This window comes from Cervus canadensis, chromosome 25 (genome assembly GCF_019320065.1).
Source record: "Cervus canadensis isolate Bull #8, Minnesota chromosome 25, ASM1932006v1, whole genome shotgun sequence".
Classification (NCBI taxonomy): Eukaryota; Metazoa; Chordata; class Mammalia; order Artiodactyla; family Cervidae; genus Cervus; species Cervus canadensis.
The window spans coordinates 37,320,579-37,608,936 of record NC_057410.1 but is presented as its reverse complement, the minus strand read 5'-3'; the positions used below and the strand labels follow the sequence as shown (position 1 = coordinate 37,608,936).

Here is a 288,358-nt window from a genome sequence, read left to right as displayed (position 1 = left end):
CTAGGTGTCAATTACAGGTAATTTTATTTGCTCTTCTCATTGACCTGCATGCATAGTTTTGGGGAAAATGTTTATACATTCTGATTTAATTAGCTAACATATCCTTTAGGAAACTGGAAGTCATAATCATCATTTCTTATTCCTTGTAACTACTTGATATGACCCCTGGGGAAGGAAATGGCAACCCACTCCAGTATTCTTGCCTGGGAAATCCCATGGACAGAGGAGCTTGGGGTGCTACAGCCCATGAGGTCGCAAAAAGTTGGACATGACTTAGCAACTAAAGAACAACTTTATATGACAGATGTGATGATATTAAGGAAAATAATTCAGAGTCTAAAGATCTAGTTCTTCCTCAAGAAAATATCTGTAACTGTAACATGCCTTATGGCGCCCATCTGTTGTGCACTGGCGCAAAATTAATCCATTACTGATTTCTTGGTCCATTTATTCAGGCCTTTAATTCGAAGTATTCTTTCAGCATTCTCTCTTAAATATATCTTTCCATCACGATCTTATTTAGAGTGGACTAATTTCGCTTGTTCTTGAAGCTCTATGACTCAGTTTACCTATCGTATTACTTGAGAGAGTCTACACACTCCTACAACATGTTTAATCCCTATGTACTGCTTGGAAGCTTAAAAGTGTGAGTTGACATTATAATAAGGGCTATTAAAGACAAAGTGCTTGGTAAAAGGAAGAGACTAATATTTCTATCATTAACCCCACTTTATCTTAAGATGAATGTATTTAGTTGTTGATTAATTCAAAGTGATACTTCAAATTTATATGAATTTCTAATCTTTGGTTACTAATTCTTTTCATTTTATGTTTTACATACAAATATCTCCTTTATCTCACCTTAAGCATCAGCTGAAATAGCGATTCCAAACACTAAGACTACCAATTCTTGAATGCCTTTTCTGAGTTTTTATGTCTAAAAAATTTGAGTATATTTTCAATCTTCCCCAATGGGACTCATAATCACTCCATCTATTCCAGTCTCATTTGTACTCAATTTATTCTTGCGTCTACTTGTGTCTATTTTAATACCTGAGTTTTTTCCCACAATTTTTAAACAAGGATTTTCTTGTCAGCTTTTCCTATCTAGCTGATTTTAACTGCCAGCCTCAATTAGATATATTTTCATGTGCTATAAAAGCTCTTGGAAGCACATTTGTAACTGGAGAAATTTCCTTCTCATCCTTATTTTCCCTGTTCCTACACATTCCTCACACCCATCATATCCCTCTTTAATTTCACCATAATTTTTTTCCAGCTTTCACTATTCCATGCTCATTAAAAAATATATATATTGTATGAATAAAATTAAAATGAATAAAGAGGAATAGAAAGCCTTTAGACCAGTAAGTTTCTGTTCTCTAGTCCCTTCTATGCTCAGAGAATGTATTCAAGAGCAAGAAAAAATATGACTTCAACTCTTGGTGGTTTGGGATGAATTCTAATACCAGACTAATTTACTATAAATAAGCCTTTTAGACTAACAGTAAGAAAGATGAGGGTTCCAAAACTACCAAATTAGAGACAACATTAGAAGTACAATTCTACTTGGTACTTCTGATGTCAGTAAAAAGTGGGGAATGATTATTTGGGGAAAATGAAGAAGCATGTCTAGCTGCTATCATTACATTACTTTACTTAAGCATATGGTGCCCTTAAATATTCTGGGAAAAGAAAGAAGAAGCATGAGGAGTTTTCTAGTAGGCATTGGTACATGGGGACAACTTGTGTCCAACTGACTCAAGTTCAGAATAATCATGGTCCTGCGTAAGATAAAGTGAATTAACATTCTTCCAGCCCCTAATGGGGAGCTAAAGCATTTAATATTCCTATGTTTTCCAACATAATGCACATTTGGCAGAGTTACTTAACTATAAAAATAACAATCATTGTAAACTTTCTGCTTCTGCGTTCAGCAACTGTACTAAGAGTTGTAGACACATTAGTCCAGTTCAGTTTCAATTATTCTGACTTCTCATTAGAGAAAGGATTGATAACTACAGTTTTCTAATAACATGTAAAGCTTCCTGTGATCTAGATTTAATTTAGGCTAATTCCCAGCACAGTGTGAGCTACTGTACAGTCCATGGAATATGACAACCTAATTTTCTCACTTCATTCAATTAGCTACACAGAGGCTAAGCCATGAGCCACTTACCATTTGCCGTATCTTTAAGGTGTAAATCTTAATTCACTGTTATTTATCAGTTTTAAAAATCAAAACCTGCCTGTTTAGAGAGTCAAGTACTCAAATTAGAAGAAGAAAAAATTAATACTTAGCTCAAATATTTTTACTAATAGAGTAAGTGTAATTTTTAATTTTATGCCTATTTTTCATCTATATCAAGTCTTTCTGCAAGTATAATCATTTAAATGTTTGAATATATTCCACTCCATTGCATGTAAGGCAGTATTTTCCAAAGGGTATTCCAAGGAACGTGTGTGCCTGCTAAGTCACTTCCATCATGTCCAACTCTTCGTGTCCCTCCCTATAGACTGTAGCCTGCCGGGCTCCTCTGTCCATGGGATTCTCCAAGCAAGAATCCTGGAGTGGGTTGCTGTGCCCTCCTCCAGGGGATCTTCCCCACCCAGGGATTGAACCCACATTTCCTACATCTCCCGCATTGGCGGGCGGGTTCTTTACCACTAGTGCCACCTGTGAAGCCCGTTCCAAGGAGCACTTTGTCCATGATAGATTAGTGTATGAGGAAGTATTATCTTTTACATATGAACTCTGATGGCCTTCAAATTGATTCAAAATTTATATATTAAATAAGCTAGTAAGTGTTATGTGTAAGAGCTATCCAAGGCAAAAGGAGGGAGATTGAGGCACTATCTAGAAAGGGTAACATATTCCTTAGCTAATGTTCTAGGTGGGATTCATTTTTTTTTTTTATGAACACACTATAATCCAGCACTGCCTAACAGAGGCCAAGATTATGAGAGATATAAAATTTGGGTATGTATCACTGGGAGTGGGATGACAGCAAATGAACTGAAGAATAAGGGAAAGATGCAGAGTGTGGACCATTGTGTCAAGATGCTAAACCCAACACAAGTTCTCAAGGCAAGAACTCCTCTCAAGCATTGGTTGCAGGGGTATAGCAAGGAACAACAACCACAGAATAAAATCTAGAACAATCTGCTAACTTCAGTTTTGTTTATGAGTAATCTTAAGAAATAGAAAAACAGAATTCTCTTTCCTTATAAGTGTTCTTGAAACACTATGGGCTTATTCAACATAGTCTTGGAGGTTCTAGTCATGGCAATCAGGGAAGAAAAAGAAAAAGAATCCAAATTGGAAAGGAAGTAGTACAACAGTCACTGTTTGAAGTTGACATGATACAATACATTGAAAATCCTAAAAATGCTACCAGAAAACTACTAGAGCTCCTCAATGAATTTGGTAAAGTTTCAGGATATAAAATTAATACACAGAAATTGCTTGCATCCTACATACTAACAACAAAAGATCAGAAAGAGAAATTAAGAAAATAATTCCATTTACTATTACACCGAAAAGAATAAAATACTTAGGAATAAACCAACTTAAGGAGATAAAAGACTTGTAGTAAGAAAACTGTAAGATACTGACAAAAGAAATCAAAGATGACACAAACAGATCTAGGGATACATTCTTGGATTGGAAGAATCTATATCATCAAAATGACTATACTACCCAAAGCAATCTACAAATTCAATGCAGTTCCTGTCAAATTACCAATGACACTTTTCACAGAATTAGAACAAAAAAATTTACAATTTGTATGGAAACACAGGGTTTACCAGATGGCTCAGTCGTAAAGAATCTGTCTGCCAATGCAAGAGATGCTGGTTCAATCCCTGGGTCAGGAAGATCACCTGGAGAAGGAAATGGCAACCCACTCCAGTATTCTTGCCTGGTAAATCTCATGGACAAAGAGCCTGGTGGGCTACAGAAAATGGGTTCACAAAAGAGTTGGACACAACTTAGCAACTGAACAACAACATGGAAACACGAAAGACTCCAAATAGCAAAAGCAATCTTGAGAAAGAAAAACAGAGCTAAGAGGAACCAAGCTCCTGACTTCAGACTATACTGCAAAGCTACAGCAGTCAGAAGAGCATGGTACTGGCACAGAAACAGAAATACAGATTAGCGGAACAGATAGAAAGCCAGAGATAAATTCATGCATCTATGGTCACCTAATCTGACACAGGAACTCCCACCAGGTTATCAGCTGATTCGTCAACAAACTCTACAAGCCAGAAGGGAACGGAAAAATATATTTAAAGTAAGGAAACGGAAGAAACTACAACCAAGAATACTCTACCAAACAAGACTCGCATTCAGATTGGATGGAGAAATCAAAAGCTTCCCAGACAAGCAAATGTAAAGACAATTCAGCTTTATAACGAAACCAGCTTTATAACAACTGCTAAAGGAATTTCTTTAGGCAGGAAACAAGGCAAGGAAAAAACCTACAGAAAATTAGCCCAAGACAATTAAGAAAAAGGTAATAGGATTCATTGGGAAAGTCCTTGATACTTTGGGAAAATATTGAGGGGGAAATTATTGGGAAAGCTAGAGGACAGAAGGAGAAGAGGGAGTCAGAGGATGAGGTGGCTGGATGGCATCACCGATGCAGTGGACATAAACTTGAGCAAACTTTGGGAGATGGTGAGACCTGTGACCCCAGTGAGGTCACAAAGAGTCAGACACAACTGGGCAACTGAACAACAACAATAGGATCATGTATCGAGAATTACCTTCAATGATAATGGATTAAATGAGCCAACCAAAAGACATAGAGTGGTTAGGTGGGTGAAACATGTGCATGTTACCACATCACTCTGCTTGACCCCCCGAAACTGTATGCAATTCTTTTATATTGTTACATTAATCATGTTTCCATTATGGCTTGCAATTGCAATTATTTTTTGTCTGACTATTAACTGTGAAAACTGATAAACATCTTTTACTATTGTGATTATGTAACTATTACTCAGTTAACACCATTGTATCATGATTGGTCAACAGAAAAATAATAGACTTCTATATCATCAGAACTACCATTTAATTAAAAAAAAAAGCTGAAATCACTTTTTAAAATCCAGAAGCAAAAAAAAATAAATAAAAATAAAATAAAATAAAATCCAGATACATATCAGAATCTTGGAACTTTTTGAAAAATACAATTACTCAGTTATTACTTTTTTTCTTCAAAGCACCAGATATGTTTCTAACGTGCAGCCATGCATGCTTAAAAAACAACTGGACTATATGAGGATCTTTGACTTTTATCTAGTTTGCTTCACTTTTTCTATTTCATATTCAATGCTCCCATTTCATTTAGCTTATGTTTTCCAATTTCTCCATCTTTTATTTTTTCAGTGCTCTTTCTCAAGCCTTTATCAATTGTAATAGAAAATCCTTGGGGGTGTGTGTGTGTGTGTGTGTGTGTGTGTGTGTGTGTGCGTGTGTGTGTGTGTATATATATATAATATATATATAGTAGTTTATCTTAGAAAATTTATGAGCTTTTATCTAACTAAAAAATTTATGACATTTTGACCCCCCCTAGTATGCTCAATTTATAATTAAAAAAAAATAGATATGCAACAAGCCACAAAGATTTACTGTATAGTACAGGGAACCATAGTCAATATCTTGTAATAATCTATAATGGAAAATAATCTGAAAAATAATATAGGCATATATGTATAACTGAATCACTTTACTCTTCACCTGAAACATTGTAAGTCAACTATACTTCAACAAAATATATGTATTAAGAAACTTTTTAAAAATCCAAAAATGGGCAAAGATCTAAATAGACTATTGTCCAAAAAGACATACAGATGGTCAAAAAGCACATGAAAACATGTTCAACATTGCTAATTACTAAAGAAATGACATATCACCTCACACTAGTCAGAACAGCATCATGAAAAAAAATCCGTCAACAGTAAGTGCTGGAGAAGAGTAGAAAGAAAAGAGAACTTTCCTACACTGTTGGTGGGAATACAAACTGGTATAGCCACTATGGAGAAAAGTATGGAGGTTCCCTTAGACATTAAAAATAGAAGTACCATAAGACCCAGCAACCCCACTACTGTGCATATGCCTAGAGAAAACTATAATTCAAAAAGATACATGGATTCTATTGTTCACTGCAGCACTATTCACAACAGCCATGACATGGAAGCAACCTAAATACCCATTGACAGAAGAATGAATAAAGAAGATGTGTTATATATACACAATGGAATATTACTCAGCCACAAAAAAGAATGAAATAATGCCATTTGCAGCAACATAGATGCACTTAGAGATTGTCATGCTGAGTAAAGGAGGTAAGAGAAGGACAAATATCATGTGATATCAGTTATACATGCAACCTAAAAATGGCACAAATGAACTTATCTACAAAACAGAAACACAATCACAGATGCATTGGGTTGGCCAAAAAGTTCATTCAGGTTTTTCCATAACATTTTACAGAAAAACTCAAATGAACTTTTTTGCTAATTCAATGGAAAATAATCATGACTGCAAGGAGAGCCGACCAGTCCATCCTAAAGATCAGTCCTGGCTGTTCACTGGAAGGACTGATGTTGAAGCCGAAACTCCAATACTTTGGCCACCTGATGTGAAGAGCTGACTCATTGGAAAAGACCCTAATGCTGGGAGGGATTGGGTGCAGGAGGAGAAGGGGATGACAGAGGATGAGATGCCTGGATGGCATCATTGACTCAATGGACATGGGTTTGGGTGGATTCCGGGAGTTGGTGATGGACAGGGAGGACTGGCTTGCTGCGGTTCATGGGGTCACAAAGAGTCGGACATGACTGAGTGACTGAACTGAACTAAACCAGGAGGAGAAGAAGGGGTAAAACTGGATAGCTACACGTAGTTTTCCCAGGGATAAATTGGGAGATTGGAAGTGACACATACATACTACTATATATAAAATAGATGACTAATAAGAACCTACTATATAGCACAGGGAACTCTACTTAACACTCTGTAACGACCTATATGGGAAAAGAACCTAAAAAAGAGTTTATATATGTATAACTGACTCACTCTGCTGTATACCTGAAACACATTGTAAATCAACTACACTCCAATAAAAATTAAATAAGTCAATAAATAAAATAAAAAGTTAGGGGCACCCACTGTCGCTTACTTTCCATCCTATCTCATCTCTCTGGATATACAATTTGGTTTATCATAGGTCTAGAAATGCAGAAGTAGGTTTCTAGAATATGATAGTAGACTATGGCTAATGAAACTTAGATGACTGAATAGTAGCAGAGGTTACAGGTTACAGAAAACATCTAGGAATTGAACAATAAGCAAACAAATAATATAATAGTTTTATATTAGAACTAGCACATATAAAATTTACTACATAGCAGGAAACATTGTTCCAAATTATATATTAACTAATTTAACTCTTAAGACAACTGTGAGGTAGGTACCTTCAATACTCCCATTAAAGACAGAGAAACTGAGGCCCAGATAGGTCAAATATATTTGCCAAAGTTGGAGACAGAATATGTATAAATAGAATTCAAGGCGAACTGCCTGAATCCAGATCCTCTGCTCTTAAATATAATCACCTTAAATTTTTCTGAAATTAAGTTTTAATTACCAGCAATTGATATACCTAATAAAAGTAATTAGTTTTCAAAATCTTAAATGAATTAGTAGGCATCTTTTTCATATAAGTCAGTGCATTATTTCTCCATTTTTGAAAACCTATTCTCAAATCAAAAGGCAATGCCCAAACGCTATATTTGCAGATCTCTTAGAGAGTGAAGAACATTTTTTTTTTTTTTCTGTCAAGATGAAGCTGAAATGCAAAGACAGGGAGAAAGAAGTCTGATTTGCTTTTTGTTTATCTCAGGAGCTCTCTGACAAACTGCTGAGCTGCTGTTTTATGCAGTGAGACTTTGCAGACCGTGTCAAGACAGCTTGAAGACAACTCATTTTTTATTTAGAAATGTGTGCTTAATAGCTTCAGTGTCTGAGGTTTCCTTTGAATCAAATTTTGTAGCATGCTTGCTTTGGTTTCATTTCATTTGGAATTTGGCAGAAGAGGAGTTGTGAATGAAAACTCCTCTTGTTTGTGTACTTTTCTCTGTACACAGAAGAGATAGAATATGAATTAATTATGACTCCAAGGGAAATAGAATATGAATTAATTATGACTCCATGGGAAATCAATACCTTGGTGACTGAAATCTTGATGTGCTTTAATATACTGTATTATGATACTATACATTTTTATTATATTTCACTGCCTTTATTTATAGAGCTATGACATAATTTGTATTGGTGTAGTTTAACACTTGTACAGATGGTGATGTAAATAAGTTTATCATGCTGATAGTATTTTTTTAATGTTAGCACTGAAAATACATATTTTACACACCCAGTATGTTTCACATTCTTTTATTTTTACCACTATAAATTTTTGGTGTTCATTAAATGAATAATCATGAATTACAGACATCATCTATTCAGTTTCTAATTAAACACATACTGATGTCCACAATAATATAAATTCTATATGATAATATTTAGGTATAAATGCCCTGGAGATATTAGTAAATCTATCTCTTGTTTCTTCACAAGATTCTTAAATCTGCTTTTGAAGTGAGTGAATTCTGAACTACAAATCGGTTTTCAAAAACGTAACAATGGGTAAGAAAGAGTCCCTGGGGAAATTTGGTATTATTGATCACAGCTTGTCATGATCATTCAATTATGCGGGTGAAATCTTACTTGTCAGAGGATATTTTCTTATCATAGTTGATGTGATTCTCTCACTGCAGGTTCTCAAGTTTTGAATGCCTGATATGAATGCTTTGATTTCTTTTCAAAGACAGGAGGACTCTTTTGCTCTATGCTATGCAGTTGTAAGTAGAAAATGCAATGATTTTAGGAAATGGGTAATTAAGCTCTTTCATCACTTGACAACGTAGCTACAATAATTGACCACATTATTTATGTTATCACTAAGGAATGTTTATTATTCTATCATCTTTAAAACACAGAAAGTGACAATGTGATAGAATGTTTCACACTTTATTCACCTTTGATCTAAAATGATATTAAATCACATTATCCTCAATTCACATCACATTGTTAATAACATCAATACACATTTGTATATTTTTAATAAAAATAAAGAATGTTCACTAACCAGTCCTGACACAGCTGAATGAGCTGGAGCTTGGAGGGTTATATGGAAGCCTGAAGCATCTGGCTCCTGGGAAAGTTATTAAAAAGAGGAGCTAGTACAAGCTATCAAAAGAGCTTAACTTTCCGTGGCCTCCTCTGTTAGTTCATAATTAAGCATATTGTGATGGGAATAGCTGCTGTGGGTTAGGAGGAAAGACAGGGAGATTCCAGAAATGCAGTGAGCAAGAGCAAGGACAAGATGAATCCTGTTCACGTAACTGCAACTTCTCACAATCTCTAACCCGCAGTGACCTTCAGAACAGAGCTGCAGCTTCTCTTCTGCCTCTCAAATATAAAGTAACCTCACTTTCAGCCAATTCTTATGCAGTAGAACACAAGGAAGGAAATTCTAGGTAATATAGCTTCTAATGTAACCATGTTAACAACAGGACCATCCCACACAGCAAGTTAAGGAGCTTACTATGCAGGCACTGTGTTAAATCATTTATATGTATTATTCATTTCATCTTCCTAACAACCTTATGAAATTAGTGCTATATTTATCTTTATTTTTACCTGAAAAATATTAAGAACACAAAAATGCTGATTAAAAACCCACCACTTATAATTACAAACATAGAAAAGGAAAAAAAATAAAATCCCCTCCTTCTCTCCAATCACATCTTTCACCTGTGCATTTCCATTCTCAAAGTTATTGCTATTAACCTTTTGTTGTGTATCCCTCCTCTTTTCTACAGCTGTGGGAGGATAAAGATATCTGGAACAATTTTGATAGGTTGGTAATCAGAGACCTTTCCCACATTTTCTGGGAACCACATAAGTTCCCCAAATTGTTTTGTAATGTTCAGGGACAGAATGGGAAAGAGAGGGAATATTATTGTTATAAATCCCTAGGTAAACTCAGAGCCTAACATAGTTTAAAGAAATAAAGGAAATGTGACATTTCATTCACACCCGAGTTTAAAAAATAACCTTTATCCTGGTTACCTCTCCCCCTTACATCCGGGGCTTCCCAGGTGACTCAGTGGTAAAGAATGCACCTGAATGCAGGAGACACAGGAGACATGGGTTCGATCCCTGGGTCAGGAAGATTCCCTGGAGGAGGAAATGGCAATCCTCTCCAGTATTCTTGTGTAAAGAATCCCATATACAGAGGAGCCTGAAGAGCTACAGTCCACAAGGTTGCAGAGTCAGACACAACTGAACACATACACACCAGCATCCCCTTACATAGACGGCAAGAATTACTCCAGTCTCTAAATCTGCATTAAGTAGGAGAGTTACTGGATTCTGGGCCTAGTTAACAATTCAAATTTAGCTCCCTTGGAGAAGGAAATAGCAACCCACTCCAGTATTCCTGCCTGGAGAATCCCATGAACAGAGGAGCCTGGTAGGCTACTGATCATGGGGTCACAAGACTGAGTGACTAAGTCCATGGTCCTATTCATCTGCTGTTTCTAAAAGACCAGGAAAGAAAAATCTAACATTTGTTCTATCATCATGATTAGAGTTGACTTTGTTACTGTTTCACAATTCTTCCTTCTCTATCCTTCCCATAATTTCTGTATAAACAAAGTATACTTTTCCAACCCATTTGGACATGGTCACATGCTCTGTTTTAACCAGTGGAATGAGTAGAAGCCAGACCACGTAGTTATGAGCAGAGAGCTGATCTTGACTAGAGCCTGAAGGAAAGCTGCTCAGGCTGACTTTCTAAGCCCAGAATGGAAAATAAATCTCTGTATTGAAAATCATAAGAATTTTCAGTTGATTAATACACAGTACTATCAAGAATAATAACTAGTCTTTCTAACTATTGATGTGGAAGTATAGAGGGTCCTCTCTCTAATGGGTGGGAACCTCAATACCAGGCATATGTTAACATTCACAGAGAAAAATCCAATAATAAAGAGTCTACAGATTTCTCAAATAAAGCATTATTTGAGAAAGTTCAAAGTTCAGTTCTTGCTTGAATAGTAACTGATATGCTATCAAAAGTATATGGTTGATGAATGGATAAAGATGTGGTACCTATACACAAAGGAATATCACTGTCATTAGAAAAAGAACAAATTTGAGTCAGTTCCAGAGAGGTAGATGAACCTAGAGCCTGTTATACAGAGTAGAGTAAGTTAGAAAGAGAAAAACAAAGTATATTAACACATACATATGGAATCTAGAAAAATGATATCAATGCCCATTTGCGACAAAGAAATGGAGACACAGATGGAGAGAAAGGACTTGTGGGCACAGTAGGGGAGAGAGAGAGTGGGACAAATGGAGAAAGTAGCACCAAAATATAGACACTATTATGTGTCAGATGGCTGGCTGGTGAGAAGTGTCTGTATAGCACAGGGAGCCCAGTCTGGTTCTGTGATGACCTGGAGGGTGGGGTGGGAGGAGGGGAAGATGACTTAGGAGGGAGAGGATATATGTGTAATTGGGGCTGATTCACGTTGCTGTATGGTAGAGACCAACACAACACTGTAAAAATTGAAAAACGAAACAGCATACGCTTTATGGCCAAAGTTATACTAAAGGAAAACTTATAGAATACTTTCATTAGTAAATGAAAGGAATGAAAGCATGTAGTAAAATGCTCAGCTCAAAAAGTTAGAAAAAGCATCACTGTATAAAGCCCAAGGAATAAAGATGAAAGCAACTATGAATTAAAAATAGAATAAAGAGTAAATCTAAGAACCAGATTTTTTTTCTGTTAAATCATGAGTCAAATTTTGAATAAGTCTAATAAATGGAAAGCATAAACATAAAATTAAGAATAGAAAGAAATATAAAACTGATGACAAATGAAGAAATATTGAATAAGATCCATTTTGACACATGATAGAGTTGAAGTACAGATCCTTCTCAACTTGCTATGGAGTTACATCCTAATAAACTCAATCAAAAAGGAAAATATCATGTTGAAAATGTGCACTGGGATGACCAACAGGGATGGGATGGGGAGGGAGGTGGGAGGGGTGTTCAGGATGGGGAATACATGTACACTCATGGCAGATTCAAGTCAATGTATGGCAAAACCAATACAATATTGTAAAGTAAAATAAATAAATAAAAATTAAAAAAGAAAATGTATTTAATACACTAATCTACCAAACACCATAGCTTAGCCTAGCTTATCTTAAACACACTCAGAACGCTTATAGTAGCCTACAGTTGGGCAAAATTATTAACATAAAGCCTACTTTATAATAAAGTGTTGAATATTGCATGGAATTTATTGAACTGAAAGGAATAAACAGGGTACTTCCAGGGTACAGAATGTATATTAAGTATATTAGTTGTTTACACTCATGATCATATGGCTGGTCAAGAGCTGCAGCTCACTGCCACTGCTCCGCATCACAAGAGTATTGAGCGAGTATCTACCACATATCACTGGCCCAGGAAAAGATCAAAATTCAAATATGGCTTCTACCGAATCACTTTCCCTTTACAATTTTAAAGTCAAACCATTGTAAAGTTGAAACACAAATCAGAATCTGTCAGTATTAAAAACAAAATTTCAAAAACAAACTAGCAGAGTTCCAAAATTATTTTCTTAAAATGAAATCAACCTATAATATCATAATTAACAATAAACCACTAGAGAAATGCCTATTAAAATTAGAAATAGTATAAGTTTAGCCAGTATCATTAGTATCATATGAGATTATTCTGGAGCCCTTGTCCAGTGAATAATATAAAGAATAAAATGAAAAGTCAATTATTTATTGATAACAGCTATCTTCTCAGTAAATGCAAAAAAAATCTAGAAAAAAGTATAAAATTAATAAATTAGTTAATAAAGAGGTATACACTAAATAAGCAAGCAAAAATACCATTAGTACTATATAACTCATTAAGAATACAAAATTTATTAGGAAAAATATGTATCTAATTCACAATTGCTAACAAAGTGCATAAACTTCATAAAAAATTACAAAAATATGCTACACATATATGAAAAAAAAACTACTAAATTTTACTGAGAATCTTAAAACTGAAATCATTGAAAAACCACACTAAGCACCAAGCTGAAAAGACACTGAATGTCTTCTCTACTATGTAGATTTAATTCTCTTTATATTATACCCCATAATAAAAGATGTGTATAAACAATAGAATATTACTCAGTCATTATAAATAATGAAATATGCCATTTGCAGAAACACGGTGGACTAGAAACTTTCATACTAAGTGAAGTCAGAGAAAGAAATATCATATGACATCACTCATATGCAGAACCTTAAAGAAATACAAATGAACTTATTTACAAAACAAACAGACTCACAGACTTAGCAAACAAATTTATGGTTACTAGTTGGGAAGGGTAGTTGAAGGGAAAGATTGAGGATTTGGGACTGACATGTACACACTGATATAATTAAAATAAAAATACATTTCCATTAAAAAAGATGTAAACTGTTTATCATTTTGTGATAATAAGGCTAAATAATCATATTTAAAAATTGTGGTTTCAATATATACTCTCATATATATCACTTATATGTTAAAGTTTATATTAACTAGTATTCTTGAATAAAAAATAATACCCCAGTGATTGTTATCAGAAGTTGACAGAATGAGTTCCAAAGTTTATCAAGAAGAGTGAATAGGTTAAAAGATCCAAGTAAACTGTTAAATAAAATAAAGATTTGCTATGACCAATGCTAAAATTAATTAAAACCACAAAAGCTGTAATTAGATTATTATATAAGAATTGACAAATGGATAATTTGTCCAGAAATAGACTAACATGATGATATTACACGACAATGAAGGCAGCGTCATAATTCTGTCTGGGGAGGGAGGACAGAGAAAGTGGAAAATTTCTTCAATAAATAGTGCTGGAATAATTGATTACCTCTTTGTGGGGTGGGAATATCATATGCTCACCTAACATCATACAAAACAATTCTAAATTAAATAATTAACTGCAAATAAAATCATAAGAGAAAATACTTGGTAAATGTCAAATCTCAAAATAGAAAAATATCTTTTTGTACTCAATGTCCTCTTAATCTTTTTAATTTTGAAAATCTATAAACATACAAAAAGGAATGATAATAGCACCAATTCCTGTGTTTTCGTTATCCAGCTTCAACAATTACTCACCTTCTGCAACCTTCTATGACAATGATGAACCAAGTTACACATTAAAAAAGCCTACATTTTTGACTATGTAAATTCATGTAAAAAATAAAGACAAAATTAAAATCCAAATGATATATTTTTCAGAAAGTCTTTATAAAGCTAACAAAGCCCTCCTATGATAATTAGATAGGTAAAAGTAATTATTCTACATGAAACCCAATAATAACAAAAGCATAGCATCTTCCTTGCTTAAGAAAAAAACCTACAAATTTAAAACTCAAATTAAGAAAAGGATTTGCCAAATACTGTGCACTTGGAAGCAAATGGGGAGATGCAACCTTCCACACTTTGGAGAAGATTATTCAAGAAGGAAATGGTGCAGCTCTGTAAGGCCTCAGCATCATTTCCTTAGACTGCTAAGAGTTATTGGCATGGGCCAGTAGCAAGACAAATAAACAAGATCCCCATGTAGACCCAGTTCTACATTGCAGAACAGCAAACTGCCATTCTGAAAGTCAGTGCATTTGGAAAGAGAAACCAGAAATAAAAATTGTAAGAAGGAAAAGAAAAAATGGATTATTGTTTGCAGTAGATATGACTATACATTTAGAAAACACAAAAGAATTGGGGAGAAAAGTTACTAGAAACAATTTAAAAAGTGAATCAGGAGACATTACAAAATCAAAATATAAAAGCAAAAGCTTTTCAATACATAAACCAAAGTGAGTTAGAAAAGTTAAAGGTAAATCAATCTTCTTTTCAATGGGAATAAAAAAAGATAAAACATTTCGGAAGAAACTTAACAATTGCCTAGGACTTATACAGAGAAAACCTTAAGGCCCTAGTGAGGCATATTAAAAGCCTTGAATAAATGGAAACACGTAACTTGTTTGTGGAATAACAAAATGTCACAATGTTAAGATGCTAATTCTCTCTAAAATAATCCATTGAATCAATATGACCTGCAATGAAGTAATTTGAAAGTAAAATTTTAACTTTGATCTGTTAAAATAAACATACAGAACTAGCCAAGGAAATTAAGAAAACCGAGGGAGAAGCACGACAGAATATTAAAAGTATAATAGAGTTACATAAATTAGAGTAGCTTGATACCAGTGAAGTTATATAACCCTGGCTCTAAAATAATGCAGAAGGATCACCTAGGATGCATTTTAACTCTCAAACTTCCCTATGAGTCAAACACTAAAAATTCTGATTTTCTAGGTCAAGGCTAGAGCATAAAAATATGCATTTCTTATAACAAGATTGCCAGATGATAACAAGACAAGTGAAGTACAATTATCCTTCCCTTAACTAATCTACCAATTTAACTCATCAGCTCTATTTCCACTATGAAACATATCATCTGATGCCCTCTGCATCCTGAAAACAGAGCCAATGGACCACATTCTGTTGCATTCACACTCTGTTCCCAAGGGTGAGTCCACTGATTCCTTTCCTAGAAGAAAAACTAAATCTCAGAATTGTCTATACCTATTTATACCAAATAATTACCTAATTTAATTAAATACTATGTAAACCCACAAAATATAAGTTCTGAAAGAAGATTGTTTCTATGAAAACTAAGTTAAATGTTTTAGAAAAATACAACAGTAAATTGCTGAAAAAAATATTTTGAACTAGTGTGGATGAGAAAACTCCAACAGACTAAGGTAGCAATCATAAAAAGCTAGGATTCTTACTCAGATTACTCATAAAAGTCTTCCTCTAAGACTTGACTTGTCCCACTTTTTAAAAAGGTATAAGAGCATCATTAAATGCAAAATTGATGATGCAAAAATTAACAGTAGAACCATAAATGCCTGAGATCTAATTCAAGAGACCAGCAAACATGCAGTCATACATTTTAAATTAAAATATTTATGGTATGATGTATTTTTATGATTTTCTGCTCTAACCAGTTTTTATTATTATTATTAGATGATGATGTTGTTTATTCAGTAAGTCATGTCCAACTCTTTTGAGAGCCCATTGACTGTGGCCTGCCAGCCCTCTGTTTATAGGATTTCCGAACACTCGAATGGGTTGCCATTTCCTCCTCCAGGGAAACTTCCCCACCCAGGAATCAAACCGTCCTCTCCTGCATCATATCTTTACCACTGAACGACCAGGGGAGCCACTAGTTTTTTTTTGTTTTTTGTTTTTTTTTATTGTTAAATGAGAAAATACTAACGCCAATCATATTAGCTAAAGAGACATCTTCTCTAATGAACAACTATTTGAGAAACATAGTAGACAATAAGGTCAATTAAACAGTATTCAGAGATGGATTAAATAGGACATTTGGAAAATATGTATTCCAAATAGATGGGAAGAAGATAGATAAATCAATTAAGGAAGTTGGGAATATCAACTATTCATTTGGAAAAATATTACACAGCTGTATCCTTTGTGGAGGGCTTCCCTGGTGGCGCAGCGGTAAAGAATCCGCCTGCCAATGCGAGAGATGCAGGTTTGCTCCCTGGGTCAGGAAGATCTACTGAAGAGGGGAATGGCAACCCATTCCAGTATTCTTGCCTGACAGAGGAGCCTGGTGGGCTGTGGTCCATTGGGTCACAAAGAGTCGGACCCAACTTAGGGACTAAGCAACAACAATCCTTTTTGTATTCTTACCAAAAAGTTTGAAAATAAAAGCAAATACATAACATGTTAAGGTGAAATATTCAAGAAAGCACTAAATATTTAAATTCACAATTATAACGAAGAAGACTTTTGAAGCATGACATTACATTTAATCATAAAGTATTAAAAGCAAGACAACGGGTCCAAGATGGAGTTGCTATGCTAATCCCCACATCACCAAACAGACGATCACCATTTTGGCTCTCCCAGAAAGGCAGTTTTAAACTAGTCAGTCACGAACCACCTGATCAGCATTAGCAGGGTTCTCTGCCTGACAGACGGGTGCCATTTCTGAAGGAAAGCAACTTTGCGTTCACCAACCTCTTCTTGGCCTACGTCGGTTTTTTTGTTTTGTTTTTTCCCTCTTTCCTGCTCCCTTCTCCTTTAAAAAGTCTTTCATTTTGAACAGTTCCCTGGAGCTCCTCCTTTCCATGTTCTAGACCAGATGTTACCCAATTCAAATTAATTTTTGCTCAAATAAACACTTCAAATGTTTAGCACACTTCACTTTATCTTTTTTAACAGTTCCGTTAGTAACAAGAAGCAGCAGAAGCGGAGACCCCGGCGGCCCCAGGAGCAACAAGCAAACCAGACGAGATACCTGCTGAGCTCCGAGCTGCGGCGTCTCCCGCCTCGGGAGCGGCTGGGTCGGTCGGGCGGTCCCTCCCGGAGCCTTCAGGCTTCGTTTGAACGTTTCTTGCTCCAGACCCGGTCTGGAAACCGGTCGGTGCGGAACTGAGGGGCTGACTCAGGAGCTCGGTCGGTGCGGGACTGAGGGGCTGACTCAGGAGCTCGGTCGGGAGTGGGAGCACAGAACCGGTTCCGGGTCTGACCGGGTCCACTTAAGCAGGATTGGGCCCAGCGTGAGGAGTCAGGTGAATAAAATTTTAAGTCAAACAAGCAGGGTATCCTTCCCCAGGGTCATCTTGCTTTACAGTGGCTGCAGCTGAGAACATTTAACTTGGGTAAGCTTAGCGGTTTAGGAGGCACCTTAGTGAAAAGGGGTCTCAGGCCAGCACTCACTGTAAAGCTTAGAGGAAAACTCTTTCGCCTCCTCCTCAGGTTCTCCTGGCCAAGATGAGACCCCTGGGACACCCCGCTGGCTCCAGAACCTGCAGAATCCTGGGGAAACTGGCAGAAGCCGGCACAGGGTAAGAATTCTTATCTAAGTCAGCTCGCCTAGATCTCCGTGGGGCCTGGTGGAGGGAGGGAAACTTCACGTTGTTTCTTTCCAGATTCGATTGGCAGGCAAATACATTTGTAAGATTTGGTCCGAATCGAATGGCGCCTTGTGAATTTGCTCTCGGGTACCCACTGGTTGTTGACCTGTTCCCTCTCAGGGACAGCCATGGCCTTCTTGTCTCCTTTTGTGTCCTGAGAACTCGGCTTTCTGTCTAACTGGGGTATGTGTGTTCTTGGATTCTTGGGTGTGCAGGCAGCTCCATTATCAGGTTGGGAGCCCCCCAAAACGTGGCCAGACAGAAATGGAGGTTGCACTCCATTGGCAGACGGGGTGGTACTGACCGTTGCCATCTCAGGGATCCCGGCATGATGCATATAATTAGAGGGTTCTCAAGCGCCAGTTCGTGGGCCTAGAATCAAACCAAGACCCGGGTACCCAGAGCTCCCCACTCCCTCACCTCACCCCACCCTACCCACATCTTTCTCTTTTTTGATCTCCCTGGGTCTAGCTGTCTCTCGGAATTAAGAGTTCTCCACTCATGTCCTATTTACTAATCTTAAACAACAATGTTTATATACCTATTAATGTTTACAAAATTACATTACCACTGACAGAATTGGTCTCAAACAAACTGAATTTTAGGTTCACCTGCAGGTAACTGAAGGATTATAACAAGAATAAAAATCAGTTGCCCTTTGGAAAAGATGACTTGGTGAGAAGTCAGAAGGATGTCTAACGATCTGGGGTGGCCACTGCATAATTGAGTAGCTTAAGTGAAAATTATGCATCCTTATTAGGTGTGAACTCAATAACCAAGACTTTATTGATTAAAAATTATTCTAAAGAGTGTCTTGAAAAAATATCATTACATTTTTGTTGTTTTTTTAATAATCTCAGGGTTATCTTTATTTTTTTCCATTTATTTTTATTAGTTGGAGGCTAATTACTTTACAATATTGTAGTGGTTTTTGCCATTCATTGATATCTACTTTAATTTTTAAATAGTGAGAAATTAATTGAAATACACTTTAGTTATATTTAACTCAGAAATGTTAATATTTGACAGTTTAGAAATAAATACAGAGAAGAGATTTAGCATAGGTTATTAAAGAAAAACTATATAATATAAACATGAATTGTATCTTTTACTTAGTATTCTGGCTAACAGTAAATTCTACATCTATGCTTACATGGTGGCTTTTAGGAAATTTAAGAAAATGGTAGATAATAGGTTGACCAGTGTTTGCTATTTAAAAAAAAAAATTGCTTGTACTTTTTTTAAACTGCTGAGTTTCCCATATTGAAAATCTCATTGGTGAGAATCTGAGGATGAAGACAGGCATATTTCATTTGTATCCCCCAAAAGGATGGTAATTCTAGAACTTTGTGTTGGGTAGGGACTAGAAATAGTTTCTTAGTGGAAGTTGACAGGACTGTTTAGTGAGTTGGGGCCCAGGCGGTTATATACCAAAATCATGAAAAGAATTTCTAAGATCTCTGTGAAATATGATTTACTGAACAGAAAAGGATGCAAGTCAATTGAAGAGAATCAGAAATTTCAGTGAAACTGGGAGTCTTTCTAATAGCTGTTTTTCTATCTTTTATGAAATTAGCCGTTTTCTATGTTTGCAGTATATTTTTCTTTTCCTAAAGTCTCAAAAAAAAGGGGGGGATGAATGGGACAACTTCACTGAAAGGCTCTTTGGGGATTTTTCTAATGATAATTCATTCTGAGAAGGATCTCTGCACTCCTGTGGCATAACTTTGCACCTGCAGTGCAGTATAGTTTTATGCGCTCAGATAACCAATGGTTTCTCTGTATGATATGAGTGCTTTAGTGTCTTAATATACATGAGAAATACCTGGGATTAAACTTAGTGCTATATTTAGCAAAAGTGAATGCTTCTTCATACTAAAACAAAATATATATTTCCTTCTGCATTTTTGCCAACATAGTCACCATTTATTCAGGAAAAAATGGCTACCTCTCACTACATACAGACACACACACATATATATATAAATGCTATTCCTACCCTACGCACTTTGTGACCCAGGCCAGAATATTGGTGTGGGTAGCTGTTCCCTTCTCCAGAGGATCTTCCCAATCCAGGGATCGAACCCAGGTCTCCCGCACTGCGGGCGGAGTCTTTACCAGCTGAGCCACCAGGGAGACCCAAGAATGCTGCAGTGGGTAGCCTATCCCTTCTGCAGAAGATCTTCTGACCCAGGAATTGAATTTGGGTCTCCTGCATTGCAGGCGGATTCTTTGAGCTTCAACAAGCTCCAACACTTTGGTCACCTGATGTGAAGAGCTGGCTCATTTGAAAAGACCCTGGTGCTGGGAAAGATTGAAGGCAGGAGGAGAAGGGGACGACAGATGATGAGATGGTTGGATGGCATCACCAACTCGATGAACATGAGTTTGAGCAAGCCCTGGGAGCTGGTGATGGACGGGGAAGTCTGGTGTGCTGCAGTCCCTGGGGTCGCAAAGTCGGACATGACTGAGCGACTAAAACGAACTGAACCCTATCCACACACACCCACACTGAGACTCAAATTTTCAGGGCTTATCATGTGCCAGACATGATATTCTGTACCCTGGAGGCCCAGAACTAACAAGGAATATTATACTACTGCACCAGAGAGCCGTAAGTGCGGACAAATCACAAGATTTTAGTGGTGTGAGAGGATTTTCTTGGTACACAGTGACAGTTGTCACTTAGATGTGTCTCCTGCCCAGCCCTCTCATTTCATGGAGGAATGAACTTGCAATCATAAGTAAACAATAAAATACCTTTTAAAAAAAAATCTGCAAAAATTGGAGGCCAAACCTCACAGCTTTAATACACTGAGGGAAACAATTTTACGGGCTTACGGAAGTGTTCCCTTCCCTCCCGCCCAGAGTGTAGAAGGATGTTCAGGCTTCAGGAGTTTCACAGAATTCAGCTCTGCTGGGGCCCCATGGAGGATGGAGGAGGATTTGTTGTAGGCATGTAGTGCAGTATGCAATAACAGTATCTAGGAGAAGTGATAATAATAGACAACATGAAAAGGCTGCTAGAACTCAGGAAAGGAAGCAAGCTGTGGATACCGCGTAGTACACTACAGGACTTATGTCTGAGTAGACAGGAGAATCTGCCTAGAGTGCAGTTGGGGAGGGGAAATGGCAATATATGGCTTGGAATACATACAGTGTGATGCTGTGTTGAAAGTAAACAGTGTGTGTCTATAACACATCATAAATAGAGAAGTACAGATAGAATCCATGTGTAGACAAATATGGTAAGTGTTAAGAGCAGTTAACACTGGGTGGTTGGATATCAGCAACTTGAATATTCTTTATATAATTTTCTGTTTTCCATTTTTCCTGTGATTGGAAAGTATGATTTATAAGATGCAGTACTTTATAATAAGAACAGTTAACAGTGTTAAGATGATTTTCATCTTTACTCTTACTTGGTCAGTAAAAATCATGAAAACAAATTGGTACATTATGAAAATTCTCTAGATAGACATCTAGCTTTAGAAATTACAAAGTTACTGAATTGTTCTATTTGAATTAACACTTTAAATATAAGGTTCATTGTTAGGTTTAGCTTTATCTCAAAGGTATAGAATAATAGTCCATAAAATCTTTTATTATTTTTGTTGGAGCACATATTTACCTACCAATTGAACTTAGTTTTTAAAAAAGGAAAAGCCACTTATTCTTTCAAGGATGAAATTATAAAAGTTTCCTTTTAAATCATATTATTGTGTTAAATTATACAAACAACTACTTCCTAGTTGAATTTTATCTTTTATTTACCATCCAGATGCAATGGAGAAAAAATTAAAAAATAAAATTCTAGGCTATATAAAAATACTGCTAACATAACATTTATTCTCCATTTAAATAGCAGTGCAGGCACACTGCAGAGGAGCTATTTCCATATGGCATGCATAAACACTCTGGTTAGTGATCCCTTAAGAGTTTCTGTGCTGTAATACATTTGAATACTGAGGAAATGTTTCTATAGCATTTTCCACATTTTTGTACTTTTTCTTATAAGTTTTTCATATTTATTTTATATCATATGTCTCTATTACTACTTTTTGTGCATAAAGTACTCTTAACAACTGTCAAATTTGTTGAATATATTTGGCTAATGTGTTCTACTTTCCTTTGAAGATAGAAAACTGATTTCTAAGGAAAATCAAATATATATATATATGTATATATAATATAATGTATGCATGTATACCTTTGTATATAGGTATGTATATACACATGTACATATATATACATATATATACATATATATACATGCAAACATACATACATACCATAGACAAAGGAGTCTGATGGGTTCACAAGAGTCAGACACCTCTTAGCAAGTAAACCACCGCATAGATACATACAGGACATCATGGGATTTGTGCTTGAAAAATAAATTATAGCAGACCAAATACCTGGTAGGAAGAGATGTGACATACAGAAAGGGGTTTTCCTTTCCTTGTCAATTCTCAAGGAAGACTTGACACCGAATTCAGGAAAAACAAAAAAGATTGCTTTAATCCCCTTCTCCCTTCCATTTTTTGGATATATCTCTGTTAATACATTTCCCATTGTGTTTCTCAGAAGCTTAATCCCTGGGAATAGTACTGGAAAAAATATCATGGTCAAGAAATATGGGAGAAAGCTACACAGTAATATTTTTTCTGTAAGAACACTAGAATATTAAAGGCTCTAACAAATCCTATGATAAATAAATCTGTCCAATTTTTCCCAAATATCTACTGCAATGAAGATTTATTTAAAACAATATTAACTAGCACCCATACAACCCATTATCCAATCCATGTCTGTCATTATCACACTTACCTTTTAGACAATAAATTCATAAATGTTCTAAATTTTAATATTATTCTGTTTTCTTCCTTTTCTTTTTTAATTCTTGCATCTTTCCACTATTGTTCCCCCACTTGCTCACAAACTTTTAACTATTTCATTTGTTTACTTAGTCACTAATGTTTATTTAAAACACCTGCACTGTTTGCTCCATTAGGTTCATTTAAGTGTTTCTTATTCCTCTTCCTTCCTCTCTTTGTCACTAATTACCCTTTTCAAAACCCTGAGTATTTGCATGGACCCTTCCTTCTGTTTCAACTATTTTCCTCCAACTTCAACTTGCAAATTTGTATTTATCCTTTTCTGCCACCCCTACACACAAATGCAGAGGGTTAGTTATGTTCACTACCTGCTACCTTAGTTCTGGATGTTTTCATTATCACAGCAGACTTCTATAATTGGCCTTGCATTTATCTCTCACATTACACACTCTGAGAGGTAGAAACCTTGTCTGTCCTTTCCGTTGTTACATTCTCGGAATCTACCATAATGTGCAGAGTATATATACATGTTTGTTAAATTAATGAATGGATAATACTGCTAACACACTTGTATTCTTTAAAGATTCCTGAATATGATTACACAAAGAGTATGTTATTATAAGTATTTCATTGTTTGAGTGCAGTTGCTGTTGTGAAAGCCTACGTTGTTGAGTAAATTGGTATTTTTCATGATTGAATGATGATTTGTTTATGCAGCATTGATTCCATGGAGACAGGTAACAGCACCTTATAGTCTCAGTTTAACAATTCTTTGCAAATACTAATCTGAACCAATCAATTTTTGAAAAGTGACCTTACTTATACCCAGTCAGAACAGCAAAAACATCCTCTTCTTGGTGAAAAATACATATATTTTTGCTTGTTAATAAAGACTATCAGACTCCCCCAAATCCCAAACACAGATACATTTAAAGTATCTACATTTGAATGAAAAATATATGGTGATTAACTATATTATATGCTTGGTTTGTTTAAAACATGGTATGATATGAGGACCAAAAAATTCACTTTGCTGAATGTGGATTACATCTAATTACAGTACAGCACACTGGAAATTTAAACACAGAGAAGGATAATATATGAAAAAAACTTCATGAAATTTGTCACTTCATGCCAAGAAAATGTTAAATATGCATTATGGCCTGATAGGTTGATTCATTTAGCTTATCAATAATTAATCAGTCTGAAAGCTCCAGATAATTGATAAATATCAAAGACTTTTAATAATTGCTTCACAAATCCTAAGTAGCATAGAATCTACAGACTTCATATATCAATGGAAATGAACAAAAGTTAAAAAAGATGGGTGCTTTAAAATGAACTAAATAAACTAAATAAACTAAATCTAAAAGTTCATATTCTGAAATGGTTGCTTTTATAAAGAAATGAGTGTGATAACAGGAAGGTAAAAACAATACCATCTCTAGGAATAGTTAGATCTTCTGCTTTTGAAAATATTAGATATGCATCCAACTCACAATCAGTCTGGGCAGAGGAGGAAGAAATAATTTACACAAATGAAATTGATTATCACTTCAGCCATTTGTATTAATTCTATTCTTCAAATATATAAGCAAAATTAGAATTAACCATGTTGACTTTCCGTTATGTTTCAAAACTCAACTCAAAAAATCAACTCCTTTATGTTTCTCTTTCAATTGTAATAACCATAATTTTGAGAATTATAATAATAATGATTTATATTTTACTTTCTCACAGTCTCTGTCACTAATGTGTGTACTTTAATGTCTGTGATGCCACAGTCGGTTCTATGAGCAGGAATCTTATCTGTTTTCTTTATCACTCTGTGCCCCACAGAGTACAACAGCTCCTGGCATTTAGCAGGCATACAGCAGGTATCGCAAACAATTCTTAGTGGAGTGGAATAATATATTCCACTAAGGATGAATGAATATTCAGTATGTGAGATAGGCAAAGAAGGAGAGCCCTTGGACAAACACAGAGATTCCTGCAAGACTTCTTAGAAGAGAAATTGCCTTCAGTCTTTTATTCTGTATACTCAAAATTTCAGGTGCTTCTAAAACTTCTTCCAATAATGTAGTTCCTAGATCTTACCAGTTTCACAATCCAAATAACTGTTTATTTGACATATCCCTGTTGTAAATCTCTTAAAATTTTTAATTTCTGATTCAAAAATTATAGATCCAAAACTGAATACAATAATGCCAAAAGAGTCTGTCTGGCATAGAGAATAGAATATCAGATGTGTGCTGCTTATGCTTTATTCCTCACATTTCTATTAGTCCAAACTAAGAACAGGTCCCGCCCTGTGTCCTGCATCATTTGAGTGACAAGTTGATTGACAGCTTTAGGTTATATAGCTTTCCTCCTAGCATGCAGGTGCTTACCCATAAGTGCCCAGGCGAAACCCACGGTGGAAAGCAAAAACCACAATGCTAACTTATTATAATTATGGCATAATGTACCCCAGGACACTTTGAGTCATCTTTTACATCTTGGTGCACCGGTGCCAACCTGTGCTGGCAGTTTTATCTTGCTCTGTCATGATGATGCGGCTGCAAACCTAGTAGTGGTCCTTGACCACAAGAGGGAAGATTGCTAGGTGTGTTTTGATCACCATCGTCCACGCAGGGAAGGGAAAGATGACTGCATTCAGGATGGGGTGCAGCCCACTCATGTTTGACTAAAGTCACCTAGCAATCATACTGCTGCTAAACCTCTTTATACAGAGTGACAAATTCATAAATACCAAAATACTGGTGTTTACTTTTATTCCATAAAATTGCATCTTATTTATCTCAGCCTGTATTCTAAACTATTGAGATCATTTTTTCTTTTTTTATTGAGGTATAATTGATCTAAACTATATTAGTTTTAACAGTACAGCATTATGATTTTATATATGTATATATGGTAAAGTGATTACTACAGTAAGTTTACTTAACATCCATCATCACACGTGGTTAAAAATATTTTTTTCTTGTGATGAAAGCTTTTAATATCTACTCTTTTGGTTGTTGCATATGTGTTCAGTTATGTCTGAGTCTTTGCAACACCATGGACTCTAGCCTGCCAGGAATTTTCCAGGCAAAAATACTGGAGGGGGTTGCCATTCTACTCCAGGGAATCTTCCCAACTCAGGGATCAAACCCGCGTCTCTTGTGTCTCTTGCATTGGCAGGCAGATTAGCAGCTTTCAAATTTATAATACAGTATTGCAGATGGTGATTGCAGCCAGGAAATTAAGACACTTACTCCTTGGAAGGAAAGTTATGACCAACCTGGATAGCATATTAAAAAGCAGAGACATTACTTTGCCAACAAAGGTCCGTCTAGTCAAGGCTATGGTTTTCCCAGTGGTCATGTATGGATGTGAGAATTGGACGGTGAAGAAAGCTGAGCGCCGAAAAATTGATGCTTTTGAACGTTGGTGTTGGAGAAGACTCTTACAGAGTCCCTTGGAAATCAAGGAGATCCAACCAATCCATCCTGAAGGAGATCAGTCCTGGGTGTTCACTGGAAGGACTGATGCTGACGCCGAAACTCCAATACTTTGGCCACCTCATGCGAAGAGTTGATTCATTGGAAAAGACCCTGATCCTGGGAGGGCTTGGGGGCAGGAGGAGAAGGGGATGACAGAGGATGAGATGGCTGGATGGCATCACCAACTTGATGGGCATGAGTTTGAGTAAACTCCGGGAGTTGGTGATGGACAGGGAGGCCTGGCATACTGCGATTCATGGGGTTGCGAAGAGTCGGACACGACTGAGCAACTGAACTGAACTGAACATTGCTAACTAGAGTTACCAGCTTTGCATTACATCCCTAGGACTTACAGAAAATTTTTACCTTTTGACCACCTTCACCTATTTCAACCGAGATCATTTTGAACATTCTTTTTATCATCCATCATATTAGTTACCTCACTTAGCTTTTTTGTCAGCAACAAATGTTAGTAACATGGTTTCTCTGTCACCCTCTAAGTTACTGATTAAAACGTGGATGATTAATCAATATTTTTCTACTACTAAACCAGTTCCAAATTGATCTTTGATTTGACTGCTGTATCTATTTTTCTACAGTGATAATGAAAGAGGTTTTGTCATGTTCCTCATGTATCACCAACTTCAATTTTTTAATAAAAGTTTGTCTACTTTTTTCAAGATGGAGGTTTTGTAATTGAAAAAATAGAAAGCAAGAAAGTTGAAGCATACATATTAACATAAATAGTAATAGATTTTAACACTTAAGTTCATTTCTTATAACTAGAAAAAGTAACATTTAACTTTATTTTGATCCAAATAAATACTGATTTTTATATTTAGAAGTTAATGTTTCAAATTTAGTTGCTAATTTTGTCTTTCATATATTTTGCTGTGCAAATAAAAATAAAGATTTTTTATGAAATTTTATTGGCGTGTAACTGATTTACAATGTTGTGTTAATTTCAGGTGTGCAACAAAATGAATCAGTTGTACATATACATATATCCGCTCTTTTTTAGATTCTTTACCCATACAGCCATTACAGAGTATTGAGTAGAGTTCCCTGTGCTATACAGTAGGTCCTTATTATATATCTATTTTATAGACAGTAGTGTGTATATGTTAATCCCAATCTCCCAACTTATCCCTCCCTGCCCCCAACCTGGTAACCATGAATTTGTTTTCTATAGGACATTTTTAAAAATTTGAGACAGAATACAGAGATTACAAGTAACTAATTTGAGCTACTTTTGTTGGTAAATATGAAAATCTGAAATAATAATTTTCTGGAAAATAAGCTTATCAAAACTGACAATAAAAAATAGTCTAAAAAGAACCTCCCAAAACAATTTTAAAATTATCAAAGAGATACTCTGCTCTCCAAAAATATTGTTAGTCCCAGTTGACTTCACAAGGAGAATTATATGTAATTTAACCTACCCAGGAGAAAAAGGAGTAAAACTTTTTAGTGTTTTTTCTCGGTCATATAAGAAAACAATTTTGATTTTGCATACAAAGAACAACCATTATGAATAATTAATGGAATAAAATGTCAGCAAACATGATTAAATCCCTAGGAATAATTTTAACAAGAAGGTTATGTTTCAATAGTAAATGTTCCAAATGTCTTTGGTTTACTAGAAGAAACGTTTGTTCCTCATTTATATTCCACATCTATGGAGAGTTGGCTCTTTCTATTTTCATGTTTTCTTCATTTTGGGATGAAGGCTGAAAAAGCACCTCTATCAAGGACATGGTGACCTCGTGGCAAAGGGAAAGGCTGATAGTCCTTAAACTTTCTGTCAATAAGTAACATATGTCACAACTGCTCATGTGCTCAGAGCAAGGAATGGGGCCAAACTGATGATAGTTGAATGAGGAATTATAATCTTTCACAAGGATTAGAGGTGAAAAATTAGTACAAAACAACAACAAAATCTACTTCTGAATTAATTGTATCCTGATAACAAACCTGATTTAAAAAGAAATGGTTGTATCTCACTTATGAATGTCGATGCAAATGATCAGTAAGATGAATGAAAGTTTATTACTTTACAAACTGGGATTCATTCCATGTATTCAATAATAATTTAACAGTAGAAAAACTTAATAACTGTCTTGTTAACACATCTAAGAAAAAGTGTGATCAATTTCATAGACACTGAAAAAACATTCAACAAAAATTTAACACTCATTTTTATTCTAAAAATCCTCATTAAAATTAGAACTGATTGGTACTTTCTTGTAACAGCATGCCAGCATTATATTGAATGGGACCACACTGGAGGCATTTAAACAAAATGATACTGCAAACAGTTTCTCTGACAACATTGTAATAATATTCTACTAAATGTATTAGGCAATGAATTGAGATAATAAAAGAAAATTAAAGATATTAAAAATTAAAAATAGAAAAGATTAAACTATAACTACTTTCAGCTGAAATTGTGTATGTGGAAACAGAAAAGAATCTATAAAATTTCTACAAAACCAAAAAAAGTTAGTTTAGTACCTTGGTATTCAGAAAGTAATTTCCTCCATTTTATATAAAGAATAACTATTAGGGAACAAAGCTGTAAAGTAAATATTGCAATTATCATAGCAGCAAAATGACAAAATACCTAGGAATAAACAAGAAATATACAAGACCTATATGAGAAAAACTGAAAGGCCATAAAAGTAGGTTTAAACAAATGGTAAGATTTTCCATATTTATAATTAGGAAAACAATTTTATAATGACATCAAATCTCTATGTATATAAATGTAATGTTATCCATATAAAATTACTAATACATTTTAATGAAACTGTATAACTGAAAGTTTTAAAAGAAAAAAGCTAAAAAGCAAGAGTAGCATGTCTGAAAAAAGGAGAGCAACAAGGTGGGGACAGCTCTATTGGTTATTAAAATATAGAGCCTCAAAGTTTAAACAGAAGGTCTAGAAATATACCCAGATATATTAATGGACTTAAGATATTAATGAATGTTATTGGGCAATTGTGTAGTCATCTTGAAAAAGATAAAGTTGGATCTTTACTTCATATTATACTTCAGAATAAACTCTAAATCAAAGATTTGAGAATAAAAATAAAATCATGATCTATCTAGAGAACCTCAGATGGTAAAGAATCTGCCTGCAATGCAGGAGACATGGGTTTGATCCCTGGGTCAGGATGATCTCCTGGAGAAGGGAATGACTTCCCACTCCGTCTTGCCTTGAGAATTCCATGGACAGAGGAGCCTGGCAGGCTACAGTCCATGCGGTTGAAAAGAGTTGGACACGACTGAGTGACTAACACTTTCACTGTTAATCTAGAGAACAGAGGGACAAAAAAAGACTAAAACTTGAAAAAATCCTCTTGAATGATTGGGCTATGGAGACTTTTCAGTTTAGGGCTTGGAGGTTGCAGTAGTTAGTAGTACCAGGGAAAGAGAAGCTGGATAGCTAAGGAGATAGATAGATTTAATTCAAGGAATTGGTTTGGATTATTATGGAATGTAGGGGTGGGGGTGGGGCTGGCTAGAGCCAAGACCAACATCTGGAGTACAGACCATCGGGAAGGACAGGCTGAAAATATGCATGGAGGCACTGACGCTGCAATCAACAGGTGAAATTTCTTCTTCCTCTCAGAGACATCATTTCTGCTCTGAAGTTTTTTCCACTGGTGTTTTCAGGCCTATCCAGGTTACTGAGGTTACATTCCTTTACTGCATCAATAAAATGCCTTCACAGCAACACCTTGTTTAGCATTTGATTGAATAAACCAGGGGACTGTAGCCTCTCCAAGCTGACACAAAAACCCGTCCATCCCATGGGAAAAAATGTGTTCTCAAGGGAGGGCTGTGTTCTCAGTGTCCAAGAGACATCATATTAAAGTTATTTTAAAAAATTAAGAAATGCTCTTTTCCTACCTTTCAATATGTTGTAAGTTTTTTCTCAAGAAATGTGTAGGATAAAAGCAAAAGAAGCGACAAGCATAGTGAAAGTGAAAGTCGCTCAGACGTGTCCGTCTCTTTGCAACCCCATGGAGTATACTGTCCATGGAATTCTCCAGGCCAGAATACTGGAGTGGGTAGCCTTTCCCTCCTCCAGGGGATCTTCCCAACACCAAGGACTGAACCCAGGTCTCCGACGTTGCAGGCGGATTCTTTACCAGCTGAGCCACCAGGGAAGCCTGAGAGAAGCATAAATGCTTTCCAGTTCAACACAACAGACTAAGCACATGCAGTGTCTCCCTTTTCTCCCAAGTGGGCCAAAATTGCAAATTAAGGAATGAAAGTAGTAACTTCAAGAACCTGTTAGGAAATTAGAAAAAACACTAGGTATTTCAAGCACAAGGGAATTAATACAGAAGAAAAAAATGGGAGTTTACAGAAAAATTGGAAAAACTTGAAGAAAAATATAAGGAATAAACAGTTACTAGTTCTTTAGATCACAAATCAGCAAACTGCAATCAGGTCAGAAAACCACCACGCAAGTTCAAAAAGCCCCATTTGCTCTCGACCCCCAAGCCAATGATGGCAGTGGAACATGGAGTCTAGCGGGATGCTGCAGAAACACACATCTGCTCAAGCTTAATGCAACTGCCAGAGGAACAATGGTTTTTGCTTCTCTTTTTCTTTCCAAATCTTTTGTGAGTGCCTCTTATTAGAAGAACATAAATTGCATCATAACTGTTAAACCAGCGTATTCTGGAAATGTAATTTCCAGATTTTCAGTCCCTTGTGATAGAGAAGAAAGCATAGAAAAGAGTGGAAATTAATGACACAGCCAACAAAGAGATTCAGAGAAAACTCAGCATCAAGAAATTGCAACATACTTCATGAAGACATAAACCAGATGGAAGGGTTCTGATAAAGAAACAAAGTGGAAAAAGGCAGCGGTCTAGAATACACAATGATCAAGCAGCAGTGAATGAGGTAGCCCATTCTTGCAGTGTAATTATGAACAGGCATAGCCTCAGGGTGAACAGGTATAGAAGATAAAGAAAATGTGAATGTACAGATAAAGATTAACTAAAGATCTTTTTATTAACCACTGTGCCAATTGCTCCCATCTCTGCAGTCTTATGCACAATCAGAAACAGTTTAAATTGACCAAAATTAATTTCTTTTCTCTAAATACTTGTGGGAAGATAAATAAGGGAAACTCACATAAGCATTAACACCCAATGCGTATCCCTCATCTTGTTATTTGTGAGGCAACTGACCTTTTGTACATTGAAAACAACAAGGCTATATTTTGCAGTTCCTCCTATTGAGAAGTAGAATCTCTTTTCCAATCCCTGGAATCTTGGCTGCTCCTTGTGACTTATTTTGAACAACAGAATGTGGCAAAAACCACCTTATGTGAGTTCTGGAAACTCATGTCCTTGTCCACTTGAAATCCCAGCATGGAAGACCACATAAAGAAGCCTGCCTCCCTATCTGGCCCTGCCTTCCAAGCCTCAGAATTGAGATCATCAATCTCAGCCAAACTTCCAACCGAATGAACCCACATGAAGTGAAGTGAAGTCGCTCAGTCGTTTCTGACTCTTTGCAACCCCATGGACTGTAGCCTACCAGAATCCTCCATCCATGGGATTCTCCAGGCAAGAATACTGGAGTGGGTTGCCATTTCCTTCTCCAGGGGGTCTTCCCAACCCAGGGATTGAACCCAGGTCTCATCCCTGCACTGCAGGCAGATGCTTTCCCCTCTGAGCCACCAGGGAAATCCTGGTGGATTTCCCTCGTGAGTGAACCCAAATGAAACAAACAGAAGAGGATGAGAAGTACTTTGTGGTGATGGTGGTCAGCCACAGAGTTTGGGGGTGTTTTGTCTACAAAAAAGGCTAACTTTAATGTTACTCAAGCCTTGGCTCCCTGCACACTCAATACAATTAAAATTTGTGCTGTCCACAAACTCACCATTCCTTCCCTTTGGTTTCAACTTGTTCAACTACTGCATACTCAAGGAGGTCTTTTCTAAGTACCTTATATTAAAGTATAACCACAATCAGCACCGCCCTCTTACACTCCATCTCTACTTCTAGGAGACAGAGATTTCTGTTTGTGTCATCATTCACTACAATTTACTGAGTAGTCTGCCAAGTCTCCTGCATTACAGGTAGATTTTTTACCCACTGGGGCTTTCCTGGTGGCTCAGATTGTAAAGAAGCTGCCTGAGACATGGGTTCAATCTGGGTTGGGAAGATCCACTGGAGAAAGGAGTAGCTACCTATTGCAGTATTCTTGCCTGGAGAATCCCATGGACAGAGGAGCCTGGCAGAATATAGTCCATGGGGTTGCAAAGAGCTGCAGAAGACTGCAAGTGAAATACTTTTACTTTCACTTTTTTCTTTGCTTACTGAGCCATTCATCCATACCCTGAATTAATAGGGTATGAGCAGTAAAATATCAATTCTAAGAACACTCACCTTTGAGTGAAAGAGTGATCATTACTTTGGGCCTATAAAAATGGAAATGTAATTTTCTAGCATCCCCTAAGGGATCAGTAGGGAATAAGATTTGCTTTATGACCATAATGTGAATGCTATTTACTGGTTTTCCTATTTTAAATTTTATAGATAAATTATACAAGACAATTATAAAATAAAACATAAATGTTATTAATCTCAACAACAAAAAAATGAAAGCTTCCATAATGGATATTAGAAAAATAAGTGGGGAAGAAATAGGGCTATAATAACTCTATTGTACATAATGGGAAGAGAAAAATAAAAGGTTTGTCTAAAGTCAGTGGAACAAGAATTAGGTGCTTAATCTAGTATTAAATCATAAAGATGACTTGTGGGAAAAGGGAAAATAATGACTATCAAAGCCTGGGAAGATAGCAAAAGCCAGTTTGAGGTAGAAGAGGCAAATAACTGAGTATAGATTAAATTTTCTTATTTTCCAGAGAGAAGTTGCTAGTAGGGTAGCATAAACACACTGTTTAGATTTTCAAATGTAGCCACCAGAATAACCCAAACAGAAATGGTTAAAAGAATTTACCTCTGAGATATGAGTCTGGAAGAACGGAAGAGTACCTGTTGTTTTTCTTATAAAGTTAATGGTAAAATTTTTTAACCATATGCACAATTTTTCTATTTTTAGAAATAGTAATAGTAAAATGAATGGATAAAATTTACTTAAATATAAAACAAAAATGAAGTGTTCATCTTAAGGAACGTGAAAATGATTGAACTTTTCTAGACATTCTTTTTTAGACCAGAAACAAGTCTTCATAGTCAAAGTAAAATGAAAGAGAAACTCGTGAGGTACTAAAACTATGTAATGTACAAGGAACATTGGGAAATTAAGGGCAACAGTGTCACTCAATGTCTTGTTCACTCATGGTGTTCACAGATGTCAGAAGACTAAAGCAATGCAAGGAATCCTGTATAAGTTTGCAGTGCTCTGGCCTACCTGTTTCACCAGGACCTCTCTGTAAGTCTGATTGTGTAATTCTTTAGGTTATTTCAGTTTGATTTCCTACAAACAGGAGTTCAGTCTCCGTGAACACTATGTATTTGTAGGTCAGGCAGCAATACAAGAAGGAAATGACAACCCACTACTGTATTCTTGCCTGAAGAATCCCAGGGATAGAGGAGCCTGGTGGGCTGCCATCTATGGGGTCGCACAGAGTCGAACATGACTGAAATGATTTAGCAGCGATATGATCAATTTTTCTTCTAACTTAGAAGTACAAAATGTTTTCTGAAATTTTATGGGAAAAGTAAATTGGGTCTTATGATATTCAAATGTCTTATGAACTTAAGAGTTCATCATATTTTCTCCTCCTAATGTATTCTTTATTGACTCTGTGTTCAAAACTACCTCCTGAAACTCAGCAGAGCTGTCAACTTATTGAGTGGTTCAATAGACATAAAAAATCTTTTAAAAAATCACAGTACTTTTTAAAAAAATAAATAGGAAGAGGGAAAAGCAAGAAAAATATATAATCTCTATAGTCAAAACAGTTGATTTAATATTAAGAAAATCACAAAATTGATGCACCACTAAATGCAATGTAGTATGCTAAATTGAATTCTGGAATAGGAAAAGGACATGAGTGGAAAAATTGGTGAAATCCTAATAATGTCAGAAATTTAGTAGATAGTAATATACCAGTATCAACCTTAGTTTTAACAAATGCACCATGTTTATATGAAATGTTAACATCGGGAGAAACTGAGTAATAAGAAACTGTCTACTATCATTGTCAGTACCTGGGATGGGAGAGTAAGGCAGGAAAGAAGTACTACTCTGACTTTGTAAAGAAAATATTTGACACAAGAGCAAAATGATTAACCTGTTCCCTCCGATAGAAGCAAGAAATATAGAATGTCTTGACTCAGCCAGACAGTTACATCTGTCCCACCTAGTGTCCATTCAGGTTGCTATAACAGATACCATAGACTGGATGGCTTATAAAAAAACAAATTTGTTTTTCATGCCTCTGAAGGCTAGAGTCCAAGATCAAGACCCTTTTGTGTCTGGTGAGAAGCCGCCTCCTAGTTCACAGATGGCTGTCTTCTTGCAATGTCTTCCCACGGTAAAAGAGATGAGGGAGCTCTCTAGGGTCTCTTTTTCAAGGGCACTAATCCCACTCATGAGGGCTTCACCCTCACATTCTAATCACCAACTAAAGGCCCTACCTTCAGGGCTTCCCTCGTGGCTCAGTGGTAAAGAATCCACCTGCCAATGCAGGAGATATGGGTTAGATCCCCTGTCCTGGAAGATCCCACATGCTCTTGGTTGAAGAGCAGTTGAGCCCATGCGCTACAACTGTTTAACCTGTGCTCTGAAGCCCAGGAGCCGTAACTAATGAGCCCATGTGCCGCAACTACTGAAGCCTGTGCTACTCAAACAAGAGACGTCAGTGTAGCGAGGAGCCCATGCACCACAGGTAGAGAATAGCCCCCTCTTGCTGCCATGCAGCAACAAAGGCCCAGCACAGCCAAAAATAAATAAATAAAATTAATTAATTAATTAAAAATTTAAAAAGGTCCTACCTCCAAATACTATCACATTGGGAATTAATTTTCAACACATGAATTTGACAGGTACACAAACATTTCATCTATGAGTGTGTTAGTAATTCAGTCATGTCTGACTCTTTGTGACCCCATGGACCATAGTCCACCAGCTTCCTCGATCCACAGAACTCTCTAGGCAAGAATACTGGAGTGGGTTGCCATTTCTTTCTCCAGGGGTTCTTCCTGGAGAAGGAATCAAACCCGGGTCTCCTGCATTGCAGGTGGATGATTTACTGTCTCAGCTACTAGGAAAGCCTGCACCCACTTATTATATACAATAAAACTTGTGAAAAGAAAATCTCTTATGTAGAAATATTCATTTATTTTCCCATAGATGATAAAGTTCATAAAGCTCTATGTCATGCTCATAGTTACATCCCTGGTATTGGAAACATAGTAAGAATTCAGTTAATTTTTGATAAATGAAGAATAAATAATTTCTCATTTAATATTGCCTTTGTGTTCATGGCATAGTAAAGTTTGAACATATCACAATTACTCAGAATGGATTGGTTCAATGGAGTTAGACTGGTTCTTATTCATACAGTCATATCATGGTGACCAAGTTAGTCATTATACATTATAATTATAGGTAAATTTGTATTAGATAGGGTAGATTGTTAGGGTTGTTAATGATAACAATAAGACTACATTCAGAAAAATATTTTGCTGTAGTCATACAGTTGCTGCTTCCTCCATGAAAAATCAGTATCAGAAAGAGTAAAAATTCTTATTATAGTAAAGAAGTACTAATAAATTTTAAATATGAAAGGCTTTAGCTTTGTACCATACTAATAATTCATTACTTGTGACTGAATATTAACATATCTCTGCAAAGTAATTGAACATGTTACTACCAAAGATAATATATCTATGATTTGATAACTTTTGTTAAGAAAGCTGACTCTGGATTCTGGAAGATTGTTTCCCTGTGAGGGTTACACATTCATATACTTAAAGCTACAGCATTTAAAAAATAACAGATTATATCTAACTCTGTAACCATTAGAACAGTTTAATTATTCAGAAGATTTTTAATAGTGGAATTTACTTCAGTGAGATGGAGATTATTAAATGTTTTAATGGAGTCATTCATTTGAAAGAAAGACTTTCATCTAACAATTTTCTGGTTACCAAAATGTTAATAAAATGTTCATATTTTTTTCATGTAATTAATAATGTAACTATCACAAAGCTCAATGCCTGATGCATTTTCTTTTGCATGGCTTATTTTCTGATGGGACTAAAAATATATAACTATGGAAGAAAAGTTCAAGAATTCAAATTCATTCAATATACTGCTCACTGGAGAGTGAGGATCACGCTAGGGTTCATATTTTCCTGACTTTGAGTAAGTCATCTGTCACAATATTTATGTTCACTTTTTATTTATTGCTATCTTTCTACACGATACTGCAAACTAGTTTAAAGTGTTGCTACCCCCTGGCATTTCCAAAGTCTGAAACCAAATTTAAATAGCACATAAAAGTTTTTGATAAGCATTTTAAGAATATTTCTTTTCATTTCTTTCTTCTAAGTAGAATGGTATCTTTTTTCTAAAGTAAATTCTACATTTGGTAAGTTACCTCTAGGCAACACCGTAAGTGTTGATTTTTACCAGATAACTAATTTTGACGGTCTTCATATTTATCCACTAAAATAATACTTAAATAAGATTCTTCCTAGTTTTTTCTAAATGTACGAACAGAATGAAGCTCTGCTTTAATCACTGGATGGCATAATTATCTTTATTCACTTAGTAGTTCAAAAGTTAAAAAATGCATCAGAGTATCTGATTTTCTTTAGGAATCTTTAAGTATATTATGTAGAACCTAAAGACATGCATAGATTTTATTGGAGAAAATATGTGAATATAGATTGCCTAGAGAGTTTAAATTACTTCAGCACTGATAAAAGGCAATAAGCATATTTCAAATGCAGGATCCTTATTTAATCCTGAAAATCAAAACTCTTTCAAATAAGATAAAGGTAAAGTATGAATATGAACGTTAAGAATTTTCAAAGTGTCTCAGGAAAAAAGTAGTGAAGAAAATTTTAGAAGTACGGGCATGTATTAGTTTCCTAGAGCTGCTGTCACAAATTACCACAAATTGGGTGGCTTCAAAAAACAAGTTTACTTTCTCACAGTTCTGAGAATAGAAGGCCAGAATCAACGTGTCATAAAGCCATCTCCCTCTGCTCACCTTTTCCCAGTTTCTGGTGATGGCCAACAGTCCCCCAACTGCATCTCTCTAACTTCTGCCTCATGCGTGCCTGCTCAGTTGCATCTGACTCTTTGAAACCCCCGGACTGTTGCCTGCCAGGCTTCTCTGCCCGTGGAATTTTCCAGGCAAGATTACTGGAGTGGATTGCCATTTCCTCCTCCATAGGATTTTCCCGAGCCAGGGATTGAACCTGCATTTTTTGCACCTCCTGCATTGGCAGGTGGATTCTTTACCACAGCACCGCCTGGAATCTCTGCCTCAGACATAGTCTTCTCCCTGAGTGTATTTGTGCCAGTTTCTCTCTGTCTCTCCTCTTATAAAAACATCAGTGACTGGATTTAGGCCCACCCTAATCCCGTGTGGTTTTGTTTTCACTTCTATGGTAATTATATCTGCAAAGACCAAATGAGATTTCCAAATGAGATCCCATTCACTGACAGTTAGGACTTCAATATGTCTTTCTGGAGGATACAATTTAACCCCTGAATGAAAGGGCCTGAAAGAAAATTACATTGAAGAGGTTTTTCCTAAGAAAAATGTGGCATAACAAATAGAAATAAATTTAAGTATGAGAACCAATCTGTTTGGTGTGCACTTTGGTTGTTTAACTCAATGTGGGCATCAAGAAGTCGTGAAGTAGCTCAGTTGTGTCCGACTCTTTGTGACCCTGTGGATTGTAGCCCACCAGGCTCCTCCATCCATGGGATTCCCCCAGGCAAGAATACTGGAGTGGGTTGCCGTTTCCTTCTCCAGGGGATCTTCCAGACCCAGGGATCGAACCCAGGTCTCCCACATTGCAGGCAGATGCTTTAACCTCTGAGCTACCAGGGAAGGCATCAAGAAAGGAACTGCAAATATATGTCAGACCAAGGATCTCCAATGGACACCTTTCCAGGTGTAACAGTCACAAATGTTATAACGGTGCTTCCTGGAGTTGTACCATGCATAGCCTATGCCTCAATTTCAGATCATTTACAGGAGCAACTATTGGAATAAATCAAGCTGATTATAAGGCAATAATGGGGAGTGTGAGGAACTGAAAACCACTGGAATTCCCTCCGTAAAGACTCAGTGTTACTCAACTCCATCCTACTAGTGCCATTCAAGAATGCAGTCCCAGTGCAACTGGGAAATCCACTTTTCTAAGCAATTTGAAATTTAGTTTCAATATAAAATATCCTATATTTAAATAATGCTAAATTTTAAAATATTGAAACTATGTTAGAGCTTAAAAAAAATCCATCTACAGGACTATTCTGGGAGGAAAGTCACCAATTTGCAATTTCTCTGATTTGAGCCCACCTGATTCAAGAACATCTCCCTTACGTTATATATGGTTTCTTAAATATTAAGTATTCTGATGCTGGAAGGAAAAAATTGTGAAGACTTTAATTCAAATGATCTCATAAACCATATACCTTCAACCTAAGCCTAAGTATACACTAGTGATTTGCTTTTCATTTCACTCCAAAAATGGAAAGAATCACTAGAGGATTCTTCTAGTGCTTACTACAAAACTGCCAACATCTGTTCCTATTTTCCTATTTCCTCTGCCTTATCTCCTATTACAACGGATAAATGATTCATGCTCCTCTCTAAGGCCGATGCACACTTTCAATTGTCATCAATCTTTTCATATTCCTTTTTACTACTAAAAGCCATTGCCTTTGCAATGCAATGATGTTTTTCTCTCTCTCTCTGTCTCTAGTGATCCTCACACAGCACAATTCTTTAGTATTTTTCACATTCAACAGTCTCCACTCCCACTCATCATTTTCTCACTTGAACTCTGTCCATGAGGATTTTATCCCCCAAATTCCCTGAAAATATCAAAAGCCAAGATTAGAAATGACCTCTACTTTCCAAAGCTTTATCAATTCTCAGGCTTTGTTTTACTCAGTCTATCAATACATGTAACATAGCTCACATTCCCTTTTAAACACATTTTCACTTGATTTCTGAAATAAATATTTAGCCATATCCTTGACTTGCCTGGAGCCTGTACATCCTATGGGTAAAAAAACAAACACAGCCCATAAATGAGATGTAGGTAGGTAAAGAACTCTCTAATGGATGGAGGGCCCCAATGGAAGCTTATTAGGCAAGAGATTAAAAAGAGTGGAACTTCAAAAAGATAAAAATTACCTGAGTGAAGAAGTCTGGCAGAATAGGTAATAAAAGCAAGAAATGGAATGCAGAGGGAAGAGTGATTCCAGGTCCAATATGAAATGCTACTTTAGCTGACCTAACCAGTCCCTCCTAAAACACTCTCTCTCCCCTACAACCCCAGCAAGGACGAAGGGAGAGCTCATATTCAATTCAGTTCATTCACTCAATTGTGTTCGACTCTTTGCGACACCATAGACTGCGGCATGCCAGGCCTTCCTGTCCATCACTAACTGCCAGACTTTACTCAAACTCATGGCCATTGAGTCAGTGATGCCGTTCAACCATCTCATCCTCTGTCATCCCCTTCTCATCCCACGTTCAATCTCTCGCAGCATCACGGTCTTTTCAAATGAGTTAGTTCTTCACGTTGGGTAGCCAAAGTATTGGAGTTTCAAAATCAGCATCATTCTTTCCAATGAATGTTCAAAAATGATCCTTTAGGATGGACTGGTTGGATCTCCTTGCTGTCCAAAGGACTTGCAACAGTCTTCTCCAACACCGCAGTTCAAAAGCAACAATTCTTCAGCCCTCAACTTTCTTTACAATCCAACTCTTACATCCATACATGACCACTGGAAAAACCATAACTATGACTAGACGGAGCTTTGTTGGCAAAGTAATGTCTCTGCATTTTAATAAGCTGCCTGGGTTAGTCATAACTTTTTTTCCAAGGAGCAAGTGTCTTTTAATTTCATGGTTGCAGTCACCACCTGCAGCGATTTTGGAGCCCAAAAAATAAAGTCTCTCACTGTTTCCATTGTTCCCCATCTCATGGCAATGAAGTGATGGGACCAGATGTCATGATCTTAGTTTTCTGAATGTTGAGTTTTAAGCCAACTTTTTCACTCTCCTCTTTCACTTTCATCAAGAGGTTCTTTAGTTCTTCTTCACTTTCTGCCATAAGGGTGTTGTCAACTGCATGTCTGAGGTTATTGATATTTCTCCCAGCAATCTTGATTCCAGCTTCTGCTTCATCCAGTCCAGCATTTCTCATGATGTACTCTGCATTTAAGTCAAATAAGCAGGGTGACAATATATAGCCTTGACGTACTTCTTTTCCATTTGGAACCAGTCTGTTGTTTCATGTCCTAACTGTTGTTTCAAGTTCTAACTGTGGCTTCTTGACCTGCAACAAGATTTCTCAGGAGGCAGGTCAGGTGGTCTGGAATTCCCATCTCTTTCAGAATTTTCCACAGTTTATTGTGACCACACAGTCAAAGGCTTTGGCATAGTCAATAAAGCAGAAGTAGATGTTTTTCTCGGAGAAGGCAATGGCACCCCACTCCAGTACTCTTGCCTGGAAAATCCCATGGACGGAGGAGCCTGGTAGGCTATAGTCCATGGGGTCGCGAAGAGTCAGACATGACTGAGCAACTTCACTTTCACTTTTCACTTTTATGCATTGGAGAAGGAAATGGCAACCCACTCCAGTGTTCTTGCCTGGAGAATCCCAGGGATGGGGTCACACAGAGTCGGACACGACTGGTGACTTAGCAGCAGCAGCAGCAGCAGCACATGTTTTTCTGGAACTCTCTTGGCTTTTTCAATGATCCAACGGATGTTAGCGATTTGATCTCCGGTGTTCCTCTGTCTTTTCTAAATCCACCTTGAACGTCTGGAAATTCACAGTTCACGTGCTGTTGAAGACTTGTCTCTAGGATTTAGAGCATGACTTTGATAACATGTGAGATGAGTGCATTGTGCGGTAGTTTGAGCAATCTTTGGCATTGCCTTTTGTGGGGATTGGAATGAAAACTGACCTTTTCCAGTCCTGTGGCCACTGCTGAGTTCTCCAAATTTGCTGGCACATTGAGTGCAGCACTTTCACAGCATCATCTTTTAGGATTTGAAATAGCTCAACTGGAATTCCATCACCTCCACTAGCTTTGTTTGTAGTGATTCTTCCTAAGGCCCACTTGACATCGCATTCCAGGGTGTCTGGCTCTAGCTGAGTGATCACACTGTAGTGGTTATCTGGATAATGAAGATCATTTTGTACAGTTCTTCTGTGTATTCTTGCCACCTCATCTTAATATCTTCTGCTTCTGTTAGGTCCGCACAATTTCTGTCCTTTATTGAGCCCATCTTTGCATGAAATGTTCCCTTGGCATCTTTAATTTTCTTGAGATCTCTAGTCTTTCCCATTCTATTGTTTTCCTCTATTTCTTTGCATTAATCACTGAGGAAGGCTTTCTTATCTCTCCTTGCTATTCTTTGGAACTCTGCATTCAAATCGACATGTCTTTCCTTTTCTCCTTTGCCTTTAGCTTCTCTTATTTTCACAGCTATTTGTAGGGCCTCCTCAGACAACCATTTTGCCTTTTTGCATTTCTTTTTCTTGGGGATGGTCTTGATCCCTGTCTCTGGTACAGTGTCATGAACCTCTGTCCATAGTTCTTCAGGCAGTCTGTCTATCAGATCTAATCCCTTGAATTTATGTCACTTCCACTATTTAATCTTTTTTTTTTTTTTTTATCATTACCACAGGTCTTTTATTTATTTATTTTTTCAGTGGGTTTTGTCATACATTGATATGAATCAGCCATAGATTTACACGTATTCCCCATCCCGATCCCCCCTCCCACCTCCCTCTCCACCCGATTCCTCTGGGTCTTCCCAGTGCACCAGGCCCGAGCACTTGTCTCATGCATCCCACCTGGGCTGGTGATCTGTTTCATCATAGATAGTATACATGCTGTTCTTTTGAAATATCCCACCCTCACATTCTCCCACAGAGTTCAAAAGTCTGTTCTGTATTTCTGTGTCTCTTTTTCTGTTTTGCATATAGGGTTTGATTTAGTTCAGACCTGAATAGTCTAGAGGTTTTCCCTACTTTCATCAACTTAAGTCTGAATTTGGCAATAAAGAGTTCATGATCTGAGCCACAGTCTGCTCCTGGTCTTGTTTTTGCTGACTGTATAGAGCTTCTCCATCTTTGGCTGAAAAGAATATAATCAATCTGATTTCAGTGTTGACCATCTGGTGATGTCCATGTGTAGAGTCTTCTCTTGTGTTGTTGGAAAAGGGTGTTTGCTATGACCAGTGCGTTCTCTTGGCAAAACTCTATTATCCTGCTTCATTCCGTACTCCAAGGCCAAATTTGCCCATTACTCCAGGGGTCTCTTGACTTCCTACTTTTGCATTCCAGTTCCCTATGCTGAAAAGGACATCTTTTGGGAATGTTAGTTCTAGAAGGCCTTGTAAGTCTTCATAGAACTGTTCAACTTCAGCATCTTCAGCATTACTGGTTGGGGCATAGACTTGGATTACTGTGATATTGAATGGTTTGCCTTGGAAACGAACAGAGATCATTCTGTCATTTTTGAGATTGCATCCAAGTACTGCATTTCAGACTCTTTTGTTTAGTATGATGGCTACTCCATTTCTTCTAAGGGATTCTTGCCCACAATAGATATAATGGTCATCTGAGTTAAATTCACCCACTCCAGTCCATTTTAGTTTGCTGATTCCCAAAATGTTGATGTTCACTCTTGCCATCTCCTGTTTGATCACTTCCAATTTGCCTTGATACAGGGACCTAACATTCCAGGTTCCTAACCAATATTGCTCTTTACAGCATTGGACTTTACTTCCATCACCAGTCACATCTGCAACTGGGTGTTGGTTTTGCTTTGATTCCATCTCTCCATTCTTTCTGGAGTTATTTCTCCACTGATCTCTAGTAGCATATTGGGCATCTACCAACCTGGGGAGTTCATAGTTCAGTGTTATGTCTTTTTGCCTTTTTATACCTTTCATGGGGTTCTCGATTTGGGATGTTTAAACACAGCTTTCCAGCATCACCCCTGCCCCTTCCTTTCTCGCCCTCAATCTAAGAAAGTCAATAAAAGAGTCAAGTCAAGAGAAGGTTCTCCTTCTCTTGATGTCAGCAGGAAGTTCAAAGCTCACAAACTTGGAGCCCTGCCAGGAACCCTCTCTGTGGCCCCACCCCTTAACCACAGTGAAAACCCAAGCCTTCATTTATTCCTTTGGTCAGCCATCTCAGACTGGTTTGGGCGTCTGCCCTGTTATCCCAGGAAAGTCTCATTATATGAGTAATAAACCTTTCCACACTGTCTTTGTGCATGTGTGGTGTCCTCAGTCTCCATATCAAAACCAATTTTGGTTTTACAGGAACTCAGCCCATGCCCTCCACAGGCAACAACAAAACAGCAGTATTATGATAGAAAATAATAAAAAGCCTTGTAAGACATAATATCCAGAAAGAACATTGAAAGGAGAAAAAATGGAAAGAAATTTTGAAATGTTTGGCAGAAAGCAATATAAGGGTCAATCTCCTATCATTCTCAAGGGTATCTTAAGTTGTACCTCACTTATTAGTATTAATCCGTACCTCAGTCATGTCTGACTCTTTGTGACCCTATGAACTGCAGCACGCCAGGCTTCGTTATCCCTTACAGTCTCCCAGAGTTTGCTCAAACTCATGTCCGTTGAACTGATGATCCCATCCAAACATCTCACCCTCTATCACCCCCTTCTCATGCCCTCAGTCTTTCCCAGCATCAGGGTCTTTTCCAATGAGTCAGCTCTTCACATCAAGTGGCCAAAGTATTGGAGCTTCAGCTTTAACATCAGTCCTCCCAGTAATATTCAGGATTTATTTCCTTTAATATTAAGTTATAAATAAACCCTTGGAAATATTTCCAGTCAGCCATTACAAAGGCAGAAGACACCCGTCAGAATTCACGGAATGTTTTCAGAGGCCTTCAAAGTTCATGATATATGTATTTTAAAATATGTAAATAAATGAACACTTTGCAAAGACATTTTATTGCCTCAAGAAGCGTTTTCCTCTCATCTCCAACATCTAATTATGTTTCAGGTGCTATTCAACATAAAACTCCGATTTCTGCAAATGTTCACAGACGTTTCATATATAATCACAATTTATTTGTGCTAGCTGACAATTGTTGCTGAAATCTTGCTCTCTCTATGGAGGGTAGAGAAACCATTGAAAAAGAGCAAATCTGATTAAAGGCTGCTTGCCTAAGGAAAGGAAGAAATCCATCGACAAATCCTTAGGGATCATTGATTTTTAGGTGAAAAACAAAAAAGAAAATAAGGCAAAAGAAAATTAAAGCCTAAAAACAGGTATTGAACATTGTTTGCAAGTAGAAAATACTTGTTTATATTCAGAAGATCCACCTCTTGGGGCTAAAATGTCACTGATTTTGGATGAATTCTTAGACCAAAAATCCAGTATTCTGCTTGCCATGATCTACATTCTGAATTGTATTAACTATTTTAAAGGTTTGACATGGTTTTCAAATTTAATTATTTAAATGTTAAAATAGAATTCTGAGTAAACAGGATAAAATTCACCCTTTAACCTTTGCAAATGAGTTCAAATTTGTTAAAATATCAATTCTAGGGCAAAAGAGCTTTAATAATAGTCCATTGCTTAAAAGCACCTTTAAGGCTGTGGCAGGATATTGCACTGTGTCTTGCAGACAGAAAATAAGGAATGTAATTCCCCCAAATGTTCATTCTGCACACTGGAGAATTCTGAGAACTTGTGGGCTTGTTTGAGGTGGCATTTCACTCCTAAATCACTAAAAGTGTTTACAATGCTTTACTTTGGTCATGACTTGGGCACTCATGTACCTTATATTTAATTAGGGTAATTTATACTAATATTGTTTCTCTCTCACACATGATGTCTTTATGATAAGAAATCGCTCTGCTTTGCCAGATGTTCTCAGAGAATAGCTAAGAACAAGTGTTTTACCAATGATGGACAAGTGCCTAGCTTAGTGTTTTGAAAGCAAATGGTACTAACACATAACAAGTTGCTAACAAGTGAAAAATAAGATGCTGAATTGGTTAAATACTTCACTCCATTAACACCCTTGAATGACTGGTGCACTTTATGGTATTTTGATAAGTGCAGCTGTTGGAACAGCCTCTATAAAGCTTCCCTCTGGAATTTTTTTTTTTTTTTTTTTTTTTGCTTGAAGAAGAATACATAAAGGTTTCTGAGGATTAGGCAAAAAGCTATTTCAGCTTCCTCTTTTCCCTGCCTACTAAATCACTCTCCATAATTGTGTCAGCAGAACCAAATTATAGTTGTGGGATTGAGAGAAGGGAATATAGGATTTGACAAAGGACTGAGACTAAGACGTTTCTGTTTCTGGATAACCTTTGATGGAAGCAAAAGTGTACTCACCGTCTCCATCAGCCAGACACAGCAAGGAAGGAAGAATGAAAAACAAGAAACTATTACAAGAAAGATCTGTTGTTTCAGAGTTTAATTCTCCTTGACCACACAGGAGTCTTTGTGGGGTTGTTTGTTTTTCACTTCAACCACAGAAGCAAGATTAATATACTTTTCTAGGATTCAGAAAGGCAAGAATAGCAGACTAAAGAGGATGACAGTACAGTCTGTGGGATGAGGTCATACCCAAGAAGTCAGTGTGTGGCCATTACTGGCTATAAAACTTGACTGGTGATAAGATTTGTTAGCAGTCTCACCAGAAACATTTTCTTCCTGCCACTTCCCAAATGAATAAAAAAAAGTGGAAGGAGACTGAGGAAAATGGACTCCAGTCCTAGTACCAGACTGAAAAAGAAATTCATTTCCTGCTATTAGGCAAAGGATTTAGTCCAAGGGTAAACATATGACCAAACCAGTGTATCAAGGAGCTATTCTCTTCAACCCAGATCCAGGAATTCTGGATCCAAATCTCTCTCTTGTATGTTAGACATTAAAAAGAAAAAAAAAAAGACATTCATAGTTCTAGTATCTATTGGCAACCATTTCAAGATGGTGAGGGAACTGTAACTGAGGAAATTGACCATACCCAAGGCTGGACTGAGAGAAATAAAATGATTTTTCATGATACCTGAAACCTACTCTACCTCTTGTCTTTATAGTTATATGACTCAATAAATCTTCATTATTGGTTTAGTATGTTTAAGGGAGGTTTTCTGCTGTTGCCACAGAAGTATAGTGAGAACAAGGCAGCATAATGACTATAGTCAAATCTGTCAAAAATATTTTAATTTATTCAATATTTATTTAAAATATGAGCCACACTCTGTTAAGTCCAGAAGATGCAAGCCATGATAAATAAGACAAGCATGGTCATTACCCTCGCAGAATTTAGAACCCAGAGAAGTATTTGGAGAATAGGCAAGATAACATGGAATGTGTCATGAGGAAGGAAGCATAGAGTACTATGGGAATAGTCAGAAGCCACAACATAGTGCACATTTGTATTTCTGAAGACCCTTGCTTTATCCTCTTTTCCTAAGCTCCTGTGAGCTTCTCAGGTGGTTCAGTGGTAAAGAATCCACCTACCAGTTCAGGAGATGAAAGAGGCACAGTTTCCATCCCTGGGTCAGGAAGATCCCCTGGAGGTAGACATAGCAACCCACTTCAGTATTCTAGAGCGGGAAATCCTATGGACAGAGGAGCCTGGCAGGCTATGGTCCAAGGGGTTGCAAAAATGTCGCATACGACCTAAGTGACTAACCAACACCAACAAAGCTCCTGTCTTTCCTTTTGGAGAATTACTTTTCCATGGAGTATTTTATAGAATGGTAAATTCACATGCCTGACATTCTATAGAAATAATACGTTCAAGTTCTTTCTTTTCACAGCCCACTTAATTCAGGGCATGGATGTATTAGCTCAAGGCAGTAATTGGTTGCTTTTTTCCCAGAGTTCACTCCTTGAGTATTAAAAATATAGAATAAACTATTGGAATTCGTCATTGATCCCTACTGAAGTAGCCAAAGCAAATGGTTCCTATGATAAGATAGTTGCTGAGCTTCCTGCTTCTATAGTTTCCAACACTTTCCCCCTGCTTGTCAGTTCTAAGAGCCTTAATAGTCATCCTAGAAATGCTGTTGTGCTGCTAGTAGCTGAACTTGGTCACTGTTGTTTGTAACCAAGCAACCCTAATCTGTACTTCAGGTGTCAAGGAAGACTCCTGTTGGAAGTGTCAACTAGGTTGATGTCTTTTTGTCGTGTGTCTGTAAATGCAGTTTATTAAAGGAGTAGTTTGCCCAAGGTTAGTTTGGGAGGAAGATAGGTAGCAAAATATGAAATTGCAACTCTGAGAGCTTAAGCAAAAAGAAGGGATTCAAAGAGAAACAAGGCTGCACACAGAGCAAAGTTGTGCAATATATACAGTAGGGAAAGACAGTAGGAAGAATAAAATTGTTATGGCGTGGTCTTGAGATAAGAAACTGAGAAAATGCAAAGGAATGTAGAGAGCACCAGAGTTCAATCAAAGAGCAGCAGCATATTCCAGAACAGGCAACTGAATACGCAAAATAAAAGGGACGGGTACACTCTGTCATGGGCTCTAGCCATCCATGGTAAGAAGAGTTTTCTAATCCATTTGTAAAGGATTTGCAATTAATTAAGAGCACTCTTGTTAGTCAACTGACACAAGTAGTATACGTACACGGACACATCTTAGCTATGGTTAATTTGTAATAAATGGACATTGATTAATATTTAAATAAATCTGCAAATAGTTATTTCATAGGTTCTTTGGCTGTCTTCTCAAGAAAGGTATTCTCATGTTTCAGAGATAACACTGTGGTATTGGGGCTTAATATATCTTAAATTTGGATCCAAAAGGCCAGCTGATCATGGTTTGGTTCAGTATCAGTTCAGTTCAGTCACTCAGTCATGTCTGACTTTTTGTGACCCATGGACTAATGCCAGGCTTCCCTATCCATCACTAACTCCCGAGCATGCTCAAACTCATGTCCATTGAGTCAGTGATGCCATCCAACCATCTCATCCTCTGCCGTCCCCTTCAATCTTTCCTAGCATCAGGGTCTTTTCCAATGAGTCAGTTCTTCACATCAGGTGGCCAAAGTATTGGAGCTTCAGCTTCAGCATCAGTCCTTCCAATGAATATTCAGGACTGATTTCCTTTAGGATTGACTGGGTTGATTCCTTGCAGTCCAAGGGACTCTCAAGAGTCCTCTCCAATACCACATCAAAAGCATCAATTATTTGGCACTCAGCTTTCTTATGGTCCAACTCTCACAAATAATTATGTTTGATTGATTCCTCCAGGTCATCTGTCACAGTGACATTTGCAATGCAACTAGCATAAATGATCTAACAATAGCTCCACTCCTTGTCTCTCCAGTATATTCTATAAAGCCAAGGCAAAGCTACCTGGCATTTATATTATAATAAATAGAACCATAATTGTTCATCTGAGGAATTAAAATTTCCCTGGCACTGAATTGTAGGAGCAATTTGTATTAAGAACTCTTATGTAAGAGCAATGGAGTATGTCTTCAAACATAATTTTGTTATTTAAAAACCTAGAAACAGAACCTTTTTCTTGGGAATATTTTCCTGTCATATTTAAGTGAGGGGCTTTTTGGTGGTGTTTTGAAATGTAAACTCCTTTTGTATGTTCTAGTTTCTCTCATTCCAATCCCCAACCATTTACTGAGAATGTAATTTGTGTAAAGGCATTATGCCAGGTGTTAAATGACAGTAGTTCTTTAATGTGAATCATCTACTTGGTGAAAGCTAACTGCTTTTCAAAATAATCTTGGAAGCCGTTAGAAATACAGGCTTCCAGGTTCCTGTGCAGTCACTGTGATTCAGAGGGTCTAAGATAGGTGGGGAATATCTGTATTTTTTTAAATTTCCAAAGTTATTTTATTGAAAAGTCAGTTTTAAGAATAGTGCTAGAAGGAAATCAACAGTGTGGATGATATGGCTCTCACTTTTAAACCACTCACAATCTAGCTGTGAAAATAAACCAAATACTTTCATAATTGGATTATGAGAAAATTGTGGGAAATGCTAGAAGAGAACTACAACTGAATACCCAAGCTTGCAATCATTCACATTATGTGTTTTATTAACTTTCTGAAACAATGTTCTATGACAAAGGTTCTTGATCTGGGGGTCCGTGAAATTCTAAGAGGTTCATGAATAGAAGGAACTTGATAGATTAAGGTGGAAGAAATAATTATATCTTTATTTTCATTAGCTTCTAAGTGACATTTATAATTTTTTGCATTGCTAATATATTAGTAAATCACTAGTTTTAACATTTTTTTAACATTTACACTAGTAAATATCTGAAACCATAATAGAGATCTTAAGCTATTGTTTAATCTTAACACTACTTCAAAGTTATAGTAACTATTATTATATAATGTGCCATTGAAACCCTCAAATATTACTGTTCCTAATAGTTTGGTGTTCTACCAACTACAGGCCAATACAGATGTTCTGTGTTGCAGTTATTCCAATTTGATGAAAAATGGTAAGAACTTCTAACCTCTGCTCTCTGATCAAACACCGGTGATAGGAAGGATGTTACCAATTATTTAATCCATCTTCTTCATTTTATAATTGAGAAATAAAATGTAGTGAATTCTGTAGTTCACTAATATTCTCCTCACAAAGAGTCGGACACGACTGAGCAACTGAACTGAACTGAATGAGAAGTAAAAGTTCAGTTTTTACAACTGACCTCAAATCAAAGGTAGAATATGGTTAAAGGAAAATGATCCTTCCTGTCACTGATTCTTCTGGAGAGGGCTAGTATCCACTTCAGTGAAGAGGAGTGGTAGAGTTTTCTGGGAAAATTCTACTTTACTCCTTAAATAAGAAAGCTTCCCTGGTCGCGCCTTATCTACCCTGGGTTCACTGAACCATGCCAGCCACAGGACAGCTTCTCTGGCCGAAGGTTTTTTATGTTTACGAAGTATCAGCCAGGGCTGTGTTCTCATTTGGGGATTAGGGAAGGATCTGCTTCCCCCCTTTCATGGTTGCTGACAATCTTAAGATCCTTGTGGTTGTAAAACTAAGATCTTCAGTTCTTACTGACCTTTGCCAGGGGCCATCCTCCATTCTCAGAAGCTCTTTGCCATGTGGATTTCCCCAACGTGGACTGGGTAGTGGAGGCATCTTAAGATCTGGTCACCACACGTGAATTTTTAAAAACTCATTAGGGTTGGAAAGAAGTAAATAAATTTGAGTTATATTAGATTATTTTGAATAAGAAATTGCATTGTTTATATCAATTACAATTGAGCCACTCATGAACCTTCATTATATTCATTGACTATAAAAACAAATATCTGAACCTTCTCTTTTGGAGGGATAATTTACTCTATTTGATGAAGGGCTGGGGTTATAGAATAATTATCTTCACTACCATGCAATGATTATAAATTAAGTGTTTGCTCTAAGTAGAGAAATAGACTGGGGACGGAAATGCCCCCCTAAGGACAGTGAGTTTGAAGACGTTCTTTAATTACCAAGAAAGGATGCCCAAGAACGATATCCTTTTCCAGTAACACTAACAGCAGGTATTAGTCACAATCTTGGCACAGGAGCAGATGCTAGAGTCCTGGAACTTCACTTGCAAGTGGTTAAAACCAAGCACATCATTTTGATGTGTCAGAGTTATTTGACATTTCAGAAAGAGATTACCAATTAGTTTAAGTAATCTAGCCAAAACCTTAGGAAATTTTTCCAAATTATTTCCATCTTGCAGCCTTGCCATGTGTCTCCAAATTCTACTTCTCTTATATACATCCCAAGTGTGTTATTATTCAGAGAGATAAAAAGCCTGTTCAGATCATTCACTGAAATCCCACAAGCTCTAGCAGTATCCCAGGCAGTTAATAGGACTAAATTAGGAATCTTTCATTTATCTTCCATGCTGAAAGTTCAAATTTTTGTGTGTTGATCTAACAATAAACTGCAAAGTGTTCCTCAACGTTATACAGATCAAGTATTATTTTTAACTGATTTCTCGTATCACTGTTAGCATATAGGAATAAAATGGTTATTTCATTGGTATTGGCACTGATAGATGATACCAATTTGAATTTTAAATGCCTTCTTGATCACCAAGGTGTTATATCAGACATGCAAACTGAATCTGCCCACAGTGAGTACCCCTACAGGTAAGTTCAAGCTGCAAACAGAATGTTGCCCACAGATGTGCTGGATTCTGCAGAGCAGCTGCAGAATAGCCTTGTGCTCACTTCTCTTAATCGAGTTTTATTTTCTCCAGCTTGCTGCTCCTTCAGGCAAGACACATGGGGAAGGAAAGCAAGCAATGCTTTTAGTCTACAAGTATAAATTAGACTTCAGAGAAATAAGAGATAACAAAGAGGCAAATGACAAAATTACCATAACAATGCTTTGCAGTAATAATTATAATACTAATAGGGACAAATAATATTATAACTATATAATACATGCATGTGCATGCTCAGTTGTGTCCAACTCTTTGCAACCCCATGGAGTGTAGCCCACCAGGCTCCTCTGTCCATGGGATTTTTCAGACAAGAATACTGGAGCGGGTTGCAATTTCCTCCTCCAGGGAATCTTCCTGGTCCAGGGATCGAACCCACATCTCCTGTGTCTCCTTCATTGGCAGGTAGATTGTTTACCGCTTGAGATTATAATAATGCTAGCTAATAATAGCTAATATTTGGGTGGTACATATGGATAAGTCAAGGTGTTGATGTATTTAACCACCCTCAGCCTATTCCTTGTCCCCATTTTAGAAAAGAAACTGAACTTGGGACCTATTCATATGTTTTAATACAAGATATCTCACTTTTAAGTGCCAGAAGCAAGACTCACATTCAGTTGTATCTTCCTTGAAGTTTTTGAAATCCTTAAAGATATACAGTATGGCACTCCAAAGATGTGAAAAATAAAACACACAACAATCTGAATAAACTGAAGGTTAAAATAAAAGAAAATTTTACAGCACACAGAGTTTCTTCTTTATTTTTTGCAGCAAGGAACACTTCCCAGTAAATCAATGGCACCCCACTCCAGTACTCTTACCTGGAAAATCCCGTGGACAGAGGAGCCTGGTAGGCTGCAGTCCATGGGGTCTCGAAGAGTCAGACATGACTGAGTGACTTCACTTTCCCTTTTCACTTCCATGCATTGGAGAAGGAAATGGCAACCCACTCCAGTGTTCTTGCCTGGAGAATCCCAGGGACGGGGGAGCCTGATGGGCTGCCGTCTATGGGGTCGCACAGAGTCGGACACGACTGAAGTGACTCAGGAGCAGCAGCACTGAAGTTTAAGGCTGCAGTGCTCAGCTTATGACTTTTTTCCCTTTTCTTCTTAACTTGAATTCTGGACACATAATTATGCCATTATAAATACAGCCTGTGGGAAATGAAGAGGTTGAGCCATTTGTGTACCACACCAACTGACATAGCAGATGACAGCCAACTGCATGGCATTCAGTCAGTAACACGAACAGAAACGACACTGAGGCTTCCATACGTGGAGAATGGCATGCTTATTCTCACCATGCCCTTCTTACTTGAAGGCACTCAGCTTATTCTAGATATTTTCTGTATTGTGTTCTGCCCAGAGTGTTGCAGAGGGTATGAGGAACAGGATAAACAGTTTAGAGAAACAGTATGGTGTTTGGCAAGTGGAGACAACTTGCCTGTGAAATGATTGCCTCTCTTTCGACTTGCTTTTTCTCATTTTCTTCCATTCCCTACATATGGAGAACATGTCTAACTAACCAATAATAGTTTCCAATTGAGAGTGAAGTCCATCCCTGGGACATTATCTCCAGCTCCCTCCTCAAAGTCTTTCTTCTTTCCCTTTCTCTTCTTCACTCCCAGATAGTCTAGTTAATGGTTCACAGCACAGCTGAGAAATGTATTTCTTAGTACCCATCATTGTTTCCATACAATCAGTGAAGACAGAACACAACTTTGCGGGGAAAGGAATTATGCCACATATGAAGTCACCGTGTCTCAGCTCCAAACCTCCCTTCTCTTACTCTTCTTGATGGGACTCTGCAAACCACTTTTCTTGTTCACAGACTGCTGCCTGTTAAGCTTTGACAGTAAGAGGAGCTCGACGTCTCCTAGGCTGGAGGAGGAGAAGGATCTTTTTCTTCTTCTCTTTCCTGTTCCTGTTGGTTTCTGGTGGGTTTCCTGACTGCCACAGTAACTTTAAGTGTCATATCAGCAAGGCTGCCTCATCCTGGACATGGCTGTTTCTTCCCTTATAATGATAGAGGAAGACTGGGAATCCAGACACACAAAAAAATGAAGCATGCTATTTCCATGCGTTCCCTGTATAGTTCTTCCAGGATTCATCTCTGCATTAGTTTGCTGGGATCATCAAGACAGCAACACGTTTTCACCCCGAGAGAGGCAGTTCCTTTCCACAGCAGCAGGTGAATCCAGTTTTCATCTCCCCAGCGATTGCAGAACCCACTCTATCTCACTGGCACCCCTTCCTCAGAAGTCTGGCTTGCAGCCCTGTGGGACCTCTCCTGTGGGATCAGAGATGGCCACACCTCTCTTCAGAGAATGTGGCATGCTGGATCCTGGCTTGTCAAGGGCCAAGAGAAAGATGGCTGAATGACAAAGTATCAGACTCTGTCTAAAGAACTTCAAACTTTTGTGAGGTGTGCTAACGGAATAAATGGGAGATAGAGAAGATGACTTTAAAGCTGAAGAATTAGTTTTTCAAATGCTCTTAGAGCAACAAGTTTTACTCTGTTTTTAGAGCTTGTTAATATCACTGCCCTGACTCATTTTAACTGCTCTGCTTGCCCTAAGAGCTTTCCTATCTTTGAAGGCCAATATTGTAAGCGTGTAGAGGGTAGGAGCCTTCTGTTTTGTATGCTCAGTACATTGATAATGCTCAATATCTCTGAAATGACAGCAACAAAGGAGTTGCTTGGCTTCTGCTATAGTTCCCAATTTGTGAACAGCAGGTTGCTGGCAAGGTTCCACCTACAAATGTATGGAGATATGGTTGTCCCAAAGGAATGGAGTGGTAACTTAATAACAACCTTAATCCAAAGTGTCAGTAGAGGAGAAAATGTAAGTAGCAACAAGAAATAGCAAATTGTGGGCTTCTCAAGGGCAAAGGGAAAAAAGAACCAAAGAAAATTTTAAAAATCTGAAGAGACTCAGGAAAGTTATATTAAGATTGCTCCAGTAAAGCTTTCTTAAAACAGCAATCTCTGGGGCCTGCCTATTGGCCTCATTAATATCATCTGTTCAGAATAGATGCTGTGAAACCCTGTGAAGCTTCCAAAGAGTGAAGAGAAACTGAACAGGTGAATAATACACTAAAAGCACAGTAGTGCTAGGCTTGTAAGGCTGTTTATTCTGCAGCAATTTCATCCAGAGCAAGCTGATCGCTTTTCTAATGCCTTAAACCACAGGTATCCACAACCCCAAGGTAAGAAGTATTAAGCATTAACCAACTTTCACACTTGAAACATTGCAGAGGTGGAGCGGAAAGACTTCTCAGGATGCTTTTTCTCCCAATTTTTCTCTTTTTTCTTTTTCTGCCTTCATATCTCAGAAACTGATGGGAATAACATTCAAGTTCAATATCTTCTCTTGTGGATTTCATCATCCTTCCTGTACAAAGATGAACACTTTTAATATGATTCGTGGCCTAAGTTTCAGTCAAACTCATGTGTTTTGAAATTGTTTATACTCAAATTGTTTATACTTTCTTAAAAATAGAAACATATAAGGTGGAAATTGAAGATAAAGACAAAACGGGCTGTGGTCCTCTTACTCCTTACAAATAATAAATCTTAAGGAGTATTGGTATTAGTTCTGTAGATTTTTCCAGAGGAAAATGTGCTGAACTCAAGAATCATAGAGTCAAAATCTTGGTATGAGAAGGGAACCAAAAGGTCATCTAGATCAAGAAGCAGCAAACGTTTCCTGTGAAAGGCTAGATGCTGAATAGTTTAGGCTTCGTGGGCCATAGAGTCTCTAAAATAATGTTCAGGTCTGCCACTGCAGCATCAAAGCCGTGCCTACAGCACACAAACACACATTACTATATTCTGACCAATTCTTACCCACAAATACTGGAGGCCGTGGGCTGGATTTTGCCCATGGGTCAAAGGTTGTGATCCTTGATCTAGACTATTGAGCCATGAGATGGAAAAATAAAATAGAAACTCCTGTAAGTAGGAAAAAAGAAAAAAAAGAAGTCTTAAATATCCTACCTCTATTGATTATTCATCCTTTTACTTTTTTAAGATATAATATTCCAACAGTTAAGGACATTTAATCTTAAGTGTACAGCTTGACATATTTACTTAAAATATACATACATATATATGAGTGCGTATACATATATATGTATATATATATATATATATGTATATGTAGGATGACACAGATCATGATATAGAACATTTCAACATCCTCAGAAGTTTCTCTTACCTCCCCTCTGAATTAATTACTCACAGAAGTGACCCCATTCTTACTTAATCAGTGTAAATTAATGCTGCCTATTCTTGAATGCCATATAAAGGGAATCAGTTTATAATTTGTTGAATGATGTTTCTGTTGCTCAGTACTGTGAGGATTTATTATTTTACAAAATTCTTGTTCTAAAATGTGAAATTTCAAGCATGTTTATTACAGCATTATTTATATCAGTAAACATTCAAGGATAGAGCAAAGGTTATATAAGTGTGGTAGATCTTTTTGTGCCCATTGTATTTATTTATAACTTAAATTATATTGGAACTGACTTGAGCCTCCATCTAACATATTGGCAGAAAGGTTCTTATCACAGTCTTGGAACACCTCCTCTTCCCATCATCTCATATGCCTTCCCCATCATCCAGGAGACATGAGGGCTTATGCAGTACGAAAGAGGGCTAGGCCAGCCATCCTCTCCCTGGCTGGAGAGAGATCCACTGTCTATCAGTCTGCGGGTGCCATCACTGCAGTTGGTCCTCCCAACCTAACCGGTGTGTGTGCAGAAGGTTTTATCCCAGCCCTGCTGACCCATGCCACTGTGAAGTCTCTCCCCAGGTCTGTCCAGGTCTTTCTGGCTAAGCTCCTTCCCCCTGATCATTTCAAGAAAGCTGATGTACCAGCAACTCCAGTCTCTCCAGTTTGGCCACAAGTGACCCTCATTTAAGGTCCCAAGGTTTATAATGTTAAGTTTTTAAGGCATTCAGTATTTGATTCCTCAGAATACTAACCTAGAGGAGAGTTAGGACTCTGAGAGGCAGTTGAGTATAGTGGAGAAGAACATGAACTCTGGATCCAAACAGCTGAGATTCAATTTGCAGCCCTTTTATTTACTACCTGTGTGAACCTTGGTAAAATACTTAACTAATCTGTGCCTGTGTTTTCCTGTGCCAAATAGTAATGATAACATTATTTACCTTACAGTCTGATGTGCATGCATGTGCTTGGCCATTTAGTCATTCTGACTCTTTGCAACCCCATGGACTGTAGCCCGCCAGGCTCCTCTGTCCCCAGGATTCACTAGGGTTGATGTAGGATTAAATTAATTAATGCACATAAAGTACTTGGAATGATAGAATAATGTCTAACACACCGTAAGCTACATTAGAGCAATAAAAATTAACTCTGAAATGCAAAGTCTTCCTGCTTACCTCTTTTGTGAAATGATCTAGATATTATTATTCTAGGTCCCATAGTAATAAAACTTAATTGCCCAGGTAGGTTTAATCAAAGGTTCCAAACTGGGCTGACACAGAAATAAAAAGACTAAATGCAAAACTGAGTATGTTATATGATCTTTAACTTAAAAGTTGTATACATATACATAGAAAATATACCAGAAGGAAATATGTCTAGATGTTAGTAGTCATCTTGAAACTGTGAGATTACAGATAACTTTAATTCTCTTCTTTATATATTTTTATAATTTCCAATACAAAAAAAAAATGTTGATGTTATTGATAGAACTGTCTTCATATGTAGCTTATTTAAAAATAATATATAAAACATTATATTATGAATGCTAAAACTTCATATAGTAGAGCCTTAATCATGAGGCAACTTGCATATCCAAACCCTGGTTTGCTGGTGTCTGAAAGAAAAACAATATCCCTACTTCAGTTGTTTCTAGAAATTAAAGGAGAAGTCATATGAGGAACCCTTTTATAATGTAATGCTCTATACAAATATAAGAAATTTCATTGATTGTACCATTAGATTTTAAAAGGCAGATAAGTTAGTATTTTCAGAAACTCAAAGTGCTCATTTATATTCAGGCCATTAGGGAAAAAGTGAATAAAACTTCCAGCTAAGAAAGTGATTTAAAAGCTTATATTAAACCATTGTTGCTTCACTTTCTTTGTGAATGATCACAGGAGACTGTTGGCTGGCTTGTACCTGCTCATATGAGAGAAAATCCACATGAATACACCAAGAGTGCTAAGAAGATTCTAGTGCTACAAAAACTGGTTGAAAATCAGATATAAGCCAGGCATTATGATAGTTATTAGGGTTATAAAAATGAATAAAACAGATCATTATCTTAAAAAACTTCACAGTGTAGAAACTTTGGAGACAATCCCATGCATTTTTATTCTACTTTAATCTAACATAGCATCCATTTTTAATCTTTGTAGAAAGCATCTTGATTATTGTAGTTCCAATATTTGTTTAAATAGCTGAGAAGTGTGAGCTGTCCTCCGTCCCCTGCCATCGTAGACAAAGGGAGAGATACAGCAAGAGAGCAACAGTCATATTCTGCTGACACAACCCAGCAGCTGCAACAAAAGAGACTGTTCCCAGTCTCACCGATATCCAGCCCTGTCTTTTATAAACTGGGTGGTTAGTGGTGATAAGACCGAAGAGCAACCTCTCTTTTCGTACTCAAGCCACTAAGAGACAGTGGCATTGTTTCTATTCTCTGTGGGACAATTAAAAACTAGCAAGTAGCAGACACAAATTCCAAAACATTGCTCATTCCTATGTTCTCCCTTTGTTATAACATTTACAAATTATATATATCTTCAGATGGAACAATCAGAACCTACAGTACCTCACTCTAGGAACCCAGTGACCATTTTTCCATACTGATGAAAGAAGAGATGTCACAAGACAAAAATCCAAAATGTTTCTTAGTCCACAAGCAGGGTGTTCCAAGGGCCCCTTGGGATCCAGAGGAGGTCAAATTCCTGTCGTAAGTTATAGCTCCACGTAGCTCTCTTCACGACAGCCACAAAATATGATTCATTTATGTGGTTATTTGGTTTATGTCTTTCACATCTCCTCAGCATTAAGCTTCATAAGAAAAGGGGCCTGTGTTTGTTGGGTTTTTCAGCTTGCCATTTAATCTCCAGTGTCTAGCATAAAGCTTGGCATGTAATTATTTGGAGCCCAGCGATATCTGGTAAATAAATAAGGACCAAAAATTATTGAGAACTTTCCATATACCAGACAGTGCTGAATAGTCCATATACAGCTGTCCTTTGAGATAGGCACCCCAATATTCTCCTTACACGGGTGGTGAAGGGGTGTTGAGACAGAAGCTTAGAAAGGTGGGATCATTTAGCCAAGGTCACATAACTGGAAATGTGCACAGCCAGGGAAGTCCACAAGTTAGCTTGGCTTACTCTGGACTCACATTTTATCCATTCTGTTCTTTGTTCGTGTTTCCCTTTTAATCTTAATGAATGAATACCCCGTTTCCTACTGTAATAGCACATTAGAGAAGGAAATAATGGTCAAATTATATAAGTAGCTTTCACATTAAGAAGTGATTTCAAGCCGTAGGTTGCTCCTGAGCTAACTATTCTACCTGAACTTTTAATGGACTAAAGTGAATTTTTCAGCCATAAGGGGAGTCCATAATATACGAAATTTCCTAAAATAATCTGACCACAAATTAGTCAATATAATAACTTTCTAGGCTTTTGTTCCACTTTGGGAACAAATTAAAGCAGCAATATGTAAAATCACTTGAAATTAGAATTCACAAAGATTAAGTATTTTCAGATGATAACTAAATTATGTAAACATTTTAAAGCAATTATCCTATAGCTGATTCACTCTGATGGGCAATCTGGTCCTTTATAACCACAAATTTTAATCTGGTGTAAAATATCTTATTCTTATTACCTGTCCCACTACCATTAACATGGTTTCCCTTCTCCATCATTGTTATAATCAGTATAAACTGGCTCCAGGTTTCCAGTCTGGCACATAAGGGGATTAGAAGTTGCCACTCACTCCTATCAAGAAGAACTGAACAAACTGAAAATATTAACAACTCTTCTTAGATCTGGCAGAAAAGTGATGTCTCAAGGCAAACCACTGCCCCCAAAATCGGAAAGAGAAACAGACAGATACAGAGAATCATAACATGCCAGAATGAAACTCTACAGTAGTGCAAACCTCCTTAGAAATCAGTGCTGGGCTTTCTATTCTGTTCCATTGATCTATATTTCTGTCTTTGTGCCAGTACCATACTGTCTTGATGACTGTGGCTTTGTAGTATAGTCTGAAGTCAGGCAGGTTGATTCCTCCAGTTCCATTCTTCTTTCTCAAGATTACTTTGGCTATTCGAGGTTTTTTGTATTTCCATACAAATTGTGAAATTACTTGTTCTAGTTCTGTGAAAAATACCGTTGGTAGCTTGATAGGGATTGCATTGAATCTAGGAATCGGGTGGAGAGGGAGGTGGGAGGGGGGATCGGGATGTGGAATACGTGTAAATCTATTGCTGATTCATGTCAATGTATGACAAAACCCACTGAAAAAATAAACAAATAAATTTAAAAAAAAATAAAAATAAAAAAATAAAATAAAATGCAAAAAAAAAAAGAAAAGAAATCAGTGCTGGGATGGGAGAAAAGTGAAAGTGAAGTCGCTCAGTCGTGTCCGACTCTTTGTGACCCCATGGACTGTAGCCTACCAGGCTCCTCCCTCCATGGGATTCTCCAGGCAAGAGTACTGGAGTGGGTTGCCATTTCCTTCTCCAGGAGATCTTCCCAACTCAGGGCTCAAACCCAGGTCTCCCACATTCCAAGGCAGACGCTTTAACCTCTGAGCCACCAGGGAAGCTGCAAATGATGAACTGCTGGAGGCTTGGTGTGGGCAACTCAGAGAGTTAAAGCCTCCAGCGGGAGTTTTACCTCCAGGAGTCCAGCAAGTCCTCACAGTGAATATTAGAGAAAATGTTACTGGCTGGGATGAGGAAAAGTAGCCAAATACACCAGAGTATTCTGTTTTGTTTTTATTATTATTATTGGAGTGTAATTGCTTCACAATCTTGTGCTACTTTCTGTTGTACAAAGAAGTGAATCAGAGGGATGTGTGTATATATATATCCCTCTTGGACCTCCTTCCCACATACCTCCCCCACACCCACCCCTCCAGGTCATCACATAGCACCAAGCTGTGTTTCTTGTGCTTCATAGCAGGCTCCCATTAGCTATATATTTTATAGACGGTAATGTATATATGTCAATCCTAATCTTCCTATTCCTCCCACCCTCTCCTTCTCCACTGTGTCCACATGTCTGTTCTCTATGTCTGCATCTCTATTCCTGCCCTGGAAATAGGTTCACAAAGCCTTTACTACAGCCTAACATACTGGGGTTTTATCAGAGCCTAACCAATCCGGAGAGAGGGAAATAGTCAACGCAAACTCCCTTTAGAAAGTCCATCTCATCCAAGTGGGGGAAAAAACTGAAACTCCTAGTCCAAGGGCACAGGCTCACAAAAAGATTGAGACCTAATCATGGGACCACCACAGAAGGCTTACCCTTCCCCCATACCTTACTCTATGTTAGAAAGGCTTTTTTCCTCCTGCAGTTCCTCTTATGCTGTCTGTCATATCCTTTTTTCAACAAAATTTACAAGGCACACTAAGAGGCAGAAAATGTAATTTGAAAAGGCTGAACAAGCTTGAAAACCAGAGTCAGCTATAACGGAATTATCAGACCAGGAATTTTTAAAACTATGATGAGTGTGCTAAAGGCTTTAATGGAAAAAGTAGACAACATTCAAGAAACAGATGGATAATGTAAGCAGAAATATGGAAATTGTAAGAAAGAATCAAAAAGAAATGCTGGAGATCAGAAACACTGTAACAGAATAAAACTCTTGATGGACTCTTTAGTAGACTTGAAATGGTTGAAAAAAGAATCTCTCCATGACAGAAAAAGATAAATGTTGCATGATCTCATTTATATGTGAAGTCTTTCTTTTAAAAAAATGAGCTCGTGGATATAGAAAACAAATTTTTGGATGCCTGAGGAGAGGTAAAGGAGATCATTTTGTAATTACCATTTACAAAATGAATGTATTGTGAGGATTACAGCATGATGACTATAGTTAATAATACTGCATTGATTATTTGAAAGTAGCTTGGATCTTGAAAGGAGAGTAGATCTTGAAAGTTCATCACCAGAAAAAAACATTTGTAAATCTGTATGGTGATAGATGTTTACTGCACCTAACTGGATGTTAACTGTATGATCATTTTGTAATGCGAATCATTATGGTGTACACCCAAAATTATGGGCTTCCTAGGTGGCTCAGTGGGAAAGAATCCTCCTGTCAATGCAGGTAACCCAGGAGACACAGGTTCAATCCCTGGGTCAGGAAGATCCCCTGGAGGAATAAATGGCACTTTAGTATTCTTGCCTGAAAAATTCCATGGACAGAGGAGCCTGGCAGCTACAGTCCAGGGGGTCACAGAGTCAGACATGACTGAGCAACAGAGCACACATGCACACACCTAAAATTAATATCGAAGGCTGGTCAGTTATGCCTCTGTAAAAGAACAAAGGAATCTGAATTTAAGGGTATGACAATAGAAACTTCCAAAACTGAAACGGAAATGGAAAAAAGAGTGAAACAAAAAACAGAATTTAATATCCTAGACATGTAGGGCAACTAAAATTGTGTAACATATATATATTAGAATACCAAAAAGGGAGGAAAGGAAAGAAAGAAAGAAAGGAGGGAGGGAGGAAAAAAGGAAGGGAAGCAATCTTTGAAGCAATAACTAAGAATTTCCCCCCAGTTAATGTCAGATGCCAAACCATTGATCCAGGAAGCTCAGAAAACATCAATCAGGGTAAATGCAAAAAAAAAAAAAAACAATAAAGAAAAAAATTCTATTCCTACTCATGTCATATTCAAACTTTAGAAAATTAAAAATAAAGAAAAATCTTGAAAGAGCTCAGAGGAGAAAAACACCTTACCTATAGAGGAGCAAAGATGAGAATTACAGCTGACTTATCCTCTGGAACCATTCAAGGAAGAAGAGAATGGGTGGAATGTTTAAAGTGTTGAGAAAAAAAAAAAAATCACCAACCTAGAATTCTGTATCCCCCCAAAATGAAGGAGAAATAAAGACTTTCTCAGACAAAGAAAAATTGAGGGAATTTGTTACCAGTAGACCTGCCTTTTGGGCTCCCCTGGTGATTCAGATGGTAAAGAATCTGCCTGCAATGCAGGAGATCTGCATTCAATCCCTGGGTCAGGAAGAGTCCCCGGAGAAGGGAATGGCTACCCACTCCAGTATTCTTGCCTGGAGAATTCCATAGACAGAAGAGCCTGACAGACTACAGTCCATGGGATCACCAAGAGTTAGACACGATGGAATGACCTTCACTCACACAGACACACACATAGTCCTGCCTTTTAAATGTTAAGAGAAATTCTTCAGAGAGAAGGAAAGTAATTTAGGTCAGAAACTTAGATCTACATAAAGAAAGGAAGAGCAGAGGAGAAAGATTAAATGAAAGTAAAACGTTCATTTTACTCATTCTCAATTTAAAATCAGGTTTTTCTTAATAATAGCAACAAATATATTGTTGGGTATGCTGATGTATATATGTGTGTGTTTATGTAAGCTTACCCATAAGTAAAATGAATGACAGCAATGAAAAATGGGACAGAAAGAAGGAATTAGTATTATTTTGTTTTTATAAGATACTTGTACTACTCATAAAGTAGTATAGTCTTATTTGAAAGTATATTTAGATTCATTGCAAATGTATATTGGAAACTCTAGGGCAACCACTAAAAATCTCATTGTATATATTTAAATAATATCAATGTGCTAAGAAAGGAAAGAACTTAACAAAACTTGGAAGCAACCAACATGTCCTTTAGTTGGTGAGCAGATAAATAAACTGTGGTACAACCAGACAGTGGAATATTATACAACACGAAAAGGAAATGAGCTCTATCCATCCATGAAATGACATGGAGGAGCTTGAAATGCATATTACTAAATAAAAGAAACCAATCTGAAAAGACTACATACATACTGTCTGATTCCAACTATATGACACTCTGAACGTCAGAAAACTGTAGGGACAATAAAAGGATCAAAGTTTTGAAGGGAGGAAGGGATGAACAGGCAGAGCACAGAAGCTTTTTTAGAGCAGTGAAACGATTCCATCTGACATTGCAGTAGTGGATACATCATTATACATTTGTCAAAACTCAGGATGCACAGTGCCAAGACTGAATCCTAGTGTAAACTTTGGGTGATAGCAACGTTTCACTATAGGTCTATCTGTTACAACAAATGAACCATGCTAGAGTGGGATATGTGTGGGTGGGTAGGAGTGGGCAGGGAATATATGGGAACTCTGTACCTTCTGTTAAGTTTGTACTGAATCTAAAACTACCCTAAAAATAAAATTTATTAATTAAAAAATTATTATAAACCACAACTCATCCTTCAAGAGCTGGGATCTCCCTAGCTTTTAACAGGATGCAAACTAATAAACTAATTTGTAACACTGAATTAATGCTGTTAACAGTAACACTGTTCTCTATTGTATTGAACAGTTGGAATATAGGCAGGAGAAAGACAGTCATGAAATTCCCTGTTGCAAAACAATTTTTCAATGTTAGCTACAGAGGTAGTTGAGAAAGAGAGCTATCAATGAAGCTGACGTAAAGGAACTAGAAGTAAAAGAAGAGTCACAAAGAAAAAAAGTAATACAAGGATTCTATAGAAACATGAAAAAAAGATGTCATGAAAGATGAGACTGAAGTGGCATCGCAGTAATTCTGGAAACAGCAACATAAATAACTCCATGCATCCTACTCACTGTTTGATGATGGTGAATTATTCCTGTGCCATTGGAGTTCTCTAATCCTTTTATCATATGTGTAAAACAAGAATCATGATAGATATTCTACTTTCCTGGATTTATGAGCTTTACAATAGAAAAAAGACTAATTCCTTTGACATAGTATTTATCGAGCAGTGCTTAAGTTGTTTATGCTGATATCTGTCTAACTGAACCTGCGTTTCTCGGGAGCAGGGATTATGTGTCCTCTTCGTCTCTCTAATCATGGCATACGGCATGGTGTCTGCTGGGTAGTGAGCTTAACACGTCCTCACTGATACAAGAAGACGGGGGGAAGTGTGGGAGAGAGTGAGGGCAGCAAGAAACAAGGAAAGGAGCCAGGGAGAGAGGCAACAAGGGACAGAGCAAGAGGGGAGGAAGGGAAGTAGGAGCCAAGGAAGGATGGGATGGAAAGGAAGGCTGGCCTTAATGATCCAAGAAAGAAAGAGAAACAGAATGTATCAGTACCTAAGTGAAGTCGCTCAGTCGTGTCCAACTCTTTGTGACCCCACGGACTGTAGCCTACAGGTTCCTCCATCCATGGGATTTTCCAGGCAAGAATACTGGAGTGGGTTGCCATTTCCTTCTCCAATCAGTACCTAAAGCCCTAGTCAAAGTCCTAAGGGGAGTGTGATATGAAAGGCGCAAAGGTATGTAATTCATCTCACAGATGAAAGAAGTAAGGATAAAGCAAGAACTTCAAGTGAATGCAAATAGTGAGTTATATTTACATAACTTTATAATCATGGGTGCCTGATTGGCATTAATAGTTTTTTAGTCCATTTGTCCCTTCAGGGCTTGGGGACAGTAAACTATAATTTATTTTTCCCTTTATCCTATAAAAAAGGTAAAAACATTTATCTATTTCCCTATTCCACAGAAAACATGAGGCTGCAACTTTGACACATAGCAAAGCCTTTCTGTGAGCTCATATTTTTAAATATTGTTGTCAAGAAATATATCCTGATTGAATGTCTTTTTAGCTTTCGATAGCAGTTTGTCCATGCTTACTAGCTTGCCTCAGTCATGTCTGACTTCACGACCGCATGGACTGTAGCCCACCAGGCTCCTCTGTCCATGGATTTCTCAGGCAAGAATACTGGAGTGGGTTGTCATACCCTTCTCCAGGGGATCTTCCTGACCCAGGGATCGAACTTGCGGCTCCTGCATTGAAGACAGATTCTTTACCGGTAAGCCAACGGGAACACTGGCCAACAGCAGTTTCACAGAAGGTAAAGCAATACCTGGAGAAATAATCTCTCTCTGTGTGTCTCTGTCTCTGTGTCTCTTACACAGACACACACACACACCGTTTCAATTTGTTCATCAAAATAACTGAATTTCGCCAATAAATAATCACCCTCCCTCAAATTTAAATCTAGTATCTTCTGACAGTTTACTTACCCATATCAGCAGCTACTCTATTTTCTAACACAAATAGATATACCACCGATTTTACACAAGGCTGTGTGTTCCTTTCTAAAATAAATACATATTTGTTTTTTCTCATCCTTTTCAGCAAACACTAGTTTTGTTAGTTTTCCTGTGACTCTGCGCTTTCTTCCTTTGTGCACTGTTTCTTTTTGTGGTTTATTTCTTACATCCTCGTCTATTCCCCAGTGGAAGGAAGATTACCATCCCTGACTCAAGCACTCTTGACCCGCTGGGCCCAGCAGCCGCAGCTGATTTAAGTAGGGCCTCGGGCAGCAGTATCACCTGTCCTAGGAGGCACACATACCAAAGCTGCAGCCTGGCCCTTGAGAGGAATACCAAATCTGAACTGGGACAAGCCGCGCTGCTGTCTTCCCTATCCTAATGCAATTCATTGCTGCTAGCATGGATTCAGCAAGGGCATCCAGAGAAAAATATGCCCCAGAGTGTCCTCCACTCCGTCTGTCTTTATGCTTTTATTTATTTTCAGATACTATAGAAGCCCTCCAGCTACATTATAGCTCCTCTGGATCCCTATAACCTGAAATAAACTATTTTTTCTTTATCCAAGATGTCTTCGATGAAAAGGTTATGCTTTTGTTTGTTTTCATTTCTGAAGACTCCTGCTGCTAGTATCAGTAAGTTAGAAATAAATGCTCCCAAACTGTCTTACTGTGATTTCTTCCTCCATTCGTTTTCTGTTAGTGTGATACTGCTGACCTCTAGTGTACAGAACACCAATATTTTCTTTAACTTGACTTTTGTTTAGTATTTTTAAAACTCAGGTTTGGCTCTTCTATTAGTGGAAAGTGTGTGTGTGTGTGTGAGGTGCTTCAGTCATGTCGGACTCTTCGCGACCCCGTGGACTGTAGCCCTCCAGGGTCCTCAGTCTGTAGGATTCTCCAGGCAAGAATACTGGAGTGGATCCCCTCCTCCAGGGGATCTTCCTGACCCGGGGATTGAACCTGGGTCTTCTGAATTGCAAGTGGATTCTCTACCGTCTGAGCTGTGAAGGAAGTCTATTAGTGGAAACATAAAAATTCTAAGTTCACTAGTAAGTAAATAATTGCCTTTTAATATAAGTACTGAACCTGAGACTTAAGGCTTGGGGAATTTTTAAAATAGGAATTATTAGAAAATATGTGAACATTTTCAATTGTCATCATAGACATTCCCTTTGAAGCATTTCAAACTGAACATAACTTAAAACAAAATTTCTTCAGTCTCTAGCCTTCCAATTTATTCACACCTAAAATCTTGGAGTTAACCTTACATCCTTTCTTTCTCCCACCTTACAAGTCCATGATAAATCCAGTGGGTTCTGCTGTTGAACACATCACAGTCCTGCACTTTTCTCCCTCTCCACCACCTCCCCATCCCAAGCCACATGCTCCCTCACTGGTGTTATGGCGATAACCTTCTAACTGGTCTCTCTGAACCTATAGCTTTCATCCTACATGGAGTCTGTTAGCTTGAGCAGCCACCGTGCTCCTTTAGAAATGGAAGGCAGGTTGTGGCATTCTGCTGCCCAAAACCTTCAGATGGCTTCCTGGGCTCTCAGAGAAAAGACTAAAGTCTGGAGGTAACCACAAACCCCCTTCTGACCTGTCTCCACAGCCCACCTCTCTAACCCCATCATTCACAGCACTCCCTCTCTCTCTTTCCAGTCCATCTATTGGTTTCTTGGCTATTTAATAAACAAAGGCATTAACCAAGAAGACCTGAAAATTCTCTTCAGCTTGACTAAAATTTCGACAGGGTTCTTCCTGACTCTAAGCCACTGATATCCCTTTTCTTAAAGTATTTTGCACTTTGCAAGGCATCTAAATGAAACCATGAACTCTCCAGGACCATTCTGTAACAACCAAGAAGGAAGTTAGTGTTTACAAAATTGAATATAAAGGTGGAGAACATACATCCTAGAATCAGAAAGACTTAGGTACAAAATTGAGTGCTGCACTTTTTGGCTATTTGCTGGGGTCCAGCCTCAGCAGGATCCAGGGGTACCCTCAGGATGAACGGCGTTGGCGAGAAAGAGAGAGAGAGAGACCAGACTGGGGGTGTGTAATAGAGGCTGGCAAATCTTTATTTTTTTTACCGTAGCTTTTATATTCTAAGTTAGTACATTTTTAAGGGGAAGATAGTTTAATATTACATCTGCTTGTCCTTCATGAAACCAGGGTGTTTCCTGCAACTTCTTTGTGAGAGTCTTATACATTATCTTCTGGCCTCGGGGCCTATTGACATTTTGTGACCTAGGTGAATGCAAAGCTGTTTTCCTGTAATCTATTCTTTAATGAACACAAAGGTCAGTCCTTTTGCAGAAGTTATCAGTTAAATTTATCTAAAAGGTTTAAAACACAAAGACTCTGCAGGTCCGGTGAGGCAGCCCCTGTTTAGCATTCCTGGTTAAAATGAACAATTCTGAACTCTTATTTTTCTAAATCTTTAACTATAACCACTTTTAGAATAATATTTTTAAGTTCTCTAATAGGGCTTCCTCACCCCCTGAAGGGCTCTGTGCCTATTAGGGCCTTTATGTGATCAGGTTCTTTATGCTGTGTATGATTAAGGTGTTGTGAGCAGTCATGTGCATTAGTAGGCATTTGCCAAGCAGGCTAGAATGCCAGCAAAGGGGTCTAAATTGAAACACTCCTTTCATCCTGGATAATCTTATAGGATACCGCCGTCCGGGGGACATACTGATTAAAGTTCTAAGTTGATTCTGTTTGGAGAGAGATCGGGGAAGGCCTTCTACCCGTGTCACAGAAATTAGGGAGTAGTCTAATATAGCAAGCATCAGAAAGACAGAGATCATCTTTAAGGTGAGCGCCGGGGCAGCTTTTCGAAATCCCTGAAGTCCTGATCTGCCTTGCTTGTCAGGTCTCCTCCTCACGACCTTGTCATGGGCGGGATCTCGTGTGCTGGCTCCCGGCAGCTATTGACTTGAACAAGTTACTAAGAAATTCGGAATCACAGCATTCTCATTTTATGAGGTGGAAAGGTAAAATTAGTACATATTTGAAAGAATATTACGAGAGTTAAATTCAATAATGCATGTAATTCACTTAGCATATACCTACTATGGAGTAAGCAATCTATAAAATTTTGCTATTACTGTTGGTGTCATTGTTTTCTTATTTTTGGTCACAATCAGCACATGAAACTTCAGTAAAATATAGCTATGCTAGAGGAAAAGTTATTAATTATAATATTATGGATTTTATTATAATTTAATATTCAACTTTAGAAAAATACTGACTTATTTATTACATGTTCTAATCTGTTTTTCTCCTTAAATAATTATTTTATTTCATTTTCTGATAGAGTGTAATCTTGTTTAAGACAGAGATTGAGTCTCCTTCCTTTGATTCAGCAAGTCCTTATTTATTGCCTGCTATGTGTGAGCCATCATTTGAGGCTCAGAGAAAGCAATGATAAACAGTCCTAACCTTCATGATGTTTTTATTCTTAAGGATAAAAACTGGAAATAACAAACAAACATACGATATACATATTATGTAGTTAATGGGATATCGCAAACCTCTTGAATAAGAACTGGTTCAGAACTGAATTAAATTTGATTATTTAGAATTATTTTATTATAACAAAGAGAACATGCAGAGGGGTGCTGAAGTGAGTTCTTTCCATCTTAGGAAAGTCTGTTCAGTTCAGTGGCTCAGTTGTGTCTGACTGTTTGCGACCCCATGAATCGCAGCACGCCAGGCCTCCCTGTCCATCACCAACTCCTGGAGTTTACTCAAACCCATGTCCATCGAGTTGGTGATGCCATCCAGCCATCTCATCCTCTGTCGTCCCCTTCTCCTCCTGCCCCCAGTCTTTCCCAGCATCAGGGACTTTTCCAATGAGTCAGCTCTTCGCATGAGGTGGCCAAAGTACTAGAGTTTCAGCTTCCGCATCAGTCCTTCCAATGAACGCCCAGGACTGATCTCCTTTGGGATGGACTGGTTGGAGCTCCTTGCAGTCCAAGGGACTCTCAAGTGCATTTCTTCCTAATTCTGTATTCGATGACTTCGAACTGGTAGCTTGAAATCAACCATGGTGAGGGCTTTTACACTACAGAAATAAACAAACTGCAGCTGTGTTTGCTGAGGATCAGCTGTCAAACATTTATCAACACACCACTGGACAAAGGTTGACCAAGTGTGGGGTCTGAATTTTATGCACTTCTGGAAATAAATAACCCTTAGTATACCATGTTAATATATTAACATATATTACTATAATAGCATGTTAATATATTGTTTCAGAGAGTCAAATTTACAAATTATACAGCACAATGCTAGTCTGAAGATGATTCAAAAGTATATATACTTGCATCAATAGAACTATTTTTTCCCAATGATAAGTAACCATTCTTGATTATTCAGGCCCATACAAGAAGCATAATGTGGATAAACCATAAAATCAACCAACTAACAAATGTTCTCTCTATAATTTTAAATAACTTTTTTAATAAAACAATTTGATTTTGAATAAGAATTCATGTAGTATGATGAAAGCAATTTCATATCCTTTAAATATAACCCACTACAGAGGGAAAAAAGAAGTTTTTGTATGTCAGGAGGAGGCAAATGAAATCATTTCCCTGTGGAAACTCTCAAGAAAATCACTTAATTCACTCTGGTGGCCCTACTGGTAAGGAACCTGCCTGCAAATGCAGGAGACTCAAGGGACATGGATTTGATGCCTGGGTCAGGAAGATCCCTTGGAGGAGGTTATGTCAACCCACTCCAGTATTCTTGCCTGGACAATCCCATGGACGAGGAGCCTGGCAGGCTACAGTCCACAGGGTCACACAAAGTCTGAAGCAACTCAGCACAGGGCAGTACATGCAGTTACAGTGCCCTAGGCTAGAAGTTTTCTAGCACTGCATGCCTGGAGGGTATAAATTATTAAATCATAATTTTGAAAAGGAAAATAAAAAAGAATCTTTTAAAAAATTCTCCTACAACTTATGACTTATTTAATTTTTAATGGTATAATGTATCAAATTTATTTCCTTCTTATTGTGTTTTATATATATGTATATATATATATATATATACACACATATACCTATTAAAATTGGACATTGATTTGTTTCTGAATCAAATATAAAAAAGGGAAACATTTGTTCATCCTTTAGTCACCAGGAGACTTCAGGAAAGGAGCTAGTGAGCCTGAGAATTATCAATCTGGTCTCAAAAACAACTTCAAACTGTATTTCTGCCTATTCTCCAGCAGAAATATACAGATTTTATTATATTCAGTCATTGTTCAATATCAGGAAAAGTAGACATCAGGTTAAGTCCTGAGAGTATGGTCACATTGTTTCTATTATATTGATCAACAAGTAGTGATAACCTGACAGATAACTTCCAATAATAATAAATGAGTATCATATGTCTGCCTGCATAATAAGTTGCTTCAGTTGTGTTCAGCTCTTCATGATTCTATGGACTGTAGCCCACCAGGCCCCTTTGTCTGTGGGTTTCTCCAGGCAAGAATACTGGAGTGGACTGCCATGCCCTCCCCCAGGGGATCTTCCTGACCCAGGGATCGAACCAACGTCTTGAGTCTCCTGCTTTGGCTGTTGGGCTCTTCACCACTAGCACCACCTGGGAAGCCCTGAAAATCTCCTCTATCCCAGACACAACTCTTGGCATTTCATGTATTATCTCTAATGCCCAAAACAACCCTATCAGAAAGGTATTATTACTACAAGTGAGGGAATTTATGCACAAAAGAGACTAAAGATTTTCTCCCAGGTCAAACAACTAGCAAAGGGCAAAGCCAGGAGCCTGAAAATGTCCCTTGGTTCCAAAGCCCATGTGAATTTATTGAACTCATTGGCAATTACCTACTCTCCTTGATAATCACCCTTAATTTGTTCTACAGCAGTCTTTCCCTGGGGGAAAGAGCATAAATATCAAGTTGGCAATAGGGGCAATTATCTCCACAAACACTGCCATCCAAAGCCAACCCAAAGCAGATTGAATTGAAATGAAAATTCTCCCAGCCTTACTGTGGATGATTGGTTTTGATTAGCTTTCAAATGGTACAAATTGTCCTTCTGAGTTTTTCCAGGAGGAAATTAGAAGTTGTGGTTTTTATTTTTTCAGGCACTTTAGACTCCAGATTGTGACAAAATAACTGTAAGTAAAAAAAATTGATTTCCAGGTCAAATGGCAGCCTCTGGTAAAAGGGTCCAGAAATTATTTTTGAAAGAAAGGCTGTCTATAGAAAACTGTTTTTCAAGATAGCATAGATATGTCCTAAGATTAGAATGAAAAACAAGCTATTTGGATTCCCTCAGGTAAATCTAAGAGAATTTAGATTAAAATGTATAATAGTCATAGTAGAAGGTAAGAAGTTATCTACATCAAAGGAATAGAGTTTTAAATAAGAAGAGAAGTAAAACACAGTTTAAATAAGAAGAGAAGTAAAACACAGCCTCTTAGGTGATAAATGCAAGAGTACTGACGCCTAGTTTTTACACGTGCCCTTGTTTATTTGGAAAGTATACCTAGCATGTTCTTGCGACTTCAGGAGTTGAACATGCTTGCCTGTTCCTCTTCCTGCCTTCCTTCCACTACTCAAATATTGGCAAGCGTAGCAGTAAATAGAAGCTTAACAAACTTTTCATTCAGTGGTGCATTCTAAATATTCTAAGATTCGTGTATTCATTCAACAAGTAGTTTTTGCAGAGTTAAAATTTTGCCTGTGACATTATGTTTGAGCCATTTGAACTTTATTTTCTGTGTAAGATTAGGGATCCATTGCCTTTTTTTTTTTTTTCTTTCGAGATACTCAATTTCCCAAAACATTTATTTAATAACCTCTTCTTCTTCAACTGATCTACAGGACCATTTTTGCCATATATCAGATTGACATAGATATGTAGGTTGGTTTTTTAGGTTCTCTATTATCTTTAATTTTGCCTCAAATATCATAATAATGTCAACACTATGCTGTTTCAGGTATAACATATAGTTTTACAATATTAGAAAGCTCTAGAGAAAATCTAAATATATGACAGGCAAAGCCCCACACTTTATTTTTCTCAGTTGGTAGTATCTTGGTTATTCTTAAGGCTTTGGAATTTCATATTAATTTCAGAATAAGCTTGTCAAGTTTCATGAAGAAACTTGTTAGAATTTTGGTTCACATAATATCGTGACTAGATCAAATTTGTAGACAATTGACATTTTTTAATATATTGTGTTTGTTTACCCATGATCATGGTCTAGAATGTTATTTATTTTCTTAGGTGTTATTAATAACTTTCATTAGAGTTTTATAGATTTATGCACAAAATATTTGCCCATTCATGAGTCAGTTATTTAAACTAATCTCTTCCTTTTTTTCTATACACACACACACACACACACCCCCTATTGGTTATTTTTCTCTAGAAAATCCTAATCAAAATTTTGGTGACTCTATGGGAACGTAAGGATGTGTATTCTGGATTGTTCCTGGGTTTTCTGCCCTTGGGTCTCTAACCTGATTAGTTTTGAAGACACTGATTATTCTGTTTCTAGCAATAAAGCATTGCTAGCTCATGGTGTGATGTGGCAATAGAAATATGCAAAAATATCACCACTGTATACTCATTATCAAATACATAGGTAGGGCAAGGATCCATGTGACTATGTATATGATACTTTCATACATTTTTGTCAAGCTAACAAATATGAGATTGGTTGATTTCTCCTAATGTCACTGAACAAAAGGAAAAAAATGAGCTCAGGAATTTGGATATTTAAAGACAAACAAAAAGGAACACAGAGTAGTTATATTAAGGGTTAAATCACAGCCCACTGCAGTTGCTGACACAGCATGCCCTGAGAGGAATGAGGATGGGGAAAACAGGATAAGACATGCTGAGCTTTGGAACAAACAGGCCACTGGATAGTTAAACATCTCAGGAAGAACTTCAATAACCCCAGATTTGTGCATCTTCCCATACATAAGAAAGCTCTAAAATCATTGTGAGATACCTGTTCTTTGTGATTAGCAGTAATCTTTTACTAAGATATTGATATATATATGCTTGATTACATTTTTCCTAGCCAAAAAATTCATATATATATATGTATTGGCTTCTCCTCTGCTTCTTCAGAGCTGGTTACTCAGAGGTACTGAGAAGCTATCTCCCCAGCAATAATCCACAAAGAAGACCCTGAATAAAACTTAAACTCGCAACTGTCATGTGCATTTTTCTTTACACTTACAAATGCAAATGTGTTATGCATTTATGTAAATTTTTAATTTACATAAATGTAAATTCCTAGCTTATACAACACATAAATGACCTGAAAAGTTTTTTTTTTTTTTCATTTATTTTTATTAGTTGGAGGTTAATTACTTTACAATATTGTAGTGGTTTTTGCCATACATTGACATGAATCAGCCATGGATTTACATGTGCTCCCCATCCCAATCCCCCCTCCCGCCTCCCTCCCCATCCCATCCCTCTATGTCTGCCCTGAAGGAATATTCCCTATTTCTCATAGGCGGTGTTGAGAGTGCTGGAAAACAGAGCCAAAATCTCATCCTAAAGTGGCTGAATTGTTATAATGAGTGAATTAATACAGTGCAAATTGAGTTCCCAGGCTCATAGGTTATTTACTGTTACAATGATGGTATTGATTGGGAAGGAACATAATCCTGAAAATTGAAATAGGAATATGTAGGAAGACTCTGACGAAGCTGGGAACATGGAGCCCCTAAATTTTGATATCTTCTTTGCCAGTAGAAGTAGTCTCTCTATCCCACAGTAGAAGCAACCTTTCCACCCCTATGTGAAATTAACCTTGAGACAGCTGCCATGCCAGATATGCTGATTCCCTCAGGATCCACCCCCACGACACCTCTTTGCTTCTCCATCTATAACTAGACTCAAGTCCCAGCAGGCTCCTAAAGTACAGTGTGTGGCCCATAAGGATGTGTGCTACACATCAAAGTAACTACCTAAGTTTTCTAATTTATACAGGCAAAAACTCAGAGAATTCATGTGGGAATGAATATTAAAGATATGGAATAATCATGGAAAGAACAAAAAGATCAAGCCTAATTTGTTGAATCTCTCCCACTAAGCAGAAATTCTGCACTTGGTTGTAGCTCAGGGAGTTAGAAAGGGTTCCAATAGTTTGGTTTGTTGGTTGGTTTAAATATGGACTAAAAAGTAGTCCAGAATGAGTAAGCTAGAAATGCCAGACCTGCCTTGATTTACTGTAGAGGAAGGGAGATTTAGGGACTCCCTAAACTCAAAGGTTTAGGGAGATTGGAGTCTTTGAATGGATTTGTCACCTAAGAATTATTCATCCCCCATGGAAGGGTCCCAGAGCCACCTTTATGTCCTCCCAAATTCATATGTTTTGCAAGGTCTAACACCCCACCACCTCAGAATGGGACCTACTTGGATATAAGGTCTATACAGTTGAAATGAGGTCATTAAGATAGGCCCTAATCCAACATGACTGTATCCTTATAAAAGAAGAAATATGAATGCAGAAACACATATAAAGGGATTTTGATATGAAGAGACACCAAGAGAAAGATAGTGATCTGTAAGCCAAGAAGAGAGTCCTGGAATAGATCCTTCAGAAGGAACCAACCCACTGACACCTTGTTTTCAGATTTCTGGCCTCCAGATTTGTGAGACAATAAATTTCTGTTGTTTGAGTGACTCAGTTTGTGAGTACTTTATTATAGTGGCCCCAGCAAACTAATATACTACATTTCCAATAAATGCTATTTTAATTATTTTTATTACTACTGCATTTTGAAATGAATAGAATCATTGAACACCAGTAAAATTCATCAAAGCTCTTTTATGTGCCAAAAAAGCAACTGCCCAACCAGGAGCATTATGGAATTTAAGCTTAAAAGCACTAATTGTACACTTAAGAGTCTATAAGCATTTCTTCCTACATCGATTAATAGACAGCTTTTCAACTCAACTCTTTTCTTACCTCCCTCTCAAGTTTATCTTACCAGGATATTTTGCTGGCCCAGTTTTTATTTATATCTATGTGTAAAAAAAAAAAATTACTACATCCTCAAGTTTTTGAAAGTGTGGAAACAGAGCCCCATTAAAAGCAAGAAACTAGGGTTTATTGCTCCACAAGATGGAATCACAGCATCAGTTCAGTTCAGTCGCTCAGTCGTGTCCGACTCTTCGCAACCCCATGAACCACAGCACGCCAGGCCTCCCTGTCCATCACAAACTCCAGGAGTTCACCCAAACCCATGTCCATTGAGTTGGTGATGCCATCCAACCATCTCATCCTCTGTCATCCCCTTCTCCTCCTGCCCTCAATCTTTCCCAGCATCAAGGTCTTTTCAAGTGAGTCAGCTCTTCACATCAGGTGGCCAAAGTATTGGAGTTTCCGCTTCAACATCAGTCCTTCCAATGAACACCCAGGACTGATTTCCCTTAGGATGGACTGGTTGGATCTCCTTGCAGTCCAAGGGACTCTCAAGAGTCTACTCCAACACCACAGTTCAAAAGCATCAGTTCTTCTGCGCTCAGCTTTCTTTATAGTCCAACTCTCACATCCATACATGACCACTGGAAAAACCATAGCCTTGACTAGATGGACCTTTGTTGACAAAGTAATGTCTCTGCTTTTTAATATGCTGTCTAGGTTGGTCATAACTTTCCTTCCAAGGAGTAAGTGTCTTTCAATTTCATGGCTGCAGTCACCATCTGCAGTGATTTTAGAAAAATGTTTTTAAAAATAAAATATTTCTAAGAGTCCTGATTGCCTCTCTTCTCCAATAAATGTTGAGCAAGAGGCTCCCAGTAACCACAAGACACAAGCAAATACAAATACAGGGGGTTCCAAAGTCTTAGTGAAGTTCTGAACTTTCATAAACGTGGGAGTACAAATGTTACAAATTTACAAACATATCATTTGAAAGGTTAATTATTTATATTGCTCTCATACTTGTTTTTTGTTTGAAGAATGAATTTTTAATTTCAAGTTTTTGTTTCAGTAACTCTGCAGATGAAATTTTTTAAGTAAGAAAATTTTGTTATTCAAGATTCACAATTCTAAACGAGCACAAAAGAAATGGAAATAAGTTTTCAAATGATGTCTCTCTCTTACATTCATAAGCATTTATACTTCTTGAGTTTCTGAAACCTTAAAAGCTCACTCAGACTTTTGGGATACTCTGTCATTAATTCACTTTTTTTCTTTTATGAGTCCTTTTCTCCAGTATGATCAAATAACTTTTGTTTTCATGGTAGGAAAATATTTGTTTTTCAGTTCTGAATGTAGCACATTCCAGCAGGTAGATTTTGTAGCTGCCAATTAAAAGACACTGTTCAGCAATGACCCAGAATGATAAGCCAGACTTTGTCTCTTTCTACAACAGATCGAAATGTATATCTATCAGAATTCCTCTCATACTCATCACCACACTGTAACCCTGGGACTTCACTGAATTTGTTTACATTTTATCTGTAACTATCACAGAGGGCCCAGTTAAAATTTAGGTAAAGAAAGAAAATGTGAGGTTTCTTCCTTAAAGAATATTGCAAAACAGAGACCAAAAGCACAATTTTACTCCTCAATCTGTGCAATCTAACTTAGTTTACAATTAAAGAATGATCTTAATTGTCAAACTTTTAAATTTTATTAAATGTTTGTGGCAATGCATTGAATGAATTCCAGACCTATACAAATACACAGGCAGCTGTTTGTAATTTGCATTTTTATCAGTTTTGAAAGAGCACAATGTACTTCCTGCATCTTATTTTCAGAATTTGCATTTTATCATCTTTGGCTATCCAGTATATAGTATGGAGTACTTGAGTATCTCATTCGAATTTTCATTTTTGATTATAAATCAGATGATTTCTGGCACTTTTCTCTTTTCTCATTTTTCTCTTCTCTCAACCTCCAGGTTTACTTGCTCCCGTTTCTTCTTGGCTCTAATAATAAAACACAAAACATATTTCAGTTATTCTGTTTTTCAGCATTCTTCAGGGTACAAACATTTTGCATTTCTTTTGTTAATTACGTCCCATAAATCTTAAAACAAAAACTAAGCTTGTTTTAATTCATAAAATTGCAGAACGCCATTCAAATTAATTCCACTTCTTTCCAAAGCTTGCTGTGATTTGAATTTAGATGAAGGGGAGGATAGAAAGGAATAGAAATAATACTATACAGAAGGCTGCACCATGGGGCACCCAGAATGAAGAGAATGAATGTTCCCTTCTGTGCAGACAGGCACCTCCAGTCAACCAGCTATATCCCTATCGTAAGGGACATGTGACCTCAAGGGAAGGTTGACAATGACATCTCTAATTGCCTTCAGCTCCTTTCCTAGATTCTCACAGACACATTTTCCTCTCCTCTTGCATTATCCTCATAGCGTCCAAAAACATTTTCCCAAAGGGCTCCTCTCACCCATTTACACTTCTTTGGCCTTGGCGCTCAGATACTCCTCAGAGGAACAGACTAGGCAGCTTCTGTTTTCTGCCTCCTCTCTCCACAGTCCATCTGTCCACTGGGGAATGCTGCAACCTCCCCACTGTGCCCTAGCAGGAAGTGCGGGGGAGAAGACACAAACTAACCTTTCTCTCCCTATTCCGGGGAAAACAGCAACTGGAAAGGGGAAGTGTTCAGGGGTTACACATTTCCCAGCCAAACCTTAGGCAACTAAGAAAACTAACTTCATTTTGTTAGAAGCCTACTTAATTTCTCGACTCTAAATTCCCATTCTGCCTGATGTCGAAAATTTATCTAGTCCTTTGCCTATAAACTTAGTCCAATTCAGTGGTTCCTTAGTTACTTCACATGTATCTTTCAATCACATTCAAATTTGAAATTCTTTCCCAGGGTTGGGTTTTGTTTTTTTTTTCCCCTCCCTTACCTTCCTGCTGTTTATCCTAATTTCTAGAGTTGGGACTGGGCTTCCCAGGTTGTGCTAATGGTAAAGAACCTGCCCAGTCAGTGCAGGAAACATAAGAGATTTGGGTTCAATCCCTGGGTTGGGAAGACCCCCCCAAGAGGAGGGCATGGCAACCCACTCTAGTATTCTTGCCTAGAGAATCCCCATGGACAGAAGAGCCTGGCGGGCTACAGTCCATGGGCTTGCAAAGAGTCAGACACGACTGAGGTGACTTAGCACACGTGTGTGACAGTTAGGAAAAGAATGTCATCTCAACAATCTTGGGTTTCAACAAGGTCTGGGTCCTATGCTGGGGAGCAGTGCCCAGATAACATAGTCTAAGGTTTCTCAAACTTTAATGTGTATCCTAATCACCTGGGGAATCTTGTTAAAAGGCAGATACTGATTCAGTAAGTCTGAGATGGAGATTCCGTGTTTCTAACAAGCTCCCAAGTCATTGCTGGTGGCCCTCAGGCCATACTTCAAGCAACAAGGGTTTGATCAGTGAGTGATGGCCTGGTTTCTAATCACCTCCCTGGAAATCTGCTGTGGTTCCAGCTGAGTCCTCCCCTGGAAGAGAACCCAACCACAAAAGCATCTTTCTGATGCTCTCCCTTCAGTCCCAGCCACGAGACTCTCTGTACATCCACGGATCCTCTCTCCCAGAAACTCACTCTTGCTTGAAACTCACAGGAATATGTGATGCCCTCCCAAGCAACCTTGGAGCTTGGCAGCCTCAAGAGACTCTGTCTCCAGCCCTCTAGCATTAGACGGGTTTACCCTCCCCACAACCACATCACCAGAGGGCATTGAGAAATTCTCTCCGAAGTTTTTCCCCCTAGGTTGCATCTGAGAAGTGCACTGCAGGTCCTCTTTATACGCCAATTCTTAAAAATTCAAGGGAAATTCTGTCTTTGACTTTTCTACCCTTGGGCCCCGGCAGAGCTGGAGGTGGTGGAAGATGAGGAGATGACTAGTGCTGAGTAAATTGGCTCCACAAAGTTTCTGTTCTCTTGCCGTCTGTTTCGCATACCTTCCTCCACACTCTCCAAAATTGAAAGAATAAAGCAGTTTTGTTAGCTTGCATTCCCCTGTCACATACAGGGATGGTACGTGTTTCATATTCTGAAGTGACCCCTCTTTGCTCCCAAACCTTTGGTGATTCATGTTTAACTATGTAAGAGAAGGCTGTTGGGATACAGGAGCTGTCACTGGGACAGGGGTGGAAACATCCCACCCACAAGTAAGTCATGGGAGAAAAAGACGTGGCTTAACAATTGGTAGTTTTATTTAGGATTTTCACTGACTTTTCACCTCTTTCCTCACAAAATTAAGTGCAGCCCACGTGAACTTAAGATGAAATATAAACAAACAGCACTGCAGTAGCATTCTGTTGTAGTAACATATGATGAAGAGATGGGAAAAAAAGAAAAGTGATTGACTCCAGTGTAAATATACATGAAAGTGTTAGTTGCTCAGTCACGTCCAACTCTTTGTGACCCCATGGACTGCAGCATGCCAGTGTCCTCCATCCATGGAATTTTCCAGGCAAGAATACTGGAGTGGGTTGCCATTGCCTTTGCCAGGGGGTCTTCCCAACCCAGGGATTGAACCCAGGTCTCCTGTACTGCAGGCAGATTTATTTTTACTGTCTGAGCCACTAGGGGAGACCTGTAAATATATATACAAGTCTACATACTGCATCACAGTTGTAGTGGAGTTTATAGGGAAATACTGCTTTAGAAGATCCTGGCTCCTTATTTTGGGAAGTGTACAGTTTCTAGTCTGGATGTGTTCTGATTTCTCTGGGAATCTCTTGTATAAGATTTTATGAATTTCAGATGATTCTGAAAGTTCTAGGCTACTGATTTAGGTAGGAACTCTCTACCTAGGAGTTTTTCTGCAAAGTTTCAGGTTTCTAAGAAGTGACCGAAACCAGTTTGTCCTGTGTGATCTTCCAAACCTACTGAGCCAGCCTCAGAATAAGCTAGGGTAAGACACCAAGCTTTTTAGTAAAAGAACCACATCTGGAACCCGAGGTTGGAGCCGCTATAAACTTTTACCCTCGGGAGGTCCCCAGAATCCCTACACCCTCCCAGGGCAAATAGCACAAAAGAGACCACAGTCACTTTGAACCTCTCAGGCTGGAAACTACAACTTAGGTGCCCCGTCAGCCTGCACTAGCCATTATGTATTCACTATCCAGGATATAACAGGGCTTTAATATTTTGTGTCAGAATATGGTCTTATATATTGCTTTGTAGTTCAACAAAGAATGCATCTTAACAGATTATATAGTTGCTGAAACTACTATGCTTCTGGCTAAGGAGAGAAATATATCAAAAGATTTCTGATAAAAATAAGCAAAGAAAAACCCAATTTAAAAAAAGCTAAAATTAAAACAACACAATTGTAAAGCAATTATCCTCCAATTAAATAAATAAATAAAAGGCTAAAAAAATTGCTAGTAGATGAGATCTCTGCTAAACTCCAAGAATTATAATCATATATATCATGAAAATTTTCTAAAATATGTTCCTTGAGCTTAACACTTGTCATTCATTTTAGAGTTATATGATACATTAAAACCACTAGTATATGTTTACCTGTATATATCTTTTCATTTTTTGAATACGTTTTTGAAAAAGGAATTCTTTTTCGCCAGGTTGAACCATTATATGACGTTGATATATATTTATCTGAGAGAAAAAGGAAACAGGAATTAAATATTTTATAATGTTAAAATCATATTCCAGGCATATTTCAAAGTTATTATCTCAGAGGTGAAGCTAGTCTCTATGTAATTCATTTTACCATTTCAAGGGTAAGGCATCAGGGATACAAGTGAGCTTATTAAGACCATTTAAGTTATCAATGACCATGGTTACACATCTCTTAATTGGCTGTTCAGTTCCTCAAATAAGAATTGCTCCCACGAGGCTACGCTAGAGAAAAGTATAATATATGTACGTGATCAAAATATTTCATTGTCTGGCCTTGCTGTGATTTTACATATAATTCTGCTAATATTTGCAGAGCTAAAGAAAGGAAGGAGAGAAGGAAAGGAAGAAAGGAAGGTCCAAGGCCCCCTAAATACAACTCTAGACAATGGCATCTAACTGTCCAGTAGTCACTGTATTCTTCACAAATGTCCACTCACAGTAAAATAATAATAAAATGATAATAGAAGTAAAGGGCTTTATTCTTGCCTGGGAAATCCCATGGACAGAGGAACTTGGCAGGCTACAGTCCATGGGGTCGCAAAAAGAGGTGGACATGATTTAGCGACTAAACAACAACAACAGCAGTAAATATAAATAATCATGTATATAAATCCATACATGATTCTATTCTAAAACAAACAGAAGAAAAGTAATTTAAAAACTAGCTTCTATGTAAATTGTAAAAGGAGGACCAAAGAGAGACACAGAGTTTTTTACTTATGCTTCAAAAAGTATACAACAATCAGAACTCCACTGACTAGAGGCAAAAATAGGCAAATACAAACAAAATCACAGGGAATTGAGTGGCCTTTTGTTAGATTGAGAAAACCAAAACCCAGCTTTAAAAGAACCAAATTCATCTGAGACAAGGATAAAAAAAGAAACCTAGTTCCCTCTTCCCTCAAGGCCTTGTACTTCCTGACACTTACACTAGGACCTGGCCTATTACATGATGAAATGATTTAAAAGCAATCTGGACATGGGTGGGAGAGATGAGAGGTTGTCAAAAATACTGCAGTTAACCCCCAAACTAACCTTTTCAGAAAGGAATCATGAAGGCCTAAAGAAAAACCAAGGCACTAGCCAGAAAGTGATAATAGAACAATGCAGTTGGTGGAACAAGAAATGTCAACCATTCCAAAACAATCCTCAAGAGTGAAATAAAGCCATCAGGGGAACAAAGGGCAGTGCTCTGAGACAAAACTCTAAGAGGGTCAGTGGCAAGCCACCTGCACCTAACACGTTCTCTCCAATATCCTTTAAATCATGCGTACTCCTGCACACGGACAGAAATCCTCTCACCTGTTTTCTAAGATGTTATGGTGGTGAGGGCCTGGAAAGAGAAGCGGGTGGGGAGCAGCTAAGATTAGCTGGACCACCTGGACATTCCACAGGGACGCAAATCACAGACGTGAGTAAAAAGCCTATGTAAGTGTAGAACCTCACCTGAACAGAGGTTGAATTTGGGTTCCTTGTTAACATCAGCTTTAATGTAGGACCCGTGCGAAGGCCTGCCGTGGGGAGGTGCGTTCAGTGAGACAGTTCTGACAGCATCTCTCTGAACGTGGATACAGGACGCATTCTCAGAATTTTTGTTTTTATTATTCCGATGGTAACTCATTTTACTTTTGGGATTTGAAGTCTGCACTGCTGTAATACAGGAAAGGGGAAAGGGAACAAGGGATAAAGCCAGCTGGTTTCACACCTGTAATTAATGCATTGTACTTTAAATGTTTAATAGCATGATGGAAAATAATGTAAGCTAAAAGAACTTTATAGGAATTGACATCTCAAATAACATGGTGCATGATAGTGACTTGTCGCCTAGAAAATATTATTTAATCTATTTTCAAATTATAATTCAGGAATACCAAATACATAGACACTTTACCTCTCCGCATCCCTGGGCCAGGAAAGTTCTTTGGTTCATCATACATCCATTTTCTTTTTTTCACACCTTTAAAATGAGGCTTCTTCACTGGATGGACATCATTCACTTAAAGAAGATACAAATTTTTACAGTTTTTAAGATGCTTTCATGTGAAAAATTACTGTAGGTGATAATTACATATCTGTGCATTCACATGTCAAGCAAGGGGGAAAAAAATGTACCATCCTAATACTTTACTTTCTAGAACAAAGGGTGATTTATTTTTAAATACCAAAAAAATTCTATCTTGATTTTTCTCATCAAATTGATTGATGAGAAAACTTTCAATAAGTAACATTCCTTTGGAGGAAAAATGCTTTTCCTCCAAAGGAATACATGGATCCTTTGAAAAGAACATAAAATTACAATCCAAATATAATTATATATCTCACTATAATGTTATTTTTAGGAGTTTTAGAATTGTCATTGTGAACATAAATCTTTCTTTACTTTTTAAGCCAAAACTACTACTTCTTAAGAAGTTGGATTAGTGTAAAATACTTTTAGTGACTATTACCTTATTGTTCTAATTTGGGGTCATGGATAGTTTGGTGAAACAAGACTCAATAAGCAAAATTTGTAAGTGCTAATATTACTAAATTATTCACTTCTTGCTTGCTTGTTTTTACATGGAAAATTTTATATGTAGGCTCAATTTTCCAAGAATTTCTAAGGTACATTTCTCCAGAGTAAAAATGAACATCAAAATCACTATGTAGATTACATTAGCTCTCTATAGTGAGCTGATATATCTCTCTTTGCCCTAGCTCTCATCTTCAGCTTAAGCAGGAAGCCTTCAGTGAACCCGTGATTCACTACCTCCTCTCCAAACATCATGCTCCATCCTTATTCTCATGCTCCCCTTCCTAGAATTTGGAAACTATATTTTTCACAAGTATCACTGAACTAAGCTCCTCTGAGGTAAACCATCATGGTTCCCGTTGCCCAGCTGGGGTTGAAGAATATTACAGGGGTTCAATAAATGAAATAAGGAAAAGGAAGGAAGGAAGGAAGGAGGGAGGGAAAGAAGATTCATGAGTCTTGATTGTATCAAGAGAAGAGGCTTAGAGTACTAAATGGCAAGAAGTGAAATCAAGAAAAATAATCTGAAAGATAATACAAAAAAAAATCTGTCAATGAATCCTACCACAGGTTAAATTTAAAATGTCATACTAATGAATCTTCTAAGAACATAGTATTATACTATCCATTTTAATATCTAAATTAAACTAATGGGAAAGTATTTTAATTTACTATGACCTACATCACAATTCATTGTCAGAGTTAGTAGAAGACTATTGTGTCTTTAATTCTTAATCCTGAATAATTTTCAAACCACCCTTTTTTCTTTCTTTTAAAAAATTCTATTTCAAATAAGCAAAACAAATCCATAAGACAAATATATCTAAGGCCAAAAAGTGATAGAGCTAATGTCTCACTTGAAGAAAGGTCCTCTCTGCACTTCATACTGATATTCTCAGTAGCATTTAATACATGCGTTGTAGGTACTAGTCGGGTAGTTAGGGAACGCTTTGGATGAGGGCTGTCCTTGTTATCTTTTAAAGCAAATTAAGAAAATAAAATGTCAGTATTAGTAAAAAAAGAAAAAAAAAGAAGTATTTCTGTTGGTATTTCACTTTGCAAGCATTATATGATGGGCATACCTCTTTTAAAAATATATATGCATATTAATTTCTAGAACCCACCATTGAAATTCCCTAGTTAGCACATTGAGTCCTCCAAATCTGTCAGTATCAAAAAATAAAAAATTTGAAATACAGCCATTATCTTCAATAGGTAAATATATATTTGTGGCAATATTTTTAATACTTCCATACAAATTTTTTAATAAAAATGGTTATTAATTTTATATCAAATGTGCCAATTAAAAAAAATTACTGATTTCATTTATTTATTTGGCTGGCCTGGTCTTAGTAGCAGCACATGGGATCTAGTTCCCTGACCAGGGATTAAACCCAAGCCTCCTGCATTGGGAGCATGGAGTCTTAGCCACTGGACCATCTGGGAAGTTCTAAGTGTGCCAATTTAAACCAAGGATGAAGAAATATCTGTAAAACACTTCACTTGTTCTAAGCTTGGGAGCAGAACAATCCAACAGAGTTTTCTACAATAATGGAAACATTCTAAATCTGTGCCATCTGAAATGATAGCCACTGGTCACATGTGAATACTGAGCACAAACAATATGGCCAGTGCAACTGAAAAACTGAATTTTTAAATTTTATTTAACTTTGATTAAATTAATGTAAACAACCATATGTGAATGATGGCTACCGTTATTTGTATAGTTAGAGGTGTGTTTTTTGATAGACTGAAAAAAAGAGAGGAAAAGAGATATACATATCATTTTCCATAGGAAGAGTTCGATCACAAGTGTCTTTCCCTGTCTTTGAGAATATTTATTTAATGGTGGAGAAGACAGTAGGTAAAATTGGTTAACACTTATATGGAAAATACACGAAGTCCTCTAATTACAGGACAGCTATCCTGTCTGTGGCTTAGACAGCTTCCCAGCCGAGGTCCCAGCTGGGGGATTCTTAGCAAGGTAGAGGCAGCATAAAACTATAGCGAATGTAGTTTATTAACATATCTCTGGATTATTCTCAGACTACAGTTAGTAATAATCCTAAAGAGGGAAGTCAGCATGAGATTAGTACTCTTCTCAGTATATATATCGTCACAAAAGCTTTCTAAGAAAATTCAATCATACCGAATATTAGAAGCTGGGGAAAAAAAAAAAAACTAAAGAGGACTGGATATTACCATTGATGAGAATCAACAACTTTAGAGCTAGCAAGACTCTCAGCAATTGGGTAGTCCAACAGGCCAGTTTTTCCCATAAGGAAACTGAAGCTAAGAAAGATAAAGCTCCACAGGCAAATAATTAGTCATAGAGCCAGGACTGGATACTGAGGGATCCTGGCTCCCATCCAGTCTATTTTGGTGTATGTTTTCATTTATTACCTTGCCTCTTGTATTGGTTTCTACAACTATATAACACAATCAAATTTTAGGTTTTGAACTTATCTATACAAATCACAAATGGATCAAAATAGAGACTGGCTCACTACCTTTAGCATTTGAACATTTTGATATGGTGCTTTCTTTCTCTTCAGTTAAAGCTTCATTTTCATCTACTCCAAGAAATATGATTCTCTGTGGAATGTAGCAGTCACCTCCTAGGACAATAACTTACTGTCAGTGGCAACAATGGCAGAAAATTGTACAAAGCTATCCTTCAATACAGCATACTCCTCCTCTAAAACACTATTTAAATACTTCTCAGTGATACTATTGCCATCTCTATACATATCATATATGCTTTGATTAATATACATGTATATGAATATTCAATATGTACACTTACAGGTAATTATAAGAAAATTCAGTCAACACAATTTTCCATCTAACAATCTTTACCACACCTTAGAGATACTCAATAAATATAATTGCTTTCCATATAATATCCTCAGGTATATGAAAGCAGTTTTTATAATCCCTAAAGATCTATTTTCCAGGATAAATATCCACAGTTGCTTTAAAATTTACTTAAATACTTAATTTCAGATCTTCACCATACAAGTTTCTGTTTCTTAACTAGAATACTTGTTTTCAAGTAACCTTGTTTAAAAATGATTCTCAAGTATGGACTGCCCTGTACAGATATCACTGGAACTAGTACAATAATAGATGACATTTATACAGCATCTTTCTATATGTCAGATAGTCTGCTGAATATTTTAATTATTTTTCTATAGTACTCCTAATAAAGCAATGTAAGTTTACCTTAGCTATCTGGTAGCTGACACAAGTTACTTAATCATTTTGAAACTTTGTGGCCAACAAAAGCATTTATTTTTCCCTCACAGTCTGTATCATATCAAGTCTTTCCCCACTTGAAGAAAGCTTACCAGTTATGTCTTGAATTTAACTGCAAGAGGTTATGTTTATCACAGTTTGCATTTACCTTGTTACATTTGACTCACTGTTCCAGCATATTAGCTTCCAGTCACCTGTACATTTTATAAACAATGTCTCTATACATGTAATTGTTCAATTGTTTAAACATAAAGCCATTTATTCCACAAATCTTTACAAAGTGTACTGCATGTGCCAGGAATTCTACTGCAGAGAGCAATTGATTCTACACAATTCCTGGCCTCAAGGAGCTTATCCAAAGTCAGTGATAAAATGTCAGAGACATTGATGAAACAAGTTGCTTATGAGAGAAAAAACTCAGAATTATTTATTATTATTTATTATATGGTGATATACTCAGTAATAAATCAGTAATAAATTAACCAACCTCCATTTTCAAAAGCAGCAATGTCAGTCCTTGGTTTCCTATCCAATGATGCTTTTATTTCACCTTGACTTTCAAATAGGCTGAATTTTGTTGGAACTGTCAGACCATCCCCTAGAAATTAAAAAAAAAAAAAAAAAAAATCACTCCAGAAACCATTAGGTGCTTACCTAAGTTTCTGATAGAATCTATGATGATAGTAAAGAATCTAAAAGTTAATGGCAGTATTGTTTGTCCAATGATTTGATGACAATAAATTTATAATTATATACATTTTAAGCCAATTTATAATTATCAGGAAAGCAGAAGGCAAGTTTAGTTTTTTATGTGGGTAATGTAACAAGTGGCAGTTTAAAAATGTAAGCAATCTAATGCTATAGTATATGTATAATTTAGTTGATGTGCTTGACATATAATGAATTTTATAATATTTCTTTTGTTTTTATCTACTCACCATGAATAAACTGAGTAAAATGTATTAGGATCTACTACTGATTGAAAAATGCTAATTATACTGATAATTAAAGTCTCTCCATTTTCTTTATACATTTCCAGATAATTTTCTCCTAAAATAAAATATTAAAAGGAGAATAAAAGAGCTATGATAATCTGATACAACTTGTGATTCTGAACTGGATTCTAAATCAGGGAGACTTCATTTTAGTATAAAGAACATTGATGGCACAATTGGTGAATTTTTTTTAAGTTTGTAAATAATATTATATCACTAGTAATTTTCTGATATTGGTATTTATACTACATTGGTGTGAGAGTTACGTAAGCCTGCAACTTACTCTCAAACAATTTGAAAAAAAAATAACAACAATGTGTATATTGAGAGAGAGAAGAAAGGGAATGAAAAATCAAATGTGTAAAGTGCTAACATTTGGGGACATCTGGGTAAAGAGGGTTCATGATTTAACTGGAATTATTTAAAAATAAAAAGCTTTTTAAAACCATAATATAAAGTGAAATGCATATTATTGTCTTTATATCTGACATTTTTAATACTCATTGCTAACATGTTTGTCCTTGTTTTGTTTTTCTTGTCTGTGTCATTTGCTTCTCCAGGGGATCTTCCCTACCCAGGGATCAAACTCATGTCTCCTGCGTACCCTGCATTGGCCGGCAGCTTCTTTACCACTGGCGCCGCCGGGGAAGCCCTTGTCTGTGTAATTCGGACTATCTGTCCTTCACTGGAGGCTCCCACCTATCAGCTTGGGTTTTTCGACTGTTCTACCATTTGACAGTATGTTGCTGCCACCTACTGCCATATATGTTTAAATGGTTTGCCACACATACTTGCAAGACACACATTCTACTCTTGATCTTATATTCATCTTGATCCTGGGAACCTTTTCCAACTATCTTTTTGGTATCTAAGAGGAGGAAAGAATTCTGATTTTGCTTACTGCTATAAAGCTTTTTTTATTTTTTAAGCTCATCCCAGAGGCAAGAAAACTACTTAAACCCATGGCATCCATGGATTTTTCTCTGAGTTCCTTGTCTTATATTCAGAAAATAATGTTCTTTTTATCTTGCCTTCAAGAGCAAAACATTCACCAACAGAAAAGTCAGATTCACCAGAACATAAGATCCATAAAAGGCACAGTCTTATAATTATTCACCTGTGTTGCCCTTGAAATTGGCTGGTACACAGGAAGCACTCATTCAATGAACAAATGTACCCTTGTTCTGCCACTAACGTTATTCCGTGACCTCCCTTTTGTCCTTCCAGGGCTAAGTTGTCCATTCTAAAGAAAAATTTACACTTGTTTTATAGGGAGATTTGCTTTCATAGACAAATGAAGTGGTAAAACCGAATTATTTACAGAATTACTGCATGGGCTATGTAGTGTCACCAGGTGTTTATGGAGTCTATTCATTCTGTGGTTCCTCTGGGAAAATATAATTACATTAATAGCAGCTTTTCATATTAAATTTAGGTCATTCAATAAAATCACTTCCTTCTTACTCTCAATTCTGATGTATTATTTATCATTTGACTCCAGTGCACACTTAACTAAATAATTTACAGCCTATCACATCAAGTATCTCTCATTCACCACCTTGAAAAGCTTCCTTTTCATTCCTTACCTTCTTGCAATTCACTGCCACTTTCCAAAGACTTTTCTATCTCTTTTTCCACTATAGAGGCTATGCTTTTAGATGATGAAATATCTGAAGGAGTGTGAACTCGGTAGTATTCACCTAATCTCCCACAAGAAAATCAATGGTTAGTGTACTTCTCACATCAAATATTAGAAAATGCACAAATGTTTCATTTCTTACCAGATTTATAACACATCTCCTTTATTGCTCTTTTTTCTTCAATTTCTTCAGGAGTCTTTGTCCATAAACTAGAAGCATCTATAGGATATATTTTTTTTAAATTAAATTGTCCCAAAGCCAAATAATCTGAAAATTTATAAACCAGAATGAAAAATCCCACACATTGTCCTCATAAATGGATTACTGTTTTAAAAACATTTAAAGTCAATAATTTGTGTACTAACAAATGTTTCTTATTGCTATATTTTATGTTTTAGAAAGAATCAGTCAAGAGAAAAATGTCTGTACATTATGTGTTTTGAGATGAGAGACTGGCCATATAGATTCACATTTGAGATTATGTTTGTCTGGAGAAAGAGGATGTTGGTGTGGGAGACATAGAGCTAAACAGCAGAAAATGACACATCTCCTTTTTCCTATTCTTTCTCAAAGTTAGTTTTAAAATTAAAGGATGGTGAGTGGGTTGTAATATATCCTCCTGAGGTTTCAGGTGTTTCTGACTCTGGATCAGGGGTGGAATTCCCTATTAAGTATCTTTCTCTAGTAAGATAGCTACAGGAAAAAAAAAAAAAAGTAATATTTCAGTCTTTTCAATGTGCCCACATTCTGAGTCTCCATAGAAGGACAAATTCCAGGGCAGAGACAGACTTAGAGCTTATTTTTCTGGATGTTTATCTTGTTTGTACATACTTATTGGTACTGCAGTGCTGTGGTGATATGGGAGGAATAAGATGGACTACAGTGTAAGAGACCTGGGTTCTAATCTTCTTTATTCTGGCAAGGATTACTGGGATAATGCAGATGATAATGCTTTACACATTACAAACTACTCTATTGATCTCTATAACTTCAAGGATTAAATGTGAGACAGACAGACTGACACTTATGTATGTCAGTGTTGTTATATATAAACAGATGATGTTGTTATATATAAATTTTTATAATTATATAAATCATATTACCAATGTTAAATTATACACAAATAAAACATGTTATTAGTATACCTACAAGCAACCGTGCATATTTAAACATGAGATCTGTCTCCTAGCCATCATACAACAAAAAACTTTCAATCCAAACAATCATAAATATATGTGTAGACATAGAACAAATTAGAACATGATGAATTTAATATATTTAATAAAATTAAAGCTATTTTCTCACCAGAATCTGCCTTATATATTAGTTATAAACTTCTAAAAGTTAAACGAGTATGTAGAAAATATCATGAGGTTTTTGAATGTGCACTATAAATGTGAGAAAAGGTTTACTCACCATTTTGTTCACCTTCTTCCTCCTCCTCTTCCTCAAAGTTAGTTTTTAAAACTAAGGGATGGTGAATAGGTCGTGATATATTCTCCTGAGGTTTTAGAGGTTCCTGACTCTGGGTTGGGGGTGGAATTCCTTCCTGAGTGTCTTTCTGTAGTGTGATATCTATAGAGAAAAATACAACATTTTAGTCTTCAAGATATACATTTTGGCACATGTTCAATGATTAACTATTGTCCTCTTGATTAACTGCATATTTTGTTAAAAGACATCTCATTTCTAGAAAGGTTATTAAACTAACTTATAAAAATCAGCATTTTGCTGTCGAAAATGTGCTAATTCACAGACTAGATAGTAATTATAACCACAATGGTATATATCATATTTTGGTATAAACACAAAGTGATCACAAGCATTACTGTATTCTTCCATTACATCTATGGGATAAGAATAACTTAATCACATTATGACAATTTAACAAAGGTAAACTCATATAAGACATAGCTTATAATGTCAGAGTATACATGTTTAAAAGAGGAAAAAATCCAGAGGTTCTAGTTTTCTGTGGTTGGGGGTTGATGACTTGGAAGTGAGAATAATACCTTCAGATTTCTCTGTTGGCTACACGTTGGTCAGGTTGAACAAAGCTCTAGGTTATATTTCAGTGTTCTGTAACCTTCAAAACTAACCAGCAAATGATAGAAAAAGCTAGTGAACACATATATCTTTGATCATTACTTATTCGAGTCCCTTTATTTTTCAAGCCAATGGTTATCAAATCTGGCTAAATATCTGAATCAACTAAAGAAATTATTCAAATCATCTTTTCTGTCTCTGTTTTCCAAACTTCTGATTCTGAAGGTCAAGATTAAAGCCTAGAAATCTGATGCTATTTTTCAAATGTCTCAGATAATTGCAAAATCAGTCAAGTCTGGAAACCACACCCCAAATCAAGGATCATCTATCTGGGGTCCAGGGTCATGGGAAGCCTTTTAGCGGGTTTGCCATCACAATAATTTGAAAGCCTGCCAGGCTCCTCTGTCCACAGAATATTCCAGGCAAGGATACTGGAGTGGGTAGCCTTTCCCTTCTCCAGGGGATCTTCTTGACCCAGGGATCGAACCCAGGTCTCCCACACTGCAGGCAGATTCTTTACCATCTGAGCCACCAGGGAAGCCCTGAAAACAATCAATTGTATTCCAAATTCTTAATTTCCACATCTATTTCACCTAATTAGTTTGCCTGAGAACAGGCCTCAGTGCATAATAGCCTTTTCTCTACTTTACAAAATGAAAGTGGACAGGAAAGCCTGGCATGCTGCAGTGTTTGGGGTCACAAAGAGTTGGACATGACTTAGCAACTGAACAACCACCCTTTACTCATGCCAAAATTTTCTATAGCACACTGCCCAAAAGAGAAATCCTCTGTTAGTGATTAATCAAATCACCAGGAACCCATAAGGCTTTTTCCATTACCTTGATTTATACACATTTCTAGAAAATCATGTTGTAATAGGCAGAATAATGGCCTCCCAAAGATGTTCAAGTTTTAATCGTTGAAACCTGTGTATACACTAGATTATACAAGAAGGAGGAATTAAGACAGCTAATCAGCTGACCTCAAGATTAGCAAATTATCCTTGATTATTCAAGTGGTCCTTTGGAAGTAGAAGAGAGTTGCAGAGGAAGAGAGCCAGGAAAGAGGTGTGACAGTGGAAGCTAGGTCAGAGTAATGCAGTGTCAGAAGGACTTGACTACCCATTACTGATTCTGAACATGGAGGAAGGGGGACATGAACCAAGAAATAATGAAGACCTCTAGAAACGGGAAAAGGTAAGTAAACAGGTTCTCCCTCAGAATCTCCAGAAGGAATGCAGCCCTGGAGACACCTTAATTTTAATTCAGAGAGATTTCATCGAATTCCTAAATTATAAGCTAATAAAATTGAGTTGTTGAAGCCACTTGGTTAGGGGTAATGTGTTACGGCAGTAACAGGAAACAAAAACACATGGCATTAACAAAAGTGCTATTGGGGTTTAGACTGGAATGGTCTGAATTCACATTCATGATAGAGTATGCTGGTAGTTAAGAATTTTTATTGACAATTTTTGCTTCCTCCATTTCTAGACTCATGTTAAAGAATATGTCATTCTTGAAGAAAAGTTTGGTGGCATCAATGAAAAGAGAGCACAGTAAGAAATTCTGAAGGAAAAAGATGGCTTTAAACAGAACTTTTCTGCTATTCTAAATACCTATTCCCAAGACTTGTCATTAGCTGCAAAGAAAAGCTTCACTGAACATTCAAATGTTAGTAAATGTTAGTCCCATTTTTTAAAAGCTTTCTTGAGATTCACATACTATAAAATTCACACATTTAAATGGTTTTTTAGTATATTCATAGAGGTGTGCAATATCACCATGATCAATTTTAGGATATCTGACCACCTCAAAAAAGAAACCCATACCTATTAGCAGTTACTGTTCATGTCTGCCCGATGTTCCCAGCCATGCAAGCACTAGTATACTTTCTTTTTTTTTTTTTTTTTAATACTTTCTATGTCTATGGATTTGCCTATTCTAGATATATAAATGAAATCATACAGTATGTGATCCTTTGTACATGACTTCTTCAACTTACCATAGTGTTGTGCTTTTAAAATATTTATTTATTTGGCTGCACTGGCTCTTTGTTACAGCACGAGGGATCTTTAGTTGCAGCATATGGGATCTAGTTCCCCGACCAAGGATTAAACCTGGGTCCCCTGGATTGAGGGTGCTGAGTCTCAGCCACTGGACCACCAAGGAAGTCCCATCACAGTGTTTTTTAATAGTCAAGTAATATTTCACTGTGTGCATATACCACAATTTTTCCATTCATCAAATGATGGACACTTGGTTTATTTCCACTTTTTTAGTTGTTTTAAATAATGTTAGTATGAATATTTATTGTTGTACAAGTTTCGTGAGGACATATATTTTCACATTTCTTGTATATATACTTAGAAGTGAGTAAGTAGGACATGTGGTGATTCTGGGGGCTTCCTAGGTGGCTCTAGCAGCAAAGAACCCACCTGCCAATTCAGGTGACGTAAGAGACATGGGTTCGATCCCTGGGTCGGGAAGATCCCCTGGAGGAGGGCACAGAAACCCACTCCAGTATTCTTGCCTGGAGAATCTCATGGATAGGGGAGCCTGGTGGGCTACAATCCTTAGGGTCAGGAAGAGCTGCAAATGACTGAAGCAACTTGCATATGCACACATAGTGATTCTATGTTTACTCTTTAGAGGAACTGCCAAACTGTTTTCCAAAATTTCATCATTTACATTCCTATCTGAAATGTATCAAGATTCCAATTTCTCCACATTCTTGTCAACTCTTCTTATTATCTACTTGATTAAACCATCTGAGTACATATGAGTGATACCTCATGGTTTGATGATGCTTTTGAACTGTGGTGTTGGAGAAGACTCTTGAGAGCCCCTTGGAATGCAAGAAGATTCAACCAGTCCATCCTAAAGGGAGATCAGTCCTAGGTGTTCATTGGAAGGACTGATGTTGACGTTGAAACTCCAATACTTTGGCCACCTCATGCGAAGAGCTGACTCATTGGAAAAGACCCTGATGCTGCAAGGGATTGGGGGCAGGAGGAGGGGACGACAGAGGATGAGATGGCTGGATGGCATCACCGACTCTATGGACATGGATTTGTGTAAACTCCAGGAGTTGGTGATAGACAGGGAGGCCTGGCGTGCTGCAATTCATGGGGTAGCAAAGAGTTGGACACACAAGACTGAGCGACTGAACTGAACTGAACTGCTTAGTTACAATGAGCATCTTTTCATGAGCTTATTCAGTTCAGTTGCACAGTTGTGCCCAACTCCTTGTGACCCCATGGACTGTACCATGCCAGGCTTCCCTGTCCAGCACCAACTCCAAGATTACTCAAACTCCTGTCCATCGAGTTGGTGATGCCATCCAACCATCTCATCGTCTGTTGTCCCTTCTCCTCCTGCCTTCAATCTTTCCCAGCATCAGGGTCTTTTCCAGTGAATCAGTTCTTCACATCAGATGGCCAAAGTATTGGAGTTTCAGCATCAGCATTGGTCCTTCCAGTGAACATTCAGGATTGATTTCTTTTAGAATTGTCTGGTTTGATCTCCTTGCTGTCCAAGGGACTCTCAAGAGTCTTCTCCAACACCACATTCAAAAGCATCAATTCTTCAGTGCTCAGCTTTCTTTATGGTCCAACTCTCTCATTCATATATAACTACTGGAAAACCATAGCTTTGACTAGACTGATCTTTGTCAATAAAATAATGTCTCTGCTTTTTAGTATGCTGTCTAGGTTAGTCATAGCTTTTTTTCCAAGGAGCAAGTGTCTTACTTTCAAGGCTGCAGTCACCATCTGCAGTGATTTTGGAGCCAAAGAAAATAAAGTCTGTCACTGTTTCCACTTTTTTCCCATCTATTTGCCATGAAGTGATGGGACTAGATGTCATGATCTTGAAGCTTTTTCAATGTTGAGTTTTAAGCCAGCTTTTTCACTCTCCTCTTTCACTTTCATCAAGAGGCTCTTTAGTTCTTCTTCCCTTTCTTCCATAAGGGTGATGTCATTGGCATATCTTAAGTTATTGATATTTCTCCTGGAAATCTTGATCCCAGCTTGTGCTTCATCCAGCCTGGCATTTCGCATGATGTACTCTGCATGTAAGTTAAATAAGCAAGGTGAAAATATACAGCTTTGATGTACTCCTTTCCCAATTTGGAACCAGTCTGTTGTCCCATGTCCAGTTCTAACTGTTGCTTCTTGACCTGAATACAGATTTCTCAGGAGGCAGGTAAGGTAGTCTGGCATTCCCATCTCTTGAAGAATTTTCCACAGTTTGTTGTGATCCACACAGTCAAAGGCTTTAGTTTAGTCAATGAAGCAGAAGTAGGTGTTTTTCTGGAATTCTCTTGCTTTTTCTATGATCCAGTGGATATTGGCAATTTGATCTCTGGTTCCTCTGCCTTTTCTAAATCCAGCTTGAACATCTGGAAGTTCTCGGTTCAAGTACTGTTGAACCCTAGCTTGGAAATGTTGAATATTACTTTGCTAGCATGTGAGATGAGTACAATTGTGCAGGAGTATGAACATTCTTTGGTATTGCCTTTCTTGGGGTTGGAATGAAAACTGACCTTTTCCAGTCCTGTGGCCACTGCTGAGTTTTCCAAATTTGCTGGCATATTGAGTATAGCACTTTCATAGCATCATCTTTTAGGATTTTAAATAGCTCAATTGGAATTCCATCACCTCCACTAGCTTTGTTTGTAGTGATGTTTCCTAAGGCTCACTTGACTTCACATTCCAGGCTGTCTGGCTATAGGTGAGCAATCACACCATCGTGGTTATCTGGGTTTAAGATCTTTTTCGTATAGTTCTTCCATGTATTTTTACCACCTCTTCTTAGTATCTTCTGCTTCTGTTAGGTCCATACCATTTGTGTCCTTTATTGTGCTCATCTTTGCATGAAATGTTCCCTTAGTGTCTCTAATTTTCTTGAAGAGATCTCTAGTCTTTCCAAGTCTATTGTTTTTCTTTATTTCTTTGCATTGATCACTGAGGAAGGCTTTCTTAACTCTCCTTGCTATTCTTTGGAACTCTGCATTCAGATGTATATATCTTTTAGCCATTTTTGTATCTTTGAAAAATGTATATTCAGATTCTTTCCCCATTTTGTAATGGAATTGTCTTTGTATTACTGAGCTGCAAGAGTTCTTCATATATTCTGGATATATGATTTGCATATATTTTCTCTCATTTTGAGGGTTATACTTTTACTTTCTTGATGATATTCTTTGAAACACAAAAAGTTCTAATTTGATGAAATCCAATTAATTTTTTTACTGCTTGTTTTTTTTTCTTTTGGTGCCATAACTAAGAATTGTTTGAGTAGTCTATAGTTTCTTGTAAGAATTTTATAATTTTAGCTCATATTTAGGTCTTTGTGGTCTATTTTGATTTAATGTTCACAAGATCAAGGTCTGTACTTACCAAAGGCTAAAAATAACCTCAATAAATGACAAATACTAAATTATTTTCAGTAACAGTGGGATATATGAGTAAAGATTCTGTGTGTGATGGCTGTGTAGTGTGGTTAGGTATATGTGTGCTCAGTTGCAATCAACTCTTTGTGGCCCCATGGACCATCGCCCATCAGACTCCTCTGTTCATGGATTTTTCCAGCAAAAATAATGGAGCAGGTTGCCATTTCCTATTCCAGGGGATCTTTCCAACCCAGGGATTGAACCTGTGTCTCTTCATTGGTAGGTGGGACTAGCGCCGCTTCAGAAGCCCATGGTTATATCTGAGAGTGTTGTTAAACATAAGAGATCTATGTCAATGCATTTAGGGATAAAGTGTCATGATATTTGCAACTAACATTCAAATGGCTCAAAAACAAGGACAGAAATATATGTTTGTACATTTTGTGTGTATATGTAAGTACAATAGAGGGAAAAGAGAAAATAAATTGATAAATTGGTGAATCCTGGTGACGAGTACATGGTTGGGTGTTCATTGAACAGTTTTTCCTCTTATAACTATTAACAGTTGTCTTACTCTGTGTCTTATCCACACACACACACACAAAACTAGTCTGTGTTTTACTGATTCATATATTCAAGTCAAGGTGTTTGTTAAATTATTTCAAAAACATTAGACAATGGTTTTTTAAGACATAATGAAAAGGTCATGTACACATATTCATTTAGGCAAGACCTTGTAAAGTGAGCTGACCCAGGATTCATTTAATGTGGTCAAATAGTCAGTTGTCCAAGGCATCTCCAAGACAGTGACTCAGAATAAATAAAAATCAAATTATCCTTTCAGGTATGCATTTTAGAATAACATGGCAAATTCCCAAGGATATGAGCATTTGCTTCAATGTTTGAGCTCCTCTGTTTTGAATAAATTGTCCCTTAGCAAAATTTAAGGAGCTTCTCAAGAGGAAAACTTCAATTGGGTACACTAACCTCTACTGTGTACCATGGGAGAAAGAACAGGAATCCATCAAGCTCACAAAGAAAATGCAAAATGTACTCAGAAATGCCTAGCAAATTCTTACAATTAGAGCAAACATTAACTGAGCTATGTTTTTCTTAGCACTATCATTTGGTTTTAACAGCTATTTGCTTCTAAACTTAGAGATGATAACCAGAGGGATTAGGCCGCCTTTGAAAATGTCTGGTTTAACAACATTTAAATGAAATCTTTTTTCAAAAGAGTCCAAGACCTTTTTTTAATTTGTTAGCAGATTAAAGTTTAAATTGCAAGAAGACTAACTGGCAGTTTTACACGTCCAGACAAAAAAATGTCAGACTCCTGATAATTGAACTTGGTCCTTAAAGATAACAGACAATGGCAAATTAACTAATGGAAAATTGCTTTTGGCAAACACCTCATTCTGGAAGAACACAGCTGGTAACTTAGATAGATTGCTTAGATAGCATCACCTACTTAATATGGACCACATGATGGGTCTCAATTCCTTGATCAGAAGCCTTAGTAATTTTCACAGTTTACCCATTTAAATACCTAGGTTTTATCTTATTTTAACGGGATACAAACTTACACATGAATTACCCAATGCCATGTATGAAACAATAGTTATATTTTGCTGCCCAAAAAAACCCTGTCACAATCCTACCCTGAATCTGTCAATCACATGTACCCACTGAAACATAAAGGTAAATTTTAATAAAGTTATAACTTTGTAATTTAATTTTTGTCTAAGGTGAGATGATTTATTTTCCTGGTTTTGGTTAATATGAACCTTGGTAGGTAGATGTTTCTGGAAATATTTTAGGAAATATTAGGTCTACAAAAGATCACATTATAACTTCTGAGGTATTGAAATATTCTTAGAATGAATAGATGATGCAGTAGTTCAATACATAATGCAAATGAGCTTAGGAGTTTTCTGTGGTGGTGGTTCAGTCACTAAGTCGTGTGTGACTCTTGCAACCCCATGGACTGTGGCCTGCCAGGCTTCTGTCCTTGAGATTCTCCAGGCAAGAAGACTGCCATTTCCTTCTCCAGCGTAGCAGTTTCCTACAGCCTGGGAATTGAATCCTCTTTCCTAAAGCACAGAAATGTGCCTGGGCAGAGAAAAAATAGTTACCTTCTTAACATGAATAAATACTTTTCAGGACTTCCTGGAATAGAAGTGGCCACTATGTGAAAGGTAATACTATGTTTCTATGTTTGGTGGTTGGAATTTATCAGCTAACAAAGATTCCTATTCTTACTGAATTTTCATTCTATAGAGAGAAGTCAGACAAACAATAGATGTAGTGAAGAAATATATCTGAGAAAATGATAGGGAAGTGGCAAAGAGAAAGCAGAGCTTATCTCCTCTCATGATGATTTCTAGAGTGGCTAGGGGAAGGATTTGGTCCTTCCAAAATCAGTGCATGGGTCTGGTTTGACCCTGTCAAGAGAGGGGAAAGCTTATTCCAAGAGTCAGGAGCAGTTTTGACATGTGTTGAAATTGAGACTTCCAGTAAAGCCAGAATCTATTTTTGACCCCCAGATTCTATGCCTAATATATGAGAATAATGAAATGTGTCCCTAGAGAACTTAGCCGAGGACATGCCTTACAGTGGGGAGCCCACTATTTGTTCCACAGACATCCTACCTTTCCTTTGCCCTCAGAGATGCAGTCTTTCCTCTAGTACTGAAATAATTAGTTTGAAAGATAGCAATTTTACCCATAGACCATTAGGAAGTAGGCTAGTACACTATATAGAGAGGATTTAATACAATGTTCTTAATGAAATAAAATCACACTAGATGTTAAACAATGGGGCCAAGTTAACCACTTAGTAGGTGTAATAACTTTCATCCCAGTAGGTTACCTTCAGTAGTCATCTATACATCTATCAGTTCAGTTCAGTCACTCAGTCATGTCCAATTCTTTGCGACCCCATAGACTGCAGCACACCAGGCTTCCCTGTCCATCACCAACTCCTGGAGCTTGCTCAAGCTCATGTCCATCGAGTTGTTGATAACATCCAACCATCTCATCTCTGTCATCCCCTTCTCCTCCTACCTTCTATCCATACCGCCTATCCATCTATCCAAACATTCAGTTTTACTGAGCATCTGGGCTCTAGACAGTGTGCTAAGCATTGGTAGGGAAACTAGCCATGAGCCCCATCCTTATTATGTTTACAGGCTAGTGAAGAAAAACATTGATCCAGGTATTACATGTATGAAGAATGCTCTGAGAACAGCATTTTCCAGAAGACTATAACAAAGAGACATGGTTTTTAATCATTCATTTGCCAAGGATTATCTGAAGCCAAATTTTCAAATACAAAGGACTGATAAGCTCATTTCTAGAATAATTCCATTATAAGAAATAACGGTGGCCAGAGCAGGAGAGGGAAGCGGCTACAGCATCAGAGAAACCTGACTCTCCCAGCTTTTCAAAGTTCCTGCCACTTACTGTCCTAGGACATGGTGTCTTCCATACCCCTTTCCCATAACTTAGTTTAAGGTTCACCACGCAGTAGAGTCTCAGTAGCATTTAGTTGGTTTCAAGGGTGCCACTTATTTAGCAACAATGGGATTGCATCTTCCCACAAATGAAGTCTTAGGAAGAACCACACATCTAGCTGCTCTTCTAGAAGCAGAAGCATGAAAACTAGAGCATGCCCTTGCTCTCCCATGTAGCAGAGGTTTCTGCACATTTACGGGGAGCAGCGGTGAGGCCAGAACCTCCCAGCTTTGCTCCAGTCATATGATGAATTGCTGAGACAGCTCCCCTCTATCCAGTGAGGGCAGGAGTCATCTCACTTTTCACATGAATAAAGTCCACTTTAGAAACACAGTCAGAGAAAATTTAACTAACTCTGGTCATTCCATTTGGTTAGCTCCTTGATGGCTCATTCTCATAATTCTTGATATAAACCATCCTAAATCATCCACTGGCTATTAAACTGTATTACTCACCTTGCTATACTTTATTTAACGTGTCATTCTATGTTGCTATTCCAACATCAGATTATAATACGGTATAACCATGTTATTCAAAAAATATACTCACTGCTACTTGGTGGCAAAAATAATCCATTGATATTTCGAGGTTTGCTGTGATAAAAGATACAACTGATCTTCACACAACCGAGAGGTTGAGTTTCCCAGAAGCATGAAATACTGCAGTTTTGCTAGATAAAGGATGGGAGGCAAATGTAATGATGAGATGCCACAATCACAACAAATACAGTGTGCTACCACACAACATGACAAAAACTATTGTAACTGCTGGTTTAGGGTTGTGTGTGGCCCTAGGCTTCATTTCCAAGCTCTGTTATTTAAAAGATGCAATGGGTACTCCTCCAACACATTTGCCCATTTTTTTAGGAATTTAAGTTGAGCAAAGTGTAAAATGCCTAAAATTAAGTCATTGGAGGAAAGAATAATTTCTTTTCTATTGTGTTGTAAGAGTACAGAGTTCAATCTTATCGGAGGGAGATGCTTTTAACAAACATGATAATGTTGAATAATTCTACCTGCATTTCCATGTGTCTAAATCTGCAAAGTGGATCTAAACATTTTCCCTCTCTCCATAATGCACACACTGTGTCACTGCCAAGAGCCTCTTCGCAGTGTCGGAATCGGCACTGGGAACCCTAGAAGGAAAAAGTAAACAGTGTAGAAAACTCAATGTATGAATGTCAGTGTTTAACAACAGATTACTAATCAACTAAATAAAATATGAGGTCAAATTAAAATTAAAAAATACTACAAATCCAAGACCATCAAGCCTAAATTTTAGCAAAGTAGTCTAATTTTAGTGAGACTGATAAAATAATCTAATAATTAAATAGTACATTCCATAAGTCACTGATAAAATTCTCCATCGTGTTAAGAGTTAATCCATATGGCTAAGGATAAATATGTAAAAGGTCAGTGATACCCTTGATCACAATCTAATGACAGAGGGATCTAATTTTCCTTATGAAAGCCAAAATTATTTTTAAGTCATCATCCATATTCTAATTGTGGAGATGATCTCTATTAATCATAACTTTTATTAGATAACTTTTCTCACTCAGATTAGGAACATACTGTTAAGTGTGCTTATAGAGGGAAAGTGAACGGAGTTTAAACTTTATTTTATTGTGAAATTTAAAATATTTAGCACATTGTGCTAAGCTATACACACATATATATTTATAAATTTACATCATTATATCTCAACAAAAGCAGATGTGGATTATTTGAATGGGCTGCTATTTTTTTCTTATATCTTTTACACATAAATCAACAGCTGGGAAAATTGCGGGTCATTGTCTTTTTTGGCAGAGGGTAGGTGACATAGAATAAAAGTAAACATATCCTATTAAGCTCATCCCTTTTTTGACAGGTTTCAGGGTTGTTCCTTATTTTTTTTCCCACCTTCTTACTGTCTTCACTCTCTCTCCCTTTTAAGGTGGCTCTGTAGATCTCATAGACCTGGAGAGCAGGCAGAAACCAGATAAACCAGTATTTGAATGCCTGACTCTATTTTGCCCATAATCACAAAATCAATCCATTACTCATTCTCTGTGCCTCAGTTTCCTCACCTGTAAAAAGGGAATAAAATGCCCTTCTCACAGATTGTTGTAAAAATTATGGTAGATACGGTAATGTGATTGCTATTATTATTTTTACTTTTTTCATTTAATCATTTATTGATAACTTAGAATTTGAGGATATAGCAGTGAAACAGACAAAACTCTCTGCCCACATGGAACATAAATTCTCTTATTTATCATCATCCCAGGGTTTAATCTTAAGGTAACAGGTAACAGAAGTGGATCTAATTCTTACAGTCTAAGAGGCTGACTCTACTCCGTTGTCCTAGCAGAGATGAAATGCTTCAAACCAGACATAGCATGTCTTTCACTGGAATCATTCTGACATGAACATGAAGCTCCAAACATTGAATTTCTACATCTATTTGGCTTCATTGAGATCCACTAATCCAAATCACTTAGACATTTTTCCCCATTTTAACTTTGTAACCTTGAATTCTTGTTTGGCCAATTTGTATTATTTTTTGCCTTTTTCCATGATATTAATTATTTACTATTACTTTGACAAAGGAAAATTCAGTAATTTCATTAATAAATTCCGAAATAGGGAATCAATTAGATTTATTAAACTGAGTTTGATAGTGAACCTGAATTTAACTATTTGAATTTATATGACTGGAATCACATTAACCAAAATATCATATGCTTCAATATTGGTAATTCGAAGTTTCAAGGAGCCATAATATAGGCAAAATTACCACATGAGGATTAAAAAGCCATAGGCTTGTAACTGGCATATAGAAGGATAGTTTCAGATAATTTTAAATATTACCAGATTTCCTCAGAGAAACTCAACATATCAAAAATACATGATAAGGTTTTACTTCATATTTTAGGTATGTACAATATTTTGTGGGAAAATAGTAAATTTTGACTCAGCCATGCAAATAAACTGTTGCCATATTTTCCCTCATTCTACTAAAAAGCATAAGCATGTGGAATATGTACCATAAGTTGTACAATATTTACCTTTATGCATGTGGAATTAAAAAAGAAATAGCAGTCATTCCCAACTTCTGCCATTTTCAACTCTCTTGCTGCTAATCCAATGTTTTTTAATATAAGAATTGCAGGAATGCAAATATAAGAACTATCAGTGTGTAAGGGGAAAAAGAATTTCTTTTCCACAGTCTTTCAGGCTATCAGTAGTATTCCTTTAAAACTGACCTCCTGTTGACAGTATATTACACAATAGATAATTCTTAAAGAAATTTAAATTAGAAGATACCTTCTCTAGCTTTGCAGAAATGTTGAAAGTGGTTGCTAGTAAGCACACAAACTCAAACTTCCAGAATTTTCCTCATTGTTACCTAATTCATTATTTGCTCATCATAAATGACCTCACATCTAACTGTAGGCTAGTTTACCTCAGTGAATACTGTACAGTATTTCTGTTACTCAATTTAGTTATTGGTTGGAAAAAGCTAATACAAATAAAACAGTGTATTTTATCCTTCAATGTTCTGATTAAATATGGAATATAAACTAGCTCATACTTTCATAATTAAGAAGTATTAAATATTTTACAAGTTAATTATTTTTTAGACTTATTTCTATGTATGATTTGAAAACAAAACTAAAAATTTTATATAAGTAAATATGCTATATTTATTTCAAGATAAAAACAAAATTATGTACTCACCTCTATCCACTGATTTGGGAAAAAAACCATTCAGATTGGGATATTTAATAGCACCTGAAAATAAGCTGGACTACTTATTCATCTTGTAGCTATAGTCCATTCATTCTTCATCCATCATTACAAGGGAAAGAGCTTCTTCCTATACCAGTAAGTTTCCAGATGCTTGCAAATTTTGAGAATTTGTTGAAAGCAAAGTGAAGTACTCCGATTCCCAGAATGAGACATTTCAATCAGCAGTTATTGAGGTCTTTCTTCATCTTAGTATCTTTACTAAAAACTAGAACCTAGAAGAAATTAATAAAAATATTCATAGTAGGTAATTTAGGAGATGCCATAGAGATGAGAAATTACAATAGATCAGCATGTATTTTTACATGCCTTTGTACTTTTAATTGGAAATTTACAAGATCAAGACATATATTCACTTTGGTTAAGTGAAACAGACTAAGTTGGTATGAACATGAGTGCACTGCTTTAGAATAAAAATCTAGAAAGTATGCTAAAATTTAGAAAAGAATTATAATTATAAATAAGGGAAAATAATAAAGTCAAAAATGAAAAACAAAAAGAGCCATGCAGCATTGAAAGTAAATGAAGTAGAAAATAAAGACTTGACTTAAATCCTTGAAAATATTAGCAATGATATATAGGAAAATCTAATATCTCAACTTTTGTTTTGCCCTACCTTCTAATTCTAGAATAACAGTGCACCCATCTCAAGCACATAGCTTACTGGGAGAAACACCCCTAAGAAACAGCTTTAAGTGGTCTTCGCCTCCAGATAAACTTCCTCTCCACATATGAACTTACAGCTAGCTGCATTGTACTATTATCAAATACTGTTACCAAACACCATTATTGCATGATTACATTAACATCATGATTAAAGCCATTGTGAGAATCCATGTTTTACATAGGAGAAAGGCTGAAAAAATGCTTTACCTCTTGAAGTTAGTTGAAGTTAGTTTTGAACAACTATGTTCCATTAGAAACAGCAAAAACACAAACCCACAAGGGGATTTTTTTTTTGGGGGGGGGGGGTCGTTGTAAATAGATCTGTGAATTTTGGTAGTCTTTAGCATGCCTGGAACCCTAATTTCATCTTTTTTCCAACTCTCTTTTCCTTTCCTTTCTTTCTTTCTACTCTCTCTCCCCCACCTTTTCCTTATTCTCTTCACTTCTTTCCTGTTGTGAAATTCCTTCTAGTTTTTCAGAGAAAGCTATGACCATACCAAGGATGACTTTTCTCTGTAATGAGTAAAGCAGAGTTATGAGAAATTTGCCTGCACAACTCAGGGTGGGCCTGCAAATTTTGTTTTTTGAGTGTGTTGGCCAAAGTATACTCAGCACTGAATATTTCATTTTGGGTTCATGTCAGAACACTAACACATTAGAGAAAAAAGTCTTTCTTCCAGATTGTGGCATCCTGTAACACCACTTTTAAGTACTGGGGCTGGTAGTCCGTCCTTGCTGGTTCTTCAGACTTAGGAGAATCAAAGGGGCAGGCTGCTCCTTGTCAAAGTGGGAGTCCAGACTCTAAGTGTGAACTGGTCCAGTGGTTTCCCCTAGTGTTGGACTACCTCTTTCTGCCGGAGGCTTTACTCCAGGCACTGATGAAACCAAGGCATTAGAAACAGAGTGCTTCTTAAAACATGGATCAGCTTTGCTTCTTAAAACATGGGTCAGCTTTGCTTCTTAAAACATGGGTCAGCTTTGCTTCTTAAAACATGGGTCAGCTTTGCTTCTTAAAACATGGGTCAGCTTTGCTTCTTAAAACTTGGGTCAGCTTTGCTTCTTGACATGGGTCAGCTTTGCTTCTTAAAATTTGGGTCACTTTGCTTCTTAAAACTTAGGTCAGCTTTGCTTCTTAACATGGGTCAGCTTTGCTTCTTAAAACATGGGTCAGCTTTGCTTCTTAAAACATGGGTCAGCTTTGCTTCTTAAAACATGGGTCAGCTTTGCTTCTTAAAACTTGGGTTAGCTTTGCTGCTAGTTTCAAACAGCAAGTGGACTATTTTGGAAGATGATCTTCAGAAAAGATAGAAGGTTGGACCTAAAAGATTCTGTGGCAGTTTGGGAAATGACAGTTGCAAATTTTAAGTTATTTCATTGTTGCCTCCTTGAGTCCCATGAAACAAGCTCTGTTTAGGACTCCTGTGGAGGAACAAAAAGTCACTGGTTTTTGACTATGCAATGTTAAGGCCTTTCTGGTCTCAGGATCTCACATTAGATGTTTTCAGCCACCGGACCACCCGCCCCCCCGACCCCACACCCCGAAGCCCTTTTTAAATTTATTTATTTTTCCTATGAGAAAGTCAAAGATAGTAAAAGAAAAAGTAAATACTTTTTTAAGGCAGATCTCTTCTTCCCTCCCTCCCCTCTGAATCCAGCAATCAAAGAACAGTGACTTTTTGGGAGGGATATTTTATTCTTTGGGAATTCCCTTATACATAGATACCCCCAAGTGAAATATAGTAGTTTAATTTTCTGAGGGCTAAATCAGGAAAATGCTGGGCACTTTGATACCTGCAGATAAGACAATTATAAAAATGAGACTCGGGCATTGTCAAAGCACCTAAAAGATGGCAGTAATTAAAAGTCCCTACTCCCAACTACTTGCTTCAGTGAGAAAGGCTACTATTACTAAAAATTTATTTATTTTTTCAGCCATTGATTGTTATTACTTACCCTCCGAAATTCTTTGGAGGAGTAAGTCAGTGCTGTTTTTAGCTCTGCAGTTGATTGCTGACAAGTACTCAAGCCATTCGGACTCTGTTGGAGCTCATACTTAACCAAGTGAGATTCCTATGAAAAAATTGAGACTGAAATCTGGTTATTGGTATTCCTGTGGTTTGGAACTGGTCTAATGCTAAACTTTGCACTCACTCTGGGAAAAAAAAAAAAAAAAACCACCAGAAACAATTTCGACCATATTGAGTAAACTCTGGGAGTCGGTGATGGACAGGGAGGCCTGGAGTGTCACAGGGTCGGACACGACTGAGCGACTGAACTGAACTGAACTGATGCCTTACAATGAGGCGTAAATCAAACGGTAATTTTCTTTCTTTTTTTTTGGCCCCAGGTGTTTTAATTGTAGCGTTTTTTCTAACATTTTTCCTGGGAAATTACTTTTCATTTCGTTTTGAGATGTCTCCGGATATTTCTAAGCTTCCACAGTGCTTTCCCCAGGAACATGTTAAAGGGAACACGCAAGTCGGTTTCATCAAAATGATGTTAAATAGCCACCTGCAATGATTCATTACTTATCACTTGATAACATTTAATTTTCATAAATATCATCGGCTACTAATACACACACACCAGAAACGGATAAAACCAGAAACGGATCTTTGTATTTTCACGGTCATTAGAACCCTGAGGGGCGCTCTCGAGAGCGCACACGAAGGTACCTCGGCTTGGGCACACGAAGGTACCTCGGCTTCCGCACTACAACTCCCAGAAGGCTCCGCGGCCAGGAGGCCGTTTCCGGGCGTACGTCCCCGTCCTACGCTCGGAACCGGGGAAATGGGGAGCGCTGCTGTCTGGCCAGCTCGCGGCGCGTTCGCGACTTGACTACGCGGCTGACCGCTCTGGACGCTCCCCTGGTCAGGACCCGGCGCTGTTCGGAAGGGCCCTCTCCACTAGCACTGCTTGAGGACCCACCATGAGGCGCTTGGGGTCGGTGCAGCGGAAAATGCCGTGTGTGTTTGTGACGGAGGTGAAAGAGGAGCCTTCCACCAAAAGGGAGCATCAGGTACCGAGGAGCGCGGGTTCGGCCCGCCGGGCCCGCGGGGCGGCCGCGGGTGGGCTCCTCTTCGCGGCGCGGGCTACATTTGAACCCGCGAGCGTTTCCAGGCGCGATAGAGCCGCCCTCCAGCCCGGGGATCTCTCTGCAGGTTCCGCTCGGGCGGCCCTAGGGTACAGGTCTTCCTTCAGATAAAAGTGTCATAGACTATAAAGACTGTAAAACAGTGGCATAGTCTTTCTCAGAAGTGAAATCACTAAGTTGGTTGGAACTTTTTTCCCCTTCATTCTTGATGCTCTTTGGCTTCCTGACAGTAAGCAAATCATAAATTTAAAACGCAGTTTACTACTGATAAAGCTGAACGGTGCCCGTTTTTCTCCTTAGTACTTAACATACTTAACATTATATTATGCATTTTATGACTGTTGTCTCCTTCCTTAAAATCAATGTTCCACCGAAGGCAGGTGCCTTTTGACCTCTATCCTAGTGCTGAGGACAGTGCTAACCCTTTGGAGGTTTTTAGCAAGTGATTATCAAGTAAATGAACACACGTAGCACCTGAGCTAGGCATACAGCTCTGCATAGGATATGATTCCTGGTGTCAAGCTCATTATGGTGGGTAAAGAAACGTGAATACAGTTGACCTGTGAACAATGCCAGGATTCGGGGTCCGACCCCTTAAAATCCGAGTATAACTTGTGGTTGGCCCTCATATTCAAGCTTCCTCCGTAACAAGTCTTCTGCATCCAGGATTCAACCAACTGTGTGTAGTACTGCAGTATTTACTATTGAAAAAAAATTTGCGTGTAAGTGGTCCCATGCAGTTCAAACCCGTGTTGGTCAAGTCAACTGTACTTAACAAATCTCGGTGGACAAATATGTGTTGCTGTGATAGCATAGAAGAGGAGGAGATGATTTATAAGGACTTTACAGGAAAAATATTTTGAAGGATAAACTGGTGATCATACCTTGGAACTAGGGAAGTTAAAAACTTCCAGGTGAGAGCATGTAGAAGGCATAGAGGCTGTTTATCTTAAACCAGTTTTCTCTTTCTCTTTTAAGCCATTTAAAGTTTTGGCAACTGAAACTGTAAGTCACAAGGCATTAGATGCAGATATATACAATGCAATTCCAACAGAAAAAGTGGATGGAACATGTTGTTATGTTACTAACTACAAAGGTAAACTAAAACTGTACTACAAATATTATTTATTTTTCTTAATCACTTAAACTGTATATATCTGAAGTGCTCTTCATAAACCCTTGGAAACCTAAGTATAATGGGAAAATAATAAAGTCACAATTGATACATTATACTTACTATATACCATTGTATCTTTCTCTTGGGGGAAGAAAGGAAGATAAGTTAATATTTACTTAATAGTGGTTGAGGGCCAGACAGTATGATAAATGCTTTATGTGTTATCTTTACCTATCTGCACAATAAGCCTCTCCCATTTCACTGAAACAGAAACCAAAGCTCAGAGAACATAAATAATTTGTTCAAGACCATTTAATTAATGAAGGCTCAACTGGTAATAGGACCTAGGTTTATGTGACCCTAAAGCTTGTTCTTATTCTGCTGATCCCAGTGCTAATTCAATTGTTTTATTACTATTGTCAGTGTCTCTAATTTGTTTCATTTTAATGTACTTTAAAAGAGGTAGAAATTAAAATCAAAATTGTCAACTATGTTATGGGAAAAAAATGCATTGAAAAGAGAGAAATAATCTTTGTAATTATTTTTCTGGATATTGAAATTACTTCTCAATTCCAGCAAGAGAAATAAAAGTTAAATGCATATTGGATACAGCCTTCATAATAGGAAATCTCTTCTGAAGTGCATCTTTTTTCATTTTGTTGTGATGAAATACACATAACATAGAATTTACCATGTTAGCCATTTTTAAGTGTACAGTTCAGTGTGGTATGTACAGTTCTCATTGTTGTGTTGCTGTCAACACCATGCATCTCCAAAACTCTTCATCTTGCAGAACTGAACCTTTATACCTTTTAAATAACTCAGCCTCCCACCCTGTTTCACACACTACTTTGTTTCTAGGATTTTGACTAGGTAACTCATGTAAGTGGAGTCTTAGAGTATTTGTCATCTTGTGACTGGCTTATTTCACTTAGCATATTGTCCTTAAGATTCATTTGTGTTGTAGTGCATGTCAGAATTGCCTTCCTTTATAAAAGGATGAATACCACACGTTTGTGTATGCCACATAGTTGTGTGTGTATACTGTTCTTCCATCAGTGTGCACTTGGGATGCTCCCACCTACTGGCTGTTGTGAACAACCATGCTATGAATATGGTACACAGATCTCTCTTAGAATCCCTCCTTTCAGTCTTCAGGGTATATATCCAAAAGTAGAATTGCTGTATCATATAGTAGTTATTTTTTTTTGAGGAACTGTCATACTGTCTTCTGTAGCAAGTGCACTATTTATGTTCCTACCAGGAGTATAGAAGAGTTCCAGCTTTTCCATATCCTCACCAACACTTGTTATTTTCTATTTTTTTGATAGTAGCCATCTTAATGGGTGTGCAATGCATTTTTTTATGTTTATTTTTAAAGAGAACGAAAGGTTCAGTCAACAGAAATGACAGTGTAGTTTTAATCTGGTTCTTCATATTATTTATTGGTATAGCTAATAAGTAATGTAGAATGCCTTACCCAAACTGTAATCAATAATTTTTCAAATAACTGATTTATATATGAAGAAACTGAAAGTTTTTTTTAGGGTTTTATATTTATATTATGGGCTTCCCAGGTAGCACTAGTGGTAAAGATCTCTCCTTCCAATGTAGGAGACATAAGAGAAGTGGGTTCCATCCCTGGGTCAGGAAGATTTCCCTGGAGGAGGGCCAGGCAGTCCACTCCAGTATTCTTGCCTGTAGAATCCCATGGACAGAGGAGCCTGGTGGGCTACAGTCCATAGGGTTACAAAGAGTGAGACATGACTAAAACGACTTAGCACACAGGCACATATTTATATTAAGAAACTTAAGTATGCATCACATTGTGTAATTACTATCGATATAGTGTCAGTTAAACAAAATTGGATTGCTAAAGAAAACTTAGAGAACCCAGAGTGGCAGTGCTTATAAATCCACAGTTACTTACATACAGGATAGGCGATACAGTAAGGGGACTCAAAGGGTGCACATCACAACCAGAGACTCTCTCAGTGAAGGGTCTGATGAGACCTGGTGAAAGCGTCTGTGGTCCTCCCCTGACGCCTCTCCTACCTTCCTGACAAATCTAGGAAAGACAAACTTTTTAAAATTAGGGACCACTACTGATGTAGGCAGGGAACACCTCAGAAAGAGGGAATCTGAAATGGAGTCCCAGCTGGGGATTTTTATTTTTTGCTGATCATGAAGGCATCTTCCTGCTAAGTAACCAGCTTCAGCAGCATCCCCCCAGGAGGCTCAGTGAGACCAAGTGCAGCTCCTTAGTCTCACTGTTGTCGAGAAAAACGCTGGTACCTGCCCTGAAATGTCTCAGACCCCTGACTGCAAAGCATCACTGTTCATCAGCGTTCTAGGCCTTGACCCCAGGGGTCAGACCCATGTAAAACAACTTAGCTTCACTCCACATTTTTGGGGTTAACCCTCATAGCATAACTTAACATAGTTACGGTTTAGAGAAGGTGTGAATGCAGTTTCTGGTTATGTTTCCGTTTAGCAAAGAGATAGCTTCAGTTTCTCGGGATTGCTAGTTTCTAATATGTCTGTGGGATGATGTCATTATGAAAGGGTCAGATTTGTTTGTTTGTTATCCTGCATATTTCTCTTTGCCTTTTGAGTTGTTTCTCTTAGAGGAAATGACCCTACGTTTATTGAAAAAGGTTATACTGAAATGTCTTTCAAGCTGAATTTTATTGTTGCCTCTTAAACTTTTTTTTTTCCTTATTATTTTTTAGGTCAGCCATACCTTTGGGCTCGGCTAGATAGGAAACCTAACAAATTAGCTGAGAAAAGATTTAAAAATTTTCTACATTCAAAACAAAACTCAAAAGGTTAGTGGGTTCTTTTTTTTAATTAAAGCTTTTCATGATTTAAGTTGAAATTTTTGTCTTATTTCTTGCTGTGGTGTTCTATACATTATATCCATCTTTACAGTTTAAGCACTTTGGGAAAAGAAAAAACTTACAACTGAATATCTTTTTATGTAAAATAATATTCTTGAAAAATATTTCAAAATATTTTCCTAACATTTCTGTGACTCTTCATTGTAGTTTGTCAATTTTATTAAAACATACAAGTTACTATGAGTGACACATTTGGTTTTGTTTGCCCAAAGACAAGTAGGTAATTTTATAAATCAGGCACAAATCTCAAAGGGTTATTCATAGTTTTAATTATTAAATTCCTCTAAGTAGATATATACATGTATCATTATACATCCACTCATATATATAATCTTTATATATTTGTATTCATAGTGCATTAAAAATTCACCATAAATCTATACACACTGTAACATTGGGTGCTTTAATGAGACTGTTAACCTACTTTTACAGATGGTGGGATCAAAATTGAAAATTTGAAGTGTTAGTACCTTAACCTGAGAAGTGTGGTGGTGGTAATGAATGGAGACTAATTAATATGGTATCTGATTTGAGGGGTTCATGAGTTGTTCCTACTTTGAATTTGTTCAGTGTTTTATGTTGTTTAAAGTATCACCACACATAAGATTATTTAATTCTTTTAGAATTTTTTTGGAATGTTGAGGAGGACTTCAAACCTGTTCCAGAGTGCTGGATACCAGCGAAGGAAATAGAACAATTAAATGGGAATCCAATGCCTGATGAAAATGGACACATTCCTGGTATTACTAGATCTCTTCTAAAATACAATTTTGTGTTTACTAGTAAAAAGAACAAAAGATACATGCAATTGAAAATGGTAGAATATAATTTTAATATGGTGGTTCATGGTATTTATACAAAAGATGTTTCATATCAAGAATGTCCTTTCAGTTTTAGAATATCTTCTTAGATGGACAGTTTATTACCTATAGTCTGTAAAAATTAATAAAGCATTGAGTTTGGGAATAGCCTTGAAGTATTGTTAGGATAGATGTATGACCGATTACATTATATTAAGAAGCCTTTACTTTTTAGACTGAAGTTAACAATATGCATATATTTTAAGTACCTATAATGTGCATAGATTTTAGTAACATAAAAATGAAGATCAGAACCCTTATCCTTGATGATCTTGTAGACAGCAGGAAAAAAAGTCTACCAATAATAGTATGATTTAAGAACTAGAAGGAAATAATACACAAGGTACAGTTGGAGAAAAGGGGAAGAATTCCTAGCTCAACCTGTGGTGGCTAGTAGAGTCACCTAAGGAGAGTGGACATTTATCCTGAAGCTCAAGAACCAGGAGGTTAGTTGGCAAGGGATGAGAGGCTAGCTTAGGCAAACTCCCACAAAGGGGAGAGGTCATGGCATCCTTTGGAAATTTTAAATAACACCTTAGTGTGGCTGGAATGTTTATAACTGGGGTTATAAAAGTAGACGCTGGAGATGTGTAATGGGGTCACATCTTAAGGCTTTGTATTCTAGTTGAAGAGCTTTGTGAAGCTTATCCTAAAGATGACTATTAAGCAGTGGTACAGCAGAACTAAATTTAAATTCTTGAACTGTGATAAAAGGGTAGGGAGTTGGAGATAGTAGACTAGCAAAGAGGTTATTACAGTAGTCTGGGTGAATAATGAGTACCAAAGATGTGATGGTCATAATAGTGTTTATGTTATAGTTTTTTTTTTTTTTGGTAAGGAATTCTCCACAACAAAGAAGCCTAATCTGGCAACAGGAGTTAGGAAGGGAATAGCATTTGATAAATGTAGAATCAATAAATTGTTCAATAAATACTGGAACAATACAATAAATTGTGGAACAATTGCATCTGTCTGTTATCCCTGAAACTGGAGAGGAGGTAGAGGGAAAATTGAAAAAAGTTTTAGTGCTGTGTCTTAGAATGGTGCTCAGTTCTTACTGAAAATATGAATTTTCTTTAAAAAGAATTCTGGGTACTCTGTAGTAAATAATCAAACAGGTTAATACCTCAGCAGAATCGAGACCTTATGATTAGAAAAAGAGGATGATTTACAAAGTAGTAAAACTGTTAACATCTCCACTGATGTTGAATGATACCTGCGTGTGATAGAACATCCAGAGAATTTGCTACAAAAATTAAAATTACCTTAGTCTTAATCCAGAGAAAAACAATGCAAAAAAAAAAAAGCACCTGTCTCTTTAAATGCCAGGCTGGGTGCCAGTGGAGAAAAGCAACAAGCAGTACTGTTGGCATTCGTCTGTAGTCGATTATGAGTTTGAGATCGCCCTGGTCCTGAGGCATCATCCCGATGATCCTGGCCTTTTGGAAATTAGTGCAGTGCCGCTCGCAGACCTTCTAGAACAAACACTGGAGCTTATAGGAACCAATATTAATGGAAATCCTTATGGTGAGTAAAAGCCTTTTCTTGTTTAGTTATAGCAATCATTTATAAAGAAAACTTCCTAGGTTCAACTGAAAGAAATACACACTACAGACGTGACTAATAAACTTGGAGTTGTTTCTAGATTCCCTCGTTTAGTAGTACTTGTCTGTTATTTCACTTAGCATAATATCCTTTAGGTTAATACATGTTGTTACAGTTGACAGGATTTCATTCTTTTTTTATACCTAATGTTCCATTTTCTGTATGTGTACCCTATATCTTTATCCATTCATAGTGAGGTAATTAGTTTAATTATAACAGCTAAGAGTAAAATAAATGAAAGAATTAGCAATACCATATCAAGCTTCAGAATATATACCATGAAGATTTGAGTACAAGTCCTGAGGGCATTATGTAGCATTGTTGACAGGCGGATGAAGACAGACCCAAGGTCATTAAAGCTGTAATAACAAAATCCAATATAGAGATCAGAAGGAGATTGATTGGCAGGTGAAAAGAAGCTAAGGCAGTAACTATGCAAGTTACCAGATACAGTGTGGCCGTTTGGCAAACATTGAATGATTGTGGCCAGTGGTGTAGAGCAGTGGTTGGTGGACTTTTCTATAAAAGGCTACATAGTAAATATTTAGTTTTTGGGGGCCATATCTCTGAAAGACCATAGACAGTACTTAAATGAATGGGTTGGCTGTGTTCCATTGAAACAATTTACAAAAATAGGCATTTCGCTGGACTTGGTCTGAAGGTTAAAGTTTGCCAACTCCTGGTATAGAGCACTTGACGGTAGAATTTAGACTTAGTGGGATAAAGCACCAACTTTTGAGTGAAGGCAGTTGTAATATATTTCTCAAGTAATCAGACCTTTTGGTAAATTTATTCCTGAGTGTTTTAAGAGGCTTTTTTTTTACTTGGAGAGAGAAATTTTCTAATTCTTTTGGAAACTTCCGTAAGGCTAATGGCAAATTTTTATCACTTTAGGGTTAGGAAGCAAAAAGCATCCATTACATCTTCTTATACCACATGGAGCATTTCAAATAAGAAATCTACCTACCTTGAAGCACAGTGATCTGTTGTCCTGGTTTAATGGTTGCAGAGAGGGTAAAATTGAAGGAATAGTATGGCACTGCAATGATGGCTGTTTAATCAAGGTAATGGCAGAAAAGAATTTGTAGGATTACGTCATTTTATGTTCCTGAAACAAAGTAGAAGTGGCACTGCAGTACTCTGCAAATTGTAGTAATTCTGATAGGCAGTAATTTCTTCATCTCACGTGCCACCATCTTCATATGATAACATTGTTTCCCAATATGCATGCTGTGGGGCTTTGGTTCTTCTAGATGTGCTTCAGAATTAAAGTGATGGAAACATCTGGAAGACCCTACACATGTTGAACATGTGTTCTCGGAATCATCTGTATTATGACTTCACATGAAAGCATTTCTCAAACTCGCTTGATTATAGAATTTGTTAAGTGCCAAGGTGACAGTTAATATATACAGAATGAATTATTTTACACTTTTTGCTCTTTCTGTGTCCTGGACTTGTCTATTTAATTTCACATAGGTTCACACTGTAATGTTCAAAACTGGAACTAATCCAGTTTGGACCAACCCAGACTCCAAACAATTAAGCCAAAAAGTTAGAAATCATTTTTAACACCTTTCCATCACTTCATACATCTAATTATCAGTTCTGAAAGATTCTCATCTATTGTATCTGTGTACTTCTCACCAATCAGTTGGCTGTTAATTTTAATTTAAACCAAGATTCATGCTTGAATTATTTTATCACCATCCTAAGCATTATCTTTCAGTCTTATCCCTGTACTGTCCTTTCTTCACAAATGAATGAGAATACTATTCCCCTGTGTAGTGACATTTAAGATTTTTCATGATCTGGCACCTGCTAAAATTTCTAGAACTCTCCACTTCCATCTCTCAAACATACACACATTGTGTATGTTCTTAACTAACTGCAACCAGAGCAAAACGCACTATTCTATCACGTTATTCCCTTTGGTTAGAATGACTTCTACCCACATTTTTCAACTGGCTGCCTTCTGTATTTAGCAACAGACTCTATTATTCATTACCATTTTTATGGAGCCCCTGATTATGTTCCTGGAACGTTTCCAGGTGCTGACAGTACAGAGTTAACAAAACAGTGTCTCTGCCTTCATGAAGCTTACATTCTAATGGGAAAGATAGACAATAAGCAAGTAAATATGTACTATGTCAGGAGGAAAACAGCTATTAAAAAAAAGGGTTAGATGAAATGGAGCCTTAAATAACTCCCAGTGGCTGAGAAATAGTAGGCACTCAAAAGATTTGTGAGTAAAGATAACATAGGCTAAAGCTAACTTTTTTTTTTCTTTTCAGGTCCATCGCCACCATCTTGGTTTATGTTGGCCGATCCCAGATACTTATATGAATTCAAAACCAGTTCTTATCAACATGAATCTGAACAAATATGAGTATGCCTTTGATGCTAAGTGTTTATTTAATCATTTTTCAAAAATAGACAATCAGAAATTTGGTAGGCTCAAAGATATAATACTTAATGTATAAACTGGAAGTGCAATTAAAAACCAGCTTCATTGTTGTTGCGTTTCAGTGTTGAATACTCTGCCATGTTTATAAGGTAAAAATATCTCAGTTTTAGTTTATTGTTCAGTGTCTTAATATAGCAATATGTCTTTTAGCATTTGAAGCAATCAATTTTCCAGCTGCAAATATTTATTCAAAATTTTATTTAGAAACAGCAAATGAATTTTAACCTCTGGAAATAAAAATATAATAATAAGCTCTCCACCTTGTACAAAGGTTGGATTCAGTCCATTGTACGTGGGTAGTTTAAAAGACAAACCAACAATTTTGGACCATTACTTTAAAAATTAAATAGTTTAAACTGAATTTAAAATTGCTAGACATTTAACAAAACATATGGCTCAACTTAATAACATATATAGACATAATTTGAGAATCTTAACACATATATAAATATGTAAGTATATATAAAACCCCAGTTTTAAATGTTTAAAAAACTTAGTACAACATTGTAAATGTATAAAAATTTACCATAGCTTATTGCCTATTTGACAGATATAACATATCCGAACAGTCTTCAAAAATATACTTTCCTAATATGTTGAAATTTTCATATAATTTTATTTACTAAAAATTCCAGTTTAAGTAAAGCTATGAGGTATTGGGAAGGAAATCATGTAGGTCAGACTTGCTTGATTTCCAGATGGAATTTTAACTTACAAAGTTAGTAAATAGTTAAATAAAACTATATAGTTAGAGATGGCCTTTTAGTATATGGGGAAATTAACAGGATTTTCCTCCTCATCTTCAAACTGTTCAGAAGCAGCAACAGGACTAGTTAATTCAACTCCAAATTGTTCAGAAAGTTTCTTTAACTTCTCTTCTAAGAGAATATTTTTTTTCACTTCTTCTTTGTAGTTATACTTCAGATCTTCAATTTCTTCAAAAAATGATGGATCAAAATTTTCCAGTTCTTTTTTCAGCTTTTTTATTTCCTCCTAATAAGAACATATTATCTTTTAAAGGTATACAGAGGAAAAAAATACATTCTTTAGGTATGAACTAAAGAGAATGAATTACAAACATGAAAGCCAAAGAAACCTGAATAGTCAAATATAAGGCAGAAGTCAAATTATTCTCTTAAGTTATGTCCTAGTCTGGCACTATAATTTATCAACTATTAAATCAGAGGGGATTTAATCTTTCCCCAAAAGAATATTAAGATGTTCTCAGTGTGAGGCAGTGAAAAAACTTAGTTATTCACAACACTGAAGTTATTTTGGTTACAATTCTTTGGTTTAGGCTTCATTTCTATTTTCTTTACAAGTATCTAATTTTTAATGAATAGTAGTCACCTGTTATAAATGTATTTATGATCAGGGAAACTGTATGGCTTCTGCCTGGCTAAAAGTTAAGCATGTGGTAAAGAAACAATTCAAGCTTTAATGGCCAGGTAGAATAGCCAGTGAGCACTAGTTAATTTTCATATTTATGCTCTTTCGTTCTGTTTAGAGTCTTAAACAGATAAAGCATAAAAGATATCAAGTATCTTTAAGTGAACCATTTCTGAAAAGAATTTAAAAAAGAAAAAGACACTATTCCCAAAACTTAGGAAAATATTAAAATAATAAGCTATATCTGTGACAATTAAAAATAATTAACTCTTTAAAGAATCCCATTTGTTCTGTCTCAATTTTTTGGTGGTTCTATATAATATTTTGAATAAAGTCAGATGAATATAAAAACCTTAATATCAAGGTTTAAATGTAAGTATAAAACGTGATTCCAGGAATATTTAGGATACAAACTTAAAATTCAGAGATGGCGATCATAAAAATAGTTTTCAACAGCTGTTTTCACAAAACATTTATAATACTATGATTAGATACAATTAAATGCTTACCTTCAAATGCTGCTTTTCCAGATCTGAGGTTCTGAGCTGTGTCTCTAGATCTTTGACCTTTTCCTTTAGTTGATCAGGATCTGCCCCCACATAGTAAAAATTAGACTAAGCTTTTTCCCACTCTGAGTTCAAGATAATGGACTTATTTTAGAAGAGAAAGATGAAACTTCTGGAACTAGAGCCTGGAAAATGTGGCCTTTATAGCTGGATCAGTTCAGGCTGTGAATTCTGTATGTTAACCTCTATATCAAGTATTACAATTCCATAGCAAACAAAGAGACATACGCTAGTTGTCAAAAGTATAGAGTCAGGTTAATTTTTTACATGGAAGAAATCATTTGCAGAGGAAAATTCAAGAACCAAGAAAATTTTTTAGGTCTAAACGTACAACGTTAGAATAAGTATATGATTAGGGAAGGGGCTCCGGCTACCAGCAGCTCTGGCTGTTCCCTGTGTGTCAGGATGTATTTACTGTGTAATTACTGTGTGAAGAATGCCCTGGGCAGGATGGATACACAAAGATGAATACATCTTGACGTTTTGGTAGGAAAACATAGAAAGCATAAGGGCATTAGTTTAATTTATTGATTTCCTCCAGAGTTAAACATATCTCTAATTTTATAAAGAGAGTCGATGTGCAATAGGAGTTTTTCTTTAATTAACCATCTTGGCTAGAAACATTTTCTTTAAACTGCATATAATGTGTCTTATTATATAGCCATCAAAAGGTAAAATTTTTTAAAATGCTAAATTTTGAGAAAATAACGTCAGCAAACACATTTTCATTAATGGAACAGGAAGCATATTCTATTAAGGTGACCTTGGAATGCTCCTCTAAGTTGGAGACAAGTATTTTCCTCATACTTTTCAAACCTTTCCTCACCTTTGCATAAAGTGCTAATGATTTTTTTTTACAGAGTTGATTCTTGATCATTGAAACGCTATATGAGTTGTCTTAATCAGTGGGATGCTATATATTACACACTTTGGTAATGAAACAGTGCAGTAAACTTGATGTATAAGTGTGTGCTCAGTCGTGTCTGACTTTCTGTCACCCGTGGACTGTAGCTCGCCAGGCTCCTCCGTCCATGGAATTTTGCAGGCAAGACGACTGGAATGGGTTGCCACTGCCTATTCCCAGGGACCTTTACAACTCAGGGGTCGAACCCGCATCTCTTGTGTCTCCTGCATTGGCAGGGGGATTCTTGACCGCTGTGCCACCTGGGAAGCCCAGTTACAATGTACAGCACTTTCCAAAAGCTAGCTTACTAACCACTTACAGTTAAATAGTGCTTTAAAATTTCCAAACAATTTGATTTTTGAGCCTTAACAATCTTACTGATATCCTCATTTTTAAATAGGAGATAAAGAATATGAGGGTCAAAAATCCCCTCTCGGGAGGCTGACGTTTAGAGAGAGAAAACTTGCTGACTGTCAGCAGCGTTGACAGCTCTTGGGTACTGTGCCTGGTGTAGTACCAGACTGGCCGCTGTGAGAGATGCTGTCAGAAGAGGTTTGTGCACGGACTCCAGATCACCAAAGGAGATGCAGTGCAGTGGTCATCGGCAGAGACTGGCAGTGAACGCTGGAGTTTCCCAGCTTCAGGCTCCATCCTGCCTTGGCTGCCTCCTAGCTGCTGCAGCCCTGGGGACAGGTTACTTAACCCCTTTGAACAGAGGTAACATGGAGACAGAAGTACTCAAAATTCAGGGTCACAAGAATTATAAAATGCGTATAAAGCATTTAGCATAGTGTTTGGTACAACTGATAGTTGTACCATGGTAGTTGGACATGATCGTCTTGTTGCTGTTTTGTATAAAAGCTACTTGATAGGATACTGAAAAGCTATGTGAAATAGTAAAAAACTGCTCAGATATAAGTTACTATAAATCCTTTGGAACAGAATTTGGCATTTCCATCAAGCTGTCTAGTACAATATGCATACAAACAACAGATTCTTATTATTTGCAGTAGTTAAGTTCTATAACATGAAAAATGAATTAGTGAATTTTGAACCACTGTCCTTAGGGAAAATACACACATATATCTCACATAGATTTTATATCTGAAATCCTGGAAACAACTCATCCTAGAAACAACTTGTTCTACTTTGTTTTACAAGAGAGAAACAAGGTTCAGAAGTGTCAAGAGACTGCTGAGCCTGCCCCAGGAGCAGGTATCAGAATTGAGATTTAAATCCAGTCTGGCTGGTCCCAGAACCAGAGGTTCTTGCCCTGTGCGCTCTCCCCAGCACCGTCTCCACCCCCTGGTCATCCCTGTATGACAGCTGACACAAACGCAGAGCGTCACCTTGTTGAATCTCATCTGGAAAACTGTGGATCTTAGAACTGAAATTTCTCACTGCTCTGTTTATGTCTGCAGAAGTACCATACAGGACTGATGTTGGATTACAAGTAAATTGTAGTAAGTGAATATGCAAATACAGAATCTGCAAATAATGAGGATCGACTGTTCACTATATGTGTACCCACGTATATACATGACGTACGTGTGTGTGTGTGTGTGTGTGTTAGTTGCTCAGTCATGTCCGACTCTTTGCAACCCCATGAAGCCCGCCAGGCTCTTCTGCCATGAGATTCTCCAGGCAAGAATACTGGAGTAGGTTGCCTTTCCCTTCTCCAGGGGATCTTCCCAACCCAGGGATGGAACCCAGGTCTTCTGCATTGTGGGCAGATGCTTTACCTCTGAGCTACCAAGTGCTTATTAATACGTTACCTATGCACACTGGAATCGCAAAATGATTAGTAAGCACTCTGAATGCAAATAGAAACTAGGTTAGACTTTACTTTGTAAAAGGAAAAAAGAAAGGATATAGGCAATGTTTGCTTATACACACATAGTTTTTAAATTAATAACAAGATGAACATAACATTTAGAAGAAAATGTTAAATGGGCTTCAAAGGGCCTATACTGAGAAACGGGAAGCAACAGACCTAGTATTTATTACTTAGCATTGTGTGATGATAAATCTGTAACATCCGGAAGGGACTCAAGGAGAAAGGTTTGAATACTTGCTACTCAGTGTTACAAATAAAGAGCTCAATGGGAATACTGCTGTGTGGAGGAAAGAGACAGCTCTAAAAACTTACATCAAGGATTTGATTTTTTAGGAAGACAGTTAAATCTGTAAACAAGGCAAATCCTAATTAAAAAACTTGGGTTAGCTAACATGCTATGAGTATGTTAAAAAATACATTACCAGATATGGTACTTTCAGGTCCATTTTGGCCTTTGTTAATTTCTATCTGATGGATTAATTCTTCTTTTTCTTTTTCCAGCTGACTATTAGCTAATCTAGAACACAATGATAATGTGTTAAAACATAAACCAGATACTGCACCCCAAAATAGGTCTGAGCATTTCTTTAACTGTGTGATACACAGTGCTTAGAACTTGCTAATATTTATAAAGGTAAACATTTGTTCATCTGCTTCAACTACTGCAGTGCTACCATTCTCAAACAGAAATCACAGATTAAAAATCCATGTTTTTCTTAAAACTGTGTATCATTTTCAAGAGTAGTTTTGGAGGGAGGAGCCTCACAAGAGCATGCTGCACAGCCTTGAAAGTAAAGGATTTTTTTCTCATTCCATTAATACTTGGCTTTGCAAGCTAAGGTTTAATATATTCTATGCTATTAAGAAACTAAATTACAGACGACACCTACATAAGGATCTGGTTTATCTTTTATACCATCTATTATATAAAAGAGTGACTAGCATTAGAAGGGTGAAATAAAGCTGATAAACCAATTAGGCAGCAAGGGTGAAAACTCTTAACTCTAGATACAGCAAACCTGGTTGTATTAAAAAATGATTTTTTAAAAAGTAGTCAACAAATAATATACCTAAGAACTCGAAGCTCCCGTTGAAGGCCTTGCTCGGTCTCATCACCTTCAGGAACATGTTTGAGAATCTCAATCTGTGCCCAATGAAAAGTTAGAAGACAAAGTTTGACATGGAAATATGGGGTTTTATAAAGATCCATACTTTCAGTAAAGCATAATTTTCAAATTTGTGCTTTCAAAAGTATGTATGATTACACATCCGTGGTGAATCTATCCACTATTCATTCAACAATTATTTACTGAAGAACTACTGCATGCCAGGCACTGTTCCAGGCACACTGGATACAGCTGTGGAAAAAACAGGCCAAATCCCTTCCTGCATGTTCCTGTGGTTCTCTGGATGTTGGTGGGAAGACAATGAACATGTCATGTGATGTCATCGGTTTACATTTCAAGATGGAGGAGCCTATTAAAAATAACAGTAAGAGGGCAGTGAATGGAATGCAGTGTGGGGATTGGGAGGGTCTGAGGAGCCTGCATTTAAGGAGAGACGTGCAAGTGGGGAGTGAGGTATGGGAATATTTGGGCAAACAGTATTCTAAACAAGAGAAACAAGCAGGACCCTGAATAAACCAAATGAGTTTGGTTTGTTCCAAGGATTGAAGGAAGTTAATTTGGCTAGGACACTGAGTGCCAGAGAAAGTAAAGATGAGGCTAGAGAGGAAACAAGATGCCAGGTCATCATGTAGGTCCTTGCAGGCTATGAAGAGAGCTTCAGGATTTTATTCTAGGGTATGGGAACCATTGGAAGATTCTAAGGATGGACTGCTATGATGTGCTTTATACTTTAAAAGGACTACTTGGTAAATACGTGGAAAACATGTCAGGGATGGGGCTTCCCTGATATCTATCTCAGTTGGTAAAGAATCCGCCTGCAATGTAGGAGACCCTGGTTCGATTCCTGGGCTGGGAAGATCTGCTGGAGAAGGGATAGGCTTCCCACTCCAGTATCCTGGCCTGGAGAATTCAATGAACTGTGTAGTCTGTGGGGTTGCAAAGTGCCGGACATGACTGAGCGACTTTCACTTAGGGCTTCCCAAGTGGCGCTAGTGGTAAAGAATCTGCCTACAATGCAGGAGACAAGAGACGCAGGTTCCATCCCTGGGCTGGGAAGATCCCCTGGACTAGGAAAATGGCAACCCGCTCCAGTATTCTTGCCTGGGAAATGCCATGGACAGAGGAGCCTGGAGTGCTACAGTCCATGGGGCCATAAAGAGTTGGCCACAAGTGAGCAACTAAAAACACACACACATACAGAGAAGGTGAAACAAGGACATTACTTGCCTGTTGCTCAAGGTCTGCTGTATATTTCTTAACTTTCTGTTCCCTCTCTGTTGCTTGTCTTACAAGCTGTTTAAGATCAGTAAGGCTTTTAGTTTTTTTGGCAATATCAGTTTCTAATTCTTTCAACTTGGTTTCATACATTCTAAAAGTATAAAGGGAAAAAATGGTGTAGACATGGAAAACAATTTCTCTTACTGATTTAAAAGCCACTGCAAATTACTGCATTAAAAATAAAAGAATATCTTATTATACTGGTTCTTCTGGTCAAATCTTCTCCTACGTATTTATTTAGCATTACATGACAGCAAGGGAGAAGTACCCCTTAATTAACAGGCCAATTAAATTGAGGATTTAGGTGTTTCCCAAAGTTATAAACAAGGATATAGCCTGATGAATCTGACCACTGTAAAAGATTAAAATTAATACCTTTTTCAGTCACAAAACTAAGAAATAGAAACTAAATTCATAAGAATATAAAACTTTATATTGCTGGATATTCTTAGGAATATATTTAAAGATAACTAAAGCATCTCTCTCTCTCTGTCTCTCTCTCTCTCACACACACACACACACACTTGAGTTAATTCAGTTAGAACAAAACCAGTAAAACACTCCTGGGAGAGGGAATAGAATATGTGAAAGTAGGGAAAAGAAAAATGGTATCTCTGAATAGATTTGGAACCTTTCAGGAAATGATCAATAGTTAAAAAAAAAAAAAAAGACCCCAAAAGAAATTTCTAAAACATTGAGCCAAAACAGTTTCCACAAGCATATTCCATCTTAAAAGAGACAATGTTCATAACATTCAAATTTCTCCAGAGAAAAGAAAAAGAAGAAACACGTTAGCAACAAAATCAGGTTAAAGGCAGGACAAGGAAGAAAAATGATTATTTCAATGTTACATCACAGTAATGTAATTATCATCAGAGTATTTGATAAACCTTAGGAACTTAGACGGCAACACTGTTACCCTAAACAGAAACTGTGGGAGTGGGGCGACCTGCAGAGAGACCCTGAAGGGCACTGCTGGCTTCACTCACCTCCCGGGCCTAGTGCCGGGAGGCCGCCTCTGACCACCCCAGAGAGCAGCTCCCGCACCACCCTGCACTGTCTCAGCGTGGTGTGATAAAGCCAGACATAGAATAGACGTCATTCGTTTACTGAGTGAATAACAGAGCAACTATAAGGATTTCAGTATGAGCATAATGTGTCATGGATACCAATCACTTTGCTGACCTGGGTGTCTAAACCCAGCTGCAGATTTGAGCCATTTTTAATGTGGATTTAGGGATATATGAGGCTACAGACCAGAAGTAGCGTTCTGTCAAGTTACGTTTTTTTGAAAAGTGTTTACTGAAGGCTTATTCTATGCTGTTACCCATGCAGTTTTCAGATTAAAAACACAGAAATGATCTAAAAGGTCTCTCATTACCCTGCTCAAATATTTATAAATCCTTTTCACATTCATAATTTTTTTGTGTGCAACTTCACAGATCCCTTTTTAGAAAAGAAAGGACAGGGGATTTATCATTTCCACAGATTTTTAAAAAAACTTGAAATCACAGAAGAACTGTAATTTACTTAAGGTCATAGTGAGAAATGTGTGTGTCAGTCGCTCAGTCGTGTCCAACTCTGCGATCCCAGGGACTGGAGCTGTCAGGCTCCTCTGTCCAAGGGATTCTCCAAGCAAGAATACTGGAGTGGGTTGCCATTTCCTTCTCCAGAGGATCTTCCCGACTCACGGATTGAACCCACATTTCCTTCATTACAGGTGGATTCTTGACTGTCTGAGCCACCAGGGAAGCCCCCTCAATTTTCAAATATTATAAAAAGTCAGTTGTTATTGGGGAGGAAACTGAGGCACACTGACCCACCCCCACCCCGGCCTCTATTTGCCAGTCCAAGGTACTTCTAGGCGTGGAAGGGCTCCCCTGGTAGCTAAAGGGTAAGGAATCTACCTGCCAACACAGGAGACACAGGTTTGAACTCTGGGTCAGGAAAATCCCCTGGAAGAGGAAGCGGCTACCCACTCCAGTATTCTCAGCTGGGAAATTCTTGCCTGGTGGGCTACAGTCTATGGAGTCGCAAAAGTCAGACACAACTCAGTGACTAGACAACAACAAGCCCCAGAAGCTACCTGGCTTTCTGAAGAAACCTAGTTAAAGTAGGCCTTTTAGAAATACATCTAACATAAAGGAGAGTCTAGCATGTAGCAGGTACTGAGAAAATACCTGCTGGATAAATACATCTCAAAGCAACTCAGAATGTTTTCAGTCCCTACATGATAGTAGCAGGAAATAAAGGACCAACCAAGAAACCAATCAATAGGCCTGCTGGTTGCGAGCCTCTGCTGGCGTTCAAGCAGACAAAAGGAGAGACTCCTTCTCCCCTTTATACTATCACATGTACTGTTCCACTCAGCCCTGACATTAGCCCTCTGACAGAATCAAGGAAACAGCCGTAGGGAGGCAGGAGAGTAGATTCTGAGTACTGTCATTATGATGTTAGAAAGGGCCCCTTCTTCAGGACTGGCTGGGCCCCCTAATCTACCTGTAAAACCTTCCTCCTCAGAGTTGTCTGACAGGGCAAGTGCAGTGAGGCAGGCCCTCTCTGAGACCTGCTGTAGCCTCACAGTGCTAAGATTCCCATCCCAGCTGCAGTGACGGTGACCGCAAACCCACACCCAGTCCATTCTAAATGGCAGGCAGACATCCAAGGGGGTACTCAGATGCACAGGCAGAAGGAACTCTAGGAATACGGTAAGATAAAGATGAGTCTGCCTTCTGAAATGGGGTCAGCAGATGTAAAGGACACAACTTCATTCAGGATGATGTTACAGGCAAGGATGTGGGCAGGATCTCATTGGTCTCCACTTCTGCATATACTCCTTGAAGCAGTTGCTTAAGGTTGAAATGAGAATGACACCAAAGCCTTGTAGAGACTCATCCGTCACAATGAACCACCCCTGGTGTAGTGACAATGGACATACAAATATTTGCTGGTGAATTCCTACTCCCCTCATTCCCAGAATTAAGAAGTAATGAAGCTAAAAACTGATCCCGGCTGTGTGGCTTCATGTGCACATGTGTACTCGGTCATGTCCGACTCTTCTGCCACCCGCTGGATTACAGCCTGCCAGTGAATTATAGCCTGAACCTCTTTCATAGCCACAAAGTTTATTTGACAGGCAGGAATCACACATATTTGTAGAAAAGGCTCAAGGGGTGGGAGAAAATCAAGTGCCAGAAAGTAGAGGCTGAAAGACACTAAAACTGTCTGCTGAGTTCATCTGTTGAAGGTATTTCAAGACCAAGCTGCCCAGAACACAGCTCCAAAACTGCAGCACAGCCTACTCTGGTATGCCACAGCTTGTGACGAGACGGCTCCATTGTGCCTGGCTTGTACTTGGGGTAGAAAACGAACGCAGCACAGAGAAAAGCAGGACAAGTTGGGCACCATCAGTCTGGGCTCATGGGTGACAGTAGCTTCAGGAAACTTGCTGGGCTCCAACACCCTCAGCCCAGCCCCAGCTCTGCTCTGATCCGTGCCCTGACACCCCAGTTAGTTAAATCTCTTAAGGAAGGAAGAGTAAGGATCATGTTAAAACAAACCACCCAACAGTTCTTCACAAAAGAACTAAGTGAATTAGAATAGTGTCATATTCTTTAAAAACAATAATGGCAGAATTAGAACTGATAAAACTGCAAATGTTAAGCTGCTTGTTCCTACCTTGTAACAACAATTGATTTCCAGCTCTTGCTGTCAGCACCTTCAAGCTGGGGGCCTCTGCTCTCTGCCAGCTGTAATCTCTTACCACTCTCTTCTAGTTGAACTGTCATCTTCTCATTTAATATCTCCAAATTATTCTTAGCTATCCGTAATTTCTCTGCAGCTTCAGTTTCCTGTCATTAAAAGCTAATTAGTATATTATGCCAAAAGGTAATACTGTTCTCATGAATGTAATATATTCAAAATTATCACTACAAACTAGAAAGAAAAATAACCTGAAGTTCTAAATGCTGATTAAAAGTCCAATAAATATCCAGTATTTTTTAAACTCTAGAACAGCAATATGGTGGTCATAATTACAACAGAGCATGTAATGAGGTTGTAAAAATACATTTAGAATATTTTACTCCATTGTTACTTTGTCATATTTGTTATAATAGTTACAGAAAAGGGAATAGTTTATGTCTTTAGATTTTTTTTAAAAGATGTTTGACTCCTTAATACCTGAGACATAACTATAAACTATGTGTAAGCACCACAGATTATTTCCACGATTAAACATCTACATTCAAAGCACAGTATCACTCTGGCCTCAAAATGTGTTCAGATTCCATTGTAACTAGTTTACAAATATTAATTTTCAGTTAATGCACTGGATCATCCATATAAATAAGGACACATTTGTCTGGGGCAAGGAATATATTCTGTCTCTTAAATAGAAAGGAATCTTACTGTTTAACAAAATAGTTTCATATACTGTCTTGTACATCAAGTGTAATTCATAAATACACATGCATAAATAGTAACGCATGTAAACCCTGTAGCAGCTCTGTGAAACTGATACACCTAATAGTCCCAGTTTCATAGATGAGGAAACTTAGAGGAGGAGAAGGAATAGTAGATTGCCCTCATTCCCAGAATTAAGAAGTAATGAAGCTAAAAATTGATCCCGGCTGTGTGGCATCTATATATGTGTGCGTGTGTGCTCAGTCATGTCCGACTCTTCTGCCAACCCCTGGATTATAGCCCGCCAGGCTCCTCTGGCCATGGGATTGCCCAGGCAAGAATACTGGGGTGGGCTGCCACTTCCTCCTGCAGGAGATCTTCCCAACCCAGGGACTGAACCCTGTCTCCTGCCCTGGCAGGTGAGGTCTTTACCCCTGTACCACCTGGGAAGCCCAGCTTCTACATTATACTGCCTGTTAATTTATTTTTTATTTTCAGTGTTCCTCATTACAAAACAACGGTGGGCATAAGACACAATTCCTAAATCTCTTAATACCTATTCTGAATAGACACTCATCAACTCTTTCATTCAGTTTTCCACAAATGTATTAACTAACATAAAAATAAGTATAGTCAATAATGAAAGTCATACTTTTTTAAGTTCTTTACGAAGTCTTTCATTTTCAGCAACAATTTTATCTGTGCCTTTGGTTTTGGATTCATAGTGCATGCTCAACTGACGTCCAAGATGAACTTTGAGTTTTTCTAATTCAACCTGGTAATTTAAAAAACTCTACATTATCAAAACGAGGAAATAAATGATGATCCCATAAACTTATAAAACTTAGTTCAATGTAGTTTTAGAGATCATATTTCACACAATTAGAATTAAATTCTTCCCTTTAATACTGGTCATCTAGAGCAGAGGTTTCCAATCTTGGCTTAGAATGAGTTGATGACTTAAAAAAAACAATACCAATGGTGGGACCAATCCCATAACTGATCAATCTCAAAAACGGCGGTTTAGGCAACTGTATTTTTGAAAATAGACACAGTTAATTATTTTATGTTGCCAGAGTGAGAACCAATGGTCTGGAAATAGTAAGATGACCACATGATGCTACTGTAACACTTCAATTATTGTCTCCAATATTATTTTCCACATGTGTAAAGTATCTGTTCATCCATTAAAGCCACTTTATATACTATATTTAAAACTGTCCTTAAAAATTAATAAAAATTGTATCAGTATAACATTCTGTACAAATGGCATTAAGAATATTACCTTCAAATTTTCATTTTCCATCTCAATACTAGCCATTTTTTCACTGGTCAATATTCCTGATGCTTTTTTCAGCTGTTCATTTTCCCTTTGGACTTTTTCAACTACTTTTTTCATTAAACCAATGGTTTTTTCTAGTTCTGGGATTGTCTTTCCACTTCTACCAGACTGGGAAAAAATGTTAAATTTTTATTTAATCAAATGTTTTAGAAAGTACAATATAAAGTACCCAGAATACAAGAGGTTTATTATTAAACTCATTGTTGATTCCTAACATTCGAAGCCAAAGTTTGTATTATTTCAACTCATTATAATAACCTTATGAAAGAGGAATTACAGTCTTCACTTTACATACAAGAAAATCAACACTCAGAGAATTTGATATTCCTAAACTCATGTAGCTAATAAGGAACAGCTTAAACCCAACATTACTATATTAGAATTATAACTAAGAAGCTGCCATGAATATCATAAAAAGTAGTTACAAAGTGTTAGAATCAGACCAAGAAGCAGTTAGTAGTTACCTCGATGAATAGAAGGAAGAAGATTCCTGGAAATTAAATGTTTTCAAGGTGTGGAGGGAGATGCAAAGGAAAAAGAGATGGTATAGAGTCCAAGTGGAATAAAAAGCATGTAAGATGTGACAGATGATGAAATTTACTAACTTGAAACAAAGAGAAAGCTTAGTGATGTTTTACACTGTACATGCAGCAGAATAAAACTGAAACCAGAGGCACTAGTAAAGGCATATCAGTACTGCTATATCCAACCTTTTATTCTTACTTCCAGCTTATCCCTTCTGAAGCCAAAACAAACACATGGCATACTCTCACATACTCACCCCTCTAACGTGGCCAAGTTTCCGCTCTACTTCTGCTTTTTCTTTCTTCAGAAATTCACACATTTCCTTCAAGTCTCTTACCTGATTCTGAATATTAAAGAAACATGTAACAATTTAACACAGTTGTAGTCATTGATAAGGAAAGGCAAACACTTCATCTGAACTACCAGTCTCTTCAACTGTATAGCTTAAGTAAACAAATGGATCTTCCTACCAATAAGAGAATTTTGAAATGTGACATATGTTGAAGTAAAGTGTACTAATACAAGAGATTTTATATATGGATTTAAATATATATTTCCTACATTATTGCCATCAGTTCAGTTCAGTCCAGTCGCTCAGTTGTATCCGACTCTTTGTGACCTCATGGACTGCAGCACACCAGGCCTCCCTGTCCATCATTATTGCCTTAGTATACAATAATAAGTTTGAGTTCAGAACTCCTGATTTTAACTGTCCCATAAATTACATATGTAGAACCATATCCACGTGGTACAAAGATATAAACAATTGCTCTTCTGACACGTTCTAACAGTGTAAAAACCAGAATAAGAAGGACATAGGTTAATTATACTATTACCAGTGGAATTAACACGTTGCTAATATTCTAAGTTAAAAAAAACAGAAATGAAACAGCCAGTTGAGAAAAATACTCCAATAAATAGGATAAGATTTCAAAAACCAAAAATAAATTTATTATAAATATCAAAATAAAGTAAAATTTCTAACAGAGACAATTATCCTAAACATTTTTTAAAGACTTTATATTTTAAGAGCTACCCTAATATTTTATTACTTTTTTATCCGAATATTTTGAAATGTGGTAACTGTTAATTAAACACACCAACTATCATCTTGCCACACACACAGCATTTGAACTTGCCAGTTCTGTTGTCTGGAATCCTTTTTCTAGTATCTGTATGACCCACTTCCTTACCTGTCCCCTAGTTCTCTGCTAAAATATCATTTATTAGTAAGGCCTCCCCTTACTACTCTTATTTTAAAGAGCAATCCCATATACAGTTGACTGCTAAACAATGTGGAGGTATAGCATAGTTGGTCCTCTATATCTGCAGTTTCTCTGCATTTGTGGATTCAACCAACCATGGATCAGGTAAAACAGCAGTATTTACTATTGAAAAATATCCCCATATAAATGGGCCCTCGTAGTTCAAGGGTCAACTATACCCCTATCCAACACACACACACACACACAAACCGTGCTTTTTCTTCTTAGCATTTAACATCAGCTGACATACAATATACTGACTTGCTTACCTATTAGGAGCCTTCCTGCTGGAATATAAGCTCTACAAGTGCAAGAATTTTTCTTTCCCAGCACATAGAAGAGCACCTGATACAAAGAAGGCCCTCAACAAATAACTGTCACATGAGTGAATGTAGACAGTGTAAACACTACCATATTTTATGCATATGAGTTTCTGGCTTCTTCATGAGCTAACATGGTAAACATAACAAGTAGGGAGAAAGTTTTCAGGCATTAGATTTTCTAACTGTAATAAAGAATATTAAATTTACCTTTAATCTTGGCAAATCTTTATTTGCTTGTTCAAGCTGAAATTTGAGTTCAATATTTTCAGATGACAACTTCAAGTTTTCCCTCTGGAGCTCCTGTTCTCTTTGATAATGATCATCTGAATCTACTCCTGAAGTCTTCAGGAAAATGAAGTTAGGAGTATTTTTAAGGTGTGGCAAATAAAAGCTGTATAAGACATGCTGGGTAAGAGAACACTATGCTAAAAGGGAACACTGTTCCTCAAAAGAATGAGAAAATTGGAGAGCTCTAGAGAAAACAACCATAAACAAACGAACTCACAAAAGGTAATCAGTCTGTTGAAATTAGTACAGAAAACAAAGCCAGTATGATTCAATGACGTCCACACATATAATTTGTGGTTCTTTCAGTCCAAAATAAAACATTGTTATCTGTTATAGATTGCATTTTGCCCCAAATCCCATCAAACCCCCAAATTCGTATGTTTAAGTTCTAATTCCCAGTACCTCAAATGACCTTATTTGGAGATAGGGCCTTTTCAGAGATAATTAAGATGAAACAGGGTCACTAAGGTGGGCCTTAATCCAATGTCTGATGTACTTACACAAAAACGAAATTTGACACATAGATATATACAGAAGAGAGTAACTATAGAGACAGGGGGAAGCTAGCCATCTATGAGCCAGAAGAAAGGCCTGAAGGGATCCTTTCCCCAAAGCCTAAAAAAAGAAGAAATCAACTCTGCCGATACCTTGATTTTGGACTTCTGGTTTTCAGAACTGTGAGAATAAATTTCTGTTGCTTAAGGCATCAACTCCTTGGTGTTCTGTTATGGTTGCCATAGCAGATGAATACACAAGCCTACAAAAGGTGCCTAAATTCCTTCCTCCTTTAGAAAGTTATTCCTCATTCCTGGAGCTAAAATAATTACTCCCTCCTCTGAAATCCAGTAACACTTTATTTGCATTTGTTTTGGCATGAATCCACCTTGGGGGGCTATTATCAATGTTCATACTTATTTCTCATTCTAAACTGTACATTATTTGAAAGAGAAATATGTGCTTGGTTATTTTTTACTACAAGGTAGTAAAGATACCCACTTATAAGACCGTTAAAGAGCATTATATGAGATAATTTTGTGAAAGCAACTCAGAACAGTTTTAGTTTTTTCTCTCCCATTCTATTCTCTTGGCTTGATTAACTATCAAGTCAATAATTCCAGAGACATTATTATGATCATCATATTATTATAGACTGATATATTATACATTATTATTAAGGTATAATATTCTATAAATACATTTATTATACCTGGCTCTGTAACATCATTTGAATTAGCAGTAGGTTAAATACATTCTGACACATTCACTCTTTGGTTAAAAAAAAAGTTAAAAAGGAGTAAGTTTTCTTAGGTAAAACAGAGTTAAAGTAAAGAAATTTGAAAATAGGATGTAGAAAAGTAAAGAGATTCTTGAGCTGACCTATGATTCTGAGCTGAGAGCATATAACACAACCCTGGCAGAAACACTGCATGTATCCACCTGATTTCTGTCTGAGAGAACGTGTGTGCATAGGAATTTAACAGTGGAAAGTGAAAGAAGACAGACATGCTTCATGGTGTCAGTAAACTACACAATATGTCCCTCCTTTGTCAGATGATCCAAGTCTACATTCTGGTTTCACTACTGTTAAGGTTAACACTAAGCAAAACCAACCGCCTGTCAGGTCCTCTGTTTCTGCATCTCGCAAGTGAAGGCACTAGGTAGGATGATTTTTAAGGTCTCTTCAGACATGGCAAGCTGTAGTTTCCTATCCCTGAGCTCTTCTGTCTCCCTTACTTCATCTCTTCAGTCTACAATAGCAATTTTTACAATAGCAAAAAATAACAATAATTAATCAATGATAATCAGTACCCCTGATTGATAGATATATACTAAATTTCACTCACAGGAGAGACTAATTCTATCTGATCTTACATGAAGATATTTTTTCAACAGTTCTCCTCACTAAAATACAGATGCAGTTATTCAAGTAAGTGAATGTGGATCATTTTTTCTTCCTGTTCTCAGAAAACAAAAGGGCTAAGATTGTTCAAATTTTTGGAAAACAAATCTAATAAAACTCATCTATAAAAGTAAAATAAAAAAATTCTTGTATAATCAATTTCAGGGAGACTTAACAAATTGTTCTGTAGAAGGAGAATCTTATTAAAAGGTATACAGGGGAAGTCTCAAATTCTCAATTACTTATTATCAAATGAAAAAAAAGAAGCATTATGTGCCTGAAAAAGGAAATAAGAATTAAGTCATTTTTGCCCATTTTCTCTTAATTTAAATGCCTAATTTAATGATGACTTAAGTGACTAGAATATCCAAGGTGGAAAGGAATGAACAAATGAATGAATGCTATTTGATTTCAACTCAGAATGAACTTCTTAGTCTGGACTGCCATGTAAATTGACCAAAAGTAGAGCATATGTAGAAAGTTCATTAACTGTAGAATTAGACCTCCATATAAATCCTAGTTCTGCATCTTCTTGATCACTAGAGATGTTTCTCCAAGCTTCCCATGTAAAACAGAAATAATTCTCTGCAGAGTATTGTGAGAACTATACCTAGGCAATACATATAACTCACTTTTCTCATTATATAAAAAAGTATCTTATAATACAAGGCAAAAAGATCATCAAAGGAACTTGCTGTGTATATTAGAATGTTACACAGCATCATAACAGATTTTTATCAATATTATTCCTTGTAGTGAAATCTGACTTGCAGTGAGATTTTACAACATGCTGAATTAGGAATTTCTAAAGCAAAACGAACACTTCTAAAAGGGCCTTATTTTTGTTATTCTGTTATCTAATCTAATACTTTTTAAGTGAATACCAGTAGTAAAACAGAATACTAAAATGAATTAGAGAAATGCACGACCACTAAGTTTTAGTAGGAACGAGTCAAACATTAGGGTTTAAGAAGTTTATTAACAGTTAATGTTTTTTACAAATCTGACACAGTTTGTTTCCATCTGTACCAGACGCATATGCTGCTTGCTATGAGAAAACTCGGCCAACAGAGAAATAAGGACTGCCCGTGCTCACACCCGGGCCGCTTCCCTCCCCGGCTGGACCGGCGCGCTGCCTCAGAACGTGCCTCTGCGCCCTCCTCCGCACGCCGACTCCATGCAGCACCCTGCGGCCTGGCCGCGGTCCTCCCCAGAAGGTTCTCCTGGATCCACGTGCTTGCTGGGACTCTCTTCTTCAGTTACGTGTCCCTTTTCTGTCTCATCTTGCGTAGCTTTCTCTTCCCTGTTTTTATCTTCCTGCTCATCATTTTCACAACAGTCTTCATTAATTTTCTGAACTTTAGGATCTGGATCATTTTCAAAATTGGGGTTAAAATCGGTCACGGTACCTTCAGTTGACCTAAATGGACTTGATGTATTGTCTGTTCTTGATTCAGATTTATTTAACTCAGTAGGATCTACAATATCTTCTGCTTTGGGTTTTTCTTCACTACTGTAACACTGTAGATTGTGTCTAGGTAACTGACGATGTAAGTTGGCACTAACGTCTATCTCTTTCCTATTTTTAACTCTGAGCACTGTCATGCGGCTGTTTTGGTTCCTGGGTAAAGTATTCTTTTTGTGAAAAATATTATGCCTGCATTTACTAACACTGGCGGCAAGAGGAGAACGCGCAGTGGTGTCACATAACAGATTCTGCTTGAAGCAGACAGAAGAAAAGAAACAGGAAAAGAAAAGGAAAAAATAATAAAAATACACACACGAATGTTTTAAAATAAGATACAACAAATAATTCTACCTTAATGAGACTTTATAAAGACACACTAGAAATGTATCACACACATAAATGGATACAATGTTATAACGTATCTTCCTAATTTATTTAACTATGTGTTCTTGTCACAGCAGAACTCATAACTACATTTAAAATCTACAGAAATCATTTGTAATGAAGTTTTATGCAAAGCATAAGAACCACAAATTTATATTATGTAAAAAGAATTAAAGAAGTTAACATATATCTCTACCAAGTAAAAATAAAAGCTGGATTTATTATATTAATATTAATGAGAAGGATCTACTATTTCTAGCCAGATAAAGGCAGAAGTTATTTCACTTTTAAGCTTTAGAATTAAAACAATGAAAAGATATGCACTTACTGAAGGCCGAGAATATGCATCCTTTGAAAACTGCTTTTCTAAAGCATGAAGTTTTTCTTGGAGGTATTTATTTTGCAAACGTAAGTCTTCTATAACAGAATCTCGAGGAAGAGCTTGATGAGTCCTATGAACAATAATCACAGACTCTTTATTATTCAAACTGCCAACTCTATACTGTTTTATTACATTAAAATATAGAAAAATATATTTTTAACACTGTATTTTAAATTCTACAAAACTTCAAAACTGTATAAAAATTAAATTGGGATATGACTATCCTATAAAATGATCCTCTACAGATGATTTCATGGCTGGCCTCCTTTAGAGTTAAAAAGTGTATTTTGATTTAAAGAAATGCATTAACATTTGTAAAGAACATACATCTATTTTGGGATTGTGTAAGATAACTGAAAAAATACCTACTATTTTTAAAACATTACATAATAATTTCATAACATTCATGTGCTTCTCAAAAAGTTCAAGGATTTTAATAGGCTCTTAGTGGTGCCAGATAATAATTATTTTTTCAGTTTATACTCATCTGCATGATGTACAAGGCCCTCCACTATCTGGCACAATCACATCTGTTCAACACAGTTGTCCAGGGATTTTCCCTTACTAAGGCAAATACATCCACTCTTACCCACACAGGATCACTTCTGCCTCTATGTCTCTGCTAGGGTTCTGTTTGCTTGGGATGTCCTTTCTCCCTTTAATAGCTAGATGTGATTCATAAAATTCAGAAATTCACATTTGAACTGAGAGAGAAGAAAAGTTGAAGTTATCTTTTATAAAGTCTAATCAATTATTTCAGCTTACATAGAGTCCTACTATTCGTACTAGAAAAAAAGCTATTAAATATCTAAAAATATTAGAAGGTTTCAAAAGTAAAATATTTTGATCCTTCTGAAAACTGCAAAGAAGAATAAAAGGATGTGGTTTTATTCTGAATATATGCTTAGACTAAGAAAAACAAGGAAGCTAGGTCCAGACAGTAGCTATAAACAGGTGTCAAAATGAAGAAAACAATTTCAATCACTTTGTTCTTTACCATCAAGGAAAATTCTGAAGACTTTAAGATACAATCATTTAGAAGGAAAGGGAATGGAATGTATAGGTAGCTCATGAGGACTTTGAGAAATAAATATTTTACAGACTGGGACAAAGTTCCGGAATTTGAAATATCAGCACAGAGGTGAATTTACCTCTTCCTTTCCTCTAGTATTTCCTAGCCTCAATACAACACAGCTTGAAACATGAAGATGAGCATCAGCAAAGCTTCAAGTTCCAGCTGCAGCAGGAGCAAGGGCACTTAAGAACACTCAATATTCTTAGGCACTGCAAAAATTCTTATTTTTCTCTCCAACTTAACTCTCCTGTCTCAACCCTCAGGCAATTCCAAGGCAGTGGTGACAAAGGCTGCAAAGGAAATTCATAGGAGCCAGATTTTTTAGGGAGAGGAATCTTCTCCAATTGGTAGAGCTGTGATTAGTAAAGGGGGAAGGTAAAGTAGGGACCCCACCTCCACATGTCCCCTTTTCTGCTCTCCTTAGATGCAGACGAGAGCACAACAGCTGAAGCGCACAGTACAACCGGGCAACTAAAGCCTCAGATGTGCCTTAAAGTACCCAAATGGGGGGCTTCCCTGGTGGCTCAGCATTAAAGAATCTGCCTGCAATGCAAGAGACACAAGTTCGATCCCTGGGTCAGGAAGATGGCCTGGAGGAGGAAACGGCAACCCATTCCAGTATTCTTGCTTGGGAAAACACATGGAAAGAGGATCCTGGTGGGCTACAGTTTACGGGGTTGCAAAGAACTGGTTGCAAAGAACTGGACACGACTTAGTGATGCAACAGTAACAACCAAAAAGGGGAGCCTGAAGGAAACCGATTCTATCCGTGAGATCACAGAAGGAAAAGAGCTCTAGAAAGGAATCTTATAAAGCAGTTAATGAAGTAGTGAGCTCACCCCTGGGCATGCATGTATGGATCTGGTCCTAATCAGAACATCAAAGAATCTGAGAACTGACCTAACAGAAGACAGTCAACATCCCAGACTGTCAGCAGGGAGGAGCTCAGGCATTAGAAAGCAACGAGCCCGGTGAAAGCTTTGAAAACGGTACTGGAACCAGAGGCCACAGAAAGCAGGCTAGAAAACGGGGCTGAGCCTATCCAGACCCACTAAAACAAAAACACTGCATTTCCCACACAATTCAGTCAGATCCGGAGTCTCAGAATATAATGTTCAGAGCTCAATAATACAATCCCTATCCTGTGATATAAAAGAACCAGGAAAACCTCTACTCACATGGGGAAAGAATCACCAGAACTCAAGCTTAAGATAACACACATTTATTATCAGTTCAGTTCATTTCAGTCACTCAGTCGTGTCTGACTCTCAGATCCCATGGACTGCAGAACGCCAGGCTTCCCTGTCCATCACCAACTCCTGAAGCTTCCTCAAACTCACGTCCATCAAGTCAGTGACGTCATCCAACCATCTCATCCTCTGTCACCCCCTTCTCCTCCTGCCTTCAATCTTTCCCAGCATCAGGGTTTTTTCTAATGAGTCAGTTCTTCGCATCAGGTGGCCAAAGTATTGGAGTTTCAGCTTCAACATCAGTCCTTCCAGTGAATATTCAGGACTGATTACCTTTAGGATGGCTGGTTGGATCTCTTTGCAGTCCAAGGGACTCTCAAGAGTCTTCTCCAACACCACAGTTCAAAAGCATCAATTCTTCGGTGCTCAGCTTTCTTATTAGTCCAACTTTTACATCCATACATGACTGCTGGAAAAACAACAGCTTTGACTAGACGGACCTTTGTTTGCAAAGTAATGTCTCTTCTTTTTAATATGCTATCTCGGTTGGTCATAGCTTTTCTACCAAGGAGCAAGCGTTTTTTAATTTCATGGCTACAGTGACCACATGCAGTGATTCTGGAGCCCAAAAAACTAAAGCCTCTCCCTGTTTCCATTGTTTCCCCACCTATTTGCCATGAAGTGATGGGACCAGATGCCATGATCTTAGTTTTCTGAATGTTGAGTTTTAAGCCAACTTTTTCACTCTCCTCTTTCACTTTCATCAAAAGGCTCTTTAGTTCTTTTTCTCTTTCTGCCATAAGGGTGGTGCCATCTGCATATCTGAGGTTATTGATATTTCTCCCGGCAATCTTGGTTCCAGATTGTGCTTCATCCAGCCTGGCATTTCACATGATATACTCTGCATATAAGTGAAATAAGCAGGGTGACAATATCAACCTTGACGTACTCTTTTCCCTATTTGGAACCAGTCTGTTGTTCCATGTCCAGATCTAACTGTGACTTCTTGACCTACAAACAGATTTCTCAGGAATCAGGTAAGGAGGTCTGGTATTCCTATCATTTTAAGAATTTTCCACTGTTTGTTGTGATCCACACAGTCAAAGGCTTTGGAGTAGGTAATAAATCAGAAGTAGATGTTTTTCTGCAACTCTCTGGCTTTATCAATGATCCAACAGATGTTGGCAATTTGATCTCTGGTTCCTCTGCCTTTTCTAAATCCAGCTTGAACATCTGGAATTTCATGGTTTACGTACTATTGAAGGTTCACTTGAGGAATTTTGAGCATTACTTTGCTAGCATGTAAGATGAGTGCAATTATGGGGGAGTTTGAACATTCTTTAGCATTGCCTTTCTTTGGGATTGGAATGAAAACTGACCTTTTCCAGTCCTGTGGCCACTGCTAAGTTTTCCAAATTTGTTGGCATACTGAGTGCAGCACTTGAATAGCTTCATATTTTAGGATCTGAAATACCTCAACTGGAATTCCATCACCTCCACTAGCTTTGTTCGTAGTGATTCTTCCTAAGGTCCACTTGAATTCACATTCTAGGAATGTATGGCTCTAGATGAGTGATCACACCATCATGGTTATCTGGGTCATGAAGATCTTTTTTGTGTAGTGCTTCTGTATATTCTTGCCACCTCATCTTAATATCTTCTGCTTCCATTAGTTTCATATCATTTCTGTCCTTTATTGTGTCCATCTTTACATGATATGTTCCCTTGGTATCTCTAATTTTCTTGAAAAGATCTATAGTCTTTCCCATTCTGTTGTTTTCCTCTATTTCTTTGCATCGATCGCTGAGGAAGGCTTTCTTATCTCTCCATGCTATTGTTTGGAACTCTGCATTCAAATGGGTATATATTTCCTTTTCTCCTTTGCCTTTCACTTCTCTTCTCAGCTATTTGTAAGGCCTTCTCAGACAATCATTTTACCTTTTTGTGTTTTTCTTGGAGATGGTCTTGATCACTGCCTCCTATACAATGTCATGAACCTCCATCCATAGTTCTTCAGGCACTCTGTCTATCAGATCTAATCCCTTGCATCTATTTGTCACTTCCACTGTATAATCGTAAGGGATTTGATTTAGGTCATACCTGAGTGGTTTTCCCTACTTTCTTCAATTTAAGTCTGAATTTGGCAATAAGGAGTTCATGATCTGAGCCACAGTCTGCTCCCGGTCTTGTTTTTGCTAACTGTATAGAGTTTCTCCATATTTGGCTGCAAATTATATAATCAATCTGATTTTGGTACTGATCATCTGGTGTTCTCCATGTGTAAAGTCTTCTCTAGTGCTGTTGGAAGAGGGTGTTTGCTAATGACCAGTGTGTTCTCTTGGCAAACCTCTGTTAGTCTTTGTCCTGATTCATTTTGTACTCCAAGGCCAAACTTGCCTGTCACTCCAGGTATCTCTTGACTTCCTAATTTTGCATTCCAGTCCCCTATGATGAAAAGGACATCTTTTTTGGGTGTTAGTTCTAGAAGGTCTTGTAGGTCTTCATAGAAACGGCCAACTTCAACTTCTTCAGCATTACTGGTTAGGGCACACACTTGGATTACTGTGATATTGAATGGTTTGCCTTGGAAACGAACAGAGATCATTCTGTCATTTTTGAGACTGCATCTAAGTACTGCATTTTGACCTCTTTTGTTGACTATGATGGCTACTTCATTTCTTCTAGGGTATTCTTGCTCATAGTAGTAGATATGTTGGTCATCTGAGTTAAATTTGTCCATTCCAGTCCATTTTAGTTCCCTGATTCCTAAAATGTCGATGTTCCCCCTTTGTGTCTCCTATCTGACCACTTCTAATTTACCCTGATTCATGGACCCAACATTCCAGGTTCCTATGCAGTATTGTTTCTTACAGCATCAGACTTCCATCACCAGTCGCATCCACAACTGGGCGTTGCTTTTGCTTTGACGCTGTCCCTTCATTCTTTCTGGAGTTATTTCTCCACTCTTCTCCAGTAGCATGTGGGCACCTACCGACCTGGGCAGTTCATCTTTCAGTGTCCTATTGTTTTGCCTTCTCACACTGTTCATGGGGTTCTCAAGGCAAGAATACTGAAATGGTTTGCCCTTCCCTTCTCCAGTGGAGCACGTTTTGCCAGAGCTCTTCACCATGACCCGTTTGTCTTGGGTGGCGCTACACGGTATGACTCATAGTTTCACTGAGTTAGACGAGTTTGTGGTCCAGGTAATCGGTGTGATTAGTTTTCTGGGACTGTGGTGTTCATTCTGTCTGCCCTCTGAGGGACAAGGATAAGGGGCTTCTGGAAGCCTCCTGATGCGAGAGACTGACTGAGGGGGAAACTGGGTCCTGTTCTGATGTGCAGGGCCATGCTTAGTAATTTCTGACCAAGAGTTACTGCAGTCTCTTCAAGCAGACTAGTAAATTCCTAAAGGAATTGTCTTGAACTTCCTGTGTTACCCAGTACCTTTTATGGTATATGTATGGTTTATTATATGCTTCTGCATGTCAGTGTATTAGCTTACCTCATATATGATATGTCATTTTCTAAGTCAAGATTTCTCTTTTTCAATTCTTCTAACTCTTTTTCTGACTCCAATGCTCGCGCTGCCATAACCTGATCAACAGTCAGGCCAGTTGTTTTCAGTTTCCTTTGCAGGGTAAGTTTCTCTTTATCAGCTCTGTGGGATTTAATACAGAATCATGAAAACGTACCATTCACTGTTTGGTTTGTTCAATTTATTAAATTGCAGCCTCCTTATTATAAGACATATATGCAAAAACCAGATTATTCGCTATTTGCTATGAGCTAACTTAAAGAAATTCCACTTAGAAATTGTTAAAATATATTTAGCACATATTTTAAAGAAAATAAAAACTGAAATATAGATAATAAATGATAATGCTAGAGAATTTCTCATTTTAGCAAGTACACAAAAACTATGTAACTTTCAGGTAAATGAAAAAGTGTACATAATTAAATTGTTTTACATTAAACTCACTTGGCAAAAAGATCCTTCAAAGTAGTCAATTGCTTTGTTAGAATATAGACTTCCCCCTCTTTCTCTTTTAACTTGTTTCGAATTCCCTCTATTTTGGTTTGCCATTTTTTACCTTCTTCCCACCTAATTACTTCTTCTCTGGCACTCTGTAAGTAATAACAAATTATTTACAACAAGTTTAATTATATGGATTTTGGCCAATTTGAGTTCTTCTTTAGATTATTTCTATTAGTTATTTTTTACTACAAAATAGTTTACTAGTTAACTTGTAAGAAAATTTCAAGCTATTTTTCATACTACAGAATCAATTTATGAGTGGTTTGGTTATTGATTATTACTGTAAACACTGAATATATCTAAGTCCCTCCGTTTACTCTGAAATAATAATAATCCAGTCCACTGAAGGATTAAATAGAACACATCTGGGTCAAGAAGGAAGGATAAACATGCCCAGATTTCTTTCCTAAAGGTCTGTACAAACCAATCTATATAAACAATTACACTGAGAAAAGTGATAAATATAGCTGAATACATATAAAAGGATTTTGGATACTGTAATGTCAGAAAGAAGAGTAATTTCTGACTAAGAGTTACTGGTGTCTCTTCAAGTAGACTAGTAAATTCCTAAAAGACAGACATTTGTCTTGAATGTCCCTATGTTACCCAGTACCACGTATGGTATATGTATCAGATCCACAGATCAACAAATTATCTAGTCTTTAACTACATATTTAACTATCACTACCTTAAACATATCAGTACATCTCTTCACATACCTTTTCTTTCATAGGTTTCATTTCTGCTTCATCCACCTTTCTTTCCAGTTGACTTTCTAGCTTTTTAATTTTCTTTTGGAGTTCTTCAATTAAACTTTGTTTGTTATCCATCAGAGGTTTGCCCTAAAAAACAAGATGTAGTTTTACATGATAAATATTCCAACTGTAGAAACTTTGAGACTACAACTAACCATATGTTCTAAATGACACTGTTGATATTTAAGCATAACATGGTAACTACTTCTATATTTTAAAAAGATATCTACTTTAAAACTACAACTATAATAGAGGTCACTGAAGGAATTAGCAGCTACAGTAATCAAAGTGATCTGAAAGCTAGTTTTAGCAAATATTATAGATAAAATGAAAAAGTGGAAATAAACTACTACCTGTATATTGTAAATCAAAACATTATCACAATTAAATGTAAGATTACCTGTAATCCACTGGTTAATCTTTTAATTTGCCTCTTCAGTTCATTATTCTCTTGATCAACTCCATCTTTCTCTCTAAGCATTTTACTATAGGCTTTTTGTTTATTTTGCAGTTCATTGGTTAAGTCATTTAAATTATCAGTTAGTGAGTTTTCTCTGTTTTTACTTGTTTTAAGAGCTTCTTTAAGTTTTAAAATATTTTCACTTAAATCTTCAATTTGTGACTAATACAAGACAAAGAAAGGTGTAAATCATAAATCTTCAGCAAATATCAGTGATAAAAGCAATAATAATAAAGTACACCACTAATACTTACTAATAAGAAAGTTTCAATCTAAATTTTTAAGTACACACATGCAAAAAAACCCACCACAAACTACATAAATTCTTCTATCTTCATTTCAAACGAACTAAGTCTACTTTCAGGGAAAAAACAAAACATGAAAAACCAGTCTAAAGCAATTCATCTTCAGCAAACTCCTAGAGCCAAAACTTCATCAACTAAGCAAATGTTTCATTTTGGCTGAATTAATTTATTAGAAAAATAAGTAAATATCACTGTATAAAGCACTTTTTAAAAACACTGTGAAGCCTCAGAACAGCATAAAACAAAAGTCTTTTAGTAGTTTGTAATCTATTTTGTAAAGACAAGACATAAAAGGGCAGCTCACAGTACTAGACGGTATACATAAGCCACTAGAAAGGAGTTCCAAGCTGTCCTAGGTAGCAACATTGATGGGAATATTGGTCCTTAATATATGTTTTGTTGAATACATTATTACAGGCCCAAAGGGATTACCTATAGCCCTAATAGGAAATTAGTAGTATTATTACAGTTACACAAAATACAAACTCCCTTGGAAAAGTCAAAAATGGTTTCAAGAAAAATTACTGGAAGTATTTGAGGAATTCAGAGCAGAAATTTCAGACAAAGAGAATTTTTGTACATTTCAGCAGACAAAGAGAAAGGCACTGATCATCACAGGACTATACCTATTTACATATTTATGACTTACTGGATTTTTACTGTCAACTATGTTAATAATCTCAATAGGTCCAACAGGAGATTTTAAAAATCTGAGTAAAATCCAGTCCTTACATGGTTTAATGGTGATAAAGGGTATATATAAATTAAGCAAAAGTAAATAAAAATTACAAACAAAACATATAAAAACTAGATTTTTCATTTTATTCAAACTATATGAAACTTTATGTAAAGAAATTTAAAAATCACAATTAAATGTACACATTTTAGAAAACAAAATTTCATACAGTAATAAACCTAATAACTGGGTAAGAAAATAATACACTGTCAAAAATTAAGAAATAATTTTAAAAAGAAAAGGCTTTAATGTTAGGCAGCCGTATAGATTAAATGTGGACTACATGATTTCCATAATCTATTTCAGGGGCTAAAAAAGGAAAGCCAACTAAGTCATATTATGAACTCAGCAAAAACTAATCTCACTCATCAATACAGAATTAAAAAGGCCTAAGAAAAATGTTTCTTAAATTTAATTCTGTTAAGAGGACTATCTTATAAAGGACTACCCTTTACTAACCTTCAAGACAATATTCAGTGAATATGATAAAGATGTTTAGTGTTCAAAACTGTGAGTATTTGTACATCTATCCCACCAATTATTTATTAGAATAAATTCCTCATTATCAGAATTATTATATATCTAGGTGAATTTTCTTCCAACAGGAATTGGTGGGAATTCTGTTACATGAATGCACATGTTGACGTTCACCTTTAGCTCTTTAGTTTGTCGATCCACAATCTGTTGGACATTGAGATTTGCCTCTTTCTGAGAAGTCACAGAGATAATACGTTCTTCAGCTGCTGCGGTCATGTCTGCCCGAAGTTCCAACAGTGCCCGACTAAGTGCCTAAAAGTTCCAAAACACATAATTTTTAAAAAATGACACTTTATATGAGAAACATGTAATATAAAATATACATAAGATTCACTACTTTACACTATCCTCTTATAATATCATGAGTTTAATCAGTGTTCACAAACAACCCAACTGTTTCAAATGGATTTCCATTAGTAAGTGAACTCAATTCTTCCCAAATTGAGTGTGAGAATTCAAAATCTTGATAATGATAATTGTGGAAATCTAGCATTAAATCAAACAACCTGCATTATACATGTTTTATACCTGCATTATACAACCTGCATGTTTTATTCTCAAAATTCTATGCTGAAATATTTATTTAAATTACTCACTCAATATATGCTTCCATGTGAAATTAATTGAATTTAAGAAGACAAAGTTACAAGATTGCTGCTGCTGCTAAGATTAGAAAAGACTTAAAATTTGCCAATAAATTTCATGAGCTAGCACAGAAAAACAGTAGCACCTTCTAAAACAGTTAATTATATACAAAATCTGAGATATATGGAAAACAAACCAATCTGTTAATCCACTGACCAACTCCTTTTCACAGCACTAACTCTGAGGTCTCCTTCTTTAATCTTTCCTCCTCTTATCCTATCTCCCTCTTAACCCCCAGAATTGTTTAAAATTTTTCAATTATTTAAATTGTTCAAAATGGCCTCAGTTTAAAAAAGAAAAGAAAAAAAAAAAGGCCTCAGTAACAGAGCATCCTAACAGAAAAGGAGAGAAAATATTTTCAAGAAGACTTCTCTTTATTTCCTATAGCTAGCCCGCAAATCAGACTGATAACACAGAGAGAGAAGTTGGACGATGTGTAGATGTGTTAGTCGCTCAGTCGTGTCCGACTCTGTGACCCTATGGGCTGCAGCCACCAGGCTCCTCTGCCCATGGAATTCTCCAAGGAGTGAGTAGCCATTTCTTTCTTCAGGGATCTTCCCAATCCAGGGATCGAACCCAGGTCTCCCGCATTGAAGACAGATTCTTTACTGTCTGAGCCACCAGGAAAGCCCAAGTTGGACTATATTTGAACTTAAAAACACCACCAATTTATAGGGCTTTCTAAAAGAATTATCTTGAAAGACCCAACCTTGCTTAACAGCTTAAGATAATGCATGCTATCATCTTTTACAAATCTTCGCTAAAAGCATTCTACTACAAGTTTTTCTGAAATCTTGGTAACTTTCTATTGTTACTTACTTTTTGTTGTTTCTCTTTCAAGGCTAACTGGCTCTTTAACCTTTCTACTAGATTTCTCATTGTAGTTGTTGGAGCTCTTGAATTTGCTTCTTTTTGAGTCTGAAGTTCAGATTTTAAACTTTGTGACTCCTTTTGTGATTGCACCAGAAGACACCTCAAATTCTCTACTTCTGTTTTTATTTTTTTCACTTCATCTGCATGATTTTCTTGGAGCCTAATATACAGCAAACACATGTATTTAGTAGAGTGGTTGCTGCAATTAACAGTTTGATTGATACAAATTTTAAAGAACAAATGTTTGGTCCTCAGTATCCTTAAAAATCTAAGTCTCAATCCAAATCCTGAAAGATGAACAATTCGTTACTCCATTTAACTACTATTTAACTTAACATAAAATAGACTTTCTTTCAGTTTCTGCCTACTGTTTTTGCAACAACTGCATCGGTAATTTGTGGCTCTAGATGAAATAATATAGAGAATGAACAAAATAACACTTTAAATATTATGGTTCCTGCAAGATGCAACTGCTTCCTTTATATAAGGGTTTCTCAACCATGGCACTATTGACATTTTTGCTGGATAATTCTTCTTTGGGGGTGGGGGTTACTGTCTATGCATTTTAAAACATTTAGCAGTATTCCTTTCTTCTACCCACGAGATGCAAGTAGTACCTTCTAGTCATTCATCAAATATGTCTACATCAAATGTCCCTGAGGGGAGAGGAGAGCAAAATCACTTCTGCTTGAGAACCACTGCCCTATAGTGACATTTACAAAGACAAAAGATAAACTTTCACAGAAACCGTCCATGTGTACTCTTAATTTGTATATGGTTTTAAAGTCACTAGCATTGTATCTAAAACTCTGTAGCTGTATACTATTTGGAAGTAGACACTATAGTAGTAACCAAAGACTTTTTATAACTGAAGTGATTATGCACGCATGCATGTACAAAAACATAGTTAATTCAATTAATCCTACTGTTCATTCAACATTAGTCTTATAAATGGAATTACATCATTACATCCAGTTCACTGTATTTATATAGATATTACATTAATAAGGCCATCAATATGGAGATTCAAATTATTAAACTTTGTTCAATGAGAAAAAGGTATGTTAAACTATCAACAGGTACAGTATTAAACAATCTGAGACTTCTTTCTTACAGCAAAAACTTAAGTCAATTTAAATAATCATCAAACTATAAAAATATAAGGTTTCACTAAAGAAATCACACAGAACTATAATTGTCTAAGAAGTATTAAAATATGCATGCATACCGTTGTGCACACAGAGAATAAAAGTATTAGCTTTAGGCTAAAATGACAAAGGTACAAGACAACAACTTCAAGTGTTTCAGGTGGCAAAATATTAAATATACAAGGTAATATCAAAAGTTGATTATTTGCAACATCCAAGAATCAGATTCAGAAATGAAAGAACTGTTATGCTCTAAAATATGACAGAAACTTTATATATCAAAAACAGCACCTCATGTATAAAGTTTAACAGAAAGAGGAAATACAGATTGAAAATATACCACATGCTACTTTAATTCTCTTTTCTATTAGAGAATAGTTTATTTAAAGTGGCAGCTTCTTAATAAAGCAAAAATAGTGTTAACTTTGTCAGAAGCATATTGGATAAATGAATAAAAAATCAAAGGTTCTAATAAGGACCTCAGAGATGGAATAGAATTGTAAGTCAAGTAGTTTACTTTCTCATTTTTTTTTTCAGATAAGAAACTGAGCACCAGAGATAGTTCTACAGTGATTACAAAACACCTAAATATAAACCTATCTTATTTTATTTTATTTGTTTATTTATTGATTTATGGCTGCGCTGGGCCCTTGTTGCTGCATACAGGCTTTCGGCGAGTAGGCGGGGTACTCTCTGGCTGCAGTGTGGGCATTTCACTGAGGTGTGGTGGAACATGGGCTCAAGAGCATGCAGGGTTCAGCAGTTGCAGCCCCTGGGCTCAACAGCTGAGGCTGGCCGGCTCCAGGGCGCAGGCTCGGCAGTTGTGGTGCATGCGCATTGTTGCCATGCTGCATGTGCAATATTCCCGAACCAGGGACTGAATCCTGGTCCCCTGCATTGGCAGCTGGATTCTTAACCACTGCATCACCAGGGAACTCCTATACCTATTTTAGTTTTAAAATACATATTCTGATAAATGACTGGACAATGTTTAGAATTTCTAATATAGAGAATGCTGTGAGCCCTCTACTGTTTATGTAGTTAATGAAAAAGATTAATATTTCATTCAACAAATATTTGAGCCTTAAATGTATGCCACAAACTGTTACAGGTATATAAATAAAAGTTTTGTATTTATGTTACTTTACAATTTTCAAACTACTTCCATATATAGCATCATTTGGCCTTCATATAACCACCTTGAAAGAGCCAGAGTAAGTATTGTCATTTTCCTTTACAGATAATAAAAAGGAAATTTTCAAAGGTTAAAGATGAGATTCTACACAAGAATCTTTTCAGTCAGACTGACTAGATTCAAATCATGGCTTTCCCATCTTCTCCTAGGCATGTTACTGAGGCTTTCTGTAGCTTAGCTTCCTATCTGCAAAATGGAATGACTTTCCCATATCATCAGTAGCACTGAGGATAAAATGAGATAGTATAGTCAATATTTTTAAACCAGTGCATGATATAACAAATGCTTACACTTATATTTATTATATCATTATTCCCATTTTCCTATATTTACAATATATTTCTAAGACTTACCGTAATTTCACATTCTCAAACTCTTTGATTTTTAATTCAGTGATTTCTTTTTGTCTCTCTAAATCTTGAGATACTTGTTTTAGTTTGATCACAAGTGAGGAGAGAGAGTCATCTTGCTCTGCTACTGTCTGTTCCATCTCAGCCAAACGAATAAAATGCTTGTTGGTAGGAACTGGAGTGGGAGACTGTTTTATCAAATCCTATGAAATATCATTATATTAGCCATGAGCAGGTACAATGCAATGTCATACTTATCTCATAATTTTAACTTGGTTCCTTAAATGATCAAAACAATATCAAATCTAAAATGTAATGAAGGCAATGAAGGCTTAGAGAAGACAGGAAATAGAGATCTTATTCTTTGTATTCCCAGCATCTGGCAAAGTACCTACATGTAGGGAAGGATCAATAAATAAATGTTGATTGAATTAATGAGTTAAAGTTTGAGGAAGCTAAGGTTTGCATGTTAGGAGAAGAAAGACAGGTCATTTTGCACATACAGAATACAATGATCAAGAGGCAAGAATAAACTGAATTCAGAACATAGAAAGCAGTTAGATACAGGTAAACTAATAATGTGCAGATTTGAAAAGAAAGACAGAGGTCAGAGGAAGAAATACAAACATGATTTTCTAGGCAGCAGTAAGCTATAACAAATGTAGGTCTAGGGAAAAAAACAATCAGAGCTGTGTTCTCAGATTATTCTGGCAAAAAGAATGAAAAAGTAGGATGGCTACCAATCCCCTCTCCCCCAAAACAGAACTAAATTTTCAACTGTATGGTCTGAAAAATCAATAAAGAATAGAACAAAGTTTCTAGACTCTTACCCAACCTGTAATCTTACCCAAGCTGTTTCTTTGAATTTACTGAGTGAACTATCAGCCTGAAGTTCTAATTTACGATGAAGAATATGAAGTTCTTCTTCATGTTTCTTAACAATTTCTCTTTGCTCCTGTTTTATAACAAATTAAAACCATAGCTTACATTGTGATTCATAAATTTACATTGTAAAAGTCTTAAATATTTTATCTTTAATATACTAAAATCCTTATGAGAGGGAAGGAACAACATGTGCATACATTTCCCTAGCACATGTTCAACTTGACAAGCCTAGCCTTAGAGTATAATTTATTCTTAATATTAGAATAATATGTATTCATTATCTTTTAACTTGTTTTAGCAAATTTTTAAATTTTAGATTTTACCCCTTAAAGTTCCAGCAAATTTGATTTCCACTGATAGCAGTGTGATGGATTTCTTTCTAACTTACTGCCTCAATCTTTACCTATTAACTTGAAATCACAGTTTCACCATGAACGCCATTACTGGTTTACTCAGTCAATAACACAAACTGCCAGTTTTACTGACAGATCTGTAATCCAATCACGTGAAAGTAACAATACCTGAATAGAATCATTTGAAAATAAGAAATGAAACACCACTTCAGGGCAGAATAGTATTTGGCATTTGTCTAAAAAACACCATAAGAAATAAGACAGCATAACATAGTAAAATACCTCTCTGGCTTTTTCTAGCAGATGCTGATACTTCTTCAACACTTCTTCCTTTTGATTTAACCTTGCTTGCATGTTTGCAATGGTCTGATGAGCAAGTTTCAATGTGTGATGAGATTTGGGTTCCACCTCTTTTCTACAGAACTCAGCTATAAGCTTTTCTTGTTCTGCAGTGGCAGGCAATCGAAGCCTCAGTTCATTGATTACTTTGTCTCTTGATAGAATATTCTCCTCTGCTAACCGTAAAGCAGATTCTTTTTCTCTTAGTTTCTGTAATGATAAATCATTAAAAAAAATGTAATTTTTTTTTAAATGCTTCATCTGGCGGTGGTTTAGTCACTAAGTTGTGTCCAATTCTTCCTACCCCATGGACTGCAGCCTGCCAGGCTCCTCTGTCCATGAGATTCTCTGGGCAAGAATACTGGAGTGGGTCGCCATTTCCTTCTCCAGGGGATCTTCCCGATGCAGGAATCGAACCCAGGTCTCCTGCATTGCAGGCAGATTTTTTACCAACTGAGCTAGAAGGGAAGCCCACTATAGTCAAATGCTACTTTCAGTTCAGTTGAGTCGCTTAGTTGTGTCCGACTCTTTGAGACCCCATGGACTGCAGCACATCAGGCCTCCCTGTCCATCACCAACACTCGGAGTTTACTCAAACTCATGTCAGTTGAGTCGGTGATGCCATCCAACCATCTCATCCTCTGTCGTCCCCTTCTCCTCCTGCCCTCAATCTTTCCTAGCATCATGGTCTTTTCAAATGAGTCAGCTCTTCGCATCAGGTAGCCAAAGTATTGGAGTTTCAGCTTCAACATCAGTCCTTCCAATGAACATTCAGGACTGATATCCTTTAGGGTGGACTGGTTGGATCTCCTTGCAGTCCAAGGGATTCTCAAGAGTCTTAATAAGGTTAAACTGCATTTCTATGTGACAGCAGTTATCTACATGCCTATTTTATTTATAAGATTATTATATAGGTTAGCAACTTCATTGTTATGATGAAGATGAAATTTAGTTACAATACTTTATTTAGACCTTATAGTTTTAGAAATAGGAATGTGTGGTGGTGATAGATCTATAAAGAAAATGTAATAAATCATTTATTTTGATTCATTGACTCATTAGAGCACCAGAAGAGTAACCCATAGAAGTCAACAAAGTACAAAAGTTGGAATTTTGGTGGTCTGAGCCAATGGATTTCCATTATAAAATGTGCAGCTTCTCAAAACAAAACAGAAAATAGTATTTATTTCTCAAATAATTAAAGAATCAAAGAATTAAGCAAATACTCAAAAATCAAATAACTCAGTGGCAATTCACATAAATGAGAAATTTACAATATAGAAGACAATTTAAGTTTCTTTGGTTTATTTAAAAATGCACAATTTAAACAATTGTTTTAAATGTATTTACAGTAATAAGATTTTCATTTTAGTTGACATCTAAATATATTCAGTTTATACTATTTTCTGCATAATTTAATAAAGAAGAGAGATCTGACCATCTATTAACCAAATTTAAGACCTAGATTAAACTAAGAAACAATTTCTAGTTTACCTTCAAGCCTTTTAACCATCCACAAAGAGGAACTGAACTGAAAATTGATCCAGAGTTTAGAACATACGCTTCAAAATAAAATATAAAAATAAAGATGAAAACAATTCTTGATCATTGAGGGTAAGGAAACACATTGCTCATAAAGCTGCAGTCAAATGTTCTTTCATGCTAGCAACTGATGAGTGTGCCCAAAAGGGACAAGTAATGACTAAAAGAAGAGTGATTTCAAATTAGCCATATCTACTGTTCTTTATCGGCAAAAGACAAGACTAAAGAAAAGTAGAGAGTGGAATAAGCAACAGATTCATCATTTTATGCTTCATCCTCATTTAAAAATGTTACTTAGAAAACTCCAGAAGTATATCCAATAATACACTTATCAAAATGTAAGAAGAAGAGGGCAACAGAGGATGAGATGGTTGGATGGCATCACCAATGAAATGGACATGAACTTGAGCAAACTCTAGGACATGGTGAGGGGCCAGGAAGCCTGGCATGCTACAGTCCACGGGGTCACAAAGAGTCAGACTTACCGAATGAACAACAAAAAAATATGCAAATTCTTCTAATTACCTCTTCCAGTGATCTGCAAGTTGCTTGGGTTTCTATGATTATTCTGATATTTTCCTTAATTTTTCTTAGAGCAATCTCGAGTTGATTCGGAATGGGCAAACTAGGGTCTGGCATTGATCCTGTAGCCTCTTCAAACTATTGAGAAATAGAATTTTTTTTAAAAAAGCAGTTGCAACATTGGAAATAACAATATCAATTTTTACAACTATATGACAAGACATGGTTAAACTCCACTTATAGCTGACACATAAAAAGATATCATCAATTAAAATTCCAACTCAGCCATAAAAAGGAACAAAACTGGGTCATTTGTAATGATGTGGATGACCCTACGTCTGTCATACAGAGTGAAGTAAGTCAAAAAGAGAAAAACAAATATCGTATTATAACACATATACATGGAATCTAGAAAAATGGTACCGATGAACCTATTTGCAGGTCAGGAATAAAGACACAGATGTAGAGAATGAACTGGTGGACACAGTGGGGGAAGGAGAGGGTGGGACGAATTGAAAGGGTATATACACTACCACATGTAAAATAGAGAGATACTGGTAAACCAGTGTATGACATGGGGAGCTCAACTCAGTACTCTTAACAAGCTAGAGGGCAGGATGCAGTGACTGGGAGGGAGGCTTATGAGGGATGGGACATATGTATACATATAGCTGATTCACAATATTGTATACCAGAAACTAATGCAACACTGTAAAGCAATTATCCTCCAACTAAAAAAAAAAAAGAAAAAAACAAATAAAATAAAATTCCATCCAACCTTAGAAAATACTTCTATTGGTTAACACTATAGGTCCTGCTATAGAGTAGCAAACAGGATTAATCATTTATACCTTTTGTGCTTCACTTAGTATTTCATTTTGCTGACGGTCAAAAACATCTAGTTGACGTTCCAGTTCAACTTCTCTCTGATCCCAAGCCATTTGTCTTTCTTCATGAAACTAAAAAAAGATAGTTGGGTCATATACACACAGAGACACTCACCAGGCCTATTAGAAGAATTTTTACATACATTTTTCTCCTTTAATCCTCACAATAACCATTTGAGGTCACTGCTATTATTTTCATATTAAGGAAAAAGGAAGAAAATTCAGAGATTAAGTAATTTGCCTAAGATCACAAAGACAGGCAGGCGTGGAGTCAGGATTTCAACCCATCCATGTACCCATCCATTCAATCATCCAAAACATGTTTAATGACATATTCTATGTGGCAAGTACTATTCAAGACAATGAGAACACAGCAGTAAACAAAACCAAGTCCCTTTTACCACAGGATTTATATACTACTGAGGGGGAGATAGTAAACAAATAAGTATGTCATATGTCAGAGGGCGATGAGTGCTATGGAGTAAAATGAAACTAGGTAATCCCTATTTAAGGAATCTTGATGATAAAATTTACTGTTGTATGTTGGGTAACTAGTGAAGGCCTCACTGATGAAGGTAAGACATGAGAGGTAAGATCAGAAGGCAGTGAAAGCATAAATAATACTGGTATCTTAGGTAAGAACAATTTAAGCAGAAGGAACAACAAAATTTCTAAGGCAAGTCAGCATCTGCTTAGTGAATTTCATCTGCCTCCAAAGCTTCGGTGCTTTATTCTATACCAAGCTGCCTTCTCTTATTCCATCAGTGACTGCCAGTAGAAACTTGTAAAGGTGAATTCAAATAACCAATAGTGAAATAAAAATTAACTTACCAAATAAACTTGTTTATGAATTCTTCCTTTTAAGACTACTAATGAAACTAAATAAATGAATAATGTATTTTTCATATAGCTTAAAAAATAAGAGGATATTTTATAAGAATAATAATAGAAGCTATACTTGATTACGAAAATAACATAGTCATCAATGCAATGTCGTTATATTAAAAACCTTAGCAACAAAACACCAAAATAAATATAAAATGAAACCTTATTCTGCTGCACAATTTCTTCCTCCAGACTACTGATTGTATGCTCATATTCGGAAATTATATTATTCAAATATTTTATTTCTTCTTTATCCTTGACTAATTCTCGATTGAGTTTAAGCTCTTGAAGACGGAGTTCTTCTATTTTTGTGTGCCAACTGATTACCTAAATATTTATAAATTACATATATAAATGTTAATATTATGTTAATAAATAATGTATTTCTCTACCAATCTTAATGATTTTAATACAAATTAATGCACATTCTAAAATAAGATATAAAATTATCCTTGGTGGTGCCAAAAAGAAAAGTTTATTTAGACTTTTTTAATAAGTAGACTCGTACCATAAAACATTTTTCAGAAGATGCTGAAATGGATATCACTAACATTCACATTTATTTATTCATTTACTTTCATGTATTTGTTGGGTCCTTAGTGTTTGTGTGTAATTGCAACATTGGTTTAACTTTCATAAACAAAAATCCCAATGTTTCTAGCCTAGAGAATAAAATTTAATTTCAAAATAATTATTTTTCATTAGTTCCTTCCAAATAAGAGTAAAAACAAAATTACATTAAAAAATAAATGGGCCAACTGCTTGTTTAATCACTATAATGTTTAAGGATAATTACAATTAATATTTAATTAATATATACTTCCCTAGAGTGTTTAAAATTCTTTGATATTACAATCTAAGCATTTCTACTGAAACTATGGCTTAGAGGAATCACATTTTATTTATAAACAGATATTCTAATAGCCCAAACTCCTAATAAAATCTAAATTAATAAATTATATCTGGAATTTTGCTCATATATTAAGCATTTTCCACATAGGCACATATTAACTCAAAATTATTATGTAACTCTTTCAAAAATACTGAACTTAAAATCAGTGTTTTACCTTTTGGGCTCCCCTGGCATCCTTTAAAGTGCTTATTAAATCTTCCAGTCCCTTTAACTTTAATTCCATCTCTAGTGTTTTGTTCTTCAGACTTCTATGCTCTTGTTGAGAATTTTTCATTTCTTCCATTATCTTAAGTTTGTCATTTTGTAACTGAATCATTGTCTTAGAGAACTTTTCCTGTTGTGCCAAAGGTAAAGCTCCACTAAATTGTCGTCGTAGAGACTGAATTGTTTGGCGCAGATGTTTTGCTCTGTTTCTCCCCTCCAAACGGGCATAAAAGAGAGCTTGTTCTTTTTCATCAAGTTTCTGCTCTAAGCGCAAATTCTGGGCCTCCACCTTCTGCAGTTTAGCTGTAAGTGACTCCAGCTTACCGAGAGCAGCAGCCTCACCAGCTTGGAGAGAGACTACGTGTTGGTGCAGCTTGGCAATGAGCGCCTTTTCGTCAGACTGTGCCTAATATAAAAATAAATATTTGTAGTAAGTTTCAAGTTTTCCCAGTAAAACTTACCATGGATTTAAAAATCAGAATTTACTAATTGAAAACAATATGCTACATGAGATCTGACAAAAATCTAACATTGCTTTAACATAAATTGCAAAAGAATGAAGAAGAAAAAGAACTAGAATGCAACTTATTTAAAATCTAAATCTGGCGCCTAACTACATACCAGCTGGAATATTACAAAGCTTTTTTTATACTTCCATATGTAAATAACAATACTGATAATAATACTAATGTAGACAACGGGCAATTTTTTTAATCCTAAAAAAACTATAATGTTAGAATATGTGAAAAACTATACATAGATACAAGAAACAATACTGTTATGAAAGATATTTCTCCCCATTGTCTGAACTGTGATCAGTAGTTGGCACAATGCATCTATAAGCATTTAAATGCTTTTCTGTGTTATCAATGGCATTTCAAATTAAAGTTTTTCTAATCAAGTTACAATTAAAGAAAACAGGAGCCTCGATTTGATATATCCTGATTAAAAATACAAAATGATCCAATATCTAATGTAAATTTTGGAAAGGAAAGGACTCTGTGTCCAAGAGTTAATACTGCACATACCTGATAGTCTAACAGCTGTGTTCTGATGGACTCTACTTCCTTCTCCCTGGACTGCTGTTGTGCATTCAAAATTTCAACTTGCCTTTTGGCAATATCAGAAATCTCTTTTAGTCTAGAAAGTAATAAGATACTTCAGATATGATTAGGTATATACTCTAAGTAAATAAATACTAGAATTTCCAATTTCTAGACCCTTGTAGAAAAGCTGTTAGCCGGCAGCATCTCTTCTTTTTATGAAATAGTAAAGTTTCCTGAAGTATTTCATGAAACATAATTCCATGAGAGGTTAATAAGTTTTAACCTCTGCATTCCCAACATTCCTCTCCCTTGAAAATTCATATACACAGTATCACATCAAATGCTCTGAGAAGTTCTAAAGTAAAAAAGGATCTCAATCTGTACATATACATTTTCCAAACATAAATGACCAACAAACTCCTGTCACAATTTTTTTCATGAGACACTTGTTACCATGGTTTGGTATAGCTGGAATAAGGTATTAGGTAGGCTTACTTGACAAATTGTACAGTTATGGTTACAGAAATTTAAAATTTCAAGGTCAATTAATGAATGCTTTAATTGACTAATTTATAAGTTAGCAGAAATGTGAAAAAGATTATACATTTATTCCAATTACCAAAAAAGGAGGGGAGCTTAATGATAATTATTAAATGTCCTATATGACTACTGTGATAAGATTAAATAGGTAAAGTAAAATGCATTTTACTTTGGACTGGAGAAATTTTAGTTCAGTGTAACTGCTAAGTTTGGTTTCCTCATATTGATTAGAAACTCTCACTGCCAGTTATATAAGTCTTAATCAATTAAAATACAACAAAATGATTAATTATAACTTAGTTTACTAAAAAAGGTGAGGTCCATGACATAAGAAGAATAAAGGAGTCCTTCATAGTGAAAGGGCTGAAAATGAGTGATATTACCAAAACAAGGTTCCAAAACAGTGGCTATAACTTTATGGGTAAGCCATAACTCTTTTTACTAATTATTTGAGATTGAGGAATCAACTCCAGGATCCTCATACCACTCTAAAGCGGTTAACACATGATTACAAACAAATGAATACAAGCACTACTGGTGTATAGTACTTCCTCCTACATATATTTTGAATTCTAAGAGAATAAACTGTTTTTTTATGTAAAATGAAAACAACAAATGTTATCTGGATTATTAAGTGGATTAGGATGATTCAATATATATTTAATACAAAGCACAGCGCATAGTGGGTAGCTTCCCAGGTGCTCGTCCACCTGCCAGTGTAGGCGATGCAGGTTAGAGCCCTGGGTTGGGAAGATTCCCTAGAGAAGGAAATGGCAACCCACTCGGTATTCTTGAAGGGAGAATTCCATGGACAGAGGAGCCTGGTGGGCTACAGCTCATGGGGTCACAAAGAGTCAGACACGACAACGAATGAGCCCACACACAGTAGACAGTAGATACCCAAGATGTGCAAACTGAATCAAATCTGAATTGTTCTTTATATTTTTACAGCAACCCTATTGTAAGTAGATATACTATTACTCTCTTAGTAAGTTTAAATAAATGCCACAACCTTTCCTTCCAAAAAGATACTAGTATGTGAAAAAAAATAGATCTCACAGGGTCCTGATGCCAAGTTCTGTGTTTTCTGTAATACTGGACTCTGATAAATGAAAATCTTGAGAAGTTATTTCCTCTCCAACATTACTATGTATGCCAGTTAAATATCAACCTTGTTAACATTACTTAACAGAGTTCTTACAAAAAGAAACCGCATCAACTGCCACTAAGGATATTGTCCTTTACCACTGCAACGAGGTTTCATAAACACAAAGTACAGTGGATACAGCTAACCAAAAGACTAACATGGACACAGCTAATCAAAAGACCAAAACTTGCACATGCACTTACTTTGATACTTCAACCTTTAGTTCCATTTCACTCTTCTCTAATTCTAGAATGTGTTGCCTGTCAGCATCACTTACTGTCTTGCTCACACTATCAGCTAATTCATCTCTTAACATCTGTTCCACTTTCTGTGCCTCCAAATTGATTCTGGTAAGCTGGGAAAATAACAAAAGATGTTCAGAAATACTAGTTTTTGGTGAAGTCTTTCCTTTTAATATACCCTTAAGCATCCTACAGTCTTTCTTTATTTTAGTCCAGATACTAATTTGGGTGTCAAGTATTAAGAATAGATTGAAGATGATGAGAGAAAAAGCCAGGAACAAATTAGGAAAACTCTAGTTGTATGTCAACTCACCAAGTCATTTATATTGGTCAACTCATAATCTAATAAGATATGAATCTATGATACTATTAATTTACTTTAAATGTTTGTTATATTTTACTTCAATTATATCATCTATAAATAAATCTAGTTAATATTAGTAAAATTTTAATATATTACTTAATGACTCAGTTAAAACAAACAAATAACATGAATGACCTGAGAAATTTACTAAGTCTCAAGGAAGAGTGCTTCTTCATTGTAAATTGTTGAATATTTGCAAACTATATTATTGCCAGACAATTTAATAATTTTGACCATATCAAAAAAGTCTAAAAACTTTCTATTAGAATGAAGTCCCTGAGAGGAGAGATAACTGTCTTTCTTATTTTGTGCTATAACTCCAGCACCCACACAGCATCTGGAATGTTATAGGCACTCAGAAATAATAATTGTTAAATGAATGGATGACAATGGAAGGAAATTCCATTATTAAGCAAATAACATCATTTTGCACATTAAATCTAAATTTTGTAATGCTGGTATGAAATAACAACTTAATCACAGGAATACATGGTTTCTTTTTAAACATTTCAGATATTAAACTACATTATTTATCCATTACATGAAACATAAGCACCATATTAATATGCTGCTTCAGAGTTACAAACAAACTTCTTCCAATAATACAATGGCTACCATGAATAATTCTTTACTCTCTAACTGTATGATAAAAATTATAATATCAAACCTCAGCAAATTTGGTTTCCAATTCAAAATTGCGTTCTTCCATTTGCTGTAGTGAAGTCTTCACATGTTCGTACATTTTTTGAGAATGTTCAGCCCGCTGCCTTTCATTTAATTCCTTCATCTCCAGCATAGTGATTTTTTTTGAAATAGAAACAATCTCACTGTTGGTTACAGACTTCTTTGCCTTATCCATGTTAGATTCATTTCCTATATGCAACGATATGTTGGTAAATCTCATGCTCTTCTTATCAAAATGTTATCCCCAATATTTTAGACACCATATAAGGAGGGAGTACGGTTCTGTGGAAAACACATGAGCCTTCTGAATTATGACAGACCTGGACACTAGGCGTAGCTGTTACAGCTTGTCTGTATGCTGCCTACCCCATTTAATCTCTCTGGAACTTCCATGTTTCATCAATCAAATGATCATAAAAATTATTCTTCATAGGGGAAAGGTGTATCGTGCTTTACTTTACTGAGCTTTGCAGATAACTGCATTTTTTTCTTTTTGTTTTTAAATTGAAGGTATGTGGCAACAGGCCTGAGCTGAGGGAGTCCACTGGTGCCATTTTTCCAATACCGTTTGCACACTTTGTGCTTTTGAGTCACAATGGGAATTCTCACAATATTTCACCCTTTTCCATGACTAGTATATTTGTTATGTGATCCATGATGAATGATCTTTGATGCTACTACTATGACAAACTGAAGGTTCAGATGATGGCTATCAGTTTTTAGCACTAAAGTATTTTAGGATTAAGGTATGCCCATTATTTGTTTATATATAATACGATTGCACACCTAATAGACTATAGTATAGTGTAAACATAATTTTTATAGGCACTGGAAACCAAAAAGTTTCTGTGACTCATTTATTGCACTATTTGTTTTGTTGTGCTGGTCTAGACCTGAACTTGTAGTATATCCAACATATGCCTGTACAGAAGTAACAATGTAAAAGATGTAGTATAGGAGGTATCACAAATAGGAAGTCAAAAAAGGGCAAATAAATACATTTTGTTAACTGAGAAACACACTATCAGAAGAAATACAGTGAAGTAACACTACTCTTTGAATGCAAGTTCAATGACTTTACTTTTAAAGTCTTAAAGAGTAAAAAAGTAAAACCTGAAGCCATGTGATTTATGGATTTCACCAAATATCTTCTTTAACCCTGAATATTATTTGGCTTTTGTATATATCTAATGGGCTTCCCAGGTGGCGCTAGTGGCAAAGACACTGTCTGCCAATGCAGAAGATCAAAGAGATGCGGGTTTGATCCCTGGGTTGGGAAGATCCCCTGGGTAGAGGAAATGACAACCCACTCAAGTATTCTTGCCTGGAGAATCCCATTATTTTATTATTATCTTTAAATATTTATTTATTTGTTCGGCTGTAGCAGGTCTCAGTTGCCACACACAGGTCTTCAATCTTTGTTGCAGAATGTGTGGTCTTTTAGTTGCGGCATGAGAACTCTTAGTTGTAGCATATGGGATCTAGTTCCCTGAACAGGGATCGAACCGGGACCCCCTGATGTAGCAGTGCAGAATCTTGGTCACTGGACCACCATCAAATTATTTATTTTAGTTAATTTTATTAGTTATTATGCCCTCATCTCATATATGCAGTTGTATAGCTTATTTTTGGACACAAAAGTTTGTGCTTAAATGAATAGAAAACAAAAAAACCACCCCAATTTACAATGGAAAGGTATCATGTAGGAAAGTCTTTAGTCATTTTTTAAGAAAAGAAAATGAATATTTCTGTTATGCATAACAGATGTGCTCCAGGAAAAAGAGAAAATTTGGTAGAGAGTTTTATTTTTTAGAGTATCAATTAATCATTATGTTCAGGGAAGTCAATTATTTTTAGGAACTGTGCAGTGATTCATTTTGTCTTTTACAATAATGCCCTTCTCCTATCTTTCTAGCTTCAAAAGCTTGCGTTCTATAACTGACTTTGCTCAAAAGTACATAAAATTTTTTGAAACCAGGCAAATTGTTTTGGTGTCTACATCAGTTTTAAGAAGTACTTCATTTTTTCCTGTATGTATCTTTAAAATAGTATATGATTTTAGAATAGTTGCTGCAGGCAGCGATCAAATAACTAGTAGTAACATTACTGAAAAGCTAAATGTGTTAGGAAAACATTATGGAACCATTTAGGCAAGTAAGCATCATGAAGGACAGAAAAAAAGTTGCAGTAAATATAAACATACAAAGAACATAAAACCCCTTTCCATTCTCTTTTGTGCTAAACTCTGATAGTGAAAAGAGACACTCCTGTATTTGGAGTGTCCTAGGGAGAGGAAGTGGTCAAACAGGAGATGGCAAGAGTAGACATTCTAGGAATCAGAGAACTAAAATGGACTGGAATGGGTGAATTTAACTCAGATGACCATTATATCTACTACTGTGGGCAAGAATCCCTTAGAAGAAATGGAGTAGCCATCATAGTTAACAAAAGAGTCTGAAATGCAGTACTTGGATGCAATCTCAAAAACGACAGAATGATCTCTGTTCGTTTCCAAGGCAAACCATTCAATATCACAGTAATCCAAGTCTATGCCCCAACCAGTAATGCTGAAGAAGCTGAAGATGAATGGTTCTATGAAGACCTACAAGACCTTTTAGAAATAACACCCCAAAAAGATGTCCTTTTCATTATAGGGGACTGGAATACAAAAGTAGGAAGTCAAGAAACACCTGGAGTAACAGGCAAATTTGGCCTTGGAGTACAGAATGAAGCAGGACAAAGGTTAATAGAGTTTTGCCAAGAGAACGCACTGGTCATAGCAAACACCCTCTTCCAACAACACAAGAGAAGGCTCTACACATGGACATCACCAGACGGTTGACACCGAAATCAGACTGATTATATTCTTTTCAGCCAAAGATGGAGAAGCTCTATACAGTTAGCAAAAACAAGACCAGGAGCTGACTGTGGCTCAGATCATGAACTCCTTATTGCCAAATTCAGACTTAAACTGAAGAAAGTAGGGAAAACCACTAGACCATGCAGGTATGACCTAAATCAAATCCCTTATGACTATACAGTGGAAGTGAGAAACAGATTTAAGGGACTAGATCTGATAGAGAGCCTGATGAACTATGGACGGAGGTTCATGACATTGTACAGGAGACAGGGATCAAGACCATCCCCATGGAAAAGAAATGCAAAAAGGCAAAATGGTTGTCTGAGGTGGCCTTACAAATAGCTGTGAGAAGAAGAGAAGCGAAAAGCAAAGGAGAAAAGGAAAGATATTCCCATCTGAATGCAGAGCTCCAAAGAACAGCCAGGAGAGATAAGAAAGCCTTCCTCGGCGATCAATGCGAAGAAATAGAGGAAAACAACAGAATGGGAAAGAGTAGAGATCTCTTCAAGAAAATTGGAGATATCAAGGGAACATTTCAGGCAAAGATGGGTTTAATAAAGGACAGAAATGGTATGGACCTAACAGAAGCAGAAGATATTAAGAAGAGGTGGCAAGATTACACAGAAGAACTGTACAAAAAAGATCTTCACGACCCAGATAATCACAGTGGTGTGATCACTGACCTAGAGCCAGACATCCTGGAATGTGAAGTCAAGTGGGCCTTAGGAAACATCACTACGAACAAAGCTAGTGGATGTGATAGAATTCCAGTTGAGCTATTTCAAATCCTGAAAGATGATGCTGTGAAAGTGCTGCACTCAATATGCCAGCAAATTTGGAGAACTCAGCAGTGGCCACAGGACTGGAAAACGTCAGTTTTCATTCCAATCCCAAAGAAAGGTAATGCCAAGGAATGTTCAAACTACCGCACAATTGCACTCATCTCTCACGCTAGTAAAGTATTGCTCTAAATGCTCCAAGCCAGGCTTCAGCGATACATGAACAGTGAACTTCCAGATGTTTTAAGCTGGCTTTAGAAAAGGCAGAGGAACCAGAGATCAAATTGCCAATATCCTCTGGATCATTGAAAAAGCAAGAGAGTTCCAGAAAAACATCTATTTCTGCTTTATTGACTACGCCAAAGCCTTCGACTGTGTGGATCACAATAAACTGTGGAAAATTCTGAAAGAGATGGCAATACCAGACCACCTGACCTGCCTCTTGAGAAACCTGTATGCAGGTCAGGAAGCAACAGTTAGAACTGGACATGGAACAACAGACTGGTTCCAAATAGGAAAAGGAGTACGTCAAGGCTGTATATTGTCACCCTGCTTATTTAACTTATATGCAGAGTACATCATGAGAAACACTGGGCTGGAAGAAGCACAAGCTGGAATCAAGATTGCCAGGAGAAATATCAATAACCTGAGATATGCAGATGACACCACCCTTATGGCAGAGAGTGAAGAGGAACTAAAAAGCCTCTTGATGAAAGTGAAAGAGGAGAGTGAAAAAGTTGGCTTAAAGCTTAACATTCAGAAAACTAAGATCATGGCATCTAGTCCCATCACCTCATGGGAAATAGATGGGGAGACAGTGGAAACCGTGGCTGACTTTATTTTTTTGGGCTCCAAAATCACTGCAGATGGTGATTGCAGCCATGAAATTAAAAGATGCTTACTCCTTGGAAGGAAAGTTATGACCAACCTAGACAGCATATTAAAAAGCAGAGACATTACTTTGCCAACAAAGGTCCGTCTGGTCAAGGCTATAGTTTTTCCAGTGGTCATATATGGATGTGAGAGTTGGACTGTGAAGAAAGCTGAGTGCCGAAAAATTGATGCTTTTGAACTGTGGTGTTGGAGAAGACTCTTGAGAGTCCCCTGGACTGCCAGGAGATCCAACCAGTCCATCCTGAAGGAGATAAGTCCTGGGTGTTCATTGGAAGGACTGATGCTGAAGCTGAAAGTCCCAATACTTTGGCCACCTGATGTGAAGAGCTGACTCATTTGCAAAGACCCTGATGCTGGGAGGGATTGGGAGCAGGAGGAGGAGGGGACGACAGAGGATGAGATGGCTGGATGGCATCACCGACTTGATGGGCATGAGTTTGAGTCAACTCTGGGAGTTGGTGATGGACAGGGAGGCCTGGTGTTCTGCAATTGATGGAGTCGCAAAGAGTCGGACACGACTGAGCGACTGAACTGAACTGACCTGAACTGAGGGAGAGTAACAGCCAACACCATTCAATTCCTGCAGGGAAAAAAGCTAATAAAGTGACACTTATAAACAAAGAGATAAGGAAGGGCAACAGGAAATAAAAGCTTTTAAAACTTCAATGATATAAAGCCATGTATCAGAGAGATTAAAGTATTTGAAATTAAGGAATTTCTACAAGGAATTCAGCACTTATTAAAGAGACATAGGATAGGATGAGCTTACTGAAACTGTATATAATATTCTTTTCTCTATCTTATTTAAAATGGCATCTTCTTTCATTTAAGGGTTACATGAAAGTCAAATCACTTTTAATCTCTTAATGAATTAAAAATCACATTTCTAAAAGTAGTTTATTTTAGACTTCCCAATATCAAGCCTCTCTCTAAACTATGTGTCAGTTAACAATTTAACAGTAACAGAAACCTTGAAAAATATTAGAGCTCCAAGGTATAGAAAACAAACAAATTAAAAGAAACACCTTACCCAAAGGAGCAAATTTATTTGTAAAGTATAAAGCATAATGCTAGTAAGATAAAATAACTTAAATCTTATGAACTAGGAAACTAGGAAAACCATTTGAAAAACTAATAAGGAAAATCTTAGCAAGCCACATATAATTTAATACCCTTTGAAACAATATCTCTGTTAGATACACATGAAAATGTTGACTACAGCAATAAATAAGCAATAGCAAACTTAGAAAAGCTGGTGATTTAATCCCTCAAACACAGTAATTTATGGCATGAATATAAGTATGATGAATAAAAAATATTTTGTATCTACTAAATATAGCATACAATGTTTATTATAATTTTAAGTATATAAAATATATAAACATGTATAAGGTAACACATAAAAGATATATTAGTGGAACTATGAGCAATATGTTCAAGGTCATCTTTTAATTTAAAAATATCAAAAGATATATTGCTAATATAACTTTACACAGAGTGAAAGAGCTCATTATACTGTCATTAAAATACAGATATTTCAAAATTATCATCTGCATTAATTCTTAAACGGTTCAATATACCTAATGCTAACTCATACATTTTAGCACATATGATTTCATTAGAAACAAACCCAATTTAATAACTAAAAACCAAATCTTGGTAGAGGTTAGTACAGCATAGTATCCATCAACTGCCTGTTAAATTACACAGTGAGGCAGAGAGTTCATTTTTTATCAAACAACTTTCTATTTATCTATCTGGTATAGAAAGAGAACTTTAAATGAAAAAAATATTCACTATTAGATCTTAACTATTTTATATTATCAGAGTCATAATGCTTACCTAATTTAGTTTCTTGCTCCCAGGCTTGTTCAATGGTGTGAAGCTTTTCTTTGGTAATCTCCAGTTCTTTACTGATAGACTCCATTTGCTCTTTTAGGGATACATTTTCACACTAAATAAAACAGCGACATTACTGAGAAAGTACCCTGTAATTCAGACTAATACCACAGAAGTGACATTGTCATAACTTTACATAATAATCTGCTAAAGCTCACCATCTATTTTTTTAACAAAAGTAGAAGTTTCCCTAGATGTAACACAAATATAGACATACACATGTATATATGTTGTATAAACACATATATAAAATATTATTTTAAAATAATCATCAAAATCTTGTATATCCAGTATATAAAATTGTATACTTGTATATCTTGTACATCCTAACCTTCTGAGTAGTAGCTTATGCCATGTTCACTTTTGGCCAACAGGGATACTCAATAGTTTCACAACCTTCCCTTAAGGAAGGTAAGGGCATCGTCAGATTCCTGTTTAGAATGACCATTCTGGTGGCAGCAAGTAGGATGTAACATTGAAATGAGGGTATGGACACGGAACAACAGACTGGTTCCAAATAGGAAAAGGAGTACGTCAAGGCTGTATATTGTCACCCTGCTTATTTAACTTATATGCAGAGTACATCATGAGAAATGCTGGACTGGATGAAGCGTAAGCTGGAATCAAGATTGCCAGGAGAAATATCAATAACCTCAGAAATGCAGATGACACCACACTCATGGCAGAAAGCAAAGAAGAACTAAAGAGCCTCTTGATGAAAGTGAAAGAGGAGAGTGAAAAAGTTGGCTTAAAACTCAACATTCAGAAAACTAAGATCATGGCATCTGGTCCCATCACTTCATGGCAAATAGATGGGGAAGCAGTGGAAACTGTGAGACTTCATTTTTTGGGGCTCCAAAATCACTGCAGATGGTGACTGCAGTCATGAAATTAAAAGACGCTTGCTCCTTGGAAGAAAAGTTACGACAACCTAGACAGCATATTAAAAAGCAGAGACATTACTTTGCCAACAAAAGTCTGTCCAGTCAAAGCCTTGGTTTTTCCATTAGTCATGTATGGATGTGAGAGTTGGACTATAAAGAAAGCTGAGCACTGAAGAATTGATGCTTTTGAACTGTGGTGTTGGAGAAGACTCTTGAGAGTCCCTTGGACTGCAAGGAGATCCAACCAGTCCATCCTAAAGGAAATCAGTCCTGAATATTCATTGGAAGGACTGATACTGAAGCTGAAACTCCAATACTTTGGCCACCTCATGCGAAGAACTGACTCATTGGAAAAGACCTTGATGCTGGGAAAGATTGAAGGTGGGAAGAGAAGGGGATGACAGAGAATGAGATGGTTGGATGGCATCACCGACTTGATGGATATGAGTTTGAGTAAGCTCCGGGAATTTGTGATACAGGGAAGCCGACATACTGCAGTCCATGGGGTTGCAAAGAGTTGGACATGACTGAACAACTGAACAACAAAAACAGGTAATTGTGTAGGAGCCACTGAAAGCTATTCAGAATATTTTCTTGAATATGTCCCCCTAAGCAAGTGAGAGCTTTCCAACCAAAAGATTTAGATCTCATTCTACTTCAATCAGAGTATCATAAAAGAAAATGAACCAAAAGACATAGTTTCTTAGTTTTGATGAAGAAGAGAAACAAAAACAGGAGTTTAATGTAAAACGTATGAAGATCAAGCAGCTAGAAGAGAATTATAAAGGGTCTTGGGTCCTATTCATGAAAGTGAAAGTGTTAGTCGCTCGGTCCTGTCCAACTCTATGAGACCCCATGGACTGTACCCCACCAGGCTCCTCTATCCATGGAATTCTCCAAGAATCCTGGGAGTGGGTAGCCATTCCCTTCTCTAGGAGATCTTCTCCACTCAGGGATCAAACCCAGAACTTTTGCAATGTAGGCAGCTTCTTTACTATCTGAGCCACCAGGGTTCTTTCATAGACTCCTTGAATTAAACCAAGACCCTCCATGCCACTCCTCTCTCTGGGTATTAAGAAAGGCTCCGGATTTGCAGAGGTCACCCATGGTCCAGAAAGAGCGACTTATGTCTCATCTACTCTCTGCTATATCCATCCCCAAAAACTATGGGCCATGAGGGAATCCGAGATCAGGGTAAGAGAAAGTGGTGGATGCTTAATAATGCTTTCTCTTTTGATTACATTATCCTATATGTTTCACGTTCTTTTTTCTTTTTTAAGTGCCTGGCTTAAGAGGTCTGATTCAGCTAAATTATGCAAATGGGCTAAGAATGATGACCTGGAAGAAGCTGTCCAGAAATTATTCTCTACCTACAGATATCACCCCCCCCACACACACACAAAAAGGCTAATATCACAAGGTTTATGGATCACATCAACTTACCTCTAGGTGTTCCAAGTTATTTGTTCTTTGAACAAGCATATTATCTTTTTGCAAGATATCTCTGTACTTAGCAGTCAGTTCATTGTATTGTCTATTGGCCAATTCTAGTTCTGACAGAGAGACACTATTATCCACAACTTTTTGTAGTGCTGCAATCTTGAAAACGGCCATTTCCTATGTAAATAAAGATACACTGAATTGAAGTGTTGTATTTTTTTTTCTGGTAAAGCACCAGCCACTTTTGAGATAATACAGCTGAAAGCAAAACAGATTTCAGAATCATTAAAAAAAAATTAGATGTATCCTGTATGAAAACATATTGCAATAATTATTAATTACTTTCATACAAGAAATAATATTTGGACATTGAAAATCTTAACATAAATAAAATGAATTCTTTTATAACTCCTGTCATAGTTAAATGAAATTCAATTAATTTGAGAAGAGTGTATATACAGCAGCAAGAAAGCATATCACTTAGAATATATCTTTGGATGGCTTTTTAAAATGTTATATGAGATTTTAAAAAATTTGTCTTTTGAAAACTGAAAGGCAAAATTTGCATCCCTGCAGGTAACATGCAGTTTAGCTATTTCTGCTGTTTTTATTTTATTTTTTCGGCTGTGCCGGGTCTTTGCTGCGGTGCAGGGCTCTTCTCTGGTTGTGCCAAGCAGCCGCTACTCTCTAGTTGTGGAGCTCCTCACTGTGTGGTGCTTCTCACTGTGGGCGGCTTCTCTTGCTGCAGAGCGCGGGCGCCAAGACGTGCGGGCTTCAGTAGTCGCGGTTCCCCGGCTCCAGGTCACAGGCTCAACAGCTGCGGCACACAGGTTCAACTGCTCCACAGTATGCCGGATCTTCCCAGACCAGGGATTGAAAACATGTCTCCTGCACTGCCAGGCAGATTCTTTATCACTGAGCTACCAGGGAAGTCCCTATTTCTGATTATTTATAATTAAAAATACTTGCTATAAAATTAAAGAAGATCTTTTGTTTTGAAAAAGTTTGAATATTCAAAGATATTTTGAAAAATATTATTCAGGGAGAAAAAAGTTCTTTGAATCATAGCTATCTATGATAAATAATATCAAAGTCTAAATTACTTGGTTCATCTTCAACTCTTTAACTACAGAGCTATAAAAGTCATTACTTAAAGACATCGTATTAACACCAAAAAGAAATGTCTGAACAGAAAACCAAATTTATGACATGACAAAGATAAAGAATTTATGAGTTCCCCGATGGTCCAGTGTTAGGACTTAGCACTTTCACTGTGGGGGCCAGGGTTCAATCCCTGGTCGGGGAACTAAAAGCCTGCAAGTCAAGTGGCAGAGCCAAAAATCAAAAATAAAAAAAAGTAAAAAAACACAAAGAATGATTTACAGTTATAATTCATTCTGAAGTAGAATAATGAGGGGAAAATATTTGTAATAGTACTTCAGATCTCATTTTGAAAACTTCCTTATATAAATAAATATCCCCTATTCTACCTTACCCTTGGGATTCTGTTTCACTTTTGCTGTGGGGTGAGGGAGATCATGTTTCCCATCTTTAAAAAAACAGATGTATAGAACAGACTTTTGGACTCTGTGGGAGAAGGCGAGGGGGGATGATCTGAGAGAACAGCATTGAAACATGTATATTATCAATTGTGAAATAGATCGCCAGTCCAGGTTTGATGCATGAGACAAGTGCTCAGGGCTGGTGCACTGGGATGACCCAGAGGGATGGGATGGGGAGGGAGGTGGTAGGGGGATTCAGGATGGGGAACACATGTAAATCCATGGCTGATTCATGTCAAGGTATGGCAAAAACCACTACACTATTGTAAAGTAACTAGCCTCCAACTAATATAAATAAATGAAAAAAAAAAATAACCCTCTCCCTTTTCTTTTTAGCTTTCAAAGTGTTGCAAAAACAAACAAAAATTCAGGCTGAAGAGGAAGAAAATTCCAGTTCTTTCTTCCTTCTATCTCAAATACTAACCATATTTGTAATACTCCCAAGGAAAACATTCTACAAAATATAACACAAAAATAAGAATATTTCATATTGTAGATAGGTTTATTAGCATGACAATTTCACTCATTATTACATTTAAAAGGAAATGGCAAGGAACTCAAGTAACATTTTAATTTTTCTTTGAATTCTTTGGTTTACATTGTTGTTGTCATTTACTCACTAAGTCATGCCCAAGTCTTTTGCTACTCCATGAACTGGAGCCCACCAGGCTCCTCTGTCCATGAGATCTCTCATAAGAACACTGGGGTGGGATGTCATTTCTTTCTCCAGGGGCTCTTCCTGGCCCAGGGATTGGACCTATGTTTCTTGCACTGCAGGCGGATTCTTTACCACCGAGTCACCAGGGAAGATTTACATGCTCCTATATAAATTCAGACATGTCAAAGGAATATATGCATACTTAAATAAGCTATAAGATCAGATGTAAAGCAAGATGTAGAAGAATACATATGACATGCAATTTTTTGTGTCTTTGCTAACACTTGCAAAAGAAAACAGAAGGATTTTCAGTTACCTAAAGGGGGTGAAGGGCTTCCCAGGTGGCTCAGTAGTAAAGAACCCACCTGTCAATGCAGGAAACGCAGGTTCAATCCCTGGGTTGGGAAGATTCCCCAGAGTAGAAAGTGGCAACTTATTCCAGTATTCTTGCCTGGGCAATCCCACTCAAGATTTCAGAGGAGCCTGGCAGGCTACAGTCCATGGGGTCACAGAAGAGTTGGAGACGACTTAGCAACGAAACAACAACAACAACAAAGAGGCGAATGGGTGGAATATGATAAAGCAAAAGGTACAAGGACTGAAGTAAGATTTCTCTGATGACATCTTTTGTGTAAATGCTTTATGTATTCAAATTTAATTTTTAAAAAGTTATCCCTGAAATTGAAAACAAATGTAAAATAAATAGCCTAACCACAGCAAATGTATATCATAACCACACAAAGAATTACTTCACATCACTATAGAATATATTATTTTGATGACACATCCTTAGAGATATTATAAAGACAGTAAGAACTGTAAAGAAACTTTAAACTACACCTGACAGTAGGAACCATGTTTCAAGATAACTAAAGAACTTTGGCTTATGAGGAAAAGCTGTTTATTTTATAAAAGAATGTCTGCTAATAGATGCTGCTGCTGCTAAGTTGCTTCAGTTGTGTCTGACTCTGTGCGACTCCATAGACGGCAACCCACTAGGCTCCTCTGTCCCTGGGATTCTCCAGGCAAGAACACTGGAGTGGGTTGCCGTTTCCTTCTCCAATGCATGGAAGTGAAAAGTGAAAGTGAAGTCATTCAGTTATGCCCGACTCTTAGCGACCCCATGGACTGCAGCCTACCAGGCTCCTCCGTCCATGGGATTCTCCAGGCAAGAGTACTGGAGTGGGATGCCATTGCCTTCTCTGGCTAATAAATGAAATGTACACAATAAACTAGAAAAATAATGACTTTTGCAACTCTTAATGAAATAATTGGGTCAGGCAACAACAATTACCAGTGGATGTTAAAATCATTAGAGAACTGATAAAGAACTGGTTATTTGCATGGTATCAAAATATTACCAAAGAGTTAATTAACTAAATCACTTAAAAAGAGATATATGGCTGTCTCCCCCTTAACACAGTTATCAATCATGAAACATGGGACTACCAGACATTCCATCTCTTGAATGATACAATATAAAGTATTATTTATAAAGAACAAAGTGTTCTTGCCAAAATGTTTCCTTGAATACAACCACAGCTTCAAAGTTAACTTTTAGTAAATATAATGGTTAGAGGAACAAATAAAATTATGACAGAATATAATTAAACATTCAATATTTTCCAGAGAGGGGAAAAGGAAAAGGGGGAGATTCTATATTAAAAAGATTTAAGATATGAAACATCCAAGGACAATGCAGAGTCCTTGACTGGATCCAGGAACAACTAAGGAAATGTGAATGTGGTCTGGACATTCAACAATATATAAAGTATTGTTGTCAATTTTGTTAAGTATGATAAAGTTACTGTGGTTATGTAAACAGAAGAAGACTTCTTTTTAGAGATGCATACTAAAATCCTAAGGGGAGAAATGTCTGCAATTAAAATACTCTTACAAAAAGCAAATGGAGCGATTATGGTCAAATGTTAATAACTGTTTACTATTAATCCAGGTGACAGTTAGTCATCATACTATCCTTCTCATCTGAAAATTTTCAGAGTTGAGAAAAATCAGACATACCTTAAAACGTTGCAAACGTCCAATTTTTTCACCAACTTCAGCTTCCATTGACATCAATTCATTCTTCTGTTTCCCATTTTCTTTTCTAAGCTGTCTCTCCATTTCTACCAAAGTAGTATATTGCCGGATGAGTGACTTTTCATTCACCTGTAAGACTGTGATCTTTCTACTATTTTCTGCAAGTGTTTTCTTCATTTCATCTGAATCCATCTGAAGAGCACTGAGCAAATTCTGCACAAAGTCACATTTATATTACTTGTTGAATCTAGCTATCTTAGTTTGAATAATACTGCATATTGATTTTAAAAGTGCTTTACTTACATTATATTCTTTTACTTTTATAGCATCTTGCTGGATTTGATCCTCAAGTCTTTTTTTTTCCTCTTTCATTGTTTCAGATTCTGTTTTCCAGTTCTCCTTTTCACTTAAAAAGAATTTTTAAAAAAAGCAACACAGTAAATCTATAGGAAGAGATAACTTTAGATAATGGAAATTTAGTTACCATAAAACAAGAGAAATTATAACTAATCAACATATGGTAACATAAGTTAAAATGCCATTTGAAAGGGTTAACCCTGGAAGTTATTATTATTATTTAATAAATTGAAGGTAAAGAAATTATTTTATCAAATTATTTAAACTACAAATTACTACTCTATAACTATTACATTATAATGATAATGGATCTTGTAAATATTTTATTAAAAACAGACGATAATTGAGAAAATAATCAATATTCCAAACTTACTCTGGAAATCAAGTCTCGGTATTCTGACCCTATTCTTAAATTTGAGTGTTAAATAATCGTGAAATACTTAGAATCCATACAAAGTAATACATCATTAGACTTAAAGAAGGTGTATAATATATTGTTGCCTACCCAGACCTCCAATCTGGTTGGCATAAACCACTTACGGTGTCAGCACTGAATGGTTCAAACCTGGACATATGAATTGGAGAGCTCATTTACTATTCTGGCTAATGAGATCTAAGTCTGTCGGAGGCCTCTAGAAAAAATTTTATAAATAAAAACAAAGAATTATGTGAAAAGAAAACACCCCTCTTCTTCAATGGACATGGTTCCATCTTCCTTGAACTCCTACCTCCTAATTTGACATACACTAGAAGATTCCCAAACATGACCTACCCTATACTTAGCTTTGGCTTTCCTGTTGGATTAAATCATAATCACTCTTAGTGTTTAAACCATCTTTGATCAGATATTCTAATTATTTCTAAAGATATTAGTCCATTAGTACAGATGAGATGGCAGAGATAAGAAAGGCTAGTTCTCTATGAAAACACATGAATAATGATGATGGTGATGAAAAAGAACTACTAACTGCTGACACAAACTGTTCATATGTGCCATGATATTCACAAAACACTCAGATCTGGGCATTTCCACATAATTAATTATTTTACATAATTAAGTCATTACATTAATAGTAACTATGAAAAAGTATTACTATCACAGAATTTTATGGACAAGGAACTAAAACACAAAGCAGAGGTGAAGAGTAGAAGAAAAAAGAGAAGAAAATATCTAAATATTTTTTGTTACTTAACTTTAATAAGAATATGCTACATTTATATTTATAAAGTTTTGCTAACACCTATACCTTAGGTATTCTTTATATAATAAGCTTTGTTGATGACGAATTACTGCAAATTTTCTGTTATAGTCTTCAAGAGAATCTTCTAAATTCTTTAACTTATTTTCTTTATATTCTAGTTCCTAAAAATTGGTTTAGAAATGAGAATGAAAAAAGCATCAGGATATATTTTAAATATGAAACTATAAATTCATATTATGACAAGATTATAGAAAAATATATGAGATAACAGACAACAAATCCATAAGGAGCCCAGATCATTTCTATGATTATTTTGAACATCTTATGGCATATGGAATGAGATAATATGTGTAAAAGAGAAGTGCTATGAAACAGATAAGATTATTTTCATCATATATTTATAATAGTTACAGGAACCATACAAGTGATCAGATACAGTGGTTACAAACTTGCCTCTAGCCACTCAGCCCCACATACCCTTTAGTGAACATATGCATCCATCCCTCCACTCAAATTGTCCTCTCCAATTATTTACTTTTGAAGATGAAGAAACTTGAGCCTCAGAAATATCAAGTAACTTATTTAACATTAAAAAACTCATTAGTACTCTGCTTGGTAACCATTTTCTGAGATGTATGCCAAGCTTGGTGCCAGGTGCCTTACATATTTGCAGATCTAACACTTGCAGTCAGGTCTGGCTGACTCCAAAGACCTTGCTACTTCCAGCACTCTGCGCTGCCTTATGATTGGGAGTTCAAGTATTGTTTTTCCACTTTGAACAGTGGCAGATTTTTAACTGGTGTTTGCTAATCTATCACAATGCTTTCTATGTGTTTTGGGTGTGTGTGTGTTTTTACACAAAGATGAAAAAATAATGAATCATCACAAGTAACACGACAAGGTTATACTGTCACTATTATTGACAGTGTTCCTGAAGCAAAAAAGAATAAATTCAGGAAGAGTGTTAAAATCAGAAATTTAAGAATAATGATACAACATGAATTATAAAGTAATGATCTAATAAACAGTTCAATTCTAATACTCAAAGATTAAGTGATGTAATTTACAAATACAAGCATTTGATAAGCATAACTCAAGTATATTCACAAGTGGATTACTTAGGAAAGGGGAACAGCAGTGCTTATAACCAAAAACTTATTTTCATTGATTCTGAACACATTTTTGTAATTATATTTGCAAAGTAGGTGATTTTATGGCTGTTCAGACTCCAAATGAAAAAATGAAAAGCAACTCTCATCAGGCCATTCATAACGACCAAAACAGAGACAGCAAAGCTGACAAACAAATATAGAGCAAGCAGTATCCTCTCTGATTTGCTAATGGATTAACTAACATCTTACAGGGCAAAGGGAAGAAAGAAATAAAAGATAATTTTAAGACAGCTTTTCTTAAAAGTTTTTCTTGTAGTCAACACACAAAAAAGGAACAATTCTAATCATTACACAAAAGACTGTGTCAGACTTTATTCATCTGAATTGCTTTTCCAACCAGTAATAGATAGAAGAGCTCACCTTACTTATACATTACTACCTTATAGTAGCTGCATGTTATTCTATCTGTCAATCATGTATTTCATATGCATGGCACACATGCTTTTCATTCAGATGAACAGAATAAACTGCTTTTATTCATAACATTCCATCTAACATCAAAATCCAGTAAAAATACATCTCACTGTTAAAAGTCTAAGAACTCAAAGAAACAGCTGATGATTAAATTGTTATTATGCTATTCACATATAAAGTTTTCAGTACCTGTAAGATATGTATTAAATATTCATTCTGAGAATTAATAATATTGGCACTAGATGGTGCTATCCCATCAGGTAAGTCTATTCCTTTAAACACAACATTTGATCCTTCTGTTTGTCGTAAAAGACTGCTTTCTTTTTCAAGATGATCTATCTGGAAACAAACAGTTCAGAAATGAGAATCTCATCTGTTACAAAAAAAGAAAGACAAATTAAAAAGCAGTAACTTACATTTCCTAAAGAGTAACTTTAACAAGTAGATATATGAATGCTCTGCCAGGTACTAATTAAATTATAATGTAATTTCTGCTTAGAGATGCCTAAGAATACATTTAAAATCTTTGTATCCTTTTATATTTTCCTAGTGGTTCAAACGGTAAAGAATCTGCCTGCAATGCTGGAGACAGGGGTTCGACCCCTGGGTCAGGGAAGATCCTCTGGAGAACGAAATGGAAACCTATTCCAATATTCTTGCCTGGAAAATCCCATGGACAGAGGAGCCTGGCAGGCTACAGTCCATGAGATCACAAAGAGTCAGACACGACTGAGCAACTAACACACAAACATTTTTACATTATAAGGTACTCATTTTTCCACTAAATTTATTTTAAAAATCCAAACAGAAGCTTTTCTAATATAGAAAGAATTAATTCAAGGGGCATTTTCTCATAAAACAGTCATTTAAAAAAAAGTTTCACATTAAACCTTTGTTCATAAGCTTAGCATTTTCTTTTATTTAAAAAAATTCTCACCTTTAAATGTGCTTTTGTCAACTGCTGAGAATAATTTATAGCCTCTTTCCGAGATTCTCTGAGCTCCTGTCTTAATTCTTCATTCCTTCCAGTAAGTTGATCAACTTGGGCTTTTAAATGTAGATTGGCATCAAATATTCCTTCTGCATTCTTTGATTCTATAGCCTAATATATTTAAATTATATTGAAATGTAAAGAAAAACATTAAAATCATAGTATAATAATCCATCTTTAAATAACACTCATATTTAAGCATGATACTACTCCCATGTGTAATAATGTATACCAACTCTATCTCTTACAAATTTATAAGAAACCAGTTAACCTACATCAGTATTACCAAACATACTGATCACCTCATTCTAACAATTAACAAATATTGAGTTAACCCAAGTAGACTGGTAGACCAGAAAAACAACTAAACAGGAACAAGATGACTAAAGTTCAAATATAAACCAATCTCTTACTAGCTGGGCAAGTGACTTAAAATTCCTTAAATCTTAGCTTCTTTATCTCTAAAAAAGGGGAAATAATGTTAGCTCTGTTCACTTCACAAAGCTTTTACACAGTCAAAATGAGATAATTTATATGTAAGTACTTTGAAACCATGAAGCATCTTAAAGTAAAACTGAAGCAATGGAATGAAATAGCTACTACATTCAATTAGATAAAATTTCACTGCTTCCTTTCCATACAGTTGAAGCATACAAGATAATAAAAGCAAAGTATGATAAAATAGTCTTATCCAAGAGTTCTGGATAAACAAAAATAGTATGAATATTGAAGTCACCAACCCACTTCTAATACTATGTCTCAGATCAAACTCTATTCTACAAGGGGAACTCTATTTAGTAATCAAATATTGACAAAATAAACAGCCCAGTAAAATTCTAACTTTTTCTATTTTAACTGACAGCCTCTGGCGTTCCTAATACTACTGCTTCCATAGAATTCATCTGCTTCTCTTCTGAGTTGTTATTTTTCCTTTTTTCTGATTGATATGCCCCATCCAATGACATAGCAGTACCTCCTCTAAGAGATCATCAGAATGGCACTTTAGATCAGATAATTGTTATGCACTTAAGTCCACTTTCTATTGCTATAGGATACTTTTCAGCGTCCCTAATCACTGTCTAATTCAATCTCATTTTCCAAAAGACCTTATAGACAACAAGACAACTAACTAGACTACTCTGTCATCTGTCAGAGTACCTCCTTCTGCCTATTTCTTCCTGCTATCCCTTTTGAATTAGTATAAGTTATTACTTCATGTGGCCTGTTCTGCTCTTCTTAGGTTAAAGGCTTACTCTTAGAAATCTACTGCTTTGAGTTAAATCCCAGATCACACTCTTGATGAGATTACATATGATTTTACTCATCTTGCTGCCTCTGTCTCAGCGTGAGCCTTAAAATAAAAAGTGGAGATGACAGAAGAAAGTATCAGTGAACTTGAAGATAAATCAATAGCAATTATCCAACTCAGAGAAAAAAAGATAAAATATTAGGGAAAAAATGAACAGAGCCTCAGGGATTTGTCTAACATGTATCACTGGAGTCCTAGAGACAATGGGGGCAGAAAAAATAATGAAGAAATTAATGGCAGAAAATTTCTCAACTGTGGTGAATAACAAGTGAACAAGCTCAGGAAACAAACAAGGCACACACACACACACACACACACACACACACACACACACACACACACACACACACACACACCCCTTTGGCACATTACAGTCACACTGGTGAAAACAAAATAAAAAGAGAAAGTTTTTAAGTAGTCTGAGAACTATACATTTCATGCAGTGGAATGACTCAAATGACAGTAATGTTTCATTGGAAGCTGTGGAGACCAATGAGAGTAGAACAACATTTTTAAAGTGATGAAACAACAAAATAAAACTATTAAATATAAAAATAACTTACATTAACTAGTCTTTCAAGACTGGGAATAATTAGAGATGTTTCCCCTCCTTTAACACCAGGATCTTTCTGCATTTCCTTAATAGCTTGCAATATTTCTTTCATACCTTCTTCAAGTTGCTTATTTTCTTCAACTAATTCTTTTACTAAAAATGACATATTTATTGAATGAATGAGATTTACAATTTATAATTTACACTAGGTATAAATTTACAATTATACTATGCTATAGACATGACAAGTATTTCACATATAGCAAAAATAACCCATTTATAAACTGTGAATACAAATAAATGTAAAAAAAATTCAAGTATAAATCCAATGTGTAAATAGTTAAATAACACTGGACACCTATTTAAATAATACACATATATAGCTCATGGCTGAAAGAAATAAATCATAAGCATACTTTGCTTTCACTTTATATTAAAACCTTTACATTTATTTTCTAACTTCACTTTCATTAGAAGACAAAAGAGAAAAAATAGACTTATTTATCATTACAATAAATTCAGATTAATAACATTCTCTGAAAAAGAAATACAGCAAGGCAAACCAAATAAATGAGAGACTGACATTGATGCATTATAGACATAGTTAAGGCTAAAACAGACTAGAGAACAGAATGTATTAAAGTCCTTTCAGACCCATAATTTTCAGTACAGGTTAAGTAAGTAAAGAAAAATAAGAGATAACAGTGACTTACACTTATTTTGAAATTTCACTATTACTGTTCTACTTCTTTCTAAATCTCTTTCCTTTTCAATTAGTTCTCTTGAAAGAAATTCATTCTAAACAAAATAAAGAGAAAATTGTTTTTTTAAAAAAATATTAGAATAGTTTATAGTTTTGAAGTTTAAAGAAAAGTTTGACCAACTGAGGTTTAAAATACCTAAAACAAGCTACAGAAACATAGCCGCAGTCATAAAAATAAAATAAAACTTAAAAGGTGAAACAGGCAATGATCACGCCTCCCATTCTCCCTCCCTGCAACACCACGGCAAAAGGCAAGCAGATAATGAAGGTTTTTCTCTTTAGCACCACAATCATCTCTTTTAATGATCTGCCTTTACACTACCTGATCTGCCTGGCTTCTAAGACGTTCAAGCTCTATTTCTGCATTTCTATTCTGTGCTTCTTTGATCAATAAATCCTGTGCTATGACTTCATTCTAAAGAAACATGTAATAAATTAGGCAAGTTAATGAGTTCATCTCAAACGTACTGCATTTTTAGATTTTTAAAAGAAAGAATGTGAATAAATTAGTGTTAATGTGCAAACAGAAAAATTATTACAATTGCTACTTATAGAATTTTGTTAAAAAGTCATAAAAATGAATTAAAAGAAAATCCTAGGAACGTTATTTGGAGGATAGCTCACCTGAGATCTAAGAAATACTAGTTCTGTCCGTAGCTGTTCTATAAGATTTTCAAGTGGATCTATCTGAGGTAATTTTGATTGTGCAGTAACTGGCACAGGGTCTGGAACATCAACTTCAAGTTTACCTTTCCAGATTTCTGTCTGTAAGGGTACTTCACCTTTTCCTATATCTTCTTTCAAACTGGTATCAGCAAAGTTGACTGGGGTATGAACCTGTTCATCTTCTAATGTTGCTACTTGTGATTTTTCCATGCCAGCTCTATTATCATGAATTTGTTGACAAAATATTGCTGATTTTTGCCTAAGTGATAACTTCTGCGTTAAATCTGAAGCTATTGATAAGGCTCGTAAAGATGAATCACTTTTTTGTGTGAAATTAGTCTTTTCAAGTGCCTGATGGCTTCTTGTCACTTTCTTCACAGACTCATCAGAAAAAGAACATAAATATTCGTTTATTTCTTCATGACTATCTTTACTAAAGGTACTGATTAATGATTCTAGATTTCTTAAAGACTGTAGACAGGGTGCTTTAAAAATCTCCCTTATTGTAATAGTTTCTGGAGGTGAAATATTATCTTTCACTTGTACAGATGAAGAATGTGTAGTTAAAGAGACAAAAGGATTCACTTCACTTTCTACATTCTGGTGAATTTCAGATAACATTCTCGATAACGATCCCATGGTCATATTCTCTTCTGGCTCATTCTGATGTGACTGTGGAATATTGAATGATGGTCTCCTATGCGGCAGCTCTACTTTATCTGAACTCCTAATCTGTATTCAGAGTAAACAACATTTCATGAATCAATCTTGGGATCTATCTGAGATTTTTTAACAAGTATAAAAAGAAGCAATGTCCAAAAGGAGATAATAAGGGAAGAAATGAAAGCCTGATAATAATATTCATTCTCTTTGCCATAGTAATACTTTACTATTTACCTTTGACTGTTCTTCACTCATATTTTTGAGGCTCATGAAATCAAATTTTCTTTCTCTCATTCTATTCTCTTGAGAAAAGTGTTCAGTTAGGTTCAGGTCCTCAGCAATTAATCCTACAAATAAAAAAATTCACAAATGAGCAACATAAAAATAACTCTTTAATTATCCCAATATTTTAATGCTTTTTTTTTTTTTTTTTTGGCTATGTCTCACAGCACGTGGGATCTTAGTTTCCAGACCAGGGATCAAACCTGCACCTCTTGCAGTGGAAGCACGGACTCTTAACCACTGGTAAGCCCCCAGTACTTTAATTCTTAAAAACTAAATCAAGTTTTAATTCAAACAAAAGGTAAAACAATTATTTCCAAAATCCTTGATCCATATGTAGCCTCCTTTACAACTGCCTGATTTAGGCCACTTTTAATAAGATATTAATAAGAAACAATACAAATTCTATCTTCTCTATCATTCTTTTTTCACATATTAATAAGTGCTAAAATAGTTAAAATATATACACATAAAGAATCATGAATGATTACTAAATTGCTTAATATATTAATAAATTACAAAGTTTTGCCCTTCTAGAAATTTTTGATGTACTATAGAGAGCATAATGCTAAAAAGAAAAAAATCTTTATTATTCACAGATACTTGTGAGCTTGGGCCAAGTTAGAAAAAAAAATCTGTCTCTATGGTCTTCTTACAAAAAAGCAATAGCTATTAAAGAACTAAACCAACTGTTCTCTTTATATCATGTAAGATAAATCAAAACAAAAAAAGATGTTAATTTTTATTCAATAAAACATTATTTTCACTTAGCAAAGAAAAATGTACAAAGAAAGCTTCGAATGCATAGCTTTTAAGGAGAGAAAATATTAACAGTAATATATATTAATGAAATACTAAGTTTTATCATTACTAATCACAACATATTGTGATTGACTAGAAATTAGTAAGATTATACTATAAAGTTTTCTAAAGTCCATGATTCTTAAGTTTGTTTTTTGTTCACTTATCTTACTATTCTTTTTAACTGTTTCAGATTTAGGACTGAACTCAGTGACACTCATACACTCTCATCAAGCCATTATTTTCATTTATTAAACTTGTAGCAAAACCACAGGAATACAGCAATACTATTTCCAACTTACAGAAAATTCTATATCCACACAATTCATTTTCTAATGATTCTTTAAAGGTTTGGAGTAACAGAGTATACCTGAAGTGACAGTTCTTTTTCCTTTTTCTTGAGCCATTTGACGAATTTTTTTCTTCAGATCAAGTCGTTCTTCCTCTAGACTTTCAATCTACAAGGCATAAACTATTAGTATTTCTCTTTGCTTCAACAAGGAAAATAACCAGTTGACTACTGCACTTGCCTCTTTCAAAAGAATCTGGTTTTCAGCTCTGTACTGCTGCTGCTTTAAGCTTTTGCTCTTTCTAAATTCAGTTAAATCAATCATTGTCATTGGTTCAAGGCCTAAAATAAAAAGCAATATGATTAAAACCTTATTCATATTCAAATGAGCTACAAAAAACTTCATATAACAACTGGTCATCATCAAGCAACTGGTTATAATCTATTTAGCCACCATCACTGAAGAACGGGGTACTTTCTGTGCAAGAATTCTTCAGGTATTTGAACTGTATAAGCTAAAATTTTATCACAATTTAATGGAAATCCTGATAAAAACATATTATGATCTGTCTTCTCCATGTTGGACTGTCATAGTGGTACTATAATATATTAAGAACAGAAGCTTTGGAATAAAACAGTTGGGTTCAATTCCCACTTTTAATTATTAATTAGTTGTAGGGATAATATTGTATGTATGTATGTATGAGAAGGAAATGGCAACCCACTCCAGTGTTCTTGCCTGGAGAATCCCAGGGACAGGGGAGCCTGGTGGGCTGCTGTCTGTGGGGTCACGCAGAGTCGGACACGACTGAAGAGACTTAGCAGCAGCAACATGTATGTATGCATTTCTTTTTGACTTGTTGTCAGGGGTATAATAAAATTAACCCAAATAAAGTACTTATAGCAGTGCTTAGCACAGAGTAGTCATTATTGATATCAATATTAATTATATTACAAGACTAGACTGACGTTCTCTTTCCTAACTTCCTATTACTAAGAGGCTACCATGCTCTGAAAACCAGATATCAAGATTGTCTCAATAATTATGAAGCAAGATTTGGGGCCTTTAAAATACAGAAAGTCTAATGTTTATGACTACTATCTATGTAGTTCAGTCATCTTTACGAACATCCAGATTGAAGTTGGCCATAATCTGATAGGTAAAATTGATTAGACTAAGTCTAACTTGAGGTCCTGGCATGACTCTGGGTCCTAGTTAGAAACTCTTCTACAAATAAATGGTATGTATAAAATATTTACTTTTTTTTCCTTTGGAGAATAGTTTTTACAGGTGATCACTTTAACCCTAGAAGAGCATTAATTGGTATCTACCAAGTATAATGAAATCATTATTTACATCTTTATTTTCATTTTAAAGTAGCAATTTACACTGGACTGTCATAACATTCAAACTAATGAACTATTCACTAGTGAACTATTTACTGATATCAATATACAAACTTTCACGCTATATTTACTAATTACTTCTTATAATCAATAGTAACCTTATAATCCTCAACCTAGGTAAAACTTAATCTAAACTATAAAATTCAAATATTTATCAAATAAAGTCTTAAAAAGGATTGAACAGTATTGCTAAATGTTCCCAACATTCATCTGAAGTTAGAGCATTTTGCAAACTAACAAATTACTTTTGTTGAAAATAAAGGTAACTTGTAATATGTGGTATTAAGCTAGTAGACTTTCATTTTTAAACAAGCAATTATTATTGAGGCGATCTTGGACTGAATATAGCAATGCTCCAGATCTGGCCAACTATCATCCCAATTCCATCAAATCCATAATCCCACTTCAATTGGAACAGTTCCACTTGTACTAATTTTAAATATTTTTATAGGAGGAGTTATTTGGAAAAAAAGTATATCCAATTATTAACAATAAAAATAAACAACAAAAAAAGGACTTGACCATTAGGGTTGAGCAAACTCCGTATCTTAAAAGATGACTTACCCATTCGCTCCCTAAGTGCCTCATTTTCATCAAGAAAATCATTGATCTTCAACTCAAGCTTATTGATTTCCTTTGTCAATACTTCAATCTCCCGATCTCTTATTTTAATTTGGTTTTTACAATTCTTTATTTCAATAACAGCATCTTCTAAACCATAAACTCCCTGAAAAATACCCAATGTCATTTAAATATAACATTGTTTATTTGAATAAATTCTCAAGTTCATAAATTTATTTTCTTATTTATTTCTTATTAAGTCGAGGGGAAGTGCACATAAAACTAAGACTTATATCTTTAAACTGTGTTTTTTTATGGTACTTTTAAAAACAAATCCAGTAGTAATAATAACAGGAAATGGAACAATTGACATTTCCCAGTACAGCATCCTAATGGCAAAGCAACTCAGAATATTACATATTAAACACTTAACAACATATGGAAAAAGAACAGTAAGGGAGAATCAGCAATACCATTAGAATAAGGAAGTTATCAGTGGTGTGATATAGCAGTAACCAGATTTAAAAATATAAAAAGTACAAGGTAAAGCTGTGTTGGCACAGTAGGCAGCACCCCCCCCTTACAACTTTTATTCAATCAGTGGTGTCACATGGTGGTACAATGGCATAGATTATAAAGAACCCAATCCTGCTGCCTCAGCAAAGCTGATTATCTGGGCAAAAGGCTTTATCCAAATGGTTTGAAAACAATTTTCCTGACAAAATATTAATGCTACACAGAAGTTTGAACACTTCAGTGTAAGTCAGTTAGGATAACCTTTATCATGAGATACTTCTGGAATGTTTTTAAATGCACACAGTAAATGGCACAGAACAGTCTAACTTGAAGTGGCTCGTCATTGACAAGATAAAAATACATACGGATTCATAATCTTTTAATCGCTTCAAAGTCTCAACCAGTTCTTTATCCTTTTCCCTAGCATCAGCTTCAGCCAATTCAGCTGTTCTCTCAGCCTCTTTAGTCCTCTCTTCTAAAATTTGAACCTTAGACTGAATTTTCATGTAATGAGTCCGTTGCGAAAGTGTTGAAGCTCCTACAGGGTAAAAATTAAAATCATCAATGAACTGAAGTGATTCCTTACTCCTATAAATGACTGGTTCCAATATGGGAAACAGGAAGAGTGGTATGTCACTTTAAAAAGTCCATTTAATATTATAAATTTATATTTATAAAATAAGTTTTAACTCTATTTTATTAATAAAACTAAAAAGGATTCTAAGAAAATCTTAGCAGAAAGGGTATGAATTATAAAAGATTGGAAAGCTCTACTTTACAAGGAATGATCATTGTGGCAAAGGCTGATAATCCGTTTCTATCAGCCATCCTCCATTGTGTCCACTGTAATAGAACTATGTATGGCCTTTCAGTTGGACACATGGCCACTTCAAATAAAGACTAAATTTCCACTTATATTTCAGTAGCCAAGGGTGGCTATGTGACTAATGGATATAAACAGAAAGACTATGTGCACATTTTCAGGAAATGTTTTTTAAAGGAGAGGAATGAAATTTTCTTTTCTCCTTCCTTCTGCCTACCAGCTGGAATATGTGCATTAGGGCTCCAGCCAGACTCAAACAGTCTTCCTTTAACTGCATATAACTTATAACTTCTTCCATTAGATGGAAACCACATGTTGAGACAGGCAGAGCAACAAGATATAGGGACCTGGTATCTGGTATTTGTTCATCTAGCACACCAATCCTATACAAGTTGCCTCAACTTCGATTATGTTATGGAAAAGTGCATTTCCATCCTTTTTAAACTACTGTCACATTTGATTTTTTTTTTCTATCACTTGCAGTTAAACTTAACTGTAACTAGTTGCTAAAAATTCCTACTTGTACATCTTACCAAATTGTTGCTAAGACCAAAATAAGCATTCCCATCATTTTAAATTTTACTGCCAATAATCACTCTTATCATAGTAAACATCTACTGAATTATACAGTCTATACTTATATAAGGCACTGGACTAGTGTGGGAGATCACACATGTTTATAAGAAGTGAGCCCTGCTTTCTAGAGAATGTGAAAGAGGCTGCTGTCCCCAAAATCTATTCTATTTTCTGCATTGTTGTTCAGTTGCTAAGTAGCGTCTGACTCTTTGCGACCCCATGGACTGAAGCACGCCGTGCTCCTCTGTCCTTTACTACCTTTCAGAGTTTGCTCAAATTCATGTCCATTGAGTTGGTGATGCTATCTAATCATCTCATCCTCCGCCACCCCTTGCTCCTTTTGCCTTCAATCTTTCCCAGCATCAAGGTCTTTCCCAATGACTTGGCTCTTCGCATCAGGTGACCAATAACTGGAGCTTCAGCTTCAGCCGTCAGTCCTTCCAATGAATACTCAGGGTTGATTTCCTTTAGGACTGACTGGTTTGATCTCCTTGAGTCTGTAAGGACTTCTGCTGCATGACCCTTCCATAGTAAATTACTGCCTATCCTTTAGTACATGCTCTTTGCTTCTTGCCTCCTCTTGCTCTATCTTGCTGTTTGGGACAAGATGTGAAGGTAAAGTTATATTTTACATGAGGCAAATGAAGGCAATACCCTAGACCACCTAATTCTAGATCAGTACACAAGTGAGAAATAAACCTCCATCGTGATTTTGCCATTTTTCAGATGCTCCTGAGAACTAAAACTAATCCAAATCAATGAAGGGGGAACACTATTAACTGACATATACATGTTAAAGTCAAGACAAAAAGAATATGTTATAAAAAGAAAAAGAATATGTAGTACACACACCTTCTGTGGGCTTTCGGGGTCATATGACTTCAGACCAACATAGTGTCATTAAATAAGACCCCTTCCTTATTTGATATCAGAGATCAACTGTCAGTTTTCCTCCTCTTGACCGGAATATGCAAACCCCACAATACCTATCATCCTTTTAAAGGAATTTAAGCTACTGGCAAATTATAACTCTCAAACATATATAACACAGACACACAGAGAAATAAGTATATCCAGTGGACCTTGATGGTGCTCAATAATCACAGTACACTTCCCGAGTCTGTTCATTCTTCCAGATGACCAATTCACACCTTCTCTTTACTTTAATCTGAAACTTCTAATACATCTGCCTCTATCCTTGCTTTCATCCAAGAACTCTGCTTCCTTGTTTTTTGAGAAAATAGAAGTTTTTACTGTCAGGACACCTACCCAACCACATTCAACTCTACGTATACACTCCAGCTTTCTTCCTGCTACTATGGGTAACTCTCTGTGCTCCTAAGCCTGCTACTCCAGTGAACACTAGATCCCATCCCATTGCCTCCTCAAGGCTATTAGTCCAGAAGTCCTTCTGTCACTCCCCTAAGTCATCAATTCATGAATTGCTTCTTCTTTAATTGATCTTTCCTATTAACTTAGAAACATGATTATTTCATCCACTTAAAAAACACTTTTTACCCTTCTTCCCCCAAGATACCACTCTATTTTTCTCCTTTCCTTTGCAGAAACAGCCTTCAGAAGTCTTTGTATTTGCCCTATTTCATCTCTGTATTTTCTCTTGAACTAAAAACCACCACTAAGAAATCCAGTGGTCAGTTTTCAGTGCTCCTCTTGGCATAGCAGCAGCAATGCACACAGCCCCGAACACAGCCGCTTATGCTCTTCCTTAACGACATTCCTCAGGTGAGTTTCGGGGCTCCACACACTTCTGGTTTTCCTCCCATCTCCCTGGTCTTTCCTTTTCAGTCTCTTTGGTTGTTCCTTTTCATCTCCCCAAGCTCTAAGGTAGAAGCATCCCAGAGCTTGGTCTTAAGATTTTTCTTCTTAGCCAACATTGTCCACCTTCTCCTTTGATCATCTCAGCCAGCCTCATGACTTCCACTACCATTTTTATGCATATAGTTCCCAAATTGGTATGTTTAGCCTAGACTGTCCTCCTGAACCTGAGAGTTTTATATACAAGTACCTACTTAATGGGCTTCCCTGGTGGCTCAGTCAGTAAAGAATCTGCCTGCAGGAGGCCTGGGTTCCATCTCTGGGTCAGGAAGATCCCCTGGAGGAAGAAATGGCAACCCACTCTAGTATTCTCGCCTGGAAAATCCCAAAGACAGAGGAGACTGAGGGCAACAGTCCATGGAGTCACTAAAGTCAGACATGACTTAGCGGCTAAAGCAGCACCACCATCACCGCCTACTTAACACTGTCACTCTGATGTCTGATAAGCATCTCTCACTTACCAGGTCTTGTTTAACTAAGTATCCAATCATCTCTAAACCTTCTCTTTCCACAGTTCTCCCCAGCATTCAGACCAAAAACCCTGATAACTTTCTTACCTTTGACATGTCAGCAAATTTCATTTCTATCACCTTCAAAATACATCCAGAACTGACTACATATACCTTCACTGCTACCTCCATGCTTTCAGCTACCGTCACCTTTCCCTAAGTTGCTACAATAGTTTTATTGTAAGCAGGTTTCCCTGCTTCTGTCCTTACCACTCCTCAAGTCTATGGAGGACACAGTCCAAGTCAAACTACATCACTCCTTTCTTCAGAAACTCCTTGACATCCATTCTCACTTAAAAAAAAAGCCAAAGTCCTCGCAATGAATCGTAAGGCCCCACAGGATAGAGCCTTACCTCTCTGACTGCACACCGATGACTGCCCACCTGCTCACTCCACTCCAGTCAGAATGACGTCTTTGCTGTCCCCCAAACATGCGCCACACACTCCTGCTTCAGTGCCCTGAGCTCATTTGCCCCCTTCTCAGGAACATGTGCATGGCTCCCTCCCTCAGTTCCTTTAAGCCTTTGTTTAAATATCTCCTCAGTGAAGCTTTTGCTTCACTATCTAAATTACAACCACACCTTCACCACCACCACCACCACTGTTATTTCACTTACACAAAAACACAGGCATAGACTCACTCATTATTTCCCATCTTATTTTTTTTATCTTGGCAACCATAATAAATGGACTTACTATGTCATGAAATTATGAACAGTTTGCATTAATGTGCTCTGGTATAACTATACCATGTAGTGTTATGGAAATACAGGATCAATGATGTTGTAAGGGCTTACATTCAAAAGATTTGATCAGTTAGGTAAGTTTGCATGACCCAGGGTAGGTAGAAAATGACATTATCAAGTTGGGTAAGATTAATTCAAATGTTGACAAGTCAATTACTTTTGAAAAAATCTCTGCAACATTGTTACACTTATCAAAAGTTTATTTTCTTTCATTCTCTGTTGATTACAAAGAGGAGGATAAATACCATCACCATTTTTCATTTCTTTTATACAGCCAATCTGGTAATAGAGATTAATGTAATTTTCATCAGAGAAAATCTATAGGAAATACTGCCACCATTTACAAGTTTAAACACTAGTATCACATGTAAAGTAGTTAATAATATCAGGTAAAACTTTTTTTAAATATGATAAAATTCAAATAGAGAAAAATCAACAATATATTGCTATAACATAATTCCATTTTAATAAAAATAAAACATTTTAAAAATTTAATGGTATCTAAAATAACTACATACTTATAAAACATTGAATTACCTTTATTTCTTTGGAGCTCATTTTTCAGATCTTCAATTATAAATGTATTTTTTTCCATTTCTTTTGTATATTGTTCAACTTGCTCAGTGAGCATTTTAATTTGACTATCTCGCTCTTGTATACCCTATAAAATATTTTGAATATCACATATTTTCACTTTATGAATATTAATATACAATTTAGAAGTATGAGGGTTTCCCTTGTGGCTCAGCTGGTAAAGAATCCGCCTGCAATGCGGGAGACCTGGGTTCTATTTCTGGGTTGGGAAGATCCCCTGGAGAAGGGAAAGGCTACCCACTCCAGTATTCTGGCCTGGAGAATTCCATGGATGGTATAGTCCATGGGGTTGCAAAGAGTCAGACATGACTGAGCGACTTTCACTAGAAGTAAGAAAAAGGTAGGGCTTGTTTTATTCAACAGAATCATAAAATATATTTTTTAAAAATCAAACTCTGTCTTTTACTATTTTGTATACCTCAACTACACTAATCACTGTAGGTATATTGCTGTCTCTCCAATACTTAAAGACAATACAAGAGCTAGCACTCTGGCAAACAGAAATTCCAGAACTCTCTGATGTTTGTGACTTATGACTCCTTTTGTGTTATTTTTCCTCATCATCCAACTATCTTTTTATCATTTTATATGTTTCCGTTTTGCCTTGTGCTTTTTTTTCCTCACCACTCTTCACTTTCACCCTTATAGTGTACTTCATACGAAAATCTTGTCCTTTGCACCTGTCCTTAGTCTCCAAATACTTCCCAAATTTCCTTCTTTCTTTTAGACTATGACTAGAGAAAACAGTTTATGCAAGTGTAACGTCTTTCCTTTTTTACTTTCCTTCTTTTATTTGTGGTCATGCCACATGGCTTGCCAGATCTTAGTTCCCAGACCAGGGATCGAACTCATGTCCCCTTAAGTGGATGCATGGAGTCCTAACCACTGGACTACCAGGCATACATGAATACATTGGTATTAAATATAAAAATTTTATACAGTACAAATTATAGCCATATTTTAGTTTATTTTACATTGTACAGCATATTTCAGCACTAAAACACAGTATAATATAGTAAGAGTACTATGATATTTAAATGTCTAAAAGTTTTTAATAGTTCCTTGTAAATAATTCCCAAACAATAAATGTATTATCTGCATCAACAGAGAAAAATACACAAAGTAATTCTATTCCTAACTCTAAATCTAATTATAATTTTTGCTTAGGAATGGATGGTATAAGAAACTTCTAAAGACTTTATTATCTACCCAAAGGTGCCAGTGACTAGATTAGGCACAGGAGATAAATGAAAGACAGTTCAGAGTTTCACTGCCAACTTTAATAAAATTCATTGACAAATCAAATTTTGAGAAAGTTTTACCTGTTGTAGAGCCATAACATTACTTTTATCAGCATCAAGCTGGGCATTTTTCAGTTTGTCCCGCAGACTATGTAACATTTGCTGATACTCAATAATTTCATCATCTTTAGAAGACAAAATTAACTAGAAATAAACAAAATAGGGTCTGTTACATAAGAGGAAAATTAATAAACCATTCCTCATTTATGATCCATACTTCAATATATACCATTAACAGATCAAGAAAATACAGGCAAAAAAATTTTGGAAGTGAGAAAACAGCAACAATTGGAATGACTATTGTCCCTTTTGTGCATACAGCCTGAGGTTCGAATAAGAAATGACTCAAAGATATACACTGTGGTTTTTTCTTTTTAAGGAATTAAATCTTTTCAATTAAACAACTTTAAGTTTCCAAAACCCATTCCTAAAACAAGAAGTTATAACTAGCTCCCTGCAATAACAAAGTGTGTACAACTAATCTTTAAAAAGAAAACATTAAAATGACACGAAGAAGCATAAAATATCTTGAATGAAAGAGGCATATCTACAAAGAAAAATTACAGTCATACAGTCATTAAAAAGAACAAAGCAATACTATATGTACTGATGTAAACTAATCCTTAAAAGACACTAAGTAAAAACAAAGTGAAGAATACATTTACTAACATCTCTCCTCCAAAATTAAATGATTAAAAACAACTCTAGAGATCTCTACATGGCAGTTCCTAAAACTTTTCTAGCTAGGACATTTCATACACCTTTGGAAATAACTAACAAAAATCGCACTAACCAGTACAAAGCCTTTAAAGAAAATTAAGACTAAAAATTGAAATCTAAAATTAAAAGCTATTATAGCAATTGAAAGAAAGCACCTTCCACTCTTCTACTTTTGCATTGACAGCTGCCATGATTGGATCATCTTCTTCATTTTTTGCTTTCAGAAGATCTGTAAGCTCCTGTACCTAAAGGCAACAATTATTTCAAGGATGTTGTAAAATAGTGTAACACAAACATATTTGTTATAACTGAATATCTATACATGCATTATACACAGTGATAAGCATACACATGCACACATACACATATATATTTAAAGGCATATTCATTATTGAAGCAGTTCTATAGCTAGGGTGACATTAAATGGTCTGTGCATCTTTATAGTTGTAAAATTACTTTTTGTTATAAGGTAATTATATTTTTAAGTATTACTCTATTTTTTAACAAGTTTAATCCTGTGTAAGTAGTGAACAATAAACTGGTTTCTATGACATGCAGAGTGCATTTACTCTAAGGTGTAAAACTGAACTTCATGGTTCACAGGACCTCTAAGAGTCTTTAGTAGAAAATTCCCCAAATTAATAGCTTTGCAGGACTGCTATCTATATATTCATTCAGATATCACCTATACATCCTACATGGCAAGAACTATAAGGTATGTGTAAGGAAACCAGAAAACCATATATAGAGAGACAAATATATCAGCATGGCAACATATTACAGTGTAAGATGGTATATTAGAGCATAAGACAAAAATCTCATATCCTAGAAAGTAAAAAATACTTTCCAAGTTCAAATAAACAGTAATGAGGCAATATGAAGTCTGTCCAAATAAGTTAATCTAACAAGAATCCTTACTTGAAGCCGGTAATGATCATTTTCTTTTTTTAACTGGTCCATCATACTATCTGTCTGATGCACAACAGCTTTCATCCTATTATATTCATCAGTCATCTTCTCCATTTCCTGGACAGACTCCTCTAAATTTTTTCTCATTTCTTGATTCTGAAGTTCAATTTTCTCATTAGCTTCTGTTAAAGTCTAGGAAAGGTAAAGGCATTACAGTTAAAAACAATTTAATAAAACAAATTAAAATTAAAATTAAATGGAATCATAAGTGTTTGCTGGAGAAAATGGAACTTTATACATATTTAGTATCAACTAAATCAAATTACCAACTAAATCAAATTAAATATCAAGAAAACTATAAGAATCTCAGTTCTTAAGAAATGCACAAGATAGACATATAACAAGAATGAATTTGCAAGATTTGGAACTCCAAAGATGCAATTTATTTCATGTTTTACAAATACACATTTGTAGATTTACACTAAATATGTTTAAATGTAGGTCTAAACACTAGATTTACATTATAAATGAAAGTTTTATAAAAAATTATCGCTTTGAACTGATTTCCATCCATTTTACCTGAATTTCATCCAGATATTGGACAAGTTCATAGTTTTTTTTAGACAATTGTGATCGGTAGTCACTGTCTTCTCCTCTTCTCGATAAAAGTGTTTCTTTTTGTGAATCTATTTGTTTTTGATAGTCAATAATATCCTGACGAAGCTGTTCATTCTGAATGTAGATTAAACACAATATTCTATTTAAAAAACTATCCAAAGAAACAAAATTTCACCCTCTAAGTAATGACCTCAAAACACACCTTTAAAATCCCAAGGTTTCACAACCCTTAAAGCCTCACCTTTTTCTTTAGACGTTTGTTCTCCAGAAAAGAACAAGAAGGAGGTAATTAGAAATGAGAAAGATAACATATAATTAAGTATAATAATAAGAAATTAAAGGAAAAAAAAATTTAGGAGAATAAGATATTATTTTGGATAATCAAAGAAAGCAAGAGTATTAATTACCAACCAAACCAAAAAAATTTTGATTATATTAAAAAATAAAAATTCATGATAAACAATGTACATTATTTGGCTCAAAAGAACCAAATAATTAACAGAATTTGTAAGATTTCATTAAGAAACAAAAGTTTTAAAAGAATGCCAGATAAAATAAGAGAAAGTAAGGCAGAAATTCACTCACATATTCAGTTAGCAAACAAGCAAAGAACAGCTAAAAAAGAAAGATTTACCCAAAGAGATCTAACAAATGAATGTAGTACTTAACGGTCTCACCTTTCTATTTATTTTCTACTTCTCTAAGACAAAGTCATATCATAAAAATCACAGTTCAAAAACATCAACTACTTAGACAATTCCAGTTTTGGTTACAGAATTAATTTATGGAAACTTTTTTAATAAGTATCTTTGTTGAAGCACCACAACTACTGAATTTTTTTTTTACCAACCTCTCTCCTTAATTTGCTGTTTTCATTTTCTGCCTCCTCATTTCGAAGAGCCAACTAAAATAGCAAAAAACAGATAAAAAAGAAAATTCAGCATTAATTCAATGTAATTTCAGGTTTTCAATTTCTCATCAATAAAACAGAATGTTTAATTACTGAGGACTTCACGTTGACCCAAGACATGAAGAGTAAGCCAAAATTTTAAAAACTAAGGATAGGAAGGATTAAGCAAGTTGAGCTTAACAAACAGAAAACTCTAACCAAAGGATACAGAAAACAAAACCATTACTCTTCTTCCCCAGCCTAAAACCTATTAATGAGCAGTCTTCTGTCCCAGATCTTTACTGTATTGCAGTTCTATCATCAGAGCTGAAAGACTCCACTCTCAGGGAGCATTAACTTACTTAGAAATATAAAGCAGTACAACACAATGCTTAAAAAGAAGCATGAATGCTTGGATTGTGGGTGGGGAAACTAAAAAGACATCACTGGGCCAACAGAGGAAACCTGATTATGGACTATCTATTAGAAAACAGCATTGAGTTGATACTACATTTCCTGAGTATGCTAATTATATAAGTAGTTGTAGTGAAAAATACCTCTCCTTTCAGTGGAAATATACTGAAATATTTAAGAATAAAATATAATATTTGTAATATTTAAATAAGAAGTATCACAATATCTCACATTAACTCTAATGGCTCACCAAAAAAGAAAGGAGAGGAGAGGGAAGCAAGAGGAGGAGGGGAGGGGAGGGCAGTAAGTCTGTGTGCCAAGATACGGACAGATAAAGCATATCTAGCACAATGTTAACCGGTGAACCTATGGAAGGAGTATATGAGTGCTTATTGCTTTTCTTCAAATCTTCATGAAGATAAAGTTTTCAAAATAAAAAGTTTAAAGAAAGTTCATAATAAAATGCAATATGCTATACGAATTTCGGGGCTTCCCTGGGGGCTCAGCAGTAAAAACCCTGCCCGCAGTACAGGAACCACAGGAGACCGGCGTTCAATCCCTGGGTCGGGAAGATCCCCTGGAGGAGGGCACGGCAACCCACTCCAGTATTCTTGCCTGCAGAATCCCACGGACAGAGGAGCCTGAAGGGCTACAGTCCCTAGGGTTGCGAAGAGTTGGACACGACTGAAGTGACTTAGCAAGCATGCTTACAAATATTAGAAGTTTACCATCATCATTATTATCATCTGGGAATTAAGAAACAGTCCTATCCTATTTTGAACTGGGAAATTTAACAAGAAAAGGCATTTCAAGAACTTAAAGGCAAAACTGTTTGCACTAATGCTCATTTTCCTTGGTTTTTGAAACATCATACTCCTGATATCTTTTCTTGGGCTGTTCCTTGAAACACTCTATTTCATTAGACATTTCTATGCCTCAGAGATCAGCCTTCCAATCACTTCTATTGCTTCAATATCCATGACCCACAAACTCTTATCATCTATCCAGTGTCTCTCATGATTTCCTATCCACAAATATCCTTTTGGAATATGCATGTTCCACAAGAAAAGCCACTGCAACGAGAAGCCCACGTAATGCTACTAAAGAGTAGACCATACTCACTGCAACTAGAGAAGGCCCGCACGGCACTGAAGATGCAGTGTAGCCAAAAATAAATTTGAAAAACTGTTTTATAAAAATTCAAACTCAAAAAAAAAACTGACTGACTTAGGTATACCTTCCCATAGTATCCCAGAGTATTCTTATATCCAAATGTATCCCGAGTATCCTATTATCTTATATTATCTTTGTAATTGACAGTGAATATGGCTAAGAAGCAGAACAGTATGCCCACTGTATCCTTAGTATTTTGCATGCTATAAGTACTCAGTAAAACTGAATGACTGGCGAAGGGGAAAAACAAATTGCCAAAGCAACTCATATCCATATTCTATTTCAAGTAACCTACTGGCTGGAAAGGTACATTAACTGTATTCAAGTTGTCCCTGAATATTCATTGGAAAAACTGATGCTGAAGCTCCAGTACTTTGGCCACCTGATGCAAAGAGCTGACTCACTGGAAAAGACCCTGATGCTGGGAAAGATTGAGAGCAGAGAAGGAGGTGACAGAGGCTGAGATAATTGGATGTCATCATCGACTCAATGGACACGAGCTTGAGCAAATTCTGGGAGATAGTGAAGGACAGGGAAGCCTGACATGCTGCATTCCATGCTGTTGCAAAGAGTCAGACATGACTTAGTGACTGAACAGGTTGTCTGTGTGTGTGCCTAAGAATAAAGATAGTAGTCTAGGATATGAATGGACAAGATAGTTCTGATTACCTAAAAGTGAGCGGTATCAGTGATGAGAAGTTGATGAATATACAGGCTAGACAAAGAACAACAGCCTAGAAAAAGACACACAAAGACATCTCCCTAAGCAATTCTATTACTGTACAGATAGGTAGGATCCTTCATGATAAGAAATCTGTAAGTCTGTTATGTTTCACTGAGTCAACTAAACAGATAATTTGCTGAGAGCTTATCCTTCACTTTTGTTGTTATTTAGTCACTAAGTCATGTACAACTCTACAGTAACCCCACAGACTGCAGCGCACCATGCTCCTCTGTCCAAGGGATTTTCTAGGCAAGAATACTGGAATAGGTTGCCATTTCCTTCTCGAGTTCAGTTCAGTTGTTCAGCCGTGTCCAACTCTTTGCCACCACATGAACTGCAGCACACCAGGCCTCCCTGACCATCACCGACTCCCAGAGTTTACCCACACTCATGTCCATTGACTCGGTGATGCCACCCAACCATCTCATTTTCTGTCGTCCCCTTCTCCTGCCCTCAATCTTTCCCAGCATCAGGGTCTTTTCAAATGAGTCAGCTCCTCACATCAGGTGGCCAAAGTATTGGAGTTTCAGCTTCAACATCAGCCCTTCCAATGAACACCCAGGACTGATTTCCCTTAGGATGGACTGGTTGGATCTCCTTGCAGTCCAAGGGACTCTCAAGAGTCTTCTCCAACACCACAGGTCAAAAGCATCAATTCTTTGGCATTCAGCTTTCTTTATAGTCCAGCTCTCACACCCATACATGATTACTGGAAAAACCATAGCCTTGACTAGAGTTGGACCTTTGTTGGCAAAGTAATGGCTCTGCTTTTTAATATGCTGTCTAGGTTGGTCATAACTTTCCTTCCAAGGAGTAAGAGTCTTTTAATTTCATGGCTGCAATCACCATCTGCAGTGATTTTGGAGCCCCCCAAAAATAAAGTCAGCCACTGTTTCCACTGTTTCCCCATCTATTTGCCATGAAGTGATGGGACCAGATGCCATGATCTTAGTTTTCTAAATGTTGAGCTTTAAGCCAACTTTTTCACTCTCCTCTTTCACTTTCATCAAGAGGCTCTTTAGTTCCTCTTCACTTTCTGCCATAAGGGTGGTGTCGTCTGCATATCTGAGGTTATTGATATTTCTCCCGGCAATCTTGATTCCAGCTTGTGCTTCTTCCAGCCCAGCATTTCTCATTATGTACTCTGCACAGAAGTTACATAAGCAGGGTGACAATACACAGCCTTGACGTACTCCTTTCCCTATTTGGAACCAGTCTGTTGTTCCATGCCCAGTTCTAACTGTTGCTTCCTGACCTGCATATAGGTTTCTCAAGAGGCATGTCAGGTTATCTGGTATTCCCATCTCTTCCAGAATTTTCCTGTTTGTTGTGATCCACACAGTCAAAGGCTTTGGCATATTCAATAAAGCAGAAATAGATGTTTTTCTGGAACTCTTTTGCTTTTTCAATGATCCAGGAATGTTGGCAATTTGATCTCTGGTTCCTTTGCCTTTTCTAAATCCAACTTGAATACCTGGAAGTTCATGTATTGCTAAAGCCCGGCTTGGAGAATTTTGAGCATTACTTTGCTCGTGTGTGAGATGAGTAAAATTGTGCAGTAGTTTGAGCATTCTTTGGCATTGCCTTTCTTTGGGACTGGAATGAAAACTGACCTTTTCCAGTCCTGTGGGCACTGCTGAGTTTCCCAAATTTGCTGGCATGCTGAGGATCCTCACCTGCATTGGCAGGTGGATTCTTTACCATTCATCACCTTTCAGCATCAATCTACACTTTTTCACTGCAAAAACTATATAGATATTAATAGCTCAGTTTTACATTACTTCCAAACTATCTAATAAAATAGATACATCAAGAATGGGAATTCAGGACTTCACTGGAGATCCAGAGGTTAAGACTCCATGCTTCCAAAGCAGGGGTCAGGTGTTTGATCCTTGGTAGGGGAACCAAAATCCCACATGTGCTGTGGCACAGCCGAAAATAAATACATAAATAATAGGAACGCTTTTCCTTATATATCAGTCTATGATGAATTCTTTTTAAATATCAACATTACCTCATAATCAATGTCATCTACTTATATTTATAACCATCTGTTTCCAAGAGAATGACGGACAAAATAAGATTATCTGGACATAATACGACATTGACCTTATAAAGGACACAAAAGCTTCTGGGCATCAGGAATGGGACAACTAATACATGTAGACACCAAATTTTTCACTAAGTCAGTGACAGTGGAGGCAAAAAAAGAAAACATACTATTTTCTAAAAGGAAATATAAATTTACCTGTAAAAATATAATTTTTTCTCAAACTATAGTGAACATTAAATTATTTTATAAGTAACAAGTATAAGAGGTAGTAATAAACTGTGCTTGTACAAAAGATGACACATTATGATTTAATATATGAACTGATTTACAAAATGGTGACATTAACACTCTTTAAGAACCTCTATATTACATAAAGTGAGGTATGCCAGAAAATAAAAAATTTGATTATTATTGAATATATCATTAAACATTAATTTCCAAGTCTAGTACTAATATAAATATAAATTTTTCCCCAAATTATGACAAATAAGAAAATCAGTTGTTTTTTGCATGTTTAATTTTTTCATGTCAATATTCCAGACCTAATCATCAACTTTATGTAAAGAATTCTTAACATCTGCAGAAAAAGATACCTCCATATATAAAGAATTAATGTCTAGGTCATATTCATTCACTAGACCTTCTGATCCATTGTATTTTAAAGACGGGATGACAACATCAGCTATGATATAAAACCTTAGAAATACATAAAGATCAATTTCCACAAATACATAAAAATTGGTATCATTACAAAAAATGATAAAAACTATAAACAGGTAGTGTTTTTTGGTAACTTGAACAGTTAACTGTCAATAGAAAAATGTGCCTCACTTGTTCATTAACTTTCTTCTCTTTCTCCAACTCTTTTTCCATGTCCTCCAATTCTCTATCTTTTTGTTCCAATTGCTTTTCAAGCTGGCGAATTTCATCACGTAAAAACCGAGTGTCACGCCCACCTGCAGAGTGCTGTGCCATCTGAAAGTAATAAACCAAAAGTAAAAATTAATTCTATTACATTTGGAGAGTCAAATGAATCAACAGCAAACAAACAGTTATTTCGACTTTTAAATTTTATTATAATCAGCACCAGGTGTTTAAAATCAAGTTGCTTAAGAACCATTTTTATTAAGTGTATTTAGGCTTTAGTTCACAGGCAACCCTTTAAGCTCTTCCTAAGCCACCCAGAGCTATAAAGAACTGACTGTCAATCACTCAGATTCTGTTATAGCTGAGCCACAGGCATCAGGGTAAACTACAAAGGCATATAATGGTCTATGCAATGAACTATTTAGGCTTTCCCTGAGTACCAGAGCTCTGAAACAACGCCAAAATCCACCTGAGCCTCCACCCTAGTCACTGACCCACGGAGATTTTAAGCAGCCCTTCCCCTCATATCACTGACTCATATTTACACCAGTGCTATCTAAAAGGACTTTTTAGGTTAATGGAAATGTTCTCTGCACTGCCCAATACAATAGCCACTATATACATGTGTCTACTGGGAACTTGAGATGCAACTAGTGCAGGTAATGAACTGAATTCTTAAGTTGTAATTAATTTACACAGTAATTAATTTAAAGGCTAACAGCCACACATAGCTAGTGCTATTATATTAGACATCCAGACTTAGATACCTTTAAAATCTTGCAGCAGACTAAATACATTTTGCTTCATATTCCAGTTACTTTGGGTCATGGTCAAAAACACCAAAAATCCTCTGGTCCTCTAATCTGTCTCTAAGTCATCTCCCTGCCATTCAGTTCTGTTATTCTTCTATGTTAACCAAATTTTTCACTCTTTACCTCCCTCAAAAAGCTCTACATTATGCTCTCAAAGAAAATCTTCTTCCAAGATAAACTAGTATTTTACTTCCCTAGCCTTTCCACTGACTTATCCTTTCTATCTTCTTGCTTTAGCTATAGCTTGGCTCTTTTAGTACACTACTTCATTTGGAACTTTTTCAGATTGGAAATGCTTATTCTTTCACATCTCATATAATTAGAGGTTAAGAAAAGGTGTTGATTTACCCCAAACTATAATTTCTAGGCTATCATTCCTCCGTCATCCTGTAAAAACTCCTCCTGCTGCTTTGAATCTCACATGATAGCCAGCTTTCTTAACATTACCTATTCATGAAAGTAGCAAACTACCAACTTCCCAGTCATTCCTTCACAAAATTCGCTGAGAAATTTTGGCACATGGCTCACAGTCTTCCATCAAAAGTCCCTAAGCAATTTCTACACATATGTAACTTTCATTCTGGACTTTCTTTTTTTAAACTCTCTTCGTGTCTGCATTATAGCCTCATACTCCCATCCCCACACCAGGACTTTGTCTAAGCAGAAACATTCTCCAATTATTCACAAAAACATCTGCCCTTTTACCTCACAAGACCCTTTCATCCCTTGACTCCTCTTCTCCTTAATCTCTCCCTAACATCCCAATCTTGATTTCCTTGCCTATTTAGCTTTTTATAATCACTGCTTCAACCAATATCGCCAACTGCCCTATTCTTCTGTCCTGTAGCAGTTGCCCTGTTAAACACCAGCACAGACCTGATCTGACTCCGTTAACTCACTTGTGCTTGCGCTTAGTTGCTCAGTCGTGTCTGACTCTTCGTGACCCTTTGGACTATAGCCAACCAGGCTCCTCAGTTCGTGGGATTTTCCCGGCAAGAATACCAGAGTGGGCTGCAGCCCACTTTTTCTTGCCGGGAAAATCCCACAAACTGAGGATCAAACCCGCGTCTCCCACATCTCCTGCATTGCAGGCAGATTCCTTACCCACGGAGCCATTGGGGAAGCTCTCATAATTCAGTTAACAAGTACTTATTGAGAATGGTATTTCCCTAGAAGCTGGATATACAATAAGGAATAAAAAATAAAACCATCTGAATCCATAGAGCTAATATGTGAAAGAACCAAGATCCGAACATTCCAGATCCTGAAATCTCCAGTTCATTCTCCATATACTTTAGGTTTTATCTGACTTCCTTAAAATTTGACTACACATCTCCCACTCTTATTTTTAGCAGATGACCTCTTCATCCTCTCAAATTCCAGGCACTAAACCTACCAACATGAAAAGCTTCTGTAAACATCCATTCTTCCTTCCTTCCAAGTACAAAGGATAAAGGTCCTTCCTCTTTATAAAGACTAATCCATTTGTATCACATTCTTTCCAATAATCTCCATAATTTCAATGTATTCTGTTCCTTCACTGAAAATTTATGTTCACATTTTGGCTCTTGGCTTTCTCAGAAAGCTCCTCTTCTCCTATACCTTTCTGTCACTGTTCTTCAAATTCCAACATGCCTCACTGCACCTCAGTAATAGTAATCTCTCTGTATATTAATCTAGACTGTAAGCTCCATGAGGTTACTCAACATTTTTATTTTGTTCACAATTAGATGTGCAATCCTTAATAGAATTTAAGGTACATAAATAGGCATATAAAATATATACTGAACAAGTAATTATAAACACAGTATCATTCCACTGATTTTCCAGCCAAATATAATGAAAAAATTTGAAAATAATAATTGAAAATGATAATATTTATGACAATTACACCCTAAGGAATACAAAAGAACATACCTCTAGTTCATTTTCCAGTTTCATTACTTTAGTTTTTAATTGATTTTCTATTAAAAAAGACAAATGTTTGAACTGGTTAGATTTATCTCAAAACAAACTTTATATAAATTTCAATAAAATAATAAAACTAATTTTTAAACTCTATCATATTTATAATAAGCTAACACAAGAGAAAATAACTATTTTGTACATTTTCCATGAAACAGGAGTTCTAGAAAAACCTTTTGAAATAAACTATGCAAATATTATAGACTCTATATTAAAGTTGATTCTCTATTGCTTAGTGAATAAATGGAATCCACTCTTTAACACCACAGTAATCCTTTCTCCAGGGCACTTACCAAATTTTGCTTGTTCTTCTCCAGCTTTTTCAACTTCTTCCAAAGCTAGCTCTACTTCTTGAGCTTTCATCTAAACATTAAAAAAAGTTATTTCAGTATGCCTTTACATCAGAACATAAGCACTAAAAATAATTTAGTTCTATTTACTATCCTACTACTTAGGGCCTGCAATGCCTGGCACAAGGAGACATTCTGCAAATATTTGCTGAATGAATAGGTGAATTTCTTAAGGTTATAATTTCTAGATTCCTAAAAGTTTGAAACATCTTTGATTCCTCTTCTTCCCTCAAGTCTTATTTCAAGCATTGCAACTTTCCCTTTGTAATGTTTTCAACTATCTCTCTTTTCTATTTTAATTTTCATTATTCTAGTCCATAATTTTATGTCTAACTTCTTACATAATGTTATGTCTAAACCACTTCAATTCTCTTCAATTTGTCATTTAACATAACTAATTTAACCTTCTGAAGGCAACTGTATAGCTCAAAAACCTTTAATGGCTTCTAACTGTTGAGCGTTAAGATATGCCATTAAGGCCCTGGACAGCCTATTCCAAACTATATCCAACATCTGTTTCTTCTACAACCTGCTATAAACTTTCTGCACTTGTCTCCTCAAATGTAAAGAATATGCATATTTTCTATCCCCAGTTTTTATTTACAGTAACATTCAGTTCTAGAGGGCTTCCCTTGTGGCTTAGCTGGCAAAGAATCCACCTGCAATGTGGGAGACCTGGGTTCAATCCCTGGGCTGGGAAGATTCCCTGGAGAAGGACTTTCACTTTCACTTTTCACTTTCAGCTCTAGAGGACTTCCTAGATGGCACTAACAATAAACAACCTGCCTGCCAATGCAGGAGGCATAAAAGAGGTGGGTCGGGAAGATCTGCTGGAGGAGGTCAGGGAAACCCACTCCAGTACTCTTGCCTGGAGAATCCCATGCACAGAGAAGCCTGGCAGGCTACAGTCCATGGTGTCACAAAGAGTTGGACATGACTCAAGTGACTTAGCACGTATGCACACCAGCGCTAGAATCTCGTTAACACTTTACCACTGCCTCCACTTACTCAATAGTCTTTGACCTTTATAAGGTAAGAGAGTGAGTGAACGTCCTTCAGTCCTGTCTGACTCTTTGCTCCAGGGCAGAATACTGGAGTGGGTAGTCCTTTCCTTTTCCAGGGGATCTTCCCAAGCCAGGGATCGAATCCAGGTCTTCTGCATTACAGGCAGCTTCTTTACCAGCTGAGCCACCAGGAAAGCCCTTATAAGGTACTCTCACATCTAAATCTCTTTCTCTTCTAATAAATCCCTACAGTGGTTGGCTACTCTAACAAATTATAACATAATTAACATAAGACAGGCTTCCCTGATAGCTCAGTTGATAAAGAATCTGCCTGCAATGCAGGAGACCCTGGTTTGATTCCTGGGTCGGGAAGATCTGCTGGAAAAGGGATAGGCTACCCACTCCAGTATTCTTGGGCTTCCCTTGTGGCTCAGCTGGTAAAGAACTGCCTACCATGTGGGAGATGGGGGTTCAATCCCTGGGTTGGGAAGATCCCTTGGAGGAGGGAAAGGCTACCCATTCCAGTATTCTGGCCTGGAGAATTCCATGGACTATATAGTCCATGGGGTCACAAAGAGTCAAACTGGACTGAGCGACTTTCACTCACTAACATAAGACATCCCTATGCTTTTTAAAACACAACCATTCTGTTTCCCCTACACATTATTTTAGGAACTTTAGCTGCCATTTAGATTTTACAAAGTACTTTAGATTAACTTATCTAAGAAGAGATTCTTAAGCTTTCTCTAATAGTCAAAGCTATTAGTACTGCATACAAACCTTCATTAGTGACTGAGTAATTCTAAAAAGGTGTATCACATTTTCTTGACTTTCACTTTTTAGCTCATTTACTTCCACCTAAGTAAAGAGAAAAGCAACAATTTCATATTTTATAATCCTTAAGCAAAATATAAGAATTCTTTCAGTTGTACCATTCAGTGATTTCAGGGACAATTTAAATTAATCATAGTTGTATGTATGTATCTATGCTTTCTTTATCAATCAAGTACCTTGGATAAGGAAATCAATAAATTATCTGCCAATTCTTCTTGACGAGGCAGCTCATCTGGGTCAACCTTTCTTATTTCTTTCCAGTTTATATTAGGTGGCATCTTGAATTCTTTCACTGTGCTTTACCTTCAGTAACAAAACAAGTGGGTATTAGCATTTACAAGGTTAAGTAGCATTACTGTTTTTACAGTAATTTAAAGTTGTTACAGATCACATTGTTACAACTCTCTAGGGTGTTTGCAAAGAGCTATTGCTCCTTAATTGTGTAACAGATATGTCGATTAAATAGTCTGTATGAAAAGTACAGCAGTTGCAACAAATCATATTTTATCGGTCAAATAATTTATGTAAGGCTTCCACGCTTAAACTAAGTCTAAGTCAGAACTAAGACTCAGTCCTGCTCCTCCACGCTCCCTTGCCACCAAAGCGCTGGAACACCTAATGGTGCCAAGCGCGGGGGTGCTTAGAAGGCTAAAATTGAGCCCTGATTCTGAGAAACAAGAGCTAGGATTTAAAAAAAAAAGAAAGAAAAGAAAGTGAGGAAATAAATATACGATTGAAACGAGTGTAGTTGGGCCTGGGAAATGAGGGCTGAAGCGAAGGGAAAGCAAACCGATTGCGGACAGGAGGCTAAGGAACGGGGAAACTGAGCTGTCGTCTATCTGGGCCCCGAAGGTTAAAGAACCTGCGTGGGAACAGACTCTCGGTTTGCGCTCACCAGGATCCACCTACCTACACCAAACCTGGCAACCAGCGGCGGCCTGCCTCTCAGCTACCTTGCCCACTCGGCCCGGCCCAGCCGCCAAACCTGACCGCTCTCCAGCGCCGTTCCAGTCGGACACTGGATCCCGCCAACTGGTCCCGAGCGAGTAATAGCGACGGCGGCTGCTAGGCGACACCATTCCCCACCCTCGCCGAGGCCGCAACAAGAGCCCGGATGCTTAGCGATGCCTACATTTCACGACCGTGGGTGATGCTTTACGTTCAGATTCCCCCGCGAGTTCCCGGCACTGTGTGTTAAGGACGAAGTGAAGGCGTGAGATGAGGACTTCAAATCCCAAAATGCAGTTCTGCTTGGAGGCCGGGACATTTAGGACGTTGATGTCTCTGAGAAGTGGAGGTAGGCCGTTCCCGGCGTGCAGTGCGGGAGGCTGCGGCGGTACCGAGGTGCGGGGGAACCGCCCGGAGGCGGGAGGCGCAGCGGCCGAGGCGTGTCTGCGCTGGTGACCTGAAAGAGGCCCAACATGACTGTACCTTCGGTGGCGTCGCTCGCCGGACCGCTCTTCCCGAGGTTTCTCTAAGTCAACCCCGCGTGGAACTGCTCCCAGGTGACGTCAGGTATTGGTTAGTGGCTGGGGAGGAGTTGATGTGGGCGGTCCCGGGGGAGAGACGCTCCTGCCTTTGGGGCTGAGGGGCCCAGCCAGAGTCTGAAGAGGTGGGAAGACGCCGCCCTCTCCTTGGGCGTTCGCTGGCGACGCCCTGGGTGGTGCCTTCTGTAAGAAGGCAGAAGTTTTAGCTTCTTCGATTTCACCGTCTGTCTCTGCACAGTGGAGTTGGGGGCCGCGAGCTTGGTTGGGGGCGAGTGAAGATTTGGGAAGAGGACACCGCATGCTCCGCTTCGGCCGCCTTACCTGTAGCCCCATTATCTTCGCGGGTTGACGGACTTGAAGGTTGAGCGAAGGTTCCAGAGAGGTTAGAACTTGCCCAGGCCACTGCTAGGGGGTAGAAGGAGAAGTCACCTCTGTACTCACCAGCCCTGTTGGTGTTACTTGCTTGGTGACCAAGGGTGGCTTTCCCTGACAGCCGCCTTCTTAAACGCTTGCAGCTTTGCTTTTTGCAAGTTTTGCCCATCGGGCTGCTCTCAACCATTCTGGAATGTGAATACACCGCTAGGAAAACTTTCTCAAGCTGTAGACTCGACATCTAAAATACATTTTCAACTGTTTGGACCAGTGCCTCCATCTTTTTTAAATTTTAAGCACTTTCTTTCATGTGCTAACTCTGATTGTTACCGAAGTTTACTTTTGAAAATAATTTCTTTCCAAGCCGTTCAGTAAAAAATAAAAAACATAATTTTGTGATCCATTTAGAGACATTCATCGGATTTGTAGTAATGATCATTTTGTGTAGTCCTTTACTGAAAGATGGTGTGTCAAACACTGTTGGTTAACCCGTTTTTGACTATGCCCTATATCCCCATAAATTATTTATCTTAAAAATGAAAGTTTGTACCCGTTGACAGATCTGTTCTTTGTTTCCGTCAGTTTGCTTTTTTTAGATCCCACATATAAAGGAGATCACAGTTGTTTTTCTTTATCTCTCTGATATTTCACTTAGCGTAATGTCATCATGTTCCATCCATGTTGTCATGATGTCATAAATGGTAAGATTTCTTTTTGTGTGTGTCTGAGTAATATTGCATTGTGTGTCCATACTATTAATACATTTTCTTTATCCTTTTCATCCATGCATTTATACTTAGGTTGTTTCCATGGGTTGGCTATTGTGAGTAAGGCTGAATGACTATCTCTTCAAAAGTGATTTAGTTTTCTTCGAATATATACCCAGAAGTGGAACTGCTAGATAGTATGGTAGTTCTGTTTTTAAGTTTTTGATGAGCCTGTATCATTGTTTTCTATGATGGTTTCATCAGTTTGCATTCCCACCAGCCATACACAAGTGTTCCCTTTTCTCTACATTTTTGCCACCAATACTTATCTCTTGTCTTTTTGATGATAGTCATTCTTACCAGGTGTGAAGTAATTGATACTCTGATTGTAGTTTTGATTTGCACTTCCCTGACCTTGCATGATTATGAGCACCTTTTCATGTACCTGTTGGCCATTATATGTCTTTGGAAGAAGTTCCTGTGCCATTTTTGAATCAGGTTTTGTTTTTTTTTTTTTTTTTAGGTTTTGTTTTTTTGTGATTGAGTTGTATGAGTTTTTATTTTGAATGTTAACCTGTTTTCATATCTGTTTTTGCAAATAGATTCTCCCATTCCATGTATTTCATTTGTTATGTGAAAATGTTTTAGTTTGACATAGGACCGTTTATTTATTTTTATTTTGTTTTTGTTGTGCTTTAGTTCCAAATCCAAAAAATCACTGCCAGGACCAATGTCGGGGAGCTTATCCCCTATTTCTACTGGAAGAATTATGGTTGTCAGTTGCACGTTCAATTCTTTAATCCATTTTGAGTTGATTTTTGTGAGTGAAGTGAAACAGGGGTTAGTTTCATTCTTTTGCTTGTGGTTCTGTTTTCTCAAAACCATTTATTAAAGAGACTATTCTTTCCCCATTGTATATTCTTGATTCTTTTATTTCTGGCCTCCTGAATCTGTTCTATTAATCTGTGTGTTTGTTTTTATGCTAGTTACAAACTGTTCTGGTTACCATAGCTTATTCCTTATTTCATTTAATCTTCATAATAATTCAGTGAAGTAGCTGCTTATATTGTTCTCATTTTCCAACTAAGTTAAGAAATCAAGGCTTTGAGAGTTTAAGAACTCTGCTCAGACTTGAATAGTATGATTGCACACGAATCTTTCTGGTTAAAGGATATGTTTATAACTGATACATGCCTTTCTCTTGCATGCTGGAGACCAATACTTGTAAAGTGCTTGTTCCTCTGTCTTGCTGTCTATATTAAAATATGTATTCTGATTACTTTGTTTACTCAAGAATTTGAATTAAATATTCTTCATGTTCAGTGTTTTCAATTCATAATTTAGCAGGGGGAGGCAGAGAGGAAAGCTGGTGTTTTTGGAGCACATATGTCATTTACTGTGCTTAAAACTACATACTTACTTTTGTAGTAGTTATCTGTTATTATTACTGCAGCACCTTATTTTTGTTCTTGTTTTTTCATTCATTATGACTATTATTTTCTATTTATTTATTATTTTTGTTCTGTCTGTTTTAGTCTTTTCTACCTTTACCTCTCCTCGCTTTCTTATTCACATTTAAGGTACCTGGCCTAATAGTAAGTTTTATTCTCATTTTTCAAAACTGAATGAGTACAGGTTCAGAGAACCTAAGTAATTTTGTAATAATTAATGACACTAAAGTTATAACCCAGATCTCAATAGCAGTACTGATTAAATGCAAAATCTTGCTTAAATTTGATAACTTTGTTATTGTTGTTCAGTCTCTTAAGTCATGTATTGACTCTGTGACCCCAAGAACTATAGCATGCCTGGCTTCCCTGTCCCTCACTATCTCCCAGCGTTTGCTCAAACTCATGTCCATTAAGTTGATGATGCCAACCAACCATCTCATCCTCTGTCACCTCCTTCTCCCGCCCTCAATCTTTCCCAGCATCAGGGTCTTTTCCAGCGAGTCAGCTATTCACATCAGGTGGCTAAAGTATTGGAGCTTCAACTTTAGCATCGATCTTCCCATGAATAATCAGGGTTGGTTTCCTTTAGGATTGACTGATTTGATCTCCTTGCTATCCAAGCGACTCTCAAAGAGTCTTCTTCAGCACCACAGTTAGAAAGCATCAAATCTTCGATCCTCAACCTTCTTTATGATCCAACTCTCACATCTGTACATGACTACTGGAAAGATCATAGCTTTGACTCTTAGGACCTTTCTAGGCAAAGTAATGTCTCTACTTTTTTATATACTTTACTCATTCTAACAGTATCTTAGGGCTTTTTCACTCTGCTAGACACTGGGGATGCAGTAGGAAATGAGTTAACTAAGATCTAGGCTCTAATGCACTGTAGTATGTTTGTACCTAACTGTGGACAAAGAAATTTAACTTAGATTCTAGTTCAGTCACTCCCTATGTATAATTTTGAGGAAAATCCCTAAAACCCACTATTATTCTTCATGCAGTTTTCTAAATCACTCAATTTTCACCAAGAGAAGGGATTTATCTGACAATTTTATAAGTGGCTTTACTATAGGAGCACTTGCCTAAATCTGCCTTCTTTCATCTTTTTGGTTTTATGAGCAGTTTTATCTTCCCAGAATCACTTCATAAGAAAGACTTGCCTTTTATAATTGCTACTTCTGTTCTCTGTACCAACCAACCTACATTCTAGATGTAATTCCCATCTCTTTTATGCTGCCTTATCAAGAAAATGAATAGTAACTTACTTTTCCAGTTTCTAACATAAAGCATGGTGTTGAAAAATTTAGTCTCTACTATGTACAGAAAGTGTTTTGCCTTGCACTCATGAAGAGGAACCAGTGTGCAGCAAGCAAACACTTGTCTTCTCTCAACATGAGGAGACTGGAAAGATTAGTAGGAGTCAGTGTGAATACAGACCATGCAAGCCAAAGTTTTATTTTTGAAGAAGATATAATCATGAAATTATTGAGCTGAGAAGATGTTCCTCTCCAGGCTAATACTCCCAGATTTCATATAATATAAATATTTCATAAAATAGTCCTATAGATTTTTTTTTCCCCATGATTTTATTGTTGGGGTATTAGGAAGAATGAGCACTCAGTACAATTTTGAAGGAATTACATTGTTTTCTATGTTCATAGTGTGCTTATGAATGGTCAGTTGCATTTGGACTCTTTGCATATAGTGACCCCTCATTTGGTAAGCCAATCAGTCTTTCCATGCACTCACACTGTGCTCTGTGTGAATATGCTTTTGTGCCTAGGAAAAGAACTGGAAGTTCCCTTTGGTCTGTTTGTGCTGCCAACAGAATACCGTAGATTCGGTAATTTATAAGCAATAGGAATTTCTCACAATTCTGAAGACCGAGAAGTCCAAAATCGAGGCATAGCAGATTCAGTATCTAGTGAGGATGTGGTTCATAGCAGGCATCTTTTCACAGTGTCCTCACGTGGCAGAAGGGGTATGGGATCTCTCAGACCCATTAATAGGGTTATTGCCCTTATAATAATATGAAGCTTCACCCTTATAACCTGATCACCTCTCCAAGGCCCCCTCCTCCAAATAACATCGGGCATTAGGATTTAACATGTATTTGTGAGTGGGGGAGATGCACAAACATCCAGTCTATAGCACTCCTACAACTAACATTCAGTGGCGATGTGTCACAGTGTTGCAGTAAAGTGAATCTTGTTGCCCTCTCTCTGTGTCTTTATGGAACTCCTCTGTTTGCCCTAACCTCTGCCCTTGCAGGTGGCTCTTTTGGACAAAACCCAAGATAACTCCAGAACTGAGCTCGGGACATACATGAGAAGTAGCTCTCCTCCCTTTCTCTCATAATATGCTTCCTTAGTGAATCTTCAAAAATTCTATTGCCTTGACCCTTTATAACCTCTCCCACATTGTTTCTGGGTTTACCTTGCTTGATAGTAAAAAAAAAAAAAAAAAAAAATGCAGTAAGCAAGAACTTGAAAAGTGCTTGTGCATTCGGACATACCATCTGGCTCTCTTGACAGTACCATTTAAAGAAGTTCAGGTTAACCTGTTGAAGAATATGGCCACAAGAGGTAGAAAGGACTAAATGCTCTTAGCTACATTTAATGCTTGATTTGCCTAATTTAAAGCTGCATTTATAATTTTAGTATTTTCATTTTTATTCAGGGACTTAAGATACCTGACTTAACAAGCAAAACTTTCTCAAAATTTAAACAACTTCTATAAAGCTAATAAACTATACTTAAAACTATGGCAACTCCCTTGGCCTTATAAAAATCTCAATATTTTTATAATTCTATAAATTCTTATACTTTCAACTAAAAGTCTTAAATCCATAAATTGCATGGTCAATAATTTAATATTATGCATGTTATGTATTTTGCATAATATTGTATTTTAACTTACAGTTTTGAAGCTAGTTTATCAGAATTTCTCGTATATATATATTAAATACTCTTCAACATTATAAATTCTCTAAAAATCAAATACACATTATTCCCATATATAATTTCAAAGTATTAAAACCATCGATTTAATTTACTTATTTTTTCTCTATTAGTTTTAAACTTTCTTTATGTGAAAACATATAGCCAAGCAGCAGTTTGTCACCCCAAGTGTTACCTGGTCAGCAACCTGAGAGGTTTCTGACGCCATACACAAGACTTGATTTTCACTACCTGATGGTGAATGTCTTGAGTTGTTTTGTTTTTCTGAATTAAAGATTGCTGCTGCTGCTAAGTCACTTCAGTCGTGTCCAATTCTGTCCGACCGACCCCATAGACGGCAGCCCACCAGGCTCCGCCACCCCTGGGATTCTCCAGGCAAGAACACTGGAGTGGGTTGCCGTTTCCTTCTCCAATGCATGAAAGTGAAAAGTAAAAGTGAAGTCGCTCAGTTGTGTCTGACTCTTAGCGACCCCATGGACTGCAGCCTACCAGGCTCCTCTGTCCATGGGATTTTCCAGGCAAGAGTACTGGAGTGGGGTGCCATTGCCTTCTTCAGAATTAAAGACACACATGATGTAAAATCATTCTTCATGCTATGTTTAAGTGCGTCAAGTGTTCTGTCAATTATATCTTCTTGAGACTGTCATTCAGTAGCCTGCTGGCTTGTTCTGTTGTTGCCTAGGTATTACTACTTGAATGGCTGTAGTTTGGGTATTTCCTTTGTCACTCTCTTGTGTTTGATTCCCTGTCTCCTGATTTCCCTGTCTTTGTGTTTGTTACTCCCTCATGTTATTAGAGTAAGTCTTCTATTAGTTTCCTGAGAGGAGAATTGTTGGAGGTACGTTTTTGAGACCTTGAATGCTTTACAGCATTTTTAATCTGATTTCCTACTTGGTAAATTAGACTTTATTAAAATAAAATTTTAATTTGGAAATGATTATCCATCAGAACTTTGAAGCATTATTTCCTTTTTGTTTTCTGGATTTTTTTCTCTGGCTGCTACTGTTGTTGGTGAAAAAAAAAAAAGTGATTTAATTGGATTCTAACCGTTGGTATGGAACCTGCCTTATTTCTTTCTGAAAGTTTTAGTACCCTCTCTTTTTGTAGAGGATTCTGGGTTCAAATGGTAGAAGACAGCTTGAGGGTCTAAAAGTATACTTTTAGCTTAACCCTCACTTTCGCTACACTGTGTCCTTTCCGTTGTCTCCAGTGGCAGACACTCTGTTTCACCTGCTCCAGAGAGGAATTCTCCAGTCTTCTGCCTTGACCTAGGAGGGAAAGTTACTTGACTCTATGCAGCGAGAGAGGGGTCTAAACTTGAACGAATCTATCTGTTCCTCACCCTATTTCTTGAGTTCCTTTGCACCAATTTTTGAGATTGATGCTGTAAGGGGTGTAGAAAAATTTCCAGCTTTTCCCCCTTCAGTTAAGAATTCACTTTCCAGAGCTTTGTTGAGTCATTTAGGAATCCTTTTGCCTTTTCAGCTTCCAAAACATGCTGAGATCTCCTTTCCAGTTGTCTTTATCCTTGTGAATTTATAACCTTCCTTTTTTAAGAAGTAACAACTGTTATTTTAGTGTGATTGAGAAAGAATTGTGCAGATTTCTCCAGTCTTTAAATAAGCAGTATCAACTTTATCATGATAATAAGTGTGTACATGTCCATACCATTTAGATATGCTAAATTGCTTCTGGATTGAAGATAAACCCTTAGATAATTTTTCTATACATCTTCAAAAGGTACAGCTAAAAAAAAAAAAAAAAAAAAAAACGAAAAAGGGGGAAAAAAAAGGTACAGCTAACTACCTTTATGATTTGCTGATTTCAATTTAGCATGTCTTTAAAAAGTGTCAGTCAGTTCAATCCCTCAGTTGTCTCCGACTCTTTGCGACCCCATGGACTGCAGCACTCCAGGCCTCCCTGTGCATCACCAACTCCTGGAGTTTACTCAAACTCATGTCCATTGAGTCGGTGATGCCATCCAACCATCTCATCCTCAGTTGTCCCCTTCTCCTCCCTCCTTCAATCTTTCCCAGCATCAGGGTCTTGTCTTTTTTTTTTTTTTTTTTTTCCCCATTTATTTTTATTAGTTGGAGGCTAATTACTTTACAATATTGTAGTGGTTTTTGCCATACATTGACATGAATCAGCCGTAGATTTACATGTGTTCCCCATCCCGATCCCCCCTCCCACCTCCCTCTCCACCCGATCCCTCTGGTCTTCTCAGTGCACCAGGCCTGAGCACTTGTCTCATGCATCTCAGCCCACAACCTGGGCTGGTGATCTGTTTCACCCTAGATAATATACATGTTTCAATGCTGTTCTCTCGAAACATCCCACCCTCGCCTTCTCCCACAGAGTCCAAAAGTCTGTATTGTACATCTGTCTCTCTTTTTCTGTTTTGCATATAGGGTTATCATTACCATCTTTCTAAATTCCATATATATGTGTTAGTATACTGTATTGGTCTTTATCTTTCTGGCTTACTTCACTCTGTATAATGGGCTCCAGTTTCATCCATCTCAATAGAACTGATTCAAATGAATTCTTTTTAATGGCTGAGTAATATTCCATGGTGTATATGTACCACAGCTTCCTTATCCATTCGTCTGCTGATGGGCATCTAGGTTGCTTCCATGTCCTGGCAATTATAAACAGTGCTGCGATGAACATCGGGGTGCACACGTCTCTTTCAGATCTGGTTTCCTCAGTGTGTATGCCCAGCAGTGGGATTGCTGGGTCATATGGCAGTTCTATTTACAGTTTTTTAAGAAATCTCCACACTGTTCTCCATAGTGGCTGTACTAGTTTGCATTCCCACCAACAGTGTAAGAGGGTTCCCTTTTCTCCACACCCTCTCCAGCATTTATTGCTTGTAGACTTGGATAGCAGCCATCCTGACTGGCGTGTAATGGTACCTCATTGTGGTTTTGATTTGCATTTCTCTGATAATGAGTGATGTTGAGCATCTTTTCATTTGTTTGTTAGCCATCTATATATCTTCTTTGGAGAAATGTCTGTTTAGTTCTCTGGCCCATTTTTTGATTGGGTCATTTACTTTTCTGGAATTGAGCAACAGGAGTTGCTTGTATATTTTTGAGATTAATCCTTTGTCTGTTTCTTCATTTGCTATTATTTTCTCCCAATCTGATGGCTGTCTTTTCACCTTGCTTATAGTTTCCTTTGTTGTGCAAGAGCTTTTAAGTTTAGTTAGGTCCCATTTGTTTAGTTTTGCTTTTATTTCCAATATTCTGGGAGGTGGGTCATAGAGGATCCTGCTGTGATTTATGTCGGAGAGTGTTTTGCCTATGTTCTCCTCTAGGAGTTTTATAGTTTCTGGTCTGACATTTAGATCTTTAATCCATTTTGAGTTTATTTTTGTGTATGGTGTTAGAAAGTGTTCTAGTTTCATTCTTTTGCAAGTGGTTGACCAGTTTTCCCAGCACCACTTGTTAAAGAGGTTGTCTTTTCTCCATTGTATATTCTTGCCTCCTTTGTCGAAGATGAGGTGTCCATAGGTTCGTGGATTTATCTCTGGGCTTTCTATTCTGTTCCATTGATCTATATTTCTGTCTTTGTGCCAGTACCACACTGTCTTGATGACTGTGGCTTTGTAGTATAGTCTGAAGTCAGGCAGGTTGATTCCTCCAGTTCCATTCTTCTTTCTCAAGATTACTTTGGCTATTCGAGGTTTCCATACAAATTGTGAAATTATTTATTCTAGTTCTGTGAAAAATACCGTTGGTAGCTTGATAGGGATTGCATTAGACTCTATAGATTGCTTTGGGTAGTATAGCCATTTTGACAATATTGATTCTTCCAATCCATGAACACGGTATATTTCTCCATCTATTTGTGTCCTCTTTGATTTCTTTCATCAGTGTTTTATAGTTTTCTATATATAGGTCTTTGGTTTCTTTAGGCAGATATACTCCTAAGTATTTTATTCTTTTTCTTACAATGGTGAATGGTATTGTTTCCTTAATTTCTCTTTCTGTTTTCTCATTGTTAGTGTATAGGAATGCAAGGGATTTCTGTGTGTTAATTTTATATCCTGCAACTTTACTATATTCGTAGTAAATATTAGCTCTAGTAATTTTCTGGTAGAGTCTTTAGGGTTTTCTGTGTAGAGGATCATGTCATCTGCAAACAGTGAGAATTTCACCTCTTCTTTTCCTATCTGAATTCCTTTTACTTATTTTTCTGCTCTGATTGCTGTGGCCAAAACTTCCAAAACTATGCTGAATAGTAGTGGTGAGAGTGGGCACCCTTGTCTTGTTCCTGATTTTAGGGGAAATGCTTTCAATTTTTCACCATCGAGGGTAGTGCTTGCTGTGGGATTGTCATATATAGCTTTTATTAAGCTGAGTTATGTTCCTTCTATTCCTGCTTTCTGGAGAGTTTTAATCACAAATGGATGTTGAATTTTTTCAAAGGCTTTTTCTGCATCGATTGAGATAATCATATGGTTTTTATCTTTCAATTTGTTAATGTTGTGTATTACATTGATTGATTTGCGGATATTAAAGAATCCTTGCATTCCTGGGATAAAGCCCACTTGGTCATGATGTATGATTTTTTTAATATATTGTTGGATTCTGTTTGCTAGAATTTTGTTAAGAATTTTTGCATCTATGTTCATCAGTGATATTGGCCTGTAGTTTTCTTTTTTTGTGGCATCTTTGTCTGGTTTTGGAATTAGGGTGATGGTGGCCTCATAGAATGAGTTTGGAAGTTTACCTTCTTCTGCAGTTTTCTGGAAGAGTTTGAGTAAAATCAGTGTTAGCTCTTCTCTAAATTTTTGGTAAAATTCAGCTGTGAAGCCATCTGGTCCTGGGCTTTTGTTTCCTGGAAGATTTCTGATTACAGTTTTGATTTCCTTGCTTGTGATGGATCTGTTAAGATCGTCTACTTCTTTCTGGTTCAGTTTTGGAAAGTTATACTTTTCTAAGAATTTGTCCAAGTTGTCCATTTTATTGGCATAGAGCTGCTGGTAGTAGTCTCTTATGATCCTTTGTACTTCAGTGTTGCCTGTTGTGATCTCTCCATTCTCATTTCTAATTTTGTTAATTTGCTTTTTCTCCCTTTGTTTCTTAATGAGTCTTGCTAACGGTTTGTCAATTTTGTTTATTTTTTCAAAAAACCAGCTTTAGCTTTGTTGATTTTTGCTATGGTCTCTTTTGTTTCTTTTGCATTTATTTCTGCCCTAATTTTTAGGATTTCTTTCCTTCTACTAACCCTGGGGTTCTTCATTTCTTCTTTCTCTAGTTGCTTTAGGTGTAGAGTTAGGTCATTTACTTGACTTTTTTCTTGTTTCTTGAGGTAAGCCTGTAATGCTATGAACCTTCCCCTTAGCACTGCTTTTACAGTGTCCCATAGGTTTTGGGTTGTTGTGTTTTCATTTTCATTCGTTTCTATGCATATTTTGATTTCTTTTTTGATTTCTTCTATGATTTGTTGGTTATTCAGAAGCTTGTTATTTAGCCTCCATATGTTTGAATTTTTAATAATTTTTTTTCTGTAATTGAGATCTAATCTTACTGCACTGTGGTCAGAAAAGATGACTGGAATGATTTCAGTTTTTTTGAATGTACCAATGCTAGATTTGTGGCCCAGGATGTGATCTATTCTGGAGAAGATTCCGTGTGCACTAGAGAAAAAGGTGAAGTTGATTGTTTTGGGGTGAAATGTCCTATAGATATCAATTAGGTCTAGCTGGTCCATTGTGTCATTTAAAGTTTGTGTTTTCTTGTTAATTTTCTGTTCAGTTGATCTATCCATAGTTGTGAGTGGGGTATTAAAGTCTCCCACTATTATTGTGTTACTATTAATTTCCTCTTTCATACTCGTTAGCGTTTGCCTTACGTGTTGCGGTGCTCCTATGTTGGGTGCATATATATTTATAACTGTTATATCTTCCTCTTGGATTGATCCTTTGATCATTATGTAGTGTCCTTCTTTGTCTCTTTTCACAGCCTTTATTTTAAAGTCTATTTTATCTGATGTGAGTATTGTGACTCCTGCTTTCTTTTGGTCTCCATTTGTGTGAAATATTTTTTCCAGCCCTTCACTTTTAGTCTGTATGTATCCCTTGTTTTGAGGTGGGTCTCTTGTAGACAGTATATATAGGGGTCTTGTTTTTGTATCCATTCAGCGATCTTTGTCTTTTGTTGGGGCATTCAACCCATTTACATTTAAGGTAATTATTGATAGGTATGGTCCCGTTGCCATTTACTTTATTGTTTTGGGTTCATGTTTATACAACCTTTCTGTGTTTCCTGTCTAGAGAAGATCCTTTAGCATTTATTGAAGAGCTGATTTGGTGGTGCTGAATTCTCTCAGCTTTTGCTTGTCTGTAAAGCTTTTGAATTCTCTTTTATGTCTGAATGAGATCCTTGCTGGGTACAGTAATCTAGGTTGTAGGTTATTCTGTTTCATTACTTTGAGTATGTCCTGCCATTCCCTTCTGGCCTGAAGGGTTTCTATTGAAAGATCAGCTGTTATCCTTATGGGAATCCCTTTGTGTGTTATTTGTTGTTTCTCCCTTGCTGCTTTTAATATTTGTTCTTTGTGTTTGACCTTTGTTAATTGATTAATATGTGTCTTGGGGTGTTTCGCCTTGGGTTTATCCTGTTTGGGACTCTCTGGGTTTCTTGGACCTGTGTAGCTATTTCCTTCCCCATTTTAGGGAAGTTTTCAGCTGTTATCTCCTTAAGTATTTTCTCATGGCCTTTCTTTTTGTCTTCTTCTTCTGGGACTCCTATGATTCGAATGTTGAGGCGTTTCACATTGTCCCAGAGGTCCCTGAGGTTGTCCGCATTTCTTTTGATTCTTTTTTCCTCTCTGCTTTGTTTATTTCCACCATTTTATCTTCTACCTTACTTATTCTATCTTCTGTCTCCGTTATTCTACTGTTGGTTCCCTCCAGAGTGTTTTTGATATCATTTATTGCATTCATTTTTAATTGACTTTTTAATTTCTTCTAGGTCCTTATTAAACATTTCTTGCATCTTCTCAATCTTTGTCTCCAGGCTATTTATCTGTAACTCCATTTTGTTTTCAAGATTTTGGGTCATTTTTATTATCATTATTCTAAATTTTTTTTCAGGTGATTCCCTATCTCCTCCTCTTTTGTTTGACATGTGGGCATTTTTCATTTTCCTTTACCTGTTGGGTATTTCTCTGCCTTTTCATCTTGTTTAGATTGCTGTGTCTGGAGTGGGCTTTCTGTATTCTGGAGGTCTGTAGTTCCTTTTTATTGTGGAGGTTTCACCCAGTGGGTGGGGTTGGACGATTGGCTTGTGAAGGTTTCCTGGTTAGGGAAGCTTGCGTCAGTGTTCTGGTGCGTGGAACTGGATTTCTTCTCTCTGGAGTGCAATGGAGTGTCCAGTAATGAGTTTTGAGATGGGTCTATGCGTTAGGTGTGACTTTGGGCAGCCTGTATGTTGACGCTCAGGGCTCTGTTCCTGCGTTGCTGGAGAATTTGCGTGGTATGTCTTGCTCTGGAACTTATTGGCTCTTGGGTGGTGGTTGGTTTCAGTGTAGGTATGGAGGCTTTTGGATGGTCTCTTATTACTTAATGTTCCCTGTAGTCAGGAGTTCTCTGGTGTTCTCAGCTTTTGGGCTTAAGTCTCCTGCCCCTGGATTTCAGTCTTACTCATCCAGTAGTCTCAAGACTTCTCCAACTATACAGCACTGATAATAAAACTTCTAGGTTAATGGTGAAAAGATTCTCCACTGTGAGGGACACCCAGAGAGGTTCACAGAGTTACATGAAGAAGAGGAGAGGGAGGAGGGAGATAGAGATGAGCAGGAGGAGAAAAAGGGGGACTCAAGAGGAGAGAGACAGATCTATGCAGTACTCTGTTCCCTAAGTGTTCTCCGCAGCCCAGACACCCACAGAGATTCACAGAATTGGATTGGGAAGAGAAGGGGGAGGGAGGAAATAGAGGTGATCTGGGGGAGAAAATGGAGAGTCAAAAGGGGGAGAGAGTAATCATCACACTCCTGAGTAAAAATGGGTACTGAATATTGGATTCTTAAATGTCCAAAATTGATATCAAATACTGAAAAACAAAGATTAAAAATCTAGAGTAGAGGTTAGACTCTTAAAAATACAATATTAAAAACAAAAACAAAAACACAAAAAATTTTAGAAATATATATGAAGTTTGGTTTAAAAATAGGGCCTCTTCTTTTTTTTTTTTTTTTGCAAGGTTATAGTGAAATGAAAATGAAAATTAAGGAGTAATAGAGGAGTAATAGAGGACTTTAAAAGAAAATAAGAGGGGAAAAAAAGGAAAAAAAAGAAAAATTTTTTTTCCTAATTAAAAAAATCGTAAAAATATATGAAAATGAAAGTTAAGGAGTAGTGGGGGAGTAATAGGGAATTTTAAAAGAAAATAAAAGAGAAAAAATAGAAAAGAAAAGAAAAAAAATTTTTTTAATTAAAAAAAAAGTAAACTATATCTAGGAATTTCTCTGGAGCTGTTGCGGTCAGTGTGGGTTCGGTTCAGTTTCAGATAGCTCCTCGTTCCAGCTTATACTTCTCGATATCTATAGGCCCCTTCTGGTGTAGTCGGTGTTACCTACAGGGATTTTAATCTGTTGCACAGGTCCCTTCTGAAGCGGTTCCCTTTGTTTATTTGGCTTCTGTTTGCCGGTCTCTTCAGTATCTAATTTCCGCCCTGACACAGGCGGGCGGAGGTGGTCTCTTGTTCAGGTAGCTAGTTCCGTCGTGCTGCGGGGAGGGAGGGGCGCTGCAGGCAGATATCGCTGTGTGTGGGGAGCACTCACAGTGTTCCGGCCACACTGGGTTTGCCCCCGCTCGTGGGTGTGTGCTCTCCCCGTCTACACTGCTCAGGCTCCCGGCTGCTCTATATGGAGCGGGCCCTGCGTTGCGTGCGGTTCCAGTTTTCCAGTACTCCACAAAAGCGCAGATTCGGTTGGGCCTGCGTTTTGTGCCTTCCCCCGGCCAGAGCAGCTCAGGCAGCCAGGAGCTTGACGGGCACACTCTCCCTGGGTGTGGTGTGCCTTCTCCCCTCCGCGGTCCCAGCCTCAGTTTCCGCGCGTGCCAGTCAGATGCGTGTGCCTTGTGTCTATTCTTGGGAGCTGGCCCTAGCTGCGACCCTCCCAGAGGATGTCAACCATCCAGAAACTCAGGAAGTCTTTGGTTAGAAACTGGAGGCCTGTTTGCAGTTGGTAGGGGTACTGTCTTTGGGGCTGAGTTTGCCCCTTTCCCCTCGCCCCTGCCTCCTGCCTCCGGGGATGGGCCAGTCCGCAGCTGGCTAGCTCTTCTCTGAAATTGCTCAGTCTCTTTGTTCTGAAAACGGCCGGCAGTGTGTTCTGGCCGGTTAATTCTCTCTCTCTGTCTCTTGCTATCCTACAGTTTAAGTTGCTCTCACGTTAGCTCCCTCCGATTGCCCTCAGGGCATTCAGGCCCGGTTCTTACCCTAAGCAATGCCACCTGCTCCTCTCTGTTCCGCCCCCACTTGCTGGTGGCAGATGCGGGCGTCTGGGGTACTTTTTTGCTGGGAGCTGCTTTTAGGCATGTAATCTGTGAGTTTTATTTATTTTTCCTCCCAGTTAGGTTGCCCTCCGAGATTCGAAAACTTGCCCCCAGACCTGCCAGTGAGAGGGATTCCTGGTGTTTGGAAACTTCCTCTATTACGACTCCCTCCCTGGACGGGTCTCTGTCCCTAGCTCTTTTGTCTCTCTTTTTTATTTTGTCCTACCTCCTTTCAAAGACGATGGGCTGCTTTTCTGGGCGCCTGATGTCTTCTGCTAGTGGTCAGAAGTTGTTTTGTGAAGTTTTCTCAGCGTTCAAATGTTCTTTGGATGAATTTGTAGGGGAGAAAGTGGTCTCCTCGTCCTATTCCTTCACCATCTTAGCACCTCCCCCAGGGTCTTTTGAAAGACCCTGTCAGTTCTTCAAATCAGGTGGCCAAAGTATTGGAGTTTCAGCTTCAACATCAGTCCTTCCAGTGAATATTCAGGACTGATTTCCTTTAGGATGGACTGGTTGGATCTCCTTGCAGTCCATGGGACTTTCAAGAGTCTTTTCCAGCACCACAGTTCAAAAGCACCAATTCTTTGATGCTCAACTTTCTTTATAGTTCAACTCTCACATCCATTCGTGACTACTGGAAAAACCATAGCTTTGACTAGACAGACCTTTTTTGGCAAAGTGATGTCTCTACTTTTTAATAAGCTATCTGGGTTGGTCATAACTTTCCTTCCAAGGAGTAAGTGTCTTTTAATTTCATGGCTGCAGTCACCATCTGCAGTGATTTTGAAGCCCCCCAAAAAAGTCTGTCACTGTTTCCATTGTTTCCCCATTTATTTGCCATGAAGTGATGGGACCAGATGCCATGATCTTAGTTTTCTGAATGTTGAGTTTTAAGCCGACTTTTTCACTCTCCTCTTTCGCTTTAATCAAGAGGCTCTTTAGTTCTTTTTCAGTTTCTGTCATAAGAGTGGTGTCATCTGCATATCTGAGGTTGTTGATATTTCTCCGGGCAATCTTGATTCCAGCTTGTGCTTCATCCAGCACAGTGTTTCTCATGATGTACTCTGCATGTAAGTTAAATAAGCAGGGTGACAATATACAACCTTGACGTACTCCTTTCCCTATTTGGAATCAGTCTGTTGTTCCATGTCTAATTCTAACTGTTGCTTCTTTACCTGCATACAGATTTCTCAATAAGCAGGTCAGGTGGTCTGGTATTCCCATCTCTTGAAGAATTTTTCACAGTTAGTTGTGATTCACACAGTCAAGAGTCTTTGTCATGGTCAGTAAAGCAGAAGTAGGTGTTTTTATGGAACTCTCTTGCTTTTTCGATAATCCAACAGATATTGGCAGTTTAATCTCTGGTTCCTCTGACTTTTCTAAATCCAACTTGAACATCTGGAAGTTCACACTTCATGTACTTTTGAAGCCTGGCTTGGAGAATTTTGAGCATTACTTTGCTAGTGTGTGAGATGAGTGCAATTGTGCGGTAGTTGGAGCATTCTTTAGAATTGCCTCTCTTTGGGATTGGAATGAAAACTGACCTTTTCCAGTCCTGTGGCCACTGCTGAGTTTTCCAGATTTGCTGGCATATTGAGTGCAGCACTTAAAAGGTTTAATGTAGTCTAAAGTGGTGGCTCAGACGATAAAGCATCTGCTTACAATGCGGAAGACCCGGATTCAATCCTTGGGTCGGGAAGATCCTCTGGAGAAGGAAATGGCAACCCACTCCAGTACTCTTGCCTGGAAAATCCCGTGGATGGAGGAGCACGATAGTCTACAGTCCGTGGGGTCCCAAAGAGTTGGATACGACTGAGGGACTTCACTTCAAAGTTTTCTTAACTAAAATAATTTAATACCTTCTCATAGGCTCTTGTGTATGCATTTTTATACAAATTTTACATCTGATTTGAAGCCTCTTGTTGTTCTTCTCTGATCTGACCAGAACTCCTAGAGATTTAACTCAAGTTCCAGATCTTCTGGCTCTGTGAGTGATACATTAATTTCCTGTTCCTACTGTAACACATGCCACAAATGTGGTAGCTTAAAATAACAGACTTATTATTTTACAGTTCTGGAAGTCAGATCCTCAACAGGGCTGTAGTCCTTTGAGGAACTCTAATGAATACTGTGTTTCTTTGCCTGTTCCAGCTTCTGCTGTGCTACTTGTGTCCCCCAGCTAACCATCATATCACTCTGACTTCTACTTTTTTTTTGACTCTCCTGTGTCCCTCATTCACTTGTGAGTTTTCTTTTCATTGAATTGGCCCACCTAGATGGTCCAGGATAATTTCCTCATCTCAAAATCCTAAATTTAGTCCCACCTGTGAAGTCTCTTGCTATGTAAGTTAACATATTCACAGGTTAAGATGATTTACATATTTGGGGAGGACCTTATTCTTCCTTCCACAAGTGTTAAACTAAAACTATGCTAATGACACTACTCAAGCTAGAAAAGTAATTCATCAGCTCACTTTCTTACAGTGCCTTCCATCCTTATTTTTTAAATAGGGTTGTTTCTTCAGTAGCCTCCAGTTCATATAGTTCTTTCTACTCTAGAAACATTCTCTCACTGGATTCTTTTTAAAGCAGTGACTTAAATTATGCATTGTCATGTATGAATGAAGGCCAGTCTGTAGATTAAAGGTTTTTGTTACATTGGGAAAAAGGAAAACCATAGTTTATATCTGGATCATAAACTGCTTCTATACCCCAGGGGCCAAGCAGATAACATAAATCCATGGAATAAGTCAACCTCAGTGAAAGATAATGGAACTGTAGTTAAACTGGCTAGTATACATTGAGCTTAAAGGCATTCAAGACAGACATTTTAAAAAGACTTGATCAATCTGAGCAAGGCTTCAGGCTACAAGTTTGGACTCTTGATTTAAGTAATAGTTGATCTTTAGGTTCATAAGATACTAAAACTTGAGATTTATCTACATTTTAGAAAACCCATGATCAGTGTCTTTTAAAGTATGCATTTGTTTTCCCACAAGGATTCATTTAGATCCTGCTGGGACATATCATACCAGATTTTCTTTAGTTATCTTTGTTTCCCAGGTAACCTGACCTGTGACAGCTGAAGAAGTTAGTTAACTAGTTAACTAAAGAGATAGGCTTAAAGATTGATTGATGTGATAAACAACTGTAGCAGAGGTATGAAAACACACATGAAAGAGAGTGAGTGAGTGAGTGAAGTTGCTCAGTCCTGTCCGACTCTGCAGTTCCATGGACTGTAGCCTACCAGGCTCCTCCGTCCATGGGATTTTCCAGGCAAGAGGACTGGAGTGGGTTGCCATTTCCCTCTACCTTTGGAATATGGAGAGGTGGTCTACTAATGCTTCTTAGGTGGATGGCTTTTGAACTGCGTTTTAAAGAATTAATTCTCTGTGAGAATTCACATTTTGTCTTTATTTTACTTATTATCCTTCTATTAAAACTGTGCTTATTTTTTAAAAAAATGTTCTTTATTTCATTTTGGGCTTCCCTCGTGCCTCAGAGGGTAAAGCGTCTGCCTGCGATGCAGGAGACCTGGGTTTGATCCCTGGGTTAGGAAGATCCCCTGGAGGAGAAAATGGCAACCCACTCCAGTACTCTTGCCTGGAAAATTCCACAAATGGAGGAGTCTGGTAGGCTACAGTCCATTGGATCACAAAGAGTCAAACACGACTAAGCAACTTCACTATTTCATTGTATCTTCATGTTCTTTTCCCCAGATACTGTCCACGAGTGCTTATGGAAAAGATGGCTGATATTAACCTCAAAGAAGTAACCTTAATAGTTGGTGTGGTTGCTGTTTGCTATTGGAATAGCCTGTTTTGTGGTTTTGTTTTTGACGATGTTTCAGCAATACTGGATAATAAAGACCTGCATCCATCTACACCTTTAAAAACTTTATTTCAGAATGATTTCTGGGGGACCCCTATGTCTGAAGTAAGTATGAATTATATGTATCTCAGATTTTAAAATGTTTTGGTAGTTCTTATATTTTGTCTACATTGTCATCATGACAATTATAGAGTTCTTCCTCAGAAATTTTATATAAGACATGAATGTTTATAATAAATGAGATAGGAAGCGGAAAACATGATTATCATTTTTAAAGTAGTACCTGATTCTTTCCTTGATTGTGTACCTTGGCTTAAATGTTTTAAAACTAATATGTGTGTGTATAAACCAAATGTATTAGGAGAACAATAAGGGCAATACATATCTATTTCTTGCTAACTGACTTCATTTCTTTTTTCTTTCTTATGAGTCAAGCCAAGGAGATAACTATTTCTAGTATATTTAACCATTTAAAAGGGCTTCCCTGGTGGCTCAGTTGGTAAAGAATCCACCTGCCATGTGGGAGACCTGGGTTCGATCCCTCGGTTGGGAGGATCCTCTGGAGGAGGGCATGGCAACCCACTCCAATATTCTTGCCTGGAGACTCACCATGGACAGAAGAGCACGACGGGCTGCAGTCCATGGAGTTGCAAAGAGTCGGACACGACTGAGCAACTAAGCATTAACCATTTAAAAATTATATAGCTTCAATATAGATTGAGTAAAAATGTGAAGTACACATATTAACTTTTTCTGCAGAAAAAAATGATTTATTAAAAATTTTTATTTGTGCCATATCTCATATCTAATAATTATTTTGATTTTATACTGAGAACCCAAAAGTGTAGGTTGTTTTTATGAAGGTATTTTTCCTTTGCTAGTAACTTTATTTTGAAGGTCAATGTTAAACTATTAGGGACCAAACACCTGCAGCTTGGGATCATATAGACTGGATTCTAATTTTAATTGTATGATATAAAAGCTGTGAAGTAGGTGGGAACACAGCTTTTAGGTGATGAGGTATTTTCCTGATCTATAAAAGAATAAACTTTGAGGATTCATTAATGAATCTGTCTGTAATACGTAGCACATAGTTGTTGAAACACAGCATGTAACACTCTTTTTGTCATTTGTCATTCATGGCCCCTTTCCAAATTCTCCAAACTTGGAAACTTCTCAAGAAGGGGTATGGAATCTTTCATTCTTTCAGTCACAAACAAGTATTATTTTTTCTTACTAGAGAAGCAGGTTATTTATTTTCCTGCAGCCTTTCTGTTCTCACCCAGTTCTAGCCTTTAGAAGAAATGTCTTTTGATAACAAGGGGAAAATATGGTCCTGTCATGATATTATTGTCTTGATAATTACTACATTATTTTCTAGATAATTCATTCCCCTGTGCCCATACCCTCTGTCCCCAAATTATGCTAGTATCTACTGTGGTTTTAGTCATGACATTATATTTTGACCTTAAAAGGTGCTTTCTGGTATAAGTGATTTCAGTTTAATACATTGCCTTAAAAACATTTCTATATGTTTGAGGTGAAATCTGAAGGATGTACAGGAATTAGGCAAGAAAGAGAAAAAACATTCAAGGTAGGTAGCTCTCATGTTGTATGTAGTCAGTACAGACGGATATATTAAAATGTTCTTAGTTTCAAAATAGGTAATGTTTGGTTCTTGTGCTTCCCAGTGTTCCCTATTGGGGATGAGCAGGTTTAAGTCTATAGCTATAAAACAGGGTTATAGCGAAATACGGTAGAGGTAGGAGAGCAAGGAATGTGAGTGCGGATGCCTTTATATAAAATTACCAAAAAATGACTAGGGTAATATTTTCTATCTTTTTAACTTGTGTTTTATTCTTAATCTGCTTTGATTTTGTCTTAGAGTAAAAATATTTCTTGTTAAATGTAACTTTTATTTTATGAAGAAATTCAGTCCCTAACATAAAATTTGATCTACCACAAGTAGAGACTACAATAGCAAAGATGTTTATTCTTTAAGAAAGTTTTTCTCTTATATACTCCCTGTGTAGTACTTAGGAATTTTTGGTTTAATATATTCAGGTTTATACATTATGGAGGTATATTTTCATAAGACAACTAGGCAGTACCTTTTTGAGTCATTGTTATTTAAATTGCACTGGGTAATCATTCTATTCTTACATTTCCTTTTGAAAATCTAGCCAGCAGTTACATGAATGCTTTTTGGTAATAGTTTGGGAAACAGGCTTTGGAGGGAAATCCTGTACTACAATTGATTAATGCCACTATTATCCTATTTTCTTAATCTGTGTATTGAAGAGGAATTAGTAATCAAATGTTTTTCTTCTTTTCTTTGATTACTATATGTCAGCGTGTGTGTATACTGATACACATATATATATGGCATCACCAACTCAATGGACATGAGTTTGAGCAAGCTCCAGGAGTAAGAGATGGGCAGGGAAGCCTGGCATGCTGCAGTCCATGGAGTTGCAGAATCAGACATGACTGAGCAATTGAACTGAACTCAACTATATATCAAAGAGGAGATTGCCTTGTTTTTGGACAAATAGGGAAACACACACACACACACACACACACACACAAACACATAAAGCTATCTTTTACATTTGTGTTATTCTTGAGACTTCATTATTTTATTGTTATTTCTCAGCCAAATGTAGATTCTTTAGTAGTAAAAGCAGTGATTAGTTTATGTGTCCAGAAGAACCAAGATACTTTAATAATCAGTGATTGTTTTTTTTCCTTATAGGAGAGAAGCCACAAGTCTTACCGTCCCTTAACAGTATTGACATTTCGCTTAAATTATCTGTTCAGTGAACTAACACCAATGTCATATCATCTCCTAAATATGATTTTTCATGCTGTGGTTAGTGTGATATTTCTGAAAGTCTGCAGACTTTTTCTGAATAACCAGAGTAGTATGATTGCCTCTTTACTTTTTGCAGTGCACCCAATACACACAGAAGCAGTAAGTAAAATTTATTTTTTGCATTATTCCTACACATGACTATAATGGTATATATTTTTAAGGAAAAAAAATTAACCATGACTTCAAGTATTTAAAGACTCCTTAAGTTGGTACAGTGTCTTACCTTCCTAATGCACTGGATGTAGCTTTCCTGTTGTGTAAAAATTTTCAATTTAAAACAATTTTTGAAACAAACATTTATTCATGATTATAGCATGTAATTATTCAGCTTTAGCAATGTAAAGTGGAAATGAATACAATTCTTTTCTTTGCAATTTTTTTTTTTTTTGTGAATAAAGATTTTAAGTATTTGTCAACTTGGCTTTGTTTGTGTTTCAAAGGACAGAAAATAATAGAAACTTATGTAAGGCATGAAAATGTATCAAAATACATGCAAACGTAAGCAGACATCCTAACAAATGATGCTCAGTTATTTCATATTATTTATTACCATATGTTTAAAAATTGGGCACTGTCTCTACTATTTTCAGTATTGCTCATGACCAACACATATTCAAATTATAACCTTACTTAATTTGGTAATCTTGAGACTCCAGAGTTGCCTCTCAGCAGAGCAAGGAGGAGTCTATTCAGTTGTTTTATTATGAGCTTTTAGTTTGAAACAGTGGTCTGTGTGTTTAAACTCTGTAGAGCTGTGTGTGTGCGATGCAGTGTCGTCGTGTGTTTCTCCCAATATCCTGAACCTTTTGGTATTTAACTGAACATTTCTCTATACATCTACAAAAATGATTGGTTGTTTTAAGTTTTATAGTGAGTTCAGAATACTTTAAAGAGTTTGGGGGGATTTTATATTTAAATTTTTTTAAGTTTAAAAGGATATTTTAAAGTGTATTGTCTTTTTAAACTTTGCAGGTTTTATTTGTGAGATATGATGTATTGAGTTTGTTATATACTTATATTTTAAGAACACTTGTATTTTTAAAAAAAATTTAGAACTAAGTCTCGATGGTATACTATTTATTTGTGTAAGATGTTACTGTTGAAGGAAGCTGGGTAAAGGGTAAACAGGACTTCTCTATACTATTTCTGCAACTTCCTCGGAGTCTATAATTATTGATAGTTAAAATAATAAAAGCTAATAGTTACTGAAGAATATATTTTTATGTAAGATACACAAATTCACCACATGAGGGCACTCAAGGAATGCCTAAAAAACAGAAATGTGCACTTGAAAAGTTACAGCAGCTTAATTTCTAATTAAACTGCTGTTGCAATTTTATACTTAAAATTTCAAAATGCTTTTCATTAATATGGACCCCCCTGCCTTTCCCTTTCCAGGTAACAGGTGTTGTAGGAAGAGCAGAACTTCTGTCATCTATCTTTTTTCTAGCTGCATTTTTGTCATATACTAAATCAAAAGGACCAGATAATTCCATAGGTAAATGTCTAATATTCAATACTTTTCCTTTAGCTGTAAAACTCAAGTAATTTGTATTTACTTCAAGTGGTTCTTATTATGCCATATTTGTTTATATATCATGTCACTTTAGCATCTATGGACGTAAGAAAAGTATGCAATATTGTCAGTATTAAAAATTGAGTGTAGTTTATATTTTATCATGACTAGCAATTTCTAGTTGATCTAATTTTTTAAAATTTCCCTAGAATATAGGAGTTTTAGGGTTATTCTTAGTTCTGTCTGCCATTACCTCCAAATAATTAAAGTAGCAATACTTAGCTGTCTTTCTATAAATAACGCCTGTGAAGGCTATAACATGTATTGTTTAGGCAAGATTAAAATCCTCTTAGAGTATAACTTTCATTGTGTCGATCATAGTTCAGCTGTTCATTGACTCCCCTCTATGTCATCTGCATTGGAAAATGCCTTGTATACATTAGCCCACTAGTCCTAGTGATGCTTGGCATTGTCAGAAAACAAATTCCAGGCAGTAAAAATGATTTTTAAAGACTGTGGATACAGTGAACATGAAAGGGACTTCACATAATGGTCTTAATCTGGTTAATCTTAAAATTTATTTCTGAGGTTTTTTTCCTGTGTTCTTGGAGAATGTTCTCACTATAGACCCAAGGCGTTGATGATAAGGAGCCTCATTTTTATATGTATGAAAATGAGGTTTCAAGAAATAAGCAGTTCAGCTAAACAGCTTCTTAGATTTGTCATGTAAGTAGGTTTGCTTTATGCTGCTATGCGTAATGCCTTTTTAAAACAATTTGGGTTCAGCGTAGCAAAGTGGTTAAAAGCATGGCCTGTGGAGTCCAGTTTCACGTTTCAGGCCCACCGTTTAGTAGCTTCATTTACTGTGTTGGTCAAATTACATCACCTCTGTGCTTTAGTTTCTTTATAAAATGTAGGTAATAAGAGTCTCTACCTGTTGAGGATTAGTTGAGTTAAGCATGTTAAGGCATTTAAATCTGTACCTGGCTCATCGGAAGCAGTAACCCTATTTTCCCTGTTGCCTGTCATGCAGTGAGAGGTAGTTCAGTAACTAATACGGAATTGCAAGCCAAGATCATCTTTAAATACCATCCTAAACATGAATGATGAACTTAGAATATATTGTGAACTTCAAGACTGTAATCAGGCCTCTGCCTACTTCCCTAAACTTGGTGTCTCCTACAGTTTTACCCTAGTCTCTTCACTATAGCCAAGCAAGCCTTGCTGATCTTCAAACAGGTGAAGCACTGGCCTTTACACTTGCTGTCCCCTTTTGCTTCAATTTTCTTCCGTCAGATCTTCACATAGTTATATTCTTTGCGTCATCAGGCCTCAGCTCAGCGGTTTCCCTCTTAGAGAAACTTTCTTCGTTCTAGCTAAAGTAGCCTTTCATTTTATTATATTTTTTCATTCTTAGTAATTTTACTTGGTTATTTTTAAAAATTTCTTATTCTTTGTAACTCCAGTTTCTTTATTTCCTTTAGAATCACTTGTTTTAAATTACTTTAACTTCTTAGTTTATCTTTTCAGGTAATTCTTATTTAGTTAATGTATGTTATTGTGTTTGTACTCTCTCTTTTTTAACTGTAGTACCCTTCAGATATCTACTTAGCATATTTTAAAAGGCTTTTGATCTCAGGCCACATGTTCTCTGAAAGTTATTGACCACTGTCTAATAATGAAAAAGACCAGGGCCACTGTGTCCATCCAGTGACTTAATTAAACCCAGGATGGAAATTTCCAGGCTTCCCAGGGCCGCTTCTGATCACTGTTGTTGTTGCCACCCAACCATCTCACCCTTTGTTGCCCTGTCTCCTCCTGCCCTCAGTCTTCCCCAGCATCAAGGTCTTTTCCAATGAGTCGTCTCTTCACATCAGGTAGCCAAAGTATTAGAGCTTCAGCATCAATCCTTCCAATGAATATTCAGGGTTGATTTCCTTTAAGATTGACTGATTTGATCCCCTTGCTCTTCAGGGACTCTCTAGAGTCTTCCCCAACACCACAGTTCAAAAGCATCAATTCTTCGCCACTCAGCCTTCTTTATGGTCCTACTCTCACATCCGTACGTGACCCCTGCAAATGTAGTAAATACTAAAAATAACTAAAAATAAATACATGATACCAAAGATATGTGTCTTTACACATGTAAAATCAACTTGGAAACCTGTGTTTGAAATTGGAATAGATTTTGATTATTGAAATTGATTCTATACTGAACATATGTATTTTTTTTTAATGTCAATTTATTTAGCAGGAATACTTACTTGGGACTAAATCACCATAGTGACTTCAGCCACAGAGATCTGATTATAAAAATCAGTGTGTACGTTCATAGTCACCAAAGGTTGAAGAACTAAAGTGACTGTTTTTAGCAAAACTTTTGCCTTTATTAGAACTATTAGTTGCTTAAATTAAATCCAGCATCATGGAATGCAGCTGTTTGGTTTCTATTCCTTGGAGTGAGAGTATAATGCAAATTAGCAAGTTTTGTATTTAGTTTTGTATTTAATATGAGAAGAACCAAGTTAAAGTCATGGTCTGCTTACTGTGTATGACTCTGGTTAAACCTCCAAAATTCTTTCCTCATCTTGAATATGATTCCAACTGCCCTCATATCCCATAGAGTGATTGAAATGCTATGAAATACACTAAATTGGTTATCTAAACTGTTTAATATACCTGTTATCAAGGCCATTGTTTCCCACTTTTTTTATTATACGCATACCATTTCAGTCATACTATATTCTCTGTATCCTTCACTTGCCAAGCTTATTCCCTCCTCTACTCCTTTATTCATAGATACCCCTTTGCCAGTTTTTTTATGTCTCATATGTCCTTCAAGGTCCAGCTTTCGGTTCAATTTGTTTTGTAAATAATCATCTACTAATTTCTTGGCTCTGTGAATTTCTTGTTGACTTTTAGCCAGATAATTCAGCCCTTAATATAATCTGTTACATTAGTATTAACAGTTTGGGCCTAACTAGAATATGAGAGATTTTCTGAGGAAGGAATACTGTTATACTCAATATTTCTAATGGTGTTCTAGGTTTGTTTTTTTGTTTTTTTCCCTTTAGGTAATTTTAGAGTTCTTCAAAATTGAAAATGATTTCGAAAACATAGTTCTATATTAAACCCAATGACAAAATAAAAATGTAATAGCTTCATGAATTCTGTTATTTATACCTGGATTTAAGTCAGTTATTTGAGTTTTATTTGATTAATGTTCTTATTAAAAACTGAGGTCACACAATCATTCTACCATGTGGAAGAGTTATAAATCATATTTTCTGATAAGAAAGCTGAAGCTCAAAAAAGTTGCCTAAAATCCCAAAGCAAATTAGTGGTAAATCCAGATTTAGTCTCACAATTCATTATTCTTTAATCAGATTACTACTAAGTAGAAGCACACAGTACAAAAGACATTTACTCACAATTGATGAATGTAAATTTTCCCCTTAAATAGAACTTGTGAATATTCTATTACAAATTTTTGTTATAGTATTGATTTAAATGCATATTGTTAACCTGTTTTAGTTTTCCTCGTCTTATTTTTCCCAGTAACAATGGTAATGTACTTTGCCCAGTAGTTTTCAGTTTCAAATTTTTAATTACTTACAGATATAATAAAGTGTATAGATATCTCTATGATAATTTCAGATATTTATCTTCATTTCAAATTGATAGTTCATTAATCACTGCACTCAACACTAAATTTCTCTTTTCCAAATTGGCCACCCTACCTTTGTTTTTAAATGTTAGCATTTGATTAGGTAATTTTCCTCTTCACAAAAGTTTTTTAGTTCAAATTATATATATTAATGTACTGTTTTGAATATATAAAGCAAAAATTGCTTACAACATTTGAAGTTTTTCAGTAATATCTAATTGTTGTCTTATTCTTTTATGATATTGTAAAATTGTTTTTGTGTGTTTTTATATTTTTCTGTTCCTGAATTGTAGCGTGGACTCCAATTGCATTGACAGTTTTTTTAGTGGCTGTTGCAACACTATGTAAAGAACAAGGAATAACAGTTGTGGGAATTTGCTGTGTATATGAAGTATTTATTGCCCAAGGGGTAAGGAGAAATATAAATTTCCTTGTTGCTGTCTTTTATATTGTTTGATTCAGATTCTAATGATATATTTTCTAAATGTATCATCATATAAATTGCTTTACCAATAATATTTAGCAAAAATTTGCAAGAAACAAGCATGTTTTGCCTTCATACCCACTGAATATTACTTAACATCTTATATTACAGCTTCAGTTTTTTAAGGACAGATTTTTAAGTTTCAATAAAGGAACTGTTGGGCAGTTTGCAAAAGCACCAGTAATACTGTATAGTATAATTCATTATTGGATAAGACTGTTGGGCTCAGTTTTATTCATTATCAGTTCCACCAGTTCCATGTTGATTTTATAATTATAGTCAATTTTTATTTAATCTTACAATTAGAAAGTACAGTTGTTGAAAACGTTACCGTAAATTGCTATTTTTTACTTATTTTTTTTTTCTTTTTCTAGTATACTTTGCCATTGTTATGTACTACTGCTGGACAGTTTCTTCGTGGGAAGGGTAGTATTCCATTTTCTATGCTGCAGACACTAATAAAACTCATTGTTTTGATGTTCAGTACACTGTTACTTGTTGTGATTAGAGTCCAGGTTATTCAGTCGCAACTTCCAGTGTTCACCAGGTATGAAATTCTGGTTCTTTTTCTTTTTTCTTTTTTTTTTTAAACTTTGAGTTTTAAGTGATTGCAAATGTTTCAGAAAGTCTTTGGTTTATATTAAGGTTTTTTAACAGCTTTATTGAGTTATAATTTATACTTTTTAAGAACCCTCATGTATTTAAAATGTTGAGATTAATAGGTTTGATATACGTGTACACTCATGGAAGCATCAGTCAAGATAATGCTCCCCCAGTTGGTTAAGTGTTCAGTCTTCCATATCCTTGGTCATTTTTGTCTACTTGTTCTATTAATTATTGAGAAAAGGATGTTGAAATCTCTGACTGTAACTGATCAGAGTTACAGACTGACTGATTTGTCTATTTCTCCTCAGTTCTGTCAATTTTTGCTTCCTGTATTTATTGTAAAACTCTACAATAAAGTATATCAATATTTAGGATTTTGATGTCTTCTTGATGAATTGATCCCTTTATCATTATTAAATGAGCTTTTTTATCCCTAGTAATAGTCTTTACTAAGAAATTCACTTTTCCTTATATTAATATAACTACTCCAGCTGTCTTTTTGTTAGTGATAAATGGTCTATCTTTTTTCATTCTTTTACCTCTTAATTCTATCTATATCTTTATATTTAAAGTAGATTTTTTATAGGCTACATATAGTTGGGTCTTCCTTTTTTGTTTGGTCAGATAATCTGTCTTTTAAATGGTGGCTTCAGCTGTCTGATACAGTTTGTTGTAAATCTACCATCTTACTAATTGTTTTCTCTTTGTCTCATCTGTTCTTTGTTCTATTTTTTCTCTGTTTTGAATTGAGTATTTTGTATTACTCCATTCTTATCTCCTTGTTGGCTTATTAGCTATAAATCTTTGCTGTGTATTTTTAGTGATTGCTTTAGGGGTTTTTTTGGTTTACATCATTTATTTATCACAATTTATCTTTAAGGAATATTATAATTGTATGTATGTAAATTATAAATGTAAATATATATAGTACTAATACATATATAATAAATGTGTTTTTATACAAACACTTTAAATAATAATGTAGCCTTTGTGCTATTTTCATATTTTTTATTGAGTATACATTATAAATCCCACAATACATTGTTATTTTTTCCTGTAAGCAGTTATATTTGAAAGATTAAATTTTTTAAAAATTTTGTGTTACCCCATAGAGTTACCATTTTTAGTGTTCTTCCTTTGTTAGATCAAGATTTTCATCTGGTACCATTTTTCCTTGTGACTGAAGGACTTTCTTTGACATTTCTTAACATGTAGGACTGCGCTGGTGATGAATTCTTTAAGCTTTTGTATATATAATACCTTTATTTTACCTTTGTTTTTGAAAGATATTTTCCTTGAGTGTAGAATTCTACAATGCTGGTTTTCATTCACTAACCTAAAAATATTACTCTATATTCTATGGCTTGTGTTATGTTAAATGGAAAATCTTTTCATCCTTATCTTTATGTTTCTGCATGTAGTATGTCTTTTTTTTCAATGTTTGCTTTTAATAGTTTCTCTTTATCGTTGTTTCTCTTCTCTGTATTTTTTAATTGAGACATAATCAACATATAGCATTTTATTAGTGAACAACATAATGAATCTTACACACACACACACACACACAAATGATTGCCATAATAAATTTAGTCAACATCCATCACCACACATAATTACCAAAAAGTTTTTTTTCTTTTGATGAGAACTTTTAAGATCTATACTCTTAGCAACTTCCAAATATATGATACAGTATTATTAACTACAATCATGATCCTGTACATTACAACTTCAGGACTTATAACAAACTGGGTGAAAATGGCCAGAAGTTGCAAGCTTTCAGTTACTGTTTGTGTTATCTTCATGTTTCTTGTGCTTAGGTTAATTTAGCTTTTTAGAATATGTAGGTCTTACTTCATATACATTTTGGAATTGTTTCAGTTATAAACTTCTTGAAACATTTTTTCTTTGCTCTCCTTTCTTCTTCTGCGGACACCAATTACATGTACTTTAGGCTTCTTGAAATACTACTGCTACTCTATATTTATTTCTCTTCCCTCCAAAGCTATTTTTCCCATTTTCATCTTGGATAATTTCTTCCATTGTAGCTTCAAGTTTACTAATTTTTTTCTGCATTTCTAATCTGCCCTTAATTTCTTTTATTTTTCATCTCAGACATTTTCATCTCTATTTGAGTTCTGTTTGAGCTGTGTGTGTGTGTGTTTGTGTATGTATTCCATATTTCTAACTGTTAGGACTTTAATGTCCTTTTCCACTGATTTTGTCATCTGTGTAATTTCTTGGTCAGTTTAGATTGAATAATTTTTCTCCTCATGGATTGTATTTTTCTACCTCTTCACATGCTTGGTAGTTTTTCTAATAGGTACTGTATCTGATTTTACCTAATGTATTCCTATAAATATTGTAGAGCATTGTTCTCAGATGCATGTAAGTTATTTGAAAGATGTTTCATCTTCAGGTGCTGCTTTTAAGCTTTGTTTTAGAAGACCATAGCAGTGTTTGTTTAACAGCTAAGTCGTGTCTGGCTCTTTTGGCAACCCCATGGACTGTAGCATGCCAGGCTCCTCTGTCCGTGGGATTTTCAGGCCAGAATCCTCGAGTGAGTTACCACTTCCTTCTCCAGGGGATCTTCCCTACCCAAGGATTGAACCCACTTCTGCATTGGCAGGAGCATTTCTTACCACTGAGCCACCTGGGAAGCATAGCAGCATTTAGGATAGGGCTAATTTTGCTCCCTTGCTGACACAAGACCCTTCTGAGCTCTCCTTGATAGACTTCGTGTTATGAGGATTTCCATTCTGGCTGCTGAAGAACTGTTCCCAGTTGTGAGTTTTTATCTGATCCTCTCAGAAGGTACTTTCCAAACTGTATTAGTTTTCCTAGACCTGCTGTAACAATTGACCAGAAACTGAGTGGCTTCAAGAGCAGGAACTTACTGTCTCACGGCGCTGGAGGCCAGAGTCCAAAAATCAAGGTGTCAGGCACAGTTCGTTCCTTCGGAAGGCTCTGAGAAAGAATCTGTTCTATGCCTAGCTTCTGGCGGCTGCTGGCAGTCTTTGACGTTCCTTGGCACGTTGCTGTATCACTGTAATCTGCTCCGTCTTTGCCTAGCCTTTTTCCCTGTGTGTTTCTCTGTATTTTCTCTTCTTTGTGTAAGAACATCAGTCATTAGATGGTGCTGTGCTGTGCTTAGTCGTGCAGTCATGTCCGACTCTTTGCGACCCCATGACTGCAGCCTGCCAGGCTCCTCTGTCCATGGGGATTCTTCAGGGAAGAGTACTAGAGTGGGTCACCATGCCCTCATTAGATAGTGGGCCCACCCTTAATCCAGTGTGACCTCATCTTAACTCTGACTGCATTGACAAAGACCTTCTTGCTAATAAAGTCACATTCTGGGGTTTTGGGTAGACATAAACTTTGGGGAGACAGGAATCAACCCCCTATACTGTCCTTAGGTATTTCTTTGTGTATATATGCTGATCAGTTCTCATTAGTACTGAAAACTGGAGAGAGAGCCTTTACAGATATGAGTTCTCTTTCTCAACAGTTTTCTTCTTCCTGGTATTCTGCCTGCTAATTCTAATCCCCCTGGACTTCTAGGGCTCCCAGCTCTATCTTCTCAATTTAGGGATACAAATGGTCTCCACTCAGATTCTCTCTTGTTGCTGCACAGACTAAAAATTCTATCCAAGTTCTAAACTCTTTAGGTAGGACTTCCCTCATCTGTTTTTTGTTTTTATTTTTCCTATCAATCAAGTGTCATTGTCCTTCTTTGCTTGATGCTTAGAATGTTAAAGGAAAGTTTACTTTTCCTTTTTTTTTATTTTGTTTAAGGCTAGAAACAAAAGTTATACTGAATTTTAACATTCTTATCTTTTTTTTCCTGCTTTCATAGCATTTTTCCACACCTCACTCATGCAAAGTTTAAAAGAAAATTTATAAAGTTGCCTATTCATAGTTTTATTCAAGTGACTGACATTACATGCAAGAAATTTTTTTTAAACAAAAGCCCAATTTTTTTCCATTATAGGTTATTACAAGATACTGAATATAGTTCTCTTTGCTATGCAATAGGACTTTGTTTATCTCTTTTATATTTAGTAAGGTATATCTGTTAAATCCAAGCTCCTAATTTATCCCTCCCTTACCTTTTCCCCTTTGGTAGTCATATATTTGTTTTCTATGTCTGAGTCTCTTTCCGTTTAGTAAATAAGTTCATTTGTATCTTCTTTTAGATTCCACATATAAGTGATATCATATGATATTTGGTTTTCTCTACCTAATTTACTTCACCAAGTATGATAATCTCTAGGTCTATCCATGTTGGTGTAAATGGTATTATTTCATTGTTCTTTTATGTCTGAGTAATATTCCATTGAATAATAACTATCCTTAATAGCATTTTTTCTATAAAGAATATTTACTTTTTACTACCAGAATTTTTACTTCTGAGTCTAGCCATGCTAAACTAAAAGCTCATTTAAGCATGATAGTGTGGAAAGTAGATTGAATTGTAGATAGATATTTTGTATTTCCTTCTTCACTCCTTAGTCCTAATGTTTCCTGTTTATCATTTGTTTTAGGGAATTTGAATCAAGTCTTTTGCATCTCTGGTTCTATAATATGAAAGTGTGCCTTATAGGTGTGAATGTATTTATTTTTTGTATATATATGTAGACGGGTATATGGAGTATGTTATGTTTAACACCGTATTTTCCAAATATAAGCATTTTAAAATGTGTATATATGTACGTGTGTTATATAAATTTTATTCTGTTATCCTTTGAGGTTGATTGTAATATGATTAGACTTGCTTTGACATGTATTCTTTGACTGAAGTTCAATTATCAAATAATTTATCCTAAATAGTTAATCTTTCTAAATGAACTCTGACAAGTGGATGACAGGACAAGGTTTTGTGTTCAGTTTTGTTGGTCATGTTGAGAATTCAAATCCTGACTTTCAAGATATAGTATTTTTCATACATGTATATATTGAGGTATGAACCTTTTGGAGAAGGGATTGGCTGTCCACTCCAGTATTCTCACCTGGAGAATCCCAGGGAGAGAAGAGCCTGGAGGGCTACAGCTCATAGGGTTGCAAAGAGTCGGACGCGACTGAAGCGACTTAGAACAGCATGAAAGTTTAGAAAATATTATTTGTTCAAAAAATAATTCATTTTTCTCAACCAGTTGATATTTTTAAGAAGACCAAGTCAAATAAGTGATAGAGGTCATGTCCAGCTCTTGGTGACCCCGTGGGCTGTAGCTCACAGGCTCCTTCTGTCCATGGAATTCAGGCGAGAATTCGTAAGTGGGTGGCCATTCCCTTTTCCAGTGGATCTTCCTGACCCAGTGACTCTACCTACCTTGCAGGCGGATTCTTTACCATCTGAGTCACCAGGGAAGATTTAAACAACTATATGTTAACACAATTTAGATATGTTAATACAATTTAGAACATAGTGTAAAGAATTAAAAATCTGGAATGATTAATTTAAATGTACTTTTAAAAAATGATTTCACTTAATTTGCAGTAAACAGACTAGTAATATATCATGGCCTATATAAACTAGGATATAAGTTGTATTAAGTAGAGCACAAATAAAATGTGCCGTATGGCTGTGCAGTTACTACTCTGTACTAGAATTTGGTTTTTAGCTTTGTAGAAGTCAAAACGAAAAGAAAAAGCTCATAGATGATTTAGTTGTCTCTGTGACAAAAGAAAACATAGTTCTAGAAAACATAATTTTCATTAACATTTGGTGATGAAAGAAACATCTCTTAAAAGGAAAACATTAATTAGTGTTCTCAGAAGCATTCATACAACAATGAATCGTACAAAACTTTTCTTATGATATTGAAGCAGAAAGCCATAATTTAATAAAAGCATTTCTACAGAATGTCATAATATTATAGAATACCTGTCTGAATCATTCTCATAATAAACTAGAAATAGGTAACCTGCTTGCCTCTCAAACAGTTCTTCATAAATATCATACCTCTCAATTAGACATTTCATAAAGAAATTTGAACTCAGGCAAGAATCTAAGGTATCCATAAAGAGTTTATGTCTTTAGCAAGATTACATGTAAAATGCTGTTTTTATTATTGTTGTTCAGTATTTGTATCTTTTATATATTAACTTTGTGTTTAAAGTGTTTTAATTTCAGTAACTTTTTTTTTTTTTCATTCTTTACACAGGTTTGATAACCCAGCTGCTGTAAGCCCAACTCCTACAAGGCAGCTGACTTTTAACTACCTGCTTCCTGTGAATGCTTGGCTTCTATTAAATCCTTCAGAGCTCTGCTGTGATTGGACCATGGGAACAATACCACTGATAGAGTCATTTCTAGATGTTCGAAATCTTGCCACGTTTATTTTTTTTTGCTTTTTGGGAGCTTTGGGAGTATTTAGTCTCAGGTATCCTAGTAATTCCTCCAAGACTGTTTTAATGGTAAGAAAGTTGCGTAAATTTTCAGATGATACTATATACAGTTTATTAATTGAGTGCCTTTAGTTTTTCAAAAGCATCTTTGAAAAATTGCTGTCTGTCTTTGTTTGTGTCATCCTAATTTATGAACTTATTTTAGGCTATACTATAATTATATGTCAGAGTTTGATTAATGCTGCACATTCAGCATGTGACACAAAGAGTGATTATGAATTTCCCTAATTTGGTGGGAACTCTGAAATCATGGAGCATCCTTTTTAGCATTTTTTTTTTTTTATTTCTTACCTTTACCCCACTAGATTATACACCCTTTTAAAGAAATTATTCAGTATACTGTATACTACTTTGTTTTCTTGGCACAGAGAAGAGGATCATGTAAGATAAGCCCCTAGAAATGCATAGCTCTTTATTTTTCATTAGCAAAACTTTCATTACTCCCTGAGGTATTTCTTGACTATGTTCAGAGAATTCTAATTATTTGAAAGTCTTTTTTTGTTTTTATGACATCTGTTTCTTTGTAGTTTTCTTAGCTCTGCCCTCACTTCTTACTCATAATAATTGTGTTGCCTCTTTAAATTATGGAAGAAAATAATCATCTTCAACATTTTCTTAAGAATTTACTGTTTGCCAGAAAGTGTTTTAATACTTTGCAAGTATATTCTGGCTGCAGCCACTAGATTCATTTATTCATTCAATAAAATTTTTGATTTGTAGCCTATGTAGCAGGGAGCATTTTAGGCACTGAGTATATGACAGTAAAAAGAAATACAGGACCCCCATTGCCAGAGAACTCACATTCTAGAGAAATTTGAAAGACTATAGGGATTGAAGTGAAGTGAAGTCACTCAGTCGTGTCCGACTCTTTGCGACCCTGTGGACTGCAGCCCACCAGGCTTCTCCGTCGATAGGATTCTGCAGGCAAGAATACTGGAGTGGATTGCCATTTCCTTCTCCAATAGGGATTGAAGAAAGATATATTTACTAGTGCCTGGACTTGTTGAGTTTGAGGTATCTTTGAAATTTTCTAACGGAGATTTTGAATGGCGCTTAGTGCCTGGAGTTTTGTGGCAAAGCCTGAGATACGCATAAAAAAATTTGATAAATTGCCACAGAGAAATTTGACAGTTGCCATAGAGATAGTAATTGAAAGCAAGATGTAAAGAAGACGACCTTTGGAGGGGTTATAGAGCAGCCTTTCTCAACTGGGATTTTGTCACATCTCTTGGAGGTGGTAACTAGCTATCACCATTCTAGATGCATAGAAGTTAATTCATACACGTAATGCATGCCTTAGACTATTTGTTCTTAATTTTCCCTCAATAAATAGTTGAAGGGGCTGAATAGAATGATAGAGAAGAAGGCTGTATCTCAGTCAGTCTTGAAAAGCTTCCATATTTAGGTGTTGTGTAAAGGAAAATAAACCAAATAGCTGCTGCTGCTGCTAAGTCCTGTCTGACTCTGTGTGACTCCATAGACAGCAGTCCACCGGGCTCCCCTGTCCCTGGGATTCTCCAGGCAAGAACACTGGAGTGGGTTGCCATTTCCTACTCCAATGCGTGAAAGTGAAGTCGCTCAGTCATGTCCGACTCTTGGCGACTCCATGGACTACAACCAACCAGGCTCCTCCATCCATGGGATTTTTCAGGCAAGAGTACCAAATAGGAAATAGACCAAATGGACAGAAAGGTAGGAAAACGTTTCTGGAAAAATGGTTAACACCAACAGTTGCTGTCAAATAGTGAGATCAGTTGGATTTGACTTCTTTTATGTAGTTACTTGGCTTCTCTCGTGGCTCAGACTGTAAAGCATCTGCCTGCAATGCTGGAGACCTGGGTTTGATCCCTGGGTTGGAAAGGTCCCCTGGAGAAGGAAATGGCAACCCACTCCAGTATTCTTGCCTGGAAAACCCCGTGGGTGGAGAAACTTGGTAGGCTATAGTCCATGGGGTCACAGAGTCGGACACGACTGAGCGCCTTCGTTTTTCATTCATGTAGTTACTTAAATGAAATCTGTATCTGTGGAGTGATTTGATTAGGAGGTGAGGAAGGGAAGATTGCTAGTGTAGGTAACCTTTAGGAATGATTTAACTGAATGTTTCAAAGAAGGAGACAAGGTCTAATTTAGAGAAGATAGCCAGTCAGGCAGTGGCTTCAAGTATAACAAAGCAACTGATCTTTTGTTGGGGGATCAGGGCTTGGGGGAAGCATAGAGACCTGGAATTGATGGACCTTCCGAGGCTGAAGTGGGTTGATGTTGGGGGGAAGAATTGCTTGGTTGGCATTTAGAATCACTTTCATGGGAGTACTCAGTTGGCTGACCTTTATACACAGAGATATCACTAATGGGTTTGCTTACAAAAAGGTACTCTGAGTTGAAACATTAAGTGAGGTTACAACCAACTGCTTGTTAACCATGTCCACAAAAATCTTTCCCTAAGAGTGTGGGAACTTGTTTTTACCTAAGGGTCATAATGAATGGTTAAGATAACTTAAAGATAATATTGTCAAAGGAGAAGATTTTTAAGGTTGGAAAGGCAAAAGTGTTTTTAGCATAGAAAATTGTTATAAGAAAGTGATTAGGTAAATGAAAGGTTGATTGATTTTAAGATTAGAGGTGTAGAGCTCAGGTTTGGCCTCAGATAGATGGAGACACTGCTTATGTTATAGGAAGGATGGAAATGGTCGTGAACGTAGATGTTAATAGATTTAGTAGCAGAGAATTAAAGAAATTCTTGTTTTATTGCTTTTGTTTTTTCTGAAAGTTTGGTAGTGTAGTCACCTCCTAAAAGTGATGTGGGTCAGAAATTTGAGAAAAATAGTCAAGATTGAAAATAGTAAAAGAGAGTGAGAGTGAGCCTACCAAAGAAACCTAGAATCTTGAGCAATCTTAAGGATTTAATTTGAAGTTGATTATGAATTTATGATGATAAAGATTTATTTTTGCTTTGGGACTTTGTCTAATGATGCTTTGCAGCTCACATAAATAAAAACGAAGCAGATACATGGTAGAATATATCTAAAACTGAGTTTCTACTAAAAAGCAAAATAAAGAGTAGTTAAATACAAAGTTTTGGCAAGTAAAATAATGATTTGTATAATGGAAACAATAAAAAATAGAACGGATATTGCCAATGAAATTAACATAGATTTACATTAATTATGTTATATTTTGTATGTATAAAAAAGGAACCCTTGTGACTTTAGGTATAACTGCTTTAAATATAGTCCTAAACATACTCTTAAATTTTTTGAAATTGAAATAGAGTCAATTTATGATACTGTGTTAGTTTTGTAGAAAACAAAGTTAGCTACCAAAGGGGAAGGGTCTTGCCTGGTGTCTCAGTGGTAAAGAATCTATCTGCCAGTGCAAGACCCAGGAGCCACAGGTTTGATCCCTGGGTCAGGAAGATCCCCTGGAGTAGGAAATGGCAACCCACTCCAGTATTCTTGCATGGGAAATCCCGTGGACAGAGCCTGGCGGGCTACAGTCCATGGGGTCGCGAAAGAGTTGGACAGGACTCTTAGCAATTTAGCAATGTGGGAAAGGGGAGGAAGAAGTGGGATAAATTTGGAATATAGCATTAACAGATACAAGCTATTGATACTATACATAAAATAAAAAATAGAAAACTATATTCAATAGCTTGTAATAATCTATTATAGAAAATAGTCTGAAAATAAATTAATGTATGTATAAAACTAAACATACTGTTTTTAGTGGTAATATTATTTGAAGCTATCTGAAAGAGGTAAGTAAACCAAAGGAGTGTCTAGCAAGCACCAGGTATGTTAAGCACTTAATAAATAAGATGTCATGTGTATCTCAATAGTATAAGTAGTTAATCCATTTATTTATTTAAAAAAATGGAGTCACAAGGTGATTGGAGTAGTTTACTCCAGATTTGCCTCCAGAACTCTTCGCTCTTTCCATTCTTTGAGAAGATATTGCATTATAGTTAACTTGGTTGGCATACAGTAACAGCGTATTAGAACATCTGAGTAAGTCAATCATTGAGACATTTCTTATTGAAGAATCAATAGATTTTTTTTTGAGAGATGGCTTTTCTTTTTTTGTGTAGCTTATTCATCAATCCATGATGCCTCTTTGGATGAATTTAACACTTTATTCTTTCAAATGAAATTGCCTTAGGGCATCCATGAATTAACAGGAAATTTTTTTAAAAAGGATCATGTATTTAGGAACAAATACCTCTGTTTCACAGCTACCTGGTTGTTTTTGTCAAACATTTCTGGAAAGTGGAAAGTGAATTATGCACTCTTAATGTTTTACCTTTTTGAATAGAAAGAAAGCACTAAAATTTCAGACTTACAAATTGCTAATAAATGAGCAGTTTGATGGTAGTGCTTTTCTTCAGATTCAGTGTTGGATCATTACAAATTACTAATTTGTGATTCATGGAGAAAGTATTCTTTTCACTATTTACATTTCTACATTGATTTTCAGTAGTAAAGTATAATAAGAAGCATTGGTTTGTCTCAAACTGTTAGAAGACTCTCAGACTTCTGAAATTGAAAAAACAACATATTTATTCCACAAGGTACTATAAAACAAATCAGAGTAAGAGAATATGGAAGCAGATGTCCGTAGAAACAGATGTCCTACTGACAACCAGCTTATTTCTTTCCATAAGTTATTTGTGTGCTAGTTATTTTCTCTTATCTTTTGTAATGACTGTAATCTGGAAACCGTATGCCATCCCATTTTCAAAATGGCAAAAACATCTAAGCATTTTGTGATGTTTATTTCTAACACAGTGCACAGTGTTGGAAATTTAGAAATTCTTACGGAATAAGTGACTTGATTTAAAGGGGCCAGTTTTATTTTTATTCATATACTAAGTCTGTTAAATGTATGTGACCTATCAGAATACTATGCAGAGCAACGCTGAAGTAACGTATAGAAGTAGTCTACTGTCTTGTTGAAACGTAGCTGATCAATTTCCAGTATTCTTTACACATAGTAGTAATACTGATATCTTTTCCTGTCAGTTTATTTTTACCACGTGCACATAAGTTATGTAAAATGTTAATCGCTCAGTCATGTCTGACTCTTTGCGCACATTAGTTAGACATATAAAAAGTACTGATTTTTTTTTAGATATATTTTCAAAAATTTTTTATTTGATGAGGCTGAGGTGTAAGCTCTAGTGTTTAGGAAGATGTCATCTCACCTTGCTGACATACATCCTCATGTTTATTGTTACCATCCTTAAGTTTCCTTCTCTGTGTTTAAATCAGTATTCTTTATAGTGTTATTAAAATTGATCCACCAGTATTATCCAAATTAAATGATAAAATATTTGGATTTGACTGTTGCTGTGTGTATATTTTTTAATTTAATAAATTATCTTTTTTCTCTTTGTAGGCACTTTGTTTAATGGCATTACCATTTATTCCTGCATCAAATCTTTTTTTCCCAGTTGGATTTGTTGTTGCTGAACGAGTATTATATGTTCCTAGCATGGGGTTCTGTATTTTGGTAGCCCATGGATGGCAGAAAATATCAAACAAAAGGTGAATTAAAATGTTAGTGCATTTAATGCTTACTAACTGTAGAATTTAGTATGATGCATTTAAGTGTTTAAAATGTTTGTTCTATTTTTATGTCATCTTTTTATACCTTTTTGTTTTTCACATTGATAGTCTCCTTAGCTCCTTAACTCCTACCTTATCTATGTTTTTCCTCATATTTATATAATTTTATTTTACAGTCTAACACATAAGAGACTTTAATTCAGATGCAGATGCTACAAAGAACATTATTGAGACTAAAGTTTCAAATGATCATTGCTGCTTTCATATGTAATGAATTAAGATACAGTCGTCTTAAATGAGTCATATTGGATTAATACATGTAAAATGCATATAGAAAGTAAAAGTAATTTCTTGCTTCATAGAAACCACCATGTTCTAGTTGCCTTAAACTCACTGTTAAGGAACAGAATAATCACTGATTGTATATGCAAAAAATAGTCACTGTTTCTTTTTTCTTACTTTCCTGTCCCCTTTCAACCCACAGAATTGACTTGTCTTCATCACTTGACTGTTTTGTAACACGTTGAGTCTTATGGCCAAATCCGGTCCCTGCTTGGTTTAAAGTGTATCTCCTGGCAGCTGTCAAAGTCTCTGTCCTGACTCTCCGCCACCTGTGTTCATTTCTGCTCAACCTCTTTTCACATTCTTGCTGTTGTACCAGCTCTTTAAATGTTTTTTATTTCTCAGGGTTTTACAAATAGCTGTTTTTCTCACATTGCATGTTCTCCCTGACAGTCTCATCCATGACTACAATTTTCACTCTAATATAAACTTTCTCGTAGCTTCTACCCATGTATCCAGTTATAATCACTACCAATCTTGTAGTGCCTCCCATGTGTCAGCTCTGTAATACATTTATGTAGATTTGTTTTCTCGTTTAATCTAGAAATCCCTTAACTTCATTTTGCACATTTGAAAATTGAAGCTCATATAAGTTACCTGAATTACAAAAGACCACACAGCTAGTAAACAGCAGAGTCTTGATTTAAATTTATATCTGACTATCTCTCATGTCCATGGTCCTTCTGATCCATGTACTTTTATCCTGGCTAAGTGGATCTATGAAAGTGAAAGAAACAGAACTTTGTAACTGAGGCAAAAAGCAAAAGCTCAAAGAACATTAATCCTACTAATACCAAATAAGATCATAGTGATTATCGAAGTATAACGATCGTTGTGTAAGTGACAAATTGTGTCCCAAGTGATTAACCTAAAGCTGTGGAAGTAATTTGCATCTATTTTATAAAGGGTTAATTTTACTATGACTTTTAATGAATAATTCTAGCTTTTTAAAATGTAAAATTCTGGGACTTCCCTGGTGGTCTACTTGTTAAGAATCCCTCAGCCAGTGCAGGGGAGACATCCAGTCCCTGGTTCAGAAACTAAGATCCCACGTGCATAGGGCAGCTAGGCCTGCGCACCACAGCTTTTGAGCCCACGTGCCCCAGAGTCCATGCTCTGTGGCAAGGATAGCCACCACGTTGAGAAGCCTGCACACCGCAACTAAAGAAAGCTGTATGCAGCGAAGACCCAGCACAGCCACACACACATACACAAAAGATTCTTTGAAGAATATCATGATCACCTGTGGTGTATATTGTAAGCAGTAATGGTTTTAAATATAGCCAGGGATAAGATTGACCCTTTATAAACACCACTAAGAGTATTCAGGTTATAGGTAATGATACAAAAGAACTGTAAGAAGTCACAATTAAAAATTTGGTTTATCAGTTTTTTTGTCATTGAACTTTATACAGTAGTGTTTATAATGTTTAATTGTTTTGGTGTTATTCTCTCTCAAGCTGGATGATTATTAGAACAATCCCTAGTCTTTAGAATAAATTCAAACACAACGTTTAGAGATATTTAACGTATTTCTTACCTCTTTTTGGTGATGAAGACAATGTTTTTTTTGTTCTGCTTTTTCTTCCTTAAACAGTGTATTTAAAAAGTTATCCTGGGTTTGTCTATCTTTGGTGATATTCACTCATGCCTTAAAAACACTCCACAGGAATTGGGATTGGGAGTCTGAATATACGCTGTTTATGTCAGCCTTGAAGGTAAAATGTTATTCAAAATATATCACCGATTATTTCCTATTGCCATTTCTGCTACAGTGTTCTAACTTTATTTTTAACTAGACAGTTAATTCTCAATGTTACATACGTCATCAAAAAATTTATAAAAATAATTTGTTCTTTGTATAATCTATACCATAACCAGTGCTCTGAATAGTACTTAGTTGTATGTCTGGAGCATATATGAATAATTCACCAAATGCTATACAATTGTTAGATGCTGAAATGATAAAATGTTTAAATGTGAATACTTTGTTTCATTTATTCTTAAGGTGTACTTTTTTTTTTAAGCTTTTAACATGTCTGAAATCAGAATAAATCTTACAGTGAAAGGCATCTTACAATTAATGACCTTTTTTGTTTCTTAATGATATATAAGATAACGATGAGCCTTACAACTGATGGCATCTTAAATTCAATGAAATAAAATACATGGCAGAAAATGGCACCCTATCATACTGAGGATAACCAATGGTTATAAAACTATAGGAAAGATAGGTACTGGCAGACAGGAGGGATGTTGCATCTCTATGGAATGGACAATATAAATGAGAAAAGTTCTTTTAAAAATCATATGATTTGTTTTCTGTAAAAGTTATAAGCAAAGATTTTTTTTCAGTTGCTTCTTTTCTTCAAATCTTTAAACTCTTAACTTCCTTTTTGGCTGTTTCTGTACTCTGCACAGTTCCCATTATTCTAATAGACTACATAAGTAGCTTTATGTCAAGCCTCAAAATAAGTCATCAGTGCAGTGTTTAAACATGTTCTCTCGTGCAAATTCCTTCTTTCCCAAAAGACTATAAATAATAGAGCAGGAATTTTCAAACAACTCTATGCTTTGATGAAGTAAAATTTTAATATATAAAATAGATGAACTGAAGTTTTAGCATGTTGATGTTGAAAAGGAGGAGAGGTTAAATTTCATGAAGCCGTTTTCTTTTTGACCCCTTCTTCATCTCCATGGAACACTCTATTCCTAATAATATATCAGATAGTTATCTGTGTTAATTGGAGTTACATATATGGAGTTATATATATACATATACACACACACGTACATACACTTTTTTTCCTCTGAAAGAAATCTGAATGATTTCCAGTTTTGGGGGATATAATTGACACATAACTTCATCTTAACTTTAAAGTGTATAATATAATTATTTTTATATATATATAACAATTACCAGAATAAATTAACATCCATCACTTCATTTAGTTACTTTTTTTTCTTGTGATGAGAACTTCTAAAATCTACTTTCTTATCAACTTTCAAACATGCAATATAGTACGGTTAACTGTATTCCCTGTTCTATATATTTGCATCCTTAGACCTTACTTGTAACTCAGAAGTTTGTACCTTTGAACTACCTTCGTCCATTCATAGACACTTCTATGGAGTACTCCTTTCCTAATAGTATACCAAACAAAATCTGTGTTAATTAGACTCATTTTTTAAAATTTAACTAATTTCTATCTGTACTTCTGTATTTAAGGTAAATAAAAATAATGCCAAATTATGGAATAATGTGGGTCATGCTCTGGAAAATGAAAAAAACTTTGAGAGAGCTTTGAAATACTTCTTACAGGCTACGCATGTTCAGCCAGGTAAGCATTATTGATTAATAAAGCTATTGTTAATAGTTTGTTTTCTTTTTGAAAATTTGATTACATTTGTAGAAAGTAGGTGGAGTTTATTTTCAAGCTTTATTCCAACTGACTTGAATACTATAATGTTTGGTGCTGGCTTATTTTTTGAATTGGGTTATATGTTAGAGCTATTTATATCAGACATTTAGGGATGTTTTTAAATACAGATTGTTGGATGGCACTGATGAGCAGTTTTGGTGGAGTGATAGATACAAAGGCCTGTTAGGGTAGAAGAAGAACTGGAGGCAGTTGATATTAAAAACTGATAAGATGTGTTGGTGTTGAGTGTGGGGTCAAGAGAGGGCAGTAGGAAGCTGGGGGTTTTGGGTTTTATTTTTTTGTTTGTTTTGGTTTTAAAGATGAAAGAAACAAGGCATGTATGTGACTAGTGCATTGAAGCTGGGCAAAGTGGTAATTCAAGGTTGGGGAATGGAGTAAAGGATTGATGTTCTTGAATAGATGAATAGATAATTAGGATCTGGTACTCAGGATGAGGATTTCAGTCAGCTGAATCAGTAGTTACCATACAGTAACAGGGAAAGCAGAGTGCAGAAACATGAGTATAGATAGGCAGGTGAATCATAGACAGATAACTTCTGGAAGTTATTCTTTGGTTGTTTTCTCAGTGACATAAAAGCAGGATCAACAGTAGAGTGTGGGGAAGGGAGAGGACGTTCTGGAGATCTAAGACCAGGAGAGAGTCTGAAGTAGTCATATAGGACATGGCTTCAGAAACTTGAATGTGTGTGTGAATCACCTGGAGATCTAATGGTGCATGTTCTGGTGTATAGAGATTTTGAGTAGGGCCTGAAGTTCTGCATTTCTAATAAGTTCCTAGGTGATACTTAGCCCATGAATCACGTATTGAGAAACTAAGATCTGGAAAATGTATAGACTAGGAAAACGCAGTATGATTGCCAAGCAGCTGTAACACCGTTCTTGAGGCTAGCAGTGCTTAATTAAAATTAAACCGATTGATGTGGTTATGTTTTTCTCCCACTACTTTATATATAGTATAGACAGGCACAGAGAATTTGGTTAAACAGGATTAGGGTTTTGTCAGATGTGTACTACTAAACAAAAGGTTAAGGGAATATTGAGACATAGTCTAAGCTGGTTATGAAGAGATGTGAGAGAGGGTGAAACATGAGGGAAAGATGGTCAGATGAGTGGTTTATAGATCTGAAATTGTTGGTTTCTGAGGAGGGTCTAGCTGAAGCATTGCTTGTTTTCAGTAGAAATGCTGTTGGCATTTCAAGTATGCAGAACTGTCTGTATTCCAGGGTATGTACCAAATATGGCCCTCACCTACCAAATATACTCATTATTTTCCATTCAGCACAGTAACCAAAACCACACACACACATTTCTCAATATACTTGGTGGGGTGCGGAGTGCTGTGCATGGCCCCCTATGTTTGTGCTGGACAAGACTGTGACCATTGAACTGACTAATTAAAGGAGAATGGGGGTGAAAATCACTGGAAGAAAGGATATCAAAGCTAGTATTAGAAGATACACCTTACATAGATTTGAAACCACTAAAGAATTTTGACAACTGTGTGATGTTGGAGAGAAGGTGAGAACAACAAGGAACCAGAAGCTTGCAATTGGTCACTACAATAAGGAGGGATATTGGATAACAGAGTGTAATGACCTGAAATTCAGAAAGGAGTGGTTTTAAGCAGTAGCAGTGGTCTGCAAGTGGTATGGATCTAGGAGGACACTTAACTCCAGGCCCAGTGTTGCAAAAGATAAAAAGATCACAGTCATCACTTGGAAAAACTACCAGTTTCCCCAAGGCAAAGCTGAATTCTAGTTAGAGAATGTTGTAGAAATGTATAACTGATGGTCTGGCCATCTTTCCAGTTTTATCTCCCCTGGCTCTTCATGCAGTTTAGTTTTCTCTTGAAATATAGGGCATATGTGGTGGGCTTCCTCACCTCTTTGCATTTGTTCATGTTGTTTGAACCTAGAATTCCTCCCTTCTCCTTTCCTTCCAATCCACCTTCCACCATATCCTACCCATCTCTTACAAGCCATCTCACATGGCTTCTCTTCTTACTAGAGGGGAAAAAAAACCCTTCTATCTTTCCAATTAGAAGCAAATGTTTCTCATCTTCAAGACTCCTTACAACTTTGATATCTTTCCTGTGATATCTGTTACTTAAATGTTTATTTAAAATATTTATTTATTTAAAATATGTATGTTACATTTAAACTATGGGGCTCCCTAGGGGTAGCATGAACATTTGGCTCATCTTCTTACCTCCTACATCATCTAGCACAGTTTTATACACAGTCAGTGGTCACTAACTCTGGCAGTTTTAATTCATTGCTTTCTAAAGCCTTTTAGGTTCATTCTGGGAGTTTTTAGAGAAGCAAAGTCATCTTTATGTCAGGCATGCGGGGACTTTGAGACTTAGGAGATGGGATTTAGGCCCCTTCAGACTTATCCTAAATTGCACAGTAATTTCTGTCTCATTGTATTGTTGAAACTGAATGAAATTGTGTTTGGTGCTGCATGCTACTGCTAAGTTGGAGAAGGCAATGGCACCCCACTCCAGTACTCTTGCCTGGAAAATCCCATGGACCGAGGGGCCTGGTGGGCTGCAGTCCATGCGGTCGCTGAGAGTCGGACAGGACTGAGCGACTTCACTTTCACTTTTCACTTTCATGCATTGGAGAAGGAAATGGCAACCCACTCCAGTGTTCTTGCCTGGAGAATCCCAGGGACGGGGGAGCCTAGTGGGCTGCCGTCTGTGGGGTCGCACAGGGTCGGACACGACTGAAGTGACTTAGCAGCAGCAGCAGCCAGTGCTGAGTAGCTTCATTCGTATCCAACTCTGTGCGACCCCATAGACTGTAGCCCACCAGGCTCCTCTGTCCATGGAATTCTCTGGGCAAGAATACTGGAGTGTGTTGCCGTGCCCTCCTCCAGGTAATCTTCCCAGCCCAGGGATCAAACCCACGTCTTTGGTGTCTCCTGCATTGGCAGGCGGGTTCTTTACCAGTGGATGTAAATTATGGATGTTTAGCTTAAAATCATTTTTCCTCTCATTGTCAGTTGTCACTTTTGGCTGTTTTTGAGATACTACTAAACCTATCTCCTTTAGTATGACTTACCTACTATCCTCTCAAAGTTGTTGTTTCTATTAATAATAAGCAGTGAGCTAGAAAAATAGGCAAATCATTTATTACAATTTATTATGAAAAAGTGTGTAATCTTAGAAACATTGAATTTGGCATTCAGAGACTTCTGGCGCATTCTGTGTTTTTCAGCTATGTTCTTCATAGATAGGTTTGACAGGTGAAACAACATGGAGAGGAGGAAATCAAGTCTTTGTGTCCCTATTAGATGTACAGATGGAGACAGATCTATAAGTTTGGAGATAAGGGGAATGAATCGTCAGGACTAAAGATAAAGATTTGAAGTAACAAGCATGTAGGTAGTAATTAAAACCCTAGAGAAGTGTGGGATCACAGAGAGTAGAGATTCTTAACATTTAAAGTAGCTTAAAAAAAAACAAAAAAAGAAGACATTCAATCTGAAGGCTTTTCTTGCTTAGCCAGAAAAAGAATATAAAGTACAGAGTGGTCTTTGACCAGGCGACATGCATGTTACACAAACAATTGATTATGGGTTTTTGTTTGTTTGTTTTGATGGTTACAAGTGTTTTTAAAATATCAATTCACAAGCTTAAATTTTTGCAAATAGAATTAAAGTTTCCATAAACACATTGTAAGGGTAGATTTTTCTCAGGAAACACCAGATTTCCCCTATGGTTTATTTTTGCCTTAAAATCAGTAATTTCATTTTTATCTAACTCCAGCAAAGCTTTGAGACTGTTTATATCAGAAAACAATCATGGGCCTGTAGTTCAGATTTGATGCCATCAAGAAGGGAATGATTTTTGAAGTTTTCAGAAGTTTCCAGATGTTTATAATTTATCTTTTTAAATAAATTGACAAATTTGTGCACAGGAAATAATGGGAAAGCAACACAGATGCCTAGGCTATCGGTGTGAGAATACGTAGCTCTACTGCTGATGGCTGAAGAATTATTAGGCACAGAGTTGCCTGATATTTGCCAGTCCTCCTTTAAGTTGAATTAAAGACAGACTGCTAAATTCATGCTGCTGTTGGTTTGGCTGGTGCACTCAATAGCAAGATTGTTTTGGAAACTCTGTAGCTTCTTGGTCATTCAAATGTAACTGATTTTTATATTTTGCCTGCTTGCTTACTTTTTTTTTTTCCAAATTTAAATTTACTTTAACAGTAATGCTGTTTCTTCCTGGAATCTTAAAACTTTGTAACTTATATAGAAAATTGCTTTAAAAATTGTGTTTTTTCATTTTTTTTTCCTTTTAGATGTGTCATGTAGTTCTTTTGATGCCAAAAGCTATCTAATTTCTATCTTTGTTCTTTGAGAAAGTAAGGATGCCTTACTGAATGTCTGTAGTCTTCATCAATACCTCCTTGCCATAATTCTAAGAACCTGACCAGTGTGTAGTAATTTGCCATGTCTTTCATCCTAATGGATAACCTCTTTCTTTTCTAAGATTAATCGGGGCTCCTTTCAGTGATATATTAAATATTTAGCTGACCTACTTGCACTTTTATTTACTTAAACTTCCAGTTTATTCTTTTCTTAGATTAAATTTTCACTATATAATTAAGTTTTTCAGGTTCTGTACACTCTTTAGTTTTTTTATGGGTAAATTTCTGATCTCTAGAGTAATTGGTATAGATTTATCTGATGTTTAAAAAAAATAAAGAGCTTGGATACATAAGATCCTACTGTATAGCATAGGAAATTATATTCAATATCCTTTGATAAACCATAATGGAAAAGAATGAAAAAGAGTGGTTATGTGTGTGTAACTGAGGCACTTTGCTGTACTGCAGTAATTCACACAACATTGTAATTCAACTATGCTTCAATAAAAAGTAGATTTTTAAAAAAGAGCTTTTTAAGAGCAAAACTCTATATGCTCTTGGTAATGCAGTGTATTTCAACCTTCGCTCTACATTAGAATTGCCTCTGAAACTTTTAAAAAAACATCTTTGCAGTCCTATTTGTGAAGATTCTGTTTTGATAGAACTGAGTGGGATAAGATGTCTGAATTTTTCAAAGCTACACAAGTATTCTGAATGCAACCAGTATTGGGAAGCATTTTTTTTCTTTTTGACTTGACCCCCTCCTGAAACCCCATGAGATTCAGTAATGTATCTAAAAACAAAAAAATCAACCTTTTTCCCCTAATCTTGTCCCTTAGCTCTCTAACTGAAGCTGTATTGCATCTAACAGCTTTTGTGCAGTACACACAATTGCCAACCTGAAACATAATATAGCAAGATCTTAGGACTGTTACTCTCCTCCTAGGGGAATGCCTAAGATATAAATGCTTGGCCCCTATGTGTCCTGGGAGTTGCAGGCAGAGAACTATTCCACAATTGCAAAATGATCATCGGTGTCACAGGCAAGTAGTAATCATAATTTGAAACCTGTCATGTCTGTTAGCGATTCATGTTGAGTAAAATTTGTCTAAATTAAGATCTCCCTTCTTTCTATCTTTATTCCAAACCTTTGAAATATTTACTGGAAAGTATATCTTAAAACTAGTGTACAGTGAACCCTCATATCTTTGTAATTTAAATTGCATATTTTTCTGTCTCTGAACAGATTTGCTGAGGGCTCAATTTTCTGTATCACAAAATGAGACAAAACTTCCTGACATTCTGATATTAACACAACCTTTTTAAAAATTTTAATTAAATTATATGGTTATATATCATCATTTAAGGGAGCTGGGCTGCTGCGTCTTAAATAATACTATAGAATCCTGATAACTTACACTCTAACCATATTCACAAAAATTTTTTTTAAAGTTCCAAAGTTTTTCACAGTCTCTTTGCCCCTTTCCCACCGTGGATGCATATTTGCAATTTGTAATACTTGAGATTATTCTGGGAATCACAGTGATCCTTTTCACCTTTAGAGTTGAGCCATACTTTCTGAGTGAATTCCAAAGCCATGTGATTAAGGAAATGGAAGTAAGCTTTAGTATAAGACAGTAAAATATAGTGAAGAAAAACAAAACGTAGATTCCTTCATTACTTTTATTTCTCCTGTCTTGTCTCTTAACCCTTCCAGGAACCATTCAGATAGGTTTTTTTCATGTCATATGTGGTCTCCTGTTCTTCCAGTACTTTGTAAATAGTCTTCTAGTGTAGCCTTGCTCATAAGTTGTAGTAAGTTGTATTAGAAGAGCTTTAAGGAGAAAGCAGGACCTATTGCCTGATTTTGCGTTTTTTGCTTAGTTTGCTGCTCAAGACATGTCTTCTTAGTAGCAGTGATAGTTTACACGGGACACTAGTTAGTGTATCTGCCAACAAGTGATTTTTTTATTTTAGATGATATTGGCGCCCACATGAATGTAGGAAGAACTTACAAAAATTTAAATAGAACCAAAGAAGCTGAAGAGTCTTACATGACAGCTAAGTCACTGATGCCTCAGGTAAGTTGTCAAAAATTATTCCTATTGTGTCGTGTCTGCTGGATGTTTGTATTGAATAGAATTATCCAGATGGAAAATCTTTATCTTTTCTTTAATTTGGATTAAAACTAAGGTGTCCAGTGAACCATCTATTACTTTGTTATAAAAGATTGCATTTACCTATCTAGCTCACTTAATTTAAAAAGTTCATAGTCTATGAAAACTAAATCTATGAAATTATGAGTTTTAGATACTTTTTATTGTAAGTTATCTATGACTTTAAGTGACTTTAAATGAAAATAATTTTATTTATATACATTAAGCAGTAAACATTAATTCCTATCAAAAAATAAATGAGCAAAGCAAAGTGATAAAATGAGTAGATATATATCTGTGCCTGTCAGTTGCTATAATGTCACAAGTACAAGATTTCTTGGATATCACAAGACAAAGTTAGAAAATCTGACACTGCCCTTTATCAGCTGTGTGTAATCAGAAAAGATAGTTTACATTGGGCTATAATTTTCTCAATAGTAGTTTATATTAATACTGTAACAATATTGAAATGAGTTGATAGTTTGATTTTGATAGTTTGATAAATGTTTTAAAAACAATTAGACCACATGATACATTAAGAATTCTTTCAGTTCTAAGATTCTAAAGTTAAATTGTGTTCAGTGGGTTTTTATCAGATATAATTTATTATATTCATTGAAAATTGGGGTTCACATATATTATACATAATAACTTTTAGAGTTAATTAGATAATTTTATGTCTTAACTCCAGCAAACAAGTGAGGAATTAGTAAAGCTCTGAAGTAAAGTTAACAGTCACAACCAGGAAACATCTTGCTGACAATTTGAAAGTTGACATGGTGTAACAAATATACTAGACTGAGGAAAAAGACCTGAGTTCTGTTCCTGGTCTGACTCAAGCATACTAAGGGACTTTAGCCTGTGGAAGTTCTGATTTATATGACTTCATAAAATAACACATAAATGAAAATCTAATGATAATTACTGAGATAGCATGAATGAAAAAATACATCCTTCATTGCTTCAAAGCATTATTTTACTTATATTTTGTGAATACTGCAGATTATTTCATATTTTTATGTTTTACTTTAATATAACAGTTTAGCTTTTTATGCTCTGTAAATTTTAAATAAGACACTAGGACTTCTACTTCAGATTTTATTTGGTACTGAAATATCAACTTATAAAAATGTTTGTTTTTTTATTAACAGATTATTCCTGGTAAAAAATATGCAGCCAGAATTGCACCTAACCATTTAAATGTTTATATTAATCTGGCTAACCTGATCCGAGCAAATGAGTCCCGACTGGAAGAAGCAGATCAGCTGTACCGACAAGCAATAAGCATGAGGCCAGACTTCAAGCAGGCTTACATTAGCAGGTATTGTAGTTCGCTTTAGGCTTTCACTATAAAAGATGGAAGCTCTATACATCTGTGTCTCTTTTTCTGTCTTGCATATAGGGTTATCATTACCATCTTTCTAAATTCCACATATATGCGTTAATATACTGTATAGAACAGACTTTTGGACTCTTTGGGAAAAGGCGAGGGTGGGATGATCTGAGAGAATAGCATTGAAACATGTATATTATCAAGTGTGAAACAGATCGCCAGTCCAGGTTGGAAGCATGAGACGAGTGCTCAGGGCTGGTGCACTGGGAAGACCCAGAAGGATGGGGTGGGGAGGGAGGTGGGAGGGGGGTTCAGGGTGGGAAACGCATGTAAATCAATGGCTGATTCATGTCAATGTATGGCAACAACCACTACAATATTGTAAAGTAATTAGCCTCCAACTAATAAAAATAAATGGAAAAAAAAAAAAAGATGGAAGCTTCATCTGAATATACATTTAGGCTATCTTCACTAATTTGGCTTTTTTTTCTTCTAGTAAATCTTAGTTGACAACCAAGAGCATAGAAACATAGCTTGTTTTAGACTAACAAATTTAATTTATTTTAAATTGACAAGAGAATCCATATCGTAAAACAGCAAACTTAGGTTTATTTATACAAAAGGAAGGGTAGGAAAAGCTCTTCAGTTTCTTTTGCTTCTCAGCACCAAATTCATTTTTACCTAAAACAGCCAGAATTTACCTTTTATAATTGCTTCTTAATTGTAACAAAGTAATTGTTATTTTTGCAAGAAGTTATTACTTCTTAATTATTATAGATTAAGAAATCATTGTATAATTATGGAATCATATATAAAATAATTAAGAACTAATTGTATAATATCCAACTATCAAGGGAATTGACTGGTTATTTATGTTTTTATTACAAAGAAACTTCAGTTGCCAGTAAAAAACAAAAAATTTGACACTGTCAGAATCTTAGATATTTTCTCATGTAAATGTTATCATTTGTGTTATACTTGAGAAAAAATTGTTTTAAACTTTGTTTTGAAGCCTGCTCCAGTCCTAATTATAATTTGTCACATTGTTTATATGGAAAATGCATTCAGAATTTAAGTTTCTGAAATAAAATCTGTTCATAAGCTGAAAGCTGTCTTTCTTCAACATTATCTAGTACTTGCTGAAATTCACTAAGTTTACTGGGGTTGTGTCAATAAATAAAACCTGTATTAAGTTAACTTATAAAGAATTGCTTAATAATCTGCATTTATTTTAAAAATCACATTTTGGACACTTATTCTAGGAAGTGTGAATATTAATAGTTTGTTTGACTTCATGCCTATGCTAATATTTTAGGAAAGAGTAGTATTAAAATTGACTCTTATATCAGTACTTAAATTGATTTGCACATATGTAAAAATGACCTTTTAAGTTCTATAACAGAAAATATAACCTGACTAGAATGATTTTCAGACTGATCATCAGTTCCAGATATGTTCCTCAAAAGTATCTACAGGTGGCAGTATTGCCCTTCCATCCTACCAGATCGGCTTTTTAATTCCTTTGTAAGAATTCATTGAAGAAAATGAAATAATTATAAGGGGTAAACAATTCCAAATGTTCTGCTTTTCGTATAGTTAGACATTGCTAACAAAGATTTGAATACTGGAATTTCCCCATCACTACTATGTTTATTTTCCTTCTCCAGATGCTACTCATCTTCTGACAAATTGATCTCCCACTCTATTTATTATCATTTTTCTGATGCAGACTAGTCTGCTGTTTTTCAAGATATATTCAAAGGATATATTTTCTGTTCCCCTTTCTTGGATACCTCCCGACATCTTACCCTGGAGTCAGGCGTGTTTTTTCCTTCTTTAATAATATTTGAAAACATATCAAACCAAATGTGCAAAATTAATGTGTTTAGGTTTAAGGACAGTTTCAGATAGTTATTTTTGAAAAAAAATTTAAGAATCTAAGTTAAAAGGAAAGCTGTGACTATGTGGAAAAGCTTAAAACTTGTGAAAATAGTATCTACAGACTGACATGATAGTATAAGTAAAACTTGTGTTTTTTCCACAGAGGAGAATTGCTTCTAAAAATGAACAAACCTGTCAAAGCAAAAGAAGCATATCTTAAAGCCCTAGAGCTGGACAGAAATAATGCAGATCTTTGGTACAACTTGGCAATTGTTCATATTGAACTTAAGGAACCAAATGATGCGCTGAAAAACTTTAATCATGCTTTAGAACTAAATCCAAAGCATAAACTAGCATTATTCAATTCTGCTATATTAATGCAAGAATCAGGTATGTTTTCTCAAAATTTCTCTATATTTAAACATACTCTAGTTTGAAATATAATAAAGTCGTATATTATGTTACCCAAGCAAACATTTTATGAATGGATGGTTTTTATCAAAACTGTATAAACTGTTATAAGAAGAATATTTTAAATACTTCATGTAAACCTTTCAGGTAATACACCCTAGCATATGTGTCATTCTAAATGTTAATTTCTCTAGTATATGCTAAAAATGACTTCTCAGTCTATTAAGCAATAGTTTATTCATCTATTTTGTCATTTTATACCTGGAAGTGTATTTCTTATGCATAAGTATCATGCTATTCAAATAATCTGAATTTTTTTAAAAAAACAGTTTTAAGTAATTATTTCTAGGGTGTCAAGAGCATTATATGTTTTAAACAAAGTAGTATTCTATTTTCCCTTGATCTATAAGTCCAAATATTTTCAATATCATGTTATATCCAGTGTTACTGTTTTCTGAGATATTATTATAATTTCCTGTATTTTCTATAAATTAGCAGAACCAAATTATCCATCACAATAAAATAGGATCTTTGATATATCAGAATTTTAGTTCTGCTCCAGAAGACAGTATATATAATTTATGGTTTTCTTAATTTTTATGTTTGGAAATATCTTTATATTAATTATTAAATACTTTCATAAAACTTCTGCAAAAAATATAAGAATGATATTTTATAATTAAAGAGAGTCTTTGAGTTTATTTCTACCAGTCATCTATTTTATAGGCTAGAGAGTGAGGACCAAATAGATGTAATAACTACCCTAACTTCATATGGCTAGGTTAGGAATTAGTCCAAAACAAGAACTTAAGCCTACTGATTCATTTCAGATTTCTTTAATCATCATGATATCAAATAAAAGGATAAAGATCTTTATGCTTGGCATTCAAAAAAGCTTAATTTAGAAAACTAATGTTTTTGTAAAGTTAGCTAACCTTAGTAATCATGAAAAGTGCCTATAATTTAACACAAGATTATACCCTGGGGTGTGTAGTTGTAGAAGTGGAAATTTTTTTGGTACTTATTTGCAGTAGAAGTCATCTCAATAAATATTTGCTTCCTGAATCTTAATTTATATTTATAGACTTTAGATATAATGGTATTCTTCTTATATTTGAAATTTCCTAAAAAATTTTAAGTAATGTACAAAATATATCTAATTTAGTAAGACTGAAACATTTTGTTTATCCAATATAGTTACTGTTTGCTGAGCATTTTTTATATATCTCATGTAATTCTTAGAAGATTCAATAGGTTAACCCAGGCAAGTAATTATTTTAGTGAGTAAAGTCATACTATTAACAGAATCATGATTGAATATGTCTCTATTTTCAAATTCCCTACATCTTCCTCTTAATCCTCTATTCTTCCTCAACTCCCATTAGAATCTAAACTTATCAGGAAATATTTCACCCTTTTTTGGTTTTTGAGGAACTCGTACTACTTTAAAGGAAAGGAAATGAGCTATCAATCCAGTGCATCAAACACACTGGCTGTCTTATGCAAACTTTGAGGGTTTTGCTTTCTGCATTTTAATTTAGGTACATCAATTAGTTGTTTTGATGCTCAGTTCAGTCACTCAGTTGTGTCTGAACCTTTGCGACCCCATGGATTGCTGCATGCCCCCGGTCCATCACCTGTTTTGATACTATGTTTTTATAATCTAGATAAATAATTTCACCTCCATTTTTTACCTCAGACTTACTCATTTGCTAATGATGTAATTTTTTTTTCTTTTTAAAAAATTCTTAGGAGAAGTTAGACTCAGACCTGAAGCTAGAAAACGACTTTTAAGCTATATAAATGAAGAGCCACAAGATGCTAATGGTTATTTCAATTTGGGAATGCTTGCCATGGATGACAAAAAGGACTCTGAAGCAGAGATGTGGATGAAGAAAGCCATAAAATTACAAGCCGACTTCAGAAGTGCTTTGTTTAATCTGGCTCTCCTGTATTCTCAGACTGCAAAGGAATTAATGGCTTTGCCAGTCTTGGAGGAATTACTCAAATACTATCCTGATCATATCAAGGGTCTCATTTTAAAGGGAGACATCCTGATGAATCAAAAGAAAGATATATATGGAGCAAAAAAATGTTTTGAAAAGATTTTGGAGATGGATCCAAGCAATGTGCAAGGAAAACACAATCTCTGTGTTGTTTATTTTGAAGAGAAGGACTTATTAAAAGCTGAAAGATGCCTGGTTGAAACATTGGCATTAGCACCGCATGAAGAATATATTCAACGCCACTTGAGTATAGTCAGGGATAAAATTTCTTCATCTAGTTTTGTAGAACAACCTATATTCCCAGCTGGTAAGACTTCAGGTGTAGAAGGAGATAAAATTCCGACTGAAAATGTAAAAGAAATAAAAAGCGAGCCCAGACCTACACAGATAATAAAAACAAATGATAATAAGAGTCAATCTAAAGCCAGCAAACAATTAGGAAAAAATATAGACAAAGAAATTCCCCACAAAACAACAAAAGAAATCAAAGAAATTGAGAAGAAAAGAGTTGCTGCTTTAAAAAGACTAGAAGAGATTGAACGTATTTTAAATGGTGAATAGCATTACTCTTTATCATGTGACAGGGTTTCAAAGAACTTCAGTCTATATCATGTGATTACTTATACTGGGAGCTTTGAAAAATAGCAAGCATACTGAGTCTCTCATGAGCTGCCTCTACGTAGTATCAAAATACGATTTTCATTAAAGACCCTTTCATTACCCCAGGATATGTTTTATATTTGACAGTAGTTCTTTGAGTTTTGGGGACTGTAGCAGAAATTTCAGTAATCACAGGTGGCAAATCTGTATCTTTTCTTATAGAAGGCAGATTCTTTCAGCAGAATAATATTGACTACTCTCAATTAAAAATAATCTGAGGTCTGAATGATAATCCCATGGTGGCAAATCCAACATGTGCTGGTTTATTCTGTGAATTCACATTGATTAGCTAACCATGTTTTCCTTTAACTATTGGAGTCTGACTGTGAGTTGAAAACACTATTGAACACATACTTTTTTCCTTTGTGACCTTCTATTTAACCAAGGGACTTTGCACTACAAAAGAATACTGGCTGGCTTTCTTTACTTTGTATTCTTTTTTGATTTTTAGAAGGAAAGCCAGATGAGACATTTTAAAATAAGTCACTTGACATGTTAGCTTTAGAATGTATTAATATTTCCATAACTGTGTGCTTGTCCTTAACTTCCCTATCTATATGGCAGTTTTCAATCAGGGAAAGTTTTAAATAAGTATATATACACACATTTCTGATGGTGCTCATTTATACTGGACTTTCATTTCTTTTGTGTACTGAGTTTCACAGCCTGAACCACATAATCACCACATAATCATTGACTCTGACTTTTATTTCCCAAACTATTCCTGTTTCTTAGGGTCATAGTCATATTGAGAAATCCCAGTAAGTATAACTTCATTAAACTTTTGAGTTAAAAATGTAGGAAGATTCTCTTTCATGTTAGTGTTAATCTTTCTAGCGTTACTTGAATTTTAATTTTGTTTCCAAAACACACCTTAATTAGATACCTAAATTGAGTTCTGTTTAACTGAAGGCAAAACAATATGACAAAGTATTTTTAAACACTAAGTTCTTGATAGCTTGTTATGGTGTATATTTTTATTAAATATTTATTTTGACTACTGAGCTTTCATAAAATTTTTAACACTGTTTTAATTCCATCAAGTATGGGAAATGCTATTGCATTTTTTCTCTGCACACATATATTATTTGTTGTTATTGTTCAGTTGCTCAGTCATATCCAACTCTTTGAGACCCCATGGACTGCAACATGCCAGGCTTCCAAGGCATATATTATAGTTTAACCAAAATTTCATCATATTTGGCCTACTGTCCAGCTAGAAGAAAAGGTAATTAGCCTAATATAGGATTAACAAATTAGTCTGCTGGTTTTAACACATTTAAAGCTGAAAAGTGTTTGAAGAGTAGATACAAATCAATTTATTAATTTAAATCTGATTTTTTTCTTGAGTTAAAATGTGTTTTATAATACTAATATAGTTGGTTTTAGTTTAAAATGTTAAAGCTCAAGCTATCATTCTGGAATAGTAACTAATTTCTAATAATGTAGCATTTCAAAAACTATTTCTGTTCCTTTGAGATAATTTCTAATGTTTCAAAAACCACATTCTTGTAACTTTTTTCTTAAGTGTTTTATAAATAGATCATAAGAAACATGGTCTGCATTAAAGACCCACTTTTACTAGGTTCTCTGAGGCTCTGTCATAGATTATTTTTTAGGCAATATAAACCAAGCACTGGCAACAGTGGTTAAGTTCATTTTTGGTTCATTAAAGCATTAAAGCAATATCTAATTTCAATTTTTAAATTACAGCTTTGTTACTCTAGATATATGATGGAGAATACCTCATATACTATGACTTGAAAAATGAAATTGTTATTACATTTTCTGCACATATCTTGAGAAGTTTGAGTTTAATGTCTTCTTTTACAATATCAAGTGAGGATAGTTGTGAAAAGGCAATCTTTTATGACAGCAGACCATAATAAAAACTTTGAATAATATTTTAATTATGTAACTATTCAAAAGATATATTAATATTATCTAATGATTTTTACAGAAAAAAATGTTCTCCATATTAGAACTTAAAATAATGCCAGTCATGTTGGAAATGTTCATATTTTGACTAATTTATTTAAATCAAATTCACTGTAATAATTTTTCCAAATCATTGTTTCTAAACGTTCATTTCATATTAGAATCATCTAGACTCCACCCTACAACAGTGAAATCTGAATTTCTTATTGTCAAGCTGTACTTCAGTTTTTCCAAAGGCTCTCAGAGTGATTCTAATTCATAGTGAGGGTTAAGGACCACTAGTCTAAATTAGTTCAAGAAAATCTTCCCTCTCCCATGTTAACTTTTCAACTAGTGATATAATCCAATTAATTTCTGATGCTTTAACTTCGTTAAGGAATATGTTCTTCTGATACCTAGTATTTATTTCCTCTTAAGTTTCATCAAGCTTGCGTATGTATAAGATGATTTCTTCTCTTTAAATTCATAATACAAAGTTTATTCAAATTGTTCAGGTGAAAAAGGGAATGAATATTTTTTTCCTATGGAGCTGCCATTTTGGGGAAATGGAGTGTAGGGATATTTTAGCCCAGTTCACTAACTTGTTCCAGAGTTGTAAGCATCTGTAAGTTTGTAAAAGAAAGCTTATCATAGGTTTATGTATTAGTAAGGAGATGTAGTTTTAGTTCTTGCTGTTTTACAAAAGAACCTACTCTCTAGGAGGTGTAGGAAAGCTTTGACAATCCCCAAGGGGTAATTGTGCTACACTTTCCTTCACTGCTTCTCAGAAGGAAGAATTAACTCTCATGCTGTTCCTATATGTGTTTCCTTACTAACATTCAGAATTGGGAATTTTGTCTTATAATAATTATTCCAGTAAGTAATTTTTATGAAGTTGATAACTTGGAGGATAAAACAAATATGTTTGCAATTTTGTCTTTACCTTTATGTAGATATCTGGAATGTGACTTACTCAAGTCTATAAAACCTCATGCCTTTCATCTAATTTGAGCTCTCAACTTCATGTCCAGAATGCTTCTTTAAAGATGCTTTAATGAAAAATATTATGAAAATATATAGATTTGTATGTCAATTTATACTTCAGAAATCCATATATTTGTCATATTTATTTTTTTAAAAACCTCCTAATTGTCTGCATGACTAAATGGTATTTAAAATGAAACCTCAAATATATCTGGTACCTTTGTCTGTAGAGTTTTATTTGTTGGAAAATGTCACCATCCTTGTTAAAATTTCATAAAATAGTTGCTAGTTGTATGCATTTTATATTTCTATGGCATCTGTGTGTACCGTATTTCTAAGTATTCAGTATTAAATTGATACTTTTTAAATGTTAACCTGAATTGCCTTTTAGTGTTAAAATGAAAAAAAAATATAATAGCAATTCAAAACATTTCAGCCCCCACAAAGAGAGAAGAGCTGGCGGGTAGTTTTATTAGCAATGATATGAGAAATGAAAGAAAGAAAGTGAAGTGCTCAGTCATGTCTGACTCTTTGCAACCCTATGAACTGTTGCCTGCCAGGCTCCTCTGTCCATAGGGTTTTCCAGGCAAGAGTACTGGAGTGGGTTGCCATTTCCTTCTCCAGGGGATCTTCCCGACCCAGGGATCAAACCTGTGTCTTCTGCACTGCAGGCAGGCTCTTTACGATCTGAGCTACCAGGGAAGCCCAATGTGCTAATTTAGTTCCTAAGAGTGATACATTTATAACCCAAAGTGACAGAAACTCAATTAAGAAAATGAGACAAATTCCAATGTGAAATTTTATGTACATGCACAGTTGGAAGTCAGTGTAGTGAAGTAATTAGTCTGAATTATGAATCTACCTGGATTCAAATACTGGTACCACCATGCTAAAAAAGTGCAAGTTAGGAGAAGTTGCTTAACCCTGTGTTGTCAGTTTCCCTATCTGCAGCTTGGGGAAAATACTTTTCCTCATAAAGTTATTAAAAGGAGGTATATATATGTAACATGTATGTTGTATATATATTTATGTATGTATTACAGTAGATATATATCTCCTATTGTAATAAATAGGCAAGTATCTATAAATACTGCATGGTCAGCCATGCACACTGTAAATAACTTTTACCAAAACTTTTGACCACAACCACAATTAACGTCACTCAGTGAATTTTGTGATTTTCTTTTTCAGTCATGAAAATTATTGGATGTGATTGGCTAAATTGTTTTTATGTGTCTCAAAGAATGAAACAGTTTTAACAGCTGTGTAACCAGTGATACAGATGGATGCATTCACTGTTGTCTTTATTATATTGGATTATATATATTGGTCTTCCCTGATGGCTCAGCAGGTAAAGAATCCTCCTGCCAATGCAGGAGACGTAGGTTTGATCCCTGGATCAGAAAGATCCCCTGGAGAAGGGAAATGCTAACCCACCCAGTTTTCTTGCCTGGAAGAATTCCATGGACAGAGGAGGCTACAGTCCATGGGGTCGCAAAGATTTGGATATGACTGACTGACTAGCACTTTTTCACTTTCATAGTTTGATCATGTTGCATTGTCAGATTAGAAAAGCAGACGAAATCAATATATTTTTAGTTTTGATGAAGATGAAACTTATTTACGGACAGCTTTCCAACAAGCAATTTTTAATTTTTATCAGATACCAACATCTGTTTCAGGAACGTGACGCAGTGTTTACATGTCAAAGTTTTGTTTAATTCTATGACATTTCTAAATTGGTTTGTTTAATAAGTTCAGCAAATGTAAATAGATGATGTATATTTATATTAAACATGTTAACATATTTAAATTACTTGGGACAATAGTAAATGATACATACTAGTTATTAGTGTAATTGCAAGATTCAGACTTGCAATTGTTGTATATGATTTATATATGTATTAGCATATATAATATCAATGATTGCAAACAAATTACTAGAAATTTAATACTAATTAGATGTTCATAGGCATCTAAACCAGCAGGTATATAAATAATCCAAAATAAAATATATTCATTAGATATGAGGTATATAAACTTATTTAATAAATTATTAAAATGCACAAATAAGAACTCAAACTAAGACACCTTAAAAGCATTCTTGCTCTTCACTGCTATTAGGAATCAGTATAAGATAAAATATACCTAAAAGTCTCTGAAGATGATTTCAGGCAAATTTATGTACTTTCTTGGTGAATTCCGTGACTGTAGTAATGGATAGCATATTTCCCATAAAGTAGCATTTATATTCTCTAAGAACCTGTTACCTTCATGTTTCCTGCCTTGAACAGAATACCTAATGGGTGGCCATCTTGACAGGTAAGTCAAGTGAGCCTCGTATTTTGTAAAGTTGCAGGCAGGGTAGTAGCAGCTATTTGAGAGCTACGGAATTTATCAATGCCTAAAAATTGAGGTAGAATTCTGCATAGATTTGAAAGAGGCTAAAAAAAGATTTGTAACCATGAAGCCATTCTTGACCAGAGCCCTGTTTTTGTGGGCCCTGGCAAGCCAAGTGACTGCCCTTTGGAAGTGGAATCAGCAGTACTGGGTTGTCAACAAAAATATACCTTAGCCTAATAGCAGTATTTGTAAAATGAATTCCTGGAAGTAGATGTAGTGTGTACATTTTAAATGGTCTCTTTGTATGACACCATTTCCTTTGGTGACTCTACAGTATCATTTGCAGGCTTTTTCTCTGCCTATACCTTAATATTTAGTGTTCTCTCTTCTACCCTTCCTTCCCCCCTCCTTGGAGCAGTGGTTTTGTCAATGTGCTTAGCTGCTCATTCATGCCTGACTCTGCTACCCCATGGACTGTGTAGCCCGCCAGGCACCTCTGTCCATGAAGATTCTCCAGGCAAGAATTCTGGAGTGGGTTGCCATGCCCTCCTCCAGGGGATCTTATCAACCCAGATACAAACCCAGGCCTCCCACATTGCAGGCAGATGCTTTATCATCTAAGTCATCAGGGACGTCCAAGAATAGTGGAGTGGGTAGCGTAACCATTCTCCAAGGGATCTTCCCGACACAGGAATCGAACTGAGGTCTCCTGCATTGCAAGTGGGTTCGCTACAAGGGAAGCCTGGGTTTTGGCTATGTGTGATTCCGAATCTCTAGCCCAGATTTCCTCTAAGCACCTGACGTATGAGTCCAGTGGTCTACTGAACCCCAGATCCACAGGCATTCATTCCCCCATCCTCTTACAAATTTCTTGCCTACTAAATGTTACTCAGTCGTGTCCAACTCTTTGCAACCCTGTGGACTGTAGCCCACCAGGCTTCTCTGTCCATGAAACTGTCCAGGCAAGAATACTGGAGTGGGTTGCTATTCCCTTCTCCAGGGGATCTTCCTGAGCCAGGGATCAAACCCAGGTCTCTTGCATTGCAGGCAGACTTTTTACCATCTGAACCAACAGGGAAGCTTTGCCTACTGAATAAGTTTAATAAAGAAAAAATATATCCAACTTAAAGCAGAAAAGTGAAGTAGGATCCAAAGGGACATGAAATCTTGCTAACGGTTTAGTATCTACTCAAATACTCAAAACAGTGTCCAAGTTTAAGACATCAGTAGGATAAATAAGGCTTCTCTGATAGGTCAGTTGGTAAAGAATCTGCCTGCAATGCGGGAGACCCCAGTTCGATTCCTGAGTTGGGAACATCCCCTGGAGAAGGGATCCCCACTCCAATATTCTCAGGCTTCCCTTGTGGCTCAGCTCACCTGCAATGTAGGAGACCTGGATTCAATCCCTGAGTTGGGAAGATCCCCTGGAGAAGGGAAAAGGCTGCCCACTCCAGTATTCTGGCATTGAGAATTCCATGGACTGTATAGTCCATGGGGTTGCAAAGAGACACAACTGAGTGACTTTCACTTTTAGGGTAAATAAACATAGTTATGGGACTTACATTAAAAATAAATATACACACAAAAAATTTGACTTGTAATCATAAGAAAGCTCACTCCAGTGAAATGTAATGGAGACAGGGCAATAAATAGTGTGGTACAAAAGTAGACTATCAGGCCACAAAGGCCTTTAGTAAATTCTAAGAGATGATGTTCTTTGACCATAATGCAAATGTTCATAGGAGTTTTATTCATAGCAGCACAAAACTGGAAGTAAGCTAAATGTTCATCAGCAGAATGGATAAATAGGTTGTAATGTTCAAACAATGAAATACATTTCAGCAATTACAAAAAAAAAAATCACATATATAGCTACATAGATGAATCTGAACAGATGAAGCCACACACAAGAGTGCATTACGTGCCATTTCCTTTATATGAAATCCCAGGTAAAGCAGTTTATAGTGGATGCCTAGAACTACAGGTTAAGGCAGGAGCAGCGGAGCCCAGGGGAACTTTTTGTGCTTGTTGCCAGTAGTCAGTCGTGTCCGACTCTGCTCCCCCATGGGCTGTCGCCCACCAGGTTTATCAGTCCATGGGATTTTCCAGACAAGAATATTGAAATGGGTTGCCATTTCCTCCTCCAAGGGATCTTCCTGACCCGGGGATTGAACCCACATCTCTTGTGTTTCTTGCATTGGCAGGTGCCGCCTTTGCCCCTGCGCCCCCTGAGACGCCTGAGGGAACTTTTCAGGGTTATGTAAGTATCCATACCTAGTAATCCCACTCCAGGTTGTACGGACGAAAGAAATACATATAAAGCACACTAAAAGACAGCCACCAGATGGTTCTTAGGAGGATTATTAGGGCCCCGACAAATAGCCAAAATATTCATGAAAAGTAGAATATTTAATTGGGTAATTTAAGTTCTGACAATATAACATGCCTGTGAAAGAATCACCACAGTTGTAATAGTGAACCTATTTGCCACCCCCTGAAAATTTCCTCATGTCCTTTGTCCCCTTTCCAGTTCCATCCCTCCCTTCTAGCCCTGTCCCTAAACTACTAATCTACTCTCTGTCTCTATAGATTGGTTTACCTTTTTAAAAATTTATATATATTTGTGTGACTTCTTTCACTGTGCAGTGAACTGAATATGTTTATACCAAAATCATATGTTGTAGCCCAAACTCTAATGGTATTTAGAGGTGGAGCCTTTGGCAGTTAATTAGGTTTAGATGAACAGTATGATAAGGCAAACAGATATGACACTGATGATGAACTCGCCAGGCCAGTAGGTTGCCCAATATGCTCCTGGAGAAGAGTGGAGAAATAGCTCCAGAAAGAATGAAGAGGCTGAGCCAAAGCAAAAACAACGCCCAGTTGTGAATATGACTGGTGATGGAAGTAAAGTCTGATGCTGTAAATAACAAGGTTGCATAGGAACCTGGAATGTTAGGTCTATGAGCCAGGGTAAATTGGATGTGGTCAAACAGGAGATGGCAAGAGTGAACATGGACATTTTAGGAATCAGTGAACTAAAATGGACCGGATGGGCGAATTTAATTCAGATACCATTATATCTCCTACTGGGAGCAAGATTCCCTTAGAAGAAATGGAGTAGCCATCATAGTCAACAAAAGAGTCCAAAATGCAGTGCTTGGGTGCAATCTCAAAATGGCAGAGTGATCTCTGTTTCCAAGGCAAACTATTCAATATCACAGTAACCCGTCTATGTACCAACTACTACTGCTGAAGAAGCTGAAGTTGAATGGTTCTATGATGACCTACAGGACCTTCTAAGAACTAACACCAAAGACAGAAGTCCTTTTGATCATAGGGGACTGGAATACAGAAGTAGGAAGTCAAGCGATACCTGGAATAACAGGCAAATTTGGCCTTGGAGTATGAAATGAAGCAGGGCAAAGGTTAATAACAGCTTTGCCAAGAGAACGCACTAGTCAGCAAACACCCACTTCCAACAACACAACAGACAACTTGAGACGTGGACATCACCAGATGATCAAACCAAAATCAGACTGATTATATTATCTGCAGCTGAAGATGGAGAAGCTTTATACAGCTGGCAAAAACAAGACCTGGAGCTGACTATGGCTATTTGTCAGCAAACTCATTGCCAAATTCAGACTTAAATTGAAGAACATAGGGAAAACCACTTGGCCATTCAGGTGTGACCTAAATCAAATCCCTTATGATTATACAGTGGAAGTGACAAATAGATTCAAAGAATTATGTCTGAGAGAGTGTCTGAAGAACTATGGATGAAGTTTCATAAGATTGTACAGGAGGCAGTGATCAAAACTCCCAAGAAAAAGAGATGCCAAAAGGCAAAATGGTTGTCTGAGGAGGCCTTACGAATAGCTGAGAAAAGAAGAGAAGCAAATGGCAAAGGAGAGAAGGAAAGATATCCATCTGAATGCAAAATTCCAAAGAATAGCAAGGAGAGATAAAAAAGCGTTCCTAAGTGATCAATGCAAAGAGATAAAGGAAAACAACAGAATGGGAAAGACTACAGATGTCTTCAAGAATATTAGAGATACCAAGGGAACATTTCATGCAAAGATAGGCACAATAAAGGACAGAAACGGTATGGACCTAATAGAAGCAGAAGAGATTAAGAAGAGGTGACAAGAATACACAGAACTATACAAAAAAGATCTTAATGACCCAGATAACCACGATGATGGGATCACTAACCTAGAGCCAGACATCCTGCAGTGTGAAGCTAGTGGACATGATGGAATTCCAGATGAGCTATTTCAGATCCTAAAAGATGATGCTGTGAAAGTGCTGCACTCAGTATGCCAGCAAATTTGGAAAACTAACAGTGGCCACAGGACTGGAAAAGGTCAGTTTTCATTCCAGTCCCAAAGAAAGGCAATGCTAAAGAATGTTCAAACTACAGAACAATTGCACTCATCACACGCTAGCAAAGTAATGCTCAAATTTCTCCAAGTGAGGCTTTTATTGACTTAAAATGAGAGAGAATGTAAGTTTATATTTGTAGCAGCCACCTTCCCACCATAACAAGAGGTTCTATGGAGAATGGAGTCAGGAGAGAGTAGGCAGATCACAGAGACAGGAAACTGGGTCAGAGATCTTGTTGGAGACCTGGTCAAACTGCATCTGAAAAGACAATAAAGTGGAAGCAACTTAAGCTATATCTGAGTCGTGCCAACTTTGGAACAGGGACTAGACCTTCTATGTAGTCTGGCCAAGCTCCTGAAGTCATATGAAGGGCAGCATGGGACGTTCCATCCAAGTCTTGGAAGTTAGCAGTTTTAAGTGTAAGACAACTGAGTGTCTTGTGCTGAACAAGGCAACAGGTAAGAGAATTTTTGTTTTGAAAAGTCAATATGTTAAGAGTCTTTGTTTTGAAAAATCAACTTGTTAGAACCTTTAGGAAGGTCAACAAGAACAAGAAAGTCTTAAGGTGGATCCATTCTCTCTGCAACCAGATCTGAGAATTATTTTAGTATAAGGACCCGGTCTACGTGCAGTCTGACGCCTGAGATAGCTGCTTATACAGTAGCAGGATTGGCAAGGGTTAGCACTCCAGGTTCTCTGCCCCAAACTAAAATTGACTTCAAGCAAAATCAGAGCTGGGAGACTTACCAAGAATGGTAGTTGAAATTGTAATCTAGTATCTCAGGTCCCTTTCATGTTCTTCCGTTTAACCAAACATTGCCTGAAGTAGGGACAAATTACTCCTATTGAGAAGATGCAATCCAGAGGCACAAATACTAAGAAAAGGGACATTCAGCTCAAGGTCAAAGGGAGTGGCAGTGCACTGTGGCTGTATTAGGTCCCCGGGGCTGCTGTAACAAGATGCACAAACTTAGCTGGCTGAAAACAACAGAATGCTTTGTCCCACAGTTGAGAGACTAGAAATTTGAAATCACAGTGTTGACAGAGTTGATTCTTATGGAAGCACTGAAGGAAAATCTGTTTCATAACTTCCTCCTAGCTTCTGGCAGTTGTTAGCAGTCTTTTTTTTATGTGCTTTGGCTTGTGGATGTATCATTTTAATCTCTGCCAACATTCATATGGCATGGCATTCTCTCTCTCCCCTCTCTCTCTCTCATCTTGTGTCCCTGTGACTATGTGTATGTGTCTTTGTCTCCTTCCCTTTTAATCTATAGTATCAGATTAAAGACCCACTTTAGTATGACCTCATCTTAACTCATATTGTTTGCAACAAACATATTTGAAAATAAGGTCACATTCTTAGGTACAGAGATTTCTAATTTCAGTATATTTTTAGAGGGACAAAATTCAAGCCACAAAAGTGGCCATGGTCAATTTCTAGAAGACAGAAAATCCACGGGTGATTTCCTGTTTGAAAGAATGATTCTTCTTGATATCTCTTTGTTTACTACACCATCATATAGAGTGAATGGAAATAGTTAAAAGTATACCAAGAGTTTAAATAAATTTTATTATTAGAGAAATCTCAAGTCCTACAAACAAGAGGCTGAGTTTGCTCAAACCTTAAAATAATCCTCAAACTCCAGAACCTGAAGTTAAAGTACATTGATAAAGAATTACAAGAGGCATCTCAGATGTGGTCATGGAAGACAGTTGTGTTTACTCAATAGATTGAATTGTCAAAGCAGACACATGCAAATCATAAATCTTACTTTATTCTCAACTTTATATCAGAAGATATAAGCAAACACCAGATATAGGTTAAAGTCCATAAGTTTCAGATTTGCGTACAATAAGAAAAACAGATGGATCAGAAATCTCCTACTAAAACATTTTATAGGTAGGGAATTCGTGTATGTAAGGAGATCTGGCAAAAATCATTTTTTCCTGTTATCTCCACTAGGGGAGAAGTGGTTTATTGACCTGTGATTTACCATTTTCTCCTCAACAATGGAACAGAGATCCTTCCAGAGAGCAGGTCTAGAACAGCCAGACTCATTGACCAAGAAACTACATTTCACTTCTAGACTGAGGGGTCCTTACCTTATCCTCCACATAAGATGCAATGTAAGTTATGTACCAGAAACTGCTTTTTGTTGTTCCCCTTGTCCAATGACAGCCTATGGGAAAAGTGTGTTTTAGATGTTTAGGGATTCAGAAATGTACTATTTAGCATTAGTTCTCTGGGCACAAAGGAATCAGATAGGTCTGACTAAGAAGACTGTACGCTAAACATATTTTTGACTTCTGGCTGTAGCTGTAAATGAATGGGACTTTAAGTGTTATTATTAATACTTTGGGAAGGCAGAGGAGAGTGTGTTTTTGATGGGATGTAGCATAGATTTATTATGTAGGCAGGGTTTTTTTTTTTTATATGATTGAATGGGAATATGGACTAGACAAAAGAATGGATATTTCTTTGGTTGTGTTTGCTGTTCAACATCAATTCACTCTTTTCTAGTACTGCCATTTGGAGATTCATTCAGGAATGCTCTTCTGGAAGGGAGAAATTGAGCCACCCTGAAAGAAATAAGTACATTTCATCCCCTGGACCATTGCCATTTGTAGACATAAGTTTAGGAATTGTATGTGTCAAAATTAGTAAGATGCTGGAACTTCCCAAAATCTCTTGCTCTTTTCCACTAGTTTTGCTTGAGAGACCATCTAATTCTGGAGTTAGAGCATGAAGGGCATGAGATCTGACAGTAAAGGAGCACAATGAATGAACAGAAGCAGACGGAATCTGGGTCCAGGTGACATCATTTGGTACCTAGTCAAGATGCAGTAGAAGCCAGAAATTGAATTTTTTTAGACACATGAAGTAATTATTTCCCTTTTGTTCTTAAACCCATTGCATTGGATTTCCTGTTACACGAAATTAAATAAAATCCACTGATAGTTTTTTTAAATATTTAAATACATTTTCAATGCTTTGTAATCCAAGAAAAACCTTTTTCAAAGCAGCATGTTTTTCCGAAGTCAGTCTGACATTAATCAAAGACAGATTGGAACTGGTAAAATTGTTCAACAGGTGGGAATATAGGAATTGTTCTTCACTTTTCTGAGTTTTGTATCCTCTTTCAAAAATCTGTACCGAAAAAAAAAGTCTGATTAATGTGCTTTTAAAAGTCCCACATGACCCTCCTCCTGGCTTAATCTCCTGTCTCTCTCCACTTCATCCATTTCATTCCATCTCAGCCAGCCTTCTTGCTGAACTCCCACCCCAGGGCCTTTATACTTCCCATTCTCTCTGCCTAAAAACTCTTCTTTCATGAATCTACATGGGTTCCAAAAATTCTTTGCATTTCTTTTCAAACAAAACTGAACACCAGGCACAGTGAAAATTTGAAGGGTACATAAGTATAAAGATCTGTAAAAGAGGAAACACTTGATTATAGGCCAAAGAATTATTAAAAATGAAAAATTAATTAATTACCATGCAGGCTAAGTCTTCAGAGCCCGCAGCTTAGGACACTGCCTTCCTAGAATATATGTCCGTAGGGTCAGAATATACGAGGGTAACTGTGGGAGGTTGTGAAGATGCCAGGGACTCAGGTAACCATATTGTGATCCTGTAAAGTATGTTCTTTTAATAATTCTCTCTTCTGCATAGTGCTCTCTTCTTTTTGGTGTTTATTTTGATTATTATTCCTTTGTCCTTAGTTATCCTCATTCCAGGTTAGTTTATATGTGGGATCCCATGTAGGAACACTCCTGAGAAGAAAATCATTGAAAATCTTAAGGAGCCAAAGGTGACTGAGGTGTTGGTCAAAGGATAGGGCCTGTGAGGTAGACAACACTTTACTTCCTACCTTAAGGCATAGCTGGAATGATGAGACATAGAAATGTGGGCCCAAAATTCCATGTAGCAGCAAATGGGAAAGGAACAAGCAGTCAATGCCTTGACACTTACAGACAGTTTAGGGATTGGACATTGACATTATTTCATTCTTTTTTATGGCTGAGTAGTATTCCGTTGTATATATGTATCACATCTTTACCCATTCATGTGTCAATGGACATTTAGGTTGCTTCCGTGTCTTGGCTATTGTGAATCAGAGATAATTTTAAGGTGATTCAGTAAGAGGAAACCCAAGCACCTTTGTGGTGGCTTGAGTAGTTTCCAAATTAAATGTTTTGTGAAAATAGAGAAGCTGAGTCAATCAAGCCACGGTAATTGAAGAGAGGAACACCAAATCCCTTATCGGTAGAGCCTATTGCATATCCCAGTCACAGAAGATCTAGAACGTGGGTTGACTGTGCTGTTGCTAACATTAAGAACTGTGCTACTAGTATTTGTTTGTATTCTCGTAAACCCCTTCACTGAAGGTGCTTTGGTGATTGTGCATGTGACCTTAAATAGCCTCACCAGTACAAGTACTCAAAATCCACTTAGTAATAAACTATTAATGGGTCACAGATCCTTTAAATTCATATACTTCAGAAATCTAGATGATTAGATGGAATTTAAATAATTCTGTTTTTTCCACCTATGATAGCTATATTTGTTATTCAGAAAGTTGTTTGCTAAGTATATTTAAATGAAGAAAATATTTATTTAGGTTATAATAATTACTGTTTACTGACAGAAACTTCTCTAGGCATCTAAGTATATTTCTCATTTGATCCTCACATCTAAAAAGATCAAATTACAATATCTCTTTTTAAAATGATAGAATTGAGGTTTAGAGAGGTTAAGTAAAATATCCAAAGAAATAGCTAGTGGGAAATTTAGGATTTGAACTCAGATGTATCTGACTTTGAAATTTGTTCTTTCCACTAGTCTATTCTCTCTCCTTATATGTTGCCAGTTTATTGGTGAGCACTTTTTTGTTAAACAAGTATTTATTTGCATAATAGTAATACTTGTCATACATTGAACACTGACTACATGTTAGGTATTGTGTTAAACTTCAGATTTAGAAACAAACATTTAATGAATAACTGCAGTGATATCTGAAAGAGTGTATATATTTAAACAGTTGATCCCAAGAGACTCATGCTGTGGAAGACATGAGAAAATAGAACCTAAGTAAGAGCAGAATCAAGTAGTCTACAGTCACTCTTTCATGTACCCATTGAGTGGAATGATAGGTGGGATGGCATATATTATTTACATTATTTATCTTTCTCTCTTCAAGCATAGAAGTTAATTCAAGTAATTTCGGTGTGACTGGAATGAAATTTCAGTGTACGGCAAGCATGCAACGAAAGCACTGAGTTTATCCCTTTTGCCCTCAAGGGTCACTTTTTAGCAAAATACCCACATACTCTTACATGATAGAATGGGAATAGCTCTTTATATACTATGTCATTTAGTTCTCAGGACATCTCTGAGTAAGTAGGCATTAGTTCATTTTACCTGTGAAGGACACATATAGGGTTCAAGGAACTTGTACTTGCCCAAATGTGTATCCGTACAATGAACTGTTTTTTTATGAAAGTAGCAGGTTAAAGATGAGTAAATAAGTGTGTGGATCAGCTGTGTGTCTTCTCCAATTAGTTATGAATTCCCTACTATAGTGATTGTGGTAGGCTGAGTAATGGCACCCAAAAGATGCCCGTATCCTAATCCCTGGAATGTATAAAGATGTCCTTTATATGGTCAAGAGGGATTTTATAGATGTGATTAAATTAAGCGTCTTTAGGTGGAAAATTAGCCTAGTTTATCTGGATGGATCCAATATAGTCATGTGTCCTTATGAGAGAGAGGCAAGAATGTCAGGAGCAAAAATGAGACTCACAATGCAAGAGGTTGTTGTGGTGTGCTTTGAATGGAGGAAGGGACCACAAGAGGCAGCCTTTAGAAACTGGAATGCAGAAGGAGGGAGCTTCTCCCCAGAAACATCCAGAAGTTACATAGCCTTAGAAACAACTTGCTTTTAGACTTTTGACCTCCAGAACTGTGAAAGAATACGTTTATTTGTTTTAAACCATGAAGTTTTTGTGGTAATTTGTTATAACGACAGTAAGAAAATTACAGTAATTTTACCTTAAACACCTTGGGAATGAATAGAAAAGGGGTTCAAAATCCAGACCTGTTTCTTTCAGAGTCCCTTGCTTTTCAAACATGATGCATATTCTCTGCTTATATTTCTGTCTCCTGGACAATACAGTGTAAATATTAACAAATGCAAATGTTCAATTCATCTTTTCAAAAATCTACCAGCAAACACATCTGTTTTATGTAGTATGTCAAGTGAAATAATTAAAGTGTTATTTTTGTTAGATATTAACATGATTTACTCAAGAAGAGGACAGTATTCTAATCTTGTAAGATATATTCAAGCATATTGTCATAAGATTATAAAAAATTATTATTTGATACTGCAATTAGTAAATTCAATATTAAAATGGATGAAACTAACCATCAGTAGATATAAACTAGCTTGAATGATATGTTGCTAAAGTTATGTTGCTTTTGGACAAAGATATCTTCAGAATCAAATAAAAAGTACAGGGTAGTTTAAAAACTTTTATCATGGTCAAATCCTCAGAAAGAAGTGATTGAAGGCTAATTGATCAGGGACCAGGGCTCATTTGCTAAACCATATACCTTCATATCCTGGTTTTTTGAGACAAATAGAAGGCATTCAACAAATAGTTTTGAGTGGTTGAATAAGATTGCTCTACTATATGTTAAAAAGGATTTGACTTAATACAACAAAATAATCAAAACTATGTCACTGATGCAAAAATAGATACACCAACAATGAAGAGGATAAAAAATAAAACACCATACTCTAATATAAAAGTAACATCACTATGAACTACTGATGCTTATTGTGAGCCCAGCACTGTGCTAAGTATTTTACAGCATTATCTAATTTAATGTAATAAGCTATTGCTATTGTGCTGCTTTCATCTTTCCCTCTCATGGAAGCTAAGATTTAAAGAGGTCAAAATGGTAAAAGTTGGCTTTCTGTGATGACAAATCCTATGTGCTTATACCCTCTGTGAAACTGACTTTAATAATCTAAAATGTGATAAAGGGGGCATTTAAGTTTCATAAGAAAAACTAATTTTTAAATATATGGTTTTTGTATTTCCATACAAATTGTGAAATTCTTTGGTCTAGTTCTGTGAAAAATACCGTTGGTAGCTTGATAGGGATTGCATTGAATCTATAGATTGCTTTGGGTAGAATAGCCATTTTGACAATATTGATTCTTCCAATCCATGAACACGGTATGTTTCTCCATCTGTTTGTGTCCTCTTTGATTTCTTTCATCAGTGTTTTATAGTTTTCTATGTATAGGTCTTTTGTTTCTTTAGGTAGATATACTCCTAAGTATTTTATTCTTTTTGTTGCAATGGTGAATGGTATTGTTTCCTTAATTTCTCTTTCTGTTTTTTCATTGTTAGTATATAGGAATGCAAGGGATTTCTGTGTGTTAATTTTATATCCTGCAACTTTACTATATTCATTGATTAGTTCTAGTAATTTTCTGGTAGAGTCTTTAGGGTTTTCTATGTAGAGGATCATGTCATCTGCAAACAGTGAGAGTTTCACTTCTTCTTTTCCTATCTGGATTCCTTTTACTTCTTTTTCTGCTCTGATTGCTGTGGCCAAAACTTCCAACACTATGTTGAATAGTAGTGGTGAGAGTGGGCACCCTTGTCTTGTTCCTGATTTCAGGGGAAATGCTTTCAATTTTTCACCATTGAGGGTGATGCTTGCTGTGGGTTTGTCATATATAGCTTTTTATTATGTTGAGGTATGTTCCTTCTATTCCTGCTTTTTGGAGAGTTTTAATCATAAAAAACCTTGAATAGCCAAAGTAATCTTGAGGAAGAAGAATGGAACTGGAGGAATCAACCTGCCTGACTTCAGACTCTACTACAAAGCCACAGTCATCAAGACAGTATGGTACTGGCACAAAGACAGAAATATAGATCAATGGAACAGAATAGAAAACCCAGAGATAAATCCACGAACCTATGGACACCTTATCTTTGACAAAGGAGGCAAGGATATACAATGGAAAAAAGACAACCTCTTTAACAAGTGGTGCTGGGAAAACTGGTCAACCACTTGTAAAAGAATGAAACTAGAACACTTTCTAACACCATACACAAAAATAAACTCAAAATGGATTAAAGATCTAAATGTAAGACCAGAAACTATAAAACTCCTAGAGGAGAACATAGGCAAAACACTCTCCGACATAAATCACAGCAAGATCCTCTATGACCCACCTCCCAGAATATTGGAAATAAAAGCAAAACTAAACAAATGGGATCTAATGAAACTTAAAAGCTTTTGCACGACAAAGGAAACTATAAGTAAGGTGAAAAGACAGCCATCAGATTGGGAGAAAATAATAGCAAATGAAGAAACAGACAAAGGATTAATCTCAAAAATATACAAGCAACTCCTGCAGCTCAATTCCAGAAAAATAAATGACCCAATCAAAAAATGGGCCAGAGAACTAAACAGACATTTCTCCAAAGAAGACATACAGATGGCTAACAAACACATGAAAAGGTGCTCAACATCACTCATTATTAGAGAAATGCAAATCAAAACCACAATGAGGTACCATTACACACCAGTCAGGATGGCTGCTATCCAAAAGTCTACAAGCAATAAATGCTGGAGAGGGTGTGGAGAAAAGGGAACCCTCTTACACTGTTGGTGGAATGCAAACTAGTACAGCCACTATGGAAAAACAGTGTGGAGATTCCTTAAAAAACTGGAAATAGAACTGCCATATGACCCAGCAATCCCACTTCTGGGCATACACACTGAGGAAACCAGATCTGAAAGAGACACGTGCACCCCAATGTTCATCGCAGCACTGTTTATAATAGCCAGGACATGGAAGCAACCTAGATGCCCATCAGCAGATGAATGGATAAGGAAGCTGTGGTACATATACACCATGGAATATTACTCAGCCGTTAAAAAGAATTCATTTGAATCAGTCCTAATGAGATGGATGAAACTGGAGCCCATTATACAGAGTGAAGTAAGCCAGAAAGATAAAGAACATTACAGCATACTAACACATATATATGGAATTTAGAAAGATGGTAACGATAACCCTATATGCAAAACAGAAAAAGAGACACAGAAATACAGAACAGACTTTTGAACTCTGTGGGAGAAGGTGAGGGTGGGATGTTTCAAAAGAACAGCATGTATACTATCTATGGTGAAACAGATCACCAGCCCAGGTGGGATGCATGAGACAAGTGCTCGGGCCTGGTGCACTGGGAAGACCCAGAGGAATCGGGTGGAGAGGGAGGTGGGAGGGGGGATCGGGATGGGGAATAAGTGTAGATCTATGGCTGATTCATGTCAATGTATGACAAAACCCACTGAAATGTTGTGAAGTGATTAGCCTCCAACTAATAAAAAAATTAAAAAAAAAAAAAAAATAAATAAATAAATATATGGTTTTGGGATTAATGTTTAAAACCCTCTGTCACATCATTTCTCAAAATTAATTTCTGAGATTATAAAGTCACTAAGTTAAAAAATTATCCAAAAGTTAAAATTTCATGCTTTAAGAACATCATAAATAAAAATTAAATGTGGAAGAATATTTGAAACATATATAGTGCATAATATGTTTACATAGTATACATTTATACACTACATAAAGTTGAAAGTTTACTTGCATACTTAAAACACTCTTTCAAATAAAAAATAAAATAGTAATCCCTCCAGTAGAAAATGAATAGATAATATGCCCCTAAAGGGCAAAACAAATATTAAAAATGTTTAACATCAGGAACAATCAGCAAGTATCGAAAACAATTAGAGTGAGGCTTTCCTCCCAATCAAATGAGCGAGTGTTTAAGAAATGTTAACACCAGATAACAGCAGACATGGGAGGAACATACATTCCCATAAATGCTATTAGAAATGTAAATGGATACAGCCTTTTAGAGGGAATAAATAGAAAACGGGAGCATAAGGTTTAAAATATGCATGCTCTTTGATCCACCAGTTTCATTTCTGTGAATTAGCACTAGAGAAATAGATATATAAGAATATAAATACAGAGAACCACCATTTCAGTATTATTTATGGTAACTGAAAAATTGAAAATAATGGTACTTTAGTGGTAAGATGTTTACAGTATTACGTGGACAAAAGTAGATTAAAAAAGCTATATATAATAAGATTCATTAAAAGACATATTTAAATATAAATATTATTTAAAAGATAATTATATTTAATTATATTATAATTACTATTAAATATATCACATGGATATTTATATTTATCCTGATTCATGGGGGAAAGTACTTTATATTAGCTGACAAAATATTAACAGAGATTCATCTCTGAGTGGATGGGATTGTAGTTGATTTTTATTTTCTGTGATTTTATTATACTTATCTATATTTATAATTTTAAACATAAATATTCTTTTCTGATAAGAAGAAAAACCAAATTTGATAAAAGAATAAGGTTACTCTCACCTCCACTCCAAATCTGAGTATGAACTTACTACCCAGTTTAGCAAATCTCTACTGACTCATTTACTGCTTAAAAATCCAAACACTTTATCTCGGGACCTAAAGTTATTTCACATCTGGTCTTACATAAGAGATTGATTTCATTATTCACCTCTGTATCCCATGGGTCCTCTGAATACTTTTGACAACAACTATCAAACCCCCCCCCTTTTTTCCCCCCTTCCACTGAAGGACCTCTAACCTTATTTTTCTGGAAAACATCACCTCTTCTATCAAGGCTTTCTTTCTCCCCTAAGAAGAGTAAGTGATCACTTAGCTTTGCTCTCATGGCATATTTTTAAGTGACTTGCCTATTGTCTTCCTAGTTCCTGTTACTGCAAATCACATGTTTGCGACATTCCGGGTAAATACAAGCGCGTACATGGTAGCTGTGCTTTCCTTATGTCTTAGGAATTGAAAGAGTTGGCCCTAGAGGATGCTGCAGATTAGATGAAATAAAGCAGAGATTTCTCTTAAAAATTCACAATAAAGCCAATATAAGACCATCACAAGTGTAATTAGGAATTCTTTGCATCTAAATAGAGTTCATGCAGTATAATTAATAATTTAGTGAAACTCAAAATGACAATTTTAAGCTCTTTCTAAAGCAGTAACTCACAGGAGCCTCTGCTAAGGGGATGTGAACAAAAAGATTGCTTGATTGAAGGATGGGTGAATGACTAGATGATAGATCGATAAGAGAGATAATTGTGTGCCCTTCTTGGTTAAGGATTCATGAAACTATGATCATATACTATCCCAAAAATGCTTTAAAATAATCCATCTTGATGAAAGTTAAAGAGAGTGAAAAAGTTGGCTTAAAACTCAACATTCAGAAAACTAAGATCATGGTATCTGGTTCCATCACTTCATGGCAAATAGATGGGGAAACAAGGGAAACAGTGACAGACTTTATTTTGGGGGGGCTCCAAAATCACTGCAGATGGTGACTGCAGTCACAAAATTAAAAGACGCCTACTCCTTGGAAGAAAAGTTATGACCAAACTAGACAGCATATTAAAAAGCAGAGACGTTACTTATGATTTTTCCAGTAGTTGTGTATGGATGTGAGTTGGACTATAAAGAAAGCTGAGTGCTGAAGAATTGATGCTTTTGAACTGTGGTGTTGCAGAAGACTCTTGAGAGTCCCTTGGACTGCAAGGAGATCCAACCAGTCCATCCTAAAGGAAATCAGTCCTGAATATTCATTGGAAGGACTGATGTTGAAGCTGAAAATACTTTGGCCACCTGATGCAAAGAGCTGACTCATTTGCAAAGACCCTGATGCTGGGAAAGATTGAGGCAGGAAGAGAAGGGGATGACAGAGGATAAGATGGTTGGATGGCATCACTGACTCACTGGACATGAGTTTGAATAAACTCCAGGAATTGGTGATGGACAGGGAGGCCTGGTGTGCTGCAGTCCATGGGGTCCCCAAGAGTCAGACACAACTGAGCGACTCAACTGAACTGCATCACTTTCAGTCTTTTCCTGGATAACTTTTGAATGTTGTGAGCATGGCAATTTGTTTTCAAGTAGTATGCTAGCTCAGATCAGTTGATAGTGGCTGCCTAGAATCCTACGCTGGTTCATCCCTGTTCAGCAGAAAGGAGGAGAGTGATCAATGACAGTGAGCAACGGGCAAGAGGTTAGCACTATATGCCCTCCCTGGGTATACCAACCTCTGAAACACTTTGATAATGGGAAATTAAGAATTGCAGGACTGTATAAACTTTCTTCTTCTTTTGCTTTTTCTTTCCTTGATTCCTGTCTTTTCTTGCAGGGTTTATGGATAACATCACAAAATGATTGTTTTGTTTTTTTAGTCAATTCTATATATAGTTATGAGGCTAAAACACCTTTAACCTTTATCTACGAATTGTAAATAAAAAGATTAGATTATCATAGTTCATTTTAATGAGTCAGTAGGTAAAATCACTTAAAGCAACTGTGACTGAATAAGCAATGTTTCTGTGCTATTGCTATATTTTGGCTACCAGCTTACACTAATGAGCCGTCTTAAGAATAAGAAATTTGGGAAGTTATCTGGCTGGGTTATGCCAAAATAAGATGTCATGCTAAGGCTTGTTAAAAGTTCCTCCATGACAAATTCAAAGATATACAATATTATTAACTGTATCTTGGCAGCTCACTTTCTTCTTTTATAAACAGTCCAAAACGCTGCTCTGGTTTATTTAATTCTCAGAAAAGAAGAATTGGAACCATTTAGCCTGCTTAATATCAAAACCTACCTGACCCAAAGGAGAATCAGAAAGAATTTCACAGAACACTTTATTTTAGTTACAACATCCCATACATAAACTGTCTGACTGCAAATAAAATAGAATTTCTTAAAGCCCTAATGCAAAATTTATAGCATCATTTCTTCTATCAGTTTTTCCTTGAATACTCTTTCTCTGATTCCTTTTTTCCCCTATGATCCTTTAGGAATTCTCAGGCATTAATGTCTTATTAGTCTTTCCTCCTTTCCCTTAACATTTATTATTTTCAGAAACTCCTCCTTTCTCATGATGAACTATCAACTTTGTATGGATTAATTGCTAAATATTTACCCTAAGTTCCAAACTCTCAATAATTTTCTATAGATCAATCATACTAATATCAAATACTAAACTCTTATCTTTCTTTAGCAAAACTGATACCTTTTAAAAATATGTTCATCCACTCATTATCCTTTGTATTATTACCTATTATCTCTTTTACCAGAATCATAAAAGTGATCGACTGCTAGTCATTTCCTGAATTCTTCCCCAGCACTGTCAAAACTTTTCTTAGTTTCACTTCAGCTATTAGGGCCCTTTTAGGGCCTGAATAATTGATCACTTAATAGTAAATATGAGAATATGATAAGAGTTATGATTCTAGACTATCTCTAGCAATAACGTAGAAAATGGATAGTTGGAACATACCTAAAAGCTAACTTTAATTCTTCAGTGAAGTTAGGGATGAGGAAGGAAAGGAACTTACAAGTAATAATTTTGTGTTACCATCTGTTAATGACTTTCTATGTTACTCTTTCAGGAAACAATCATCTTTAAAATGACCCAAAACTGAAAGAAATGAGGAAGAAAAGAAAATACTTGCACTGGTACCCATGCAACTTGGTGTGTGGTATTCAATAAGTATGTTCTGGTTAAATGAATAGCTAATGGGTCAGATTAATGATAAAAGTTTAAGTCATCTTAGAAGGCTGGGAGGGCTTCCCAGGTGGTGCTATAGGTAAAGAACCCGCTTACAAATGCAGGAGACCTAAGAGACATGGGTTCAATCCCTGGGTCAAGAAGATCCCTTAGAGGAGGGCATGACAGCCCACTCCAGTATTCTTGCCCGGAGAATCCCCCATGGACAAAGAAACCTGGCAGTCTATGGTCCATAGGGTTGCAAAGAGTTGGACATGACTGAAGTGAGTTAGCACACACACATGTATGCAGAACGCTGGCAGGAAAAATATTTTTTCTCTAAAAGTGGCTTTCTCAGTACATATCCATTTGCATCATGAACCTGGCAACCCAATTTACTTCTGGGTATGGCTGCCTATCTCTTGTCTTCCCTGTCTCTTGTTTTACTCTTATCAGTCTTCTACATGATTTTAATAACATATCCTTCTTAATAAGAGCCATGGAGTAATTCTCTGTCATTTTGCTTGCTCTTCTCTTGACTCCTTCCTTAACGTCAGAGACTAGATTTTCTAAATCAACCACAGTACGTAGCAGAGTGCTCTGTACACTGGAGATCTAAATATCTTGGTGCCTTAATTCTGGAGTTCTAATTAAATATGCTAATAAGTGTAATATTATGATAAAAATATTGTTTATTAAGTTTATAGATGTTTCATTTTGGTTATGTTAGCTTGTTTTGTTCTAGTCTGTTTTTGTATTCAAAACATTTCTCACTTTGGAGGAAAATTGCCTTTAGTTTCCAGAAAGCAAACATTCCCAGCAGATTAATTCTTCATTCCTTTGTTATCATTATACTATCTCTTCCATGATTTTAATTTCCAGATGTTGATGGGTTTCTTCAACATCTGTGAATCTTGATATTTGGTTTTATTCATACACAAAAGTCCTGGAATTGAGATGTACCTACTACATGTCACAAATAGCTTTAATTAAATCATTTATTTAAGCCTTGATAAAGATATTTCATCACTTGGGACTTAAGCATGACTGGTATAGAATCTTAGAATTAGTAAAGGAAATTAGTCTAGTAGTTCCTTTGTGACAAGAGATATTGCATATTATTTTACAATTTATATAAGATTAATTTTTTGGCATTATGAAAGCACTTTTTCCTTTGAATTTTTATATTTTTCCAGGTTTATTGAGATATAATGGGCATATAACATTGTATTAGTTTATGGTATACAATTAAAACACACTTGCCCCTTGGAAGAAAAGCTGTGACAAGCCTAGACAGTATATTAAAAGGTATATTAAAAAGCAGAGACATCACTTTGCTGACAAAGGTCTCTG

At 36.4% G+C, this 288,358-nt stretch overlaps 4 protein-coding genes and 1 long non-coding RNA gene across 12 annotated transcripts; 2 read left to right on the top strand and 3 right to left on the bottom strand.

Moving 5' to 3' along the window:
* Positions 1-55,048: 55,048 nt before the first annotated feature.
* LOC122427758 lies at positions 55,049-57,172 on the bottom strand. The gene is made up of 3 exons (XR_006265542.1): positions 57,107-57,172; positions 55,778-55,882; positions 55,049-55,322 (listed from the first exon to the last, which is right to left on the bottom strand). It is a non-coding gene; the product is annotated as an uncharacterized LOC122427758 (long non-coding RNA).
* Positions 57,173-77,867: 20,695 nt separating this feature from the next.
* C25H12orf50 (chromosome 25 C12orf50 homolog) lies at positions 77,868-104,605 on the bottom strand. The gene is made up of 13 exons (XM_043446983.1): positions 104,545-104,605; positions 102,249-102,368; positions 101,783-101,903; positions 91,698-91,856; positions 90,423-90,500; positions 90,228-90,341; positions 88,134-88,244; positions 86,899-87,006; positions 85,246-85,362; positions 83,768-83,872; positions 83,323-83,526; positions 81,760-81,852; positions 77,868-78,188 (listed from the first exon to the last, which is right to left on the bottom strand). The coding sequence occupies exons 2-13, from the start codon at positions 102,258-102,260 to the stop codon at positions 78,163-78,165; spliced, it is 1,248 nt and encodes a 415-aa protein (XP_043302918.1). The 5' UTR covers positions 102,261-102,368; positions 104,545-104,605; the 3' UTR covers positions 77,868-78,162.
* Positions 104,606-108,424: 3,819 nt separating this feature from the next.
* On the top strand, positions 108,425-117,786 carry C25H12orf29 (chromosome 25 C12orf29 homolog). Its single transcript, XM_043447546.1, has 7 exons — positions 108,425-108,712; positions 109,766-109,883; positions 112,637-112,732; positions 113,428-113,544; positions 114,994-115,191; positions 116,164-116,333; positions 117,564-117,786. Exons 1-7 carry the CDS (start codon positions 108,623-108,625, stop codon positions 117,750-117,752), a joined length of 978 nt encoding a protein of 325 aa, XP_043303481.1. The 5' UTR covers positions 108,425-108,622; the 3' UTR covers positions 117,753-117,786.
* A 133-nt stretch (positions 117,787-117,919) lies between these two features.
* CEP290 (centrosomal protein 290) lies at positions 117,920-206,960 on the bottom strand. 2 transcript variants are annotated; one of them, XM_043447537.1, is made up of 54 exons: positions 206,565-206,960; positions 205,832-205,958; positions 205,602-205,679; positions 203,761-203,830; positions 203,420-203,466; positions 200,655-200,798; positions 195,421-195,474; positions 194,532-194,684; positions 193,962-194,144; positions 193,199-193,288; positions 192,345-192,467; positions 190,966-191,089; positions 186,304-186,476; positions 185,426-185,588; positions 183,696-183,796; positions 183,536-183,623; positions 182,317-182,429; positions 181,076-181,168; positions 180,704-180,788; positions 180,001-180,143; positions 178,075-178,239; positions 177,327-177,476; positions 175,597-175,712; positions 174,296-174,398; positions 173,975-174,205; positions 169,736-169,909; positions 167,352-167,463; positions 160,960-161,165; positions 159,890-160,041; positions 157,982-158,093; positions 156,904-157,359; positions 155,999-156,163; positions 154,916-155,023; positions 154,068-154,202; positions 151,944-152,210; positions 151,271-151,378; positions 150,427-150,626; positions 147,677-147,890; positions 146,327-146,464; positions 144,575-144,796; positions 144,139-144,261; positions 143,363-143,508; positions 142,886-143,041; positions 137,065-137,188; positions 132,904-133,038; positions 131,365-131,451; positions 130,527-130,691; positions 129,894-130,016; positions 128,516-128,688; positions 124,787-124,928; positions 123,503-123,576; positions 122,855-122,949; positions 119,635-119,714; positions 117,920-118,729 (listed from the first exon to the last, which is right to left on the bottom strand). In XM_043447537.1, exons 2-54 carry the CDS (start codon positions 205,931-205,933, stop codon positions 118,499-118,501), a joined length of 7,515 nt encoding a protein of 2,504 aa, XP_043303472.1. In that variant the 5' UTR covers positions 205,934-205,958; positions 206,565-206,960; the 3' UTR covers positions 117,920-118,498. The 2 variants fall into 2 exon arrangements, with proteins under 2 accessions (XP_043303472.1, XP_043303473.1); XM_043447538.1 differs by lacking the exon at positions 181,076-181,168.
* Positions 206,928-266,974, top strand: TMTC3 (transmembrane O-mannosyltransferase targeting cadherins 3). 7 transcript variants are annotated; one of them, XM_043447541.1, is made up of 15 exons: positions 206,928-206,952; positions 225,863-226,079; positions 227,515-227,568; positions 228,730-228,948; positions 230,248-230,347; positions 234,326-234,441; positions 234,891-235,063; positions 241,284-241,536; positions 246,919-247,067; positions 249,028-249,148; positions 250,660-250,771; positions 257,230-257,333; positions 258,560-258,729; positions 260,786-261,012; positions 262,786-266,974. In XM_043447541.1, exons 2-15 carry the CDS (start codon positions 225,882-225,884, stop codon positions 263,598-263,600), a joined length of 2,811 nt encoding a protein of 936 aa, XP_043303476.1. In that variant the 5' UTR covers positions 206,928-206,952; positions 225,863-225,881; the 3' UTR covers positions 263,601-266,974. The 7 variants fall into 7 exon arrangements, with proteins under 7 accessions (XP_043303476.1, XP_043303479.1, XP_043303480.1 ...); XM_043447544.1 differs by lacking the exon at positions 206,928-206,952 and adding an exon at positions 206,995-207,170; XM_043447540.1 differs by lacking the exon at positions 206,928-206,952 and adding an exon at positions 207,023-207,160.
* The last annotated feature ends 21,384 nt before the right edge of the window (positions 266,975-288,358 follow it).

Bases quoted from the DNA above. Each gene is read 5' to 3' on its own strand.
- C25H12orf50 (XM_043446983.1), bottom strand. The intron at 83,873-85,245 runs GTGAGACATTAG...ATCTTCTTTAAG, and splicing joins CAGAGAGGACCTTTCTTCAA to TGAATGATGTCCATCCAGTG. The intron at 81,853-83,322 runs GTGAGGTTCTAC...TTTTTCTCTCAG, and splicing joins CAAATTCAACCTCTGTTCAG to ATAAATATATATCAACGTCA.
- C25H12orf29 (XM_043447546.1), top strand. From the start codon at position 108,623: ATGAGGCGCTTGGGGTCGGTGCAGCGGAAAATGCCGTGTGTGTTTGTG. The intron at 109,884-112,636 runs GTAAACTAAAAC...ATTATTTTTTAG, and splicing joins TTATGTTACTAACTACAAAG to GTCAGCCATACCTTTGGGCT. The intron at 116,334-117,563 runs GTAATGGCAGAA...TTTTCTTTTCAG, and splicing joins ATGATGGCTGTTTAATCAAG to GTCCATCGCCACCATCTTGG.
- CEP290 (XM_043447537.1), bottom strand. From the start codon at position 205,933: ATGCCACCTAATATAAACTGGAAAGAAATAAGAAAGGTTGACCCAGAT. The intron at 175,713-177,326 runs GTACTGAAAACT...ACCAATTTTTAG, and splicing joins ATTTAATACATATCTTACAG to GAACTAGAATATAAAGAAAA. The intron at 161,166-167,351 runs GTAAGCATTATG...CGTTGCATATAG, and splicing joins GGAGCAAGAAACTAAATTAG to GAAATGAATCTAACATGGAT.
- TMTC3 (XM_043447541.1), top strand. From the start codon at position 225,882: ATGGAAAAGATGGCTGATATTAACCTCAAAGAAGTAACCTTAATAGTT. The intron at 230,348-234,325 runs GTAAATGTCTAA...CCTGAATTGTAG, and splicing joins AGGACCAGATAATTCCATAG to CGTGGACTCCAATTGCATTG. The intron at 258,730-260,785 runs GTATTGTAGTTC...TTTTTTCCACAG, and splicing joins AAGCAGGCTTACATTAGCAG to AGGAGAATTGCTTCTAAAAA.